This window comes from Macaca thibetana, chromosome 3 (genome assembly GCF_024542745.1).
Source record: "Macaca thibetana thibetana isolate TM-01 chromosome 3, ASM2454274v1, whole genome shotgun sequence".
In the NCBI taxonomy this organism is placed as follows: Eukaryota; Metazoa; Chordata; class Mammalia; order Primates; family Cercopithecidae; genus Macaca; species Macaca thibetana.
The window spans coordinates 129,252,768-129,541,125 of NC_065580.1; the positions used below are offsets into that span (position 1 = coordinate 129,252,768).

General features: G+C 45.3%; 3 protein-coding genes, 1 long non-coding RNA gene and 1 other non-coding gene across 16 annotated transcripts in view; 2 read left to right on the plus strand and 3 right to left on the minus strand.

Moving 5' to 3' along the window:
- Positions 1-20,650: 20,650 nt before the first annotated feature.
- Positions 20,651-20,757, minus strand: LOC126951749 (U6 spliceosomal RNA). Its single transcript, XR_007724618.1, has one exon. It is a non-coding gene; the product is annotated as a U6 spliceosomal RNA (small nuclear RNA).
- A 20,087-nt stretch (positions 20,758-40,844) lies between these two features.
- Positions 40,845-207,420, plus strand: VKORC1L1 (vitamin K epoxide reductase complex subunit 1 like 1). Of its 4 annotated transcripts, none has more exons than XM_050783601.1 (3): positions 40,845-41,152; positions 113,514-113,623; positions 118,960-119,699. In XM_050783601.1, exons 1-3 carry the CDS (start codon positions 40,959-40,961, stop codon positions 119,184-119,186), a joined length of 531 nt encoding a protein of 176 aa, XP_050639558.1. In that variant the 5' UTR covers positions 40,845-40,958; the 3' UTR covers positions 119,187-119,699. The 4 variants fall into 4 exon arrangements, 3 of the variants coding, with proteins under 3 accessions (XP_050639558.1, XP_050639560.1, XP_050639561.1); XM_050783603.1 differs by lacking the exon at positions 118,960-119,699 and adding an exon at positions 206,812-207,392 and having other exon boundaries at positions 40,848-41,152; XM_050783604.1 differs by lacking the exon at positions 118,960-119,699 and adding an exon at positions 176,280-176,565 and having other exon boundaries at positions 40,848-41,152.
- On the minus strand, positions 119,959-123,400 carry LOC126950319 (uncharacterized). The gene is made up of 2 exons (XR_007724164.1): positions 123,084-123,400; positions 119,959-121,331 (listed from the first exon to the last, which is right to left on the minus strand). It is a non-coding gene; the product is annotated as an uncharacterized LOC126950319 (long non-coding RNA).
- GUSB (glucuronidase beta) lies at positions 125,218-197,527 on the minus strand. 9 transcript variants are annotated; one of them, XM_050783564.1, is made up of 12 exons: positions 147,282-147,637; positions 145,569-145,754; positions 145,077-145,261; positions 144,749-144,891; positions 141,039-141,226; positions 139,955-140,107; positions 139,565-139,743; positions 139,334-139,480; positions 134,511-134,595; positions 132,728-132,904; positions 128,839-128,974; positions 125,218-125,583 (listed from the first exon to the last, which is right to left on the minus strand). In XM_050783564.1, exons 1-12 carry the CDS (start codon positions 147,489-147,491, stop codon positions 125,417-125,419), a joined length of 1,956 nt encoding a protein of 651 aa, XP_050639521.1. In that variant the 5' UTR covers positions 147,492-147,637; the 3' UTR covers positions 125,218-125,416. The 9 variants fall into 9 exon arrangements, with proteins under 9 accessions (XP_050639521.1, XP_050639523.1, XP_050639522.1 ...); XM_050783566.1 differs by lacking the exons at positions 141,039-141,226; positions 144,749-144,891; positions 145,077-145,261; positions 145,569-145,754; positions 147,282-147,637 and adding exons at positions 193,379-193,566; positions 196,441-196,583; positions 196,768-196,952; positions 197,211-197,527; XM_050783565.1 differs by lacking the exons at positions 144,749-144,891; positions 145,077-145,261; positions 145,569-145,754; positions 147,282-147,637 and adding exons at positions 196,441-196,583; positions 196,768-196,952; positions 197,211-197,522.
- Positions 207,421-281,604: 74,184 nt separating the features above from the next.
- The window catches only part of ASL (argininosuccinate lyase), an 18,075-nt gene continuing 11,321 nt past the window's right edge, over positions 281,605-288,358 (plus strand). The window contains exons 1-3 of the mRNA XM_050783580.1: positions 281,605-281,712; positions 281,895-281,949; positions 288,038-288,232. Of these exons, the coding sequence (XP_050639537.1) occupies positions 281,938-281,949; positions 288,038-288,232 (207 nt within the window). The 5' untranslated portion in view covers positions 281,605-281,712; positions 281,895-281,937. The remainder of the gene's footprint in view (positions 281,713-281,894; positions 281,950-288,037; positions 288,233-288,358) is intronic.

A 288,358-nucleotide genomic window follows, 5' to 3' on the forward strand; every position in this document is an offset into this window, starting at 1 on the left:
AATGATTTCTGTTTTATTTAGTGTCCCATGGTTTTTCTTGTCTACTGGGGATGAGGAGGCAATGGGCCTCTGCTTGGGCCCTTTGTCTTTGCCCTGGACATGGTAGCTTCTCACTTCATGTCTTCTTTTTTTATATTTTTTACAGTTTTTTTTTTTCCTTAGGGTCTTGCTCTGTCACCCAGGCTGGAGTGTAGTCATGTGATTATGGCTCACTGCAGACTTGGCCTCTTGGCCTCAAGTGATCCTCCCAGCTCAGCATTTTGAGTAGCTGAGACTACAGGTTCATTCCAATATGCCTGGTTAATTTCTTATTTTTTCTGAGAGGTTGGTTCTCACTGTGTTGCCCAGGCTGGTCCCAAACTTTTGAACACAAGCAGTCCTTTTGCCTGGGCCTCCCAAAGTGCTGAGATTACAAGCATGAGCCATCATGCCTGGCCTGCCATTTGCTTGTCATGAACTATTAAGAATTTACTTTTTGATTAATATACTATGACTATATACATTTGTAGAGAGAGATTTTACATTTTTCTTGGATACCAATTTTTTTTTTTTTTTTTTTTTTTTTTTTGAGGCAAGTTACTGCTTTCTCATTTAGGATGGAGTGCAGTGGTGTGATCTCAGCTCACTGCAAACTCTGCTTTCTTGGCTTAAGTGATCCTCTCACATCAGCCTCCTGAGTAGCTGGGACCCCAGGTATGAGCCACCATGCCCAGGTAATTTTTATATTTGTTATAGAGAGGGGGTTCTCACGATATTTCCCAGACTGGTTTCAAACTCCTGGGCTCAAGCAATCCTTCCACCTCAGCCTCCCACAGTGCTGGGATTACAGGTGGGAGCCATCACATCTGGCCTGCCATTTTCTTTTCAATGATCATTAAGAATTCACTTTATGCCAGGCACGGTGGCTCATGCCTGTAATCCCAGCACTTTGGGAGGATGACATGGGTCTATCATGAGGTCAGGAGTTCAAGACCAGCCTGGCCAAAATGGTGAAATCCCGTCACTACTAAAAATAGAAAAATTAACCAGGTGTGGTGTCAGGCGCCTGTAATCCCAGCTACTCAGGAGACTGAGGCAGGAGAATTGCTTGAACCCAGGGGGGCTGAGATGGAGGTGAGCTGAGATCGAGCCACTGCACTCCAGCCTGGGCGACACAGGGAGACTCCATCTCAAAAAAAAAAAAAAAAGAATTGACTGGGTGCGGTGGCTTATGCCTGTAATCCCAGCACTTTGGGAGGCCGAGGCAGGTGGATCACGAGGTCAGGAAATCGAGACCATCCTGGCTAACACAGTGAAACCCCGTCTCTACTAAAAATGCAAAAAATTAGCTGGGTGTGGTGGTGGGCGCCTATAGTCCCAGCTACTTGGGAGGCTGAGGCAGGAGAATGGTGTGAACCCAGGAGGCGGAGCTTGCAGTGAGCCGAGATCACGCCACTGCACTCCAGCCTGGGCGACTGAGCAAGACTTTGTCTCAAAAAAAAAAAAAAGAATTTACTTTTTGATTATATATTGTATATATTTACTGTATACTGTAAATATTTATATATGTGTTTGTGTATATATATTCATATGTGAATATATGTGTATACATATGTGAATATGCGTGTATGTATTCATATGTGAATATACGTGTATATTTTCATAGAATACACATACACACACACACACACACACATATATATTGTGAAAGATATTTGAATACCTAGAAATTGATAAGCTTCTTCCAGGTTTTGAAACCACCCTTAGCACAAACATGAAAGAAGTACAAAGTATCATTATTAATGATCATGAACCAAGATGACCATGAGTCAATAGTACTTTGCACCTCAACCACCTTCCAGCAGAGCATCTCAAAGGGCTGGATATATCTGAACATCACATCCTTTCACTTAGATTAGGATGCTTTGTAATTACTACCTCTCTTAAGACCTCAGTGTGACCCTAGTCAACATGAAATCAAACTATTTCTCAAATCGTAGAGATACTGAATAACAGCTTTGGTCAGGAAATAGGTATTGCAGTTGGTTTGTCATGACAAATTCCTGACCTAGTCAGATGGAATATTGCAGAAATGTGTGTGTGTGTGTGAACATTCTTACGCACAGATGTAGGGGTGGAAGTGGGGGGTTGAATTTGATAAAGCCAGCAGTGGGCAGGCTGCTGGGTGGGGCAGTGTAACTGCAGCAGTGTAACTCTAGAATTAACAAATGCTTGTAAGCCTCAGTTTTCTCTCCTGGAAAATAAAGGTTATAATTCCTGCCTTGATATGTGGGTCAGGTGATTCACTAAATGCAAGATATCTAGTATATAATAGGCACTGAATTAATACTACTTTCTGTAGCTCTTAATCACTGCTTAATTTTTAAAAGTTTAGAATGACTACTGCTTTTGTTAAAATTATTTGTAATTACTATATAAAATCTAAGTCCTATAGAAAAGTACAAAACAGGCCAGGTGCTATAGCTCACACCTGTAATCCCAGCACTTTGTGAAGGCAGGGCAGGAGGATTGCTCAAGGCCAGGAGTATGAGACCTGCATGAACAACATAGCAAGATCCCATCTCTATAAAAAATTAAAAACCAGTTATGGTAATGTGCACCTGTAGTCCCAGCAACTCGGGAGGCTGAGATAGCTAGATCGCTAGAACCCAGGAGTTTGAGACTGCAGGCTGGGCAACAGAGTGAGAACCTGTCAGAAAGAGGGAGGGAGAGAGAGAGACAGAGAGAGAGAAGAGAGAGAAAAGTACAAAGAAGCAAGTAACAAATCATGAAATTTTCAACCACCAAGAAATAACTCTTAACGTTAGGTGATATGGCCAGGTGCAAAATAGCTCATGCCTGTAATTTTAGCACTTTGGGAAGCCGAGGCAGGCAGAGCACTTGAATTCGGGAGTTCAAGATCAACCTGGCCAACATGGTGAAACCCATCTCTACTAAAAATACAAAAATTAGCCGGGTGTGTTGATGCCTGTAATCTTAACTACCTAAGAGATGAGGCATGAGAATCGCTTGAGCCTGGGAGGCAGAGGTTGCAGTGAGTGACCCAAGATCGCACCATTCCACTCTAGCCTGGGCAACAAAGAGAGACTCTGTCTCAAAACAAAAACAAAAGCAAAGGTGATAATTAACGCATACCTCTTTTTGTGCAAATAGGTAGCTAGATAAGTAGATAGATTAATGGACTGAAAATAACTCACACCTGTAATCCTCAGCATTTTGGGAGGCTGAGGCAGGCAGATCACAAGGTCCAGAGATCGAGACAATTTTGGCCAACATGGTGAAACGCTGTCTCTACTAAAAATACAAAAATACAAAAACTCCACCCTGGCGACAGAGTGAGACTCCTTCTCACAAAAAAAATAAATTTACGCATTTTATATTGTGTTTTAGTTAATATATATATATATATATATATATATATAAAACTTTTATTTTGCTTGCTACAACAGAAGCTGAAGAACCTAAAGTAAGGTGGGAGAATTTCTGAACTTCAGATAAATGCCTGTGTAAGAGTGATATATTTTTATTCAACATTCATTAAAATTATTTTAAAAATAATAAAAGTATTATGAGTCTTTTCAATCTGCAGTTTGTGTTTTTACCCACAACTGCTGTATTTTTGGATTTGGTGCATGTTTGATAGTTTCTGTTTAATATGTTTATACTTGGATGACTTTTTTTTTTTTTTTTTTTTTTTTGTGACAGAGTCTTGCCCTGTTGCCCAGGCTGGAGTGCAGTGGTGCGATCTCAGCTCACTGCAACCCCTCCCCCTCTCCATCCCTCCCTTCCTTCCTTCCTTCCTTCCTTCTTTCCTTCCTTCCTTCCTTTCTTCCTTCCTTCCCTCACTCCCCCCACCCTCCCTTCCTCCTTCCTCCATTCCTGTGTTTCTTCTTTCTTTCAAGACAGGGCCTTGCTCTATCACCCAGGCGCTAGAACACAGTGGTATTATCATACCTCACTGCAGCCTCAAACTCCTGGGCTCAAAGGATCTTCCTGCCTCAGCCTCCCGAGTAGCTGGGACTACAGGCGTGCACCACCACACCTGGCTAATTTTTGTTACATTTGTAAAGATGAGGTCTTACTATGTTGCCTAGGATTGTCTCAAACTCCTGGCCTCAAGCTGTCCTCCCACCTCAGCCTCTGAAAGCACTGGGATTATAGGCATGAGCCACTGTGCCCAGCCCTGTTTCGTTTTTTTAGGTTGTCTAACTCAGGGTCACCCGTCAACAACCCAGTGTTAGACTACTGTCTCTAATTTCCATAATTATTTTCTTCAGTTGCTTTATTGTAGTTCTTTTATCCTCTGATTCACTTTGATGATTATATCAAGCATTTTCTATGTGTTGAACTTTTTTTTTTTTTTTTTTTTTTTGAGACAGAGTCTCACTCTGTCACCCAGGCTGGAATGCAGTGGTGTAATCTCAGCTCACTGCAACCTCTGCCTCCCAAGTTCAAGTGATTCTCCTGCCTCAGCCTCCTGAAGTAACTGGGATTACAGGTGAATACCACCATGCCTGGCAAATTTTTGTATTTTTAGTAGAGACTGGGGTTTAACCACATTTGCCAGGCTGGTCTCAAACTCCTGACTTCAGGTGATTCGCCCACCACAGCCTACCAAGGTGCTGGGATTACAGATTATAGGCGTGAGCCGCTGTGCCCAGCCGCCACATTTTCTTTATTCTTTTTTCCAGTGATGGAAGGAAACATACATTGATTCCATCTCTTCACTGTTATGAATAGTTGTCTGCAAATTGTTTTTATACTTGTCAAGAGATAGAATCTGGTTTCGGGCCGGGTGCGGTGGCTCATGCCTGTAATCCCAGCACTTTGGGAGGCTGAGGTGGGTGGATCACGAGGTCAGGAGATTGAGACCATCCTGGCCAACATGGTGAAATCCCGTCTCTACTGAACATACAAAAATTAGCTGGCCGTGGTGGCTTGTGCCTGTAGTCCCAGCTACTCAGGAGGCTGAGGCAGCAGAATCACTTGAACCCGGGTGGTGGAGGTTGCAGTGAGCTGAGATTGGGCCACTGCACTCCAGCCTAGGTGACACAGCAAGACTCTGTCTCAAAAAAAAAAAAAAATCTAGTTTATCTTCCCTTGAATGTGAATTTAGTCCCCTGCTTCTCTAAGCAGAATACAGTGGAAGTGGTGCTCATGATCTGCCAAAGTTAGGTCATAAAAGATGACACTGTTTCCACTTGGCTCTCCTTCCTGGGATGGGTGCACTTAGAACCCTTCCACCATTTTGTGAGAAAGCCCAGGCCATGTACAGAGGTGATGTGTGGGTGTTCCACCGGATCGCCCCAGCTGAGGCCCTAGCTAAGAGCCCAAATTAACCAGGAGATATTTGAGCAAGGAAACCTTTGAGACTATTCCAACTGCATACTGTTTGAAGGCAACCACGTAAGACATACAGAGGCAGAACTGCCTAGGTGAGTCTAGTCAGCCTGCAGTATTGTGAGAAGACAAATAAGCATCGTTGCAACTTTATACCATTAAGCTTGAGGTGGTTTCTTACACAGCAATAGATAGCCGATACACAAAGTGATCTTCCAATATGAATATTATGTCACTTCTCCACTTGACGGCATTTAATGATTTAGAATTGAGTGTAAAAGTCAAAACCCAATCCTGAATCCATCTGACAGGGGATTAATAACTAGAGTACAAAAGGAGCTCAGGTGGAAAAAAAAATGGGAAAAAATATAATAATCTGATGTTAAAATGGGCAAAAGATCAGAATAGATATTCCTCAAAAGAAGACATACAAATGGCAAATGGCTATATAAAAAGGTGCTCAACATCATTGATCATCAGAGAAACGCAAATCAAAACTACAAAGAGCTATCATCCTACCCCAGTTAAAATGGCTTATATCCAAAAGACAGGCAATACCAAATGCTATTGAGGATGTAGGGAAAAGGGAGCCCTGGTACCCTCTTGATGGGAATGTAAATTAGTACAACCACTATGGAGAACAGTTTGGAGGGTCCTCAAAAAACTAAAAATAGAGCTACTTTATGATCCAGTAATCTTACTGCTGGATATATACCCAAAAGAAAGAAAATCAGTATATTGAAGAAATATCTGCATTTCTTTATTTATTGCAACACTATTCACAATAGCCAAGATTTGGAATCTATTTAAGTGTCCATCAACAGGTGAATGGATAGAAAAAATGTGGTATATATACACAGTGGAATATTATTCAGCCATGAGAAAGAATAGAATCCTGTTATTTGCAACAACATAGGTATAACTGGAGATCATTATGTTAACTAAAATAAACCAGACACAGAAAGACAAATTTTGCATATTCTCAGTCATTTGTGGGTGCTAAGAATTAAAACAATTGAACTCATGAAGATAGAGAGTAGAATGATGGTTACCAGAGGCTGGGAAGGGTAGTGGGCTGGAGGGGGTGCACAGCAATGATTAATGGGTACAAAACTACAGTTAGAATGAATAAGATGTAGTAGTTGGTAGTACAACAGCACGACTATAGTAAACAATAATTTATTGTATATTTAAAAATAGCTAAAAGAGGCCAGGCGTGGTGGCCTGTAATCCCAGCACTTTGGGAGGCTGAGGGGGGCTGATCACCTGAGGTCAGGAGTTCAAGACCAGCCTGACCAACATGGAGAAACCCCATCTCTACTAAAAATACAAAAACTAGCAGGCCGTGGTGGCGCATGCCTGTAGTCCCAGCTACTCGGGAGGCTGAGGCAAGGGAATTGCTTGAACCCAGCGGGCAGAGGTTGCAGTGAGCCAAGATTGCACTCCAGCCCGGGTGACAGAGCTGAACTTTGTCTCAAAAAAAAAAAAAAAAAGGAAAGAAAAGAAAAAAAAAAAAACCATAATTGGATTGTTTGTAAAACAAAGAAAGGACAAATGCTTGAGGTGATGGGCATCCCATTCACCCTGATGTGATGATTACACATTACATGCCTGTGTCAAAACATCTCGTGCACCGCATGCATATATACACGTACTATGCACTCACAAAAATTAAAAGTAAAGCATTTTTTAAACCCACAATCTTGGCCAGATGTGGTGGCCCACACCTGTAATTCCAGTGCTTTTTTAGGCCAGGATGGGAGGATCACTTGAGTCCAGGAGTTTGAGACCCACCTAGGCAACATAGCAAGACTGTCATATCTAATGACAATAAAAAAAATTAGCCAGGCATGGTGGGGCTCATGCCTATAGTCCCAGCTACTTGGGAGGCTGAGATGACAGGATCCATTGAACCTGGGAGGTTGAGCCTGCAGTGGGCTATGATTGTCCCACTGCACTCCAGCCTGGGTGACAGAGCAAGACCATGTCTCTTAAACAAACCAATCCTAGCATGATCTGACCCTGCCTGCCACCCTCTATTCTTTTCCTCTTATTGTGCAGCAGGCATCTGGGCTTCTTTTCTGCTCCTGTAAATGCCAAGTGGTTTCCTTCTTCAGGACCTTTGCACACGCTCTCCCCTGCTGGAAATGGACTTCCCATACCTCCTGCTGTAGCTGGATTTTTCTCACGTTTCGTACCTCAGCTCACACATCATCTCTGCAAAGAAATCCTCCCTCATCCTGTGAAGAGGGAATCATCCTCCATTTCATTGCCTCATGCTGCCTGGTTCTCTCAAAGCAGATATCACACTCAGAAATCAGCTTGTTATGTATTGAATTGCTTGTCTGTATGTCCTCCTCCCAAACTCACACCAAATCAGAACAGAGGCTGCCTATGGCAGGAGTCCCATCCCATCAGAACCTAATATAGTACTTGGCGCATGGTGGGTGTCAGGCCTCTGAGCCCAAGCCAAGCCATCGCATCCCCTGTGACTTGCACGTCCACATCCCCTGTAACAGATATACGCCCAGATGGCCTGAAGTAACTGAAGAATCACAAAAGAAGTGCAAATGCCCTACCTCACCTTAACTGATGACATTCCACCACAAAAGAAGTGAAAATGGCCGGTCCTTGCCTTAAGCGGTGACATTATCTTACGACATTCCTTTTCCTGGCTCAAAAAGCTCCCCCACTGAGCACCTTGTGACCCCCACTCCTGCCCACCAGAGAACAACCCCCTTTTGACTGTACTTTTCCTTTACCTACCCAAATCCTATAAAACGGTCCCACCCTTATCTCCATTTGCTGACTATTTTCGGACTCAGCCTTCCTGCCCCCAGGTGATTAAAAAGCTTTATTGCTCACACAAAGCCTGTTTGGTGGGCTCTTCACACAGACGCGCATGACATTTTGGTGCAGTGACTTGGATCAGGGCACTTCCCTTGGGAGATCAGTCCCTCGTCCTCCTGCTCTTTGCTCCATGAGAAAGATCCACCCACAACCTCTGGTCCTCAGACCAACCAGCCCAAGGAACATCTCACCAATTTTAAATCGGGTAAGCGGCCCCTTTTTTACTCTCTTCTCCAACCTCTCTCACTATCCTTCAACCTCTTTCTCCTTTCAATCTTGGCGTCACCCTTCAATCTCTCCCTTCTCTTAATTTCAATTCCTTTCATTTTCTGGTAGAGACAAAGGAAACACGTTTAATCTGTGGACCCAAAACGCCAGCGCCGGTCACGGGCTGGGGAAGGCAGCCTTCCCTTGGTGTTTAATCATTGCAGGGACGCCTGCCTTGGTCCTTCACCCTTAGTGGCAAGCCCCGCTTTTCTGGGGGAGGGGCAAGCACCCCAACCCCCTTCTCTCCCTGTCTCTACCCCTTCTCTGCTTTTCTGGGGGAGGGGCTAGAACCCTGACCTCTTATTTTTGCGCCCCAACCTTTTTGCACCCCGACCTCTTATTTTTGTGCCCCAATCCCTTATTTCTGCACCCCGACCCCTTTCCCGCTTTTCTGGAGGGCAAGAACCCCTGAACTCCTTCTCTCTGTGTCTCTACTCTCTCTTTTCTCTGGGCTTGCCTCCTTCACTATGGGCAACCTTCCATCCTCCATTCCTCCTTCTTCTCCCTTAGCCTGTGTTCTCAAGAACTTAAAACCTCTTCAACTCACACCTGACCTAAAACCTAAATGCCTTATTTTCTTCTACAATGCCGCTTGACCCCAATACAAACTCGACAGTAGTTCCAAATAGCCAGAAAATGGCACTTTCGATTTTTCCATCCTACAAGATCTAAATAATTCTTGTTGTAAAATGGGCAAATGATCTGAGGTGCCTGACGTCCAGGCATTCTTTTACACATCAGTCCTTCCCTAGTCTCTGTTCCCAATGCAACTCGTCCCAAATCTTCCTTTTTTCCCTCTCGTCTGTCCCTTCAGTCCCAACCCCAAGTGTCGCTGAGTCTTTCTAATCTTCCTTTTCTACAGATCCATCTGACCTCTCCCCTCCTTGCCAGACCAAGCTAGGTCCCAATTTTTCCTCAGTCTCCCACCCTGTAATCCTTTATTACCTCACCTCCTCACATCCTGTCTGGCTTACAGTTTCATTCCTCGACTAGCCCTCCCCAACCTGCCCAGAAATTTCCTCTTAAAAAAGTGGATAGAGCTAAAGGCATAGTCAAGGTTAATGCTCCTTTTTCTTTATCTGACCCCTCCTAAATCAGTTAGCATTTAGGCTCTTTGTCATCAAATATAAAAAACTTAACCCAGTTCATGGCCCATTTAGCAGCAACCCTGAGGCGCTTTTCAGCCCTAGACCCTGAAAGGTCAGAAGGCCGACTTATTCTCAATATGCATTTTGTTTTATTACCCAATCTGCTCCTGACATTAAATAAAGCTCCAAAAATTAAATTCCGGCCCTCAAACCACACAACAGGACTTAATGAACGTCACCTTCAAGGTGTACAATAATAGAGTAGAGGCAGCCAAGTAGCAACTTATTTCTGAGTTGCAATTCCTTGCCTCCGCTGTGAGACAAACCCCAGCCACATCTCCAGCACACAACTCCAAATGCCTGAACTGCAGCTGCCAGGGGTTCCTCCAGAACCTCCTTCCCCAGGAGCTTGCTACAAGTGCAGGAAATCTGGCCACTGGGCCAAGGAATGTCCACAGCCCAGGATTCCTCCTAAGCCATGTCCCATCTGTGCGGGACTCCACTGGAAATCGGACTGTCCAACTCACCCAGCAGCCACTCCCAGAGTCCCTGGAGCTCTGGCCCAGGGCTCTCTGACTGACTCCTTCCCAGATCTTCTCGGCTTAGCAGCTGAAGACTGACGCTGCCCCATCGCCTTGGAAGCCTCCTGGACCGTCACAGACACTTTGGGTAACTCTTAAGTGGAGGATAAGTCCATCCCCTTCTTAATCAATATGGAGGCTACCCACTCCACATTACCGTCTTTTCAAGGGCCTGTTTCCCTTGCCTCCATAACTGTTGTGGGTATTGACAGCCAGGCTTCTAAACCTCTTAAAACTCCCCACTCTGGTGCCAACTTGGACAACATTTTTTTATGCACTCCTTTTTAATTATCCCCACCTGTCCAGTTCCCTTATTAGGTCAAGACATTTTAACTAAATTATCTGCTTCCCTGACTATTCCTAGGCTACAGCGATACCTCATTGCTGCCTCTTCCCCCAGTTCAAAGCCTCCTTTACATCCTTCCCCTTGTCCCCCAACCTTAACCCACAAGCATAGGATACCTCTCCTTGGTGACCAGTCACCCCTTACCATCTCATTAAAACCTAATCACCCTTATCCCACTCAACGCCAATATCCCATCCCGCAGCACACTTTAAAAGGATTAAAGATGGCCTTTTAAAGCCTGTAAATGCCCCTTACAATTCCCCCATTTCACCTGTCCTAAAACCAGACAAGGCTTACAGGTGAGTTCAGGATCTGCACCTTATCAACCAAATTGTCTATCCACCCTGTGGTGCCCAACCCATGTACTCTCCTATCCTCAATACCTCCCTCCACAACCCAGTATTCTGTTCTGGATCTCAAACATACTTTCTTCACTATTCCTTTACGCCCTTCATCCCAGCCTCTCTCCACTTTCACTTGGACTGACCCTGACACCCATCAGGCTCAGCAAATTACCTAGGCTATACTGCCGCAAGGCTTCACAGACAGCCCCCATTACTTCAGTCAAGCCCAAATTTCTTCCTCATCTGTTACCTATCTCCGCATACTTCTCATAAATACACACTTACTCTCCCTGCTGATCATGTCTGGCTAATCTCCCAAACCCCAATCCCTTCTATAAAACAACTCCTTTCCTTCCTAGACATGGTTAGTGCAGACAGAATTCTTTTTCTTTCTTTTTTTTTTTTTTTTTTTTGAGATGGAGTCTCGCTCTGTCGCCCAGGCTGGAGTGCAGTGGCGCGATCTGGGCTCACTGCAAGCTCCACCTCCCGGGTTTACGCCATTCTCCTGCCTCAGCCTCCCGAGTAGCTGGGACTGGCTAGTTTTTTGTATTTTTTAGTGGAGACGGGGTTTCACCGTGTTAGCCAGGATGGTCTTGATCTCCTGACCTCGTGATCCACCCATCTCGGCCTCCCAAAGTGCTGGGATTACAGGCTTGAGCCACTGCACCCGGCCCAGAATTCTTACACAAGAGCCAGGACCATGTCCTGCAGCCTTTCTGTCCAAACAACTTGACCTTACTGTTTTAGCCTAGCCCTCATGTCTGCGTGCAGTGGCTGCCACTGCTTTAATACTGGTAGAGGCCCTAAAAATCACAAACTATGCTCAACTCTCTACAGTTCTCATAACTTGCAAAATCTATTTTCTTCCCCCAACCATGGCTCAGGACAACACTTATGCTGATAAAGTAACTAAAAAGCAACCATCAAAAGGCATCAGATCCCATCGCTCAGGACAATGCTTATGCTGATAAGTTAGCTAAAAAAGCAGCTAGCATTCCAACTTCTATCCCTCATGGCAGTTTTCCCCCTTCACGTAGGTCACTCCCACCTACTCCCCCACTGAAACTTCCACCTATCAATCTCTTCCCACTCAAGGCAAACGGTTCTTAGACCAAGGAAAATATCTCCTTCCAGCCTCACAGGCCCATTCTATTCTGTCATCATTTCATAACCTCTTCCATGTAGGTTACAAGCTGCTAACCCGTCTCTTACAACCTCTCATTTCCTTTCCATCATGGAAATCTATCCTAAAGGAGATCACTTCTCAGTGTTCCATCTGCTATTCTACTACCCCTCAGGGATTGTGCAGGCCCCCTCCCTTTCCTACACATCAAGCTCAGGGATTTGCCCCCGCCCAGGACTGGCAAATTGACTTTACTCACATGCCCCGAGTCAGAAAACTAAAATTTCTCTTAGTCTAGGTAGACGCTTTCACTGGATGGGTAGAGGCCTTTCCCACAGGCTCTGTCAGACATAATTCCTCAGTTTGTCCTTCCCACCTCTATACAGTCTGATAACAGACCAGCCTTTACTAGTCAAATCACCCAAGCAGTTTCTCAGTCTCTTGGTATTCAGTGAAACCTTCATATCCTTTACTGTCCTCAATCTTCAGGAAAGGCAGAATGGACTAATGGTCTTTTAAAAACACACCTCACCAAGCTCAGTCACCAACTTAAAAAGGACTAGACAATACCTTTACCACTTTCCCTTCTCAGAATTCAGGCCTGTCCTCAGAATGCTACAGGTTCCAGCCCATTTGAGCTCCTGTGTGGACACTTTTTATTATGTCCCAGTCTCATTCCAGACACCAGACCAACTTAGACTGCACCCCCAAAAATTTGTCATCCCTACTATCTTGTGTCTAGTCATACTCCTATTCACCGTTCTCAACTACTCATAAATGCCCTGCTCATGTTTACACTGCTGGTTTACACTGTTTCTCCAAGCCATCACAGCTAATATCTCCTGGTGCTATGCCAAACCGCCACTCTAAATTCCCTCTTAAAGTAAATAATCTTTGCTAGCAAGGCTATGCTGAGCCTCCTTAAGCACTCTCTAATAGATGTCCTAGGTCCTCCCAGTTCTTAGCCCTTTAATACCTGTTTTCTCTCCTTCTCTTATTCAGACCTTATCCAGGCCATCACCAATCATTCTATACGACACATGTTTCTTCTAACAACCCCACAATATCACCCCTTACCACAAGATCTCCCTTCAGCTTAATCTCTCCCACTCTAGGTTCCCACGCCGCCCCAATCCCGCTTGAAGCAGCCCTGAGAAATATCGCCCATTCTCTCTCCATACCACCCCCGGAAAATTTTCACCACCGCAACACTTCACACTATTTTGTTTTATTTTTCTTTTTTTCTTTTTTTTTTTTTTTTTTTGAGACGGAGTCTCGCTCTGTCGCCCAGGCTGGAGTGCAGTGGCCAGATCTCAGCTCACTGCAAGGTCCGCCTCCCGGGTTTACGCCATTCTCCTGCCTCAGCCTCCCGAGTAGCTGGGACTACGGGCGCCCGCCACCTCGCCCGGCTATTTTTTTGTATTTTTTAGTGGAGACCGGGTTTCACCATGTTAGCCCATGTTGGGATGGTCGCGATCTCCTGACCTCGTGATCCGCCCGTCTCGGCCTCCCAAAGTGCTGGGATTACAGGCTTGAGCCACCGCGCCCGGCCTATTTTTCTTATTAATATAAGAAGGCAGGAATGTCAGGCCTCTGAGCCCAAGTCAAGCCATCGCATCCCCTGTGATTTGCCACCTTTACATGGAAATCCTACTTAACATTGACATTTTCTATTTGATGGTTTTTTGTTTTGTTTTGTTTTGTTTTGTTTTGAGACAGAGTCTTGCTTAGTCGCCCAGGCTGGAGTGCAATGGCGCGATCTCGGCTCACTGCAAGCTCCGCCTCCCGGGTTCACGCCATTCTCCTGCCTCAGCCTCCCGAGTAGCTGGGACTACAGGCGCCCGCCGCCTCGCCCGGCTAATTTTTTGCATTTTTAGTAGAGATGGGGTTTCACCCTGTTAGCCAGGATGGTCTCGATCTCCTGACCTCGTGATCCGCCCGCCTCGGCCTCCCAAAGTGCTGGGATTACAGGCGTGAGCCACCGCGCCCGGCCTGATGGTATTTTTATAGTAGGAAATTGAAACTGAGCTAATTAAAAAAGAATAAGACTGGGCACGGTGATTCATGCCTGTAATCCCAGCACTTTGGGAGGCTGAAGGGGGAGGATCACTTGAGGGTAGCAGTTTCAGACCACCGTGGGCAACATACAGAGACCCCTGTCTCTGTAAAAATAACTTTTTTTTTTTTTTTTTTTTTTTGAGACAGAATTTCACTCTTGTTGCCCAGGCTGGAGTGCAGTGGCATGATCTCAGTTTACCAACCTCTGCCTTCCGGATTCAAGCTATTCTTCTCTCTCAGCCTCCCGAGTAGCTGGGATTACAGGCATCCACCACTACACCTGGCTAATTTTGTATTTTTAGTAAAGATGGGGTTTCTGCATGTTGGTCAGGCTGGTCTGGAACTCCCGACCTTGTGTGGTCCACCTGCCTTGGTCTCCCAAAGTGCTGGGATTACAGGTGTAAGCCACCTCGCCCGGCCAAAAATAACTTTTAAAAAATAAACCAGGTGTGCCAGGCGCAGTGGCCACCTCCAGAGGCTGAGGTGGGAGGATCACTTGAGCCCAGGAGATAGAGGCTGCAGTGAGCCATGATTGCCCCACCTCACTCCATCCTGAGCAACAGAGCTAGACCTTACCTCTAAAAACAAAAAACAAAACAAAACAAAAAAAGGCCGGGTGTGGTAGCTCACACCTGTAATCCCAACACTTTGGAAAGCTGAGGCAGGTAGATTACCTGAGGTCAGGAGTTCGAGACCAGCCTGGCCAACATGGTGAAACCCTGTCTCTACTAAAAAATACAAAAATTAGCCGGGCATGGTGGCAGGCACCTGTAATCCCAGCTACAGGAGGCTGAGGCACGAGAATTGCTTGAACCTGGGAGGCAGAGGTTGCAGTGAGCAGAGATCACACCACTGCACTCCAGCCTGGGCAACAGAGCGAGACTCCATCTCAAAGAAAAACAAAACAAAAACACTAAAAAGAACATTCCGGCTGCTTGTCAAGAGACTGGACATGGAGGGGCAATAGTGGGAGCAGAACACCTGGTGAGGAGCTGCCACATCAACATCTTTTGATCACACCAGGCCACGTTTTGAGTGAGGCCTCTGCAAGAATGTGGCCCAGCCTCAGATGCCTTAATTCTGACACTCAGTGCCGCTGGAGTCCCTGTGAGGTCACAGTATGGAGGTTTCTTGGGAAAGTGTTGGCTCTAAAATCAACATCTTGGTTCATTCCTTTGATGCTGGAGACAATGACCTGTCTCTCCTCATTTGGCTGCTCAAGACTGTTACAGAGTGGAGTATGTCTTAGTCTAGGAGCTTGGGCTGCTGTGGAGTTTGCACAAACACAAATAATCATCACGGGCTCTCAGGCCACGTGTCTTGGTTATGACCCAAAACAGCCCTTCAGCAGTGGACGTCTACATAGTGGAAGTTCCCAAACACCTCTTTTAAAAAAAAAAAAAAATAGAGAGACAAGGTCTTACTGTTGTCTAGGCTGGTCTCAAATTCCTGACCTCAAGAGATCCTCCTGCTTCAGCCTCCCAAAGTTCTGGGATTACAGGTGTGAGCCACTGAGTCTGGCCCTTTTTTGTTGTTATTGTTGTTTTTAGACAGGGTCTTGCTCTGTCACGCAGGCTGGAGTGCAGTGGCATGATTACAGCTTACTGCAGCGTCAAATTCCTGGGCTCAAGTGATCCTCCTGCCTCAGCCTCCTGAGAAGCTGGGACCACAGGCATGCAACCACACCCAGTTAAGTAAAAAAAAAAGAGAGAATTTTTTTTTTTTTTTTTTTTTTTTTTTTTTTTCTGGAGACAAGGTCTCACTATACTGACCAGGCTGATCTTGAACTCCTAGTCTAAAGCCATCCTGCCTCCACCTTCCACCTGGAACACCCCTTTTCCCCAGTTTGAAAATAAAATCCATACTTTGAGAAGGAGGAATAAATGGAGAAGACAGGAAGCCAAGAAGCCAACCAGGCTTGCCTGGATAAACTAAATCCCTTACATTGGTTTTACTTCAGTGATGCAGCTAATTAAGGGTTGTTGATTTTTTAAAGTTCCTACTTGGCAAGTGAACAGTTTCTTACTCAGTAAATATGAACATCAAGTGTCTATTCTGTGATTGAATGAAGCAAATATTTTACACATGGGAAACCACTGTTAAATGATTGCATTATAGAAAGCAGTGAATGGGATGGGGGCAAGGCAGGGGCAGATGTCACCGTGCCTGTGTCCCTGTGCTCCCCACCCACCTCCTCTGTCCCTGCTCCCCATGATGTTTGTCAAGGGGCACAGTGCACTGAAGGAGGGGTTACCAGGTGGCATATCCAGAAGACATCATTCTCAGCTTCTCGGCTTCATGGAATCCATTTACTTTGATCTAACTTCTTTACTCATAAAATTCATTAAACATTCACATCAGCAGCTTCTGAATATCTAAACCAATTGTTAAACATAGGGATGTTACTGGATTCTTAAAACAAGCTGGAGGCCGGCCGGGCACAGTGGCTCATACCTGTCATCCTAACACTTTGGGAGGCTGAGGGTGGATCACCTGAGGTCAACAGTCCAAGACCAGCCTGACCAACATGGCGAAACCCCGTCTTTCCAGAAAAAAAAAAATTAGCTGGGCATGGTGGCAGGCCCGTAATCCCAGATACTTGGGAGGCTGAGGCAGGAAGATCGCTGGAACCCTGGGGTCAGAGGTTGCAGTGAGCCGAGATTGCACCACTGTACTCCAGCCTAGGTGACAAAATGAGAAGCAAAACAAGTTAGAGAAGGTTTTTTTTAGCTTCATATTGAAATTGTGAAGACAGGCAGTGAGAGTGAGTGAGTTGTCCAAATTCAGGCAGCAAGCTGGAGAGCATGCGATTCCTGGCCTTTTACAGCCGGAGTGTGTGGGCCAGCTGTGTGGGGGTATGCACTCCCCCTCCGTCTGCCGGCACTACCATGTACCATGTCTGGCCTCGTCACCTGGAGACCTGGGAGTCTTCTTTGGTTTCCCTGACTTTTGTCACTGCTTACTTGCAAGTCCTGTTTGTTGTGTCCCTCCCAGCCTTTCCCGTCTTCCTCCTTTTTATCTTGGTCATTATCTCAACCCAGCTAGAATCATATCTGGCCCAGATTACTGCAATAGTTCCTAGTTGGAGTCCTTTAAACTCTCTTTTGTAAACAAAGATGACTAAACAGGTGGCTCATGCCTGTAATCCAAGCACTTTGGGAGGCTGAGGCAGGAGGATCACTTGAGGCCAAGAGTTCAAGACCAGCCTAGGCATCAGAGTGAGACCCCCATCACTACAAAAAATATTTTTAATTAGCTGGGTGAAGGAAATAATGTATACAGTGATCCATTTCCAAGACAAAGTGCCTTAAATCAGGTCAGCAAACTATAGAAGAAACAGGATATACATGGCTGGGTGCAGTGGCTCATGCCTGTAATCCCAGCACTTTGGGAGGCTGAGGTGGGTGGATCACGAGGTCAGGAGATCGAGACCATCCTGGCTAACACGGTGAAACCCCATCTCTACTAAAAATACAAAAAAATTAGCCGGGCATGGTGGCGAGTGCATGTAGTCCAAACTACTCAGGAGGCTGAGGCAGGAGAATGGCATGAACCCAGGAGGAGGAGCTTGCAGTGAGCCGAGATCGCACGACTGCATCCCAGCCTGGGTGACAGAGCAAGACTCCATCTCAAAAAAAAAAAAAAAAAAAAAACACCTAAAGCCCCTATTCAACAACCAATAGGCGACGTGCAAGAAGATTGTGACCCCATAGTACTCAGCCTATGTATGAGGAAACAGGGGAGGTACCTGCACACAAGAGGATAAATTGCTTGTTGAAGCTGCTAGGTGTGTCTGATGATAGGCATCAGACACCCGATCCTGCAAGACCATTGTTAGAAGTCTCACCTTCGCTGTTCTCTGGGTGTCTGAGTCCATTCTTTGTGTTTGGACAGGTGAGTTTGTTTCTCACACTGGGCATGGTGGTGCATGCCTGTAATCTCAGCTACTCAAGAGGCTGAGGCAGGAGGATTGCTGGAGCCCAGGAATCTGAGGCAGCAGTGAGCTATGATTGTGCCATGGCACTATCTCTGCTCACTGCAACCTCTGCCTCTCAGGCTTAAGCGATCCTCCTGCCTCAGCCTCCCGAGTAGCTGGGATTACAGTCACCCACTGCCATACCCAACTAATTTTTGTATTTTTAGTAGAAATGGGATTTCACCATGTTGGCCAGGCTGGTTTCAAACTCCTAACCTCAAACGATCTGCCTGCCTCAGCCTCCCCAAGTGCTAGGATTATAGGCATGAAGCACGGCACTCGGCCTCAGAAAACTTTTTTTTTTTTTTTTTTGAGACAGAGCCTGGCTCTGTCACCAGACTGGAGTGCAATGACGCAATCTCAGCTCACACGGCAACCTCCGCCTCCTGTGGTCAAGCAATTCTACTGCCTCAGCCTCCCAAGTAGCTAGGATTGCAGGCACCTGCCACCACGCCCTGCTAATTTTTGTATTTTTAGTAGAGATGGGGTTTTGCCATGTTGGTCAGGCTGGTCTCGAACTCCTGTCCTCAGGTGATCCGCCCATCTAGGCCTCCCAAAGTGATGAAATTGCAGGCATGAGCCACCGTGCCCAGCCCTTCTTCCATTCTTGCTCAAATTTTCCTTTTCTTCTTCTGTGTCTTTCTGCCTCCTTTTTTTTTCTTTTTTTTTTTTTTTCTTGATACCCTGGAAACCACAGGGAATACATATTAATCTTAATTCCAAGGGCAATCTTTAAAATTTTTTTTAGAGCCAGGGTTTTGCTCTATCACCCAGGCTGGAGTGCAGTGGTGAGATCTCGGCTCACTGCAAGTCTCTACTCAGTGAGTGAAAAATAAATGCTTTTTTTTTCCTGCCACCCCAGACTTTTGGGAAAGGAGCCTGGAGCGGTGCCCAAGCATCCCAGCCTTTGCCCTCAATTGCAAACAGAGTGAAGTGTCTCTTAGCTCAGGAGTTTGTGCTGCTCAAGAGTTTGCACAAATACAAAGTTGAGAAATACTCCTTGCTGAAAGGAGTGTAAAAGGCAAAGGACAAACCGGTTGTCCTCTGAAGTGGAGACATTTCTATCCTATGTTGGGTTATGATCTTAGAGAATGCAGGCAGCGGACGAGTTTTGCTGGGTTTTCAATGAGAGACCCCTTGTGGTAAGACAGGCTCTTCTCTCTCTACCTGGTGAGTCTCTTTGGTACCCAGTTCCCTCATGTTTAAACTTAGGGAGTGAAACCACATGTCCCATAAGATCCTTTTCTCTTAGCTGTTCTGTGAGTTAATTAATGAGATTTGTTTTCCCATTAGCATACATCCAAAAAGGTACTCAGGGTAGGTTTTCCGGGTTTCCTGGAATCTTGTAATTGCTCCAAACAAAGTGGAAGTATTTGGAGAGAAGCCCTTCCTTGCTTCCTTTGTTTCCTTTTTAGAGACAAAATCTCTCCCTGTCACCCAGGCTGGAGAGCAGTGGTGCAATCCTGGCTCACTGCAACCTCCAGCTCCTGGCCTCAAGTGATCCTCCCATCCCAGCCTCTGGAGTAGCTGGGACAACAGGCTCACACCACCATGCCCAGCTAATTTTTAAAATTATTTTGTAGAGACAGGGTCTCACTATGTTGCCCAGGCTGGTCTCAAACTCCTGGCCTCAAGTGATCCTTCTGCCACAGCCTCCCAAAGTGCTGGGATTACAGGCATGAGACATTGTGCCTGGCCCTTCATTGCTTTTTAATCATCTTAATTATCTTCTTTTGAATATCTTTAGAACTGCAATGATTTTGTGTTTTAAGGCTAGAGTTGATTTCCATAAATAATCATTTTGAGCCAGGTCTTTGGAATAAAGTGAGTGGCCAGAGATGATGCCACAACTTTGGCAAAAACAGTTTCCCAGGGATCACGCCATGAACTCTAAAATGCTGTGTGCCGGTCACTGGGCCACAGTTCACTCTTCTTGCCAAATTCAGAATTGCAAATGAAAACTTTTTAAATTTTTATTTATTTATTTAATTTTTTTAGACAGAGTCTTGCCTGTCACACAGGCTGGAGTGCAGTGGTGTGATCTCAGCTCACTGCAACCTCCGCCTCCCGGGTACAAGCGATTTTTCTGCCTCAGCCTCCCACGTAGCTGGGATTACAGGCATGAACCACCATGTCCAGCTAATTTTTGTACTTTATGTATTTATTTATTTCTTTTTTGAGATGGAGTATTGCCCTGTCACCCCAGCTGGAGTGCGGTGGTGCAATCTCAGCTCACTGCAACCTCCACCTCCCAAGTTCAAGCGATTCTCCCTGCCTCTGATTCCTGAGTAGCTGGGATTACAAATGCCCACCACCACACCTGGCTAATTTTTGTTTTTTAGTAAAGACAAGGTTTCACCATGTTGGCCAGGCTGGTCTCAAATTCCTGATCTCAAGTGATCCACCCACCTTGACCTCCCAAAGTGCTGGGATTACAGTCATGAGCCACTGCACCCAGCCTAATTTTTGGATTTTTAGTAGATACGGAGTTTCACCATGTTGGTCAGGCTGGTCTCCAACTCCTGACCTCAAATGATCTGCCAGCCTCAGCCTCCCAAATTGCTGGGATTATACGCATGAGCCACTGCACCCGGTCGATTTTTTCTGATATCAAAGGAACCACCAGGGTCTTCCCTTTCTTTTGATTCATTTATTTCATTGGTTCTGAAATATTTTTTTAAATATGGAATGCTTCATGAATTTGTGTGTCATCCTTTCACAGGGACCATGCTCATCTTCTCCATGTCATGTCAATTTTAGTATGTGTGCTGCCGAAGTGAGCACTGGTTCTGGATTGATTGATTTATTTATTTTTGAGACAGGGTTTCAGTGTGTTTTCCAGGCTGGAATACTGTGGCATAATCATGACTCACTGCAACCTCCACTCCCCAGGGCTCAAGCAATCCTCCCACTTGTGCCTCCCAAAGTTTCGAGATTACAGGAATGAGCCACTGTGCCGAGCCTGGAATGTTTAACAGCTGACTTTGATGCCTGGTTTTGGTTGTACTAGACACTCCCACTACTTCTTTCTTTAAAAACTACTGGTTTCTTTAGCTCTTTAAAAAAATATTTGCTGTTTTATATGTCAAAATATGTGAGGCCACGTGTGGTGGCTCATGCCTATAATCCCAGCATTTGGGGAAGCCAAGGTGGGAGGATCTCTCGAGCCCAAGAGTTCAAAACCAGTCTGGGCAACATAGTGAGACCCCTGTCTCTACAAGAACTAAAAAATCAGCTGGGCATGATGGTGCATGCATGTGGTCCCAGCTCTTGGAAGGCTGAGGCAGGAAGATCGCTTGAGCCGAAGAGGGCAAGGCTTTAGTGAGCCATGATCATGCCACTGCACTCCAGCTTGGGTGACAGAGTGAAACCCTGTCTCAGAAAAAAAGAAAAAAGAAAAAAAGGTAGATTAATAATTGCAGAACCATTTTCTATGTTCCCGATTACTTTAAAAATTAGACCTAATCTTGGCCAGGCATGGTGGCTCACGCCTGTAATCCCAGCACTTTAGGAGACCGAAGCAGGTGGTCACTTGAGGTCAGAAGTTGGAGACCACTCTGTCCAATATGATGAAAGGCTGTCTCTACTAGAAATACAAAAATTACTTTGGGAGGCCGAGACGGGCGGATCACGAGGTCAGGAGATCGAGACCATCCTGGCTAACACGGTGAAACCCCGTCTCTACTAAAAAAAATACAAAAAACTAGCCGGGCACGGTGGCGGGCGCCTGTAGTCCCAACTACTCGGGAGGCTGAGGCAGGAGAATGGCGTGAACCCGGGAGGCGGAACTTGCAGTGAGCTGAGATCCGGCCACTGCACTCCAGCCTGGGCGGCAGAGCGAGACTCCGTCTCAAAAAAAAAAAAAAAAAAAAAAAAGAAATACAAAAATTAGCTGGCCATGGTGGCAGGCACCTGTAATCCCAGCTACTCAGGAGGCTGAGGCATGAGCCTCACTTAAAGCTGGAAGGCAGAGGCTGCAGTGAGCCGAGATCATGGCACTGCACTCCAGCCTGGATGACAGAGTGAGACTCAGTCTCAAAAACAAAAAACAAAAAACGTTAGGCCTAGTCTGTATTTACAGTTTACTCTTTAGCTTTCATCAAAGCAGTTTTTGTTGTTTGTTTTTTCAGACGAAATCCTGCACTGTCACCCAGGCTGGGAGTGCAGTGGTGCAAACTTGGCTTACTGCAACCTCCACCTCCCAGGTTCAAGCAATTCTCCTGCCTCAGCCTCCCGAGTAGCTGGGATTACAGGCACCCCCCACCACACCCAGTTAATTTTTGTATTTTTAGTAGAGATGGGGTTTCACCATGTTAGCCAGGCTAATCTCGAACTCCTGACCTCAGGTGATCCACCCACTCAGCCTCCCAAAGTGCTGGGATTACAGGCATGAGCCACTGCACCCGGCCCATCAAAGCAGTTAACTAGCATTTAGAGAGTAGATGGCCAGGCATGGTGGCTCAGGCCTGTAATCCCATTTGTTTGAAAGGCTAAGGTGGGAGGATCACTCTAGGCCAAGAGTTTGAGACCTTAGCCTAAATGGCTAACATAACGAGAACCCCATCTCTACAAAAAAAAAAAAAAAAAAAAAAATGCCGGGCATCGTGACTCAAATCTTTAGTCCTAACTGCTTTGGAGACTGAGGCAGAACTGCTGGAGCCCAAGAGTTTGAGGCTGCAGTGAGCTATGATCGTGCCACTGCACTCCAACCTGGATGATGGAGTAAGACCCTGCCTCAAAAATACATAAATCAAATCAAATAGACAATAGAATCTTCTGAGCTTTTCACCCTTTCCACAGGTTATAGGTGCCTGCAAGAAATAGTCAATGTTACAGGTAGACATTTTTCATTGCAGGATAACCAGGATACCATTCCTATCCATGCTACTGTGCAGACAGAATGAAAAGCCAGTTGGCCAGGGCTATAGCAGGAATTCAGGCATCGTGCAGATGGCTGATTTGCAAGGCCTTTTCTTTTTTTTTTTTTTTTTTTGAGATGGAGTCTTGCTCTGTCACCTAGGCTAGAGTGCTGTGGTGCAATCTCAGCTCACTGCCACCTCCGCCTCCTGGGTTCAAGTGATCCTTGTGCCTTAGCCACCTGAGTAGCTGGGATTACAGGCACCCATTACCATGCCCAGCTAATTTTTGTATGTTTAGTAGAGATGGGGTTTTACCATGTTGGCCAGGCTGGTCTTGAACTCTTGATCTCACTTGATCCACCAACCTCAGCCTCCCAAAATGCTGGAATCACAGGTGTAAGCCACTGTTCCTGGACAATACCTTCCTCTTAAGTCTGGATTAGACCTGCTGGCTTGCTTCTTTTTTTGTTTTTTAATGAGGACAAGGTCTTGCTTTGTCTTCCAGGCTGGAGTTCAGTGCTGCCATAGTTCACTGCAGCCTCAGCCTCCTGAGTAACTGGGACCAGAGGCACATGCCACCACTCCCACCTAATTTTCTGTAGAGGCAGGATCTCACTATATTGCCTAGGCTGGTCTTGAACTTCTGACCTCAAATGATCTTTACACTTTGGTCTCCCAAAATGCTGGGATTACAGGTGTGAGTCACTGCGCCCAGCAAAAAATAAGGTTTAATTTATTGGTGCGAGCTGTCTGGTTGGCGGTGCAGAGAGCTGCTGATGTGAGTGGGTTCAGGGCCACAGTAAGAAGCTGTGATTCTTATGAGCCCCTCTGCACCTCCACCTTCTGGAAAAGGGCAGGGTCCCCACATTATGACACCCCATCAACTCCCAGTGGGCCCTGACTCAACACACTTCTGACTTGTTGTCACTGTGGTTCCTGGCATGTGGCACTAAGCACTGTTTTTATTTTAAATCAGGGTCTCACTTGGTTGCCCAGGCTGGAGTGCAGTTGTGCAATCTCAGCTCACTGCAAACTTGACCTCCCAGGCTCAACTGATCCTTCAGCTTCAGCCTCCCAAGTAGCTGGGATCACAAGTGCCCACCATCACACCTGGCTAATTTTTTTTTTTTTTTTTTTTTTTTTTTGAGACGGAGTCTCGCTCTGCCGCCCAGGCTGGAGTGCAGTGGCCGGATCTCAGCTCACTGCACGCTCCACCTCCCGGGTTCACGCCATTCTCCTGCCTCAGCCTCCCGAGTAGTTGGGACTACAGGCGCCCGCCACCGCGCCCGGCTAGTTTTTTGTATTTTTTAGTAGAGACGGGGTTTCACCGTGTTAGCCAGGATGGTCTCGATCTCCTGACCTCGTGATCCGCCCGTCTCGGCCTCCCAAAGTGCTGGGATTACAGGCTTGAGCCACCGCGCCTGGCCCACACCTGGCTAATTTTTGTATTATTATTTTTAGGAATACTAGGTATCCCTATGTTGCCCAGGCTGGTCTTGAACTCCTGGGCGATCCTCCCACCTCAGCTTCCCAAAGTGCTGAAGTTACAAATGTGAGTCACCACAACCTGGACAGAGTTTCTTCAAAAACCAAATTGAGCCGGGCGCGGTGGCTCACACCTGTAATCCCAGCACTTTGGGAGGCCGAGGCGGGCGGATCACGAGGTCAGGAGATCAAGACTATCCTGTCCAACACGGCGAAACCCCGTCTCTACTAAAAAGTACAAAAAATTAGCCGGGCGTGGTGACGGGCGCCTGTAGTCCCAGATACTCGGGAGGCTGAGGCAGGAGAATGACCTGAACCCGGGAGACGGAGGCTGCAGTGAGCCGAGATCGCGCCACTGCACTCCAGCCTGGGTGACAGAGCCAGACTCTGTGTCAAAAAAAATAATAAAAAAATAAAAATAAAAACCAAATTGAGATTTTATTTCAAAATTTAAGCAAGATTTTAAAATATTAAATTAGGCCGGGCGCAGTGGCTTACAGCTGTAATCCTAGCACTTTGGGAAGCCGAGGCAGGCAGATTACCTAAGGTCAGGAGTTTGAGACCAGCTTGGGCAACATGGTGAAACCCTGTCTCTGCTAAAAATACAAAAATTAGCCTGGTTTGGTGGCACACACCTGTAATCCCAGCTACTCAGGAGGCTGAGGCAGGAGAATCACTTGAACCCAGGAGATGGAGGTTGCAGTGAGCTGAGTTCATGCCACTGCACTCTAGCCTGGGTGACAGAGTAGGACTCCTTCTCAAATAAAAATAATAATAAAAATAAATATATAAATAAAATGTTTAAATTGTTTTCTTAGCTGGGTGTGGTGGTGTGCGCCTGTGGTCCTGGCTACTTGCAGGGGCTGAGGCAGGAGGATGGCTTGAGCCTGGGAGATCGAGGCTGTAGTGAGCTATGATCACACCACTGCACTCCAGCCTGGGTGACAGAGCAAGACCTTGTCTCAAAAAAAAAAAAAAAAAATATATATATATATATATATATTATTTTTCCTCTCAGTCCCAGGTATTCTAACAAGCCTTGACAGCCCCCATTTTGAAATTACTGCCTGTGGCAAGGGCCTGGCAAACAGGTTCCGTGTGTATCATTGAGGTCGTTGTGGAGTAACATTTCCTTGAGATGCATCAGCCTGTGGGTAAAAGTAAAGTTGGGTGCGGTGGCTCTCCCCTGGATTCCTTGATGCTTTTAATACCGTGAGTCCTCTACCCCACTCTAAGCCACATTGACACTTGTGCACCAAGGTGCGTGGTGGGTCCCCAGTGCCCACAGGATCACTTGTGAGAACTGCTCCTTCAGCCCCACCTGTGGCCTTTCCTCCAGGGTGAAGTCTGGTTCCTGATGTTCACGCCACGCTCCTTCTCACCAGGGTTCACAGGCATCACTGCCTCCAAAACATTTGATTGAAACCTGTTCCTGATGGGGCTACCTCACCTGCCCAGGATGGCTTTCCCTGAAGCCAGTTCTCCCACCACAGTGGAAGTAAAGAAAATTATGAAAATTGGCTAGGCACGGTGGCTCACGCCTGTAATCCCAGCACTTCGGGAGGCTGAGGGGGGGCAAATCACTCAAGGTCAGGAGTTCAAGACCAGCCTGGCCAACGTGGCAAAACCTGTTCTCTAATAAAAATAGAAAAAATTAGCCAGGCGTAGTGGTGTGCGCCTGTAATCCCAGCTTCTCAGGAGGCTGAGGCATGAGAATCGCTTGAGCCTGGGTGGTGGAGGTTGCAGTGAGCCGAGATCATGTCACTGCACGCCAGCCTGCATGACAGAGCAAGACTCTGTCTCAAAAAAAAAAAAAAAAAAAAAAAGAAAAAGAAAATTATGAACACTCTCTCTTGAATATATGGGCACCTCCTGAACAGGGAGGTGGTTGAGGGGAGGTCCTGGCAGGTGGGACAGGGAATCCTGGCAGAGCAGCAGCTGGGACTTCAGTGTATTCAGTGTCTGGACCACAACGGTGCCCTTTGTCACAAGTATCCATCTACATTCACCGACTTATATGGGGGAACCTGGGGAAAAACCAATGATATGGTTTGGCTGTGTCCCCACCCAAATCTCATCTTGAATTTTAGCTCCCATAATCCCCACATTTTGCGGCAGGGACCCAGTAGGAGGTAACTGAATCATGGGAGTGCGTTTTTCCCACGCTGTTCTAATGGTAGTGAATAAGTCTCATGAGATCTGTTGGTTTTATAAAAGGGCAGTTCCTCTGCACATGCTTTCTTGCCTACAATCATGGAAGATGTGCCTTTGGTCTTCCTTTGTCTTTGGTCACAATTGTGAGGCCTCCCCAGCCATACTGAACAGAGAGTCCATTAAACCTCTTTCCTTTATAAATTACCCAGTCTCAGGTATGTCTTTATTAGCAGCATGAGAATAGACAAATACAATAAGCTTCAATAACTTAAGTAGTCTAGCCACCACTCCAGAAGATACAGGATTATAAACCATGGTGGCATCTACACAGTGCTAACTCAGCATATGTGCACAGTATATGAGCTGTGGAGCTATGGTGGACTCCACCTAGATTTCTTTTTTTTCTTTTTTCTTTTTTTTTTTTTTGAGACAGAGTTTTGCTCTGTCACCCAGGCTGGAGTGCAGTGGTACGATCTCGGCTCATTGCAAGCTCCGCCTCCCGGGTTCACGCCATTCTCCTGCCTCAGCCTCCCGAGTAGCTGGGACTACAGGCGCCTGCCACCACGCCCGTCTAATTTTTTGTAGTTTTCACCGTGTTAGCCAGGATGGTCTCGATCGCCTGACCTCGTGATTCACCCACCTCGGCCTCCCAAAGTGCTGGGATTATAGGCGTGAGCCACCGCGCCTGGCCCTCCACCTGGATTTCAAAACATGAATTGAACAGCTGGGAGCCCCAGGCAGAAGTTTGTCACAGAGGTGAAGCTACTGCAGAGAGTCCCCACCAGAGCAATGGAGCTGTGAGAGTGCGGCCACCACTGAAATCCAAGAACTGTAGTTTTTTGTTTGTTTTTTGAGATAGAGTCTTGATCTGTCACCCAGGATGGAGTACAGTGGCACAGTGTCGGCTCACTGCAACCTCTGTCTCCTGGGTTCAAGTGATTCTCCTGCCTCAGCCTCCCGAGTAGCTGGGATTATAGGTGTGTGCCACCATGCCCAGCTAATTTTTGTATTTTTAGTAGAGATGGGATGGGATTTCACCATGTTGACCAGGCTGGTCTCGAACTCCTGACCACAGGTGATCCACCCACCTCGGCCTCCCAAAGTGCTGGGATTACAGGTGTGAGCCACCATGCCTGGCTGAACTGAAGAGTTGATAATGTGCAACTCCAGCTTGGGAGAGCTGAAGGCATGATACTTCAACCCATGAGAGCTGCTGAGTGGACTAAGCCCAGTGGCCACAGCAGTATAGCAGTCCTATACTGCTAGCTCTAGAGGGGCAGGGCTGCCCTAGGCTTTGGGGTCTCAATCCTCCCAATGTGTCCAGGTAGCAGCACAGGAAATAAAATATTATTCTGGAGTCTTAAGATTTAATTTGCCTGCTTTGTTGGGTTTTGGACTTACTTTGGGCTTGTTACTTCTTTCTTTTGGCCTATTTCTCCTTTCTGAAATGAAAACATCTGCCAGGCATGGTGGCTCATGCCTATAATCCAAGCACTTTGAGAGGCCGAAGTGAATGGATCACCTGAGGTCAGGAGTTCAAGACCAGCTTGGCCAACATGGTGAAACCCTGTCTCTACTAAAAATACAAAAACTGGCCAGATGCGGTGGCTCACGCCTGTAATCCCAGCACTTTGGGAGGCCGAGGTGGGTGGATCACAAGGTCAGGACATCGAGACCATCCTGGCTAACATGGTGAAACTCCATCTCTACTAAAAAACATACAAAAAATTAGTGGGGCGTAGTGGCCCGCGACTGTAGTCCCAGCTACTTGGAAGGCTGAGGCAAGAGAATGGCGTGAACCCGGGAGGCAGAGCTTGCAGTGAGCCAAGATACAGCCACTGCACTCCAGCCTGGGCAACAGAGTGAGACTCCATATCAAAAAAAAAAGAAACTTAGCTGGGTGTGATGGCGGGCACCTGTAATCCCAGCTACTCAGGAGGCCAAGGCAGGAGAATCGCTTGAAATCAGGAGGTGGAGGTTGCAGTGAGCCAAAATTGCACCATTGCACTCCAACCTGGGCAACAAGAGCAAATCTCCGTCTCAAAAAAAGAAAAAAAAAAAAAAAGTGGCTGGGCGTGGCGGCTCATGCCTGCAATCCCAGCACTTTGGGAGGCCGAGGCGGGCGGATCACCAGGTCAGGAGATCAAAACTGTCCTGGCTAACACGGGGAAACCCCGTCTCTACTAAAAATACAAAAAATTAGCGGGGCGTGGTGGCGGGCGCCTGTAGTCCCAGCTACTCGGGAGGCTGAGGCAGGAGAATGGCGTGAACCCGGGAGGCGGAGCTTGCAGTGTGAGCTGAGATCGCGCCACTGCACTCCAGCCTGGGTGACAAAGCAAGACTCTGTCTCAAAAAAAAATAATAATAAAATAAAATAAAAAGAAAGAAAATGTCTACCTTATATCTGTCCTACCATTGTATTTTAGAAGCACTTTTTTTTTTTAATTTCACAGGCTCACAGGTGTTGCCTCAAAGTGAATTGCGCCATGGGTCTCAGCCATATCTGATTTAGATGAGACTCTGAACTTTAAACTTTTGAGTTGGTCCTGAAACAAATTAAGATTTTTTGAGCCATTGGGATGGAATGAATGTATGTTGCAGGTGAGAAGGATGTGAATTTGGGTGGTTGGGGCAGAATGCTATGGTTTGAATGTATCCCCCAAAGTTCATGTGTTGGAAACTTAATCTCCAATGCAACAATGTTGAGTGGTGCAACCTTTAAGAGGTAATTAGGTCATGAAGACTCTGCCTTCAGGAATGGATTAATGTTGTTATTGTGGGAGTGGGGTTCATTATGATGCGAGCGAGTTCCTTATGAAGGATGAGTTCCGCCCCTTTCCTGCTCTCTCTCACCATGTGATACTTTCTGCCATTGTCCGATATAGCAAGAAGGCCCTCACCAGATGTAGCCCCTCTACTTGGACTTCCCAACCTCCAGAACCCTGAGCCAAATACATTTCTGTTCATTATAAATTACAGCCCAGAATGAAGACAAGTACCTCTGAATGATTCACCCTGGAGAGAAGAAGCTGGTTTAAACATGCAGATTTTTTAGTGTCTCCCAGAGCTCTGAATCTAAATCTCTGGATATCTAAACCTCTGGATACGTAATTTTTAACAATTTTCCTGGTGATTCTTAAGCACATTAAAATTTGAGAACCGCTGCTCTATGCCCGATATCATTTTAACTGGAAAATATGCACTCACCAACTGTTTGATGTTATTACCTGAGTTTGCCTGATCATAAAGGTCGCTAGAGGGCTTGATAAAAATATACATTCTTAGGTCTCTCTGCTGGTGGGACTCATGAATGAAACAAAGCCCAAGAATTTACATTTATTTATTTGCTCTTTTTGAAATAGAGTCTCTGTCACCCAGGCTGGAGTGCGGTGGTGCGATCTCGGCTCACTGCAACCTCCACCTCCTGGGTTCAAGTGATTTTCTGGCCTCAGCCTCCTGAGTAGCTGGGATTAGAGGTGCCTGCCAACATGCCCTGCTAATTTTTGTATTTTTAGTAGAGACAGGGTTTCACGATGTTGGCCAGGCTGGTCTCGAACTCCTGACCTCAGGTGATCCACCATCCTTGGCCTCCCAAGTTTCTGGGATTACAAGTGTGAGCCACCATGCCCAGCCAAGAATTTGCATTTAAATGCAGTTGTTAAATGTTTTTCTAAGTAACTACGTACACATTTATCTATTTTGTGGAATTACTGGAATATAGATCAGTTAAATTTTGAATAGCTTTAGCTCAATATGATAATTTTAGTTTTTGAATAGCAGTTTATTTTAAGCCATTGCTTCCGGAAGAATTTAATCTGATGTAATGTTGCATTTTTCTTTCACCCATAGAGACAAGAATGAAGATAATAGCTATAGCATTTATTGAGCATTAACTATGTGCCCATCACCATGTAACTGATTCTCCTCAAACCCTCTGAGGCATGGACCACTGTAGGACTGCCATCCCCATTTTATGGAGAAGATACTGAGGCAAAGGGGGGTTAAGTACCTTGCTAGGCACAGGCAGTTATTAACACAGTAGAGCTGGGATTCCAAACCATTCTTGTAAGCAACGCCAACACTGCATCTCTGGACTTAATCCAGACCAATTTCTCTGATGCTCAAAAGTTGCCTGCATTAAATGCGCTCTTGTGAAATAACTTTCCCTCCCTCCCTCCCTCCCTCCCTCCCTCCCTCCCTCCCTCCCTCCCTTCCTTCCTTCCTTCCTTCCTTCCTTCCTTCCTTCCTTCCTTCCTTTCTTCTTTTTTTTTTAGATGGAGTCTCTCTCTGTCACCCAGGCTGGAGTGCAATGGTGCAAACTCTGCTTACTGTAACCTCCGCCTCCCGGTTCAAGCAATTCTCCTGCCTCAGCCTCCCGAGTAGCTGCAATTATGGGTGCCCAACACTAAGCCCAGCTGATTTTTGTATTTTTAGTAGAGACAGGGTTTCACCATATTGGCCAAGCTGGTCTCAAACTCATGACCTCAGGTAATCTGCCTGTCTTGGCCGCCCAAAGTGCTGGGATTACCGGCGTGAGCTACTGCACCTGGCCAAAATATATTTCTTATATAAAAGAGAAAGTTTTCCTTGTGCTGTGTTCTACTCATGGCTAAAAGGTTCCTAAAATGGGCCTTGTTCTTTTCTCTTCTTCTTCTTCTTCTCTAGAGCAGCTAGAAAGAAAGACACTTGTTCTTAACCCAAAGAGGCCTCTTCTAAAAATGTTTTCTATATTGGTGAGACTAATTAAACTGGAAAAGATCACCAACTAAATGATAAAACAAGGTAAAGCCTTTTGCTAATTATTTTTGAATAATTTATTCCTGTCCGGGCACGGTGGCTCACGCCTATAATCCCAGAACTTGGGAGGCTGAGGTGGGAGGATCACGAGGTCAAGAGATCGAGACCATCCTGGCCAACATGGTGAAATCCTGTCTCTACTAAAAGTACAAAAATTAGCTGGGTGTGGTGGCACACGCCTGTAGTCCCAGCTACTTGGCGGGCTAAGAAGGGAGAATCACTTGAACCCAGGAGGCAGAGGTTGCAGTGAGCCAAGATGGTGCCACTGCACTCTAGCCTGGCGATAGAGTGAGACTCTATCTGAAAAAAAAGAAAAAAAATTATTCCTGGGCTCCCTATGACTTGTTGAGGAATTGCAAGATACTGGGAAGTCTCTAATTAGGGAGTTTTAGAATAAACAGAAGTATAAACATTCATAGGAGTTAGATTTGAAGACAACTGCTTTTAACACGCAGACCCACCAGGAAGTGAGCATCTTGGTGGGGGTTATTATGTGTTTTACTTTGAACAGAGAACGTGCACATTCATTAGCTCAAAAGTGTTCTTGTCCTCACATAGTGAAGGAAATGTGTGCAAGATAAGGATGAATGTGGTTTGCAGGGAGATCTAGGCACGGCTGGCGTTTGGCTTTGCTGTTGGCTGCAATGTGGACTGTGGACTGTGGGCAAATTACCTCACCACATTATGAATGCCCCTTAGAGAGGAAATTCTAAAAAGATTCCAGGACTTGCAGCAGCCACACAGGAGATTGAGTATTCAAGGGAATAGAATGCTGGAGAACACAGAGACAGGTTAACTAAAGAAGATGAAAAATTAGGCTGGGCGCAGTACTTCACACCTGTAATCCCAACACTGTGGGAGGCTGAGGCAGGAGCATCACTTGAGTCCAAAAGGTTGAGGCTGGCCTGAGTGACATAGTGAGATCCCATCTCTACAAAAAAATAAAAAGAAATCAATTGGGTACGGTGGCATGCACATGTGGTCACAGCTACTCAGGAGGCTAAGGTGGGAGAATTGCTTCAGCCTGGGGAGGTGGGTCCCTGTCAAGGAGGAGGAGGAAGAGGAAGAAGAAAGAGGAGGAGGAGGAAAAAGAAATAGAAGAAGAAGAAGAGCTGGGTGTGGTGGCTCATGCCTGTAATCCCAGCACTTCCAGAGGCCAAGGCGGGCAGATCATGAGGTCAACAGATCGAGACCATCCTGGCCAACATGATGAAACTCCATCTCTACTAAAAATACAAAAATTAGCTGGGTGTGGTGGTGGGAGCCTGTAGTCCCAGCTACTCGGGAGGCTGAGGCAGGAGAATCACTTGAACCCAGGAGTTGGAGGTTACAGTGAGCTGAGATCATGCCACCGGGCTCCAGCCTGGTGACAGAGTGAGACTCCGTCACAAAAAAAAAAAAAAAAAAAAAAAAAAAAGAAGGAGAAGGAGAAAGAGAAGGAGAAGGAGAAAGAGAAGGAGAGAGAAGAAGAAGAAGAAATGGTCTCTGAGCAGCCACAAAGAGTAGGAAGATAACCCAACCTACCCCTCGCTGGGTCTATGGGGAAAATATTGATTAAAGCAGAGCAGGTATTCAGAGAGAGACTAGGTTTGGTGAGTAAGAGATTCGAAAAGCTAGAAGGAAAGGAGGATATTTAAGTTAATCTTATTGCATAATATATAACCCCAAAACTTTAGGCACTTGAATAACAATCTTTTTTTTTTTCCCATGGTTCTGGGAGCTGATGGGTTCAGGTAGGTGATTTTCACTGGGGTCTCTCACGCTGTTGCAGTGGCTGGGGCTGGAGTCTTCGCAAAGCCTTCTTCAGTCCCATATCTGGCAACTGATGTTGGCTGTCATCTGAAACCTGTGCTGGGACCGTTGATTGGAACATCAAAATGTGGCCTCTCCCTGTGATCTGGGCTTCCTCACAGCATGGTGACTGGGTTCAAAGAGCAAGCATCCCAGGAAGACCACAGAGAAATGGTGTCACCTTTTATGACCTACCTTAAATCACTTCTGCCAGTCACAGACCTTCTTGAATTCAAGGGGGAGGAGCACAGACCCAACCTCACCATGGGAGCAATGTTAAAGTTATGTTGAAGAACATCGCATGCTATTATTATTATTATTATGTCTTGCTTTGTCACCCAGGCTGGAGTACAGTGGTGCAATCTCGACTCACTGCAACTTCCGCCTCCCAGGTTCAAGTGAGTCTCCTGCCTTAGCCTCCCGAGTAGCACACGCCACCATGCCCAGCTAATTTTTGTACTTTTAGTAGAGTTGGGGTTTCACCATGTTGGCCAGGCTGGTCTCAAACTCCTGACCTCAGTTGATTTGCCCGCCTAGGCCTCCCAAAGTGCTGGGATTACAGGTGTGAGCCACCACACCCAGCACATGCTATTTAGTAAAAAGTCAGAAAACAGTCAGGTGAGATGGTTCGCGCCTGTAACCTCAAACTTTGGGAGGCAAAGGTGGGCAGATCACTTGAGGTCAGGAGTTCGAGACCAGCCTGGGCAACATAATGAGATCCCCATCTCTATAAAAATAAAAAAATTGAAAGTCAGAAAAAAAAGATGTTGGCGAGGATTCAGAGAAAAGGGAACGCTTATACACTGTTGGTAGGAATGTAAATTAGTACAACCATTACAGAAAACAGTAGGGAGATTTCTCAAAGAACTAAAAATAGAACTGCCATCCAACCAGCAATCTCACTACTAGGTATCTACCCAAAGGGAAATAAATCAATATATCAAAAAGTACCTGTACTCATACGTTTATCACAGCACTATTCATAGTAGCGAAGATATGGAATCAACCTAAGTGTCCATCAACGGATGATTGGATAAAGAAAATACAGTACATGTACACCATGGAACATGACTCAGCCACATAAAGAATGAGATTATGTATTTTGCAGCACTGTGGATAGAAGTGGAGGCCATTATCCTCAGTGAAATAATTCAGAAACAAAGTCAAATACTGAATGTTCTCACGCGTGGGAGTTAAACAATAGGTACACATGGGGAACAATAGATATTGGAGACTCCAAAAGATGGGAGGATGGGAGGAGGATGAGGGTTGAAAATTTTCCTACTGAGTACAGTGTTCACTATTTGAATCATGGCTACACACGAAGCCCAGACCTCAGCACTCCACAGTATATGCATATAGCACTCCACAATATTTGCCCCGGTCCAGTTGTGAAGTCTCATACAATCAATTAGTCAATGTTCTCCCTTGGTTTTGAATGTATTTCTTTTACTTCAAGAGTAAGTTGTAAGGTGCGGTGGCTCACACCTGTAATCCCAGCACTTTGGGAGGCCAAGGCGGGCGGATCACTTGAGGTCAGGAGATCAAGACCAGCCTGGCCAACATGATGAAAACCTGTCTCTACTAAAAATACAAAAATTAACCAGGCATGGTGGCAGGCACCTGTAATTTCAGCTACTCAAAGTCTGAGGCAGGAGAATCTATTGAACCTGGCCAATGGAGGTTGCAGTGAGTTGAGATCACACCACTGCACTCCAGCCTGGGTGACAGAACTAAAAAAAAAAAAAATTTTATTGTATAAAAATAAAAATAAATAAATAAATAAATAAAAGAAGAGCACACAGGATAGCAGAACTTGTTGCAGCCACCTTGGAATAGAGAATCTGCCACAGAGGGGAAGTAGAAAGAATGTCAGAGTTTAAGATTTCAGAAATCTAGCCGTCCGAAAGGATCACAAGAGCCATTCTTGTGGCGGCTTTGGGGAGTGGAAGCAAAGGTCAGAGCTGAGAAAGACGTGGGATGATGAGTCAGGCGAATTGCATGCTCATCCACGTGGACGCTGACATCCTCAGGAAAGCAGAAGGACTTCAGATAACAGAGGGCAAAACACGATTTCATTCTTTTGTTTTTTTAGAGACAGGCTCTTTCTCTGTCACCCAGGCTGGAGTGCAGTGGCGTGATCATAGCTCACTGTAGCCTTGAACTCCCGGGCTCAAGCAATCCTTCCGCCTCAGCCTCCTGAATAGCTAGGGCTACAGTGTGTGCCACCACGCCTGGCTAATATTGTATTTTTATTTTTTGTAGAGATGGAGTCTGCTATGTTGCCCAGGCTGGTTGGTAACTCCTGGCCTCAAGCGATCCTCCCACATTGGCCTCCCAAAGCATTGGGATTACAAGTGTGAGCCACGGTGCTCTGCCTCAAAACACTCTTTTAAAAGCTTTTGTCTGTTTTTCTGGAGTGGTTAAATAATCTCTGTGGTGAGGACTTCCTTTTCATTTGGGAAAAGATATTTGCTGTGGGCTTATTGTTTCTGTAAAAATACTAGTAGCTAACATTTTTTGAGCGTCCATTCATTCATTCATTCAAAATATATATACGGGGGCCAGACACGGTGGCTCACACCTGTAATCCCAAGGCCAAGGCGGATGGATCACTTGAGGTCAGGAGTTCGAGACCAGCCTGGCCAACATGGTGAAACCCTACCTCTACTAGAAATACAAAAATTAGCCGGGCGTGGGTTGTGTGCCTGTAGTCCCAGCTACTCGGGAGACTGAGGCAGGAGAATCATTTGAAGCTGGGAGGAGGAGGTTGCAGTGATCCAAGATCATGCCACTGCACTCTAGCCTGGGCAACAAGAGTGAAACTCCGTCTCAAAAAAAATTAAAATAAATGAAGGGAAACCACACAGAGGGGTGGGGAGGAAATACTAGCATCGGACAGGCCTGGGTGCTAATTGAAGCTCTACCTTTTACAGTAATTGGGCAAGTTACTCAATCCTCTGAGATTGACTTCTCTATATAAAGTAGCTGTTCCTGTGGATGGCTTAAGGGGAGTGGGAGCAAAGATCATCAGAGTTGATGTGTGACTCAACTCAGAGTTGAGGATGAAAAGTGGGGATAACACCTACCTGTACCCTGGTAGATCATATGATGTTTATTTATTTATTTGTGGAGACAAGGTCTCACTCGGTCACCCAGGCTGGGGTGCAGTGACACAATCATGGCACACTGCAGCCTTGAATTCCTGGCCTCAAGCAATCCTCCTGCCTCGACCGACAGGGATTTACAGGCATGAGTTACTGTGCCTGGCCAGATCTCATGAAGTTTAAATATGACATAGCAACTGACAGGTAGACTTGCTCAGTGGAGGCCTCTTTTTTGCCTGATGGGTCAGCAGGGGTCCTGTGTGTACAAATGATGTTTACTGGTCCACACCTCCTCCAGGTTTTTAAAACTGAGCATTTTCTCTGTACTGACAATAATGAAATAACAGAATCCATTACCTTTTTTAAAAAAATAGAATTATATTCAAATTTCTTTTTTTATTTTTTATTTTGAGACAGGGTCTCACTCTGTCATCCAAGCTGGAGTGCAGTGGCGTGATCATAGCTTACTGCAGCCTCTAACTCCTGGGCTTAAGCAATCCTCCTGCCTAAGCCTCCCGAGTAGGGGGGACCACAGGTGTGCACCACCAGGCCTGGCTAATTTCTATTCTTAGTAGAGATGAGGTCACTATGTTGCTCAGGCTTAACCTATCTTTTAAAGTGAGCAAAAGACTTGAATGGCACTTCACAAAAGAGAACCATCTAAGTGGTCAAAAAACACATTGAAAAAATGCTCAAATTCATTAGTCATTAGAGAAAGGTGATTTAAAAACTACAAGGAGCAGCCAGGCATGGTGGCTCATGCCTCTAATCCCAGCACTTTGGGAGGCTGAGGCGGGAAGATTGCTTGAGTCCAGGAGTTTGAGACCAGCCTGGGCAACAAAAAGAGACCCCATCTCTAGCAGAAAAGAAGAAAGAAAGAAAAAAAATTAGCTGGGTTTAGTGGTCCATGCCTATAGTCCCAGGAGCTACTTAGGAGGCTAAGACAGGAGGATCACTTGAGCCTGGGAGTTTGAGGCTGCAGTGAGCTATGGTCGTGCCACTGCACTCCAGCCTGGGTGAGAGAGTAAGACCCTATCTCAAAAAAACAAAAACAAAACAAAAGAAAAAAACAGGCCAGGCATGGTGGCTCACATCTGTAATCCCAGTACTTTGGGAGGCTAAGGCAGGCAGATCACTTGAGTCAGGAGTTCCAGACCAGCCTGGCTAACATGGTGAAACCCTGTTACTACTAAAAATACAAAAATTAGCCAGGTGTGGTGGCATGTGCCTGTAGTCCAGCTACTCAGGAGGCTGAGGCAGGAGAGTCACTTGAACCCGGGAGGCAGAAGTTGCACTGAGCCGAGATCATGCCACTGCACTCCAGGACAACAGAGTGAGACTCTGTCTCAAAAAGAAAGAAAGAAAGAAAGAGAGAGAGAGAGAGAGAGAGAGAGAGAGAGAGAGAGAGAGAGGGAGGGAGGGAGGGAGGGAGGGAAGAAGGGAGGGAGGGAGGGAGGAAGGAAGGAAGGAAGGAAGGAAGGAAGGAAGGAAGGAAGGAAGGAAGGAAGGAAGGAAGGAAGGAAGGAAGGAAGGAAGGAATAAATGAGGGCTTATGGTGACTCACGCCTGTAGATCCAGGCCGAGGCAGTGGATCACCTGAGGTCAGGAGTTTGAGACCAGCCTGACCAATATGGTGAAACTCCATCTCTACTAAATACCAAAAAAAAAAAAAAAGAAAACAAAAGAAAATCAGCCAGGCTTGGTGACACATGCCTGTAATCCCAGCTACTGGGGAGACTGAGGCAGGAGAATCACTTGAACCTGTGAGATGGAGGTTGCAGTGAGTCGAGATTGCGTCATTGCACTCCAGCCTGGGCAACAAGAGCAAAAACTCTGTCTCAAATTTAAAAGTAAAAAAAAATGAGGGCTTATGAGGCATCAAAGGTCATTAAGTTCATAGCAACTTAATTCATGATAGCTAAAAATGGGCCAGATGTCCATCAGTAGTAGAATGGATAAGTAAAATTGTGGATATCTAATATAATGGACTATTACACAGTAATGAAAATTAACAATCACTATTTGCAATAGCATGGGTAAACCTCCCAGACCTATTGATGAAAGAATCCCGATGATCAAGAGATCCCATCAACTGAGTAAAGGAATCTATAAGAAGGGAGGTTGCAGGAGTCCACTTAAATTTATTAAAACCATTAGGGATGTAGAGTGAGGTTTCTGGGTTTTTGTTTTTGTTTTTTAATCAGTGTGTCACTCTGTCATCCAGGCTGGAGTGCAGTGGGACAATGTCAGCTCATTGCAGCCTCAATCCACACTCCTGCCCCAAGCCCTCTGGGCTCAATCAGTCCTCCCTCTTCGGCCTCCCAAGTAGCTGGAACAACAGGCATGCACCACACCTTGCTAGTTTTGCATATCTTTTGCAGAGACCAGGGCTCCATATGTTGCTCAGGATGGTCTTGAACTGCTGGCCTCAAGCAATCCTCCTGCCTCAGCCTCTCAAAATGTTGTGAGCCACCCCACCCAGGCAGAGTGAGGATGTTTTTGAGGACTGTGGTAGATAGCTTCCTCATATTCATGTCCTGTGTAATCCTCTCCCTTTGAGCATGGGTTGGATTAGGGACTATTTTCTTTTTCTTTCTTTTTTTCTTTTTTTGAGATGGAGTTTCTCCTTGTAAGCCAAGTGGAGTGCAATGATGTGAGCTCAGCTCACTGCAACCTCCACCTCCCAGGTTCAAGCGATTCTCACGCCTCAGCTTCCCAAGTAGTTGGGATTACAGGCATGTGCCACCATGTCCGGCTAATCTTTGTATTTTTAGTAGAGATGGGGTTTCACCATGTTGGTCAGCTGGTCTTGAACTCCTGACCTTAGGTGCTCTACCCACTTTGGCCTCCCAAAATTCTGGGATTACAGGTGTGAGCCACCGCGCCTGGCTGGACCTAGGGACTATTTTCTAAGTAGCAATAGACTACGTAAAAGTGATGGGATGTCACTTCTGGGATTAGTTTTCAAAAAAGGACTGTGATCTCACTCTCATTTTCTTTTTCTGTCTCTTCCTCTTTCCCCTCCCTCTCCCTGGGGTAAGCCTGCCGCTTCTCAACAAGAGGTGCAAGTGGACAGGAAATGATGTCTCCAGCCAACAGCCAGAGAGGACCTGAGGCCTGCCAGCAGCCGTGGAAGTGAGTTTGAAAGAGGAATCTGAAGCCTTGGGAGAGCTGCAGCCCTGGCTGACAGCTTGATTGTATCCTCGTGAGAGCCTGAGCCAGAGGACACAGCTAACCTCACCCAGATTCCTAGCCCATGGAAACTGTGAGGAAAAAAATAATTTATTGTTTCTTAAGCTGTTAAATTTGGGGAGATTTTTACCCAACAATAGATAACGAATACAAAGATATTGCTTATTACTCAAAATCACTATATAATGCCCCTGAAAAATTGAAAGCTGCAACCAGGGAAACTGAAAATCTCCAAGAACACTGTGTTTCTTCTTAAAGACAGTGAGAAAAGTACATACATCTGTTTTCCTTTTAGTTTTGGCCACTGGGAAGCTCAGAGCCAAATTTATGATGCAATTTTAATAACTGTGTAGGCCCCTATGGCCTGCTTATCTGTGTTCTTATTCCTGGCCTTTCATTTTATTCTGACTTTTCTTTTTCTTCGTCCTGATTGTATTAGCTCATCTTTATATTGTTCTATATTATATGACTTGTGGTAAGCCACCTCAAATTCAGCTTACAGAGAAGCAAGACAATCGTAAATTTTTTTTTTTTTTTTTTGAGACTCTCACTGTATCGCCCAGGCTGGAGTGCAGTGGAACGATTTTGGCTCACTGCAACCTCTGCCTCCCGGGTTCAAGCGATTCTCCTGCCTCAGCCTCGCCAGTAGCTGGGATTACAGGCGCCCACCACTACACACGGCTAATTTTTTTGTTGTTGTGTTTTGTATTTTTAGTAGACACGGGGTTTCACCATGTAGGCCAGGCTGGTCTCGAACTCCTGACCTCAGGTGATCCATCTGCCTCGGCCTCTCAAAGTGTTGGGATTACGGGTGTTAGCCAATGTACCCGGTCCACAAATCATTTTTTAAAAAATAGTTTTTAAATTTAAAACATAGTTTTGCACATTAAAAAAAAAGTTTTGTACAGGTCGAACACAGAGTCCCACAGAGGTGGTGGTGGGAAGATTAGCTCATAGGAGTGTGGCTCTGGAGCTCCAAGCATTGGCCAGGGTTGATTTAGATTGGGTCAGAAATATCAAGTGATAACGACGAAAAAGGAGAAAAGGATGGCAATTGATTGCCATCCTCAGGAGGGGCCCACGGCTCGCCCAGTCACCCACAGTGGCATCCTTGCAATGTGCTCCTTACACTGCTCCTCTAAGTCCCTCCCTCGCGGACCCGCTCAGCCCCGCCCCTCCCCTGCCCCTCCCCTGCCCCTCCCCTCCCCTGCCCCGCCCCTCTCCTCCCCTGCCCCGCCCCTCTCTGCCCCGGGCTCCACCCCTCGCGCCCGCCGCCCCGCGCCGCGCCGCCTCAGCCTCCGCCGGCCGATCCGGCCTCCCCGGCGGTTGCGCACTCCACCCCCTCCCTCCACGCCCGCGCGCGCCTTCCCCGCCCCGTCCGCCTCACTCCTTTCGGGGCGGTTGGGCCGCGCTCCTGTGGGGGCGGGGCCCGGAGCAGGCGACCGAGCCAATGGGGCGCGGCGGCGGCGGCGGTGGTGGCGGCGGCGGCGGAGGCGGTGGCGGCAGCGGCGGCGGCTGGGTCGGGCCCCGACGGGCGGCGGCGGCTGAGGTGGAGGCGGAGGGAGGAGGTGGCGGTGGCGGCGGCGGCGGCGGGGGGAAGATGGCGGCGCCCGTCCTGCTGAGAGTGTCAGTGCCGCGGTGGGAGCGGGTGGCCCGGTATGCAGTGTGCGCTGCCGGGATTCTGCTCTCCATCTACGCCTACCACGTGGAGCGGGAGAAGGAGCGGGACCCCGAGCACCGGGCCCTCTGCGACCTGGGGCCCTGGGTGAAGTGCTCCGCCGCCCTTGCCTCCAGGTAACCGGCTTGGGGGAGTGGGCCGGGAGCGGCTGAGCGGGGCGAGGGCGGAGTCTGGGGGTGGGGAGCGCGCGGCGGGAGCTCAGGCCTGGGGGCGGCGGGGACCGGGCCTTGAGGGGACGGACGGGGTCGGGGCCGGGCGAGGGGCGGCTGCAGGGCGCTCCTGCCCGGGGGGCGGCCTCAGCCAAGGCCGCGGGGAGGAGGTGGCGGGGCCGCGAGGCAGCCGGGAGGGATGAGGTGGCAGAGTGCAGCCGGGAGGCCGGGGCGGACGCGGAGCGGTCGGGCGGGCTGGGGCCGGGCTGGGCAGGAGCGCGAGGGGGCTGCGGAGGGTGGGTCCAGGCCGGCTTGACAGGTTTCCTGGTTCTCGGGAGGCGGGCCGGGGATGTGGGACCCTGTCCGCCGCACCCGCAAGACCAGCGGCCACCTCTTGTTCCCCCGATCGCTGCAGCCGAGGCTTTGGGGCCGGCGCGGAGACAGGGGGGTTGCGTTTCCCACTGTCTTCCTGGTGCTAGGACAGGTGTTTCCGTGGTCAGGCCTCTTTGTACTCCAGCGCTAGTGAGAATTTGCAGACTTATTGGGACGGTGACATTTGCTGGCAAACACGAATTTGGCCCTACTCTGGAAGAAGATACCAGCACTTAACATATCTGATTTCTTGGATTCTCCCTCGTATATTTCAGTGTGCCAGGAGGGGAAAATGGTCTGAGTTTGGGTCTAGTTCAAGCTTCATTGGAGTAAAGGGCAAGTATGTTATGTGTATGGTGGTGTTTTAGGCATTGGGATGACTTTTAAACGTTGTTGCCTATTAGTATAATAGGATACCCACAACAGATTAAAAACACACCCTTTGCTAAACTGGAGCGATTGGTTTGTGTTACTAATCATTTTAGTTTTTTTTTTTTTTAGTGTTGTAATTGGTTTGTCTGTTACGTTTTATTTTAATGCATTAAATTTTCCTAGGCAAGTTACTTTGAAAAAGGGGGGAATTTACATTTTAAAAGTGGCTGCTGTTTTTTTTTGTTGTTTTTTTAAATGGGGCGATTAAAAAAATAAGTCGAAGGAATGATTTCAAAATGTATAGGTTACGATTTTAATAGAGAATATGTCTGATATTTAGATGTTTGTTAACAGTAGTCACATTTGAGCGATTTCTTCCTCTCCTTTTGATTGGTAAATTGGTATGTATCAGAAATGTGTAGCTCACTAGTTTATTTCAACTCACATATTGTTAATTATATGAACAAGGTAGCACTGGAGTTTGTCTTGTTATTGATTACAAAATTCAGGGAGCTGATCTTTCCACTTAGCCTTTTTCATGGACCAGATACTCTGTCTCATTTGCTCTTAAACCAAAATCCTGTCGCTTTTTAGAGGAGAAATAATTATCATAGGGCCAAATGAAACATTTTAAAAATGCATTTCAAATGTAGGTATCAGTTTACAGGGGAAGATACGTAGATGTGACAAAAAGCTCACATTTGTTGTTGGTTATTCAGAACAAAGTTAATAGGCTGATTAGACTCCCAGATACCCTTTGAAAACCACTGAGTGTCTTTTATGCAAACATTGTTATGTTATTTCCACTTTCAGAAAGGACTTTTAAACTTACAAGTACCTTCCACCCAAAGTTAGTTGAATGAATAAATATTTAAGGAAAACATTATGCAGCAGCACATTTCAAGTATTTAAGAAACAAGAACTAAAAATAACTTTTGATCCTAGTTTAATATGGAATTTAAGCAGAATTATTACCAATTTTAGATTTGTTTTCGAAACAAGTAGTGTGTAATAAATGGACCTTTTAACATTGGAGCATGGAAAGAGTACTTACTGTATGCTTAAGTTCCTTTTTTTTTTTTTTTTTGAGACGGAGTCTTGTTCTTGTCGCCCGGACTGGAGTGCAATGGCATGATCTCGGCTCACTGCAACCTCCGCATCCCAGGTTCAAGTGATTCTCCTGCCTCAGCCTCCTGAGTAGCTGGGATTAGAGACACCTGCCTTCATGCCCGCTAATTTTTGTATTTTTAGTAGAGATGGGGTTTCACCATATTGGCCAGGCTGGTCTCGAACTCCTGACCTCAGGTAATCCAACCCGCCTCTGCCTCCCAAAGTGCTGGGAATCAAGCGTGAGCCACCGCGCCTGGCCTGCTTAAGTGCTTAAAATTGACTTTTCTTGGCTGGGTGCAGTGGCTCATGCCTGTAATCCCAGCACTTTGGGAAGCCAGCACTGTGGAAGGCTGAGGCATGGTGGGTCACACCTGTAATCCCAGCACTTTGGGAGGCCGAGGCGGGTGGATCATGAGGTCAGGAGTTCTAGACCAGCCTGGCCAACATGGTGAAACCTCGTCTGTACTTTCGTGTCCTTACTTTTTCCCATTTTCCCATAAATCGGTGAAAACTGCTGCAAACCTGCATCTGCCTGCCAGCTAACATTAAGTTAGCACTCTCTGCTCCCTTGGTTTGGTACACTGAGCTCAAATCTAAGGGATCTGGGTGGGCTTCCACCTCTCCCAGTTCTTAGACTTGTGACTTAGTCTTCATGGTGCTTCAGTTTCTTATGTTAAATAGGGATTTTAACACCTACTTAGGGCCGGGTGCAGTGGCTCACACCTGTAATCCCAGCACTTTGGGAGGCTGACACCTGGCAGATCTGTTGAGCTCAGGAGTTTCATACCAGTCTGGGCAACAGGGCGAAACCCAGTCTTTACGAAAAATACAAACATTAACCGGGCATGGTGGCACATGCCTGTATTTCCAGCTTCTTGGGAGGCTGAAGTGTGAGGATCACTTGAGCCTGAGAGAGAGAGGCTGAGGTCCGCAGTGAGCCATGATGGTGCCACTGCACTCCACCGTGGGTGGTAGAGAGAGACTCTGTCTCAAAAAAAGAAAAAATAAACAAAAAAACCTACTTTGCCAGGTTAGTGTTATGATGAAAAGTGATACGTGTATGTTCCTGAAATAAAGCCTGTCCTCAGTTATAGCTGTTACCATTGATTGGAGATGTTCTTTTTTTTTCAGTGTTTGATAATAAATGCCTTTAGTTTCTTGTACATACTCATATGTTTAAACATTGTTTTAATGTAGTTTATTGCTGACTTCATGGCATAGTATAAAGACGTGTTCATTTAAAAGAATTTTGAAGTTGTGCAAGAGAAACTAATATGCAGAATATTTTATTTTTTATTTTTTATTTTGAGATGGAGTCTCGCTCTGTCACCCAGGCTGGAGTGCAGTGGCGTGATCTCAGCTCACTGCAACCTCCACCTCCCGGGTTCAAGCAATTTTCCTGCCTCAGCCTCCCAAATAGCTGGGATTACAAGCGCCCACCACCATGCCCAGCTAATTTTTGTATTTTTGGTAGAGACGGGATCTCGCCATGTTGACCAGGCTGGTCTTGAATTCCTGACCTCAGGTGATCTGCCCGCCTCAGCCTCCCAAAGTGCTGAGATTATAGGCATCAGCCACTGCGCCCGGCCCTAATATGCAGAATATTCTATGTAGGTATTTTCTATATATTAGACCTCCTCTAAGAAGGGTTTCTTTGTAAGAATAGTACAAATAATCTGGAAAGGTTAATGGGCTTGACAAATCTATGTTTCTTAAAACTGTAAAAATAGTCCAGCTGTCCTCTGGTATATGTATAGGTCCTATACACGTACGTACATATGGTATGACGTATACCATAGGGGATTGGTTCCAGGACCCCTGTTCCTACTGAAATCTTGGCATACTCAAGTCCCCACTGTGGGCCCTGCAGAACCTGAATGTGAAATGTTGGGCCTCCATAAATGCAGGTTTCAGTCTGCATTTGGTTGAAAAAGATCCACATATAAGTGGGCCCACACAGCTTAAACCCATGTTCTTCAAGGATCCACTGCATTTGAAAATCAAGTCCACAAAAAAGTTGCCTTGTTTTATAAAATGTTGGATTACTACCTCTACCATATCTTAAAAAAAAAGTACCATCTATTTACTACCCCATTGAGATAATAAAACTTTTATAATTATAATATAACCCAGGGCTGGGCATGGTGGTTCACGCCTGTAATCCCATGACTTTGGGAGGCTGAGGTGGGTGGATCACCTGAGTTCAGGAGTTCGAGACCAACCTGGCCCACATGGCAAAACCCCCCCTCTCCTAAAAATATGAAAAATTAGCCGGGCATGGTGGTGGGCACCTGTAATTCCAGCTACTCGGGAGACTGAGGCAGGAGAATTGCTTGAACCTGGGAGGCGGAGGTAGCAGTAAGCCGAGATCGTGCCACTGCCCTCCAGCCTGGGCAACGAGAGGGAAACTCTGTCTTAAAAGAACCTAGAAGTATTTACTGCTTCTTGCTCTGTCTGAGACTCAGAGGTTAAGTGACTTGCCAAAGATAACACAGGTAGTAGCAAATTGAGACTTTGACACTTGGCTTCCAGAGTACTTATTTAAAGTCTCCTTTGCACCCCCATTTTAAAAATTAAATTCTTGGCTGGGCGCGGTGCCTCACGCCTGTAATCTCAGCACTTTGGGAGGCTGAGGCGGGTGGATCACAAGGTCGGGAGATGAAGACCATCCTGGCTAACACGGTGAAAACCCGTCTCTACTAAAAATACAAAAAAAATTAGACAGGCGTGGTGGCACAAACCTGTAGTCCCAGCTACTCGAGAGGCTGAGGCAGGAGAATGGCGTGAACCCGGGAGGTGAGGTTGCAGTGAGCCGAGGTCATGCCACTGTACTCCAGCCTGGGTGACAGAGTGAGACTGTCTCAAAAAAAAAAAAAAAAAAAAAAAAATTAAATTCTTGTCTAGGTAATGCATTCACTGCTTCAGATTTGAAATATAAAAAATAAAAAAGCATGTACAGTGAAAAGTCTCCTTCTTATCCCTTCCACCAAACAGACAGCTCTCCCTCTCAGTAGACTGCTGTGAAACTTTTCAGAGCCGTTTGACGCATGGACAAACATCCATATGACCATATGATTCCTCCCTTTTTTTAACATGGGAGTATCACGTATGTGTCCTGATTGATAGCCTGCTTTTTGCTTGGCATTTGTTCCATTGCTCCCATATTTTAAATGCTTATATTCATATTTAGTGAAATGTTAATAACTGTTAGTTATTAGTTAATAAGTGTTAGAGAATTTGTTCTAGTAGTTTTGACTAGGATGAATTTCAGAAATAAAATTCTTAACATTATCATTGTTTCTTGGTATGGAAATTTCAGAAGCAAGTTGAACTGAAAAGAGTCTAAGAGGAATAGAGAAATATCACAAGGAAGTGAATCTGGACTGTAGTAGAGATAAATGTTAATACTTACAGATAATGCTTACTATGTGCTAGGCAGTGTTCTAAATGTTTTGCCTATATTATTGAAGTCTCACAATAGTCCCATGAGGCGGGTAGCTTTTATCACCATTTTACAGATGAGAAAACTGAGCCAGGCAGAGACTAACTCTTGATCTAGGTAGTACAGTGGCAGAGGCCTGATTCTAACCCAGGCAGTCTGGCTCAAGAGTCCACGCTCTTTACCACTACTCTTTCTTTCTGTCTTCCTTTCTTCCCTTCTTTTTTTCTTCTTTCCCTCCCTCCCTCCTCCTTCCTTTCCCTCTTTCTTTTCTTTTCTTCCTTCCTTCTTTTCTTTTTCCTTCCTTCCCCCTTTCCCCTTTTCCTTCCTTCCTCCTTTCCTTCCTTCTTTCCTTCCTTCCTTCCTTCCTTTTCTTTTTCTTTTTCTTTTCTTTCCTTTCCTTTTTTTTTCTTTCTTTTCTTTTCTTTCTTCTTTCATTTTTTGAGACATTGTCTCACTCTGTCTCCCCAGGCTGAATGCAGTGGTGCAGTCATCGCTCACTGTAGCCTCAACCTCCCTGGGTCAAGTGATCCTCCCACCTCAGCTTCCTGAGTAGCTGAGTCTACAGGTGCACACCCCACCACCATGCCTGGCTAATTTTTTCTATTTTTCATAGTGACGAGGTCTCACTTTGTTGCCTGGGTTGCTCTCAAACTCCTGGCCTCAAGCAGTCCTCCCACTTGGCCTCCCAAAGTGCTGAAATTACAGGTCTGAGCTGCCACACCCAGCCTTTTACCACTACTTTAAATTCCACTTAGATCTAATACTGATAGAGTGATAACCATATCAACCAGGTTTTTAAAATATGCAAATAATAGTGCCAGCTTTTGTATCTGTATTGCAAAAATATATAGAGTTTGTATTATAGCTTTTACCTGTTTAGAGCACTTTTTGGAAAGGCAGGGAAATTACTGTTAAGGTGTTGGTATTCGAGAAGTAAGTTCCTGGAGTGTTTGCCTTTTAAGGTGTGCGGACGTGGTTTGTCCCACCCAGTTAGCTAACAGATAGACAGTGGAGTGAGCTATCCGGAAGACTTACCAGGTTAGCCTAGGGAGGAAGGAGAAAGGGGTTCTGGGCACGTGGAGGGAGGGGGAGGGAGAAGAGTTAGTTTGAATCTGTCCTAGGTTGGGGTAGCTTTTTCTGAGGGAGGCCTTGTTGTGTGGACCTGCTGCATATAAAGACAGGAGAATTGGACCTGAGGTGTGGTGCTAGCTAAAGCACCACATAGATCTGGGAATTTAAGAGGAGTTTGTTTGCTCTGTCATTAGGAAGAACTTGAAAGGGTAGCAAACTGTGGTCATTTGAGAAGAATAGCAAGTGGTCATATTTGAATGTAACATACTCAACTGGGTTGGGAAAGAACCAGAATCTAGATGTTGGTCATAACAAGTACAAAACTAGGCATTCTTGTAAACCATGTACTCTCGTAAACAGTGATAAGACGGAGCCCTGAGTCCTGGGCTTTTCTTTCTATAAAGTTCTTGTACAGGCTGAGGATCCCTAATCCGAAAATCCAAAATCTGAAGTGCCTCCGTGTGAGCATTTCTGTTGAGTGTCATATTGGCACTCAAAGTTTTGGATTTTGGACCATTTTGGATTTTGGACTTTCAGATTTGGGATGCTCAACCGGTTAAATGCACATATTCCCAAATCTGAAAAAATCACAGATTCGAAGTATTTCAGCTTCAAAGTGTATCAGATAAGGAATATTCAACCTGTACTACATTGTACTAGGCTTGTATTAGATTATCAGTTTTCAAAATTTGTATCTCAGAATCCCTGTTCTCTGTCAATGAAACAGGGATTTTATACACCTTTGATTCACATTTTAATGTCTTAAACTTTGAAATATTATGAATGTTTATACACACTCAAATGCATCTCCTGCTAAATTTTAATATATTAGAGACAACTGATTTGTACCACCAGGTTATCTCAAGAGAGTTCTACTGAGTGAAAACAAGTGAGAACCCTAAAAGGTTACATACTGTATGATTGCATTTATGTAACGTCATTGAAATAACAAACCTGCAGAGGTGGAAAACAGATTTAGTCGTTGCTAGGAGTTAGGAATGGGAGGTGAGGGGTGGTGTGGTTATAAAGTGGTGGCATGAGGGAGCTGTGTAGGGATGGAACAGTTCTGTATCTCAGGTGTGATTATACAAAGCTGCAAATGTGATAAAAATTTCATACAACCAATCACATACTGCATACAAATCCTAGCATACTCAAGTCCCATTTTGCATACAAAACTGGTGAAACCTGAAGAAACTAGGGATTGTACCAAGGTCAGTTTCCTGATGGTGACAGTTTAGTAGAGTTTAGTAGAGTTACATAAGTTATATAACATTGGAGGAATTTGGGTGAGGGTACTTGGGACCTCCCTGTGTACTTTTTTGTAAATTCCTGTGGTTTATTTATTTATTTTTTTTTTTTGAGAGGGAGTCTCGCTCTGTCGCCCAGGCTGGGATGCAGTGGCCGGATCTCAGCTCACTGCAAGCTCCGCCTCCCGGGTTTACGCCATTCTCCTGCCTCAGCCTCCCAAGTAGCTGGGACTACAGGCGCCCGCCACCTCGCCCGGCTAGTTATTTTTTGTATTTTTTAGTAGAGATGGGGTTTCACCTTGTTAGCCAGGATGGTCTCGATCTCCTGACCTCGTGATCCGCCCGTCTCGGCCTCCCAAAGTGCTGGGATTACAGGCTTGAGCCACCGCGCCCGGCCTCCTGTGGTTTATAATTATAGTAATTTTAAAATAAAAAGTTGGCCAAGCACAGTGGCGCCCGCCTGTAATCCCAGCACTTTGGGAGGGCGAGGCAGGTGTATCACCTGAGGTCAGGAGTTCAAGACCAGCCTGGCCAACATGGTGAAACCCTGTCTCTACTAAAAATACAAAAATTAGCTGGGCATGGTAATGGGTGCCTGTAGTCTCAGCTACCTGGGAGGCTGAGGCAGGAGAACCACTTCAACCTGGGAGGCAGAGGTTGCAGTGAGCTGAGATCATGCCACTTCACTCCACCTGAGCGACAGAGCAAACTCCATCTCAAACCAAAAAAAAAAAAAAAAAAAAGGCTGGGCACAGTGGCTCACGCTTGTAACCCCAGCACTTTGGGAGGCCGAGGTGGGAGGATCACCTGAGGTCAGGAGTTCGAGACTAGCCTGACCAACATGGTGAAACCCTATCTCTACTAAAATTACAAAATTAGCCGGGCGTGGTGGTGCATGCCTGTAATCCCAGCTATTAGGGAGGCTGAGGCAGGAGAGTTGCTTAAACCCAGGAGGCGGAGGTTGCAGTGAGCCAAGATCACGCCATTGCACTCCAGCCTGGGCAACAAGAGTGAAACTCCGTCTCAAAAAAATAATAATAAAATAAAAAAGCAGTGCATTTAGAATATATGAGAGAAAATAAGCAAAAGGAAGAAAATGTAAATTATCTGTAATGCTCACACCCAGGACAACAATCCTTGGAATAGAGTGTCTCACTTTGTGTGTAGAACTGAAACTTTTAAAATGCCATTTTATTTTTTGATTAAAATTTTTTCTTTCCTTTTTTTTCCTCCTTAGAGTTAGAAAGGATAAAAATGTTATTGACTAGTAAAACTGTAGCTTTATGTTGATACTTTGAAATTTTAGGCTAGTGCTTGTTTGTACATGTAACATTATATAAGCACATTCAGTAGTATTAGAACTATTGCATTATGCAATAACGTGACTGCTTAATGCATATATCAGGATTAGTACATATTGTAAAGTTTTTATTTTTTACCAAAAAGTTTATGACTACAAAGTATTCATTCCTTAACACTATTACAGAATTAAGTTAGAAATGTTTTACTTTTAAAACCTCTGGACAGATGTAATTAAATCCTTAGATGGCATTAATGTACTATTTAAAAAACACACACAAAACATTATTATTTGCAAAACATGCTTTATCATCTATTCATCTTTGTGAATCAGGTTTTTCTTGATACCATGCAATCAAAACAAAACAAATTTGACGTAAGACTGCCCAATCATCCATAATTTAAAGTTGGTGTTCATCAGAAGAATTTTATTGTTCTCATTATACATGTTATACATTTGAGCTTTTTTTTTTTGGAGATCGAGTCTCACTCTGTCACCCAGGCCGGAATGCAGTGGTGCCATCTTGGCTCACTGCAACCTCCACCTCCCAGCTTCAAGCGATTCTCCTGCCTCAGCCTCCTGAGTAGCTGGAACTACAGGCATGTGCCACCATGCCTGGCTAATTTTTTCAATGTGTGTATTTTTAGTAGAGACGAGGTTTCACCGTTTTGGTCAGGCTCATCTCGAACTCCTGACCTCAAATGATCCACCCACCTTGGCCTCCCAAACTGCTGGAATTACAGCCATGAGCCACCACACCTGGCCACATTTGAGCTTTAAAATGCATTGATAGAATAAAATACTACTTTAATCTTTTTTTTTTTGGAAACGGTCTTTCACCCAGGCTGGAGTGCAGTGGTGGGAGCTCGGCTCACTGCAACCTCTGCCTTCCAGTTTCAAGCGATTCTCCTGCCTCAGCTTCCCAAGTAGCTGGGATTACAGGCACCCGCCACCACACACAGAGACAGGGTTTCACCATGTTGGCCAGCCTGGTCTTGACCTCCTGACCTCGTGATCTGCCTGCCTCGGCCTCTGAAAGTACTGGGATTACAGGCGTGAGCCACCATGCCCAGCCTAATCTGTTTCTTATGTTATAGATGCACATAAAATTTAATTTAGAAAAATGTTCTTGTGCTACAATATTTAAAGCTATTGAATTATGATTTATAAGTTTTATTTTGTACTTAGCATCTCTAGGGGAATTTCAGGGACACTGTTGCTGTCTTGTGATTACTGATCCTTTTAAAAACTTATATTTGAGGCCGGGCGCGGTGGCTCAAGCCTGTAATCCCAGCACTTTGGGAGGCCGAGACGGGCGGATCACGAGGTCAGGAGATCGAGACCATCCTGGTTAACACGGTGAAACCCCGTCTCTACTAAAAAATACAAAAAACTAGCCGGCCGAGGTGGCGGACGCCTGTAGTCCCAGCTACTCGGGAGGCGGAGACGGAAGAATGGCGTGAACCCGGGAGGCGGAGCTTGCAGTGAGCTGAGATCCGGCCACTGCACTCCAGCCTGGGTGACAGCGCGAGACTCCGTCTCAAAAAAAAAAACAAAAACAAAAACAAAAAACTTATATTTGAGAAGTAAAGTAGAAAATCTGTGACAAAATCGGGAATTACAGTAGACAGTATACTCAACTCCACTGTGTTTGAAGAGTTTGATTAATTTCTGTACATTGTGCTAGTGGTTAAGATCTTGGACTCTAGAGTCAACCTGAGTTGAAATCTTGGCTCTATCACTTGATCTCTTGTTGTCTCAGTTTCTTTCTCCATAAAATGAGGGTAATAATAGTGTTAACTCATAGCATTATTGTCAATATGAAGTGTACCAGTACATGTAAACAGTCCTGGTGTCTGGCGTAAAGGTACTCATAAAACATAGTTACTATTATTTTAGAACATGGTTGAGATCTTACTGTACGTTTTTTTTTTTTGAGACGGAGTCTTACTCTGTAGCCCAGGCTGGAGTGCAGTGGCCGGAGCGCAGTGGCCGGAGCTCACTGCAAGCTCCGCCTCCTGGGTTTACGCCATTCTCCTGCCTCAGCCTCCCGAGTAGCTGGGACTACGGGCGCCTACCACCTCACCCGGCTAGTTTTTTGTATTTTTTAATAGAGACGGGGTTTCACCGAGTTAGTCAGGATGGTCTCGATCTCCTGACCTCGTGATCCGCCCGTCTCGGCCTCCCAAAGTGCTGGGATTACAGGCTTGAGCCACCGCGCCCGGCCCTTGCTCTATGTTTAATATGTCTTTTCCTCACTTAACATATCACAGCTGGGCACAGTGGCCGTAATCCCAGCACTTTGGGAGGCTGAGGCAGGTGGATCATCTGAGGTCAGGAGATTGAGACCAGCCTGGCCAACGTGGTGAACCCGGTCTCTACTGAAAATACAAAAATTAGCCAGGCGTGGTGATGCACACCCATGGTCCCAGCTACTTGGGAGGCTGAGGCAGGAAAGTTACTTGAACTGGGGAGGGAGAGGTTGCAGTGAGCCGAGATCATGCCATTGTACTTCAGCCTGGGCGACACAGTGAAACTCTGTCTCAAAAAAAAAGAAAATACTACCACTGTTTTCCCATGTTGTTAAAAATTCCACCAGTAATGGAAGAGAATGTTGGGTGCCCTGTGCCCTTGCCAAATTGGGCATTCTCATTTATTAGATATTTGCCAATATAATTTATGAAAACTGTCATGTTATTGTTTTGATTTGCATTTTCCCCAAGCATCAGCAAGATTTGATGGTTTCACATTAAAAAAAATTTATCGTTTAATTTATAATCACCTTGTTTAATAATGAGGTTTTCATGTTTTTATTAACTGTGTTTCTTCTCCTGCCTGGATAAGTTTTAGAATTTTTCACCTTGATTTAGACAAATGCTAGTACAAAGGTTTTTTCAAGTCTATGATAATTTCAATGATTTTTTTCTTGGTAATTTTTGTCTGTAAATTCAAGTTCAGACAGGCATTTCCCATTCTGATATCGTGTAAATGTATGTAGTTTGTTAGTCTTGAAAAACATGACTTCTTTAATCTCCTAGCATGTAGTTTACTGGGTGTTACATGAGTCTACAACATAATTTTGTACAGACAAAAATTTTGCATTTCCTCTGGATATTGCCTATTCATACCTTTGCCCATTTTTTTCCCTTTCTTGGTTGTTTATCTTTTCTTCTTATTGCCTTATAGGAGTTCTTTAGATATCACAATGGTTAATCTTTTGTTATATGTGTTACACATTTTCTTCTCATTTGTTATTAGTCTTTTAATTTTGTTTATGGTGTCTTTATATAGAAGTTTTAACTTAGGTGGTCAGATCTTTCACTTAAAAAAATTCTTCATTGTTCAACTTGAAAATCTTTCACTTCTTTATAGGTTTTTTTTTGTTTTTTTGTTTTTTTGTTTTCTGGTTTAGCAAAATCTCTACCATCCCAAGATTATCTTTTAAAATTTTTCATGTATTTTATGTGAAAAAAATTTTTTCACACTGAGCTCTTTTAGTTTGTATGGAATTTCCTTTTGTGTCTAGTGTAAGGGTGGGGATCTAAATTTTTCCTAAATGGATAGACTTTTGCCTCTCTCAGTTCGTTGACTTGTTCATATTTCAAATGCCACAAGGCTTTCCTGCATACATAAGGCCTCTTTGGATTCTCATTTCTGTTCCAGTGACAGGTCTGTCTGTGTTTATTCCATTACCACCCCTCCCCCATGGCTTTTTATAGAAGTTTGATATCTGATAGGGCAAATATGCTCGTTTTCAAATTTTTCTTAGCTATTCTCATGAATTTACTGTTTCTGGTGAATTTTAGAATTATTTTGTTGAGTTCTAAGACAAATCCCACTGAGATTTTGATTAGAATTGTGCTAAATTTATAGATGAATATGGGAAGGAGTCAGTTCTCACTAGCAGGTGTTTCCATCAAGGAGCATATTGTATCTGTTTATTCTAGAGTTGCCTGTCTGATAATGGTTTTAACCTAGATGCTCATTATAGCATTGTTTTGTTCTAAACACATGTATTACAAAGATAGTATTAGAGTAAATTAGTTGAGGGCAAAGCCTTATATCATCTATCCCTGTTTTCATTTCTTTTTTCACCTTTACTTTTGGGTCTAAAGAGACTTTATCGTGGTATATGGTGTATGTATACTCAGATTCTTGTAATAATCAGCAGTATATTATGATCTCTTTTTCTTATAGTCATTAATTTAATGATTAAGGACCACTTAATCAAGTTGATAACTGTGTTTAACTCTTATTGTTAGATATGAAGGATGTTTCCAGTTTCTGAGGGTACACATTAAGATAGTGTTTTTACTCTTGTTTTATTTGAAAAATGTTTCAGGAGGGGTTGTTTTATTTTTTCAAAAAACCTCTTTGAGGTAATATGTAATTGTTGTGAAAATTTCATACAGTATTGCAGCATATAAAGAAGAAAGTGCCTTTTGAGAAGGTGAGAGTTTTTTTTGTTTGTTTGTTTGTTTTGAGACAGAGTCTTGCTCTGTCGCCCAGGCTGGAGTGCAGTGGTGCAATCTTGGCTCACTGCAACCTCCGCCTCCCTGGTTCATACCACTCTCCTGCCTCAGCCTCCTGAGTAGCTGGGACTACTACAGGCGCCCGCCACCACACCCGGCTAATTGTTTATATTTTTAGTAGAGATGGGGTTTCACCGTGTTAGCCAGGATGGTCTCGATCTCCTGATCTTGTGATCTGCCCGCCTCTGCCTCCCAGAGTGCTGGGATTACAGGCGTGAGCCCCCGCACCCAGCCCAGGTTTTTTTTTTTTTTTTCCTGAGACAGAGTCTTACTCTGTCACCCAGGCTGGAGTGCAGTGGCATGATCTTGGCTCACTGAAACCTCTGCCTCCCGGGTTCAAGCTATTCTCCTGCCTCAGCCTCCCGAGTAGCTGGGATTACAGGTGCCCGCCACCACCCCTGGCTAATTTTACTTATTTTTAGTAGAGACGGGGTTTCACTGTGTTAGCCAGGATGGTCTCGATCTCCTGACCTCATGATTCGCCTGCCTCAGCCTTCCAAAGTGCTGGAATTACAGGCATGACCCACCATGCCCGGCCGAGAAGGTGAGAGTTTTGTTGTCCAAACTTTCAGTCATTGGAGTGCCTCCTTGTTACTTTTGCCATATGTTTGTATCATCTGTACTGTTAATTCATAACAGTTTCCTTAAAATTTACTAAAGAAACCCAAAAATCCTTAGTGATAACAGCTGTGAACTCATACATTGATGTATATTCAATACATAATGTTGATATTATGTACATTGCTGTATATTAAAGAAATGTAACATTGATGCATATTAAATAAATGAGTTTTTCAAAAGTATGTATACTTTATGACACACTGGCACAGTGAGTGGAAGTGTAGGTTCTGAAATCAAGGTTTTTTTATGGTTTTAAATCCTAATTCTGCTATGTCCTCCCTCAGTGATAATAGATAATAAACTTAAGCCTCCACTTCCATTTTATTTGTTAAATGAGGTTAGTATGCCACCTACCTTGTAAGGTTATTGTAAAATTAAAACAGCAGGTGTACAAGCAGTTAACACAGCCCTAGTACCTAGGTGTTGCACAAATACTAGCTATGATTCAATAGAATAATTTGTAAATGCCTTGCGCCTCCTTCAAAGTTAGTTCTCACACAAGCATCTCATTTTTAAAGTGTTTACATAGTATTCATTGTAAGAATGTATTGTGATTTATGAAACATAGCCTTTTAAAATTTTTTTTCTGTCATTAAAAAAAAAAGGCAACAAATAAGAGGTTTCCTAATATGTATCACCATATTTCCCTCCCAAAGGACTCTACTAATTTGCTGTGCTGTCAGTTTAGACTTTATCACTTAAATATTTGGTGAGGGGTGATAGTGGTTTTAAATATAAAAATTGTTTATGTTTTAGTTAACATTTTATTATTATTCACCAGCCAGCCATTAAGGAACATATTAATTACTATTTATTCTTTTCTTGTTGAATCTGTGCAATTTTCTGAGAAGTAGGTAAGCCCGCACCTGTGTGTGTGTCTGTGTGTGTGAGATGCAATTTGTGTGGTGCTAGAAATTGAGAAATTATGGTAATTTCTTGTTATCCTGGTCAGGGATCCCTGGAATATCAAAATTGTCTTCAATCTATAGCCACTGTTTTGATTCAAGTCTACAGGGTCCCTGGGAGAAATATTTATATTGAATATTTGCACTGACAAATGGACGACAAAAGGACTCTACATTTGATTCTTAACTAGGACTTGTGCACCAAACTCCAGGATAGAAGACTGGAATTAACCCAGCTGGTTCAGGTGGAAATACTGTTTTTTTGGAATCTAGTTAAGCTTAAATTATTTCAAACTAAAGTAGGCCATGAGAATGAACCCTTTTCATCTCCCCAGTTCTCAAACACACTGAGATCCTCCCCACATTTCACTCCTTTCTGTCAGTTGCCCCAGGTCATGTAACCAGAGCGAGCCCATTTGCCCTGGCTGACTGCTGATCTGGCCTTGGACACCTGCCCTGGCCTCTTCTGCCCAAGCTGTAGGTTTGGCCCTGGCTCTCCCTTACTGCGGGGGTGTGGGGGGTGCAGGGGGGAGTGACAACCTTCTCAACCACTTCAGTCACATGAAAGAAGCAGAAAAGTGATCTCACGTCTGTGTGCTGACCTTTTAACAGTGATGCTGCCCAGTAGCACAGATGTTCTCACATCTGCCTTCCTCCTTCCTGAGAATTAGGAGAAAGAAGAGCTCAGCCTTGATTTCTTACCTCAAAAGACAGCACATAAAAACTTGCAGCCATTCTCAGAAGCATTGGTTTTCTGTTGGGTTGTTGCTTGTGTCAAGTCAGCCAGAAAGAAGTGGAGTAAAAACTGGCCTGCAGAGTAGTACACATAATCCATGTCCCCCACCCCACCTCCCAACTACGCATCAACCTGCAGAGAGTGACTTCTTACTCTTGAGACGCTCTTTCCTCTTGCTTAATGGTTCATGACAGTTCTTCATTTTCCTCCTACCACTCTCAATTTTTTTTTTTTTGCTGACTTATTCTCCTGTATCTGGCCATTAAATGTTGATGTCCCACCAAGCAGCCTTAGGCCTTTCTGTCATTCTTCTTTCCCTTAACAGTCACAGCCATGTCCATGGTCTCACACATGGGTGAATCCAACATTTTTATCTCAACCCCAACCTCTGCTGTTGAGTACTCCATTTGCTAATATCTAATTGCCTACTAGCTGTCTCTACTTGGATGTCCCAAAAGTAATAAAATCAGTATGTCCAAGATTTATTTCATACTCTTCCTCTGAAAATGCTGTTTCCTATCTCAGTGAAAGGCATCACCACCTAAGCAATTGTGCAAGTCAGAAACCTGGGACTTCTTTGTGATTCTTTCTCTCTCCTCCCCTCCCCCACCAAATTTAATCAATCACCAGGTCCCATTGATTGTTTTCAACCTTCTTTTATTGTGAACTATAATATACAGAAAAAGCATTGAGCGGTGCGTCTTCTTGTTGTTGTAATCAACAAAGCATAACCCTGTAACCAACATTCCAGTCGTTAAATACACCAATGTCAGCACTGCAGAAAGCCCTCCCTTAACTTCCCCCTAATCAACTATATGTATCCTCCTTCTCAAAAGTTACTGTCCTGACTTTTATGAGAATCATTTTCTTACTTTTCTAAGATCACACCCAAACTTGGTAATTTAGTTTTGCTATTTGAACTTTATATAAATGGAACCATTTAGTTTGTTTTCTTTACTTGACTGCTTTCACTCAAGTGTTATTTTGTGAGATTCACCTGTGTTTTATGGAACTGTAGTTTGTTCATTAGTCATTGCTGAATAATACTCTATTATGAATATAACACAATTGATATTATATTCACTCTCTTTTTTTTCGGAGACTGAGTTTCACTCTTGTCGCCCAGGCTGGAGTGCAGTGGTACGATCTCAGCTCACTGCAACCTCTGCCTCCTGGGTTCAAGCAATTCTCCTGCCTCAGCCTCCCAAGTAGCTGGGACTGCAGTTGCACACCACCACACCTGGCTAATTGTCTTTTTAGTAGAGACGGCATTTCACCATGTTGGCCAGGCTGGTCTCGAACTCACCTCAGGTGATCCACCTGCCTTGGCCTCCCAGAGTGCTGGGATTACAGATGTGAGCCACCACACCCAACCTTCACTTTCTTTTTGATGGAAATTTGTCTCCAGTTTGCAGCAATTAGGAATACTGCAGCTATAAACATTTTTGTATATCTTCAGTTTTACTTGGTAATGCCAGACTATTTTCCAAAGTGGTTACACTAGTTTAGATTCCTACCAACAATGTGTTAGAATTCCTGTTTATCCACCTCTTTGCCAAGGCTTAGAATTGTCAATCTGTTAAATTTTATTAACCATTCTGGTAGGTACATAATGGGTTTTTGTGTGTAACTAAGGTAGATGTCATACACAATAAAAACAAAAATATACAGCCTGAAGAATATTTTACATATAAATATATCTAGGTAACCACTACCCAGATGAAGATATAGAATATTTTCATCACCCCAGAAAGTTCTCTCATGGTAATTTCCAGAAAGAAGCTGCTATTCTAACCACACTGTTTTGACTTCAGCCACTATACATGCATTTGGCCTGTTTTTGAACTTCATATAAATGGGCTCAGACAGTATAGACTCTGCTGTGTCTGACTTCTTTTGCCCAGTATAATGTTTTTTTTTTTTTCAATTTATCTAACTTGTTGGTTTTATCAGTTACTCTTTTTTTCTTGCTGAGTTCTGTTGTGTGGTTATATTACCCTTTGTTTATTCATTTTCTTATTGATTGTTTCTAGGTTTTGGCTAATTAAGCTGCTATGAACATTCTCATATATACTCAAGTCTCTTGTGTGTATATCTAGGAGTGGATTTCTGGGTTATGGGATAGGTGAGTGTTTAACTTTATTAAAAACGATAGAACAGTTTCCCAAAGTGGTTGTACTAATTAACACTCCACTTTGGTTTTAATTTGCATTTCCCTGATTACTAATGAGGTTGAGCATCCTTTTATATGTTTTTTGTCCATTTGGATAACTTCTCTGTGAAGAGCTCATTGAAGTCTTTTGGCTGATTTTCTGGTAGGTGTTCTTTGTTTTATTGGTTTGTATAAGGGATAAATGTATTGATCCCCTCCCCTCCCTGCCCCATATCTGTGTTGTAGATATTTATTACTAGCTAGTGGCTAGCCTTTCCTTTTTATTCTCTTTTTATATCTCTTCACTAACAATTTTTTTTGTTTTTGTTTTTAATTATTATGAATACATAATAGCCATACATATTTATGGGGTAGATGCGGTATTTTGATGCAAGCATATAGTGCATAATTATCAAATTAGGGTAGAGTACCCCATCACCTGAAGCATTTATCATTTCTTCATGTTAGGAATATTCCAATTCTCGTCTTTTAGTCATTTTGAAATATAAAATAAATTATCGTTAACTGTAGTTGCCCTATTGTGGTACTGAACACTAGACTTACTCATTCTTTTTAACTATATTTTTGTGCCCAGTCACCAATCCCTCTTTATTTTCCACTTCCCTTCCTGTCCTCTATCTACATGGGTTCAATTTTTTTTTCTTTAGCTCCCACATGTGGGTGAGAACATGCAATGTTCATCTTTCTGTGCCTGGCTTATTTCTCTTAACATAATGTCCTCCAGTTTTATCCATGTTGTTGAAAATGACAGGATTGCATTCATTTTGATGACTGAATAGTACTGCATTGTGTGTAAGTGCCACATTTTCTGTATCCATTCATCTATTGATGGACACTTAGGTTAATTCCATATTTTGGCTATTGTGAATAGTGCTGCAGTAAACATGGGAGTGCAGAAATCTCTTCGATACACCAATTTTCTTTCTTTTGGGTGTATACCCAGTAGCGGGATTGCTGGATCACATGGTGGTTCTATTTTTAGTTTTTTTGAGGAACCTCCACATAGTGATTGTACTAATTTACATTCCCAACAGCAGTGTACGAGCGTTTCCCTTTTTCCACATCCTCGCCGTCATCTCTCATTGCCTGTCTTTTTGATAAAAGCCATTTAAACTGGAGTGAGATGATATCTCATTGTAGTTTTGATTTGCATTTCTCTGATTAATGGAAATTCTTAATTTTAATGTAGTTGAATGTTTCTGCCTTTTCCTTTGTAATTAGAGGTTTTTGTATCCTGATGTGAAGGTAATCTACATTATTTTCTGTCACTGTTTTGCCTTTCACATTTAGATCAACGATCTTTGGAATTTTTGTGTGTGTGGTATGAGATTGGGTCAGTTTGTTTTACTAGATGTCATGATGATGATGATGATGTTTAGTTCCATTTATTGAAAAGGCCATCTCCTCCTGCTCTGTAGAGCTACCTTGGTCATAAGTCAGGTGGTTGTGTATACCAGGATTTGCCTGCCTCTTCTATTCCTGTCTGTTTGTCCTCTGCCAGTGACCCATTGTCTTAAGTACTGTATTTCAGCAATTCTCAAAGTGTGGTCCCAGGACTATGGGGGTTTCCTGAGACCCTTTCAGAGGCCAGGTCAAAACCGTTTTCATAGTAACACTTGGTGGTTTTTTGCCTCACACTCATCCTCCCACAAGTGTACAGTAGGGTTTTCCAGAGGCCGCATGAAGTGCAGTGTTGCGACAGATTGAATGCAGAAGCAGATAGGAGAACCCAGATGTCTCCCATCAAGCCAGACATTAAGGAGATTTCCAAAAAATATCAAACAGTACCACTTTTCTCACTCATTTTTAAAATTTGTTTTGGAAAACAGTTATTTTTCATTAAAGTGTTATTTATGTTAGCATATAATAGATTTCTTGTTATTTTTAAATGAATGAATTGATATTTAAAACTTTCCTGTTTGGGCATGGCACGGTGGCTCACGCCTGTAATCCAACACTTTGGGAGGCTGAGGCGGGCGGATTACCTGAGGTCAGGAGTTCAAGACCAGCCTGAGCAACATGGTGAAATCCTGTTTCTACTAAAAATAAAAAATTAGCTGGATGTGGTGGCACATGCATGTCATCCCAGCTACTTGGGAGGCTGAGGCAGCAGAATCATTTGAACCTGGGAAGTGGAGGTTACAGTGAGCCGAGATCATGCCACTGCACTCCAGCCTGGGGTGACAGAGGGAGATTCCATCTCAAAAAAAGTAAAAATAAATAAATAAATTTCCTGTTTTAATTTCTAACATGATAAATATAATAGGTATAACGCATGTTAACTAAAGCATTTTAGAGTCTCAATAGTTTGCGGGAATGTCAAACCAAAAGGTTTGAGAATCACTCATCTAGTTTTATGTCTTAATATCCAGTGGATAATAAATCTTAGTTTTGTGTGGCCCTGGGCCCTGTGCATTTCCATATACATTTTAGAATCAGCTGTGATGTTCCACAAGAATACCTGTTAGGATTTTGATTGGAATTGTGTTGAATCGGTCTGGGAATAATTGAATTTGTTTTTTTGTTTTTTTTTTTTGAGACGGAGTTTTGCTTCTGTTGCCTAGGCTGGAGTGCAATGATGCAATCTCAGTTCACTGCAACCTCCGCCTCCTGTGTTCAAGCAATTCTCCTGCCTCAGCCTCCCAAGTAGCTGGGATTACAGGCACGCGCCACCATGCCCAGCTAATTTTTATATTTTTATAGGATTTCACTATGTTGGCCAGGCTGGTCTCAAATTCCTGACCTCAGGCCGATCCACCTGCCTCAGCCTCCCAAAGTGTTGGAATTACAGGCATGAGCCACTGCACCTGCGCCCGGCCAGAATTTTCTTTCTTTCTTTTTTTTTTTAATCTACACCTGCCGTAATGGGAATTTGAAATCTTTATACTATTGAATCCTCTGATTCATAAACATTATTTCTCCATATGTTTTGAACTTTAATTTTTTTCTCAATATTGTTATATAATTTTCTGTATAAAGGTTTGCACATTTTCCAAACAGAATTTTTGAAGGAAAAAATTCTACTTAGAAATAAATTGGGGCTGGGCACAGTGGCTCATGCCTGTAATCCCAGCACTTTGGGAGGCTGAGGAAGGTGGATCACGAGGTCAGGAGATTGAGACCATCCTGGCTAACACAGTGAAACCCCGTCTCTACTAAAAATACAAAAAATTAGCCGAGCGTGGTGGCGGGCACCTGTAGTCCCAGCTACTCAGGAGGCTGAGGCAGGAGAATGGTGTGCATCTGGGAGGCGGAGCTTGCAGTGAGCGGAGATCGCGCCACTGCACTCCAGCCTGGGCAACACAGAGAGACTCCGTCTCAAAAATAAATAAATAAATAAATAAATAAATAAATAAATAAATAAATGAAAGAAATCAATTGGCCAGGCATAGTGGCTGATGCCTGCCATCCCAGCACTTTGGGAGGGCAAGGCAGGAGGATCACTTGAGTCCAAGAGTTTGAGACCAGCTTGGGTAACACAGTGAGACCTTATCTCTACAAAGAAAAAGTAAGAGAAACTTAACAATTAACAAGAAAATGAAAGATATTTCTGAAAAATATTGCAAAACTTTACTGAAGCTCATAAAAGAATTGAATAAATGCTAAAACATATTTTGTTCTTGAATAGGATAGCTCTCACATTTTTAAGATGTCAGTATCCGCTCTAAGTTGCTGTATTTTGTATTGTTAGAAAAATACTTTTTTTTTTTTTTTTAACCTTTTATGATTTCTAAAGTTAAGATACGCCTTAAAGCTAATGACATCTTCCAGGTGCTTCTGGCCATGTGGTAATTATGAAGTTAGGTTAGGAGCATCTTAACCAACTTATTTTACATAACTTTACTTTCATTATAAGCACAAGTTAGACGGGATATGAAAACAGAAACATTTAAGTCTAAGGAAGCTATTTCAATTGGCGTAAAATAACTGTGCATCTTACATTGAAAATGTCTTAAATTTAGTGAAATTGGCCAGGCACAGTGGCTCACGCCTATAATCCAGCACTTTGGGAGGCTGAGGTGGGAAGATCACTTGAGACCAGGAGTTGGAGACCAGCCTGGGCCATATAGTGAGATGCCATCTGTGGGGGGGAAAAAAAAAAAAAAAAAATATATATATATATATATATATATATATATATATATATATATATATATGTATACACACACACACATATAATTTGTGAATTTAAAGTAATCCCAATTAATATCTCAATAGGCTTTTCAAAACTTGACTCTAAAGTTTATATGAAAGAACAAAAATGAAACTTTTTACAAAAATTATGAAAATCTGTTCATGAAGGAGGTATTAGTGCTGTGAAATATTAAAGTGTGTGTCGAAGCCAAACCAATTTGAACATCAGATCACTGACACACAGTTGAGAGCACTGAAGTAGCTTCATCTATAAAAATATTTTATGTGGTAAACAGTGGTATATGTGATGAAAATCAGGAATTCCTTAGTAAATAGTATTGGATGAACTGAGTAGCCATTGGGAAAAAAAGAGAATTATCTTGTTATCTCACTTCTTTTTTTTTTTTTTTTTTTGAGACGGAGTCTCCCTCTGTCGTCCAGACTGGAGTGCAGTGGCGTGATCTCGGCTCTCTGCAACCTCTGCCTCCCGGGTTCAAGCGATTCTCCTGCCTTAGCTTCCCAAGTAGCTGGGATTACAGACGCCCGCTACCACGCTCAGCCAACTTTTTTTTTTCTTTGTAGTAGAGACGGGGCTTTCACCATGTTGGCCAGGCTCGTTTTGAACTCCTGACCTCAAGTGATTCACTCGCCTCAGCCTCCCAAAGTGCTAGGATTATTGGCACGAGCCACCATGCCCAGCCACAATCTCACTTCTTTTGTTTAACATGTCTGTGAGATTTATTTATGTTGTGTATTGCAGTTCTTCTTTATTGTATAGGATTATATTGTGTTAATATATCACATTTTATCTGTTTTACTATTGATGAAAATTTTGGTTATTTCTTTTTTTTTTTTTTTTGAGACGGAGTCTCGCTCTGCCGCCCAGGCTGGAGTGCAGTGGCCGGATCTCAGCTCACTGCAAGCTCCGCCTCCCGGGTTCACGCCATTCTCCTGCCTCAGCCTCCCGAGTAGTTGGGACTACAGGCGCCCACCACCGCGCCCAGCTAGTTTTTTGTATTTTTTAGTAGAGACGGGGTTTCACCGTGTTAGCCAGGATGGTCTCGATCTCCTGACCTCGTGATCCGCCCGTCTCGGCCTCCCAAAGTGCTGGGATTACAGGCTTGAGCCACCGCGCCCGGCCTTGGTTATTTCTTTATTTTGGCTAAAGTGAATAAAACGGCTAAGAACATTTTGTACATGTTTAGTGGACATAAATATTCATTTTCTGTTGGAATTGAGTGGGACTGCTGGGTCATAGGATGTATGTTTGTTTTGTTTTGGCATATATTGCCAGTTTTCCAGAATGATTGTAACAGCTTACACTCCTACCAGCAATGTAATAGGTTCCCCTCCATCCCTCCTTACCTCCTTCCTTCCCTTCCCCCTTCCCCCTTCTCCCTTTCCCCTCTTCCTTCCTTCCTTCCTTCCCTCCCTCCCTCCTTTCCTCTTCCTCTTCCTTTTCTTCTTCCTCTTTCTCTTCCTCTCTCTTACGATTCTTCATCATTCAACTTGAGCCCTTACATACAGAAAAAAAGTTGATGAATTTGCATAAAAACAGACAAGCTGCTGGGCCTGGTGGCTCATGCCTGTAATCCCAGCACTTTGAGAGGCTGAGGCGGGCAGATCACTTGAAGCCAAGAGTTCGAGACCAGCCTGGCCAATAAGGTGAAACTCCGTCTCTACTAAAAATACAAAAATTAGCCAGGTGTAGTGGCACATGCTTGTAATCCCAGCTACTTGGGATGCTGCGGCAGGAGAATTTGCTTGAACCCACGAGGCAGAGGTTGCAGTGAGCCGAGATCGCACCATTGCACTGTACTCCAGCCAGGGCAACAGAGCAAGACTCCTCATCTCAAAAATAAATAAATAAATAAACAAACAGACAACCTAGACATGGCAAAAACTAGTATAAACAAAACTGGGACTCCAGTGATAAGCTGGGAAAAAGTAGTTGCCATGCAGCATGTTCGAAGGGCTCATTTCCTTTAAAAAGCAGGATCACTTGCTGATAGAAAACACCAACAACTCAGTAGACAAGTGGGCACATTCAGTGACAGTTCAAAGGAAAGACAAATGACTCCTAAATGTATGAAATGATCCTCAGTTTCAGTCAGTATAAGAGTTAAGCAAATTGAAACTATACTGAAAGCATTTTAAAAATAACCGATTAACACGATTAAGAAGTTTGATTAGCTATTGACTAAGGTGTAGGAAAATAGCTACTTCCGTATATTAATGGTAAGATTCTAAACTCTATGGAAAGCAGTTGAATAATATCCACTAAAATTCAAGAATGCACATACCTTTTGTAGTATAGTAGTTTAGATCAGTTGTGGTGTATTTACACAATGGGATATTATAGAGCAATAAGAATGAATGAATTACAATTCACCCAACATGAATGACTCGCAATCATAATGTTGGGTGAAAGAGCCAAACACAAATATAAGTTCAAAAAAAGACAAAATTCTGGTGTTAGAAGTCAGGGTAGTATTATTCTTGGGGAGCTCACTGGATGGAGACATGAAGGGCTTTTGGAGGCTTATCATCTTTTTTTTTTTTTTTTTAATCTCTGTTAGGTGGAGTTATATTGAGAAAATTCATCAAGCTATGAACTTAAGAATTATGTACTGCTCTGAATGTATGCTATACTTCAATACACATTTTAATGTAAATAAAAATAGTATGCATACATCAAGTCACACATCACATGCATCACACAGTCACACATAAAGAATGCACATAACTTTTGTTTTAGCAGTTTCATCCTAGGCATAACATATATTTACACACACACTTGTATATGTGGGGGTTAAAAATAGCATGAAGGTATTCATTGCTGTGTTTATAAGCACAAAAGCTCGTACGAAACCTAATTACCCATAAATAGAGAACTGGTAAAATAATTGATATACAGTAAAGTAGTAGCAGGTTTTTTTTTTTTTTTTTTTTTTTTTTTTTTTGAGACAGAGTCTCGCTTTGTCACCCAGGCTGGAGTGTAGTGGTGCAATCTCGGCTCACTGCAACCTCCGACTCCTGGGTTCAAGCAGTTCTCTGCCTCAGCCTCCCAAGTATATGGGATTACAGGCACCTACCATCACGCCCAGCTAATTTTTGTATTTTTAGTAGAGACAGGGTTTCACCATCTTGGCCAGGCTGGTGTTGAACTCCTGACCTCGTGATCTATCCGCCTTGGCCTCCCAAAGTGTTGGGATTACAGGCGTGAGCCACTGCACCCAGCCAGGTACCTGCTCCTAAAAGGAGTAAGGCAGTTTTATATGAACTAATTTAGAAAAGTCTCTAAGATACATTAAATGAAAAGACCAAAGTGCATGAACAGTACGTGTAGTATGCCACTGTTTGTGTGTGGGTGTGTTTTATCTCAATAGGCGTATATTTGCAAGCTTATATAATTAGAATATATTTGGAAAGATGGGAAGATATACTAACACTGGCTGTCTCTGAGGAGTGGAACTGAGTGGCTAGAAGGCAGAATTGGGTGACACTTTCTATACTAATTTGTGGCTTAAAATTTTTAAAAATTTTTAATTGTGATAAAATACATATAACAAAACTTACAATCTTAAACATTTTTAAGGGTACAGTTCAGTAATGTATATTCATATTGTTGTACAACCAGTCTCCAGAACTTTTTCATAGCCATTAAACAAGTACTTAATACTTCCCCTACCCTTGGCAGTCACCATTGTACTTTCTGTTTCTATGAATTTGACTACTCTAGATAGCTCATGCAAGTGGAATCATGTAGTGTTTGTCCTTTTGTAATTGGTTTGTTTCACTTAGCACAGTGTTCTCAAGGTCCATACGGTTTTGTGACTTTTGAATATTTTGTTTATTACCCATTTTCAAAAGAGCATTAAAGTAAAAAGACATGACCTTATTCAGAGCTGGTTAATTACCTGGTAAAAAGTTGATGGCTGGTGTGTCTTACTCATTTCAACCAATACTAAATGCCAGTTTGCGCAGCAAAACAACTTTCTGCCAAAGCGCCATTTGAAGCCTGGTTTATGACATGTTTTGCCTTTTGTCATCTTTGGGTGCCACCCAAATTGCAGGCTCAAGGCCCCAGCCTCTTGACTGTGTTCCACAGTTTCCCCCCTTGGCTTATTGTCCAACTTTGGCCTGCTCTTCCAAATCCACCTCTTTATCCCAGGAACAAGCTGCTTCTATGCCAAGGGCATGGCTTCCTCTTTGCAGATTGTCTCATATCTCTGACCTGGAAAAAAGGGGTTTTTTTAATTCTGCTAACTTTTTAGTGCTGCTATGAGATCATTATTTTAGAGCCCTCTGCAGTAATATTGTTTCTCATGGATTGAAATTCATTGTTTCCAGTAGGATTTTTGACTAGATGTGGAAACAGAAGGACAAGTTGAAATGACTCTGAAGTTTATGGGAGGACTGGGTATCATTAACTGGCACAGAGGGAGAAAGGCAGGCTGTAGGTGGAAGATATGTGACTTGCTTTTGAAAACAGTGGTGTGAGATTCTGGCCTGTGAAAACAGCTGGAGTTATGAGCTAGAAATGGGGACTTAAAAAAGAGCTTCGTGCCAGACGTGGTATCTCATACCTGTAATCCCAGCACTTTGGGAGGCTGGAGACGGGCGGTTCATCTGAGATCAGGAGTTTGAGACCTGCCTGACCAACATGGAGAAACCTCATCTCTACTAAAAATACAAAAATTAGCTGGGCATGGTGGCGCATGCCTGTAATCCCAGCTACTTGGGAGGCTGAGGCAGGAGAATCGCTTGGGGTGTAGAGGTTGCAGTGAGCCAAGATCACGCCATTGCACTCCAGCCTGGGCAACAAGAGTGAAACTCCGTCACAAAAAAAAAAAAAAAAAAAAAAAAAAAAAAAAAAAAAAAGCAAAAAAAAAAGCTTCGTGTGTGTGTGTATTGAAAATACAGAAAAATAGCCGGGTGCAGTGGCTCACACCTATAATCTCAGCACTTTGGGAGGCCGGGGTGGGTGGATCACGAGGTCAGGAGATAGAGACCATCCTGGCTAACACAGTGAAACCCCGTCTCTACTAAAAATACAAAAAAATCAGCCAGGCGTGCCGGCAGGCACATGTAGTCCAAGCCACTTCGGAGGCTAAGGCAGGAGAATGGCATGAACCCAGGAGGGGAGGCGGAGCTTGCAGAGAGCCGAGATTGTGCCACTGCACTGCAGCCTGGGTGACAGAGCAAGACTCTGTCTCAAAAAAAAAAAAGAAAGAAAGTGTTACTCACAAAACAGGTCATCATTCTTAATACCTTAAGTGAATTAACTGCTGTTTTTTCCTCTGGTTGTATGTGTATAAAAGTACATATATAGCTGGGTGTGGTGGCTCACGCCTGTAATCCCAGCACTTTGGGAGGCTGAGGCTGGCAGATCACTTAAGGCCAGGAGTTCGAGACCAGCCTGGCCAACAAGGTGAAACCCCATCTCTACTAAAAATACAAAAATTAGAACCGGGTGTGGTGGCACATTCCTGTAGTCCCAGCTACTTGAGAGGCTGAGGCATGAGAATCGCTTGAACCCCAAAGGCAGAGGTTGCAGTGAGCCAAGATTGTGCCACTAAACTCCTGCCTGGGTGACAGAGCAAGACTCTGCTAAAAATAATAATAATAATAATAATAATAAAAATAATAAAAGTACATATATAAACTTTAAAATGTAGTAGAAATTATATTTTGTATTCACCCTTTTTCCCTCTGTGAATGAAGAAGTCCAAGGCCAGTCGCTTAGTACTTCTGCAAAAGAGGTCATGAATGAATCTATAGGACTTGTTGAAATTTCGCAGTTGAGATCCTACACAAATGGAGAAGAAAATGCGGCAAGAATAGGATTTTGGAAACTTGCCAAGAACTTTCAGGATTCAAGAATCAGAAATCATAATCAAAGAGGTAGGAGAATTAAGAGTTTAGTGTCAAACTAAGAAGAGCAAATTCCAAGAAAAATGGAGGAAAAATTTTGTTTGATGTTATAAAGAGGGAGAGCTGGATGAAGACTAAGCATTTAAATACTAAATTGAGGGTATAGTGGCTTGCACGTGCCTGTAATCCCAGTGCTTTGGGAGGCCTAGGCAGGAGGATGCCTTGAGACCAGGAGTTTGAGGCTGCAGTGAGTTATGAGCCACTGCACTCCAGCCTGGGTGAGAGTGAGACCCTGTCTCAAAACATCAACAACAACAAGATACAAATTGAGAAACTATTACTTGATTTGCAATATATATTCATCCAGCAGTGATAGAATAACAAGGACTGGATTTACATATGTGAAATAGCAATTTGTAGGCATTAGGTAACAGGCAAAGCAAGACTGTGGTCACTGAAAGGTGGGAAACAAACCTACTGAGCTCTATGATTGCCCCAGTTTATTATCTGGAGGTAGTTTTCAGGCTGCAGAGCAGCGATGGGGAAGCCAAATAGAGCCTGGTGTCTTAGAATTGGGAGGACAAGATGGGGGTTGGCAGGGAGGGAAGGTTGTCATCATTCATGGGACAGAGTACCAGAGAGGTGGGAGTTGTACACAGAACTCCAGAGATAGGCGGAGGAGTCTCCTGAAGTCTGGTTGAGTCCTGATCTACACGTGCATGAGAGGAGAGCACCTGAGACCTGAGAAAGAACCCCACTGGAAAGGAGCAGGCCAAACAATTCCTGGAACTCACACAGAGCTGGGAATAGTCTGTGTTCCCATTAGCTAGAGTATATGCAAGGACATCAAAAGAGCCTTTGTAATGAGGCTAAATGCGCCCTAAGTTAAAGGCTACTCTGGACCTACTCTCACAATGAAAAAGCAAGTCTGGGAAGATCCAGCCAATTTAAAGAATCTTACCTGTGTGTGAGAACAAAGTCCAGCCCTATTTAAAGGAAGACACAAAATCCAACACCCAAAACACAAAACTCATAATGTTTGGCATTCAGTAAAATGACCTGGCATGCAAAGAACCAGGAAAATATGACATAATCAGGAGAACAATCAACAGAACTAGATCCAGAAATGACAGAGATGATGGAATTAACAAAGACATGAAAACGGCAATTATAAATATGCTCCGATTCAAAAAAATAGAGGAAATGGTTAACATACTGGAAAGAGAAGTGGAAGGTATATTTTAAAAAGACCCAAACAGAACATCTAAAGTTGGAAATAAATTTTAAAATGCAGTGATGGCATTAACAGCAGTTGAGGCACTGCAGATCAGTGGACTTAAAGACAGCAATAGAAACTGTCCAAAATGAGAATGGAAAGAAAAATGGAAAAATTGATAGAGCATCAATGACTGTAACAAGGACAATTGTTAGAGATAGGAACAATCTAACATATGTAATTGGAGCCCCAGAAAAGAGGGAAAGGGGAGAACAGAAAAAAAGATTGTAAAAAATAATGACAAGAAAATTCTCAAATTTGATGAAAACTATAAGCCCACATATTTAAGAATCCCAAGGAGAATAACTGTAAAGGAAACCACACCAAGGCACATCATCGTCAAACTGTTGACAACTCATAATAAAGAGAAAATCTTGAAAGCAGGCAGAGAAAAAATACACATCATGTACGGAGTAACAGAGATAAGGATGATAGCAGACTTCTCATCAGAAATTTAGCAAATCAAAATACAATTGAGAGACATCTTTAATTTTTTTTTTTTTTTGAGATGGAGTTTTGTTCTTATTGCTCAGGCTAGAGTGCAATGGCACAATCTCAGCCCACCACAACCTCCACCTCCCAGGTTCAAGTGATTCTCCTGCCTCAGCCTACTGAGTACCTGGGATTATAGGCATGTACCACCATGCTTGGCTAATTTTGTATTTTTAGTAGAGATGGGGTTTCTCCATGTTGGTGAGGCTGATCTCGAACTCCCGACCTCAGGTGATCTGCCTGCCTCGGCCTCACAAAGTGCTGGGATTACAGGTATGAGCCACCGTGCTTGGCCTTCATTTTTGTGTTTTTCAAGACAGAGTCTCACTCTTGCCCAGGCTGGAGTGTAGTGGCGCGAACTCAGCTCACTGCAACCTCTGCCTCCCAGGATCAAGTGATTCTCCTGCCTCAGCCTCCCAAGTAGCTGTGATTACAGGCGCATGCCACCATGCCTGGCTAATTTTTTTTATTTTTAGTAGAGACAAGGTTTCACCATGTTGGCCAGGCTGATCTTGAACTCCCGACCTTGTGATCTGCCTGCCTCGGCCTCCAAAGTGCTGGCATTACAGGTGTTAGCCACCATGCCCAGCCTGGAGAGACATCTTTAAAGTGCTTTTTAAAAAAGACTGCTGGGGCTGGGTGCAGTGGCCAACACCTGTAATCCTAGCACTTTGGGAGGCAAGGAAGGAAGATTTTGAGACCAGCCTGGGTGACATGGCAAAACCCCATCTCTACAAAGAATGCAAAAATCAGCCAGGCATGGTGGCGCGCGCATGTGGTTCCAGCTCCTTGGGAGACTGAGGTTAGAGGATCACTTGAGCCCGGGAAGCAGAGGCTGGAGTGAGCCGTAATACAAAGCAAGACCCTGTCTCAAAAAAAAAGGCCTACTGGAATTTGTTGCCAGCAGACCTGCACAAGAAATGTTGAAGTTATTCAGGCAGAAGGCAAATGGTTTAAAATAGAAATTTAGATCTTCATAAAGGATTGAAAAGTGCTAGAAATGGTAACTGTGGGAGTAAAAATAAGACAATTTTTTTTTTCTTTTTTAATCTCTTTAAAAGACGGCTACATTGAAGGTGATTGCTAACAGGTACAGGATTTCCCTTTTTGTATGATGGAAATGTTCTGCAATTGGTGGTGATGGTTGCACAACATTGTGAATTAAAGAAATAGTAGCTTTAAAAAGATAGTTGCTTAAAGCACAAATAATAATGCATTATAGGTTTTATAACACATGGGAGTAAAAGTTATGACATTAGCTCAAAGAATGGAAGGGGACAGGAAAGGTATAAGAAACCTTAGTCAGGTTATTTATGTATGTATTTATTTATTTATTTGAGACAGAGTATCGCTTTGTTGCCCAGGGTGGAGTACAGTAGCGCAATCCTGGCTCACTGCAACCTCTGCCTCCTGGGTTCAACAAGGTTCAACAAGCCTCCCAAATATGTGGGATTTCAGTTGTGCACCTCCACACCCAGCTAATTTTTGTATTTTTAGTAGAGATGGGGTTTCACCATGTTGGCCAGGCTGGTCTCAAACTCCTGACCTCAAGTGATCTGCCTGCCTCAGCCTCCCAAAGTGCTGGGATTATAGGCGTGAGCTACCATGCCTGGCAGAAACCTTAGTAAGGTTCTTAAGCTGTACATGGCAGACTGATAGTTAACAATGTATAATTTAAAACCTAGAACAACTACCAGAAAAATTGAAGAAGTATAGCTAACAAACTGATAGTGGAGATAAATAGAATTCTAAAGAAATAATTAATCTAAAAGAATGCAAGACATATAGGGAAAGAAAGCACAGATGGGATAAATAGAAAAGGACAGCAAAATGGTACATTTCAACAGAGTCATGGATCAATTATTACATTAAATGTAAATGGTCTTGAAAAATTCATTCAGGTTAAAAATACAGGAGAAGATAAAAATCTCCATTTTCACCATCATTAAGTATACTTCCTTCCAGTTGATTTTTGTCTGTATGTGTATATGTGTATATACATTTGTACCTGTGTATATATGTATATATGTATGTTATACACATTGTATACATATATGTGTATACATACATGTGTATATACATACACGCCTGTATATATGTATATGTATACATATAGGTATGTATGTATATATGTATATAGGTATGTATAGGTATACATATACATACATATATGCGTACAAATGCAGGTGTATACACATAAATAATGTGCAGTTTTTTAGAAACAAAATTGGAATCAGGCTTTTTGTTTCCTTTAACTTTTAATAGTGAACATTTGGACCTGTAATAAAATATTTGAAAACAGCTTTTAATGTCTGTATAGTGTTCCACCAAGTGCCACCTTATAACTTGTTTCATTCTAGATAATTTGTCATATAATTTGTTTTAAGTTGGCCTTTTTGTTTTTTTGAGATGGCGTCTAGCTTTGTTGCCCAGGCTGGAGTGCAGTGGTGCGATTTCGGCTCACTACAACCTCTGCCTCCTGGGTTCATGCCATGCTCCTGCCTCAGCCTCCCGCGTAGCTGGGACTACAGGTGCCTGCCACCACACCTGGCTAATTTTTTTTATTTTTAGTAGAGATGGGGTTTCGTCGTGTTAGCCAGGATGTTTTGATCTCCTGACCTCGTGATCTGCCTGCCTTGGCCTCTAGAAGTGCTGCGATTACAAGTGTGAGCCACTGTGCCTGGCCAAATTTGCCATTTTAAATAAGGCTGAGTATTCTTGTATACTTCTGTGTAAATCTTTACATCATTGATTTTTTTTTTTTTTTTTTTTTTTGAGACGGAGTCTCGCTCTGTCACCCAGGCTGGAGTGCAGTGGTGCGATCTCAGCTCACTGCAAGCTCCACCTCCCGGGTTCACGCCATTCTCCTGCCTCAGCCTCCCGAGTAGCTGGGGCTACAGGCGCCCGCCACCACGCCCGACTAATTTTTTGTATTTTTAGTAGAGACGGGGTTTCACCATGTTAGCCAGGATGGTCTCGATCTCCTGACCTCGTGATCCGCCCGCCTCTGCCTCCCAAAGTGCTGGGATTACAGGTGTGAGCCACTGCGCCCGGCCTACATCATTGATTTTTTGGCTGTATTCCTACAAGTGGAATTGTCAAATTTACATCTAGAAAATTAAAACAACTTATGTTTCCATTACAGATGGATGGAAATGCCAATTTAACCTTATCCTTGGTCCACGTGTGGTATTAGTTTAAAAACGTTGCCACCCAGATTTTTTAAAATTACCCCAGACACCCAATCCTTACTGTGCTTGTAGGATACTTACTTTATCTCTGAAATCTTTGAAATTCTACCAAAATCTCTTTGCCTTAAATTTGGCTAAAACATAAAACGTATACATTTATTTTTTCTTTTCCTTCTCTTCCTGCCCCTTTTCTTCATCAGCATAGTTTTCTTCATTCACTTCTTTGGTTACTACTTCAGCTTCATTGGTTCTAGAATGTGAACATTTTGAAGACACATTCCATATCTCCCGTATTTTCTGTTGTATCGTGGCCATAGTATATTAGATGCTTAATAAATTTGTCAAAAAGGCCAGGCGTGGTGGCTCATGCCTGTAATCCCAGCACTTTGGGAGGCCAAGGGAGGAGGATCACCTGAGGTTAGGAATTCAAGACCAGCCTGGTGCCAGTGGTATCAACTACTTGGGAGGCTGAGGTGGGAGGATTGCTCAAGCTCAGGAGGATGAGGCTGCAGTGAGCTATAGTACCACTGCATTGCAGCCTGGGTGACAGAACAAGACACTGTCTCAAAAAAAAAAAAGTTATGGTGAAATTTTTAGTAGTATAAAGTTAGGTCTAAGAGTTTTATTTGCAAAGATTACCATGTGGGAGTAATCCCTAGACATTTTTTACTTCCTGGCTTATTTTGTAAGACCCCCAAAGTTGGAGAACTGGATCAGGGAAAGAAGCAGAGCTTGAATACACACTGCCTATTTTTGAGGGGAACACAAATTTAGAACTTGAAACAATTGGAGTTATTCCTTTCCTTAATTACACTTTGGAGTTTGGCCCTAGGGACCCAGAAATGAATGTGAGTTCCTCTTCTCTAGGAGTCCAGTTTAATGTTAGACGTACATGGTAATAAGCACAGTCCGTGCAACAGAAATCAGTGGCGTGAAGGTAAAGGGGAAGAGATCAATAATTCATGGTTGACGTTTTCCACTGAGGGACCAGCATCGGTTTTATGCAGAATGGAGGACATTTGAGATTTCATTTTGGGGCCATAGGAGGCTATAACCTGGGATGGGTAAAAAAATTATAAAGCAGTGCTTACGCTCAGGTTGGAAACCTTGAACTTGTACTGGTGCTAATTATGGGTTTTTTCCTAGTAGTATTTACAGCGCCTATACAGGGGTGGAAAATGAAACTAGTGTATTTACTCAAAATAGGTGACTTGAAGGAAAATGGGATGGAGCAAAGTAGTGCTTTATAATCAGCCCCAGTTTTCAGGATAAGACTGCTAGAGAATCGTTACTTTTCACATTATAATGTAAATATAATTTACATTATAATAAACCTCCAATTTATAATGTAAATTGGAGGTTTTTGGCCAGACACAGTGGCTCGTGCCTGTAATCCCAAGCACTTTGGGAGGCGGAGCCAGGCAGACCACCTAAGGTCAGGAGTTCAAGACCAGCCTGGCCACCATGGTGAAATCCTGTCTTTACTAAAAATACAAAAATGAGCCAGGCGTGGTGGCGTGTGCCTATAATCCCAACTACAACAGAGGCTGAAGCATGAGAATTGCTTAGAACTTGGGAGGCGGAGGTTGCAGTGAGCCGAGATCATGCCATTGCACTCCAGCCAGGGCGACACAGCAAGACTCTGTCTAAAAAAAAAAAAAAAAAATGGAGAATTTAAATATCTTTCCTCATACCAAAAACTATTCATGGTAGCAGTATTTCTGACAGCCCCTGGCATCCTTTTGTTACTGGCTAGGAAGAGAAATGTAGACTGCTTTCATAGTCCAGAATGACCCTCCCTGGGCCTCCCGCTGTTCAGTTGTGATTACTGTCAATAAATGCCACTGTGAATACTACTGTTTTGTTTCATTTTGTTTCAATCATAGAGAAAAGGTTTTAATACTTTCTCTGCGACTAGGTAGGCTAATGATCTACAGATCTTTGAGCAGGTGTTTAATAATTTTTCAAGTTCAAATTCACTTGAACTTCAGGGAGTCTGAGATTACAATCAGAACATTTGGTTATTTCCAATAACAGTTTTACTCAGCTGGTTAATCTAAGCGAGATAGGTTTTGTTTTCAAGATCTTCCTTCATCAGTTTTTTTTCCCTTATCAAAGACAGCAGTTTCAATGGAACGAACACTGGATTAAGTATGAAAATGTGCTCTGGTCCCAGCTTAAATTGCTTACCAGGAAAACAAGCAAGCAGTATGTCAGATCTTTTAACTCCTGTGATACGCAGAGGCTACAACTGCTGTGCCCATGAATATTGACAGTTAAGACATTTTCCTATACCCTTCAAATTTGTATTAGTAGAATCTCAGTTAATAGAGATTTATTTGGCTGGGCATGGTGGCTCATGCCTGTAATCCCAGCACTTTGGAAGGCCAAGGCGGGTGGATCACCTGAGGTCAGAAGTTCGAGACCAGCCTGGCCAAAACCCCTGTCTCTACTAAAAATAGAAAAATTAGCCAAGCATGGTGGCACACACCTGTAATCCCAGCTACTCAGGAGCTGAGGCTTGAACCCGGGTGGCAGAGGTTGCAGTGAGTTGAGATTGCACCACTGCACTCCAGCCTGGGCGACAGAGCAAGGCTCCGTCTCACACACACAAAAGGCGGTGGGGGGGGTGGTGCAGGACGGGGAGCAAAAACAAAAGTTAGAAGCTTCAAAGAACAGTTTCGACAGATTATCACCAAATACCTTATAAATGAAACAGAATATTCTAAAATTTAATTTTTCAACCAATGAGATCCACACACAGGAAATGTAATAGAACCAAATCTATTTCCTTCACCTAAAGATAATTAAACTCTTCATGGCATAAACTGTTAGAATTGGCTAATGCTGAAAGATAAAGGATTGAGGAGACTTGCTTTATTTTGGATAAAATTGGAAGTGCATATCCTGAACTTGGTGAAATTGTTTTTAAGATCTCTTCTTCCATTCCATCAAGACATCTCAGTAACAATGGTTTCTCTGCTTAAGAGTATTATTAAATCAAAACATAGCAAAGCTTAGTCTTATATTGTCAATTGAAACTGATGCTGTGCCCGGGCGCGGTGGCTCACCTGTAATCCCAGCAATTTGGGAGGCCGAGGGGGGTGGATAGCTTGAGGCAAGGAGTTTGAGACCAGCCTGGCTAACATGGCAAAACCCCATCTCTACTAAAAAAAAAAAAAAAATTAGGCTGGGTGCGGTGGCTCACGCCTGTAATCCCAGTACTTTGGGAGGCTGAGGTGGGTGGATCAGGAGGTCAGGAGTTCAAGACCAGCCTGGCCAACATAGTAAAACCCTGTCTCTACTAAAAACACAAAAATTAGCCGGGCGTGGTGGTGCATGCCTGTAGTCCCAGCTACTGGGAAGGCTGAGGCAGGAGAATCACTTGAACCTGGGAGGCAGAGGTTGTGTTGAGCCAAGATAGCGTCGCTGCACTCCAGCCTGGTCAACAGAGTGAGACTCCATCTCAAAAAAAAAAAATTTAGCCGAGTGTGGTGGTGGTGTGGGCCTGTAATTCCAGCTACTCGGGAGGCTGAGGGAGGAGAATCACTTGAACCTGGGAGGTGGGGATTGTAGTAAGCCAAGATCACACCACTGCATTCCAGCCAGGGCGACAGAGAGAGACTCTGCCTCAAAAAAAAAAAAAAAAGAAAGTGATGCTGTCTTCAATCCAGCCTAGATAAATTAATGAGGTAAGCTCATCTATCACATTATTTTGTCACTTTTAATTCAGTTACAATTGCAAAATAACTATGTATATGATTCTTTATGTCCAGTTTTTATAATTCTTTGTATTGTATTTATTTTTATTTTTTTGGAGATGGAGTTTTGCTCTTGTTGCCCAGGCTGGAGTGCAATGGCGCGATCTTGGCTCACTACAACCTCCGCCTCCCGGGTTCAAGATATTCTCCTGCCTCAGCCTCTTGAGTAGCTGGGATTACAGGCATGGCATGCACCACCACACCCGGCTTATTTTGTATTTTTAGTAGAGATGGGGTTTCTCCATGTTGGTAAAGCTGATCTTGAACTCCCAACCTCAAGTGATTTGACTGCCTCGGCCTCCCAAAGTGCTGGGATTACAGGCGTGAGCCACCACACCCAGCCTGTATTGTATTTATTGATATTATTAAAACATAATTCAGCTGAATAAATTACATGAGCTTGTATTTTACATGCCTGATGTTTTTATTTATTTTTTAATACTTCATTTTGCAAACATATCAGTCTACAATGGATTGGAATCTTTTTTTTTTTTTTTTTTTTTGAGATGGAGAATTGCTTTGTCGCCCAGGCTAGAGTGCAGTGGTGCAATCTTGGCTCACTGAAACCTCTGCTTCCTAGGTTCAAGCAATTCTGCCTCAGCTTTCTGAGTAACTGGGAAGACAGGTGTGTGCCACCACACCCGGCTAATTTTTTGTATTTTTAGTAGAAATGGGGTTTCACCGTATTAGCCAGGATGGTTTCCATCTCCTGACCTCGTGATCTGCCTGCCTCGACCTCCCAAAGTGCTGGGATTACAGGCATAAGCCATGATGGCTGGCCTGGATTGGAAATTTTAAAAACTCTGCCTTCACTGGTTTGAGAAATACCAGGCTAGCCGTAAGTAGCTACTTACATTTTGAGTTTGTGTGAACAGATTAAATCCAGACAATCTTGAATAAATCTCTGTTCTTTTATTTATTTATTTATTTTTTTGAGATGGAGTCTCGCTCTGTCTCCCAAGCTGAAGTGCCGTGGCAAGATCTCGGCTCACTGCAACCTCTGCCTCCCGGGTTCAAGCGATTCTCCTGCCTCAGCTCCTGAGTAGCTGGGATTATAGGTGTGTGCCACCATGCTTGGCTAATTTTTCTATTTTTAGTAGAGACAGGGGTTTTGGCCAGGCTGGTCTCAAACTTCTGACCTCAGGTGATCCACCCGCCTCGGCCTTCCAAAGTGCTGGGCTTTACAGGCCTTTCGTGTGTGTGAGACGGAGGCTTGCTCTGTCGCCCAGGCTGGAGTGCAGTGGTACAATCTCGACTCACTGCAACCTCTGCCACCTGGGTTCAAGCGATTCTCTTGCCTCAGCCTCCCAAGGAGCTGGGATTACAGGCATGTGCCACCATGCCAGGCTAATTTTTGTATTTTTAGTAGACACAGGGTTTCAGGATCTTGGCCAGGCTGGTCTTGAACTCTTGACCTCGTGACCCACCCACCTCGACCTCCCAAAGTGCTGAGATTAGAGGCGTGAACCATCATGCCCCGCCTTGTTTTTGCCTTTTAATCTTACCTGTTGTTAAAAAGCATGTTGCTTTCCTTCCTTGTAAGGAAGTGTTAAGATAATTAAAAGTAACAAATTGGCTAACCAGTTCACATCTTTTAAAAGTTAGAGACAAACTTGTTTCTTACCTTGCAGAATCTGAGTCTGTTCTGTAATTTAAATTTCTCCTCAGTACCTTTGTTTTAACATAAACGTTGTTTTAACATTAATTCACTAGCAGTATCCTTTTTTTATTAGCACATAATAAAGAGAATAATCATTAATGTGTATTTGCATTCTCATGATTTTTATTATGACACTACACACATACTGTTTAGTTCAACTGACATTTTTTGTACCAAGATCACACACACTAAGCGGTGATTTTCTTTCTGGTGCAAGCTGCTTAATCTGGGGAACTACTCCAGAATGTTTTCTTGTCATTGCAGCTGTGCTATCAGAACATTCTTGTATACAGAATTCCAGACCAGTTTTGTTGCCAACATAATTCTCGTTTTACCCAGTTCAGAACTAGTGTGTTTGTTGGATGTAAAACTGAGAAAAAGAATTCTTCCTTCACATTACCATCATTTTCGGGTAGCACATTAGGAGTATCTGTGCGCTTGTCAAGGTACAATGAAAAGCACTTTGCAAGTTTTTTTTTTTTGTAAATTGGTGTTCTGTATCATTAGTTTCCAAAGGTAGCAAGCTGCGCTTTCATTGGAAAGTACAGATTTGCCCTTTGACGTACGTAATATTCACTTGTTTCTTGACAATAGCATTTTTATTTTAGCAATCCAAAGTGTTGGGACAGAAAGCATCTAAAACATTTATGGATAAAATACTGATCATCTGCTTCTGTTAACCTTTAAAATGTAGTACTCTTTCAAAGAATTCTCTCTGTTTTGAGCTTATGTCTGTACATTTGGTTTATAAGTGCCCCTTAAATTTTGATGATTTTGTTGCTCCATTAACCTGTATATCTCTGCAGTTAACAAACTGTGACGTTACACTTCACCATTAATTATGGCTACAACCCTGAACTCAGTATGTGAGGCGTCTTTTGGTCTTCATCTCTTTGGATTCACTTCCTTCACCGTCCTGTGGTTTACTATATTCAGAGGCATGTCTTTTCCAGTGAAAAGATGCTGCACAATCAACTGAAGCTTGTTTATCCATATGTAAATTTGGTTAAAAAGAATGTAAACTTCATTTCTCTAGTTTAACTCATGTTAAATTACAGATTTAAATACAGGCTTAAGATGAAAATGTTTGCAAAATTAAGTAGTTATAAAAATGAATAAACCCGTATATTTTCTCAGATTTTTGTATACATTTAGGTAGTTGGTAAAACAGCCATAGCATATCCCATGTAACTTGATTCTGCCATACCTGCCTAGTACATGTCATGCCATATGCACCTCCCCACGCAAGCTTGACAGCACCTGGATCGGTTATTACTCTCTGTTCAGCAAGACAAATCACTGGTCGTGCCCTTGCATGTCATGGCATTGTTGAATGTGTATAAAACTTTTTTTTTTTTTTTTTTAATAGAGACAGCATCTTTCTATTTTGCCCAGGCTAGTCTCGAACTTCTGGGCTCAAGCAGTCCTCCCACCTCAGTGTCCCAAAGTATTGGGATCACAGGCATGAGCCACTGTGCCTGGCCTATACAACTTTCTAAATGCTTATTCTCAGTTTCTGAACTGACCCCATCGTGGATTCATAACAAATAATTCATAGACCAGCACTGGTTTGTGGTTTTGCTCTGGTAGGCATTTTGTTGTGATTGGATGATTGTATCATTCTTAAGAAAGTTATAGGCTTCACATGCATTAAGTCCATAGAAAATAGCTAGTTTCACTACATCTTTTTAAAGGATTTATTTGATAACTATTATATCACACAACAGGGCACATTACCCACTATTGACATATAATCCCATAATACAATATGAAGGTAAAAGGGGGAGGGTTGATTGAACCTGGGAGACAGAGGTTGCAGTGAGCCTCTATCGCACCATTGTACTCCAGCCTGAGTGACAGAGCGAGACCCCATCTCAGGGAAAAAACAAAAAAGAGAAATGCTCTAACTTTATATTTCATCATATTGCACTTTAATTTTCAAAAGCTTGACAGTGCATTCATTTATAGGCGTCTGCTATTTTAACTAGAATTTCAGAACATTTAAAGTAGGCATGAGCTGTGCGTAAATGTTTCTGAGGTGTGAATTTACAAAAGTAGCTTGTATTAGTGGAGCTGTAGAATATTGTTTCTTCTACAGGAAGCCACCAGGAACCATATATTGTGTGGTGGAGCTTGTGGCTCTTTCCGAGCTCACGGTGTTGACAGCTGATGCATTTCAGTGTATGTAACATCCCGTGTTTCTCAGCTGGCTCCATCATGTGTCAGTTTCTTCTGATTCATGTAATGGATTAGTGAGAATAACCTCATGAAGGATCTGCATGTTAAATCTTAATGCACAAAGGCCCCATGTAGCAGGCAGTATGTTCCTCAACAGCTGACTGAAGGCTCCAAAGAATCTTTACTGACACCATGCCATCGCTTGTACCCTTCAAAACTGGGCACTTAAGGCCTAGTGTATAAGAATCTAGTAAATCAGTGCTTCTCACATTGTGATGAGGAAATACTCCCCCCACCCATCAGGTGGGGAGCTATACTTTGTAAAATATATTGAAACAAAGTACTAGAAAAGTTCATTTTAAAAGATAAAAATATAAAATGTAAAAAGTATATACCACATTTTTATTAATAGATTCAATATATAAAATTACATTTTAGTAAATGTTACAACATAGGAAAGTTTTTCTTTTCCATTTCTGTATGTATTTCATCATGGACTAGTAAACAGTTACAGGAGCAGCACCAGTCCATGGAACCCTCTCTGAGTAGCACCGTGGTAGTTACTGAGCCTTGCATGCCAATCAGTCTGTGTTACTGCAAGATTGGGTAGGGAGCTGTGGGTATCTTAGAGAGCTGGTAATACTGTCAGCAGCAGAACTGCAAACGATAGAGCATCCTGTGGGGCTGCTTCTTTCAAAGATCTGAAATGTACATGTCAGAGCCCATCTTGGCTGCTATAACTATGAAAAGTTAAATTTTGATGAAATATAAATCATATTCTTTATTCTGATAGTGAATTTTCCTTAGAGGCAGATTGCTTCTCTGAGTCCTGGGAACGTTCCTGGTTCCCTTCTTTAGCACTGTTGCTAGACCCTTTGTTTTTTTTCATGTAACGTGTCCTTATGGAAGGAGATCTGGGCCTGCTGTTCATTGTACTACAGCAGTCAAATAGGAGCTGGGATGTTCCTCCACCCAGATCTTCACTCACATAACATTCTCTGCCATCAGAAGGGAAAAAAGAGCCAGGCATGGTGACTCACACCTGTAATCCCAGCACTTTGGGAAGTCGAGGCAGGCGGATCACTTGAGGTCAGGAGTTTGAGACCAGCCTGGCAAATGTGGCGAAACCCCATCTCTACTAAAAATACAAAAATTAGCTGGGTGTGGTGGTGGACGCCTGTAATCCCAGCCACTCGGGAGACTGAGGCAGGAGAATCACTTGAACCTGGGAGGCTGGAGGTTGTGGTGAGCCAAGATCGGGCCACTGCACTCCAGCCTGAGTGACAGAGTGAGACTCTGTCTCAAAAAAAAAAAAAAAAGGGGGGGAGGTGTTAGGGAGTGGAATGAGAATATTCAGTTACCAGGATGAACATTCAGAGGTCTGATTGAAGTTATATGGATGAAATCACTAAGGAAAATTTCTGGGTAGTTCTTTTGATGTGGCTTTTTGTACCAAAAGAAACTTTTAGGGTCTCCCTCCAATACTAGGTATATGGGAGAGTTTCCAAAGCTGCCAAAACACAGAACTGGAATGACTACAAGTGGGAACTGGAATGACCCGTTGACCCAACTTAAGACTTCAGCCCTTATTTCTTAAGTTTAGAAGCATTATAAAAAAATTAAAATGTGTCTTAAATTTGGTACAGTGTATTAATATAGAGACGCTAAGTCTTTGGTGCCTTTATTTTATTTTATTTTATTTTTTTTTTGAGACGGAGTCTGGCTCTGTCACCCAGGCTGGAGTGCAGTGGCGCGATCTCGGCTCACTGCAAGCTCCGCCTCCCGGGTTTACGCCATTCTCCTGCCTCAGCCTCCCGAGTAGCTGGGACTACAGGCGCCCGCCACCTCGCCCGGCTAGTTTTTTGTATTTTTTAGTAGAGACGGGGTTTCACCGTGTTAGCCAGGATGGTCTCGATCTCCTGACCTCGTGATCTGCCCGTCTCGGCCTCCCAAAGTGCTGGGATTACAGGCTTGAGCCACCGCGCCCGGCCTATTTTATTTTTAATTTAATTTTTTGAGACAGGGTCTCTGTCACCCAGGCTGGAGTGCAGTTGCACAATCTTGCCACCTCAGCCTCCTGAGTAGCAGAAACTACAAGTGTGCACCATCATACCACCATGCCCAACTAATTTTAAAGTTTTTTGTAGAGGTGAGGTCTCACTTTGTTGCCCAGGCTGGTCTCCAAATCCTGGACTCAAGTTGGTCCTCCCACCTTGGCCTCCCAAAGTGCTGGGATTACAGGCGTGAGTCACCGCACACAACCCAGGCACTTCTTTTTTGCCACATCACTCCTATCCCTTCCCTCTGTATCCTCTGTAAATAAATTGTCCTGCATCCTTAACCTCCCTGTCTTTCCCTTTGCAGTTTTACCTCAATGAAACTCACCTCTTCCAGCACTGCTTTTTAATGGCAAGTACACATTCAAATTCTCACAGCCCACATACCATGGAGTACAAAAGAGGGTGACAGCATTCTTTCTGCTTCCCCTTGCTGTTTTCAAGCTAATTCTTTTCCACCCTCATATTGTTTTATTATTTACATTCTTAGGATTCTCTTGTTAGGATCTGCTTACTCTCCCTCTGGCTGGGTGTTTTGGTTCAAGCCTGTAAGTCCAGGACTTTGAGAGGTTGAAGTGGGAGGATTGCTTGAGACCAGCCTGGGTAACATGGCAAGACTGTCTCTACAAAAAACAACAAAAATTAGCTGGGTGTGGTGGCACATGCCTTGTGGTCCCAGGGACATGGGAGGCTGAGGTGGGAAACTCACTTGAGCATAGGAGTTCGAGGCTGCAGTCAGCCATGATTGTGCTACTGTACTCCAGCCTGGGCAACAGAGCAAGACCGTGTCTCAAAAAACAAAAATCCCCACTCTTCGGTGTGTGATTTGTGATTGTGAGCTTATTTTCTTTTTCTTTTTTTTTTTTTGGAGATAAGAGTCTCGCTCTGTTGCCCAGGCTGGAGTGCAGTGGCACGATCTCCGCTCACTGCAAGCTCTGCCTCCCGGATGCACGCCATTCTCCTGCCTCAGCCTCCCAAGTAGCTGGGACTACAGGCGCCCACCACCATGCCTGGCTAATTTTTTGTGTTTTTAGTAAAGATGGAGTTTCACCATGTTAGCCAGGATGGTCTTGATCTCCTGACCTCATGATCTGCCCGCCTCGGTCTGGGATTACAGGCGTGAGCTACCACGCCTGGCCTTTGTGAGCTTATTTTCTTTCTCTCTCTCTCTTTTTTGAGACGGAGTATTGCTCTGCCACCGAGGCTGAAGTGCAGTGCTGTGATCTCGGCTCACTGCAGCCTCCACCTCCCAGGTTCAAGTGATTCTCCTGCCTCAGCCTCCCAAGTAGCTGGGACTACAGGCGTTCCCGGCCTGGTGATACCTTTAATCTGTATTTCCCTTTGTCTCTCCACCCCTTGCAGTTTATTAAAGAAACCAGTTTTTTTTTTTTGGTTTAGTAGAGTTTCCCACCATCTGGAAAATTGGTAGTTAGATCTGGAGGTTTGATAGTAGGGGCATGATGGGGGGCGAGGCTATTTATGTTCAATGCCTAAATCCACTAATTTATTAGGTGTTGCAAAATGGTGCTATTCCATCATTCATTCTTCATGTATTAGCTGCAATACTTGTATAAGAAGAAACCTCCTGGCCGGGCACAGTGGCTCACAGCTATAATCCCAGCACTTTGGGAGGCTGAGGCAGGCAGATCACTTGAGGTCAGGAGTTCAAGACCAGCCTGGACAACATGGTGAAGCCCTGTCTCTACTAAAAATACAAGAATGAGCTGGGCATGGTGGTGCATGTCTGTAATCCCAGCTACTTGGGAGGCTTAAGCAGGAGAATCGCTTGAACCCAGGAAGCAGAGGTTTCAGTGAGCTGAGATCGTGCTACTCTACTCCAACCTGGGCAACAGACTGTGACTGTCTAAAATTAAAAAAAAAAAAGGAAACATCCTTTTTGTCTACTACTTAATTACCCAGTGATACAGTTTGTATAGAAAAGGCAGGTTATGTGCCTGATTTTTTCCTCTTTATTTGCCAGTTTTGAAATAAATGAGTTGGTTCCCTAGCATTTCCCATGTTGACCAATTAGTTTGCATTATTAGAAAGTCATAGGATTTAAACATGTTTGATGTGCTTCAATCCATCATGGTTATTATCCTTATTGACACCCAGACTTCTCTGCCTTTTTCTAAGTCCTTTCCCCCTGACTTCCATCGCCTTCGATAGCTTCCTGTTGTCTGGTATGACCAGATGTTCTTGGTTCATCTTGTGCATTTCCTGCCCCCTACCTGAAACTAGCCATTTCTCTGAGGAGTCCTAGATTCTTGTAGGGGGAAATGGAATTAAAAGATCACAACTTAGGTCTTATTGTGATAGATTGGTCATTGTTAGAGATATAGGAACTATCTTTTTTTTTTTTTTTTTGAGACAGAGTTTCGCTCTTGTTGCCCAGGCTGGAGTGCAATGGCGCAATCTCAGCCTACTGCAATATCCGCCTCCCGGGTTCAAGCGATTCTCCTGCCTCAGCCTCCTGGGTAGCTGGGATTACAGGCATGTGCCACCATGCCTGCCTAATTTTGTATTTTTAGTAGAGATGGGGTTTCTCCGTGTTGGTCGGGCTGGTCTTGAACTCCTGACTTCAGGTGATCTGCCCACCTCGGCCTCCCAAAGTGCTGGGATTACAGGCATGAGCTACCACGCCTGACCTGAAATATCTTTTTTTAAGATAACAGTACATGGTTATCTTTAAAACACTCCCAATTCAAATTCAGGACTTCAGAGTGTTTATTTTATCTCCTGTGTCTTATCCCTTTTCTTCTACACCACGAGTTTCAGGTCTCAAGGATGTTAGATGATAGTATTAGCATATCACATAATTAATCATTTACTTAATTCCTCATTTTACAAAGTGAGACTTTCTCCCATGCACCAAGAACCCCAACGAGACAAAAAAGTGTCCTGGTTACTTTCTCACACCTCTTTTTTCTTTATCCTCACATTCCTAATCCAATTGGTGTTTAAGTCCTATTGATTTTACTTTAATGCTTCTCATCTCCAGCCCCTCCCTCCACATTTTCTCAGTGTGTTGATTTAAGCCTTCGTCGTTCTTCTAGGTTTCCTATCCTTCCGTTCTGCTGTGCATGTGGCTTTGAAGGTCATATAAATGGAATCAAACATTGTATACTTCATGGCAGTATTGCCTAAAAAGGGAAACATTGCCTGTAACTCTTCAGGGAATGCAAAGTTTTTCCATGGATTATAAAAGAAATCTCTTGGAGGGTTTCACATAAAGGATACAGAGATATATAGATAATATTTTCAGCAACCTTGCTAGAGCAAATGAAACAAAGGCATTCATGTGACCGTTTCCTTTTGAAATTACTAAGACATAATGCTGATGTGAAATTTCCTGTAAGCGCTTTTACATCAGAGAGACAATATTGTCCAAAGACATAGCTTTCTGGTGGTCTGGGCTGATTTAATAGTCAAACCTAGAGAAATGAATAGTTGGGATGATCTTCACTTGCCACAAAGGGCACCTTTCTCAGCCAGGTGTTGGTAAGACATGCACAGCCTCCATCTCAAGGTGCTTTCTTGCTTCAGTGCAGGTAACCTGTGGTGTCAGTTAAGGGGAAAGCCACCAAATTTGGAGATCAAATAAGAGGTAACTGAGAAAATACATGTTGCGTTCATGTTGGCTATGCAATTTTTTCTCAAAGGTGGTATATGAGATTATCTGAAGGCAAAGGAAGATTCTTTAAAAACTAACACAACAGGCCAGGCGTGGTGGCTCCCATCTGTAATCCCAGCACTTTGAGAGACTGAGGCAGGCAGATAACTTGAGGCCAAGAGTTCAAGACCAGCCTGGCCAACATGGTGAAATCCCATCTCTACTAAAAATACAAAAATTATCCAGTTGTGGTGGTACGTGCTTGTAATCCCAGCTACTCGGGAGACTGAGGCATGGGAATTGCTTGAATCCAGGAGAAGAAAGTTGCAGTGATCGCGCCACTGCACTCCAGCCTGTGTGACAGAGCGAGACCCTTTCTCAAAAGAATAAATAAATAAATAATAGGAATAATAATAAACTAAAACAACAGCATAGCTGTGTTCCACTCCAACAGAAGCTCAGGTCCCCATAGTCCTACACTACCTGTTCATCCTTGACAGCTCTGATGGCTAATAGGCATATGTTTATTAGTCATTGATTAATGGTTTGATGCATTTATCAAAGGTTACTTGTTGATGTCATTCAGTCTCTTGACTTTAAATACCAAGTATATGCTAACCACCCCAAAATTTTTATTTCTAACTTAACTTGCAAATTCATACATCCATTTGCCTCTCTGATATTTCCACTTAAAAGGTAGTTCAAACTTGTATCCAGAACTGAATTCCTGATCCTGAGTTTCTGGTCTCTGAAGCCTTTTCTTTCCTAACTCAGAAAAGAGCAACTTTTCTTCCCAGCTAGTGAAGTTAGAAACCTCTGTGTCATCTTAGACCATTTTCTTGTCTCACGCTGCACATCCAGTCTGTGAGCAAGTCTTGGTGGCTCTACCTTCAAAATATACACTGGGCCCAACCAGTTCTCAGTTCTCACCACCTCCACTGCGGCCATCTTGGTCTCAGCTACGATGCTCTCTGCTGGGATCATTGGAGTAGTGGACTGAGTTTTATTTCCATCCTTTTTCCTCATAGTCTATTTTCAGTACTACAGCCAGAGTGATCTTTTAAAAATACAAACAGTGGCTAGGCCAGGCGCGGTGGCTCACCCCTGTAATCCCAGCACTTTGGGAGGCCGAGGCGGGCGGATCACTAGGTCAGGATATCGAGACCGTCCTGGCTGACACGGTGAAACCCCGTCTCTACTAAAACTACAAAAAAACTAGCCAGGCATGGTGGTGGGCACCTATAGTCCCAGCTACTCAAGAGGCTGAGGCAGGAGAATGGTGTGAACCCAGGAGGCGGAGCTTGCAGTGAGCGGAGATCGTGCCACTGCACTCCAGCCTGGGTGACAGAGTGAAACTCTGTCTCAAAAAAAAAAAGAAATTTTTTTTTTAGAGACAGATCTCACTGTGTTGCCCAGACTGATTTCAAACTCCTGGCCTCAGGGATTCTCCAACCTCAGCCTCCCAACATGCTGTGATTACAGGCATGAGCCACCTCATTTCTTTTAAATCATCACCCCACAGGTTATACCGTGCCTCCTTGTTTATTGAAGTCTAATATAAATTAATAGTTGTATCACTTTTCTATCAGTGCGTGGACCTTTGGATATTTAGGCTTCATTTACTACTTGTATACCTTTTGTATCATTATTGTCATTTATTTTAATTCTGCATATTTTTGACCCCACAAGACGTTTTGCTTGACATAGTCAGTATTCATCTAGTCTCCCTTATATTTCTCCTTTCAATCATTATTCCCCCTCTATCTTTGCAGTGCTTCTGTCTAGGATCATGTTTCTTTTTTTTTTTCTTTCTTTTTCTTTTTTTTGAAACAGAGGACAGAGTCTTGCTCTGTTACACAGGCTGGAGTGCAGTGCAATGGCGCAATCTTAGCTCACTGCAACCTCCGCCTCCTGGTTCAAGTGATTCTCCTGCCTCAGCCTCCCAAGTAGCTGGGATTACAGATATGCTGCACCACCACTCCTGGCTAATTTTTGTATTTTTACTAGAGACGGGGCTCCGCCATGTAGGCCAGGCTGGACTCTAACTCCTGGCCTCAGGTGATCCGCCCGCCTCAGCCTCCCAAAGTGCTGGGATTACAGGCGTGAGCCACTGCTCCTGGCCAGATCATGTTTCTTTTGCCTGAAGAACTTCCTTTGGTGTGAACAAATTCAGTTTTTATTCTTCTGGAGAAGAAATTTTTTAACCTTCATTTTCAGCCAAAATGTGAACTTGCATCTGGAATTGTGGATTGGCAGTTCACTGTCTTTTGACTTCCTTTCTTTCTGTTGGTGTTAGCTGTCAGTCTTAGTTTTGCTGCTTTAAGAGTGCTGTGTTCTTCCTCGCTTCTCTGGCTGCTTTTAAAGATGGTTAATTTTCTTTTGTTTTCAGAAAATTTACTGTGATGTGCTTGCATAAGTATTTATGTGTCCTGCCTGGGGTTCAACATTTCTTGAATCTATGGCTTAGTGTGTCTTTCTTCAATTTTGGAAGTTTTAACCATTATCTCTCTCCCTCTCCAAATTTTGCTTTTGTCCTATTCTTCCCTCTGTTTTTGCTGATGATAAAGTAGAGCATTTGATCATAGGAAAAGTAACTGAGTTGGAGTTATTAAGGATGTACTTGATGTGCTTGTTCATCTGTGTGAGGCTGACATTTCTTTTTTTTTTTTTTTTTTGAGACGGAGTCTCGCTGTGTCTCCCAGGCTGGAGTGCAGTGGCGTGATCTCGGCTCACTGCAAGCTCTGCCTCCCGGGTTCACGCCATTCTCCCGCCTCAGCCTCCCAAGTAGCTGAGACTACAGGCGCCCGCCACCACGGCCGGCTAGTTTTTTGTATTTTTAGTAGAGACGGGGTTTCACCATGTTAGCCAGGATAGTCTCGATCTCCTGACCTCGTGATCCACCCGCCTCGGCCTCCCAAAGTGCTGGGATTACAGGCTTGAGCCACCGCACCCGGCCGAGGCTGACATTTCTTAAAAAGATGATAGGATCAGGGCATAGTGGCACTTTGGGAGGCCAAGGCAGGTGGATTGCTTGAGCCCTGGCGTTCAAGACCAGCCTGGGCAACATAGCAAGACCCTGTCTCTCCACAAATGACAAAAATTAGCCGGGTGTGGTGGTGCATGCCTGTAGTTCCAGCTACCTGGGAGGCTGAGGCAGGAGGATCACTTGAGCCTGGGGAGGTCGAGGCTGCAGTGAGTTGTGACTGCATCACTGCACTCCAGCCTGGGTGATAGAGTGAGACCCTGTCTCAAAAAGAAAAAAAAAAAGATGATAGTAATTGGGGAGGAGAGAAAGACTGATGAGCCAGGAGTGAAACAGCTTCCTTGAATGAGAGCGTGTAAGGCAGTAACTATAAGTGTGATTATTAAGTTGGTAGGTGGCAACAGAGAGTGGTGGCTGGAGCATATGTAGTTATATGGAAACACACCTCCAAGGAGCAGGAAGATTTGCAAGAGAGAAAGAGGTGCAAACTCCTGACAGCAAAATGTAAAGGAAGGAGGGTATTTTCCTTCCTGGCCTTGACAAATTAGGAGTGTGAGACCAAAAAGTGTTTCCAGCTGAATGGGCTGCAAGAGAAAAGGCAGAAATACTTTTCTAAAGTTAATAGCTTATCGATCAATGAGCAGGGATTTCAGAGGACAGAGCTGAGAGGTTCGGGATAGGAGAGGAATGAAAAATTGGATTTTAATGGAAAGTACAGAGCAGTGTGACTTAGGAAGCCTCACCTTCCGGCAGTGACAGGTAGAAGGGATGCTGTGAAGCTAACAGGATCAGTTCTGTTAGTTTCTGGGATATGGATGGGTAGTTGGATTTCTACCCTGATTACATAGGCTTCCTCTTCCAGTATAGGAGTGCATGAGGTGGTACCACCCTATGATTTTAATGTGTTGGGACTTAGAGCCTGTAGCAGAGGGTGACCTAGCCAGGGTAGGATTCCCAGTAAGGACTGTGAGATCAGTATGTTCTCATATCTTCATACATGGCTTTACTGAGGTTGGGCATAGCAGCTTCCCAAGGTTTTTCGAGGTTTTGAGATTATAAAACCCAAAGCTAGACCCTGGATCAGGTTGAATGCACCAAGTTAAACACCCGTTGTGAGGCCTTTAGTGGCCAGTTAGCCATTTAGCAGCAAACTCCTCTTTGCCTTCTGTTAACCTGGATGCTGCCTTTTCATCCTAGAGTGGCACACTCTATCGATAGTGACATTATACTGCAGTTGGCCAGGTTTTTCTGTTAAGAGCCAGAAAGCAAATATTTTAGGCTTCACGGGCCATAGGATCGTTGCCCAAACTAACTACCTGACTATTCTATAATATTATAGTTTGAAAGCAGCCAGAATAATACAAATGTGAATGACTTTGTTCTGATTAAACTTTATTTACAAAAACATGCAGTGGGCTAGATTTGGCCATGAGTTGTAGTTTGCCAACCTCTGGTCAAGTAAAACCTCCAGGGCCTCACTGGCACCACTGTTAGACTTTGACAGTACACTTCAAGGTAAACTTTTTATGTGACAGGTGGTCTTCAGATTGGGTGAAAATCTATCTAGTAATTTTTGCAGATATGGTAACAAATGATGAAGTGCTTACTTTTTATATGGATTATAAATATTTGTTACTCTGTATTCTATGAATCTTTTTCTCAGCATTTGATATAGAATATTATGTTCTTCCTTAGATTCTCCGGTACCTTCCTGTTACCATTCTCTCTCCTGGTTCTCCCCTGACTCCAGCGTTTTCCATCACCTTCATGGGTGCTTTCCCTCCTGGTTGGTCCCTCACTTAACTTTTGGTGTTCCTTAATACTCCATCCATAATCTTCCCTTTCCTTCATATTCTCCCTGAACATTCTTCTTCATGGCTATTGTGTTTAGAACCACACTTCTAAATCTGCATTTCAGACCCATCTAAAAACCTTCAGGTTTTTATTTTGGGCTGCTTATTGGACGGAGTTATCTGTGTGACTTGGAGGTATGTGAAAACACAACATGTCAAAACTCAACTCAATCATCTATTCTTCCTCCTATGTTCTTTGTCCCATGAATGGCCTCACGATCTACTCAGTCATCCTGGAAACCCGGGAGTCAGTCATTCTTCCTCGATTCAGCAGTTATCAGATCCTGTCAGTCTTAACTCTTCAATCTTCAGATCCATCTTCAGTGCTCTAAACTGTTACCGTCTCTGAGTTAGTCTCACTCTTGCTAGTTCTGACCCCTTCAATCTGCGCTGTATGCCAATGCCACAGTGACTGTTAACCCCCTCAGGCAAAATTCAGCCTCTTCATTTGAGTCCATAGGTGCTTTGCAGTATTTAGTACATTATACTGTGTTTCAGAGTATGATGTTTCTCCCTGTTCTTTAAGCTTCTTGAGGGTAGGGACTGTTATTCAGTCACAAGCAATAGGTGTTGGAAGCAGTAAGGGCTTTGAGGTTATATGTTAGGTTAGTGCAAAACTTCAAAGCTTTTACTGCTTCTAACACCTATTGCTTGTTATATAGGTATTTAATAAAATTTGAGTAAGTGTATTTTAGATTTCCAGATAAATATAATGGATTTAATGCACATGCTTATTTCTATACCCTTAGGAAACCCCAAGGAGATGAGAGTAAAGGAATACAATAAATTGTATAAAACCACAGGACAAGAAGAATGAGAAAATAGGCAGAGTACAAGAACACTGGCAGCCAAGCATCTTCATTCCCATCTGTACCCCAGAAGTAGGAGGCTGGTGGAAATGATTTTTCTGAAAGAAACATTTTTTCTAGAAAAAAATATGTACATATATTGACCTTTGGGGACCACTAATGATATAATTAACTCTCTGCTTAATTATTCACCTATGGTAACATATGTAATTATTCATCTATGGTAACATATATTGGGTGTTGACAAAGCCACACCCAACGATAATTCTATTCTGCCTTTAAATTTTAATTAATTTTTTTTTTTTTTTTTTTTTTTTTTGAGACAGAGTCTCACTCTGTCGCCCAAGCTGGAGTGAAGTGGCGTGATCTTGGCTCACTGCAACCTCCACCTCCTGTGTTCAAGCGATTATCCTGCCTCTGCCTCCAGGGTAGCTGCGACTACAGGCACCCGCCACCACGCCCAGCTGATTTTTGTATTTTTAGTAGAGATGGGGTTTCACTATATTGGCCAGGCTGGTCTTAAACTCCTGACCTTGTGATCTGCCTGCCTCAGCCTCCCAAAGTGCTAGAATTACAGGCATGAGCCACTGTGCCCAGCCTAATTAATTTTTAAAATTATTTTTTAAGCTTCAAGGAAACACACACTGCTGGTGAAAATGTAAATTAATACAACCTCTTTGGAAAACAGGATGGAGATTCCTTAAAAAACTAAAAGTAGAACTACCATTTGATCCAGTAGTCCCACTCCCAGGTGTCTACCCAGAGGAAAAGAAGTCATTCTATGAAAAAGACACCTGCACATGCATGTTTATAGCAGCACAATTCACAATTGCAAAGACATGGCACCAGCCTAAGTGTCCATTGGACCAATGAGTGAATAAAGAAAATGTGGTATATATACATCATGGAATACTACTCAGCCATAAAAAGAAACCAAGTAATGTCTTTTGAAGCAACTTGGATGGAGCTGGAGGCCATTATCCTTAGTGAGGTAACTCGGAAAACCAAAAACAATATGTTCTCACTTATAAGTGGGAGCTAAGCTATGAGTACTCAAAAGCAGAGTAATATACTATACTGTGGAGATTCAAAAGTGGGAGGTTGGAAGAAAAGTGAGGGATAATAAACATATTGTGTGGCTGGGCACAGTAGGTCATGCCTGTAATCTTTGCATCTTGGGAGGCTGAGAAGGGTGGATCACTTGAGGCCAGGAGTTTGAGACCAGCCTGGCCAATATGGTGAAACCCCGTCTCTACTAAAAATACAAAAATTTGCTGGGTGTGGTGGTGGGTTCCTGTAGTCCCAGCTACTCGGGAGGCTGAGGCAAGATAATCATTTGAACCCAGAAGACAAAGGTTGCAGTGCGCCAAGATTGTGTCACTGCATTCCAGCCTGGGCAACAAGAGTGAAACCATGTCTCAAAAAAGGCGGGGGGGGGGGGGGGGGGAAATCCATAATGGGTACAGTGTACACTGATTGGATGACAAGTGTACTAAAATCCCAGAATTCACTCTATGTAGGATGGATATGGATTCGCTATATATAGTGAATTCTGGGATTTTATATATTGTATAATTCATCCGTGTTAACCAAAAACCTCTTGTACCTGTGAGAAACAAACTCACCTGTCCAAACCCAAACAATGGACTCAGAGACCAGGAGAACAGCGAAAAGTGAGACTTTGAATGACAGCCTTGCAAGATAAAGTGTCTGGTGGGCAGGCACACCCAGCACAGTCACAAGCCATTTATCCCCCAGTGCGCAGGTCCCTCCTCCAGTTGCTGAGTACTACGGGGTTACAATCTTCCCAGATGTCACGTATTGGTAGTTGGATTAAGATTTCAAGTATGTTCTTTAGGATCTTTCTGCTGCATTTTATTGCAGCCCACCATGCATTGCAACTGTCTCAGAACTCTCCAAACTTTTGTCTTACGGCCCTAGTGGCTGCACTTAGCTGATAAGAAAGGGTACAATTTTTTATGTTGCAAAATAGCCTAAACTGAATTCTTTGGTGAGATGGGGAGAGGGTAGTTAAGGGGCCCCAACCGATAGGCACCTGGCCACTGAGTGAAAGGGAAGGCAGGAAGAAGGAGGGGGCAGTGATGACTCACTACCCTCTGCTTCTTTATCTCTATTTCTGTGTAGCCTGTTTAAACCTATACTAAGGCACTTAGAATTGAAAGTGGACTGCCACATACAGGTGATTTTCTACATGCCCCAAGAGCTATTGAATTTTTTTTTTTAATGGGAAAAAAATTTTAAGCTTCTATACAGTGATATTCACTATTTGGTTTATAATTTGTTGAGTTTAGAGAAATGTGTATAGTCATGTAGGCACTATTACCACCAACATCAGAACAATCCCTCCCACTACCTTTTTTTTTTTTTTTTTTTTTTTTTCCAAATGGGGTAATGAGGTCTCACCGTAATACCCGGGCTGGCCTTGAACTCCTGGGATCAAGCGATTTTCTCACCTCAGCTTCCCTGTTAGCTGGGATTACAGGCATGTGCTCCTGTAGAACAGTTCCCTTTTGTAGTCAACCTTTCCCCATCCCTAACTCCTGGCATGCATTTATTCTCTACCCTCAGAGTTTTATTTTTTCCAGAATATCACTTAAGTGGAATTTTATAGTGTCTAGCCTTTGAGTCTGGCTTTGTTCACTTATAATGTATTTGAGATTTATCCATGTTGTTTCATGTATCAGTACATGAAACAATTCCTTTTTATTGCTGAGTGATAGTCCATGGTGTGTACCAGTGTATTCATCCATTCACCCATTGAAGGACAGTTGTGTTGCTTACGTGTGGGACAATTATAAATAAAGCTACTGTAAACGTAGCTGGGATTACAGACACCCACCACCATGCCCGGTTAATTTTTATATTTTTAGTAGAGACAGGGTTTCACCATGTTGGTCAGGCTGGTCTCAAACTCCTGACCTCAGGTGATCCCCTGACCTCAGCCTCCTAAAGAGTTGGAATCACAGGCATGAGCCACCATGCCCAGCCCGTTTATTGATTTTCTTGATCATTTCAAAGAACCAGCTTTTGGTTTCATTTATTTTCTCTGTTGTTTTTCTGTTTTAAATTTCATTTATTTCTGCTCTAAGTTTTGTTTTGTTTTCCTTGCTTCTGCTTGCTTTAGATCTAAATTGTTCTTTGGGTTTTGTTGTTGTTTTGAGGCAGGGTATCACGCTGTTGCCCAGGCAGGAGTGCAGTGGTATGAACTCAGCTCATGGCAACCTCTGCCTCCTGGGTTCCAGCGATTCTCTTGCCTCAGCCTCCCAACCAGCTGACATTACAGGCACCCGCCACCACCTCCAGCTAATTTTTGTATTTTTGGTAGAGACGGGGTTTCACATGTTGGCCAGGCTGGTCTCAAACTCCTTGAGGTCAAGTGATCCATCCACCTTGGCCTCCCAGAGTGCTGAGATTACAGGGTGAGCCACTACACCTGGCCTGTTCTTTTTGTAGTTTTTTAAGGTGGTAGCTTAGAGTAATAATTTCAGACCTTCTTTTCTAATATAAGCATTTTAATGCTATAAATTTCTCTCTCAGCACTACTTTAGCTATGTAACACCAATTTTAGTTTGTCATATTTTTATTCAGTTCAAAATTTGTTGTTATTTCCTTGATACTTCCTCTTTGATCCATGAATTTTTTTTTAGAAGTCTCTTGTTCAATTTCCAAAGAGTTGAACATTTTACAGATATCTTTCTGTATGAGTTCTAGTTTAATTCCATTATGGTCAGAGGACACACTTTGTACGATTTCAGTTATTTTAAACTTGAAGTTTGTTTATGATATGTTTATGTTTTGTTTACAATGTGGTCTATCTTGATGAAACTTCCACGTGTATTTGTAAAGAATGTGTGTACAGCTGGGCACAGTGGCTCATGCCTGTAATCCCAGCACTTTGAGAGGCCACGAGGTCAGGAGTTCAAGACTAGCCTGACCAATATGATGAAACCCCATATCTACTAAAAATGCAAAAATTAGCCAGGCACAGTGGCAGACACCTGTAATCCCAGCTACTCAGGAGGCTGAGGCAGGAGAATCGCTTGAACCCGGGGGTGGAGGTTGCAGTGAGCTGAGATTGCACCATTGCACTCCAGCTTGGACAACAGAATGAGACTCCGTCTCAAAAAAAAAAAAAAAAAAAAGCATCTGCTGTTGTTGGTTGGGCAGAATATTCTGTAAATGTCAGGTGTCAGGCTGGTTGATGGCTCTCTTGGCAGGCCTTCTGTATCCTTTCTGATCTTCTGCCCACCTGTTCTGTCCATTACTGAGAGAGAGAGATTGAAGTCTTTAAGTATAATTGTGGATTTATTCTTTCTTTCAGTTTTGTTAGTTTTTGTTTCATTTATTTGGGAGTTCTCTTATTAGATGCCTATATATTTAGGATTGTTTTGTCCTTTTGGTTAATTGATCCTTTTACCGTTATATGTCTCTTTCTTCCCTGGTAAGTTCCCTTGTTCTGGAGACTACAGTTTCTGGTATTAATACAACCACAGTTCCTTTTTTTTTCTTGTGCAAAATTTATACAAAATAAAATTTACGGCCGGTCGTGGTGGCTCACGCCTGTAATCCCAGCACTTTGGGAGGCCGAGGCAGGTGGATCACGAGGTCAGGAGATTGAGACCATCCTGGTTAACACGGTGAAACCCTATCTCTACTAAAAATACAAAAAATTAGCCGGGCATGGTGGCGGGCGCCTATAGTCCCAGCTACTCTGGAGGCTGACGCAGGAGAATGGCGTGAACCTGGGAGGCGGAGCTTGCAGTGAGCCGAGATTGCACCACTGCACTCCAGCCTGGGCGACAAAGCGAGACTCCATGTCAAAAAAATAAATAAATAAAAAATAAATAAAATAAAATAAAATAAAATTTACATTTTAACCATTTTCTGGATTTCTTTTGATTAGTGTTTGTATGATGTAACTTGTTTCATCTTTTTACTCTTAACCTATGTTATAATATTTAAAGTGAGTTTTTTGTAAATAGCATATACTTGGGTCTTTTTTGCTTTTTAGTTCAGTTTGACAGTGTCTGTCTTTTATTGGTATATTCAGACCATTTACTTTTAATATAATTGTTAGTATGTTCAGATTTAGGTCAACCTCTTTGTTTTGGTTTGTCCTTTCCCCCATTTCATGCCTCTTAGATATTGGTAGTTTTTAGTATTTTATCTATTGACTTTTTACTTTTATCTCTGTGAATTCTTAGGTGGTAGCTCTAGAGATTACAGTATGCACACATAGCCTTTCATATTCTAGTCATATTTTATATTTAACAACTTTAAGGATAATATAGAAATCTTACAACTGTTAATATAAAGATTCCTTAATCCTCTCCCGCCTTATGTTATAATTGTCATTTGTGTTATATCTACATATATTGAAAACCCCACTCCACAATGTTACATTTGCTTCCAACAATCTTAAGTTTTTAAATTGAAAAAAATCTTTTGATACATCTTTAGTCAGTTTTCTAAAAATTTTAATGTAAATTAGCTGGGTGTGGTGGCTCATGCCTGTAATCCCAGCACTTTGAGAGGTTGAGGTGAGAGGATCACTTGAGGCCAGAAGTTCAAGACCAGCCTGGGCAACATAGCGAGACCCCCCATTTCTTTAAAAAAATCATTTTATTATAAATTGACAGTCAATAATTGTATATATTTATGGAGTACAACATGATATTATAATTTACCAGTATAATATGGAATAGTTAAATCAAACTAATTAACATATCCATCACTTCAAATACTTATTTTTTGTGGTTGAGAACATTCCAAATTTATTCTCTTGGCAGCTTTGAAATGCAGAACACACTATTATTTACTGTATTCACTATGCTGTGCAATAGATCTCAAAATAAACCTTATTCCTCCTGTCTGAGATTTTTGTATCCTTTGACCACCGTTCTTAATTCCTCCCACTCCCCCAGCCTCTGTAACCACCATTCTGCCCTCTGCTTCTATGAGTTCAATTGTCTTAGTTTCCACATGTAAGTGAAAACATGCAGTATTTGTCTTTCTGTGCTGGGCTTATTTCACTCAGCATAATGTTCTCCAATTCCATCCACGTCACCAGTGACAGAATTTCCCTCGTTTTAAAGGCCGAACAATCTTAAAGCACTTTAGATATTTAAAAAAAGTCTAGGTCAGGCTCAGCGGCTCATGCCTGTGGTCCCAGCACTTTAGGAGGCTGAGGCGGGCAGATCACGAGGTCAGGAGTTCAAGACCAGCCTTGCCAACATAGTGAAACCCCGTCTCTACTAAAAATACAAAAAATTAGCCGGGCATGGTGGCGGGCACCTGTAATCCCAGCCACTCAGGAGGCTGAGGCAAGAGAATCACTTGAACCCGGGAGGTGGAGGTTGCAGTGAGTGGAGATCGCGCCACTGCACTCCAGCCTGGGCGACAGTGTGAGATTCCGTCTCAAAAAAAGAAAAGAAAAAAGTCCATTGTATTTACCCAGCTATTTACCATTTCTGTTTTTCTTCATTTCTGAAATTTCATATTTCCCTCTGGTGTCATTCTCCTTCAATGTGAAGAACTTCCTTCAGCATTTCTCATAGTGCCAGTCTGCTGGTAGTAAGTTCTCTTTATTTTCTTGCTTCTGGAAGTGTCTGAGTGTTCTTGATCCCTCAAAGAGATCTTGAGGGATGTAGAATTCTCAGTTGACAGTTCTTTTCAGTACTTTAAAGATTTTGGCCTCCATGGTTTCTTTTTTTTTTTTTTTTGAAACGGAGTCTTGGTCTGTCACCAGGCTGGAGTGCAGTGGCGTGATCTTGGCTCACTGCAACCTCCACCTCCCGAGTTCAAGCGATTCTCCTGCTTCAGTCTCCCGAGTAGCTGGAATTACAGGCGCGTGCCACCACACTTATCTAATTTTTGTATTTTTAGTAAAGACGGGTTTTCACCATGTTGGCCAGGATGGTCTTCGATCTCCTGACCTCGTGATCCACCTGCCTTGGTCTCCCAAAGTGCTGGGATTACAGGCATGAGCCACTGCACCCGGCCCCCTCCATGGTTTCTGATACAAAATTGGTAGGCATTTGAATTCTTGTCTGCTTATATAATGTGTCATTTTTCTCTGGATGCTTTCAAGAGCTTTTCTGTCTTTGGTTTTTAGTAGTTTGGTTATGATGTGTCTGGATGTGGCATTCTTTGAGTTTAATCAACTCTAATGTTCACTGAGTTTTTGAATCTATAAATTTTTATATTTGGCTAAATTTGGGAAGTTGTTAGCCACTATTTTTTCATACATTTTTGTGCACCAATCTTTCTCCTTCCAGAAGTCCAATGAAATAAATATTAGACCTTTTGATACTATCCTGTATTTAAGATTGTTAAATATAGGACACTACCAAAATATTGTCCTGTATTTCAGATTGATATTTAAGATTGTTCTTTAAGTCTCCATTCTTTTTTTTTTTAAATATGTTTTTCCTCTCTGTTGTTCAAATTGGATAATTTCTGTTAATCTTTCAACTCACTGAATCTTCCCTTTGGTATCTCCATTCTGCTATTGACCTCATCTAGTGGATTTTTAATTTCAGATCTTATATTATTTAGTTCTATAGTTCCCTTTTTTTTTTTTTTTGAGATGGAGTCTTGCTCTGTTGCCCAGGCTGGAGTGCAGTGGCACAATCTCGGCTCACTGCAACCTCTGCCTGCCGGGTTCACGCCATTCTCCTGCCTCAGCCTCCCGAGTACCTGGGACTACAGGCGCTCACCACCACGCCCAGCTAATTTTTTGTATTTTTAATAGAGACGGGGTTTCACCGTGTTAGCCAGGATGGTATTGATCTCCTGACCTTGTGATCCGCCTGTCTCGGCCTCCCAAAGTGCTGGGATTACACGTGTGAGCCACGGTGCCTGGACTTTTTTTTTTTTTTTTAATGGTTACTTTTTCTCTGCTGAGAACTTCCTTCTTCCCAGTCATTTCTCTTTACTTTCATTTGTGGAACATAGATGTAACAACTGTTTTAAATCTTATTCTGATAATTCCAGAATCTATGTCATCTCAGGGTTGACATCTGTTCATCATAGTTTGTTTCTCTTGATAATTGGTAACATTCTTCTGGTTCTTTGTATGTCATATAAGCTTGGAGTGCATCATTAATGTATTTTGAAGATTATGTTGTAAGAGTCTGGGTGCTGTTAACATTTGGAGAATGATGATTTTGCTTTAACAGGCAATCCAGTTCCACAAGCTCTGTCTCTCCTTCTGTGGGTGATGGGTTCAATGCCAGTTTTATTTTAAAAGTGTTTGCTATCCTGTTTGAGTTTGCCCTCATGTGCGCCTCTCAGTGATTTGTCTACAATTTGAGTGATGGTTTATATCATAGTTTATTTCTGAGAGACTTTGCTATGCCTTTGGGGTCTATTCCATGCATGTGCCACTTGGGTGAGTCTGGGACTTGTGATGGTTCCTACACAGAATTAAGGGATTCCCTTCTCTGGTCCTTTCCTTGCTGGAATTTTCTTCCCTGTCTCTGGCTCCCAGGCACCCCTTTCCGTTTCTCTTGCTAGAAAGATAGGTTTCTCTCAGACAGTTTTAACCTCCTTCACTGTCACACAGTTCCATGTGACTGGCACCCGAAGAGTGAGGCAGTCAAAGAAAAGAGAATAAACAACAGGATTCCTTTTACATACTTAGGGCCACAGAGACCCCTTCTCTCATTTCTTCCAGGGAAGGAGACAGGCTTTTCTCAGGCTTTGAGGTGCCTGGACTGCTGGCCAACCTTTAGGCAAGGCCAAGAGGGAAAAAATAATGAATGTGAAAATACGCTATCATCGTGCTCTCCAGCCCACATGGATCTCTTGTCCTCCTCCTCTGGCCAGAAAGTTTTGTGGGTTTTTTTGTGTTTGTTTGTTTGTTTGTTTGTTTGCTGTCTGACCCCTCACATACCTTACCCCTTTGGGCAATTCTGCAAAGAAGAGGGGAAAAGAACCCAAGAAACTCCAATGTACTAGTTCATCTTCCAGTTTTTACTCCTCCCCTCTATCAACCAGCTATTTTTCCTTTTCAGAATCCTCAGTTGCTTTTTGTGTTGTCCAATTTTTAATTGTAATCTGTCAGGAAGAACAGCTTGTAGTGGGCATATTATATTTTATCCAGCACTGGAATTGGCATCCAGATTTGTTTTGTTTTGTTTTGTTTTTGAGATAGTATGATAGTATCTCATTCTGCCAGGCTAGAATGCAGTAGCACAAATACAATTCACTGCAGCCTTGACTTCTGGGCTTAACTGATCCTCCCACCCCAGCCTCCCTAGTAGCTAGGACTACAGGCGTGTGCCACCACATCCAGCTAATATTTTTTTGGCATTTTTTTTTTTGTTTTTTCGTTTGTTTTTGGTCGAGGCAGGGTTTCACTATGTTGCTCAGGCTGGTCTCAGACTCCTAGGTTCAAGCAATCCCTCTAACCTCAGCCTCCCAAAGTGCTGGCATTACAGGCGTGAGGCAGTGTGCCTGGCTGACACTCAGATTTTTAATGCCTTGATCTTACAAATGAATAGACAATTAGTGGTCCTCAAACATTTGAGAAGTCTCTGGTATAAGAGACAGACACATATGGATGTATGTCCAAGGAACTCAGAGCAACCAAAAATTGAAGTAGCCAGAAATAAACTTAAACATAAATCATTTGATCTCCTTAGATCTAAGAAAAAGTGATATCCTTGACTGGGTGCAGTGGCTCATGTCTATAATCCCAGCACATTGGGAGGCTGAAGTGAGTGGATCATTTGAGGTCAGGAGTTCGAGACCATCCTTGCCAACATGGTGAAACCCCATCTCTACTGAAAATATAAAAATTAGTCAGGCATGGTGGTGGGTGCCAGTAATCCCAGCTACTTGGGAGGATGAGGCAGGAGAATCGCTTGAACCCGGGAGCGGAGGTTTCAGTGAGCAGAGATCACACCACTGCGCGACAGAGTAAGACTCCATCTCCAAAAAAAAAAAAAAAAAAAAAAAAAAAAAGTGATATCCTTAAAGCAAGATGCTATTTATGTAAAAGAAATAATCAGAGACTAAGAGAGAACACATAAAATTAAACATGAGTTAGCAATAAGTTTAATAAATGAATTTAATGGGTTTGGGAGAATATATCATGCTAATCTCCTACAAATGGAGTAAAAGGAAAAAGAGGGAAAATAGAAGAAAAGATCAAAGAAAATTAGAGGGCCAACATTTGGCTAAGAAATGTATGAACATTTCCTAATATTGAAGAATGTGAATTTCTGCATTGAAAGAGCCCTTCAACACTCAACTCCCACAACAAGGCACATCCTTTGTGAAATTCGAGAATACCCAGATTAAAAAGAAGATTCTTAGAGCAGAAACAGGTCACATTCAAAGCTCAGAACAGCATCAGATTTTTCAAAAACCAACTCTGAAAGCAGGATGGTGGAACAGTATCTTTAAAAATGTTGAGGGATTTGTGGCCTTCAATGCTGCCGAGGAAGCATCGTTCAAGCCTCTCTTCCCACTGCGGGCATGTCTAAGCCAGTCTCCTAAAGAGCCCGAAGCTGCGGAAGCCTTGAAACAGCTGAGTCTGGGGAGCCCTTCTGAACCATGCTCATGACTGTGTGGTCCTGAGACCTAGACTTTAAGCACTCTGGGGGCTTTGGGTTGGTCATCTGCCACTGTGGAGGAGATGGATATAGCCATGAATCAAGGCCATACCAGGTGGATAGAAGAGCTGTGGAACCTCAGAGAGCTGTCTGAAGAGAAGATTCTCAAAGACCGGGTGCCTATGTGACTGTGGAAAAGATATTTCCTATCCTTAAACAGGATAGGAAAATTGAAGCGATTGAAATCACAACTGACTGAGGCAGTAGCAAGAAAAGGGTCTTTGCTTTTATAACCTTTGATGACCATGACTCCATGGCTAAGACTGTCATTCAGAAATATTATCCTGTAAATGGCCATGGCTGTGAAGTAAGGAAAGCCCAGGTTGCAGCAAGACATGGCTGGTGGCTCATCCAGCCAAAGAGGTCAAAGGGGTCCTAGAAACTGGTGGTGGTCGTGGAAGTGATTTGGTGGGAGTGACAAGTTTGGTCATGATGGCTTTGGTGCCAGCAATGATGGTGGTGGATATGGTGGCAGTGGGGATGACTGTCATGGATTTGGTAATAATGGAAGCAATTTTGGATGTGGTGGAAGTGACAGTGATTTTGGCAGTTACAACAGTCAGTGTTCAAATTTTGGACCCATAAAGAGAAAAACCTTTGGAGGCGGAAGCTCTGGCCCCTATGGTGGTAGAAGCCAATATTTTGCCAAACCCTGAAACCAAGGTGGCTGCGGTGGTTGCAGTAGCAGCAGTAGCTATGGCAGAGGCAGAGGGCATTAATTACTGCAGGAAACAAGGCTTAGCAAGAGAAATAAGGCTTAGCCAGAGCAGCGACAGGGAAGCCTCAGGTTACAACAGATTTGCGAACTCAACCAGGCATGGTGGTGGGGGCCTAACTGCTTCAGGGATATGCTTCAGACAATACTCATGTGTATGGGCAAAAGACTTGAGGGGTGTCTTTGGGCTGTAATTGTATAACAGGGCATTTTAGTTTCTGTTCTCTGGAAACTAAAACAATCCAACGAATTGTAATGTAGACTTTTTTTGCACCCATGCTGTTGATTGCCAACTGTAATAGTCTGATCATGACACTAAAGAAATGTGTCTTTAAAACATTCTGAGGGAAAATTGTCATTACTTTTTTTAGTTTTTATGTTTTTGTGACAGGGTCTCGCTCTGTCACCCAAGCCAGAATGGAGCGATATGATCCTTGTTCACTGTGGCCTCGAACTGCTGGACCCAGTCATCCCACCCCAGCTACCCAAGTAGCTGGGGCTACAGGTGTGTGCCACCACACCTATCTAATGTTTTAATTTTTTGTAGAGATGGGGTCTCACCATGTTGCCCAGGCTGGTCTTGAACTCCTGTCCTCAAGCAATCCTGAGCCTCCCAGAGTTCTGCAATAACAGGCATGAGCCATCACACCTAGCCAGAAACTTATTTTTAATGTATAATTATATACCCAAACAAACTATCAACCAATTATGATAGCAGAAGAAAGACATTTTTAGATGTCCAGCATCCAGAAATTTGACCTCCTGTGTGTATTTTCTCAAGGAAAGAAACTGTTAGAGGATTGTGCCACCAAGTAAAGTAAACCAGGGAGAAATGGGAGACAGCAAATATAAGAAATGGAAGATTCTTGTATTTCTTCCATTATATGGAAGAGATTGGAAGTCTTAGGACGACAGCTGCAGCAGGCGTAGTGAGTAGTCAGCCCAAACCATGTCATCCAGAGAGCACCAGGAAGGCGAGGGCTCCAACAGAGATGTCTTCAGAGAAAGATGAAAATCATAGATTTCTTCACATGACTGATCTTGTTTAAAGTATTGCTCACAAGGGGTTCAGAAAACCAGTAATAGTGACATAGAAAACTAAGCAAACAAAATATAAATTCGTAACTCCATGAAAAGCAATTTGTGCTCAAAAGGAAATATGATGACAGTTAATGATAGATATTTTTGTGATGGATAGTATAACATGTCCCTGGAAAAATTTATTTTCTACAGAATTGAGCCCTAAAAATACTAGGGCAAGGAACCTATAGCTTAAGAGAGTCCTAAACAACATATCAAGTAAAAGAGAATGAGAGTGGGGGTTAAACTATATAGTGTCTAGGAATGCTCAGTTGTCATAAATCCTTAGAGAAACTCAAGGGTGAAAGTTGAGATAGTGGTTTTAGAGGAAAGAAGAGGTGTTTGATTGCATTGGGGCACAGAGAGGGGCTAGCAAAGTTCTATTTACTTTCTTTTTTCTTTTTCTTTTTTTTTTTAAGACAGGCTCTCACTCTGTCACCCAGGCTGCAGTATGGTGGCACAATCATAGCTCACTGCTTGCCGCCTGAAACTCCTGGGCTCAAGTGATCAGCCTTCCGAGTAACTGGGACTGCAGGCATATGCCATCACGCCCAGCAATTTTTTTTTTCTTTCTTCTTTTTTTTTAGGTAGGGACAGAGTCTCATTATGTTGCCCAGGCTGATCTTGAACTCCTGGGCTCAAGCAGTTCTCCCACCTTGGCCTCCCGAAGTGCTGGATTAGAGGCATGAGCCACCATGCCCTGCCAAAGTTCTGTTTCTCGATGTGGGTGTGGCTATAAGGGTATGTGCCTTGTAAAAAATAATTTTTAAAAATACATTATTAAATGTATTTTATTTTTGTATGCTTATTTCATTTTACATTTACTATACTGTTTGGTATATTATGATGTTAAATATAATATTTTTTAGAAAGACCCCAGGAGAGTGGTTATTCTGGGGGAGGAGGGGTAACTGGAAGAAGGGCATGGGGGTTGGGTGCCTCTGAGGTGCTGCTGGTATTGTTATGTTTCTTTTTCTTAAGGTTTTTTTTTTTTTTTTTTGAGACAGAGTTGTGCTCTGTCACCCAGGCTGGAGTGCAATAGCGTGATCTCAGCTCACTATAACCTCTGCCTCGCGGGATCAAGCGATTCTCTGCCTCAGCCTCCCAAGTAGTTGGGACTACAGGCGTGTGCCACCACATATTTGAGAAGAGATGGGGTTTCACCATGGGACTATAGGCGTGTGCTACCATGTGTTTGAGAAGAGATGGGGTTTCACCATGCTGGCCAGGCTAGTCTTGAAATCCTGACCTCAAGTGCTCCACCTGCTTTGGCCTCCCACAGTGCTGGAATTACAGGCATGAGCTACCGCACCTGGCCTTATTGCTCTGTTTCTTGATCCGGCTACTGGTGCAGGCTTGTGTTCAGCTCATAGAAATTCGCTGAACTTTATGTACTTTATGTACTTCATGATGTATAATGATGCTCCAATAAAAAGTATTTCTAAAAAGTACCAGAGGTTATGGGACAGGAATGGGGCAGACCACTCAAAATCCATGTAACCTTGTTACCAGATGATGAAAGCAATGATATTTCTAGTAAAACTACTAGCAGAGTTTAAAGACTTGTTGCTCACGCCTGTAATCCCAGCACTCTGGGAGGCCGAGACAAGCGGATCATGAGGTCCAGGAGATCAAGACCATCCTGGCTAACATGGTGAAACCCCGTCTCTACTAAAAATACAGGAAAAAAAACCTAGCCAGGCGTGGTGGTGGGCACCTGTAGTCCCAGCTACTCGGGAGGCTGAGGCAGGAAAATGGCATGAACCCGGGAGGCGGAGCTTGCAGGGAACTGAGATTGTGCCACTGCACTCCAGCCTGGGCAACAGAGCAAGACCCCATCTCAAAAAAAAAGAAAAAAAAAAGACGTTGAATTTTTCTTTTTCTTTTTTCTTTTTTTTTCCGAGATGGAGTCTTGCTCTTTCACCCAGGCTGGAGTGCAGTGGCGCGATCTCGGCTTGCGTCCTGGGTTCAAGCAATTCTCTGGCTTCAGTCTCCTGAGTAGCTGGGATTACAAGTGCTTGCCACCACAACCACCTAATTTTTGTATTTTTAGTAGACATGGGGGTTTCGCCACGTTGGCCAGGCGGATCTCGAACTCCTGACCTCAAATGATCCGCCCGCCTCAGCCTCCCAAAGTGCTGGGATACCAGGTGTGAGCACTTTTAACATGCTGGGGAAAATGATGCCTGGACTGTGCAACTTGGTGTTGTGTTACTGTCATTTTCTATGTACTGATCGCTTGTGACTTGATTCACTCTACAGAATCTTGTTAGAACAGATCATTCTGGGCTCTGTGTCAGACAATATAGTGATAATCACGTAAACAATATATACTGATAGAACCAAAAATTTCGATATAAGTACAAATTATGGTATTGGGAGGGGGAAAGGGAAGTGAAAGTCTACCAAACAGTCTAGGTTAGCATACAGTGATAGATGATCCAAAAATTATAAGTGGCCAGGCCTGGTGGCTCATGCCTGTAATCCCAGTGCTTTGGGAGGCTGAGGTGGGAGGATCACTTTAGCCCAGGAGTTCGAGACCAGCCTGGCCAAAATGGCGAAACCCCGTCTCTACAAAAAAAATTTTTTTAATTAAAAAGCAAAAATAATAAGGCATTTTTGTAAAAAGAAATTTGTGGGTAAATATTGAGAGAAACCACTAAAATGAGTTGCTTCTAAGGAGGATACCTCAAGGGTCAGAGGAATGCTGGGTTTTGTTCCAAGTCTTGTAGCACTATCTGATTTTTTAAAATTATGTATAATTGTAATAACATTAAAAATAATGAAAACAAAACAGCAACTTACCAAATAAGTTTACAAATCTTCCACTAAGTTCCTCAGAACATCTTACACGTACCCTTCTAAGCCTCGTAAATGTTCCTTCCACCTTTTAAGACTTTCCAAGGTCCATCCTTCCTTTTTAATGGTCAGGAGTTCGAGACCAGCCTGGCCACCATGGTGAAACCCTACTTCTACTAAAAATGCAAAAAAATTAGCAGGAGTAGTGGCAGGCACCTGTAATCCCAGCTACTCGGGAGGCTGAGGCAGGAGAATCGCTTGAACCCGGGAGGTGGAGTTTGCAGTGAGTCGAGATTGCACCATTGCATTCCAGCCTGGGCAACAAGAACAAAACTCTTATCTCAAAAATAAATATATAAATAAAAATAAAGAGAATTTTAAGATTATTGTTTTAAAGAATAAATGTTGATAAAGTAGTAAAAGCAAGATAATGGCATATTTATTAGTAACAAAAATTTAAACAACAAAGAAAAAAGCAAATGATTTCCAAAATATCAATAACAAATCAGTAAATAAAGGTAATCAGAAGTTTAACTTACTTGTGGCTGGGTATGGTGGCTTGTGCCTGTAATCCCAGCACTTTGGGAGGCTGGAGTGGGTAGATCACTTGAGGTCTAAAAAATACAGAAAATTAGCCAGGTGTGGTGGAACATGCCTGTGGTCCAGCTACTCAGGAGGCTGAGACAGGAGAATCACTTGAATCTAGGAGGCGAGACCAGCCTGGGCAACATGATGAAACCCCGGCCCTACCAAAAATAAAAAAATTAGCCCGGTGTGGTGGTGGGAGCCTGTAATCCTAGGTACTCAGGAGGCTGAGACAGGAGACTCACTCGAGCCCGGGAGGCAGAGGTTTCAGTGAGCCGAGATAGCACCATTACACTCTGGCCTGGGCAACAGAACGAGACTCTGTCTCAAACAATAAAAATAAATAAAAGAACTAAAAGTAATTCTCAAGTGATGAGAATGTAAAGTGGAGATGAAACAAGAAAGGCATAATTATTGAAGCTGGTGATGGGTACCTGGGGGTTTTTGGATATTTTGTGTGTGTTTTGTTTTTATAATACCTTTTCTGTTTACCATAGCGAAATGATAGATACATGGGTGTTTATTACATCCTTGTGCTCACTTTGTGTATGTGCATTTGAAGTTTTCTATTATATAATAATTTTTTTTTAAAGCAATATTTGGCTGGCCACAGTAACTCACACCTGTAATCCCAGCATTTGCGGACGCCAAAATAGGTTGATCGCCGGAGCTTGGGAGTTCGAGACCAGCCTGGGCAACATGATGAAACCTCATCTCTACCAAAAATACAAAAATTAGCCAGGCATGGTGATGGATGCCTGTGGTCCAAGCTACTCAAGATTCTGAGGAGGAATATTGCTTGAGACTGGGAAGTGGAGGTTGCAGTGAGCCCAGATCTCACCACTGCACTCCAACATGATTGACAGAGTGAGACGCCATCTCAAGAAAAAAAAAAAAAAGCAACATTCTGGCTTACCGTATTAGAAAGTCAAAAGATAATATTTAGGGCTGGGTACAGTGGCTCATGCCTGTAATCCTAGCACTTTGGGAGGCCAAGGCGTACAGATGACCTGAGGTCAGGAGTTCAAGATCAGCCTAGCCAACATGGTGAAAACCCATTTCTACTGAAAATACAAAAATTAGCTGGGCGTGGTGGCGGGTGCCAATAATCCCAGCTACTTAAAAGGCTGAGGCAGGAGAAGCACTTGAATCCAGGAGGTGAAGGTTGCACTGAGCCAAGGTTGCGCTGCTACACGCCAGCGTGGGCAATAGAGCGAGACTGTCTCAAAATGAAAAAAAGAAAGAAAGAAAGAAAAGAAAGAAAGAAGGAAGGAAGGAAGGAAGGAGGGAGGGAGGGAGGGAGGGAGGGAGAGAGAGAGAGAGAGAGAGAGAAAGAAAGAAAGAAAGAGAGCAACGTAAACATATTATTTAGAAATGTGGAAGTAAATAAGAGTGAAATCATGCCTGTAATCCCAGCACTTTGGGAGGCCGAGGCGGGCAGATCATGAGGTCAGGAGATCGAGACCATCCTGGCTAACACGGTGAAACCCCCTGTCTCTACTAAAAATACAGAAAATTAGCTGGGCATGGTGGTGTGCGCCTGTAGTCCCAGCTACTCAGGAGGCTGAGGCAGGAGAATGGCCTGAACCTGGGAGGCGGAGCTTGCAGTGAGCGGAGATTGCGCCACTGCACTCCAGCCTAGGCAACAGGAGTGAGACTCCATCTCAAAAAAAGCAAAAAAAAAAAAAAAAAAAAAGTGAAAACAGTTAACAGACATCAAAGTGGATGCCTCTGGGGATGAGAACTGAGCTTGGGGAGGGCTAGAGGAGGGAACATCTCTGTATTAGAAGGCTTTGATGTTCTTTTATTTTGAAACCTTATGCATGTATAACTTTGATAATATATTCATTTGTGGATGCCACATTGTTTTCAAGGAAAATACCCATGTGATCTTACATAAATAATCAGGCATAGACCAATGCTTTGAATATATAAAAATTCTGTTTAGCCATGATCATTTTGGCAGTATGCCACTTATTTCTGTTGCCAAAGGCAGTGATTGAAATTTGAATTCCTGCCTGGGATGAGTAGGGCTCAGAGGTTTGATTGCATGTAGTTTCCCCCTGGCCGTACGCCGGTCCCCAGCAGTTTGTTCTTTATGCCACAGCAAAGAGTAATCATAAATAAGCTTATCTCACTCTCCGGTTTGAAAGCTACTGAACGTCTTTCATTGCAATTAGAATAAAATTCAAACTCTTTGGCACGGCCTACACACAAGGCCCTAAATAATGTAAATGATTGGACTCACACCTAGTTCTCCTGTCACTCTCCTCAATCACCATGCCCCAGCCTTGATGACCTTCCTTGGCACACCCACAGCTCATTCCTACCTCAAGGCCTTTGACTTGCCATTGCTCATGAGACTGACTGCTTACCATCACTCAGGATCTCATTTAAAACTTAATTCCTGAAAAAGGTCCTTCCTGACCATGGAGCTAGAGGAGCTTCCTGCACCCCTTCTCTTACCACAGCTGTGGATCTCCAAGTGTGGTCTTCAGACCAGAAGCGTCAGTATCACCTGCAGGCTTTTCATTTTGGGTTGTTTTCTCTGGAAACGCAGACTCTTAGGCCCCACCACAGATGCACTGAAGGAAAAGCTTACATTTTAACCAGACCCCAAAGTGATTGCGCTTTTAAAATTTCGGAAGCACTGATCTAGAGGTTCCCCTTCTAATTTTCCTGTATATCTGTTACCAGGTGTGTCCATTTCTGCAGGTAACCTGGCGTTTGTTTACCTGTTTATTTCTTCCCTAAAGAGAATTTAAGGTCCACAAGGGCAGCACCTTGTCTGGCTCGTTCACTTCTGCATCCCCAGCACCTAGCACCAGTGCACACAGTACATGCCCAATAAGTATTTAGATGAGTGAAAGAAGAAATGAATATAATGGAAATTATTTTATGTTCTTTGAAATGTATAACTGAAGGCTGGGTGTGGTAGCTCAGCCTGTAATCCCAGCACTTTGGGAGGAGGCAACGTGAGAGGATTGCTTGAGCCCAGTACTTTGAGACTGGCCTTGGTACATGGCAAAGCTGCAACTCCACAAAAAATACAAAAAAAAAAAAAAAAAAAAGTTGAGTGTTGTATAGTCTCAGCTACTTTGGGAGGCTGAGGCAGGAGAATCACTTGAACCTGGGAGGTCTAGGCTGCAGTGAGTCCTGATTGTAACTGCACTGTAGCCTGGGCAACAGAGAAACATCCTGTCTCAAAACAAACAAACAAAAAAAGGATTGTATAATTGTACAATAAAAATAAAAATATTCATGGCTTTCACTTGTTTGTAAAATCGGGGTGATTTTTCTCTCCCAACATCGCTGTTATGCAGGGGTTTCATTCTCTATCTTGGGCATTGAGTGCCATTAAATTATTGTAGCCCGTGAAGAACCACGTATTTATCCTTGCTTTGGGGCAGTTTGTCTTCAGAACCAAAGTTTAGATTTTATTTAGAGTGTTTCTCTACTGACTTAACACCATAACTGGTTATGTTTTTTAGTATTTAAGAAGCACTCTCATTCCATCGACAGTTAACATTATCTTTAAAGGTTTTGTTATTCAAAATGAATGTTAGCTTGATATTTGTATCAAGTTTTATCAAATAAGTATTAACAATTTAAAAAAGAAAGTCAAGTTTTAAAAATGTTTAGTCAAATGCAAGATTTAAAGTTAAATTGCAAATAAAAACTGATAGGGCATATAATGTATCCAGTTTTTTATCTCTGATATAGGAGTCCAGGAAAGACCTACAGTTTCTGATATTATCCCGTTTTTTGTTTTTTGGTTTTTTTTTTTTTTTTTTTTTTTTGAAATGTTGTTTTCTCTTGTTGCCCAGGCTGGAATGCAGTGGTGCAGTCTCGGCTCTGCTCCCCGGGTTCAAGAGATTCTTCTGCCTCAACCTCCCATTTAGCTGGGATTACAGGTGCACGCCACCATGCCCAGCTAATTTTTTGTGTTTTGAGTACAGACAGGGGTTTCACCATGTTGGCAAGCCTGGTCTCAAAATCTTGACCTCGTGATCTGCCTGCCTCGGCCTCCCAAAGTGCTGGGATTACAGGCGTGAGCCACCATGCCCAGCCCTACATTTAAAAAATACATTCCCAGTGTATTGCTTAATGCATATCCTGGTGAAATTTGTGAAGAAACAACTTTTCAATCTGTATTCTCTGAGTGAATTAATAGCACCCCTTACATCTATGGCTTTCAACCGGGGGCAGTTGTGTCCCGGCAGACATTTGGCAATGGCTGTGACTGTGTTTTTGGTAGTCACACCTGGGGTGGAGGAGTACTAGCAGCATCTAGTTGGGGGAGCCCCAGGGTACTGTTAGTTATGTAATACACAGAACACTCCCCAGCACAAAGAATTATGTAGCCCAAAATGTCAGTGGTCCACTGTTAAGAGACCCTGGCTTAAGCAGAGAGAAGTCTCCTTCTGCAAATACTAATGCCACTGGAAAATGAATACTTTGCCCTACCTTTTGGAAAAGAGAATACATAGAAATTGGCAACTGAGAGATTCAGATGGGTATACTGGCACTTTTAGGTAGGTTCATTTTAGATGATTATTTTTAATCAGAAATCTAGTGACTGGCCTCCCTCTTTGGGGTAAATCACTCTCAACACAGGACATTTAAGACATTTGACAGCTTAGTTGATTTTAGAATTGGATAACGTTCTCAAATAATTTTACATTTTTTAAAATAGGGAAATTCCAATATAGGGTTACCGGTTTTCCTTATTTTACAGATGGGGTCGAGGATTTGGTCTTTTGGGTTCCATTTTTGGAAAGGATGGTGTATTAAACCAGCCAAACAGTGTCTTTGGACTTATATTTTATATACTACAGTTATTACTTGGTAAGTATTTATCAATACAAAAATAAGTTTGTTATATTCCGTTTAGTACTTTGTGTCTTTGCGCTGAAGTGTCTTGATGTTAAATAAAAGCATGTGTTATTTATAGAGCCACTAGCATGTACAACATCTTTGTATTGTGAAAACTTGATTCGCTAAGATTTTATTATATTAATGTTGAATTTATGTCACTTGCTGTTTAATCATGGAGAGCTGTATCTCATGATGTCCAGAAAAACCAGTCCCATTCCAGAAATTATCACTCCCATCTTCCCTGTAAATGTGTTTCCTAGTTTTATAGACTCTGTAGCCTTTGTAAAGATATCATATATTAAGGGGACATTAATGAGAAACCATATTCATAATCCCATGACCTTTATATATCCACTATTCCTACAGTCTTCTGCTTTTAAGAATAATTTTGGGGCCGGGCGCAATGGCTCATGCCTGTAATCCCAGCACTTTGGGAGGCCAAGGTGGGCAGATCACCTGAGGTTGGGAGTTCGAGACCAGCCTGGCCAACATGGTGAAAGTCTGTATCTACTAAAATTACAAAATTAGCCGGGTGTGGTGGTGCATACCTGTAATCCCAGCTACTCGTGAGGCTGAGGCCGGAGATTCACTCGAACCCAGGAGACGGAGGTTGCAGTGAGCTGAGATCGCGCCATTGCACTCCAGCCTGGGCAACAAGAGCGAAACTCTGTCTCACAAAAAATAAATAAATAAATAATAATAATTTGGGGCCAAGTGCAGTGACTCACACCTGTAATCCTAGCTCTTTGGGAGGCCGAGAAGGGTAGATCACTTGAGCCCAGGAGCAACGTGGTGAGACTCTGTCTCTACAGAAAATAAAAAAATTAGCCAGGTTGTGGTGGCACACACCTGTAGTCCCCGCTACTTGAAAGTCTGAGGTGAGAGAATCACTTGAGCCCAAGAGATGGAGGTTGCAGGCAGCCGAGATCACACCACTGCACTCCAGCCTGGGGGACAGACCAAGACCTGTCTCAAAAACTAATAATAATTTGATGTGAACTGTGTTTCAACATAGTGTTGTTTATCCTGTTATTGTTAACATCTAGGTTTCACACCTTTGACTTCTAAATAATGCTGCACTGATCAACTTTGTTTAAAGACCTCCCACTCCTTCCTTAATCTCCACAAAATAAATTTCCAGGCATAGGATCAAAAAACACAGATATTTTCTATTTTAATCGGTGTTACCAAGTTGCTTTCCCTCAGTTCTTTGGTTTCCCTGAAGCTCTAGCAGTCTTTATTTTTAAGATGTGTTTTGTAAAATTTCTTTTTTTTTTTTTAGTCATAATGATAATCTTCACCAGGAAAAATTGCTAATAGTTACACATTAGTACCTATTTAAATTTTACTCTTTTTAATTTCCTTTTATTGTCCATTTAGATATTGGATTCCAATAATAGTACGTTTTTATTGTGTTACAAACATTTAACGCATTCTTTATCTTTTTTTGTTAGTGTTACGAATTTATATTTTATTAAGTTTTTATACTTTCAGAGTTAAATCCATCCATTGTTACCTTTGCATTTTATTTTTCTTCTTTTTTATAGATCTTGTTGCATACCAATGCTTTTGTATTTTAATTGTTAATATTCCATTCTCTGTCAGCTCTTTTGATTTGGTTCATTAAAAATACATGTAACTCTTCTATCTGAAATTGATTTGTTATGAGGCAAATTATAAATCTAAATCATTCTCAGTAGTTCTGTCGAGTTTGCCCAGTTCCATATCTGTGTATCTTGCAGAAGTTCAAAGATATGTGCACATGGATATTCATAGCGGTACAGTGTGAAATAGCAAAAAAAAAAAAAAAAAAAAAAAAAAGGAGTTAGCTTAGAAATACGTAATGGTTGAATAAATTAGAAAATAGTATGAAATACTATGTAGCCATTAAAGGAAAAAGGAGATCTATATTTATATCCTAGAAAGATAAATATACTATTTAGTGAAAAATGCAAATTTTGGTATAATATGTATAGGATGAACATGTTTGTATACATGCATGTAAATGCATAGAAAGGGGTCTGGTGGTTGGGCAGGAGGGAGAAATTTCACTGTATTCTGCATATTTCCATTTTGCTGGATTTCTAGAGAATAATATGAAATATAAGCCCAAATGCAAGGCGTTTTCCCTTAAAGGCAAAGAACCTAAGAAAAGCCTTTGACTAGATTAACTTTTGAAGATAGAGGTGCTACAGCCAAATTTCTTTTTATACCATTAATTTAATGCCATGCTGTATGCATATTTTAAATCATATGTATCATATGTGTTTTTTCATTCGCATTTTTTGACTTGCATTTGGATGCTTCACGTGCCTTCTAATGTTGGTGTCTTCATGTGAGGCACATTTGAACTAACCTAACAGTTTCCAGAGCAGGACATCTGTACTCACTTTTTTTTTTCTTTTTTATTATACTTTAAGTTCTAGGGTACATGTGCACAATGTGCAGGTTTGTTACATATGTATACATCTGTACTCCCTTCTAAGCTGTTTGAGATACAGCATTTTTAATTTAATTTTTTCATTGGTAATCCATTCACATGGTTCAAAACTTTTAAAAAAGGACCAGGCGCAGTGGCTCATGCCATTAATTCCAGCATTTTGGTAGGCCAACATGGGTGAATCACAAGGTCAGGAGTTCAAGACCAGCCTGGCCAACATGGTGAAACCCTGTCTCTGCTAAAAATACAAAAATTAGCCGGGTGTGGTGCCACGCACCTGTAATCCCAGCTACTTGGGAGGCTGAGGCAGGAGAATTGCTTGAACCCGGAAGGCGGAGGTTGCAGTGAGCTAACATCGTGCCACTACACTCCAACCTGGGCAACAGAGCAAGACTCCTTCAGGAAAAAAAAATATATATATATAAAATGTTACACAAAGAAAAATCTGTCCTACCGCTTCTCTTTTTCCCTGGTTTCCACTGCTCCTCAGCCCCAACTGGTAGCTTGTTATTGTTTTAGAGTTTCTTTTTGCATATGCGAGAAAGTACACATACACAATCTTAATTTTCCTCCTTTTTAAAATATAAAAGGCAGATGCTATACCCACTGTTCTACAGCTTGCATTTTCTTTTCTTTTTTTGTTTGATGGATATATAGTGGTGATTTTTCCATATCAGTTTATTAAATGTCTTCATTCTTTTTTACAGCTGCAGAATAATCCATTGCATAATTGTACCATCATTTGTTTAGAGTTACAGCACATTTTAAATTCCATTGGGAATTTTACCCTGAGCCACAAGTACCTAGTTGCATTACGGTAGTATTTAACGGAGAGCTGGTATTTATACACTATTCTAGTGCTTTAACCCTGCATTATCTCAGCTCATTTAATTGTCCAGCAGTCTTGGGAAGTAAGCATGATTGTTATCCCAATTTTACAGTTGAGAAAAGAGAGGCATGGAGGAAGAAATAACTTGCCCGTCTCATTTTGAAATTAACTTTCTTAGATAAAATTGTGACCGCATTAATTTTGAAATGTTAGTTGTTTAGCATAGGTGAAGTCAGCAAACTTTTTCAGTAAAGGGCCTGGCAGAAAATTGACTTTGCCAGTTGCTGCAGCCATTCAACTCTGCCTTCTAGTGTGAAAGCAGTCACAGACATTACATAAATGAATGAGCATGGCTGAGTGCCAATAAAACTTTATTTACTAAAGCAGGTAGCTGGCCAGATTTGCTAGTCCCTGCAGTAATTCAGCAGCACCTTAGTCTTGAAGTGCCCTATGAAAGCATCTAGTCCCGTGGCTGTGGCCCAGCCAGCCCATAGGCGTCTTCTTGTTGCTTTTCTTTTTGCCAACAGGCACCGGGATTTCAGCTCTTTAATTGACTTCTTTAAACCTGCTCCCACCGGTTATTTTGTTCCTGTTTCTGTTATCCTTATCCATGAGTCATTGGGTAGGAGGGCCGTTTAACATGCTCTGCCTTCTCTGTCCTTGAAAATAAATGCACATATTCTCCATACTGTTGGCCACAGGAAACTAAAAACAATACATGTGAAGATAGAGTCCAGAATTCAGGTACCCTTTTTTTTTTTTTTTTAAATGAGACAGAGTCTTACTCTGTTGCCCAGGCTGGAGTGCAGTGGCGCAATCTCATCTCACTGCAACCTCCGTCTCCTGGGTTCAAGTAATTCTTGTGCCTCAGCCTCCCTTGTAGCTGGGGTTGCAAGCGTGCAATACCATGCCAATTTTTTTTTTTTTTTTTTTTGGTATTTTTTAGTAGAGGGGGGTTTAACCATGTTGACCAGGCTGGTCTCAAACTCCTGACCTCAAATGATCTGCCTGCCTCGGCCTCCCAAAGTGCTAAGATTACAGGCATGAGCCACTGCGCCTGGCTTTAGGTGCCTTTTTGTACTGAGAGTCTGGGTTTAGCACACATGTCCACCATTTTTCTTGATCGGGTTTGGCCCACATACAGCCAATGAGCTAACTGTGGTTTCCCTTATCCACCAGGGTGAGCCCTTCCTGAAATGTTTAGCAAGAGTTTTTCTCTCCTCAGCAACTTGTTGGTGTAGTCACCTCTCATTGTGGATTTTTAATCAATCTGATCTAAACATGGAAAAGCAAATTTTACTTTCCACAGATGGGGAGGCTGTAGTGAAAACCAGAGAAGGTTCTCACCAAATGTGTGCAGCTCGGTTTAGGAAAAGGCTGCGGTCCTCATGTCCCTTTATTCATTTGGTGTCTTGGGGCTTTTGATGTTACAAGTCAGCTTCATTGCTTAATGTGATTGTGAGACTGCATGTTTGCTTTGTGTGCATATTTTCAACTAGGTTAGTTTATGAAATTAGTAACATTTCACCGAAAGATTGGGAAATCAAAAACATTGCAGCTATAAAACTGGCATTTGGCCGGGTATGGTGGCCCACACCTGTAATCCTAGCACTTTGGGAGGCTGAGGCGGGAGGATCACCTGAGGTCAGGAGTTGGAGACCAGCCTGGCCAACAAAAAATTAGCCGGGCATGGTGGCACATGCCTGTGATCCTGGCTACTTTGGAGGCTGAGGCAGGAGAATTGCTTAAACCCGGGAGGTAGACATTGCAGTGAGGTGAGATTGTATCACTGCACTCCAGCCTGGGCAATACAGTGAAACCCCATCTCAAAACCCTGAAAAGCTAGCATTTGATCTGCAGAGTCCACCTGTATAATTTTAATGAAACAGACCAGTATTTCTGTTTTCAATTTTCAGAGTTTGGCAGGAAGATCAGTATTCAAACACTGCAGCAAGTCACACAGTGTTAGTCCTTGTCACTCAGAAAGCCTCTCTGCAGCGCCAAGGCCTGATTGAGCCCGCGTCTCTTCTCTTACAGGCATGACAGCAAGCGCGGTGGCGGCTTTGATCCTCATGACGTCCTCCATCATGTCGGTCGTGGGGTCCCTGTACCTGGCCTACATTCTGTACTTTGTGCTGAAGGAGTTCTGCATCATCTGCGTCGTCACGTACGTGCTGAACTTCCTTCTTCTCATTATCAACTACAAACGACTAGTTTACTTGAACGAGGCCTGGAAGCGGCAGCTGCAGCCCAAGCAGGACTGACGCCCGACAGACTCTGCCCTGACAGTCTCAAGCCCCTTTTCCATTCAGTTTATTTTGCAGCAGGTTTTTATTATTATTATTATTCACAACAGACACTGTCCCTAAGAATCTCAAACTGATTTTTTAAAATCCTGTAAATTAGAAGGGGCCCTCGCTATTTTCTGTGTCAATCTTCATCTTAAATATGGATACAAAAAGGATACGCCGAGCCAATCAAAGACAAGCTTTAACTTTACTTTGAAGATGTTTCTGAAATGATAAAATGTAGCCCTAGCCCCCTGCCCTCAATTGTAAAGTCAGCAACCATTGCTAGTAATTCTTTAATGTGCATAAATTCAATTTCAGGTATAAAAAATGTGATCATGACATGAAAATATTTTAGAATAGATACTGTATTAAATATTGCCATGTTTACAATATGTAATATGTTTTTAGCTGATGGATTTAAACATGTAGATTCAACTAGAATCCATTATGTGATATTTGTAAATAAAGGTAGAAATATTAGATCCATTTCTGCAGAACTTACTGTACAGTTTAGTTGCAGTGTAGCACTGAAGAACTGTCAGCTGAGCGTTGACTGAGGAGACAGTGAAAATAGCCTATACACAGCATCTTGTGGAAAGTACTGGCCGCTGTTGTTGCAGCAAATAATAGGGTAAAAAAAATAATAATAGGGTGGTTGGTTCCCTTTCATCTCCCTCTTCTGAAAGGAAGAAATTGAATTGGAACGTTCAAGTCCTGTTTGTGTCCAGTCATAAAACTGGACCAATTGTTAACCTTACAGAATGAGTTATGTGGCCAGACCTTCAAGTCCAAGGCCTTCAGGACACCAAGGATGGGAAAATGGGTATTTTTTCTTTGGAGAAAAGCTGGAAATATAAGCCTGGCATTATTAGGTAAAGTTTCTTCCACCAGTTGAATTTTCATGCAGATATTTTTCCTTAACGTTGGTGCCAGTCAACCAAACAGTATTATGATGGAAAAGACCAGTCTAAGCCCCGTCGCTCCAGCGTGGGAGCCAGTGTTCTTGCTCACTGTTTCTGCACTAACCACTCGGATGTCTAATTTAGTTGTTTTGCAGTCAAATACTGGATTTGTAACCTTCAGGGCTGACATGCTGCGCAGTTTGCTTCATCGGGAGAATAGGAACAGGTAGACACATCTCAAGGCTAAATCTGGTCGTGTCGCCACTGCTCTCATAATGACACACATGCAGTAAGAAGAATTTTGGAAGGGGATTCAAGTAAACCCAAATGAAATTGTAACAGGACGTTTGTATGGTTAACATCTGATATCAGAATGTTAAAAGTGCCTTCTGTCTTAAATCTCAAACCAAATATTTTGTGTGTTGACCTTGGGCAGAAGTGTCCTGCCCTCCCGTCTTCACCGTCAGGTAGAAAACCCGCACTCTGCAGAAGGGTCCTGTGTGATCATTTCACTCCTCCGGTTGGGAAGCAGCAGTAATGTTTTTGCTTCCAATCTGATTAATCATTTTATGTTAAAAACAGTCAATGAGACCAGTACCTCTTGAGTGCTTTATTTGCCTTCTCTTTGAAGGGAGGGGACAGGCTCTGCTCTGTAAATTCAAATGTGTAGGGTCAGCAACAATTCTGTAGCTTCCACTGACTCAGAATTGACGCAACGTAGGTCTTCTGGCCCGAGGCAGGTATCAAGCCTGAATTGTAATGAACTTTTCACCAGTTTCAACCAGTTTCTTAAAAGATAGCTTAACTCAAGATTTCATCAAGACTTGTGTTTTCCCATGAATGTGAATCTTTCAATGGCTGTTGGAGTATGGATGTACTGTTCTTGTATTCTGAAGTAGTTAAAGAACTCTAGAAAGCACTGATTGGCCGTCTGGTGCCTATGGAGAAAGAAGTCCTCACGTTTGAGGGCTGTACAGCAAGGTCGTCTTATAGCAGCGCGTCCAGCTCTACCAAGGCAGTCCTCTGGTTCTTTTCTCTAAGCTACAGTGGAAATGGCCTAATGGTTAAAACTGTGGTACACATAACACCGGTTGTGCTAAACAAGTTCCTCATGTCCCAGGATCCAATGGTTTTTCATCCTATTTTGTATCAATCAGCAGAGTATAGTTAAAGCTTGTCTTGATGTTGCATTCTTGCAAATGTCTTCAACTCTTACCTGAGAAAACATGGGAAAATGGTCAGCCAGACCCTTTCAGTTTTTCCTTTGCTTTTCTAAGGCTCGGGGAAACCACTGTTTCAGTTGTATAACATTTTTTTTGCCACATTCTTATGGCCCAGTTGAATTAATACCTTTTTTCCTCATTGAGAGAGGAACACGTACTGCCTGTCATAACAGCATTGTAATGCCAGTGTCTCAGTAAGTAACAGAACCCTGGTGGTATTAATTGGGTGTTTTTTGCCCTGGAGAATTCAGATTCCCTTCTATACCTTCTATTCTGCCCAGAAGAGGGGGGAATCACCAGTGTTATAAAATTAGAAGATTGTTTTGCCCTATTTACTGAATATTTGAACACTGCAGCATTACTAGCCACCAGTGTTAAAGGACAGATGAGGGGAAACATTTGTTTTTAGCAGTAATTCCATGATTCATCTTTTTTAAGTAATTTGTTCCAAATGAAGCCATTTATTGACTTGATGCTCACAAATATTTGAAGAAAGACGAATTGGGGTTAGATGATAAATTCTAGGGAATCTGGGTGATTTGGAGGATTTCATTTGGTTTTGCATTACAGCTAGTTGCTCTCAGTAAAAGTAAATTTCTGGTGAAATAACTCAGGGTTAACTGGCTGTGTGCCCAGAATCACTGTTCCTTTACACATGTGTCCTCTCCTTAAATTCATTACTTTCAAATGATGTTCAAAGCATTGACTGTTTTCATTCAAAGAGGACCAAGACTACAGTGAAATTAAAACTATTTGCTGGCCAGGCATGGTGGCTCACACCTGTAATCCCAGCACTTTGGGAGGCCGAGGCAGGTGGATCACCTGAGGTCAGAAGTTCAAGACCAGTTGACCAACATAGTGGAACTCTATCGCTACTAAAAGTACAAAAGTTAGTTGGGCATGGTGGCAGGCACCTGTAATGCCAGCTACTCCGGAGGCTGAGGCAGGAGAATTGCTTGAACCTGGTAGGCGGAGTTTGCAGTGAGCCATGATTGTGCCATTGCACTCCAGCCTGGGCAATGAGTGAAACTCTGTCTCAAATAAAAAGTAAATAAAAACTATTTGTTGACTATTGTTTTTCATTTAGTTTTTGAAAAGACTATTGGCAAAAGGCAAAAGTAGAGTTATCTTCAGCAGTTTCTTCGTAACTTAGATTGGTACCAAGAGTGACAGGAGATCTTGTCTTGAAAATCAATATTAGATGCCAACAAGAAGACCCTCTGTGACTTCTGGTAACCTATTTGGGGAGACGACCTAATGACCTATGATACAGTTTCTGTCTTCATGTCTTTTCCTCCAACACACAAGCATTGGTGAAACATTTCAGACACCTCAGGCAGCACTTACGGTTTCTAATTGTGACAACTACCCTTCCATCAAACAAAAAAGGCAAGGGTGGGAGCCCCAGCTACTTGGCTAAACATTTTTTTACTACAAATTCACCTAGAAAAGGTGAAATGTTTTGTTATAAAACTGTATTAGGCATGACCTAAGTATTAGGTGTATGATCTGTCTAGAATGTTCCATGAGAAAGATTTCTTACTAGTGCTTTAAGCTCCAGAGTAAACATTCATTTAAAATGGAGTTCACTGGGCAGGTTTCCCCTTTAATCTAGATAGAAATACTCTTTATCAGAGATTTAAGGCGCCGTTTTGCTAACTGATAAATAAAACCAAATGTAAATATGTAAGAATGTTTATTTGTTGCACATAACTTTTTTGGTATAAAATAAATGTAGAAGTTACCTGTGGAAGTTGTGCTCCTATTATTCTTAAACTGCAGGGTTGCATTCCAAAAAAAGCTGAAACGAGGTCTTTTTAGACTCGGTAGGAGCCTTATATTCTTGAAGTCAATACTGTAACCTCATTTCTAAGGTATACAGGGTTGATTCTTTTTCTCTTAAATCATATGTAACTTGCAGAAGATTCAGAGTCCTCAGACCTCTAGATCTTGGAATTCCTGTGGGTTTATGATATATGTGATTGTCAAGAATTAATGACAAAATGTGTCACTGCCTACTGTTCTGTGAACACTCAGAATGTATTAATGAGCTGTTTTTCCATAGTTTTACTTTCGCTTACCTTGAATACTCCATGTATAATCCTCTAAAAAGGTAGCATCGGCAAGAAAGATGAATCCGTTGGAAATACAGCTGAGATATCCTTCAAGGACTAGAACAAGTGTGTTCTGTGCTGGAGCTTAAGACCTGTGGAAAGGGGCACTGCCCCCACCGGGCGCAATGGCTCATGCCTGTAATCCCAGCACTCTGGGAGGCAGAGGTGGGTGGATCACTTGAGGTCAGGAGTTCAAGACCAGCCTGGCCAATATGGTGAAAGCCTGTCTCTACTAAAAACCCAAAAAAACTAGACAGGATTGTGGCATGTGCCTGTAATCCCAGCTATTCAGGAGGCTGAGGCAGAAGAATTGCTTGAACCCGGGAGGAGGATGCAGTGAGACGAGATCATGCCACTGCACTGCAGCCTGGGCAACAGAAGAAGACTCCATCTCAAAAAAAAAAAGAACTACCCCTAATTTGTAAACCATTGAGATGTGTCTACTACATTTAACTTTTCTTAATGTTTGTCAACTTTTATTCATTATACCTTGACATACTGGAACACAAAACTTGATTCCTTTGAAAACTAAAGAGAGGTTGATAAAAAATATACAAGCCCTAGATTCTTAATTGGAACTGACTACACTCTCATTTTTTAAAAATGGACTGACGATGCCTAATAAAACCAGGCGAAATTAACTTTATTCTTTCTTTCATGGAGCTTGCACAGGAAAGCTAAAAAGGAGGGTCTGTGTGGAGACGGGGGCTCAACCACAAGAGAGGGGGAAATCAAGTTCTATAGCAAGAACCATACTGGAGGCCGGGCACGGTGGCTCATGCCTGTAATCCCAGCACTTGGGGAGGCTAAGGCGAGCGGATCACCTGAGGTCAGGAGTTCAAGACCAGCCTGGCCAACATGGCAAAACCCTGTCTCTACTAAAAATATTTTAAAAAATTTAGCTGGGAGTGGTGGCAGTTGCCTGTAGTTCCAGCTACTTCGGAGGCTGAGGCAGGAGAATTGCTTGAACCCCGGAGGTGAAGGTCGCAGTGAGCCGAGGTTGCACCACTGCACTCCAGCCTGGCCGACAGAGCAAGACTGTCTCAAAACAAACAAAACAAAACTGTATTGGTTCACTGTCTTTCAACTGACTGGACAGCAAAAGGAATATTTTTCCAAAGCATATACTTCAAATCAGAACTGATGCACCATCCTTGCCTTACCGGAGCCCGTGAAGAGAGGGAGGAGGGATTCCTTAAGGAAAGACTGTGCTCTGGGAGGGGGTAGGTGGCGTCATTTCGGGGTGTAAAGCCATGGAATGCTGATTTGTAGGCAGAGTTGTTTAAGGAGGTCTTGTCACACTCAGTGGCATCCGTTATGATAAAGCCAATGGGCGTTTACACTCATCTGCCCATTTCTGTCAAGACCCTATGGCTGAGGTCAGAACGATGTCCTGGGAGAACCAGTTACCTCTAACCTTCCAGTTCAGACACTGCCAGCTTAACTATGTGGAAACTGGCTCACAGACCCTGCTAAGTGCTGCAGCATGACAGTGTTTCTATGAATTTGTTGGTACATGTGGGACTTTAGCTCATCTGAGGAGTCGAACAGCAGCTGTGAAAGTCTTCTACTCACTCCCTGTTGAGGCTGGCCCGGTTTGCTACACAAACACGGCAGCCCTAGGACCATGGGGCTATTTCTGCAGATGCCCTCTGGAACCAGCAGCTCTGAACATGGTGGGGGTGTTGGAGCAGCAGTTTCTCCAAAGTCCACACATAGTTAAGGCTCTGAAAACAGCACGACGCACAGAAATGATTTCAGATGCTTTTCAGTAGCCACTTTCATGCCAACTCTTTATTTCCATACTAGAAAATCTTCTATTTCCACCTCTAGTGGTCCCTGCTAGCACAGATGAGCATAAAACCCAGGCCAGAAACGTTCTGGTCTGCCATGAACTTGTTCTGCTGCTGTGGAAGTCGCCCTGACTCGGGGAGGAAGGGACACACAGGTGGTGTCAGTCTTGCTCAAGTAAACGGGCTGTTTTCCAAACACTGTGACTTGGCTATTGAGTAGGGATACCTGGTTTCATTGGCAATCTTCCAGTATCTCTCTCGCAAAAGGAACGCTGCACTTTTTGGTTGTCTCTGCCGAGTGAAGACCCCCTTTTTATTCCCCAGCACTCTCGTCGGTGCTAAAAAAAACAAAAAAAAAGACACAAAGCGACTCAGATGACTTCTGATGGGTCAAGTTAGAACCACACTGGAGCCAAGGTAGGCACTACATAGAAATGTCTTGTTTTTTTTTCTTTTGAGATGATCTCACTGTCTCCCAGGCTGGAATGCGGAGACACAATCATAGCTCCCTGTGGCCTCAACCTCCTGGGCTCAGGCAATCCTCCGCCTCAGCCTCTCAAGCACCACCATGCCCGGCTAATTTTTTTTTTTTTTTTTTAAGTAAAGACAAGGTCTCATTATGTTGCCCAGGCTGGTCTCAAACTACTGGGCTCAAGCAATCTGCCCTCCTCAGCCTCCCCAAAGTGCTGGGATTATAAGCACGAGCCACCACGTTCAGCCAAATGTCCTCTTATAGTTTCAGGATGCTTGCTGTGAAGTGACAATTTATGGGTTGAAATATTTAAATACCACTGCTCTGCCCAACACTCAGGTTTCCTGATGTGTTAATTCCTAGTTTTCTACTCTGTGAGGGGAAAAACCCAAAACAGTGGCTGGGTGTGGTGGCTCATGCCTGTAATCCCAGCGCTTTGGGAGGCTGAGGCAGGTGGATCACCTGAGGTCAGGAGTTCGAGACCAGCCTGGCCAACGTGAGGAAACCCCGTCTCTATTAAAAATAAAAAAATTGATCGGGCACAGTGGCTCATGCCTGTGTAATCCCAGCACTTTGGGAGGCCAAGGCAGGCAGATCACAAGGTCAGGAGTTCAAAACCAGCCTGGACAATATGGTGAAACCTCATCTCTACTAAAAATACAAAAATTATCTGGGCATGGTGGTGGGTGCCTGTAGTCCCAGCTACTCAGGAGGCTGGAGCAGGAGAATTGCTTGAACCCAGGAGGCAGAAGTTGCAGTGAGCTGAGATCGTGCCACTGCACTCCAGCCTGGGAGACAGAGTGAGACTCCATCTCAAAAAAAAAAAAAAAAAAAAAGCACCAAAAGTTTATCTTTTACTTGCAAAAATAAGGTTTACATGCTGGCTTCCCAGCTGTCTGGTAACTAGGTAGGCAGAGAGCTGTGCGTATCTGGGACAGTTACCCTTGAAAAGGCTTGGGTCTTTCTGAAGAGATAGCACCTAGTGGGAGCCAGGGTCCTGACCAGCCACAGGTGCCTACGTGGGACCTACTCATGGAGTTCAAAGTTCTCTGGGGCAGGGCCGATGTTCAGCTTGTCAGCACCCACCACCAGTGGTCATCAGGCCTGAGCTGAGGCTGGTGGGAAACACAGCTGGCAAACACCCGTCAGGGCTGTGCTCTCAGGACATTCTCTGTCCCCAATGAGACCACCACTAAATGGAAATGTTAAATGCAAAGGAGGCCTTCCCCACCCAAAGGTTCAAGACTGTTTCTTCCACGAGTGAACACAGGCACCGCCAAGTACTTCGTCAGATGCAGCTCTTACAACACCCACAAGGTGGCGGCATTATCCCCACTGGACAGGCTTATGATAAGCTTAGGCGACTTGCCCATCGTGATGCAGCTCATTTCTTTTTTCTAAGATCGAGTCAGCTGGCCACAATGGCTCACGCCTGTAATCACAGCACTTTGGGAGACCCACATGCATGGATCCCCTGAGGTCGGTAGTTCAAGCCCAGCCTGACTAACATGGAGAAACCCTGTCTCTACTAAAAATACAAAATTAGCCGGGTGTGGTGGTGCATGCCTATAATGCCAGTTAATTGGGAGGCTGAGGCAGGAGAATTGCTTGAACCCGGGAGGTGGAGGTTGCAGTGAGCTGAGACAGCACCACTGCACTCCAGCCTGGGAAACAAGAGCAAAACCCCCTCTCAAAAAAAAAAGACTCACTTTATTGCCCAAGCTACAGTACAGCGGTCTGATCTTAGCTCATTGCAATCTCCATCTCCCAGGTTCAGCCGATTCTCATGCCTCAGTCTCCCAAGTGGCTGGAATTACAGGCATGCGCCACCATGCTCGGTTAATTTTGTATTTTTAGTAGAGACGGGGTTTCTCCACGTTGGCCAGGCTGGTCTTAAACTCCTGACTTCAGGTGATCTGCCCACCTCAACCTCTCAAAGTGCTGGGATTACAGGCGTGAGCCACTGCATCCAGCCTGCAGCTCATTTCTTATCACATAAAGCCTCACGCCTCTCCACAAAACTGCCATCACGGATGTCCCCAGAAACCATTTATTGCAGGTGCCACGCAGAGGAGAGCTTCCTGTTCTCCTTTTCCCTTTCCCTCTTCCTTCTCACCTCATCTTGTTCATTCATTCATCCCTTTTCCACTCTCACTTTTAAGCTTTAACCTTTCAAAGGCCTGTCTTCCCCTGTAAGTAATATAATTCCCACCATTACCATATCCTTCTCCAACCCACCAAACTGCCATCCTGAGTTTACAGTAAGTCCATAAACTAAGAAGAAATGGGACACATTCATTGCGAACATGGCAGCCCCTCATCTGTCCCCATGTGAGAACACAGATCTTATTCTCTTTGAAGACCAATTTTGTTTTTTAAAGGCAGGTCTCGCTCTGTTGCCCAGGCTCTCGCGCAGTGGTGCAATCACAGCTCACTGCAGCCTCCAACTCCTGTGCTCAGGTGATCCGCCTGCCTCAGCTTCCCAAGCAGCTGGGACTACAGGCACACACCACCATGCTAGCTAATTTGTTTTTGTAGAGATGGGGTCTTGCTATGCTGAACAGGCTGGTTTTGAACTCCTGGCCTCAAGCGATCCTCCCACCCTGGCCTCCCAAAGTGCTGGGATTACAGGCATGAGCCACCATGCCCAGCCTAAAGACTTTTAAATGCTGCCTCGTTCAAGACGCGTTGAAACTCACCTGTATTCACTTTTGCAAGTGAGTAATGTACAACAGCCTGAAATACCTTAAGCTTCTCAGGCTTTGTACCCTACTATGGAATAATGAGTGTTTCCCAAAAGTAAATCCATAATGAGGTCCCGTTTTTCCTTCCTCCTTGGCTATGAAATAGACAAGAACAAGGCAAGCTAGCCATTTCCGTCTCACCATAGCTGACTCTCCTGTCTGCTTTTTGACCACATTTGGGAGGCGGGGGCCTGACTGCTTTCCTGCTTCCTAAGCACAACTTACTTTTCCTACGAAATTCTCAACGCAACCTACATGGATTAAACCAGCTTCCCCACTGTTTCCAATATTCTTACAATCGAAATGGCCAGCATTGGCAAGGCAACCTGAAAAAATAAGGACGGGTACCTTATCCCATGAGCCAAACTGCCACTTACACTGTTCAGTCATGAAATCGGCAAAATTCCAGATGAGCTCTCCAACCACGTACTTTCTGCGTTTTTGATCCAGAACCACATGGTACTGCTCTAGCAGACTCTTCTGGTACTCTTCAGTGAACATCAGAGGCGGGTCCTGGCATTCAAGGCAAAGAGAATGTAAGGGTCAGAACTGGCAGAATTGTAAAGTTGGACAAAAATAAAGATCCACTTGATGGTGACCAAAATATCTGTCCTCGCAGGGGGCTATAGTGACTGCAGGACTCACTGATGCTGGAGTAAAGACAGCCAGGGAATGATGTAACCCAGAATAAAAAAGGAGGTTTAAAAACAAAACAACCTTAATGAGCAACTGCTTTATTTATAAACATAATTTGATATTCACTTTACATTACTTTTCCACCTCTATCTGCTAGTACAGTCTTAAGGCTACACTACACTACTGGTAAAAATATGTCTTTGGGTCAGGTGCAGTGGCTCTTGCCTGTCATCCCAGCAGTTTGTGAGGCTGAGGTGGGAAGACTGCTTGAGCCCCGGAGATCAAAGCAGCAGTGAGCTGTGTTCACAACACTGCATTCCAGCTTGGGTGACACAGCAAGACCCTGTTTCAAATAAATAAATAAATAAATAAAATTAAATTAAACTAAACCAGGCTGGGCATGGTAGCTCAGGTCTCTAATCTCAGCACTTTTGGAGGTCGAGGCAGGAGGATCACTTGAGCCCACAGTTCAAGACTAGTCTAGGCAACACAGTGAGACCCAGTCTCTACAAAAAGCCTAAATATTAGCCAGGCATGGTGGCGCACGCCTGTGGTTCTAGCTACTTTGGGGGCTAAGGAGGGAGGATCGCTTGAGCTCAGGAGGGTGAGCAGTGAGCTGTGATTACGCCACTGCACTCCAGCCTGGGCAACAGTGAGGCTGTCTCAAAAAAAATTCTTTTAAACTAAATCAATTCAGTTATCCTAGTCATATATCAAGACCTCAGTAGCCATGTGTAGCTAGTGTGTAGCATTTCAGACAGTGCAAAGGTAGAACATTTCCATCACTGCAAGAGTGTTTTTGTTTTTGTTTTTTTTTGAAACAAGGTCACCCAGGTGGGAGTACAGTGGTGCCATCAGAGCTGAATGCAGCCTCGACCTACTGGGCTCAAACAATCCTCCCACCTCAGCCTCCCAAGTATCCTGGACTATAAGCACTCACAACCATGCCTAACTAATTTTAAATTTTTTGTAGAGATGGGGTCTGTGTTACGCAGACTGGTCTCAAACTCCTGGGTTCAAGAGATCCTCTGACCTTGGCGTCCCAAAGTGCTAGCATTCCAGGTGTGAGCCACCAGGCCCAGCACTGCAGAGGTTCTATCAGCACTGACCTAGACCCTCTCGAGAGTTTCTTAAGAGTTTAGAGCTGGGGCTTGGCGCGGTGGCTCATGCCTGTAATCCCAGCACTTTGGGAGGCCAAGGCGGGTGGATCACTTGAGGTCAGGAGTTCAAGACCAGCCTGACCAACATGGTGAAACCTCATCTCTACTGAAAATACAGTATTAGGTGGGCGTGGTGGTGCGAGGCTGTAATCCCAGCTATTTGGGAGGCTGAGGCAGGAGAATCGCTTGAAACCAGGAGGTGGAGGTTGCAGTGAGCCGAGATTGCGCCACTGCACTCCAGCCTGGGCGACGAGCGAAACTCATCTCAAAAAAAAAAAAAAAAAAAAAAAAGAATTCAGAGCTGGTTACCTTTTCAAAAAGGATGAGCAAGCGAGCATATCCACGAGCCAACTCTCCCTACTTAACTAGTTTGCAGAAGTGGCATTCTGTAAGCACGATAAATTTAAGGAAGCAAACAGAACAGCGTAGTCCACTGTGGGTGGCTATTCCCTGTGTGTCAACGGGAGTCCCAGGAGCTGTGACAAACAAGTGTGAGCTGGCTGAGGTGGGAATGAGGGGCTGGATGGGGTTAAGGAATCCACATGAAAAAAAAAACCTCGGCCGGGCGCGGTGGCTCAAGCCTGTAATCCCAGCACTTTGGGAGGCCGAGACGGGCGGATCACAAGGTCAGAAGATCGAGACCATCCTGGCTAACACAGTGAAACTCCGCCTCTACTAAAAAATACAAAAAAAACTAGCCGGGCAAGGTGGCGGGCGCCTGTAGTCCCAGCTACTCGGGAGGCTGAGGCAGGAGAATGGCGTAAACCCGGGGGGCGGAGCTTGCAGTGAGCTGGGATCCGGCCACTGCACTCCAGCCTGGGCGACAGAGAGAGACTCCGTCTCAAAAAACAAAAAAAAAAAAAAAAAAAAAAAAAAAACCTCACAAGACAAACCAACATATCTTTAGTGAGGAGGACAAAAAAATCAGATGGATTAAAAAAATGGGGACAGGCCGGGCATGGTGGCTCATGCCTGGATTCCCAGTACTTTGGGAGTCCAAGGCAGGAGAATCACATGAGGCCAGGAGTTCCAGACCAGCCTGATAGTGAGACTCCATCTTTACAAAAAAATTTAAAAATAGGCTGCCCATGGTGGTGATGCCTGTAGTCCCAGCTACTCAGGAGGCTGAGGCAGAGGAATCGCTTCAGCCCAGGAGTTGAAGGCTGCAGTGAGCTATGATGGCACCACTGCACTCCAGCCTGGGCAACAGAACAAGACCCTGCAAAAAAAAAAAAAAAGAAAAGGCTAGCACAGTGGATCACGCCTGTAATCCCAGCACTTTTGGAGGCCAAGGCGGGAAGATCAGTTAAGTCCAGGAGTTTGAGACCAGCCCAGACAACATAGCAAGACCCTATCTCTAAAAAATAAACATTTTGGCCGGGCACGGTGGCTCAAGCCTGTAATCCCAGCACTTTGGGAGGCCGATCACGAGGTCAGGAGATCGAGACCATCTTGGTTAACACGGTGAAACCCCGTCTCTACTAAAAAATACAAAAAACTAGCCGGGCGTGGTGGTGGCGCCTGTAGTCCCAGCTACTCGGGAGGCTGAGGCAGGAGAATGGCGTGAACGCGGGAGGCGGAGCTTGCAGTGAGCTGAGATCCGGCCACTGCACTCCAGCCTGGGCGACAGAGCGAGACTCCGTCTCAAAAAATAAAAAAATAAATAATAAATAAACATTTTTAAAAAAGAATCTTTTAGTTGGTGATTATGTTGCCAACATGGGAATTCCAGGTAGAAGAAACAGCTCAAGCAAGAGAGGGAGAGCAAACGAGGGCAGTGGAAACAGATCAGTGGCCGGGAGTGAGGGGAGAAGAGGATGAAAACCCAGGAGAGAGCAGAGGACACTGAGTGTCCTGACCAGGGTTTAGGGCTTTGTCCTGTGGGCCTGGGGGAGCCGATGACAGGACTCCCAAAATTGTCATCTGTGGCTGGCGTAGAGGCTCACACCTGTAATCTCAGCCCTTTGGGAGGCTGAGGCAGGAGATCACTTGGGCCCAGGAGTTCAAGATCAGCCTGGTCAACACAGCAAGACCTCATCTCTACAAAAGTAAAAAAATTAGCCAGGCATATTGGCATGTGCCTATGGTCCCAGCTACTCAGGAGGTTGAGGTGGGAGGATCACTTGAGCCCAGGAGGTTAAGGCTGCAGTGAGCAGTGATCACACCACCACACTCTAGCCTTAGTGACAAAGAAAGATCCGGTCTCAAACGCAAACAAATACAAATTTGGATTTGTTAAGAAGACTACTTGGGCACAGGTGATACGAGGCTGTCTGGAAACAAAGCCAGTAAGGAGGCCACCTCTGAGGACCAAGCAAAGGGGGCCGAGGCGAACGTGGATGAGGCAGCGGGAGGAGAGCCCAAAGCTGAAGTGAGGGGAGCAGTGCAGTGGGCGCAGGGCAGGCCGGGGGAGGTGAGTGACATCTCTGCCTCGAGAGAACACACAAACAGAAAGCTCAACACCGCTTACCTGGTGAAACCCAACAATCGTTTCCGCTCCATACTCGCTCTGAATAATGGGCTTCTGATACGTCTTATACCAGCTCTCAAACTGGGTGGTAAGCTGCTGCTGAATCAACTCCAGGTGCCCATAGTCGTGATACCAAGAGTAGTAGCTGTTCAAACAGATCACATCCACATACGGAGCCTAGGACCAGAGTGGCAGAGCCCATTTAGCACCCACAAGACAGCATGACAGCACTCACACACTGTGGGGGCTTCTCTGACAGAGAAGGTAAGAAGGGGATGTAATCCCAGCACTCTGTGACGCTGAGGCAGAAGGATGGCTTGAGGCCAGGGGTTCGAGACCAGCCTGGGCAACACAGCAAGACCCCAGCTCTACAAAAAATAGTAGTGAAAAAATTAGCAGGGCACGGTGGCTCATGCCTGTAATCCCTGCACACTGGGAGGCCAAGGTGGGAGGATCACTTGATCCCAGGAGTTCAAGACCAGCCTGGGCAATATCGCAAGACCCCATTTCTACCAAAAAAAAAAAACCAACCTAGAACGGGAAGAGCTGTCTCCTGGGGCTGAGAACATGCAAGTACACCAATTTAGATCCTGAAATTACCCTGCTCCATAGGCAGGAAACATGGTCACAAAGTAGCCCAAAGGAGGCAGGCCAGTCACTCCACGTTGATGCTCACGACATGCGCAGCTGGGAAGGGCTGTGAGAGGCACAGCAGTTGCCAACGCACAGTCCTCAGCCAAAGCCCAGGGCCCCCGCCACTGGAACTGTGTCCTCTCCAGGCAGCACTCCCATCACCGGGCTTCCCCTCACCTTGCCCTGGAGAAGCGTTCCCACCCGAGGGGCCGATGAAGTCATTCTCACAGAGAATCTTTTGTTTTATTTTGGAGACATAGTCTCGCTCTGTCCCCCAGACTAGAATGTTAGTGGTGCGATCTCAGCTCACTGCAACCTCTGCCTCCCGTGATCAGGTGCTTCTCGTGCCTCAGCCTCCCGAGTAGCTAGGATTACAGGTATGCGCCACCATGCGTGGCTAATTTTTTTGTGTTTTTGGTAGAAACCAAGTTTCACCAGTTGGCTGGGCTGGTCTTGAACTCCTGACCTCAAGTGATCTGCCTGCCTCAGCCTCCCAAAGTGCTGCGATGATAGACGTAAGCCACCATGCTCGGCTGTCACAGAGAATCTTGAGACAGCTTTCACGAGGCAGCACTGTGGGCTGTAGAGGACTTGCAAGAGTCCATCCTAGGAGCAGAGCAGGGAAGACCGAGTAGGACCACCCCCAGCTTCAGCAAAGCAGTGCTCACGGCTGAGCAGCAAAAGCTTCTGTGTCCAACTGGCTAGTTTCTAATGTGTCCTAAACACACTTCTTTCTAGTAAAAATGCTGGCCGGGTGTGGTGGCTCACGCCTGTAATCCCAGCACTTTGGGAGGCAGAGGCGGGGCAGATCAAGAGGTCAGATAGAGACCATCCTGGCTAACATGGTGAAACCCCATCTCTACTAAGAAAGTTAGCTGGGTGTGGTGGCGGGCACCTGCAGTCCCAGCTACTCGGGAGGCTGAGGCAGCAGAATGGCGTGAGCCCTGGAGGCGGAGCTTGCAGTGAGCTGAGATCGCGCCACTGCACTCCAGCCTGGGGGAGAGAGCAAGACTCTGTCTCAAAAAAAAAAACGAAATGAAAAAAACCCAGACTGGCAGCGCATGGTGCTTTCCAGCTGTTCCAATGAGCAGGTTTCAGGACGAGCCTAGGCAAAGGCAGGGAGAAGTGGCATGGGGACCCCCAGGCTCACCCCCTTGTCTGCTGCATAGTTGGAGTTGGTTACAAAGGTCACAGGCCGGGAGGGGTCCAAGGCTTTGGTGTGAGTGATCACCATCCTGTCCACAAAAGGCAGAAGACACAGGTTCTGTCAGTCCAAGGGCTCAGACACCCTCCCATCCTCTCTGTCCCATCTTCCCCCGCCAGAACACAACACGGGGCCAGGCAAGATGGCTCACACCCGTAATCCCAGCAGTTTGGGAGGCCGAGGCAGGTGGATCACCTGAGGTCAGGAGTTCAAGATCAGCCTGGCCAACATGGTGAAACCCCTTCTCTACTACAAATACAAAAATTAGCCGGGCATGGTGGCGTGTGTCTGTAACCCCAGCTACTTGGGAGGCTGAAGCACAAGAATCACTGGAACCCGGGAGGTGGAGGTTGCAGTGAGCTGAGATCGCGCCACTGCACTCCAGCCTGGTCCACAGAGCAAGACCCTGTCTCAAAACAAACAAAAACAAAGGAAAAAAAAAAAAGCATGGAGCTGCTGCTTTCTTCCCTAACTGGAGATGTATTTTAAGTAAGGGCACATGTTCCTCTAGTCCTAGACCGAGCTCTCTAACATCACTCTTTCTCCCCCCGTCTCTGAATCCTATCCTCCCAGAAGAGTAGCCACCCTTCCAGGTACACAGAGCCGAGGCCACTGGGCTTAACACTGCTAAAAATGAGGTTGACTCCCTGAAACAGCTCTTGAACACAGGAGTGGATGGGTGCAGAATTGGGTGGGGTATTTATTAATGCATCAAGCAAACAGGGGCACTCCCTGGAAAGTAGGCATGGGGCTGGGTGCGAGGTGCTCAGCAGTGACTCAAATCTAAGTCCACAGGTCCTGGGCAGTGGGAGTGGAGACGTATGCACAGAGAAATGGTGCAGGAGCCGGGCACGGTGGCTCACACCTAGAATCCCAGCACTTTGGAGGCTTACTAGAGACCAGCATTTCAAGTCCAGCCTGGGCAACATAGCAAGACCTGGTTTCTACAACAAATTTAAAAATTAGGGGCGGGCATGGTGGCTCACGCCTGTAATCCCTACACTTTGGAAGGCCGACGCGGGTGGATCATGAGGTCAAGAGTTTGAGACCAGCCTGGCCAACATGGTGAAATTCTACCTCTACAAAAAAATACAAAAAAAACCTAGCTGGGCATGGTGGCACACACCTGTAATCCCAGGTACTCATGAGGCTGAGGCAGAAAAATTGCTTGAACCCAGGAGGTAGAGGTTGTAGTGAGCCAAAATCATACCACTGCTCTCCAGCCTGGGCAACAGAGCAAGACTCCATCTTGGGGAAAAAAAATTTTTTTTTAACTTAGCCTGGCATGGCGGTGCACGCCTGTGGTCCCAGGTATTTGGGAGGCTGAGTGGGGAGGATCGCTTAAGCCCAGGAGGCCGAGGTGGCAATGAGCCGTGACTGCACCACTGCACTCCAGTCTGGGGAACAGCGAGACCCTGACTCTGAAAAACAAACAATGAAAGAAATGTTTCAAATGGAAGTGACAAGTGGTGGCAGGAATTGGGCTCTGCTAGACAATAAACATAACTTGGACTGGAGAGTCAAGGACAGCCTCTTAGAAGAAACGACCCTTAGGAAGGGTGCGGTGGCTCATGCCTGTAATCCCAGCAGTTTGGGAGGCCGAGGCGGGTGGATCACCTGAGGTTGGGAGTTCAAGATCAGCCTGACCAACATGGAGAAACCCCGTCTCTACTGAAAATACAAATTAGCCGGGCATGGTGGTGCATGCCTGTAATCCCAGTTACTCAGGAGGCTGAGGCGGGAGAATTGCTTGAACCCAGGAGGCAGAGGTTGCGGTGAGCCGAGATCGCGCAATTGCACTCCAGCCTGGGTAACAAGAGCAAAATTCCATCTCAAAAAATAAATAAATAAATAAGAGGAAATGGCCCTTATACTGAGTAGAGTTAACCAGGAGGGATGAAGGGAAGAAAAACCCAACAGAGGGACCCGTCCGTGCTCAGAGCTCCCAGCACCCACCCAAGTCCTCCACAGTATAGACTTTTTTTTTTTTGAGACAGGGTCTTGTTCTGTCACCCAGGCTGGAGTGCAGAGGCCTGATCTCGGCTCACTGCAACCTCCGTCTCCCAGGTTCTAGCAATTCTCCTGCCTCAGCCTCCCAAGTAGCTGGGATCACAGCCGCGCACCACCATGCCTGGCTAATTTTTGTATTTTTAGTAGAGACGGGGTTTCATCATGTTGGTCAGGCTGCTCTTGAACTCCTGACCTCGTGATCTGCGCGCCTCGGCCCCCCAAAGTGTTGGGATTACAGGCGTGAGCCATCACGCCCGGCCCTTTTTTTTTTCTGAGAGACAAAATCTCACTCTGTAGCCCAGGCTGGAGTACAATGACATCATCTAGGCTCACTGCAACCTCTGCTTCCCGGGTTCAAGCAATTCTCCTGCCTCAGCCTCCCAAGTATCTGGGATTACAGGCATCCACCTCCCCGCCCAGCTAATTTTTTTACTTTTAGTAAAGATGGGGTTTCAATATCTATTGGCCAGGCTGGTCTCCAACTTCTGGCCTCCGGTGATCCACCAACCTCAGCCTCCCAAAGTGCTGGGATTACAGGCGTGAGCCACCACGCCCAGCCTAGACTGTTGTTGAAGCCTGTTTTCCTCCTTCCTCAGTTCATTTCTTCTTTTACGCCCTCCCCAATCGTTGCTCTGCCCATCCAAAGGCTGTGGCTGGCACAGATCAGAACAGAACCCCCTACCTCAAGTTCCAAACCCACACTCTCCAACAGCCAGGCTCTCAGATGGGATGCTTCAAAGTCTTGGGACAGCCTGGCTGAACCTCTCCAGCCTGGGTGGCTCCCTCCAAATCCTGCCCCAGAAAACAGGCATCTCCTCTGGCCACCTCCCAAAGAAGCGTGTCTGGAAGCCTCAAACACCTGCTCCTAGAAGCCTGTACTCTTCCCCTTCCCTTCGCAACAAACGTCCTGTCCACCCAGTCCTGCTGAGCACACCCCTGTGGCCTGAGCTCTGAATTGTCCATGGCCCAGGCTGCGACAACTTCTCAGAGCCTTCTGCCTGCTGCAGACTTGGCTCAGCCCAAAGCACTGCATGAAATTGGGGTGTGCTGTATGAGTCAAGAAGCATTTCTTTTTTTTTTTTTTTTTTTTTTTGAGACGGAGTCTCGCTGTGTCACCCAAGCTGGAGTGCAGTGGCCAGATCTCAGCTCACTGCAAGCTCCGCCTCCTGGGTTTTTACGCCATTCTCCTGCCTCAGCCTCCCGAGTAGCTGGGACTACAGGCACCCGCCACGTCGCCCGGCTAGTTTTTTTGTACTTTTTAGTAGAGACGGGGTTTCACCGTGTTAGCCAGGATGGTCTCGATCTTCTGACCTCATGATCCGCCCGTCTCGGCCTCCCAAAGTGCTGGGATTACAGGCTTGAGCCACCGCGCCCGGCCTCAAGAAGCATTTCTACCACCTCTGCTGCCTCTACCGCAAGTGAAAAACCTACTCTGAACGCTGAGTTAGAACTGCACGATTGTAAGGAAGAAAAGGGGGCCAGCAGTGGTTCACTCCTGTAATCCCTGCACTTTGGGAAGCTGAGGCAGGAGGATCACTAGAGGCCAGGAGTTCCAGGCCAGCCTGGCAAACATGGTGAAACCCAGTCTCTACTAAAAATACAAAAATTAGCCGGGCACGGTGGCTCCCACCTGTAATCCCAGCACTTGGGAGACCGAGGTAAGTGGATCTCCTGAGGTCAGGAGTCCAAGACCAGCCTGGCCCAACACAGTGAAACCCCGTCTCTACTGAAAAATGCAAAAGTTGGCCAGGTGCGGTGGCTCACACCTGTAATCCCAGCACTTCAGAAGGTTGAGGCGGGTGGATCACGAGTTCAAGAGGTCGAGACCATCCTGGCAAAAATGGTGAAACCCTGTCTCTACTAAAAATACAAATATTAGCAGGGTGTGTTGGTGTGTGCCTATAGTCCTAACTACTCAGGAGGCTGAGGCAGGAGAATCACTTGAACCTGGGAGGTGAAGGCTGCAGTGAGCCCAGATTGTGCCACTGCACTCCAGCCTGGCCACAGTGAGACTCCATCTCAAGAAAAAAAAAAAAAAAAAGGAAAAGTTAGCTGGGCATGGTGGCCCGTGCCTGTAATCCCACCTACTCAGGAGGCTGAGGCTGGAGAATCGCTTGACCCAGGGAGGCGGAGGTCGCAGTGAGCTGAGATCATGCCCCTGCACTTCAGCCTGGGCAACAGAGGGAGACTCTGTATCCAAAAAAAAAAAAAAAAAAAGAAAAAAGAAGAAAAAATTAGCTGGTCGCGATGACACACATCTATAATCCCAGCTACTTGGGAGGCTGAGGCAGGAGGATCACCTGAGCCTGGGAAGTCAAAGCTGCAGTGAGCCAACATTGAACCACTGCACTCCAACCTGGGCAACCAGACTGAGAACCTGTTTCAAAAAAAAAAAAAAATAACCAGGCCAGGCACAGTGGCTCATGGGTGCCTGTAATCCTAGCTACTCAGGAGGCTAAGGCAGGAGAATCACTTGAACCTGAGAGGCAGAGGTTATAGTGAGCGGAGATCACCCCACCGCACTCTAGCCTAGGCAACACAGTGAGACTCCATCTCAAATTTAAAAAGTGAAAAAAAAAAAAAAAAAAAAAAAAAAAAAAAAATTTGGGTGGGTATTTGGTCCCTGAATGTCCAGGTATAGACGGCCTTCCCATTGGGCTGGACGGGAGGCTGATCTCGAACAGCACACGTCCACCCCAGCCAGCCGCCTGCCAGGGTCTCCTCCCCAATCTAGCCAAGGGCAGGCAGGGGGCACTCACTTCAAGTAGTAGCCGGCAGATTCTAGGTGGGACGCAGGCTCGTTGGCCACAGACCACATCACGACGGCGGGGTGGTTCTTGTCCCTGCGCACCACTTCCTCCATCACCCGCATGTGGTTCTGCAGGGACACGTTGTTGAAGAACTGCCTGCAGGCCAGGAGGGAAGGGACAGAGGGTCATGGTGCAGCCCACGGGCTGGGCAGGCGGAGCAGGTGCACAGCGGGGACTCACGGCAGTGCCAGGCCCACGCCAGGACACTCATCGATGACCACAATCCCATAGCGGTCACACATCTGCAGCACTTCCTCGGCGTAGGGGTAGTGGCTGGTGCGGAAGGCGTTGGCACCAAGCCAGCGAAGCAGGTTGAAGTCCTTCACCAGCAGCGGCCAGTCGAAGCCCTTCCCTCGGATCTACGGGACAGCAGAGCCGAGTGACCCCTGTCCCTGTCGAAGCTGCACTTCCTCTGAGAGCCAGGACCCTGGAGAGCCACCCCACGAGTCCCCTCTCCTTTTGGAGCCATTTGCCTCATTGCCCTGAGCTGCCCTTAACTGCAGGACACAGGGAAGGTGAAAGTGGAGGGTGACCAGAAGCAGCCCCAAGGATCCAGGAGCCCCAACGCACGTCCGCATCCTCATGCTTGTTGACGCCGTGGAAATAGAAAGGTTTCCCATTGATGAGGAACTGGCTTTCGGTGACAGCCACAGTGCGGATCCCCACAGGGAGTGTGTAGAAGTCAGAAACAGGCCCCAGCGACATCTGTGCAGTCAGTCGCACCTACAACAACCAAAGCACCAGGTGTGAGCACCCCAACAGCCTGAGCCCTCTGCCAGGAAGGCCCCTCGTGCACCCCAGCAGCCGCCTCTGGGCCTGTAAGCAGAGATGCAGCAATCAGAGGCTCTGCTCTTCCCTGGCTGAACCTGGGACCTGCCCTTCAAAACGGGGTCTTCCCCTTGACCAGACAAGGAGGCTCATGCCTGGAGTTCTCACATTTTGGGAGGCTAAGGCAGAAGGATCACTGGAGTCCAGGAGTTCAAGACCAGCCTGGCAACAGCCTGAGACCTCATCTCTATAAAAAAAAAAACTTTTTTGAGACAGTCTCACTCTGTCCCCCAGGCTGGAGTGCAGTGGTGTGATCTCAGCTCACTGCAACCTCTGCCTCCTGAGTTCAAGCAATTCTCCCGCCTCAGCCTCCCGAGTAGCTGGAATTACAGGTGTGCACCACCATGCCCAGCAAATTGTCATATTTTTAGTAGAGATGGGGTTTCACCATATTGGCCAGGCTGGTCTCAAACTCCTGGCCTCAGGCCATCCACCCACCTCAGCCTCCCAAAATGCTGGGATTGCAGGCATGAGCCACTGTGCCCAGCTTACAATTTTTTTTTCTTTAATTAGCCAGGCATGGCGGCATGTGCCTGTAGTCCCAGCTACTCAGTAGGCCAAGGTAGGAGGATTGCTGCAGGCTGAGAGCTCAAGGCTGCAGTGAGCTATGATCAGGCTACTGCACTCCAGCTGGGGTGACAGAGTGAGACCATCTCAAAAACAAAACAAAACAAAACAAAAAACTGGGCCTCCCACCAAGGGTGAGAAACATCGGAAAGCTCAGAGGACCACGCTGCCCGTTCACCTGTCCTGGGCTCCTGCTGAAGCCAAGGTCACCAGATGCGGGCAAAAGACCTCCCTTGGGCAAGCCCCAAACCACCATTACCTCCAACGAGTACAGATACGCGGGGCGTTCGTGCATCAGGTATGGCCACCAGAGCCTGGCACCCGGCACCTTCAGTTGGCCCTGGGTTCCTGTCCCGTTCGCCACGAGTTTGTTTTCTGCATCCAGAAGACGCACTTCCAACTCGAACAGGTTACTGCCCTTGACAGAGATCTGGTAATTCACCAGCCCTGCGAGAAACGAGAAAGACCAGTGCTGTGGGAGGGACATGACCTGAGTCACACAAAAGGGAGTGCCCTGCAGCCACCGCTGCCAGGAAGCCATTTGTTTCTGTTGCTTTTTTTTTTTTTTTTAAATTGTTTTTGTTTTTTTTCTTGAAACGGAGTCTCACTCTGTTCCCCAGGCTGGAGTGCAGTGGCATGATCTCGGCTCACTGCAACCTCCACCTCCAGGGTTCAGGTGATTCTCCTGCCTCAGCCTCCCAAGTACCTAGGATTATAGACGTGCACCACCATGCTCGGTGAATTTTTATATTTTTTAGTAGAGATGGGGTTTTGCCATATTGGCCAGGCTGCTCTAGAACCCCTGACCTTAGGTGATCCACCCGCCTTGGCCTCCCAAAGTGCTGGGATTACAGGTGTGAGCCACCGCACCCAATGCTTTTTTTAATTTAAAAAAAGATTTTTTCGGCCAGGCACAGTGGTCAGACCTGTAATCCCAACACTTGGGGAGGCTGAGGTGCGAGGATTGCTTGAGCCCAGGAGTTCAAGACCAGCCTGGGTAACATAGGGAAACCACTTCTTCCCTAAAAACACAATCAGCCGGGCGTGCTGGTGCGTGCTTGCAGTCCCAGTAGCCCCAGCTACTTGGGAGGCTGAAGTGGGAGGACTGCTTGAGCCAGGAGTTCGGGGCTGCAGTGAGCTATGATCTTGAGGCAGGGTAGGTAGTCAAGAAGTGACTGTGCCCTTTGGACATGCCAGCCACGGCGTTGAGACACGTGACGTGTGAACACGCATGTACAGCTACTGCGCATGTGCAGCACCCAGAGGACAGCCCAGAACGTGCTTACAGTAACACCTCTTCCCAGCTCCTTAGGAATTCATCATGGAAGACTCCCAGAAAGGGAGTTTCCCCAGTAATAATCGGCGCTGTCTCATCCTTACGAGCAGCCTGTCCTGAATTCTGTGTCTCAGGGTGAACCGTGTATTTTGCACTTCATTATTTTTTTTGAGTTGGGGTGTCGCTCTGTCACCCAGGCTGGAGTGCAGTGTTGCAATCTCAGCTCACTGCAACCTCCACCTCCCAGGTTGAAGCAACTCTCCCATCTCAACCTCCTGAGTAGTTGGGATTGCAGGCTCACACCACAATGCCCAGCTAACGCTGGGTAGGCTGGTTTGAACTTCTGAACTCAAGTGATCCACCCGCCTCGGCCTCCAAAAGTGCTGGTATTATAGGCATGAACCACTGCACCCAGGCTATTCTAAACTTTACTTCCAAAATACTTTTCCTGGGCAATAAATTGCTCTATGTTGCATTGCGTTTGCTGTGTGATTCTTTTTTCAATTCTTTTTTATTCATTTATTTTATTTTCTCAGACAGGGTCTCACTATGTTGCCCAGGCTGGTCTGAAACTTTTCAGTTTAAGCGATCCACCCACCTTGGATTCCCAAAGTGCTGGGATGACAAGCATTAGCCACCACACCCAGCCTAAATTTTTTTTTCTTTTTTTTTTTTTTGAGACAGAGTCTTGCTCTGTCGCTCAGGCTGGAGTGCAGTGGCGCAATCTCGGCTCACTGCAAGCTCCCCCTCCCAGGTTCAAGCCATTCTCCTGCCTCAGCCTCCAGAGTAGCTACAGGCTACTCTGGACTACAGGGGACTACAGGCACCCGCCACCACACCCAGCTAATTTTTTTTGTATTTTTAGTAGAGACAGGGTTTCACTGTGTTAGCCAGGATGGTCTCGATCTCCTGACCTCATGATCCGCCCACCTCGGCCTCCCAAAGTGCTGGGATTACAGGCGTGAGCCACCGTGCACAGCACCTAAATTCTTTTAAACTTAGAACTGCAGGCTTATGACAGCTGTCAATAATCTTGCCACTGCACTCCAGCCTGGGCGACAGTGCAAGGCCTCATAGCAGGAAAAGAAAAAGATAAGTTTTTTTTTTTAATTTATTTTTTTGACATGGAGTCTCTGTCACCCAGGCTGGAGTGCAGTGATGTGATCTTGGCTCACTGCGAGCTCCGCCTCCTGGGTTCACGCCATTCTCCAGCCTCAGCCTCCCGAGTAGCTGGGACTACAGGCGCCCGCCAGCACGCCCGGCTAATTTTTTGTATTTTTAGTAGAGACGGAGTTTCACCATGTTAGCCAGGATGGTCTTGAGCTCCTGATCTCGTGATCCGACTGCCTTGGCCTCCCAAAGTGTTGGGATTACAGGCGTGAGCCATGGCACCCGACCTGAAAAATGTACATTTTAAAAAAGAAAAAAACTTAAAACAAAAATTTTTCATAAATACAGGATATCCCAGTGGCTCATGCCTGTAATCCCAGCATTTTGGGAGACTGAGGTGGGTGGATCCCGAAGTCAGGAGTTGAACCAGCCTGGCCAACATGCTGAAACCCCATCTCTACTAAAAATACAAAAATTAGCTGGGCATGGTGGCATACGCCTGTAATCCCAGCTGTTCAGGAGGCTGAGGCAGGAGAATTGCTTGAACCTGGGAGGCGGAGGTTACAGTGAGCCAAGACCATACCACTGCACTCCAGCCTGGACAACAGACAGAGACTCCATCTCAAAAAAAAAAAAACCAAAAAAAAAACCCAAAAAAAAAAAAAACGGTATCCCCCAGCTGGGCGCAGTGGCTCACGCCTGTAACCTTTGCATTTTGGCAGGCCGAGGAGGGTGGATCACCTTAGGTTAGGAGTTCAAGACCAGTCAAACCAACATAGTGAAACCCCATCTCTACTAAAAAAAATACAAAAATTAGCTGGGTGTAGTGGCAGGTGCCTGTAATCCCAGCTACTTGGGAGGCTGAGGCAGAATTGCTTGAACCCAGGAGGCAGAGATTGCAGTGAGCCAAGATCACACCACTGCCCTCCAGCCTGGTGACAGAGCAAGCCTCCATCTCAACAAAAAAAGAAAAAAGAAAAAAAGAAAGACAGGGTCTCCCTCTGTTGCCCAGATCAGAACGCAGTGGCACAGTCATAGCTCACTGCACCCTTGACCGCCCAGGCTGAAGTGATTCTCCTGCCTCAGCAGCTGGGACTACCGGTATGCATCACCATGCCTGGCTAATTTTTTAATTTTTTGTGGTGATGGCCTTGCTGCGTTGCCCAGGCTGATCTTGAACTACTGGCCTCAAGTGATCCTTCTACCAGGGCCTTCTTGCAAAGTGCTGGATGACAGGTGTGAGCCATCTTGCCCGGCCCCCTGAAGCTGCCTGTTCCTTGAGCATGACCTGTAGCAAGGGGAGCTGGAGTGAGAGCAGCACAGTGGCGAAGGGACACGACTGCCACCCTGAGCTGTGTGACGTTAGGCCAGACCCCTCTTCTCCAAGGGAGGTCAACCACACGGGTGATTTCGGGAGCCCGTGCCCACTCAGACAGCCTGGAATTTAGCTTTGTAGGTGGATGGGAACCTGTGAGGGTTTAGAGATGCTGGGAGCACCTTTTTCCTGGGAGAGCTTTCCAAACAGGGAACAAACAGAGCCACCCTGGGCCCCGCTGAGGGAGGATCCTACCAGAAGCCCTCACCACTGTCGTGCTCCACGCTGGTGGTGACGGTGATGTCATCGATGTAGGCGGTGGGTGTCGTGTACAGAAGCACAGACCGCTGCAGTCCCGCGTAGTTGAAGAAGTCAAAGTATGTATTCTGGACAAAGTAACCCTTGGGATACCTAGGGTGGGAGGACTGTGGTTCGCTGGGCCCTTGCCCTGGGTCCCTTGACCTCAGCTCACATGCCTTCCCAGCCTCCCCAGATCCAGGGCCTCCACTCTGCAAAGGCCACCCTGTCCCTAGCAGGAAGACCACGGGGTGGGGCGGGAAGGTGGGTGCGTGCAATGGAAGCAGGATGGTACCCACTTGGAGGTGTCGGTCAGGTATTGGATGGTCCCTGGTGGCAGGGTGGTGGGGGTGAGTGTGTTGTTGATGGCGATAGTGATGCGGAGCTGGGAGGACAGGGGCCCCACCTGGACCAGGTTGCTGATGTCGGCTTCAAAGGGCAGGTAGCCCCCCTCATGCTCTAGCGTGTCGACCCCATTCACCCACTGCAGACACAGGAGACATGGGCAGGGGGTGGCAGGTCAGGGCATGAGGAGGTGCCCAGCTGTCGGGCACTCCCTCACATATCCAACAGTATGGGGCTCTGGGGCCTGCCCGCTAGACGGGAAGAATGGCATCCCAATGGGGTAGATCAGGCTACCTATTCCCCTACACAGGGCACAGCACCCAAGGCAGGGCAGGGCCCCCCACCATCCCACCCCGGCAGACAGGCTGTGGGTGGCAGCTGGGGGTCCCATGCTGGTCAGCAGCCGTGCCCACCCACCCGCCCTGCCTGCTCCTGGCCGCACTGACCACGATGGCATAGGCGTGGGCACTGCCAATCCTCAGCACCACTCTTGTGCTCAGGTCCTGGGTCCATCGCTCCGGCAGGATCACCTCCCGTTCATACCACACCCAGCCAACAAAATGCCGCAGACGCCAGTCCTGGCTGATGTCGTTGAAGCTGGAGGGAACTGGCATGTCCAGGGTGGGGCCTGACTGTGGAGAGAAAGGCCGGGCTCAGCTCCTAGGCCCCCAAAGGGATCCGGGACCAGTGTGCTGCACAGCTGTGTCCCAGGCTTAGTGCAAAAGCCCTGACACATTGTGAGGACTCTTGGCGGAACAGACAGATAACTTGCTGATAACAGGTCAATTGCCAGGGCGGTTAGTGCACCTGGGCCAGGGGAGCCAGGAGTTCCTCCTCGGAATGGGTGGGGCCCAATATCTCCTGAGACAGGAGCGAGCCCAGGGCCACATCCCAGCCAGAGGCAAGAAGGTTCAGACCCATGACTAAGGCAGATGGCCCATTGCATGTCACAGGGAGGAAGGCTGGTTGGGGGGATAGGGGGAGCTTTGCTTAGGACACTGTGAGTGGGGCCCACACTGGCACCCAGCCCCCTCCTCTCTCCCTCCTGTACCGAATGATGCAAAGTCAGAAAAAGAGGATGTAGACCAGGCAAAAGCGGCCCAGACCTCACCCGGTTCCACTTCTCTGCTGACCACATCCGAGTCAGGAGGGGAACACGGGTGGCGTCCTTGGCCTGATGTCACGTCCTGTCCTCTATCTGAACCTTAAAAACCAGAAAGCTGACCTCAGGACGTCTAAACTGTCCCCTCCTCCCAATCCCCGGGCCCAGCTCTGTGCAGTGCATGCTGCTGTGCCAGGGGAGTGTGTGGGTGGTTCATGCCTGTAATCAGCACTTTGGGAGGTCAACGTGGGAAGATGGCTTCAGGCCAGGAGTTCGAGACCATCCTGGGTAACTAGTGAGACCCTTTATCTTTAAAAAAAAAAAAAAAAAATGTCTCACTGTGTCGCCCAGGTTGGAGTGCAGTGGCATGATCTCAGCTCACTGCAACCTCTACCTCTTGGGTTCAAGCAATTCTCCTGACTCAGCCTCCCAAGTACCAGGGATTACAGGCGTGAACCACCACACTTGGTTAATTTTTATATTTTTAGTAGAGACGAAGTTTCACCATGTTATGTTGGCCAGCCTGGTCTCAAACTCCTGGCCTCAGGTGATTCGCCCGCCTCCGCCTCCCAAAGTGCTGGGATTACAGGTGTGAGCCACTGAGCCCGGGTAAGATTTTTTGTTTTGTTTTGCTTTTTAGCCAGGCGTGGTGGCCCCAGCTAAACTGCGGGACGGGAGAATCGAGTGAGCTCAGAAGTTAGGATGGCGCCACTCTCCTCCAGCCTGGGAGACAGGTGCAAACCCAGTCTCAAAAAACTTTTTTTTTAAAATAAAAAATAAATATTAAAAGGAAGGACACTGCACAGGCTCAGCCTTCGCCTCAGGAAGGGGTTAGGCAGGAGTCTTTTCTCCTCCTCCTGCCTCCTCCACCCCGGCCCTCCAGAGTGCCCCAGTTCCCCCGTCCCCCAACCCCGCGCCCCCTAAGCCCGTTGACCTTTAACCTCCTGCGGGCTCCCAGCTCCGGGAAGCCCAGGGGAAGGAGCCTGCGGGAACCCGGGATCCCCCACTCCCACCGCCGGGCTTCCAGACGCCTCCCGGCCCTGCCCCGAGATCGCACCTCCCGCAGAGGCCGCCGGTACCACTGCTCCTCAAAGCCCCGGCGTCGGTTGTCGGAGAAGTCGGCGCGGAAGCTCCAAAGGCCGTCCAGCTCCTTGCGCTCCCGCGACGGGCTCTCCCGGGGGTACAGCATCCCGCCCTGCAGCGCCAGCGCGCAGCCCCACAACAGCGGCCCAAGCACCGCCCAGGCCACCGCCAAGCCCCGGGCCATGCTTTCCGCTCGCCTACTCCCCCGCTCCCCTCTCCGTCACTGTCTGCTGGGCTAAGAAAAGCGCGGGAGGTGCCCGTAGGGCGGCTCGCGTGACGCGCCGGTGGCGTGACGCGCCTGAAGCCGTCCGCGCCATCTTGGTTCAGGACGAGTGCCAGGCCTGGAGGGGCGGGGCGGGGCCAGGAGCTGCCCAGTGGGGCCTGTGGCTGGAACCCCAGGCTAGGCCTTTGGGGAAACGGGACCCTCACCCTCAGCCCCAGCCAAGAAGGGCGAGGTCTGCTCCCCACCCCGGCCCAGGCTGGACGATCCAGGGTCGCAGGCCAGAACAGAACCCCTGAGATCGGTGGGATCCCCCTGTTTCGTCAAGGAGCACCTCCACTTGCTTTCCCCAGCAGGAATTTGAGCTGGCCCCATGGGAGCTTCTTCCATGCCTGTGTGATGCAGCCTCTTGCAGGGATGCCCGTCCTTGGGATGCGGCCATAGCCTTGACCCTGGGATTCTGGAGCCCTGACCTTAACCCAGGGGCCAAGAGCTCCCTCTTGGTGTTGCAGGCACATAAAGATGCAGGGAGAGAGGCCAGGTGCAGTAATCCCTGCACTTTGGGAACCCGAGGTGGGGGGCGGGGGGGGGGGGGGGGGGGGGCGGATCACTTGGGGCCAGGAGTTCGAGACCAGCCTGGCCAACAGACAGTGAAACCCTGTCCCTATTTTGTAAAAATTAAAAAAAAAAAAAAAAATTAGCGGGGCGTGATGACGCGCACCTGTAATCCCAGCTACTCGGAAAATCGAGGTAGGAGAATCGCTTGAACCCGGGAAGCAAAGGCTGCAGTGAGCCAAGATCACACCACTGCACTCCAGCCTGGGCAACGGAGCAAGACTCTGTCTCCAAAAAAAAAAAAAAAAAAAAAAAAAAATTGCAGGGAAAGGGTGCCCTGCGGGACCCCACTTTACTCCAGTAGGGAAGGCACCGTGTGGGAGAGGTAGAGGAGGAGATCTGGAGACAGCAAAGGAGACATAGGTTTATGGAGGGTACTTTCATACAGGGACGGTTCAGTGGTCATTGCTGGACATGAGAACCACTACGATTTGTAAAAAGCATGCAGCTTACATAACATTTTCAACTAGCATCCTGTTACTGGTGGAGTTCCGGGTGGTGAGTCCCTACACATCAGCAGCAACCTCAATTCTCACCTCCTCAGAAGAAAGAATTGCACTGAAGGGTATAAGGCAGAAAGCCAGAGGAAGGCCAGTTGCAGAGCAGTAGTAAAAGTTTATTAAAAAGCAGGCCAGCGCTGGGCGCTGTGGCTCAAGCCTGTAATCCCAGCACTTTGGGAGGCAGAGGTGGGAGAATCACGAGGTCAGGGGTTTGAGACCAGCCTGGCCAATATGGTGAAACCCCGTCTCTACTGAAAATTAGCTGGGCATGGTGGCATGCGCCTGTAGTCCCAGCTACTCAGGAGGCTGAGGCAGGAGAATCTACTGAACCCAGGAGGCAGAGGTTGCAGTCAGCCGAGATCACACCACTGCACTCCAGCCTGGCGACAGAGCAACACTCAGTCTAAAAAAAAAAAAAGCAGGCCAGGTGCAGTGGCTCAAACCTGTAACCCCAGCACTTTGGGAGGTCAAGGCGGGAGGATTACTTGAGGTCAGGAGTTTGAGACCAACCTGGCCAACATGGAGAAACCCCATCTCTACTAAAAATACAAAAATTAGCCGGGTGGCGGGCACCTGTAGTCCAAACTATTCGGGAGACTGAGGCAGGAGAAATGCTTGAACCTGGGAGGCAGAGGTTGCAGTGAGCTGAGATCATGCCACTGCACTGCAGCCTGGGCTACAGAGTGAGATGCCATCTCAGAAAAAAAAAAAATTATTAAAAAACTTTAGAACAGGAAGGAAAGAAAGAAAGTATAACTTGGAAGAGGGCCAAGTGAGTGACCTAAGAAATCAAGTGCCTTGGCCGGACACAGTGGCTCACGCCTGTAGTCCCAGCACTTTGGGAGGCCGAAGCGGGCAGATCACCTGAGGTTGGGAGTTCGAGACCAGCCTGACCAACATGGAGAAACCCCATCTCTACTAAAAATACCAAATTAGCCAGGTCTGGTGGCGGGCACCTGTAATCCCAACTATTTGGAAAGGCTGAGGCAGGAAAATCGCCTGAACCTGGGAGGTGGAGGTTGAAGTGAGCCAAGATCACGCCATTGTACTCCAGCCTGGGCAACAGGAGTGAAACTCCGTCTCAAAAAAAAAGAAGGAAGCTAAGTGCCCAGCTTGACCTCTAGACTCGGGGTTTCATAGGCTGGCATCCTACCAGGATATTGCCACTCCTGATTCCTTAGGTGGGGCCCTGAACACACGTTCTTCTTAGACCATAAAGTCATTCGCAGGGTGCACAGCAGTTACGGATGTCGGGTGCCTCTGCCATACGGAGGGGTCCCTCAGGTCCTAGGAACCTGGCCTGGACACAATTGTTTGTACGATTACTCCCCCACCCCCTTTTTTCACACTCACCAAACCCACCTTCTGAAAATGGACCTTAATACTGGAAATGGAGTCCCCAGCACGGTGAAAATAAATACATTCTAGGAACTGACAAGGCCTGAAGGCTTTTTCCCAAATGTTTACACGGTTTTTTTTTTTTTGTCATATTTTCTTATTTTTTAATTTTACTTTTATATTCCATTAGTGAAATGTTGACATGCTTAATTAAATTAGGATACAGTTCATTGTTTATGAGGCAGCTTTAGGCCAAATTTAACAAAAGTAAGAAAAAGTAGGATGCAGACGTTTGTACAGTATGTAAAAATCAGTAATTCAGGCCAGGCTCAGTGGCTCACGCCTGTAATCCCAGCACTTTGGGAGGCTGAGGCGGGAGGATCACCTGAGGTCAGGAGTTCAAGACCAGTCTGGCCAACATAGTGAAACACCGTCTCTACTAAAAATACAAAAATTAGCCAGGTGTGGTGGCAGGTGTCTGTAATCCCAGCTACTAAGGAAGCTGAGGCAGGAGAATCACTTGAACCTGGGAGGAGGAGGAGGAGAAGGAAGAAGAGGAAGAAGAAGAGGAGGAAGAGGAGGAGGAGTGAGAATCACTAACTGCCACAAGAATGGCACCAAGCCATTCATGAGGGACCTGCCCCTATGACCTGAACACCTCCCACCAGGCCCCACTTTCAACACTGAGAATCAAATTTCAACACAACACTTGGTGGGGTCAAACAAACCATAACCAAACCACAGGATAGGGACTATTACTATTACCATTTCTCAAATGTGGAAACTGAGACACATGAAGATTCAGTAACTTTCCTGACACCACAGAGCTAGTAAGATGCAGAACTGGGGATCTGACCTAATCAATCTGTTTCCAAGTGCTTATTGCTGTCACTGTAAATCAGTCTGCCATACCGCCTCGCAAAGACTTTTTTTTCTTGAGAAAGTGTCTTGCACTGTCACCCAGGCTGGATCACAGTTCACTGTAGCCTCGACCACCTGGGCTCAGGTGATCCTCCCGCCTTAGCCTCCCAAGTATCTGGGACTACAGACACATGCCATCACGCCCAGCTAATTTTTTTTTTTTTTTTTTTTTTTTTTTTTTTTTTGAGACGGTCACCCAGGCTGGAGTGCATTGGAACAACCTCGGCTCACTGCAACCTCCGCCTCCCGGCTTTAAGCGATTCTCCTTCCTCAGCCTCCTGAATAGCTGGAATTAGAGGTGCGTCACCATGCCTGGCTAATTTTTGTATTTTTAGTAGAGACGGGGTTTCACCATGTTGGCAAGGCTGGTCTCAAAACTCCTGAGCTCAGGTGATCTGCCTGCCTTGGCCTCCCAAAGTGCTGGGATTACAGGTGTGAGCCTTCATGCCAGGCCCTATGCCCAGCTAATTTTTAAAACATTTTGTTGCCCAGGCACAGTGGCTCATGCCTGTAATCCTAGCACTTTGGGAGGCCAAGGTGGGTGGATCACTTAAGGTCAAGAGTTCAAGACCAGCCTGGCCAACGTGGCGAAAGCCCATCTCTACTAAAAATACAAAAATTAGCCGAGTGTGGTGGTGCACACCTGTAATCCCATTTAATCGGGAGGCTGAGGAAGAATTGCTTGAACCTGAGAGGTGGAAGTTGCAGTGAGCTGAGATCACACCACTACACTCCAGCCTGTGAGACAGGAGCAAGACTCCATCTCAAAACAAAAACAAAAACAAAACACAAAAAAACACATTTTGTAGTCTGGGCATGGTGGCTTATGCCTGTAATCCCAACACTTTAGGAGGCTGAGGCAGGTGGATCATCTGAGGTTGGGAGTTCGAGACCAGCCTGGCCAACATGGAGAAACCCTCATTTCTACTGAAAATGCAAAGTTAGCCAAATATGGTGGCACACGCCTGTAATCCCAGCTACTTGGGAGGCTGAGGCTGGAGAACCACTTGAACCCAGGAGGCGGAAGTTGGAGTGACCCAAGATCACACCATTAAACTCCAGCCTGGGCAACAAGAGTGAAATTCCATCTCAAAAAAAAAAAAAAAAGTTTGTAGTCAGGGTCTCACTATGTTGCCTAGGCTGGCCTTGAACTGCTGGCCTCAAGCAATCCTCCCAGCTCAGATTCCCAAAGTGTTGAGATTACAGGTATGAGCCACCGTGCCCAGCCTGAAAGACTTTCAAATTTATGTTTGAAGAAGGAATTGACAGAGTCATGGGTTTTTAAATACACTCATATATGGAGAGAAAAGGAAACTGTCAATTTTCACCATATATATATACACACACACGTATATATATGAAATGTATAGATTTTTTTAAAACTTTTAAAAAATTTTTTATTTATTTATTCATTTTTGAGATGAAGTCTTGCTCTGTCACCCAGGCTGGAGTGCAGTGGCACAATGTTGACTCACTGCAACCTCCACCTCCGAGGTTCAAGCGATTCTCCTGCCTCAGTCTCTCAAGTAGTTGGGACTACAGGCGTGTGTCACCATGCATGGCTAATTTTTTGTATTTTTAGTAGGGACGGGGTTTCACCGTGTTAGCCAGGATGGTCTCGATCTCCTGACCTCGTGATCCACCTGCCTCAGCCTCCCAAAGTGCTGGGTATACTGGTGTGAGCCACCGCACCCAGTCAGATTTTTTTTTAATAGAGATGGGGTGTTGCTATATTGACCAGGCTGGTCTCGAACTCCTGGCCTCAAGTGATCTTCCGTCTCTGCCTCTCAAAATGCCTGGATTACAGGTATGAGCCACCACGTTTGGCCCATATATATATAAATACAAGTGTTTATATTTTTATATCTACAGAGATGACACTTGATATTTTAATTGCTACTTTAATATTTTAATATCAATACGATGACAGCAATTATCAAGCACAACACCCAATTAGAATAACAGGCATTTCCAATCCTCCCGCCTCAGCCGCCCTCTTGCGTGGTTTTTGAGGTTAAAGTCTTCTTGGTTTGGGTTTTTTTTTCGGCAATATCTAAAACTAATCTCTGAATTATGAGTGTCTTCAAAGACCTCCTCCCCTTTGCATAAATACTTCCATGGACAATTGTTTTATTATTTAAAATAAACTTTATTGAAGTTTACATACAATAAAATGCACTCATTTTAAGTGTATAGGTTGTTTTGAGACAGGGTCTCACTTGAACTGTATAGTTTGATGAGGCTTAGCAAATGGATATATCTGAATACCCACTGCCACTATCAAGATATAGAACTTTCTGCTTAGATGCAGTGGCTCATGCCTGTAATCTCAACTTTGGGAGGCTGAATTGGGAGGACTGCGTGAGGCCAGGAGTTCCAGGACAACCTGGGCAACATGAATGCACCCGGTTACAAAATTTTTTAGAAACGGCCGGGCGCGGTGGCTCACGCCTGTAATCCCAACACTTTGGGAGGCCAAGGCGGGTGGATCACCTGAGGTTGGGAGTTCGAGACCAGCCTGACCAACATGGAGAAACCCCGTCTCAACTAAGAGTACAAAATTAGCCAGGCGTGGTGGCCCATGCCTGTAATCCCAGCTAATTGGGAGGCTGAGGCAGGATAATTGCTCGAACCCGGGAGGCAGAGGTTGCAGTGAACTGAGATTGAATCAACGCACTCCAGCCTAGGCGACGAGCAAAACTCCATCTCAAAAAAAAAAAAATTTAAATTAGCCAGGTATGGTGGCATGCACCTGTGGTCCTAGTTTCTCAGGGGGCTGAGGCAAGAGAATCAGTTGAGCCAGGAATTAGAGGCAGCAGTGAGCTGTGACTGCAATACTGCATACCAGTCAGAGCGACAGAGGAAGACGCTGTCAAAAAAAAAAAAAAAAAAAAAAAAAAAAAAATTAAGGCCAGGAGCGATGGCTCACACCTGTACTCCTGACACTTGGAGAAGGCAAAGTAGGAGCATCGCTTGTCCCCAGGAGTTCCAGACCAGCTTGGGCAATATAGTGATATATCATCTCTACAAAGAATATTTTAAAATTTAGCCAAGTGTGTGGGCAAAGGCCTGTAGTCCCAGCTACTTGGGAGGCTGATCACTTGGGTCCAGGTGGGGAAGTCTGTAGTGAGTAGCGCCATTGCACTCCAGCCTGAGCAACACAATGAGACCCTGTCTCAAAACAAAAACAAAAACAAATCAACAAAAAAGAAGTTTCCCTAGGGCTCTGCGGTGGCTCATGCCTGTAATCCCAGCACTTTGGGAGGCAGGCTGATCACCTGAGGTCAGGAGTTTGAGACCAGCCTGGACTACACAGTGAAACCCCGTCTCTACTAAAAATATAAAAATCAGCCAGGTGTGGTGGTGCACGCCTGTGGTCTCAGCTACTCAGGAGGCTGAGGCAGGAGAATTGCTTTAACCTGGAAGGCAGAGGTGGCAGTGAGCCAAGATCAAGCCACTACACTCCAGCATGGGCAATAAAGCAAGACTCCGACTCAAAAAAAAAAAAAAAGAAAGAAAGAAAACTTTCCTGTTACTCCAGGGAGTTGCCTCTGACCCCTCCCAGTCAATCTACCTCCCACCCCTGACCCAGGCAACCACTGATCTGCTCTGTGTCACTACGGATTAGATTTGGTGTTTCTAGTATGTCACATCAGTAGAATTACATGGGATGCTCTTTTGGGTCTGGTTTCTTCCACACAGCATGTTTTTGAGATTCATCCATTTCCTGTATGTTTCAGTATCTTGTTCCCAAGGACCATTTTTAGCAACAGAAAACAGAACAAATTTCATGAGTATTTCAGTTACACACCTTATTCAGATAAGATTCTTTGAATCAATTTTATGACATGAAATGTTGTCTACCACTTTGCAGCTGCTGAAAAGAAGAGACACATCCTCTTTCTTTTCTTTCTTTCTTTTTTCTTTTTCTCTTTTTTTTTGAGATGGAGTTTCGCTCTGATTTTCTGGGCTGGAGTGCAATGGTGCGATCTTGGCTCACCAAAACCTCTGCCTCCTGGGTTCAAGTGATTTTCCTGCCACAGCCTCCTGAGTAGCTAGGATTACAGGCATACGCCACCATGCCCAGATAATAATTTTTGTGTTTTTAGTAGAGACGGGGTTTCACCATGTTGACCAGGCTGGTCTCAAACTCCTGACCTTAAGTGATCCACCTGCCTTGGCCTCCCAAACTGCTGGAAACATATTTTATTGCATTTTTAAAATATCACAAAAGGGTCTCAGGAATCATTTGGCATCTTCTTTTTTTTTTGAAATGGAGCCTTGCTCTGTTGCCCAAGTTGGAGGGCAGTGGCATGCTGTCAGCTCACTGCAACCTCCGCCTCCCAGGTTCAAGCGATCCTCCTGCCTCAGCCTTCCCGAGTAGCTGGAACAATAGCCACACGCCACCACGCCCAGCTAATTTTATATTTTTAGTAGAGAAGGGGTTTCTCCATGTTGGCTAGGCTGGTCTCAAACCCCTGACCTCCAGTGATCCACCAGCCTCAGCCTCCCAAAGTGCTGGGATTACAGGCGTGAGCCACCATGCCCAGCCAGCATCTTCTTATTTCTATAAGTCTTATTCATAGACTCTTAGATCTTATTCATCAGCATCCTGATCTGTTTCCTTTTTTTTTTTTTTTTTTTTTTGGAGACGGAGTCTTGCTCTGTCGCCCAGGCTGAAGTGCAGTGGCACAATCTCGGCTCACTGCAAGCTCTGCCTCCTGGGCTCACGCCATTCTCCTCCATCAGTCTCCCAAATAGCTGGGACTACAGGCGCCTGACACAACACCCAGCTAATTTTTTTGTATTTTTAGTAGAGATGGGGTTTCACCATGTTAGTCAGGATGGTCTCGATCTCGTGACCTCGTGATCCGCCCACTTTGGCCTCCCAAAGTGCTGGGATTACAGGCGTGAGCCACCGCGCCCAGCCTGATCTGTTTTTTTCAGAGACACAGATACTATCCAACATTTTTTTCTTTCTTTTTCTTTTTTCTTTTCTTTTTTTTTTTTTTTTTAAGACAGAGTCTCGCTCTGTTACCCCGGCTGGAGTGCAGTGGCACAATCTCAGCTCACTGCAACCTCCACCTCCCAGGTTCAAGCAATTCTCCTGCCTCAGCCTAACAAGAAGCTGGTATTACAGGTGCTCACCACCACAACTGGATAATTTTTGTATTTTTAGTAGAGACAGGGTTTTACCATGTTGGCCAGGCTGGTCTCAAACTCCTGACCTGAACTGACCCTCCAGCCTCGGCCTCCCAAAGTGCTGAGGTTACAGGCATCAGCTGCCACACCTGGCCAGTCATTCAACATTTTTCTGATATCTTTGTTTTAGCTGTTGTGTTTTACTGAATTAAAGTATCTGAATTTGGTAAACATTTGTAAATCAAAGAAAATTACTGAAGCATGTCTCAGTCATTTTTAGAGGTCATTTTGCCAAAGTTGAGGATGCAGTGGGAGGAAAAAAGAAATAAAAACCACAGGAAATATTTGTGATGCATGCTTTTTTTTTTTTCCAAAGACAGTTTGGGGACTTCAATATTTAAAGGGAAAAAGAGGCCAGGCTGGGTGACGCATGCCTGTAATTCCAGCACTTTGGGACGCCTAGGCAGGCAGATCACCTGACGTCAGGAGTTTGATATCAGCCTGGCCAACATGGTGAAACCCTGTCTCAACTAAAAATACAAAAATTAGCTGAGCGTGGTGGTGCATGCCTGTAATCCCGGCTACTCGGGAGGCTGAGGCAGGAGAATTGCTTGAACCCAGGAGGCAGAGGTTGCAGTGAGCTCAGATTGCACCACTGCACTGCAGCCTGGGCAACAGAGCAAGACTCGGTCTTAAATAAATAAATAAATAAATAAATGGAAAAAGAGTGAGTAGTAGGGGAATGCAAAATTAAAAAACAAGCGAGGAGGGAGAACAAATGGAAGCACCAAACGATTGTGTTCCTTTCAGTCGTTGATCAGCGTTTACAGCATCCACATTTTACATATGGAAAGAAAAGGAAGGAGAAATAGTCGATTATGCATTTATCTTGCGCTCAGTGAATCTGCATTTTTTCATAAGATAAATAAACATAGAGTACAGGAAGCAGCCAGATACGCTTGTCTCCGGTGCACAGAGGGATGACTTTTAGTTCTGTCCTTTGTCCTTTACCTGTGAAGACAAGTTTTTTGTTTATGTTGTCAGAGTGAAATTCAACAGAACTGTTTTGGCCAGGCATGGTGGCTCGTGCCTATACTACCAGCACTTTAGGAGGCCAAGGTAGGTGGATTGCATGAGGCCAGGAGTTGGAGACCAGCCTGGCCACCATGGTGAAACCCCATCTCTACTACAAATACAAAAATTAGCCAGGTGTGGTGGTGCACACCTGTAATCCTAGTTACTCAGGAGGCTGAGGCAGGAGGAAGGCTTGAACCAGGAGGTAGAGGTTGCAATCAGCTGAGATGGTGCAATTGCATGCCAGCCTGGGCAACAGAGCAAGACTCTGTCTCAAAACAAAACAAAACAAAACCAGAACTGTTTTACATGAAATTCAAGAAATTAAACCAAACTGTTGGTTTTCCTTTCACATATTCAATGTCAGTAACTCATCTTTCTGGGTTTGAGATACTGAATGAGCAATGTCTGGCCTCATCCAAACCCTAGTAGATTTATCACCCTGCAGAGGTTTTATGTAACACACTTGTGCTGAAGTTTTCTGATGAACGATCATAGCTGCAAAACCTTTTATCATTTGAAGGAACAAGTGTAATACAACCCAAGAAATTTTGAATATCAAGACCCTACCCTCTTCCCTGAATAATGACTGTGAAAGGAAAATAAATCTCAGGACCACCAACTCACTAAGCCAAAGGCAAAAGTCAAGCTGGAAACTGGATCATTCAAACCTGCCTCTCCCATTTTGTCCCTAAATAGATAGCTACAAAGATTTTTTTTTTTTTTTTTTTTGAAACGGAGTCTTGCTCTGTCACCCAGGCTGGAGTGCAGTGGCGTGATATCGGCTCACTGCAAGCTCTGCCTCCTGGGTTCATGTCATTCTGCCTCAGCCTGCACAGTAGCTGTGACTACAGGCGCCCGCCACCACGCCTGGCTCATTTTTTGTATTTTCAGTAAAGACGGGGTTTCACCATGTTAGCCAGGATGGTCTCGATCTCCTGATCTCATGATCCGTCTGCCTCAGCCTCCCAAAGTTCTGGGATTACAGGCGTGAGCCACCTTCCCGACCTACAAAGATTTTTTTTAAAAAAGCTACGTACCTCCCTCACGATTCGCCCATGAGGAAATTCCTTGTGGACCTCAAGATTTTGACCTTAGAACAGTTCTGTTGAATTTCACCCTGAAAATGTAAATTGATAGCTTATCCTTGCAGGACAAAGGATAGACCCCAAGGTCATCCCTCTGCTCACGTGAGACAATTGCGTATCTGACTGCTTCCTCTGCCCCATGTTTACTTTCTCTTTTAAAAAACAAACAAACAAACAAACAAACAAAAAACCTTAAAAAAAATAGGCCAGGTGCGGTGGCTCACACCTGTAATCCCAGCACTTTGGGAGGCCAAGGCAGGCAGATCAAGAGGTCAGGAGATTGAGACTATCCTGGCTAACACGGCAAAACCCCGTCTCTACTAAAAATACAAAAAATTAGCCAGACATGGTGTCAGGAGCCTGTAATCCCAGCTACTCGGGAGGCTGAGGCAGCAGAAGGGCATGAACCCGGGAGGCAGAGCCTACAGTGAGCCGAGATCGCGCCACTGCACTCCAGCCTGAGCAACAGAGCGAGACTCTGTCTCAAAAACAAAACAAAACAGAACAAAATAAGACAAAAAATAGAGACAGAGTCTTGCTATGTTGCCCAGGCCAGTCCCAAACTCCTGACCTCAAGTGATCCGCCCGCCTTGGCCTCCCAATGTGCTGGGAGTACAGGCATGAGCCACCATGCCCAGTTGCTGTCCTGAGTTTCATGGAGACTTCATGACATAGGCATGATTTGGTTTTTAGTTTGTTTTTTGTTCTGTTTTGTTTTTAAGACAGGAGCCTAGCTCTGTCACCAAGTCTGGCAAGCAGTGGTGCAATCATAGCTTGCTGCAGCCTTGATTTCCTGGACTCAAGTGATCCTCCCATCTCCACCTCCTGAGTAGCATTACCATGCCTGGCTAATTGTTTTATTTGTAGAGATGGATTCTCACTACGTTGCCCAGGCTGATCTTAAACTCCTAGCCTCAGGCAATCTTCCTGCCTTGGCCTCCCACAGTGCTGGGATTTCAGACATGAGCCACCGCGATGGCCACATAGACATGATTGATTAAATCATTGGTCACCGATGATCAACTCAACCTTCAGCTCCTCCCTATCCCTGGAAATCTGGGGGCAGAGGGCTGAAATTTCCAACCCCCTAATCACAAGGTTGACTCCCCTGGCAACCAGTCCTCATTTTGAGGCTATTCACGAGGCCCCAGAAATCAGTCGTCTCATTAGCATCCACAAAGACACTTACCACTTTGCAGATTTCAAGGGTTTCAGGAGCTGCGCACCCAGGAAACAGGGGCAGAGACCATATATGTGCATTTGTGTATATATGTATATATGTTTGTGTGTGTGTGTGTGTGTGTGTGTGTGTGTGTATTCTTTGTGTGTGTTCTTTCTTTTACACTGTAGTTTTCAGATCTTACAAATATATATTATTATTTCATGTTTATATAATAAAAGGAAAATAAAATCTCGGGACCTCAGACTCGCTATGCTACAGGGAAAAGTCAAGCAGGGAACTGGGTCACGCAAACCTGTCACCCATTTTATTTGATAAAGAGATAACTACAGGCCAGGCACTGTGGCTCACGCCTGTAATCCCAGCACTTTGGGAGGCCGAGGCAGTCAGATCATGAGGTCAGGAGATCGAGACCATCCTGGCTAACACGGTAAAACCCTGTCTCTACGAAAAATACAACAACAACAACAAAAGTAACCAGGCATGGTGGTGGGCACCTATTGTCCCAGTTACTCAGGAGGCTGAGGCAGGAGAATGGCGTGAACCCGGGAGGTGGAGCTTGCAGTGAGCCGAGATAGCACCACTGCACTCCAGCCTGGGCGACAGAGAGAGACTCCCTCTCAGAAAGAAAAAAAAAAAAAAAAAGATATCTACAAAGATAAAAGTCTGCATACCTCCCTCAGAATTTGCTCCAAGAAAATTCCTTGTGTGCCTCAAGATATTGACCCTAAAAGAGTTCTGTTGAGGCTGGGTGCAGTGGCTCATGCCTATAATCCCAGCACTTTGGGAGACTGAGGCAGGTGGATCACCTGAGGTCAGGAATTCGAGACCAGCCTGACCAACATGGTGAAACCCTGTCTCTACTAAAAATACAAACACTAGCCAGGTATGGTGGTAGGTGCCTGTAATCCCAGGTACATGGGAGGCTGAGGCAGGAGAATTGCTTGAACTCGGGAGACAGATGTTGCAATGAACCAAGATCATGCCACTGCACTCCAGCCTGGGTGACAGAACAAGACTCCACCTCAGGAAAAAAAAAAAAGAGTTCTGTTGAATTTCACCCTGATAATGTCTATGGATAACTTATGTTCACAAGTGATGAACAAACGACAGAACTAATAGTCACGCTTCCACCCACCTGAGACAAATCCATGTCTGGCTGCCTCCTCTACTCTATGTTTATTTATCTTATGTAAAATGCAGATTCACTAAGTGCAAAATTAATGTGCAGGTGGTTCTTCTACCCTCTCCTTCCACATGTAAAATGTGGATTCAGTAAACACTGATCAAAAGATTCAAATGCAACTGCTTTCAAATGCAACTCTGTTAGATATATACCTTCTCTTTTCTCTTTCTTTGCTTTTTCCCCTACTGCCTGCTCTTTTCCCTTTATTTGTAGAAGTCCCCAAACCCTCTTTGGAAAAAGCACAGATAGCAGATGTGTCCTGTACTTTTGCGTGTGTGTGTGTGTGTGTGTGTGTTTCCTGGACACGCCCTCAACATTGGCAAAATCAACTAAAATGAATCAGACGCATCTCAGTCCTTTTCTTTGGCTTGCGATATAAATGGAATCATAGAGGCCAGGCACCGTGGCTCACGCTTATAATCCCAGCACTTTGGGAGGCCGAGGCAGGTAGATCACCTGAGATGAGGAGTTTGAGACCAGCCTGGACAACATGGCAAAACCTTTTATCTACTAAAAATACGAGAAATTAGCCAGGCTTGGTGATCCCGCCTGTAATACCAGCTACTTGGGAGGCTGAGGCAGAAGAATCACTTGAACCCAGGAGGTGGAGGTTGCAGTGTGCCAAGATCGTGCCAGCACACTCCAGCCTAGGTGACAGAGTGTGACTCCACCTCTAACTAACTAAATAAATAAATGAAATCATAGAATGTGTGGTTATTTGCCTCTTAATGTTTTAAAATCAAACATTTACTCTATAATTCTGCTTTGTACCAAAATTCATCAGAAATAATCTTTTTAGCTCTGTGATTTTATTTTCTTTTAAAAATTAGCTGAACATTATAGCAAAACTGAGTTACAATTTTCTCCTGCTTTCCCTGAAGAAAAGCCCTGAGGGATTTTGTTTTATTTTGGTTTTAGGTTTTTTTTTTTTTTTTTTGAGACACAGTTTTGCTTTTGTTGCCCAGGCTAGAGTGCAGTGATGCGATCTCACTGCAACCTCCACCTCCCAGGTTCTAGCAATTCTGGTGACTCAGCCTCCTGAGTAGTTGGGATTACAGGCACGTGCCACCACACCTGGCTAATTTTTCTATTTTCAGTAGAGACAGGGTTTCACCACCTTGGCCAGTCCGATCTTGAATTTCTGACTTCATGATCCACCCGCCTTGGCCTCCCAAAGTACCAGAATTACAAGCATGAGCCACTGCGCCCGGCCATCTCTTTTCCATCAGTGGAAACATGTCTGTTGTACTGGAACAGGAATTTAAAGAAATTAAAGAATGTGTAAGCAGACACTCAGTTGTATGTAAGAAAACCCAATTCCCCCTGAGAAAGAAAGAGCTGAAGTCCTTTAAAAATTAGCTGCCTGTTTTTCTGTGGCTAGCGAGCCTTATCTCTCCTCCTTTCCCAGGCATTGGGAAGACCCTGATTCCCTAGCTGTGCAGCTGCAAGGTCGCTAGACAGAGAAACTCAAGTCATAAAACATGTTTTTCCTTGAAAAGTAAGAAATGATGTAATGCATGTCTCAATTAATTAAATAACTGTCTTGTTTCTTGCTTCTGTAATATGCTTCCCCTGCACAGATCTCCCCCTACCCCATGAAATGCTTTTTTTTTTTTTTTTTTTTTTTTTTTTTTTGAGACGGAGTCTCGCTCTGTGGCCCAGGCTGGAGTGCAGTGGCGCAATCTCAGCTCACTGTAACCTCCACCTCCTGGGTTCAAGCAATTCTCTGCCTCAGCCTCCTGAGTAGCTGGGATTACAGGGCCCACCACCATGCCCGGCTAATTTTTGTATTTCTAGTGGAGACAGGGTTTCACCATCCTGGCCAGGCTTGTCTTGAACTCCTGACCTCAGGTGATCCACCTGCCTTGGCCTCCCAAAGTGCTAGAATTACAGGCGTGAGCCACCGTGCCTGGCCTACAAAATGCTTAAAAGGTAACTTAACTCTATATTCAGGGCTCAGTCCTTTGGTTGTTAAGCTGACTGGGCCGGCACACCTAAATAATAAATATTCTCCTCAGTCCCTTCGGTCTCTCTGATTCCTCATCAATACCACTACATTGCCTTATACATTTCCTTATACCTTTCCTTATTAAAAAAACATACTCGGGCGGACACGGTGGCTCACACCTGTAATCCCAGCATTTTGGGAGGCCAAGGTGGGCAGATCACGAGGTCAGGAGATCAAGACCATCCAGGCTAACATGGTGAAACCCTTTCTCTACTAAAAAAAAAAAAAAAAAAAAAAAAATTAGCCAGGCATGGTGGCAGGCACCTGCAGTCCCAGCTACTCAGGAGGCTAAGGCAGAGAGACCCTGTTAAGAGGGTCTCTCTGTTAAGAGGTCCACTGTTAAGAGACCCTGGCTTAAGCAGAGAGAAGTCTCCTTCTGCAAATACTAATGCCACTGGAAAATGAATACTTTGCCCTACCTTTTGGAAAAGAGAATATATAGAAATTGGCAACTGAGAGATTCAGATGGGTATACTGGCACTTTTAGATAGGTTCATTTTAGATGATTATTTTTAATCAGAAATCTAGTGACTGGCCTCCCTCTTTGGGGTAAATCACTCTCTCAACACAGAACGTTTAAGACATTTGGCAACTTAGTTGATTTTAGAATTGGATAATGTTCTCAAATAATTTTACATTTTTTAAATAGGGAAATTCAAATATAGGGTTACTGGTTTTCCTTATTTTACAGATGGGGTTGAGGATTTGGTCTTTTGGATTCCATTTTTGGAAAGGATGGTGTATTAAACCAGCCAAACAGTGTCTTAGGACTTATATTTTATATACTACAGCTATTACTTGGTAAGTATTTATCAATACAAAAATAAGTTTGTTATATTCCATTTACCACTTTGTGTCTTTGCGCTGAAGTGTCTTGATGTTAAATAAAAGCATGTGTTATTTATAGAGCCACTAGCATGTACAACATCTTTGTATTGTGAAAACTTGATTCGCTAAGATTTTATTATATTAATGTTGAATTTATGTCACTTGCTGTTTAATCATGGAGAGCTGTATCTCAGGATGTCCAGAAAAACCAGTCCCATTCCAGAAATTATCACTCCCATCTTCCCTGTAAATGTGTTTCCTAGTTTTATAGACTCTGTAGCCTTGTAAAGATATCATATATTAAGGGGACATTAATGAGAAACCATATTCATAATCCCATGACCTTTACATATCCACTATTCCTACAGTCTTCTGCTTTTAAAGATAATTTTGGGGCTGGACGTGGTGGCTCATGCGTGTCATCCCAGCACTTTGGGAGGCCGAGGTGGGCGGATCACCTGAGGTTGGGAGTTTGAGGCCAGCCTGGCCAACATAAAGAAAACCCCTCTGTACTAAAAATACTGAAAGGGTGGCCTGCCCCTCCACACCTGTGGGTATTTCTCATCAGGTGGGACGAGAGACTGAGAAAAGAAATAAGACACAGAGACAAAGTATAGAGAAAAAAAAGTGGGCCCAGGGGACTGGCATTCCGCGTATGGAGGACTCGCACCAGCACCAGTCTCTGAGTTTTCTTAATATTTATTGATTATTATTTTTAATATTTTAGTAAGAGGAATGTGGCAGGAGAGCAGGGTGATAGCAGGATGTCTGGATGTGTATGTAGGCAAGATTTATGTTTCTCTCCACCCAGACATCTCGGTGGAGTAAAGAATAACAAAGCAGCATTGCTGCCAACATGTCCCGCCTCCTGCCACACAGGGGTTTTTCTCCCGTCTCAGAATTGAACAGATGTACAATCGAGTTTTATACCAAGACATTCCATTCCCTGGGGCAGGCAAGAGACAGAGGCCTTCCTCTCATTTCAACTGGAAGAGGCTTTCCTCTTTTACTAATCCTCCTCAGCACAGACCCTTCACGAGTGTCAGGCTAGGGGACGGTCAGGCCTTCTCATCCCACGAGGCCATATTTCAGACTATCACATGGGAAATAACCTTGGACAATACCTGGCTGTCCAGGGCAGAGGTCCCTGCGGCTCTCCGCAGTGCATTGTGCCCCTGGTTTATCAAGACTGGAGAATGGCGATGACTTTTACCAAGCATACTGCCTGTAAACATTTTGTTAACAAGGCACATCCTGCACAGCCCTAGATCCCTTAAACCTTGATTCCATACAACACATGTTTCTGTGAGCTCAAGGTTGGGGCAAAGTTACAGATGAACAGCATCTCGGGCAAAGCAATTGTTCAGGGTACAGGTCAAAATGGAGTTTCTGATGTCTTCCTTTTCTACACAGACACAATAACAGTCCGATCTCTCTTTCTTTTCCCTATGTATCCCCCTTGTGTTTTTTTCAAAATCGCCATCGTCATTATGGCCCGTTTGTGCTGGTTGTTGTCTTTTTGGAGTTGTTGGGTACACCTGCAGACTAAAACAGAACAGGCATACAAGGATTAATACAAAATTTACAATAGTGGAACTTTTGATAGTTTTAACCCAAGTGATGGGATTAAGGTCTGTGAGGCCATGAGCAGCTTTTACAATTGTCTCAGTTTTTGGTACCAAATGTAAATGGGCTTTTGACGCCTTAAAAAATTTGTTTTTTAATTTTGAAATATTTAAAGTAAGATTATTTTTTCTTTTTTGTAGATGGCATTTAACCGTGTCCCAGTGATGTTCAGACTCATCATAGGCTCGGGGTGTAATACAAAAATTTGACGTATTTCAGTCACAGTGTAACTGCAAAAGATGTTTCAAGCTCATGAGCCTATCTCTCATTTAAATGACAGCTTGTCTTAGATGATTAATTTGGTTTGCCAATTTTTGATCTATTTGGGTCTGAGAATTCCACTATCTTGAGGAATTCTTTTGTCAGTTATTTACGTATTTAGCAGTTTGAACAGAGGAGTGTAAAGCAATTCCAGCAACCGCAGCAGTAGCTGTGACTGCAGTAAGACCCATAATCCCTGTCATTAAAGTAAAAATGAATCTTTTGGATCTTGTGAGAACTTTTTTAAATACTTTTGTTAAAATGTGGACGGATGGGGAAACCTCTCATGGTCAGTCTACGGACACAGGGATCCACACGCCCTTTCTTGCCCTCACTAGTAGAATACAATGCTGCCAATTAAAAGTTGAATCAATGCAAGTAAATAATCTAAAATTTTCACAGGTTATAGCTTGGGAATCTAGTTTAATAACTATGTTTTTTACAACTAGTATATAAGGGGGTTTTACACAACTTTGTAAAGGAATTGTTAGATTGGAATTTAGGTTGATAGTATAATATGGCTTGTAATTTTTTGTTTTTATAGCTTGATTTCCAGACCAAATTTTAATGTGGTGCGAAGCCACAGTAAGTTTTTATAATTTTGGATGTTTAGGACTAGTAACAGGACTAACTAACTTTGGTTGAGGTGATGAAATTCTCTTTTTACCACATTTTTATGGATAGGGTGGTTTTGACCTTTTATAAACCTGGTCTTCCCTTTTAGTTAAATCACTCTTATAGGTCGGATTAATGGGCCAGACAGATGGGGCCTGTGAACATGAGTCTGGCCCTTACAATTATAATATAATTGTCCTCAAGGGGCCCAGTTTATGATAGTTTTGAATTTGTTGTTTTGTAATACCACCGCAGTATCAGTCACACAGTTTTTCGAAACCAAGACTTTAGGCCTTTTGATTTTTGGGGAATTTCTTTGGGGCAAGGCTACCCTTTAGGCCTAAATTTTAATGATCTTTGATAAGAAGAGTCCTGTAAATTATTTATCTGTGGCTCAAGTGACATTTCACTTACCATGTGATAAGTAAATCTCCTGGTGCCACTGACAGTATGTATTTCTACCCACCAATTTTGGGTTGTAGGCATTAAGCATCCATTAAGCATTTCTAGGCAAGTAGCAGGATAATAATACCCAATGGAAATATTTATTTTTTTTTTTTTTTAGGTTGGGCAGGGCAACGATCATCTGTGGGGCCTGGTACCCATGCACTATTATTAACATATATCTTAATAGGATTATTTATCCATGTGACTGCCCGAATTAAGGGCAGGAAAGGCACATAGGCCCAGTAAGTATAATTAGCTGCAGCTGTTTCTGCAGACATGGGGAGACTTACCACCGTTGATACAATTATCAAACCTGTAAGCAGTATATTTTCTGGAGTTTGTGTTACCCTTGTTTTTTTTAGGCTTTTTTTTTTAGCTAACTGTGTCAGCTTCTTTAGTTGACCCCAGGTCGGCGGTTCCGCTTTTTTGGTGGATGGTAGCTTTATCTGTTTTTTTGATATTGCAATTTTGTTTACTTGGCAAGTTGATGATGCTTGATTGTGGGTTTTTCGTTTTTGCAGAGGGTTTTTTGTTTGTTTGTTTGTTTGTTTTTTGCAGCTTTGATGGGTTTATTGTAGATAAATGTCTAGTGGGTATTCATACAGGAAGCTGATTTTTTTCCAGCGAAACACAAGTAAAGCCTCTTCCCCATGTTATTAACTTTTTCATTTTTTATGTCTTATTTTTGTTGTTTTTTCACCAAATCAGTTTTGTTTTGTTTTGTTTTGTTTTCAGTAAAATGTTGTTTTGCAGAAGTAGTGGTCTGATTTTTGTCAATGTTTAAAAAATTTAAAGTATAGAGTGCTAGATTAAGTTTTATTTGGGGAGTGTTATATTCCTATTTTTTTTTTGTTTGTTTAATTAATTGGGCTTTGAGTGTTCTATTAGTTCTTTTAATTATAGCCTGTCCTTGGGAATTATAAGGGATTCCTGTTGTATGTGTAATTTTTCACTGATTTAGGAATTTTTGAAATGTTTTACTACAGTATGCTGGCCCATTATCTGTTTTAAATTTTTTTTGGAACTTCTATGATAGTAAAACAAGATAATAAATGTTTTTTAACATAGGAAGTACTTTGTTTTTTTGTCTAGCAGGTTGTTCATACAAAATGTGAATAAGTATCAACTGTCACATGGACAAATGACAGTTTTTCAAATGAAGGTACATGTGTGACATCCATTTGCCATAACGTATTAGGACATAGACCTCTGGGATTAACTCCTGCCTTTTGAGTGGGCAGGTGTAGGACTTGACACTGAGTGCAATATTGTACAATATTTTTTTGCCTGTTTCTATGTGGTATCAAATATATTTTTTAGTCCTGTTGTATTTACATGAGTTAAGCATGAAGTTCTTGTGCTTTTATGAAGGCAGATGATACTAGCATGTCAGCTTGGTTGTTTTAGTTAAAGGCCCTGGTAAATTAGTATGTCCTCGAATATCAATAATATAAAATGGGAAATTTCTTTTTTTACAGTTTGTTGTAACAAATTAGACAGCTGGTTTAACTGATCATCCATACTATATTTGATTAGGGCTGTCTCAATATCCTTTGTAGCCTGTACTACATATCAGAATCTGATACAGTGTTAATAGGCTGATTAAAATCTTGTAACACTGAAATGACAGCAACCAACTCTGCTCTTTCAGTTGAGTGACATTAAATTTCAATGACTCGTTCTTTTGGCTTGGTGTAAGCCACTTTTCCATTGCTAGAACCGTCAGTAAACACCATCAGAGCACTTTTTAAAGGTTTATGTCTGGTAATTTTATGTAAAACCCAAGTAGTCAATTTTAAAAACTGGAAGATTTTTGGTTTTGGGTAATGATTATCAATAATTTCCACAAAATTAGTAAGATCAATCTGTCAAGTACCAGAATTGATAAAGGCTTGTTTAACCTGTTCCTTGTTTAAAGGAACAATGATTTTATCTGGTCACTTCCATACAATTTTACTATCTATAATCTTGCCCGACCAATTAATGTAGCCATTTGATCTAAATACAATGTAAAAGTCTTAATTGTACTGTGAGGAAGGAATGACCACTCCACAAGATCTGTATTTTGAACAATAATGTCTGTTGGAGAATGTGTAGTAGCAAAAATCAAAAGTTGGAGTGGGGCTAAGTGATCTATTTTATTTACTTGTGCTGACATAATTTTTTTTTAACTAATTTAATTTTTTTAGTTGCCTCTGGAGTTAATGTTCTTTTACTATTTAATGTTGGATCCCCTTGCAAGATAGAGAACAAATTTGACATGGCATAAGTAGGGATGCCTGAGTTGGCCAAATCCAATTAATATCTCCTAGCAATTTTTGAAAGTCATTCAATGTTTTTAATGTGTTTTGTATTTTTATTTTTTATTTTTTTGTGGTTTAATTTTCCTTTCCTTTACCTGTATTTCCAAATAATGAAAGGGAGTAGGGGTCTGAATCTTATCAGATGCTATTGTCAGTCCTGTATTTGTAACCTCTGTCTGTAGAAATGTGTAACAGTCAATTAATTTGTCTTTTGTTTTTGTAGCACACAAAATATCATCAACATAATGAATGATATTACAGTCTGAAAACTTGCCTCTAACTGGTTGAAGAGCTTGAGCTAGAAAAGTCTGACAAATAGTCGGAATATTAAGCATTTCCTGAGGCAACACTTTTCACTGAATCCTGGTGGCTGGTTCTTTATTTTTTATGGCTGGTATAGTAAAAGCAAATTTTTCAAAATCCTATTTTGCCAGAGGAATGGTAAAAAAGCAAACCTTTAGATCAATTATAATTAAAGGCCAATCTTTGGGGATCATGGGCGAAGAGGGCAGTCCAGGTTGCAGAGCCCCCATGGGTTGAATGATGGCATTAACGGCTCTTAAGTCGGTCAGCATGCGCCTTCTGCCGGATATTTTTTGAATTACAAACACTGGAGAATTCTAAGGAGAGAAAAATAGGTGAAACATTTCCTTTTTAAAATAGTTTTTGACTATTTTATGTAGCGCCCCCAACTTTTTCTTAGGGAGCGACCACTGCATGACCCAGACAGGATGCTACAGGGTGAGTCTGAATTGTTCCCTCACCGTAGTGAACTGTAGGTTGGGCAATAATGGGCAACACTAGCCGAGTCGCAGTGAGCCTAGTTTCAGGTTCCCTCCCCCAGCACTCACTCAGCTGAGGAGGAGGTGGCCATTGTGGTTTTAGTCCCAGTGGCCCTGATGATTTTGGACCTTTTCCCCCCGATTTTAATGTTTTAGGATAGATTACCTCCTGTAATTGATTGTAGTCAACACTTTGTGTTGACTGAGCCATTACAGACTCTGCTACATATTTACAATGTGAACTTTCCATTCCTTTCTGGGATTCTGTTCCTGCCTCTTCTCTACAATCTATTTATTACAGAGCTTTCAGGGGCATCAGAAACTGAAACATTATCTTCTTCTATTTGAAACAGTTTTAAAGTTGCTTTAATAATGGCCCAATCATTCCATACTGTAAGTGGGATGATTTTACCTTTCCTACTTGTTTGTTTTAATTTTTTGCCAATTTTTTTCCCAGCCTTTTAGATCTAAAGTACCCTGTTCTAGAAACCATGGGCAGAATTGTTCTATTGTTTGAAATAGCATAATTAAATTTTTTGTAGAAGCTCTAACTCCCCCTCTTCTTAAGATAATTTTAATGAAGCTGAGATAAGAGGCATATTTACTTTCAGTTTGTCCCGTTGTTACCCTGGGCTCCTCCGAGTGCACAAGCTTACCGCAACGCTGACCGTGGACATATTTGGGAATCTCTGGTCGACTGTCCTCAATGCTTACATTCTTAGCATACCTTCACCCTAAAGGCCCCACGTTGGGCACCAGATGAAGGGGTGGCCTGCCCCTCCACACCTGTATTTCTTGTCAGGTGGGACGAAAGACTGAGAAAACAAATAAGACAGAGACAAAGTATAGAGAAAGAAGAGTGGGCCCAGGGGACCAGTGCTCAGCATACAGAGGACCCGCACCAGCATCAATCTCTGAGTTCCCTTAGTATTTATTGATTACTATTTTCACTATCTCAGCAAGACGAATGTGGCAGGAGAGCGGGGTGATAGTGGGGAGAAGGTCAGCTGTGAGCAAAGGAATCTCCGTCACAAATAAGTTCAAGGGAATGTACTATGCCTGGATGTGCACCTAGGCCAGATTTATGCTTCTCTCCACCCAAACATCTCAGTGGAGTAAAGAATAACAAAGCAGCTGCCAACATGTCTCACCTCCCACCACAGGGCAGTTTTTCTCCTATCTCACAATTGAACAAATGTACAACCGAGTTTTATACCGAGACATTCTGTTCCCAGGAGCAGGCAGGAGACAGAGGCCTTCCTCTTATTTCAACTGGAAGAGGCTTTCCTCTTTTACTAATCTTCCTCAGCACAGACCCTTCACGGTTGTCGGGCTGGGTGACAGTCAGGTCTTTCCCATCCCACAAGGCCATATTTCAGACTATCACATAGGGAGAAACCTTGGACAATACCTGGCTGTCCAGGGCAGAGGTCCCTGCGGCTTTCCACAGTGCATTGTGCCCCTGGTTTATCAAGACTGGAGAATGGCGATGACTTTTACCAAGCATACTGCCTGTAAACATTTTGTTAACAAGGCACATCCTGCACAGCCCTAGATCCCTTAAACTTTGATTCCATACAACACATGTTTCTGTGAGCTCAAGGCTGGGGCAAAGTTACAGATTAACAGCATCTCAGGACAAAACAATTGTTCAAGGTACAGTTCAAAATGAAGTTTCTTATGTCTTCCTTTTCTACATAGACACAATAACAGTCTGATCTCTCTTTCTTTTCCCTATAAATACGAAATTAGCTGGGCATGGTGGTGCATGCCTGTAATCCCAGCTACTCAGGAGGCTGAGGCCGGAGAATCACTTGAACCTGGGAGACGGAGGTTGTAGTGAGCTGAGATCGTGCCATTGCACTCCAGTCTGGGCAACAAGAGCAAAACTCCATCTCATAAAAATAAATAATAATAATGATTTGGGACCCGGTGTGGTGGCTCACACCTGTAATCCTAGCACTTTGGGAGGCCGAGAAAGGCAGATCACTTCAGTCCAGGAGTTCAAGACAAGCCTGGGCAACATGGCGAGACTCCGTCTCCACAGAATATACACAAATAGCTGGGTGTGACAACACACACCTGTAGTCCCAGTTACTTGAAAGGCTGAGGTGAAAGAATCCCTTGAGTCCAAGATATGGAGGTTGCAGGGAACCGAGATCACACCACTGCACTCTAGCCTGGGTGACAGAGCAAGACCTGTCTCAAAAACTAACAATAATTTAATGTGAACTCTGTTTCAACATAGTGTCGTTTATCCTAAGTGTTATTGTTAACATCTAGGTTTCACACCTTTTACTTCTAAATAATGCTGCAGTGATAAACTTTGTTTAAAGACCTCCTGCTCCTTCCTTCTTTGAATTATCTCCACAACATATATTTCCAGACATAGGATCAAAAAACACAGATATTTTCAATTTTTATTGGTGTTACCAAGTTGCTTCTCCCTCAGTTCTTTGGTTTCCCTGAAGCTCCAGCCATCTTTATTTTTAAAACGTGTTTTGTAAAATTTATTTTTTATTGTAATGATAATCTTCTTTATTGTAATGATTATCATTATATTAATCATGTAATGATAATCATTACATTAATCATGTAATGACAATAATTAGAAAAATTGCTAATAGTTACATATTAGTACCTATTACCTTAAATTTTACTTTTTAATTTCCTTTTATTGCTCATTTACTTATTAAGATCCCGATAATAGTACATTTTTATATATGTTACAAACATTTTATGCATTCTTTATCCTATTTTGTTAGTGTTACAAATTTGTATTGTATTTTTATACTTTTAGAGTTAAATCCATCCATTGTTACCTTTGCATTTTATTTTTCTTCTTTTTTAAAGATCTTGTTGCATACCAATGCTTTTGTATTTTAATTGTTAATATTCCATTACCTGTCAGCTCTTTTGATTTGGTTCATTAAAAATACATGCAACTCTTCTATCTGAAATTGATTTGTTATGAGGTAAATTATAAATCTAAATCATTCTCAGTAGTTCTGTCAAGTTTGCCCAGTTCCATATCTAAGTATTTATCTTGCAGAAGTACAAAGATGTGTGCACATGGATATTCATAGCAGAACAGTGTGAGATAGCCAAAAAAAAAAAAAAAAAAGGAGTTAGCTTAGAAGTAGATAACGGTTGAATAAATTAGAAAATACTATGAAATACTACGTAGCCATTAAAGGAAAAAGGAGATCTATATTTATATCCTAGAAAGATAAAGACACTATTTAGTGAAAAATGCAAATTTTGGTATAATAAATATAGGACAAACATGTTTGTATACATGCATGTAAATGCATAGAAAAGGGTCTGGTGGTTGGGAGGAGGGAGAAATTTCACTCTGTATTCTGCATATTTCCGTTTTGCTGGATTTCTAGAGAAGAATATGAAGTATAAGCCCAAATGCAAGGCATTTTCCCTTAAAGGCAAAGAACCTAAGAAAAGCCTTTAATTAGATTAACTTTTGAAGATAGAGGTGCTACAGCCAAATTTTTGTTTTACCATTAATTTAATGCCATGGTATATACATATTTTAAATCATATGTATCATATGTGTTTTTTCATTCGCATTTTTTGACTTGCATTTAGATGCTTCACATGCTTTTTAATGTTGGTGTCTTTGTGGGAGGCACATTTGAACTAACCCAACAGTTTCCAGAGCATGACATCTGTACTCACTTCTAAGCTGTTTGGGATATATTTTTAATTTAATTTTTTCATAGGTAATCCATTCACATGGTTCAAAACTTTTAAAAAAGGACAGGATGCAGTGACTCATGCCTATAATTCCAGCATATTGGGAGGTCAACATGGGTGGATCACGAGGTGAGGAGTTCAAGACCAGCCTGGCCAACACAGTGAAACCCCATCTGTACTAAAAATACAAAAACCAGCCAAGCGTGGTGATGCACACCTGTAATACCAGCTACTTGGGAGGCTGAGGCAGGAGAATTGCTTGAACCCGGGAGGTGGAGGTTGCAGTGAGCTGACATCACGCCATTGTACTCCAGCCTGGGTGACAGAGTGAGACTCCTTTAGAAAAAAATATATATGTATAAAATGTTACACAAAGAAAAATCTGTCCCACCCCTTCTCTTTTTCCCTGGTTTCCACTGCTCCTCAGCCCCAACTGGTAGCTTGTTATTGTTTTAGAGTTTCTTTTTGCATATACGAGAAAGTACACATACACAATCTTAATTTTCCTCCTTTTTAAAATATAAAAGGCAGATGCTATACCCACTGTTCTACAGCTTGCATGTTCTTTTCTTTTTTTGTTTGATGGATATATAGTGGTGATTTTTCCATATCAGTTTATTAAATGTCTTCATTCTTTTTTACAGCTGCAGAATAATCCATTGCATAATTGTACCATCATTTGTTTAGAGTTACAGCACATTTTAAATTCCATTGGGAATTTTACCCTGAGCCACAAGTACCCAGTTGCATTACGGTAGTATTTAACGGAGAGCTGGTATTTATACACTATTCTAAGTGCTTTAACCCTGCATTATCTCAGCTCATTTAATTGTCCAGCAGTCTTGGGAAGTAAGCATGATTATCATCCCAATTTTACAGTTGAGAAAAGAGAGGCATGCAGGAAGAAATAACTTGCCCGTCTCATTTTGAAATTAACTTTCTTAGATAAAATTGTGACCGCATTAATTTTGAAATGTTAGTTGTTTAGCATAGGTGAAGTCAGCAAACTTTTTCAGTAAAGGGCCTGGCAGAAAATTGACTTTGCCAGTTGCTGCAGCCATTCAACTCTGCCTTCTAGTGTGAAAGCAGTCACAGACATTACATAAATGAATGAGCATGGCTGAGTGCCAATAAAACTTTATTTACTAAAGCAGGTAGCTGGCCAGATTTGCTAGTCCCTGCAGTAATTCAGCAGCACCTTAGTCTTGAAGTGCCCTATGAAAGCATCTAGTCCCGTGGCTGTGGCCGAGCCAGCCCAGCCAGCCCATAGGCGTCTTCTTGTTGCTTTTCTTTTTGCCAACAGGCACCGGGATTTCGGCTCTTTAATTGACTTCTTTAAACCTGCTCCCATCTGTTATTTTGTTCCTGTTTCTGTTATCCTTATCCATGAGTCATTGGGTAGGAGGGCCGTTTAACATGCTCTGCCTTCTCTGTCCTTGAAAATAAATGCACATATTCTCCATACTGTTGGCCACAGGAAACTAAAAACAATACATGTGAAGATAGAGTCCAGAATTCAGGTGCTTTTTTTCCTTTTATTATTATTATTTTTTTTTGTTGTTGTTGAGACAGAGTCTCGCTCGGTGGCCCAGGCTGGAGTGCAGTGGTGTGATCTGGGCTCACTGCAAGGTCAGCCTCCTGGGTTCACACCATTCTCCTGGCTCAGCCTCCTGAGTAGCTGGGACTACAGGTGCCCGCCACCACACCTGGCTAATATTGTTGTATTTTTAGTAGAGACAGGGTTTCACCATGTTAGCCAGGATGGTCTCGATCTCCTGACCTTGTGATCTGCCCGCCTCAGCCTCCCAAAGTGCTGGGATTACAGGCTTGAGCCACTGCACCTGGCGCCCTCCACCTTTTTTTTTTTTTTTTTTTTTTTTTGAGACAGAGTCTCATTCTGTCCCTCAGGCTGGAGTGCAGTGGCACAATCTCGGCTCACTGCAACCTCCGCCTCCTGGGTTCAAGTAATTCTCATGCCTCAGCCTCCCTTGTAGCTGGGATTACAAGTGTACAATAACATGCCCACCTTTTTTTTTTTTTTTTTGGTATGTTTTAGTAGAGACGGGGTTTCACCATGTTGGCCAGGCTGGTCTCAAACTCCTGACCTCAAATGATCTCCCTGCCTCAGCCTCCCAAAGTGCTAGGATTACAGGCATGAGTGACCGTGCATGGTTTTAGGTGCCTTTTTGTATTGAGAACCTGGGGTTAGCACACATGTCCACCATTTTTCTTGATCAGTTTTGACCCACATGGAGCCAACGAGCTAAATATGGTTTCCCTTATCCACCTCATCTCTCACTGTGGATTTTTAATCAATCTGATCTAAACATGGAAAAGCAAATTTTACTTTCCACAGATGGGGAGGCTGTAGTGAAAACCAGAGAAGGTTCTCACCAAATGTGTGCAGCTCGGAAGAAAAAGGCTGCGGTCCTCATGTCCCTTTATTCATTTGGTGTCTCGGGGCTGTTGATGTTACAAGTCAGCTTCATTGCTTAATGTGATTGTGAGACTGCATATTTGCTTTGTGTGCATATTTTCAACTAGGTTAGTTTGTGAAATTAGTAATATTTCACCTGAAAGACTGAGAAATCAAAAACATTGCAGCTATAAAACTGGTATTTGGCCAGGCATGGTGGCCCACGCCTGTAATCCTAGAACTTTGGGAGGCTGAGGCAGGAGGAACCTGAAGTTAGGAGTTGGAGACCAACCTGACCAACATGGTGAAAGCCCGTCTCTACTGAAAATAAAAAATTAGCCAGGCATGGTGGCATGTGCCTGTAATCCTGGCTACTTTGGAGGCTGAGGCAGGAGAATTGCTTAAACTCAAAGAGGAGAGGGTTGCATGAGTTGAGATTGTGCCATTATACTCCAGCCTGGGCGATACAGTGAGACTCTGTCTCAAAAAAAAAAAAAAAAAAAAAAAAAAGTCAAAAAACTGGCATTTTGCTAGAGTCAACCTGTATAATTTTAACGAAACAAACCAGTATTTCTGTTTTTAATTTTCAGAGTTTGGCAGGAAGATCAGTATTCAAACACCGCAGCAAGTCACACAGTGTTAGTCCTTGTCACTCAGAAAGCCTCTCTGCAGCGCCAAGGCCTGATTGAGCCCGCGTCTCTTCTCTTACAGGCATGACAGCAAGCGCGGTGGCGGCTTTGATCCTCATGACGTCCTCCATCATGTCGGTCGTGGGGTCCCTGTACCTGGCCTACATTCTGTACTTTGTGCTGAAGGAGTTCTGCATCATCTGCGTCGTCACGTACATGCTGAACTTCCTTCTTCTCATTATCAACTACAAATGACTAGTTTACTTGAACGAGGCCTGGAAGCGGCAGCTGCAGCCCAAGCAGGACTGACGCCCGACAGACTCTGCCCTGACAGTCTCAAGCCCCTTTTCCATTCAGTTTATTTTGCAGCAGGTTTTTATATATTATATTATATATAGTATATATATAATATATATTGGAGCTATAAAACGGCATTTATCCGGGCATGGCGGCCCATGCCTGTAATCCCAGGACTTTGGGAGGCCGAGGTGGGTGGATCACCTGAGGTTAGGAGTGGGAGACCATCCTGGCCAACATGGCCGATATATTTTATATATAGTATATATTATATATAATATTTTATATATAGTACATATTACATATAGTAATATATTTTATATATTATGTAATATATGTTTATATAGTTTATATATTATATATTTATATATTATATATGTTTTATGTGTGTGTGTATATATATATTATATTTTTTCAAAGCATATTCTTCAAATCAGAACTGATGCACCATCCTTGCCTTACCGGAGCCCATGAAGAGAGGGAGGAGAGATTCCTTAAGGAAAGACTGTGCTCTGGGAGGGGATAGGTGGCGTCATTTCGGGGTGTAAAGCCATGGAATGCTGATTTGTAGGCAGAGTTGTTTAAGGAGGTCTTGTCACACTCAGTGGCATCCGTTATGATAAAGCCAATGGGCGTTTACACTCATCTGCCCATTTCTGTCAAGACCCTATGGCTGAGGTCAGAACGATGTCCTGGGAGAACCAGTTACCTCTAACCTTCCAGTTCAGACACTGCCAGCTTAACTATGTGGAAACTGGCTCACAGACCCTGCTAAGTGCTGCAGCATGACAGCGTTTCTATGAATTTGTTGGTACATGTGGGACTTTAGCTCATCTGAGGAGTCGAACAGCAGCTGTGAAAGTCTTCTACTCACTCCCTGTTGAGGCTGGCCCGGTTTGCTACACAAACACGGCGGCCCTAGGACCATGGGGCTATTTCTGCAGATGCCCTCTGGAACCAGCTGCTCTGAACATGGTGGGGGTGTTGGAGCAGCAGTTTCTCCAAAGTCCACACATAGTTAAGGCTCTGAAAACAGCGCGACGCACAGAAATGATTTCAGATGCTTTTCAGTAGCCACTTTCATGCCAACTCTTTATTTCCATACTAGAAAATCTTTTATTTCCACCTTGTGTTCCCTGCTAGCACAGATGACCATAAAACCCAGGCCAGAAATGTTCTGGTCTGCCATGAACAGTCCAAGAGGCACTTGTTCTGCTGCTGTAGGTCACCCTGACTCTGGGAGGAAGGGACACACAGGTGGTGTCAGTCTTGCTCGAGTAAACGGGCTGTTTTCCAAACACTGTGACTTGGCTATTGAGTAGGGATACCTGGTTTCATTGGCAATCTTCCAGTATCTCTCTCGCAAAAGGAACGCTGCACTTTTTGGTTGTCTCTGCCGAGTGAAGACCCCCTTTTTATTCCCCAGCACTCTCAGCGGTGCTAAACAAAACAAAACAAAACAAAAAAGACACAAAGCGATTCAGATGACTTCTGATGGGTCAAGTTAGAACCACACTGGAACCAAGGTAGGCACTACATAGAAATGTCTTGTTTTTTTTTCTTTTGAGATGATCTCACTGTCCCCCAGGCTGGAATGCGGAGACACAATCATAGCTCCCTGTGGCCTCAACCTCCTGGGCTCAGTCGATCCTCTTGCCTCAGCCTCTCAAGCACCACCATGCCCGGCTAATTTTTTTTTTTTAAGTAAAGACAAGATCTCATTATGTTTCCCAGGCTGGTCTCAAACTACTGGGCTCAAGCAATCTGCCCTCCTCAGCCTCCCCAAAGTGCTGGGATTATAAGCACGAGCTACCATGTTCAGCCAAATATCCTCTTATAGTTTCAGGATGCTTGCTGTGAAGTGACAATTTATGGGTTGAAATATTTAAATACCACTGCTCTGCTCAAACACCCGGGTTCCCTGGTGTGTTAATTCCTAATTTTCTACTCTGTTAGGGGAAATACCCAAAACAGTGGCTGGGTGTGGTGGCTCATGCCTGTAATCCCAGAGCTTTGGGAGGCTGAGGCAGGTGGATCACCTGAGGTCAGGAGGTCGAGACCAGCCTGTCCAACATGAGGAAACCCCATCTCTACTAAAAATACAAAAAACAGGCCAGGCGCATTGGCTCATGCCCATAATCCCAGCACTTTGGGAGGCCAAGGAAGTTGGATCACAAGATCAGGAGTTCAAGACAAGCCTGGACAATATGGTGAAACCTGGTTTCTACTAAAAATACAAAAATTATCCGGGCATGCTGGTGGGCGCCTGTAGTCCCAGCTACTCAGGAGGTTGAGGCAGGAGAATTGCTTGAACCCAGGAGGCAGAGGTTGCAGTGAGCTGAGATTGTGACTGCACTCCAGCCTGGGCGACAGAGTGAGACTCCTTCCCCCCCCCCAAAAAAAAAAACACCAAAAGTTTATCTTTTAATTGCAAAATAAGGTTTACATGCTGGGTACCCAGCTGTCTGGTAACTGGGTCGGCAGAGAGCTGGGGGTATCTGGGACAGTTACCCTTCAAAACACTTGGGCCTTTCTGAAGAGATAGCGCCGAGTGGGAGCCAGGGTCCTGACCAACCACAGGTGCCTATGTGGGACCTACTGGTGGAGCTCAAAGCCTTCTGGGGCCAACATCCAGCATGGCAGCACCCACCACCAGTGGTCATTAGGCCTGAGCTGAGCCTGGAGGGGAGCACAGCTGGCATCGAGCTATCAGGACTGTGCTCTCAGGACACTCTCCGTCCCCGGTGAGACCACCAGTAAATGGAAATGTTAAATGGAAAGGAGGCCTTCCCCACCAAAAGGTTCAAGACTGTTTCTTCCATGAGTGAACACAGGCACCGCCAAGTACTTTGTCAAATGCAGCCCTTACAACACCCACAAGGTGGCGGCATTATCCCCACTGGACAGGCTTATGATAGGCTTACGTGACTTGCCCATCGTGATGCAGCTCATTTTATTCTTTTTAAGACCGAGTCTCAGCCCACCATGGTGGCTCATGCCTGTAATCCTACCACTTTGGGAGGCCGAGGCGGGCGGATCACCTGAGGTTGGGAGTTCAAGCACAGCCTGTCCAACATGGAGAAACCCCGTCTCTACTAAAAATACAAAATTAGCCGGGTGTGGTGGCGCATGCCTGTAATGCCAGTTAATTGGGAGGCTGAGGCAGGAGAATTGCTTGAACCCGGGAGGTGGAGGTTGCAGTGAGCTGAGATAGCGCCACTGCACTCCAGCCTGGGAAACAAGAGCAAAACTACATCTCAAAAAAAAAAAAAAAAAAAAAAAAAAAAAGTCTCACTCTATCATCCAAGCTGGAGTACAGGGTGTGATCTTAGCTCATTGCAACTTCCGTCTCCCAGATTCAATCGATTCTCATGCCTCAGTCTCCCAAGTGACTGGTACTACAGGCATGCGCCACCACGCCTGGTTAATTTTGTATTTTTAGTAGAGACGGGGTTTCTCCATATTGGCCAGGCTGGTCTCAAACTCCTGACTTCAGGTGATCTGCCCACCTCGGCCTCTCAAAGTGCTGGGATTACAGGCGTGAGCCACCGCGCCCAGCCCGCAGACCATTTCTTATCGCATAAAGCCTCACGCCTCTCCACAAAACTGCCATCACGGATGTCCCCAGAAACCATTTATTGCAGGTGCCACGCAGAGGAGAGCTTCCTGTTCTCCTTTTCCCTTTCCCTCTTCCTTCTCACCTCATCTTGTTCATTCATTCATCCCTTTTCCACTCTCACTTTTAAGCTTTAACCTTTCAAAGGCCTGTCTTCCCCTGTAAGTAATATAATTCCCACCATTACCATATCCTTCTCCAACCCACCAAACTGCCATCCTGAGTTTACAGTAAGTCCATAAACTAAGAAGAAATGGGACACATTCATTGCGAACATGGCAGCCCCTCATCTGTCCCCATGTGAGAACACAGATCTTATTCTCTTTGAAGACCAATTTTGTTTTTTAAAGGCAGGTCTCACTCTGTTGCCCAGGCTCTCGCGCAGTGGTGCAATCACAGCTCACTGCAGCCTCCAACTCCTGTGCTCAGGTGATTCGCCTGCCTCAGCTTCCCAAGCAGCTGGGACTACAGGCACACACCACCACGCCTAGCTAATTTGCTTTTGTAGAGATGGGGTCTTGCTATGCTGAACAGGCTGGTTTTGAACTCCTGGTCTCAAGCGATCCTCCCAGCTTGGCCTCCCAAAGTTTTGGGATTATAGGCATAAGCCACCATGCCCAGCCTAAAGACTTTTAAATGCTGCCTCATTCAAGATGCGTTGAAACTCACCTGTATTCACCTTTGCAAGTGAGTAATGTACAACAGCCTGAAATACCTTAAGCTTCTCAGGCTTTGTACCCTACTATGGAATAATGAGTGTTTCCCAAAAGTAAATCCATAATGAGGTCCCTTTTTTCCTTCCTCCTTGGCTATGAAATAGACAAGAACAAGGCAAGCTAGCCATTTCCGTCTCACCATAGCTGACTCTCCTGTCTGCTTTTTGACCACATTTGGGAGGAGGCGGGGGCCTGACTGCTTTCCTGCTTCCTAAGCACAACTTACTTTTCCTACGAAATTCTCAACGCAACCTACATGGATTAAACCAGCTTCCCCACTGTTTCCAATATTCTTACAATTGAAATGGCCAGCATTGGCAAGGCAACCTGAAAAAATAAGGACGGGTACCTTATCCCATGAGCCAAACTGCCACTTACACTGTTCAGTCATGAAATCGGCAAAATTCCAGATGAGCTCTCCAACCACGTACTTTCTGCGTTTTTGATCCAGAACCACATGGTACTGCTCTAGCAGACTCTTCTGGTACTCTTCAGTGAACATCAGAGGCGGGTCCTGGCATTCAACGCAAAGAGAATAAGAGTCAGAACTGGCAGAATTGTAAAGTTAGATAAAAATAAAGATCCACTTGATGGTGACCAAAATATCTGTCCTCGCAGAGGGCTATAGTGACTGCAGGACTCACTGATGCTGCGGTAAAGACAGCCAGGGAATGATGTAACCCAGAATAAAAAAGGAGGTTTAAAGAAAAAGATAACCTTAATGAGCAACTGCTTTATTTATGAATGTAATTTGATACTCACTTTACATTACTTTTCTGCCTCTATCTGCTGGTACAATCTTAAAGCTAACCTACACTACCGGTAAAAATATGCCTTTGGGCCAGTTGCAGTGGTTCATACCTGTCATCCCAGCACTTTGGGAAGCTGAGGTAGGCGGACTGCTTGAGCCCAGGAGTTCAAGACCAGCCTGGGCAACACATCAAGACCCCATCTCTATGAAAAATACAAAAATTAGCCAAGCCTGGTGGCACACATCTGTGGTCCCAGCTACTTGGGAGGCTGAGGTGGGAGGACTGCTTGAGCCCTGGAGATCGAAGTGGCAGTGAGCTGTGTTCACACCACTGCACTCCAGCTTAGGTGACACAGTGAGACCTTGTCTCTAATATATATATGTATATTAATTAAATTAAATTAAACTAAACTAAACCAGGCTGGGCATGGTAGCTCAGGTCTCTAATCTCAGCACTTTTGGAGGTCGAGGCAGGAGGATCACTTGAGCCCGGAGTTCAAGACTAGTCTAGGCAACACAGTGAGACCCAGTCTCTACAAAAAGCCTAAATATTAGCCAGGCGTGGTGGCGCACGCTTGTGGTTCCAGCTACTTTGGGGGCTAAGGAGGGAGGATCGCTTGAGCTCAGGAGGGTGAGCAGTGAGCTGTGACTATGCCACTGCACTCCAGCCTGGGCAACAGAGTGAGGCTGTCTCAAAAACATTGTTTTTAATTAAACTAAATCAATTCAGTTATCCTAGTCATATATCAAGACTTCAATAGCCATGTGTAGCTAGTGTGTACCATTTCAGACAGTGCAAATGTAGAACATTTCCATCATTGCAAGAGTTTTTTTTTTGTTGTTGTTGTTTTGAAACAAGGTCTCACTCTGTCACCCAGGTGGGAGTACAGTGGTGCAATCATGGCTGCCTCACCTACTGGGCTCAATCTTCCCACCTCAGCCTCCCAAGTAGCTTGAACTACAAGCACTCACAACCATGCCCAACTAATTTTAAACTTTTTGTAGAGATGGGGTCTGTGTTACACAGACTGGTCTCAAACTCCTGGGTTCAAGAGATCCTCTGACCTTGGCCTCCCAAAGTGCTAGCATTCCAGGTGCGAGCCACCAGGCCCAGCACTGCAGAGGTTCTATCAGCACTGACCTAGACCCTCTCAAGAGTTTCTTAAGAGTTTAGAGCTGGGACTTGGCATGGTGGCTCATGCCTGTAATCCCAGCACTTTGGGAGGCCAAGGCGGGTGGATCACTTGAGGTCAGGAGTTCAAGACCAGCCTGACCAACATGGTGAAACATCATCTCTACTGAAAATACAAAATTAGGTAGGCATGGTGGTGCATGCCTGTAATCCCAGCTACTCGGGAGGCTGAGGCACGAGGATCACTTGAACCTAGGAGGTGGAGGTATGTGAGCCAAGATTGCACCACCGCACTCCAGCCTGGGCGACAACAGCTAAACTATGTCAAAAAAAAAAAAAAAAAATTCAGAGCTGTTTACCTTTTCTAAAAGGATGAGCATGGCATTCTATAAGCATGATAAATTTAAGGGAGCAAACAAAACAGCAGAGTCCACTGTGGGTGGCTAGTCCCTGTGTGTCAACGGGAGTCCCAGGAGCTGTGACAAACAAGTGTGAGCTGGCTGGGGAGGGTACGAGGGGCTGGACGGGGTTCAGGAATCCACATGAAAAAAATAACCTCACAAGACAAACCAACATATCTTTGGTGAGGAGGACAAAAAAATGAGATGGATTAAAAACATGGGGACAGGCTGGGCATGGTGGCTTATGCCTGGATTCCCAGTACTTTGGGAGTCCAAGGCAGGAGAATCACATGAGGCCAGGAGTTCCAGACCAGCCTGATAGCGAGAGTCCATCTTTACAAAAAAAATTAAAAATAGGCTGCCCATTGTGGTGATTCCTGTAGTCCCAGCTACTCAGGAGGCTGAGGCAGGGGAATCGCTTCAGCCCAGGAGTTCAAGGCTGTAGTGAGCTATGATGGCACCACTGCATCCCAGCCTGAGCAACACAACAAGACCCTGCAAAAAAAAAAAAAAAAAAAAAAAAAAGGAAAAGGTTAACGCAGTGGATCACGCCTATAATCCCAGCACTTTTGGAGGCCAAGGTGGGAAGATCAATTGAGTCCAGGAGTTCGAGACCAGCCCAGACAACACAGCAAGACCCTATCTCTAAAACAATAAAGATGAAAAAAAGGATCCTTTAGTTGGTGATTATGTTGCCAACATGGGAATTCCAGGTAGAAGAAACAGCTCAAGCAAGAGCGAGAGAGCAAACGAGGGCGGTGGAAACAGATCAGTGGCCGGGAGTGAGGGGAGAAGAGGATGAAAACCCAGGAGAGAGCAGAGGACACTGAGTGTCCTGACCAGGGTTTAGGGCTTTGTCCTGTGGGCCTGGGGGAGCCGATGACAGGACTCCCAAAATTGTCACCTGTGGCTGGCGCAGAGGCTCACACCTGTAATCTCAGCCCTTTGGGAGGCTGAGGCAGGAGATCACTTGAGCCCAGGAATCAAAACCAGCCTGGGCAACACAGCAAGACCCCGTCTCTACAAAAGTAAAAAAAATTAGCCAGGCATGTTGGCATGTGCCTATGGTCCCAGCTACTCAGGAGGCTGAGGTGGGAGGATCACTTGAGCCCAGGAGGTTAAGGCTGCAGTGAGCAGTGATTGCACCACCACACTCTAGCCTTAGTGACAGAGAGACCCAGTCTCAAAAACAAATACAAATCTGGATTTGCTAGAAAGACTACTTGGGCACAGGTGATAGGAGGCTGTCTGGAAACAAAGCCGGTAAGGAGGCCACCTCTGAGGACCAAGCAAAGGGGGCCAAGGCCTGGCTGCTGGCAGGAGAGAACGTGGGCAGGGCAGAGGGAGGAGAGCCCAAAGCTGAAGTGAGGGGAGCAGTGCAGTGGGCGCAGGGCAGGCCGGGGGAGGTGAGTGACATCTCTGCCTCGAGAGAACACACAAACAGAAAGCTCAACACCGCTTACCTGGTGAAACCCAACAATCGCTTCCGCTCCATACTCGCTCTGAATAATGGGCTTCTGATACGTCTTATACCAGCTCTCAAACTGGGTGGTAAGCTGCCGCTGAATCAACTCCAGGTGCCCGAAGTCATTATACCAAGAGTAGTAGCTGTTCACACAGATCACGTCCACATACGGAGCCTAGGACCAGAGCGGCAGAGCCCATTTAGCACCCACAAGACAGCATGACAGCACTCACACACTGTGGGGGCTTCTCTGACAGAGAAGGTAAGAAGGGGATGTAATCCCAGCACTCTGGGATGCTGAGGCAGGAGGATGGCTTGAGGCCAGGAGTTCGAGACCAGCCTGGGCAACACAGCAAGACCCCAGCTCTACAAAAAATAGTAGTAAGAAAATTAGCAGGGCACGGTGGCTCATGCCTGTAATTCCCGCACATTGGGAGGCCAAGGTGGGAGGATCACTTGATCCCAGGAGTTCGAGACCAGCCTGGGCAACATCACAAGTCCCCATTTCTACTAAAAACAAAAACAAAACAAACAAAAAAAACACCTAGAATGGGAAGAGCTGTCTCCTGGGGCTGAGAACATGCAAGTACACCAATTTAGATCCTGAAATTACCCTGCTCCATAGGCAGGAAACATGGTCACATAGTGGCCCAAAGGAGGCAGGCCTGTCACTCCACGTTGATGCTCACGACATGCGCAGCTGGGAAGGGCTGTGAGAGGCACAGCAGCTGCCAACGCACAGTCCTCAGCCAAAGCCCAGGGCCCCCGCCACTGGAACTGTGTCCTCTCCAGGCAGCACTCCCATCACCGGGCTTCCCCTCACCTTGCCCTGGAGAAGCGTTCCCACCCGAGGGGCCGATGAAGTCATTCTCACAGAGAATCTTTTGTTTTATTTTGGAGACATAGTCTCGCTCTGTCGCCCAAGCTAGAATGTTAGTGGTGCGATCTCAGCTCACTGCAACCTCTGCCTCCCGTGATCAGGTGCTTCTTGTGCCTCAGCCTCCCAAGTAGCTAGGATTACAGGTGCGCACCACCACGCCTGGCTAGTTTTTTGTATTTTTGGTAGAAACGAGGTTTCACCAGTTGGCTGGGCTGGTCTTGAACTCCTGACCTCAAGTGATCTGCCTGCCTCAGCCTCCCAAAGTGCTGCGATGATAGACGTAAGCCACCATGCCCGGCTGTCACAGAGAATCTTGAGGCAGCTTTCACGAGGCAGCACTGTGGGCTGTAGAGGACTTGCAAGAGTCCATCCTAGGAGCAGGGCAGGGAAGACTGAGTAGGACCACCCCCAGCTTCAGCAAAGCAGTGCTCACGGCTGAGCAGCAGAGGCTTCTGTGTCCAACTGGCTAGTTTCTAATGTGTCCTGAACACACTTCTTTCTAGCAAAAATGCTGGCTGGGTGCGGTGGTTCACACCTGTAATCCCAGCACTTTGGGAGGCCGAGGTGTTGGATCCTGAGGTCAGGAGTTTGAGATCAGCCTGGCTAACATGGCAAAACCCCATCTCTACTAAAAAATACAAAAATTAGCCAGGTGTGGTGTTGTCCACTGTAATCCCATCTACTCAGGAGGCTGAGGCAGAATTGCTTGAACCCGGGAGGAGGAGGTTGCAGTGAGCTGAGATTGCGCCATTTCACTCAAGCCTGGGCAACAGAGCAAGACTCCATCTCAAAAAAAAAAGAATGTTAATGTCAGCCAGGCCCTGTGGCTCGTCCCTGTAATCCCAGCACTTTGGGAGGCCAAGGCAGGAGATCACTTGAGCTCAAGAGTTTGAGACCAGCCTGGGCAACATAGAGAGATCCCACCTCTACAAAAAAAATGTAAAATTAGGCAGGCATGGTGGTGAAAACCTGGAGTCCCAGAGACTCTGGAGGCTGAGGCAGGAGGATCACTTGGGCTCAGGAATTCAAGACTGCAGTGAGCTGTGATCACACCACTGCACTCCAGCCAGGGCAACAGAGTAAGACCTTGCCTCTACACAAGAAAAAGGAAAACTTAGGTTCCAACCTTGGAGTTACTAAATCAGGATCTAAGAATGTAGAGATATGGCATTTCATAAAAACTTCCCCTAGAGATTCTCACCAGCCAGGCGTGGACCAGATGAACTCTAAGTTCCCTTAAACCTTTGATGTTTTATGAGTCTATTACATTGAAGTGCAAAAAACGCTGAGTCCAAACTGAGCAAACAAATCCCATCTCCCTATGCCCAGCCTCACTGGATTGAGAAAGCCGCACTGCCTGGCCAGTAAGCAGGGGGAGAATTCTCATTAACCCAAAGACCATCTGTGAAAACAGACTGGATGTGGCTGGGCACAGTGGCCCACACCTGTAACCCCAGCCCTTTGGGAGGCTGAGGCAGGAGGATCGCTTGAGCCCAGGAGTTCGAGACCAGCCTGGGCAACATGGCAAGACCCTGTCTCTATAATTTTAAGTAAAAAACAAAATGAAAAAAAACCCAGACTGGCAGCGCATGGTTCTTTCCAGAGGTTCCAATGAGCAGGTTTCAGGACGAGCCTAGGCAAAGTCAGGGAGAAGTGGGACGGGGGCCCCCAGGCTCACCCCCTTGTCTGCTGTATAGTTGGATCTGGTCACAAAGGTCACAGGCCGGGAGGGGTCCAAAGCTTTGGTATGAGCGATCACCATCCTGTCCACAAAAGGCAGAAGACACGGGTTCTGTCAGTCCAAGGGCTCAGACACCCTCCCATCCTCTCTGTCCCATCTTCCCCCGCCAGAACACAACACGGGGCCAGGCAAGATGGCTCACACCCGTAATCCCAGCAGTTTGGGAGGCCGAGGCAGGTGGACCACCTGAGGTCAGGAGTTCAAGATCAGCCTGGCCAACATGGTGAAACCCCTTCTCTACTACAAATACAAAAATTAGCCGGGCATGGTGGCGCGTGTCTGTAACCCCAGCTACTTGGGAGGCTGAAGCACAAGAATCACTGGAACCCAGGAGGTGGAGGTTGCAGTGAGCTGAGATCGTGCCACTGCACTCCAGCCTGGTCCACAGAGCAAGACCCTGTCTCAAAACAAACAAACAAAAACAAAGAAAACAAAAAACAAAAAAGCATGGAGCTGCTGCTTTCTTCCCTAACTGGAGATGTATTTTAAGTAAGGGCACATGTTCCTCTAGTCCTAGACCGAGCTCTCTAACATCACTTTTTCTCCCCCCGTCTCTGAATCCTATCCTCCCAGAAGAGTAGCCACCCTTCCAGGTACACAGAGCCGAGGCCACTGGGCTTAACACTGCTAAAAATGAGGTTGACTCCCTGAAACAGCTCTTGAACACAGGAGTGGATGGGTGCAGAATTGGGTGGGGTATTTATTAATGCATCAAGCAAACAGGGGCACTCCCTGGAAAGTAGGCATGGGGCTGGGTGCGAGGTGCTCAGCAGTGATCAAATCTAAGTCCACAGGTCCTGGGCAGTGGGAGTGGAGACGTATGCACAGAGAAATGGTGTAAGAGCTGGGCATGGTGGCTCACGCCTAGAATCCCAGCACTTTGGAGGCTTACTAGAGACCAGCATTTCAAGACCAGCCTGGGCAATATAGCAAGACCTTGTTTCTACAACAAATTTAAAAATTAGAGGGGCCGGGCGCGGTGGCTCACGCCTGTAATCCCAGCACTTTGGGAGGCCGAGACGGGCGGATCACAAGGTCAGGAGATTGAGACCACGGTGAAACCCCGTCTCTACTAAAAAAAAATACAAAAAATTAGCCGGGCGCGGTGGCGGGCGCCTGTAGTCCCAGCTACTCAGGAGGCTGAGGCAGGAGAATGGCGTAAACCCAGGAGGCGGAGCTTGCAGTGAGCCGAGATCGCGCCACTGCACTCCAGCCTGGGCGACAGAGCCAGACTCCGTCTCAAAAAAAAAAAAAAAAAAAAAATTAGGGGCGGGCATGGTGGCTCATGACTGTAATCCCCCCAGGACTTTGGGAGGTTGAGGCAGATGGATCATGAGATCAAGAGTTTCAGACCAGCCTGGCCAACATGATGGAATTTCATCTCTACAAAAAATACAAAAAAAAAAAACTAGCCAGACATGGTGGCACGCACCTGTAATGCCAGCTACACATGAAGCAGGAGAATTGCTTGAACCCAGGAGGTAGAGGTTGTAGTGAGCCGAAATCACACCACTGCTCTCCAGCCTGGGCAACAGAGCAAGACTCCATCTTGTGAAAAAAAAATTTAAACTTAGCCTGGCATGGCGGTGCACGCCTGTGGTCCCAGGTATTTGGGAGGCTGAGTGGGGAGGATCGCTTAAGCCCAGGAGGCCGAGGTGGCAATGAGCCGTGACTGCACCACTGCACTTCAGCCTGGGGAACAGCGAGACCCTGACTCTGAAAAACAAACAATGAAAGAAATGTTTCAAATGGAAGTGACAAGTGGTGGCAGAAATTGGGCTCTGCTAGACAATAAACATAACTTGGACTGGAGAGTCAGGGACAGCCTCTTAGAAAAAACGGCCCACAGGCCAGGCGCAGTGGCTCACACCTATAATCCCAGCACTTTGGGAGGCTGAGGGGGGGCGGATCACCTGAGGTCGGGAGTTTGAGACCAGCCTGACCAACATGGAGAAACCCTGTCTCTACTAAAAATACAAAATTAGCCGGGCATAGTGGCACATGCCTGTAATCCCAGCTACTCGGGAGGCTGAGGCAGGAGAATTGCTTGAACCTGGAAGGCAGAAGTTGCCGTGAGCCAAGATGGCACCATTGCACTCCAGCCTGGGCAACAAGAGCAAAACTCTGTCTCAAAATAAAAAGAAGAAGAAGAAGAAATGGCCCTGATGCTGAGTAGAGTTAACCAGTAGGGATGAAAAGAAGAAAAACCCAACAGAAGAACCCATCTGTGCTCAGAGCTCCCAGCACCCACCCAAGGCCTCCACAGTAGACTGGTTTTTTGTTTGTTTGTTTGTGTGTGTTTTTTTTTTTTTTTTTAGAGACAGAATCTCACTCTGTAGCCCAGGCTGGAGTGCAATGACATGATCTAGGCTCACTGCAACCTCCGCCTCCCAGGTTCAAGCGATTCTCCTGCCTCAGTCTCCCAAGTAGCTGGGATTACAGGCGCCCACCTACGCGCCTGGCTAATTTTTGTATTTTTAGTAGAGATGGGGTTTCAATATATCTGTTGGCCAGGCTGGTCTCAAACTCCTGACCTCAGGTGATCCACTCACCTTGGCCTCCCAAAGTGCTGGGATTACAGGCGTGAGCCACCACGCCCAGCCTAGACTGTTGTTGAAGCCTGTTTTCCTCCTTCCTCAGTTCATTTCTTCTTTTATGCCCTCCCCAATCATTGCTCTGCCCATCCAAAGGCTGTGGCTGGCACAGATCAGAACAGAACCCCCTACCTCAAGTTCCAAACCCACACTCTCCAACAGCCAGGCTCTCAGATGGGATGCTTCAAAGTCTTGGGACAGCCTGGCTGAACCTCTCCAGCCTGGGTGGCTCCCTCCAAATCCTGCCCCAGAAAACAGGCATCTCCTCTGGCCACCTCCCAAAGAAGCGTGTCTGGAAGCCTCAAACACCTGCTCCTGGAAGCCTGTACTCTTCCCCTTCCCTTCGCAACAAACGTCCTGTCCACCCAGTCCTGCTGAGCACACCCCTGTGGCCTGAGCTCTGAATTGTCCACGGCCCAGGCTGCGACAACTTCTCAGAGCCTTCTGCCTGCTGCAGACTTGGCTCAGCCCAAAGCACTGCATGAAATTGGGGTGTGCTGTATGAGTCAAGAAGCATTTCTACCACCTCTGCTGCCTCTACCACAAGTGAAAAACCTATTCTGAACGCTGAGTTAGAACTGCACGATTGTAAGGAAGAAAAGGGGGCCAGCAGTGGTTCACTCCTGTAATCCCTGCACTTTGGGAAGCTGAGGCAGGAGGATCACTAGAGGCCAGGAGTTCCAGGCCAGCCTGGCAAACATGGTGAAACCCAGTCTCTACTAAAAATACAAAAATTAGCCGGGCACGGTGGCTCCCACCTGTAATCCCAGCACTTGGGAGACCGAGGTAAGTGGATCTCCTGAGGTCAGGAGTCCAAGACCAGCCTGGCCCAACACAGTGAAACCCCGTCTCTACTGAAAAATGCAAAAGTTGGCCAGGCGCGGTGGCTCACGTCTGTAATCCCAGCACTTCGGGAGGCCGCGGTGGGCAGATCACGAGATCAGAGATAGAGACCACCCTGGTCAAAATGGTAAAACGCCATCTCTACTAAAAATACAAAAATTAGCAGGGTGTGTTGGCGTGTGCTTGTAGTCCCAACTACTCAAGAGGCTGAGGCAAGAGAATCACTTGAACCTGGGAGGTGAAGGTTGCAGTGAGCTGAGATTGCACCACTGCACTCCAGCCTGGCCACAGAGTGAGACTCCATCTCAACAACAACAACAAAAAAGGCAAAAGTCAGCGGGCGTGGTGGCCGATGCCTGTAATCTCAGCTACTCGGGAAGCTGAGGCTGGAGAATCGCTTGAACCCAGGAGGCAGAGGTTGCAGTTAGCTGAGATCATGCCCCTGCACTCCAGCCTGGGCAACAGAGGGAGACTCCATATCAAAAAACAAACAAAAAAAGCAAAAATTAGCTGAGTGTGATGACACACATCTATAATCCCAGCTACTTGGGAGGCTGAGGCAGGAGGATCATGTGAGCCTGGGAAGTCAAGGCTGCAGTGAGCCAACATTGCACCACTGCACTCTAACCTCAGCAACCAGAGTGAGAACCTGTTTCGAAAAAAAAAAAAAAAAAAAAAAAAAAAACCAGGCCAGGCACAGTGGCTCATGGGTGCCTGTAATCCTAGCTACTCGGGAGGCTAAGGCAGGAGAATCACTTGAACCCGGGAGGCAGAGGTTGTAGTGTGCCAAGATCACGCCACCGCACTCCAGCCTAGGCAACACAGTGAGACTCCATCTCAAAAATAAAAATAAATAAATAGAAAACCACAATGTGGGTGGGTATTTGGTCCCCTGAATGTCCAGGTATAGACGGCCTTCCCATTGGGCTGGACGGGAGGCTGATCTCGAACAGCACACGCCCACCCCAGCCAGCCGCCTGCCAGGGTCCCCTCCCCAACCTAGCCGAGGGCAGGCAGGGGGCACTCACTTCAAGTAGTAGCCGGCAGATTCTAGGTAGGACGCAGGCTCGTTGGCCACAGACCACATCACGACGGCGGGGTGGTTCTTGTCCCTGCGCACCACTTCCTCCATCACCCGCATGTGGTTCTGCAGGGACACGTTGTTGAAGAACTGCCTGCAGGCCAGGAGGGAAGGGACAGAGGGTCATGGTGCAGCCCACGGGCTGGGCAGGTGGAGCAGGTGCACAGCAGGAACTCACGGCAGCTCCAGGCCCACGCCAGGACACTCATCGATGACCACAATCCCATAGCGGTCACACATCTGCAGCACTTCCTCGGCGTAGGGGTAGTGGCTGGTGCGGAAGGCGTTGGCACCAAGCCAGCGAAGCAGGTTGAAGTCCTTCACCAGCAGCGGCCAGTCGAAGCCCTTCCCTCGGATCTACGGGACAACAGAACTGAATGACCCGTCCCTGTCAAAGGTGCACTTTCTCCAAGAGCCAGGACCCTGGAGAGCCACCCCACGAGTCCCCTCTCCATTTGGAGCCATTTGCCTCATTGCCCTGAGTTGCCCTTAACTGCAGGACACAGGGAAGGTGAAAGTGGAGGGTGACCAGAAGCAGCCCCAAGGACCCAGGAGCCCCAACGCACGTCCGCATCCTCATGCTTGTTGACGCCGTGGAAATAGAAAGGTTTCCCATTGATGAGGAACTGGCTTTTGGTGACATTCACAGTGCGGATCCCCACAGGGAGTGTGTAGAAGTCAGACACAGGCCCCAGTGATGTCTGTGCAGTCAGCCGCACCTACAACAACCAAAGCACAGGTGTGAGCACCCCAACAGCCTGAGCCCTCTGCCAGGAAGGCCCCTCGTGCACCCCAGCAGGTGCCCCTGGGCCTATAAGCAGAGATGCAGCAATCAGAGGCTCTGCCCTTCCCTGGCTGACCCTGGGGAAGTGCCCTTCAAAATGGGGCCTTCCCTGGGGCCTTCCCCTTGACCAGACAAGGAAGCTCATGCCGGGAGTTCTCACACTTTTGGAGGCTAAGGCAGGAGGATCACTTGAGTCCAGGAACTCAAGACCAGCCTGGCGACAGACTGCAACCCATCTCTATTAAAAAAAATTTTTTTTTTTGAGACCGTCTCACTCTGTCCCCCAGGCTGGACTGCAGTGGTGTGATCTCAGCTCACTGCACCCTCTGCCTCCTGAGTTCAAGCAATTCTCCTGCCTCAGCCTCCCGAGTAGCTGGAATTACAGGTGTGCACCACCATGCCCAGCAAATTGTCATATTTTTAGTAGAGATGGGGTTTCACTATGTTGGCCAGGCTGGTCTCAAACTCCTGGCCTCAAGTAATCCATCTGCCTCAGCCTCCCAAAATGCTGGGATTATAGGCATGAGCCACCATGGCCAGCCTACAAAATTTTTTTCTTTAATTAGCCAGGCATGGCGGCATGTGCCTGTAGTCCCAGCTACTCAGGAGGCCAAGGTAGGAGGATTGCTGCAGGCTGAGAGCTCAAGGCTGCAGTAAGCTGTGATCAGGCCACTGCACTCCAGCCGGGGTGACAGAGTGAGACCATCTCAAAAACAAAACAACAACAACAAAAAAAACTGGGCCTCCCACCAAGGGTGAGAAACATCAGAAAGCTCAGAGGACCACGCTGCCCGTTCACCTGTCCTGGGCTCCTGCTGAAGCCAAGGTCACCAGATGCGGGCAAAAGACCTCCCTTGGGCAAGCCCCAAACCACCATTACCTCCAACGAGTACAGATAGGCGGGGCGTTCGTGCATCAGGTATGGCCACCAGAGCCTGGCACCCGGCACCTTCAGTTGGCCCTGGGTTCCTGCCCCGTTCGCCACGAGTTTGTTTTCTGCATCCAGAAGACGCACTTCCAACTCGAACAGGTTACTGCCCTTGACAGAGATCTGGTAATTCACCAGCCCTGCGAGAAACGAGAGAGAGCAGGGCTGTGGGAGGGACACGACCTGAGTGGCACAAACGAGAGTGCCCTGCAGCCACCGCTGCCAGGCAGCCATTTGCTTCTGTTGCTTTTTTTAAAGTTAATTTTTTAATTATTTTTTTGAGATGGAGTCTCACTCTGTCCCCCAGGCTGGAAGCTTACTGCAACCTCCACCTTTGGGGTTCAGGTGATTCTCCTGCCTCAGCCTCCCAAGTACCTAGGATTATAGGCTTGTACCACCATGCTTGGTGAATTTTTGTATCTTTAGTAGAGATGGGGTTTTGCCATACTGGCCAGGCTGCTCTAGAACCCCTGACCTTAGGTGATCCACCCACCTTGGCCTCCCAAAGTGCTGGGATTACAGGTGTGAGCCACCGCACCCAGTACTTTTTTTAATTGAAAAAAAGATATTTTTTGGCCAGGCACAGTGGTCACACCTGTAATCCCAACACTTGGGGAGGCTGAGGTGGGAGGATCGCTTGAGCCCAGGAGTTCAAGACCAGCCTGGGTAACACAGGGAAACCACTTCTTCCCTAAAAACACAAACAATCAGCCAGGCGTGCTGGTGCGTGCTTGCAGCCCCAGCAGCCCCAGCTACTTGGGAGGCTGAAGTGGGAGGACTGCTTGAGCCAGGAGTTCGGGGCTGCAGTGAGCTATGATCTTGAGGCAGGGTAGGTAGTCAAGAAGTGACTGTGCCCTTTGGACATGCCAGCCACGGCGTTGAGACACGTGACGTGTGAACACGCATGTACAGCTACTGCGCATGTGCAGCACCCAGAGGACAGCCCAGAACGTGCTTACAGTAACACCTCTTCCCAGCTCCTTAGGAATTCATCATGGAAGACTCCCAGAAAGGGAGTTTCCCCAGTAATAATCAGCGCTGTCTCATCCTTACGAGCAGCCTGTCCTGAATTCTGTGTCTCAGGGTGAACCGTGTGTTTTGCACTTCACTGTTTTTTTTGAGTTGGGGTGTCGCTCTGTCACCCAGGCTGGAGTGCAGTGTTGCAATCTCAGCTCACTGCAACCTCCACCTCCCGGGTTCAAGCAATTCTCCCATCTCAACCTCCTGAGTAGCGGGATTGCAGGCTCACACCACAATGCCCAGCTAATGTTGGCTAGGCTGGTTTGAACTTCTGAGCTCAAGTGATCCACCCGCCTCGGCCTCCAAAAGTGCTGGGATGACAGGCATGAGCCACTGCACCCAGGCTATTCTAAACTTTACTTCCAAAATACTTTTCCTGGGCAATAAATTGCTCTATGCTCCATCGCCTTGGCTGTGTGATTCTTCTTTCAATTCTTTTTTATTTATTTATTTTTTCAGACAGGGTCTCACTATGTTGCCCAGGCTGGTCTCGAACTTTGCAGCTCAAGCAATCTGCCTACCTTGGACTCCCAAAGTGCTGGGATGACAGGCATTAGCCACCACACCCAGCCTAAATTCTTTTAAACTTAGAACTGTGGCCCCACAACAGCTGTCAGTAGTCTCACCACTGCACTCTAGCCTGGGCCAGAGTGCAAGGCCTCATCTCAGAAAGAGAAAAAGACCTATTTTTAAAAAAGAAAAAACTTAAAACAAAGATTTTTCTTAAATACAGGATATCCCAGGCCCGGTGTGGTGGCTCACACCTGTAATCCCAGCGTTTTGGGAGGCTGAGGCACGTGGATCCAGAAGTCAGGAGTTCGAACCAGCCTGGCCAACATGGTGAAACCCTGTTTCTATTAAAAATACAAAAATTAGCTGGGCATGGTGGCACACACCTGAGGTCCCAGCTGCTCGTGAGGCTGAGGCAGGAAAATTGCTTGAACCCGGGAGGCAGAGGTTGCTGAGCCACAATCATGCCACCACACTCCATCCTGGGCAACAGAGCAAGACTCCATCTCAAAAAACAAACAAACAAACAAAACAAAAACAAAAAAAGCACACAGTGTATCCCAGCTGGGTGAGGTGGCTCACACCTGTAATCCTTGCACTTTGGCAGGTTGAGGAGGGTGGATCACCTGAGGTTAGGAGTTCAAGACCAATCAGGCCAACATGATTTAGTAGAGGGTTTAGTAGAAACCCCGTCTCTACTAAAAAAAAATACAAAAATTATCCAGGCCTGGTGGCGGATGCCTGTAATCCCAGCTACTCGGGGGGTTGACGCAGGAGAATCACTTGAACCCAGGAGGCAGAGTTTGCAGTGGGCTGAGATCGCACCATTGCCCTCCAGCCTGGCGACAGAGAGAGACTCCGTCTCAAAAAACAAAAAGAGAGAGAGAGAGAGAAAGAAAGACAGGGTCTCCCTCTGTTGCCCAGACCAGAGTGCAGTGGCATGGTCATAGCTCACTGCACCCAGGCTCAAGTGATTGTCCTGCCTCAGCAGCTGGGACTACCGGTATGCATCACCATGCCTGGCTAATTTTTTAATTTTTGTGGTGATGGCCTCACTATGTTGCTCAGGCTGATCTTGAACTACTGGCCTCAAGTGATCCTTCTACCAGGGCCTTCTTGCAAAGTGCTGGATGACAGGTGTGAGCCACCGTGCCCGGCCCCCCGAAGCTGCCTGTTCCTTGAACATGATGTGTAGCAAGGGGAGCTGGAGTGAGAGCAGCACAGTGGTGAAGGGACACAACTGCCACCCTGAGCTGTGTGACGTTAGGCCAGACCCCTCTTCTCCAAGGGAGGTCAACCACACGGGTGATTTCGGGAGCCCGTGCCCACTCAGACAGCCTGGAATTTAGCTTTGTAGGTGGATGGGAACCTGTGAGGGTTTAGAGATGCTGGGAGCACCTTTTTCCTGGGAGAGCTTTCCAAACAGGGAACAAACAGAGCCACCCTGGGCCCCGCTGAGGGAGGATCCTACCAGAAGCCCTCACCACTGTCGTGCTCCACGCTGGTGGTGACGGTGATGTCATCGATGTAGGCGGTGGGTGTCGTGTACAGAAGCACAGACCGCTGCAGTCCCGCGTAGTTGAAGAAGTCAAAGTATATGTTCTGGACAAAGTAACCCTTGGGATACCTAGGGTGGGAGGACTGTGGTTCGCTGGGCCCTTACCCCGGGTCCCTTGACCTCAGCTCACATGCCTTCCCAGCCTCCCCAGATCCAGGGCCTCCACTCTGCAAAGGCCACCCTGTCCCTAGCAGGAAGACCATGGGGTGGGGCGGGAAGGTGGTGCGTGCAATGGAAGCAGGATGGTACCCACTTGGAGGTGTCGGTCAGGTATTGGATGGTCCCTGGTGGCAGGGTGGTGGGGGTGAGTGTGTTGTTGATGGCGATAGTGATGCGGAGCTGGGAGGACAGGGGCCCCACCTGGACCAGGTTACTGATGTCGGCCTCAAAGGGGAGGTAGCCCCCCTCATGCTCTAGCGTGTCGACCCCATTCACCCACTGCAGACACAGGAGACATGGGCAGGGGGTGGCAGGTCAGGGCATGAGGAGGTGCCCAGCTGTCGGGCACTCCCTCACATATCCAACAGTATGGGGCTCTGGGGCCTGCCCACCAGACAGGAAGAATGGCATTCCAATGGGGTAGATCAGGCCACCTCACCATCCCACCCTGGCAGACAGGCTGTGGGTGGCAGCTGGGGGTCCCATGCCGTGCAACAGCCGTGCCCACCCACCCTGCCTGCTCCTGACCGCACTGACCACGATGGCATAGGCGTGGGCACTGCCAATCCTCAGCACCACTCTTGTGCTCAGGTCCTGGGTCCATCGCTCCGGCAGGATCACCTCCCGTTCATACCACACCCAGCCGACAAAATCCCACAGACGCCAGTCCTGGCTGATGTCGTTGAAGCTGGAGGGAACCGGCATGTCCAGGGTGGGGCCTGACTGTGGAGAGAAAGGCCGGGCTCAGCTCCTAGGCCCCCAAAGGGATCCGGGACCAGTGTGCTGCACAGCTGTGTCCCAGGCTTAGTGCAAAAGCCCTGACACATTGTGAGGACTCTTGGCGGAACAGACAGATAACTTGCTGATAACAGGTCAATTGCCAGGGCGGTTCGTGCACCTGGGCCAGGGGAGCCAGGAGTTCCTCCTCGGAATGGGTGGGGCCCAATATCTCCTGAGACAGGAGCGAGCCCAGGGCCACATCCCAGCCAGAGGCAAGAAGGTTCAGACCCGTGACTAAGAGGCAGATGGCCCACTGCCTGTCACAGGGAGGAAGGCTGGTTGGGGGGATAGGGGGGAACTTTGCTTAGGACACTGTGAATGGGGCGCACACTGGCACCCAGCCCCCTCCTCTCTGCCTCCTGTACTGAATGCTGCAAAGTCGGAAAAAGAGGATATAGACCTCACCGGGTCCCACTTCTCTGCTGACCACATCCAAGTCAGGAGAGGAACAGGGGTCGCGTCCTTGGCCTGATGTCAGGTCCTGTCCTCTATCTGAACCATGAAAACCAAGGGACCTTCCCTCCTCAGCAGAGCTGACTTCAGGATGTCTAAACTGTCCCCTCCTCCCGATCCCCTGGCCCAGTTCTGTGCAGCGCCTGTCGCTCTGGCCTGACAAGTGTCTGGGTGGCTCATGACTGTAATCAGCGCTTTGGGAGGTCAACGTGGGAGGATGGCTTGAGGCCAGGAGTTTGAGACCAGCCTGGGTACCGGAGTGAGTATTTATTTATTTATTGAGACAGAGTCTGCTCTGTTGCCAGGCTGGAGTACAGTGGCGGGATCTCGGACTCATTGCAAGCTCCGCCTCCCCAGTTCATGCCATTCTCCTGCCTCAGCATCCCTAGTAGCTGGGACTACAGGCACCCGCCACCACACCCAGGTAATTTTTTTGTATTTTTAGTAGAGACGGGGTTTCACCATGTTAGCCAGGATGGTTTTGATCTCCTACCTTGTAATCCACCCGCCTCGACCTCCCAAAGTGCTGGGATTACAGGCGTGAGCCACCACACTCGGCTAATTTTTATATTTTTAGTAGAGACGAGGTTTCACCATGTTATGTTGGCCAGCCTGGTCTCAAACTCCTGGCCTCAGGTGATTCACCCGCCTCCGCCTCCCAAAGTGCTGGGATAACAGGCGTGAGCCACCGAGCCTGGATAAGGTTTTGTGTGTGTGTGTGTGTGTGTTTTCACTTAGCTAGGCGTGGTGGCCCCAGCTAAAGTGCAAAGCTGGGGCGGGAGAACTGCTGGAGCTCAGAAGTTAGGATGGCGCTACTCCCCTCCAGCCTGGGAGACGGGCAAATCCAATCTCAAAAAAAAATTTTTTAATTAAAAATAAATTTTAAAGGAAGGACACTGCCCAAGCTCAGCCTTCGCCTCGGGAAGGGGCTGGGCAGGAGCCTTTTCTCCTCCTCCTGCCTCCTCCACCCCGGCCCTCCAGGGTGCTCCCATTCCCACGTCCCCCAACCCCACGCCCCCTAAGCCCGTTGACCTTTAACCTCCTGCGGGCTCCCAGCTCCGGGAAGCCCAGGGGAAGGAGCCTGCGGGGGGGCCCGGGCTCCCCCACTCCCATCGCCGGGCTTCCGGGCGCCTCCCGGCCCTGCCCCCAGATCGCACCTCCCGCAGCGGCCGCCGGTACCACTGCTCCTCGAAGCCCCGGCGTCGGTTGTGGGAGAAGTCAGCGCGGAAGCTCCAGAGGCCGTCCAGCTCCTTGCGCTCCCTCGACGGGCTCTCCCGGGGGTACAGCATCCCGCCCTGCAGCGCCAGCGCGCAGCCCCACAACAGCGGCCCGAGCGCCGCCCAGGCCACCGCCGTCCTCCGGGCCATGCTTCCCGCTCTCCCGCTCGGCCACCATCTGCGGGGTTAAGAGCAGCGCAGGAGGTGCCCCTAGGGCGGGTCGGGAGACACGGGCAGGTGGTGTGACGCCCCCGAGGCCGTCGGCGCAATCTTGGTTCAGGACGAGTGCCAGGCCTGGAGGGGCGGGGCGGGGCGAGGCTGGGCGCTGCCCAGGGGGGCTTGCGGCTGGAACCCCAGGCTAGGCCTTTGGGGAAACGGGACCCTCACCCTCAGCCCCAGCCAAGAAGGGCGAGGTCTGCTCCCCATCCCGGCCCAGGCTGGACGATCCAGGGTCGCAGGCCAGAACAGAACCCCTGAGATCGGTGGGATCCCCCTGTTTCTTCAAGGAGCACCTCCACTTGCTTTCCCCAGCAGGAATTCAAGGAGGCCTCAGCAGAGCCTCTTCCATACCTGTCAGATGCAGCCTCTTGTCCTTAGGATGCAGCCATAGCCTTGACCCTGGGCCTCTGGGGCCCTGACCCTAATCCAGGGGTCAAGAGCTCCCTCTTGGTGTTGCAGGCACATAAAGATGCAGGGACAGAGGCCAGGAACAGTAACCCCAGCACTTTGGGAACCAGAGGGGGGCGGATCACTTGAGGCCAGTGTTTTCCCGTGTATCTGTTACCAGGTGTGTCCATTTCTGCAGGTAACCTGGCGTTTGTTTACCTGTTTATTTCTTCCCTAAATAGAATTTAAGGTCCACAAGGGCAGCACCTTGTCTGGCTTGTTCACTTCTGCATCCCCAGCACCTAGCACCAGTGCACACAGTACATGCCCAATAAGTCTTTAGATGAGTGAAAGAAGAAATGAATATAATGGAAATTATTTTATTTTCTTTGAAACGTATAACTGAAGGCTGGGTGTGATAGCTCAGCCTGTAATCCCAGATTTTTGGGAGGCCAGTGTGGGAGGATTGCTTGAGCCCAGTAATTCGAGACCAGCCTTGGCACATGGCAAAGCCCCAACTCTACAAAAAATACAAAAAAAAAAGGCTGGGTGTCGTTGTCTCAGCTACTTTGGGAGGTTGAGGCAGGAGAATTACTTGAAACTGGGAGGTTGAGGCAGGAGAATTACTTGAAACTGGGAGGTTGAGGCTGCAGTGAGTCATGACTGCAACTGCACTGTAGCCTGGGCAACAGAGAAAGATCCTGTCCCCTTCCCGCCCCGCCCCCCCCCCCCCCCCCCCCCCGCAAAAAAAGGATTGCATAATTGTACAATAAAAATCTTCATGGCTTTCACTTGTTTGTAAAATCGGGGTGATTTTTCTCGTCCAACATCATCATTATGCAGGGGTTTCATTCTATATCTTGGGCATCGAGTGCCATTAAACTATTGTGGCCAGTGAAGAATCACTTATTTATCCTTGCTTTGGGGCAGTTTGTCTTCAGAACCAAAGTTTAGATTTTATTTAGAGTGTTTCTGTACTGACTTAACACCATAACTGGTTATGTTTTTTAGTATTTAAGAAGCACTCTTGTTCCATCCAGAGTTAACATTACCTTTAAAGGTTTTTTTTATTCAAAATGAGTGCTAGTTTGATATTTGTATCAAGTTTTATCAAATCAGTATTAACAATTTATAAAAAGAAAATCAGATTTAAAAAATCTTAAGTCAAATGCAAGATTTAAAGTTAACTTGCAAATAAAACCTGAAAGGGCATATAATGTATCTGGTTTTTTACTTCTGAGATAGAACTCCAGGAAAGACCTACGGTTTCTGATATTATCCTACCTTTTTTTTTTTAAATGGAGTTTTGCTCTTGTTGCCCAGGCTGGAGTGCAGTGGTGCAATCTCGGTTCACTGCAACCTCCACCTCCTGGGTTCAAGCGATTCTCCTGCCTCAGCCTCTTGAGTAGCTGGGACCACAGGCGTGTGCCACCACACCCAGCTAATTTTTTGTATTTTCAGTAGAGACAGGGGTTTCAGCCTGGTCTCGAACTCTTGACCTCATGATTTGCTCACCTCGGCCTCCCAAAGTGCTGAGATTACAGGCGTGAGCTACCATGCCCAGCCCTACATTTAAAAAATACATTCCCAGTATATTTCTTAATGCATATCCTGGTGAAATTCGTGAAGAAAAAAACGTTTCAATCTATATTATTTGAGTGAATAAATAGCACAACTTACATCTATGGCTTTCAAATGGGGACAGTGGTGTCCCGGGGACGTTTGGCAATGGCTGTGACTGCGTTTTTGGTAGCCACACCTGGGGTGGAGGAGTACTAGCAGCATCTAGTGGGTGGAGCCCAGGGGTACTGTTATGTAATGCACAGAACACCTCACAACACAAAGAATTATGTAGCCCAAAATGTCAGTGGTCCACTGTTAAGAGACCCTGGCTTAAGCAGAGAGAAGTCTCCTTCTGCAAATACTAATGCCACTGGAAAATGAATACTTTGCCCTACCTTTTGGAAAAGAGAATATATAGAAATTGGCAACTGATTCAGATGGGTATATTGGCACTTTTAGATATGTTCATTTTAGATGATTATTTTTAATCAGAAATCTAGTGACTGGCCTCCCTCTTTGGGGTAAATCACTCCCTCAACACAGGACATTTAAGACATATGGCAACTTAGTTGATTTTAGAATTGGATAACGTTCTCAAATAATTTTACATTTTTTAAAATAGGGAAATTTAAATATAGGGTTACTGGTTTTCCTTATTTTACAGATGGGGTCGAAAATTTGGTCTTTTTGATTCTATTTTTGGAAAGGATGGTGTATTAAACCAGCCAAACAGTGTCTTAGGACTTATATTTTATATACTACAGTTATTACTTGGTATTTATCAATACAAAAATAAGGTTGTTATATTCCGTTTAGTAGTTTGTGTCTTTGCCTTGAAGTGTCTTGATGTTAAATAAAAGCATGTGTTATAGAGCCACTAGCATGTACAACATTTTTGTGTTGTGAAAACTTGATTCACTAAAATTTTTTTATATTAATGTTGAATTTATGTCACTTGCTGTTTAATCATGGAGAGCTGTATCTCATGATGTCCAGAAAAACCAGTCCCATTCCAGAAATTATCACTCCCATGTTCCCTGTAAATGTGTTTCCTTATTTTATAGACTGTGTAGCCTTGAAAAATATCACATATTGAGGGGACATTAACAAGAAACCATATTCATAATCCCATCACCTTTACATATCCACTATTTCTACAGTCTTCTGCTTTTAAAAATAATTTTGGGGCTGGGCACGGTGGCTCACGCCTGTAATCCCAGCACTTTCGGAGGCCAAGGTGGGCAGATTACTTGAGGTTGGGAGTTCGAGACCAGCCTGGCCAACATGGTGAAAGTCTGTATCTACTAAAAATACAAAATTAGCCAGGCGTGGTGGCAAGTGCCTGTTATCCCAGCTACTCGGGAGGCCGAGGCCGGAGAATCCCTTGAACCCAGGAGACAGAGGTTTTAGTGAGCTGAGATCGCACCATTGCACTCCAGCCTGGACAACAAGAGCAAAACTCCATCTCAAAAAAAAAAAAATAATAATAATAATAATAATAATAATAATAATAATTTGGGGCCAGGTGCGATGGCTCACGCCTGTAATCCTAGTACTTTGGGAGGCTGAGAAGGGCAGATCACTTGAGTCCGGGAGTTCAAGACAAGCCTGAGCAACATGGCAAGACTCCATCTCTACAGAAAATACAAAAAGTAGCTGGGTGTGGTGGCACACACCTGTAGTCCCAGCTACTTGAAAGGCTGAGGTGAGAGAATCACTTGAGCCCAAGAGATGGAGGCTGCAGGGAGCCAAGATCACACCACTGCACTCCAGCCTGGGAGACAGACCAAGACCTGTCTCAAAAACTAATAATAATTTAATGTGAACTGTGTTTCAACATAGTGTTGTTTATCCAGTTACTGTTAACATCTAGGTTTCACACCTTTGACTTTTTTTTGAGACAGAGTCTCGCTCTGTCGCCCAGGCTGGAGTGCAGTGGCACGATCTTAGCTCACACTGCAAGCTCTGCCTCCCGGGTTCACACCATTCTTCTGCCTCAGCCCCCCTAGTAGCTGGGACTACAGGCGCCCGCCAACATGCCCGGCTAATTTTTTGTATTTTTAGTAGAGACGGGGTCTCACTGTGTTAGCCAGGATGGTCTTGATCTCCTGACCTTGTGATCCACGCACCTCGGCCTCCCAAAGTGCTGGGGTTACAGGCGTGAGCCACCGTGCCCGGCCCACACCTTTTACTTCTAAATAATGCTGCAGTGATCAACTTTGTTTAAAGACCTTCTGCTCTTTCCTTCTTTGAATTATCTCCACAAAATAAATTTCCAGGCATAGGATCAAAAAACACAGATTTTTCTATTTTAGTTGGTGTTACCAAGTTGCTTTTCTCTCAGTTCTTTGGTTTCCCTGAAGTTCCAGCAGTCTTCATTTTTAAAAAGTGTTCTGTAAAATTTGTTTTTTTTTTTAATTGTAATGATAATCTTAACCTGGAAAAATTGCTAATAGCTACACATTAGTACCTATTACATTAAATTTTAGTCTTTTTAATGTCCTTTTATTGCCCATTTAGTTATTGGGATCCCGACAGTAGTATGTTTTTATATGTGTTACAAACATTTAGCGCATTCTTTATCCTTTTTGTTACTGTTATGAATTTGTATTGTATTAAATTTTTAGAGTTAAATCCATCCATTGTTGTCTTTGCATTTTATTTTTCTCCTTTTTTAAAGATCTTGTTCCATACCAATGTCTTTGTATTTTAATTATTAATATTCCATTATCTGTCAGCTCTTCTAATTTGGTTAATTAAAAATACATGTAACTCTTCTGTCTATCTGAAATTGATTTGTTATAAGGCAAATTGTAAATCTAAATCATTGTCAGTTGTTCTGTCGAGTTTCCCCAGTTCCATATCTGTTTATCTTGCAGAAGTACAAAGATGTGTGGACAAGGATATTCATAGCAGTACAGTGTGAAATAGCAAAAAAAAAAAAAAAAAAGTAGCTTAGAAATAGGTAATGGTTGAATAAATTAGAAAATACTATGAAATGGCCAGGTGCGGTGGCTCACGCCTGTAATCCCAGCACTTTGGGAGGCTCAGGTGGGCGGATCACGAGGTCAGGAGATCTAGACCATCCTGGCTAACACGGTGAAACCTCATCTCTACTAAAAAATAAAAGTTAGCCAGGTGTGGTAGCAGGCGCCTGTAATCCCAGCTACTCGAGAGGTTGAGGCAGAAGAATGGCGTGAACCCAGGAGGCAGAGCTTGCAGTGAGTCAAGATCATGCCACCGCACTCCAGCCTGGGCAACAGAGGGAAAGTCTGTCGCAAAAAAAAAAAAAAAAGAAAGAAAAGCCTTTGATTAGATTAACTTTTGAAGATAGAGGTGCTACAGTCAAATTTCTGTTTATGCCATTAATTTAATGCCATGCTGTATACATATTTTAAATCATATGTATCATATGTGTTTTTTTCATTTGCATTTTTTTGACTTGCATTTAGATGCTTCACATGCTTTTTAATGTTGGTGTCTTTACGGGAGGCACATTTGAACTAACCCAACAGTTTCCAGAGCATGGCATCTGTACTCACTTCTAAGCTGTTTGAGATACAGCATTTTTAATTTAATTTTTTCATAGGTAATCCATTCACATGGTTCAAAAGTTTTAAAAACAGACCAGGCTCAAGGGCTCACACCTATAATCCCAGCATTTTGGGAGGCAAAGACGGGCGGATCAAGAGGTCAGTAGTTCGACACCATCCTGGCCAACATGGTGAAACCCTGTCTTTACTAAAAATACAAAAACCAGTCGGGGGTGGTGGTGCACACCTCTAATCCCAGCTACTTGGGAGGCTGAGGCAGGAGAATTGCTTGAACCCGGGAAGCAGAGGTTGCAGTGAGCTGACATTGTGCCATTGCACTCTAGCCTGGGCAACAGAGGGAGACTCTATCTGGAAAAAAATATGTATATAAAACATTACACAAAGAAAATCTGTCTCTTTAATTGACTTCTTCAAACCTGCTCCCATCTGTTATTTTGTTCCTGTTTCTGTTATCCTTACCCATGAGTCATTGGGTAGGAGGGTAGTTTAACATGCTCTGCCTTCTCTGTCCTTGAAAATAAATGCACATATTCTCCATACTGTTGACCACAGGAAATTAAAAACAATACATGTGAAGATAGAGTCCAGAATTCAGGTGCCTTTTTTTTCTTTTCTTTTTCTTTTTCTTTTTTTTTTTTTTTGAGACAGAGTCGTACTCTGTCACCCAGGCTGGAGTGCAGTGGCGCAATCTTGGCTCACTGCAACCTCTGCCTCCTGGGTTCAAGTAATTCTCGTGCCTCAGCCTGCCTTGTAGCTGGGGTTACAAGTATACAATACCATGCCCAACTAATGGTTCCTTTTTCTTTTTTTTTTTTTTTGGTATTTTTTAGTAAAGACGCCATTTCACCATGTTGGCCAGGCTAGTCTCAAACTCCTGACATCTTATCTACCTGCCTCAGCCTCTGAAAGTGCTAGGATTACAGGCATGAGCCACCGCGCCTGGCTTTAGGTGCCTTTTTGTACTGAGAGCCTGGGTTTAGCACACATGTCCACCATTTTTCTTGATCGGGTTTGGCCCACATACAGCCAACGAGCTAACTGTGGTTTCCCTTATCCACCAGGGTGAGCCCTTCCTGGAATGTTTAGCAAGAGTTTTTCTCTCCTCAGCAACTTGTTGGTGTAGTCACCTCTCATTGTGGATTTTTAATCAATCTGATCTAAACATGGAAAAGCAAATTTTACTTTCCACAGATGGGGAGGCTGTAGTGAAAACCAGAGAAGGTTCTCACCAAATGTGTGCAGCTCGGAAGAAAAAGGCTGCGGTCCTCATGTCCCTTTATTCATTTGGTGTCTCGGGGCTGTTGATGTTACAAGTCAGCTTCATTGCGTAATGTGATTGTGAGACTGCATATTTGCTTTGTGTGCATATTTTCAACTAGGTTAGTTTATGAAATTAGTAATATTTCACCTGAAAGATTGAGAAATCAAAAACATTGCAGCTATAAAACTGGCATTTGGCCGGGCATGGTGGCCCACGCCTGTAATCCCAGCACTTTGGGAGGCTGAGGCGGCTGGATCACCTGAGGTTAGGAGTTGGAGACCTACCCGGCCAACATGGTGAAAGCCCGTCTCTACTAAAAATACAAAAATTAGCCAGGCATGGTGGCACGTGCCTGTAATCCTGGCTACTCTGGAGGCTGAGGCAGGAGAATTGCTTAAACTCAAGAGGTAAAGGTTGCATGAGTCGAGATTGTGCCACTCTACTCCACCCTGGGTGATACAGTGAGACTCTGTATCAAAAAAAAAAAAAAAAAAAAAAAAAAAGCCAAAAAACTGGCATTTTGCTAGAGTCAATCTGTATAATTTTAACGAAACAAACCAGTATTTCTGTTCTCAATTTTCAGAGTTTGGCAGGAAGATCAGTATTCAAACACCGCAGCAAGTCACACAGTGTTAGTCCTTGTCACTCAGAAAGCCTCTCTCCAGCGCCAAGGCCTGATTGAGCCCGCGTCTCTTCTCTTACAGGCATGACAGCAAGCGCGGTGGCGGCTTTGATCCTCATGACGTCCTCCATCATGTCGGTCGTGGGGTCCCTGTACCTGGCCTACATTCTGTACTTTGTGCTGAAGGAGTTCTGCATCATCTGCGTCGTCACGTACGTGCTGAACTTCCTTCTTCTCAGTATCAACTACAAATGACTAGTTTACTTGAACGAGGCCTGGAAGCGGCAGCTACAGCCCAAGCAGGACTGACGCCCGACAGACTCTGCCCTGACAGTCTCAAGCCCCTTTTCCATTCAGTTTATTTTGCAGCAGGTTTTTATTATTATTATTATTCACAACAGACACTTTCCCTAAGAATCTCAAACTGATTTTTAAAAATCCTGTAAATTAGAAGGGGCCCTCGCTAATTTCTGTGTCAATCTTCATTTTAAATATGGATACAAAAAGGATACGCCGAGCCAATCAAAGACAAGCTTTAACTTTACTTTGAAGATGTTTCTGAAATGATAAAATGTAGCCCTAGCCCCCTGCCCTCAATTGTAAAGTCAGCAACCATTGCTAGTAATTCTTTAATGTGTATAAATTCAATTTCAGGTATAACAAATGTGATCATAACATGAAAATATTCTAGAATAGATACTGTATTAAATATTACCATGTTTACAATATGTAGTATGTTTTTAGCCAATGGATTTAAACATGTAGATTCAACTAGAATCCGTTTATGTGATATTTGTAAATAAAGATAGAAATATTAGATCCATTTCTGCAGAACTTACTGTACAGTTTAGTTGGAGTGTAGCACTGAAGAACTGTCAGTTCAGCATTGACTGAGGAGATAGTGAAAATAGCCTATACACAGCATCTTGTGGAAAGTACTGGCCGCTGTTGTTGCAGCAAATAATAGGGTGAAAAAAATAATAATAGGGTGGTTGGTTCCCTTTCATCTCCCTCTTCTGAAAGGAAGAAATTGAATTGGAACGTTCAAGTCCAGATTGTGTCCAGTCATAAAACTGGACCAATTGTTAACCTTACAGAATGAGTCATGTGGCCAGACCTTCAAGTTCAAGGCCTTCAGGACACTAAGGATGCGAAAATCGTTTTTTTTTTTTTTTTTTTGAGACGGAGTCTCGCTGTCACCCAGGCTGGAGCCCAGTGGTGCCATCTTGGCTCACTGCAAGCTCCGCCTCCCGGGTTCACGCCACTCTCCTGCCTCAGCCTCCCAAGTAGTTGCAACTACACGTGCCCACCACCGCGCCCGGCTATTTTTTTTGTATTTTTAGTAGAGATGGGGTTTCACCAGGGTATCAATCTCCTGACCTTGTGATCTGCCTGCCTCGGCCTGCTGGGATTACAGGTGTGAGCCACCACACCCGACCAAAAATGGGTATTTTTTCTTTGGAGAAAAGCTGGAAATATAAGCCTGGCATTATTAGGTAAAGATTCTTCCACCAGTTGAATTTTCATGCAGATATTTTTCCTTAACGTTGGTGACAGTCAACCAAACAGTATTATGATGGAAAAGACCAGTCTAAGCCCCGTCGCTCCAGCGTGGGAGCCAGTGTTCTTGCTCACTGTTTCTTTCTGCACTAACCACTCGGATGTCTAATTTAGTTGTTTTGCAGTCAAATACTGGATTTGTAACCTTCAGGGCTGACATGCTGCGCAGTTTGCTTCATCGGGAGAATAGGAACAGGTAGACACATCTCAAGGCTAAATCTGGCTGTGTCGCCACTGCTCTCATAATGACACACATGCAGTAAGAAGAATTTTGGAAGGGGATTCAAGTAAACCCAAATGAAATTGTGACAGGACGTTTGTATGGTTAACATCTGATATCAGAATGTTAAAAGTGCCTTCTGTCTTAAATCTCAAACCAAATATTTTGTGTGTTGACCTTGGGCAGAAGTGTCCTGCCCTCCCGTCTTCACCGTCAGGTAGAAAACCCGCACTCTGCAGAAGGGTCCTGTGTGATCATTTCACTCCTCCGGTTGGGAAGCAGCAGTAATGTTTTTGCTTCCAATCTGATTAATCATTTTATGTTAAAAACAGTCAATGAGACCAGTACCTCTTGAGTGCTTTATTTGCCTTCTCTTTGAAGGGAGGGGACAGGCTCTGCTCTGTAAACTCAAATGTGTAGGGTCAGCAACAATTCTGTAGCTTCCACTGACTCAGAATTGATGCAACGTAGGTCTTCTGGCCCGAGGCAGGTATCAAGCCTGAATTGTAATGAACTTTTCACCAGTTTCAACCAGTTTCTTAAAAGATAGCTTAACTCAAGATTTCATCAAGACTTGTGTTTTCCCATGAATGTGAATCTTTCAATGGCTGTTGGAGTATGGATGTACTGTTCTTGTATTCTGAAGTAGTTAAAGAACTCTAGAAAGCACTGATTGGCCGTCTGGTGCCTATGGAGAAAGAAGTCCTCACGTTTGAGGGCTGTACAGCGAGGCCGTCTTATAGCAGTGTGTCCAGCTCTACCAAGGCAGTCCTCTGGTTCTTTTCTCTAAGCTACAGTGGAAATGGCCTAATGGTTAAAACTGTGGTACACATAACACCGGTTGTGCTAAACAAGTTCCTCATGTCCCAGGATCCAATGGTTTTTCATCCTATTTTGTATCAATCAGCAGAGTATAGTTAAAGCTTGTCTTGATGTTGCATTCTTGCAAATGTCTTCAACTCTTACCTGAGAAAACATGGGAAAATGGTCAGCCAGACCCTTTCAGTTTTTCCTTTGCTTTTCTAAACCTCGGTGAAACCACTGTTTCAGTTGTATAAAATTTTTTTTGCCACATTCTTTTGGCCCAGATTAATGCCCTTTTATCTCACTGAGAGAGGAACACGTACTGCCTGTCATAACAGCATTGTAATGCCAGTGTCTCAGTAAGTAACAGAACCCTGGTGGTGTTTATTGGGTGTTTTTTGCCCTGGAGAATTCAGATTCCCTTCTATACCTTCTATTCTGCCCAGAAGAGGGGGGAATCACCAGTGTTATAAAATTAGAAGATTGTTTTGCCTGTTTTAGACTGAATATTTGAACACTGCAGCATTACTAGCCACAAGTGTTAAAGGACAGATGAGGGGAAACTTTTGTTTTTAGCAGTAACTCCATGCTTCATCTTTTTAAAGTAATTTGTTCCAAATGAAGCCATTTATTGACTTGATGCTCACAAATATCATTTGAAGAAATAAGACGAATTGGGGTTAGATGATAAATTCTAGGGAATCTGGGTGATTTGGAGGATTTCATTTGGTTTTGCATTACAGCTAGTTGCTCTCAGTAAAAGTAAATTTCTGGTGAAATAACTCAGGGTTAACTGGCTGTGTGCCCAGAATCACTGTTCCTTTATACATGTGTCCTCTCCTTAAATTCATTATTTTCAAATGATGTTCAAAGCATTGACTATTTTCATTCAAAGAGACTACATTCAAAGAGGACCAAGACTACAGTGAAATTAAAACTATTCGCTGGCCGGGCATGGTGGCTCACACCTGTAATCCCAGCACTTTGGGAGGCCGAGGCAGGTGGATCACCTGAGGTCAGAAGTTCGAGACCAACCTGATCAACACAGTGGAACCCTGTCTCTACTAAAAACACAAAAATTAGCTGGGCATGGTGGCAGGCATCTGTAATGCCAGCTACTCCGGAGGCTGAGGCAGGAGAATTGCTTGAACCCAGTAGGTGGAGGTTGCAGTGAGTTCCCAATTGCACCATTGCACTCCAGCCTGGGCAACAAGTGAAACACTGTTTCAAAACAACAACAACAACAACAAACTATTTGTTGACTTTTGTTTTTCATTTAGTTTTTGAAAAGACTATTGGCAAAAGTACAGAGTTATCTTCAGCAATTTCTTCGTAACTTAGATTGGTACCAAGAGTGACAGGAGATCTTGTCTTGAAAATCAATATTAGATGCCAACAAGGAGACCCTCTGTGACTTCTGGTAACCTATTTGGGGAGACGACCTAATGACCTATGATACAGTTTCTGTCTTCATGTCTTTTCCTCCAACACACAAGCATTGGTGAAACATTTCAGACACCTCAGGCAGCACTTACGGTTTCTAATTGTGACAACTACCCTTCCATCAAACAAAAAAGGCAAGGGTGGGAGCCCCAGCTACTTGGCTAAACATTTTTTTACTACAAATTCACCTAGAAAAGGTGAAATGTTTTGTTATAAAACTGTATTAGGCATGACCTAAGTATTAGGTGTATGATCTGTCTAGAATGTTCCATGAGAAAGATTTCTTACTAGTGCTTTAAGCTCCAGAGTAAACATTCATTTAAAATGGAGTTCAGTGGGCAGGTTTCCCCTTTAATCTAGATAGAAATACTCTTTATCAGAGATTTAAGGCGCCGTTTCGCTAACTGGTAAATAAAACCAAATGTAAATATGTAAGAATGTTTATTTGTTGCACATAACTTTTTTGGTATAAAATAAACGTAGAAGGTGCTTATGGAAGTTGTGCTCCCATTATTCTTAAACTGTAGGGTTGCATTCCAAAAAAGAAGCTGAAACGAGGTCTTTTTAGACTCGGTAGGAGCCTTATATTCTTGAAGTCAATACTGTAACCTCATTTCTAAGGTATACAGGGTTGATTCTTTTTCTCTTAAATCATACGTAACTTGCAGAAGATTCAGAGTCCTCAGACCTCTAGATCTTGGAATTCCTGTGGGTTTATGATATATGTGATTGTCAAGAATTAATGATAAAATGTGTCACTGCCTACTGTTCTGTGAACACTCAGAATGTATTAATGAGCTGTTTTTCCATAGTTTTACTTTAGCTTACCTTGAATACTCCATGTATAATCCTCTAAAAAGGTAGCATCGGCAAGAAAGATGAATCCGTTGAAATACAGCTGAGATATCCTTCAAGGACTAGAACAAGTGTGCTCTGTACTGGAACTTAAGACCTGTGGAAAGGGACACTGCCCCCACCAGGCGCAATGGCTCATGCCTGTAATCCCAGCACTTGGGGAGGGTGAGGCAAGCGGATCACCTGAGGTCAGGAGTTCCAGACCAGCCTGACCAACATGGCAAAACCCCGTCTCTACTAAAAATGTAAAAAAAAAAAAAATTAGCTGGGCGTGATGGCAGGTGCCTGTAGTTCCAACTACTTGGGAGGCTGAGGAAGGAGAATTGCTTGAACCCCGGAGGTGGAGGTTGTAGTGAGCCGAGATTGCACCACTGCACTCCAGCCTGGGTGATGGAGCAAGACTGTCTCAAGAAAACAAAACAAAACAAAAAAGACTCTATCGGTTCATTGTATTCCAACTGACTGGACACCAAAAGGAATATTTTTTCAAAGCATATACTTCAAATCAGAACTGATGCACCATCCTTGCCTTACTGGAGCCCATGAAGAGAGGGAGGAGAGATTCCTTAAGGAAAGACTGTGCTCTGGGATGGGGTAGGTGGCGTCATTTCGGGGTGTAAAGCCATGGAATGCTGATTTGTAGGCAGAGTTGTTTAAGGAGGTCTTGTCACACTCAGTGGCATCCGTTATGATAAAGCCAATGGGCGTTTACACTCATCTGCCCATTTCTGTCAAGACCCTATGGCTGAGGTCAGAACGATGTCCTGGGAGAACCAGTTACCTCTAACCTTCCAGTTCAGACACTGCCAGCTTAACTATGTGGAAACTGGCTCACAGACCCTGCTAAGTGCTGCAGCATGACAGCGTTTCTATGAATTTGTTGGTACATGTGGGACTTTAGCTCGTCTGAGGAGTCGAACAGCAGCTGTGAAAGTCTTCTACTCACTCCCTGTTGAGGCTGGCCCGGTTTGCTACACAAACACGGCGGCCCTAGGACCATGGGGCTATTTCTGCAGATGCCCTCTGGAACCAGCTGCTCTGAACATGGTGGGGGTGTTGGAGCAGCAGTTTCTCCAAAGTCCACACATAGTTAAGGCTCTGAAAACAGCGCAACGCACAGAAATGATTTCAGATGCTTTTCAGTAGCCACTTTCATGCCAACTCTTTATTTCCATACTAGAAAATCTTTTATTTCCACCTTGTGTTCCCTGCTAGCACAGATGAGCATAAAACCCAGGCCAGAAACGTTCTGGTCTGCCATGAACAGTCCAAGAGGCACTTTTCTGCTGCTGTGGAAGTCGCCCTGACTCGGGGAGGAAGGGACACACAGGTGGTGTCAGTCTTGCTCAAGTAAATGGGCTGCTTTCCAAACACTGTGACTTGGCTTCTGAGTGGGGATACCTGGTTTCATTAGCAATCTTCCAGTATCTCTCTCGCAAAAGGAACGCTGCACCTTTTGGTTGTCTCTGCCTAGTGAAGACCCCCTTTTTATTCCCCAGCACTCTCAGCGGTGCTAAAAAAAAAAAAAAAAAAAAAAAAAAAAAAAAAAAGACACAAAGCGATTCAGATGACTTCTGATGGGTCAAGTTAGAACCACACTGGACCACAGTGAACACCAGAGGCGGATCCTGGGATTCAAGGCAAGAGAATGTAAGGGTCAGAACTGGCAGAATTGTAAAGTTAGATAAAAATAAAGATCCACTTGATGGTGACCAAAATATCTGTCCTCGCAGGGGGCTATAGTGACTGCAGGACTCACTGATGCTGGGGTAAAGACAGCCAGGGAATGATGTAACCCAGAATAAAAAAGGAGGTTTTAAAAAAAACCTTAATGAGCAACTGCTTTATTTGTAAACGTAATTTGATATTCGCTTTACATTACTTTTCCACCTCTATCCGCTGGTACAGTCTTAAGGCTGAACTACACTATAAGTAAAAATACGTCTTTGGGCCAGTTGCAGTGGTTCATACCTGTCATCCCAGCACTTTGGGAAGCTGAGGTGGGCGGACTGCTTGAGCCCAGGAGTTCAAGACCAGCCTGGGTAACACATCAAGACCCCGTCTCTACAAAAAATACAAAAATTAGCAAGCCTGGTGGCACACATCTGTGGTCCCAGCCACTTGGGAGGCTGAGGTGGGAGGACTGCTTGAGCCCCAGAGGTCGAAGCTGCAGTGAGCTGTGTTTACACCACTGCATTCCAGCCTGGGTGACAGAGCGAGACCCTGTCATGAATGAATGAATGAATGAATGAATGAATGAATGAATGAATAATGAAATTAAACTAAACCAGGCTGGTTTAGTTTCAAAAATAAATAAATAAAATAATAAATAAATAAATAAATAATTCAGAGCTGGGGTTGGGCACAGTGGCTTATACCTGTAATCTCAGCAGGAGTTCAAGACCAGCCTGACCAACATGGTGAAACCTCATCCCTACTAAAAATACAAAATTTGATAGGTGTGGTGGTGCACGCCTGTAATCCCAGCTATTTGAGAGGCTGAGGCAGGAGAACTGCTTGAACCTGGGAGGCGGAGGCAGCACTGAGCCAAGATCATACCACTGAACTCCAACCTGGGTGACAAGAGTGAAACTCTGTCTCAAAGATAAAAGAATTCAGAGTTGGTTACCTTTTCAAAGAGGATGAGCAAGCGAGCATATCCACGAGCCATTGCCTCCTACTTGACTATAGTTTGCAGAAGTGGCATTCTGTAAGCACGATAAATTTAAGGGAGAAAACAGAACAGCACAGTCCACTGTGGGTGGCTATTCCCTGTGTGTCAATGGGAGTTCCAGGAGCTGTGACAAACGAGTGTGAGCTGGCTGGAGAGGGTACGAGGGGCTGGGTGGGGTTCAGCAATCCACATGAAAAAAAAAAAAAAAAAAAAAACCACAAGACAAAGCAACATAACTTTGTTGAGGAGGGCAAAAAAATGAAATGGATAAAAAAATGAGAAAAGGCCAGGCATGGTGGCTCACGCCTGTAATCCCAGGATTTTGGGAGGCTGAAGCAGGCAGATCACTTGAGGTGAGGAGTTCGAAACCAGCCTGGCCAACATGGCGAAACCCCGCCTCTACAAAAATACAAAATTAGCTGGGCACAGTGGTGGGCGCCTGTAATCCCAGCTACTTGGGAGGCTGAGGCAAAAGAACTGCTTGAGCCCAGGAGGTGAAGGTTGCAGTGAGCTGAGATCATGCCATTGCACTCCAGCCTGGGTGACAGAGTGAGACTCCATCTCAAAAAAAGCAAAACAAAAGGACAAAGTGAGTGATTAAACATGGCTCTAAGATCTCACCCATGCCCTGAGTAGGTATTATTTAGCGCATGCTGTGTTAGATATTGCAGAGTACATGGGAAGCAACAATAAATAGGACTCCTTCTCTCTCCTGATCCCACAGTCTGATCAAAGATCAAGCCAAATAAATAATGACAGTGCCAGGTGAGAACGCTGGCAGAGCCAGGTTCGGGCTGCAACTGACTAAAACTAAAAAATTAAAACACACCAAATTATCTTGTTTGGTCGTCTCTTAGAAATGGGTGAATTCCTTTTTGAGATTAAGACTTATTGTTTCCCAGATTTGACCTATTATCTTAGTAAACAAAACAGGGACTAAAAGAGGCAGGAGTTAATACACAGAAATACAAGGTACAATCCCTCTGCCCTGAAAGCACTTAACCCAGCTGGAGAAAGAAGGCAAATACATGCAAATTTTCACAACAAAAGATCTGAGTGACAGTTAGATATAGTGATCATCTACCTCAAAGAAAGACACAGCTCATTGCTGAAAGGGGGGCTGAATCGTGTGGACGCTGAAAGACTACAGAACTTCGAGGAGATCAAACAACTGCAATGACCACCCCCGTGCAGGTGACAACTTCTATATTTCTCTCTCAATTTGACTCTGGGGCTGCAGATCCATCTTTCCAATCAGCTCAGTAAGTATTTATTGCATTAAAGACCTTCCGGAGTGAAAACATGAAGAAGCCATGACTCCTGCAGCCATGTGTTGGGGGAAGCAGAACAATTACCCACTCTCCCTGAGCCTCAGTTTCCTCGTCTGTGAAATAGGAACGATAACAGTACTTACTATCTTATGAGAGGATGAAGAGGGATGAAAATCTTCCCAGAGGCCACCGCTACCATTTATTGCTTGTTTTCCATGTGGAAGTACATTGAATCCTCAGATTTCACTGACACTGAGATAGTAATTAACTTGTCCACAGTTGCAAAGCTAGTAAATGGCAGAAAAGCTCCTGTTCTTGGCCATCTGCTTCTAGTGTACATGTGATAACGGATGGAAAGTGTCATAATGCAATCTGTCCCACAATAATTTCTCCATAAATGGCAGTCATTGTTAGGGCAGCTCTAGTCAAGTTCTACTTCTTGTAATCCCCCAAACATTTACTATAGACTCAAGAAGGGAGACTCCACAGAGATGACGCTTGCACTCGACCCTGATGACTTTTCAACTCAAAAGGGGATGTGAGGGGCCGGGCGCGGTGGCTCATGCCTGTAATCCCAGAACTTTGGGAGGCCGAGGCGGGTGGATCATGTGGTCAGGAGATCGAGACCATCCTGGCTAACACGGTGAAACTCTGTCTCAACTAAAAATACAAAAAATTAGCCGGGCATCGTGGCGGGCGCCTGTAGTCCCAGCTACTCGGGAGGCTGAGGCAGGAGAATGGCATGAACCTGGGAGGTGGAGCTTGCAGTGAGCCAAGATCTCGCCACTGCACTCCAGCCTGGAAGACAGCAAGACTCCATCTTAAAAAAAAAAAAAAAAAAAAAAAGGGGGGGATGGGAGGGACAGGGACAGATAGCCAGGGCAGGAACAACACAAGGACATGCCCATAGGAAAGAAACCTCCCAGAGTTTTAGGAAACAGCTAGAGAGGGGTGGGACACGGGGTGAAAGAACCATCTGGGAAAAGATCAAAAAGGCTCTGACTTATCAAGATGCTGGGTGTGATTTGGTCAATACAGGAGAGCAACCAAGGAAGAGGGGCATGCTCTGGCTGGTGCTGGCAGCGATTCTGGAAGACCCACAAAAAATGGAGGCAGACAGTGAGAAACACACTGTAACACCCCTGGGTGAGCGAGAATGCAAGAATGAGGTTATAAAGTTGGCCAGCAGCAATACGCATGCCAGTAAGCGTCTAAAGATGTGAAATTCTTCCTGTCACCCTCAGGTAAAGTTAACAGGACCTGCGTACATTGTGTGCGGGGAGGAGGAGTGAAGGAACAGATAGAGTCAAGGTTAGGGTGTTTACAAAAAAATATATTATTTCAAATGAAATCTGAGTTTGTAGTACCTTTATAACTCTGAAGAGATTTCTGTCAAAAAGTGTGTCTAGTTTGAGGTCTAATTTGGTCTAGAACTAAAAGAAAAAAACTAGCACTAGCTTTATTTGCAAGGAGTTACATGAAACCATGGAGTGGATATTATGCTCCAGAGACCAACTGTGGAGCGAGTGAACCAGGACAGAACACCATAAAGCGCCTCCATTTAAGGGGCCAGAAGCCAGACGCGGTGGCTCACATCTGTAATCCCAACACTTTGGGAGGCTAAAGTAGGAGGATCAGTTGAGGCTACGAGTTCAAAAAAAGCCTGGACAACAAACTGAGACTCTGTCTCTACAAAAAATAAAAATAAAATAATTAGCCAAGCACGGTGGCACATACCTGTAGTCCTCCCAGCCACTCGGGAGGCTGAGGCAGGATTGCTTGAGCCCAGGAGTCTGAGGCTGCAGTGAGCTATGATCACACCACTGCACTCCAGCCTGGGCGACAGAGAGAGAAAAATAGGTTGACAGTGTCAATGTAGAAGTCACTGGATTTGCTAACCAAGAAGTCATTGGTGGCCTGTGCAGTGCAGTAGAATGACAGTGGAAATTTCAGCAGAATGACAACTGGTCTCGGGGGACTGAGGAACGATTGTGGAGCAAACAGCCTCTTGATAACACAGAAGTAAAAAAGCAACTGCTGCCTGAGGAGGGAGGGTCCGGAGGGAGACTGGAGAATGGCCACCAGCTGGGAAGACAAACACGTGGAGAGGCTGAAACTCCAGGAGGGAAACGGAAAGACCCTCAGAAACTGCTGCCCAAACCTCCAGCAAGACCGAGACAGTTCCATCATGACCACGGTGAGGGGAAAACAGCAGTCAGTCAAAAATGACTGGAAGGGAGATGAGTTCATTCCAGGTAGTTTTCTCAGTTCCCATCTGAGAGGTCTCCACGTGAAGAGGGAGAAGAGGGATTGCAAGGACTAAAAGCTGCAGGGGATCTGTAACGAGACGACCAGAAGTAAGATCAGCAACGACATTCACAACCGCTCCCTGAAGAACCCCAACTCAAGGTCGAACCACCAAGCAAGTTCCCTGTCCTACATCCAAGGAGCTGAGCACTGCTGTGGTCACAGCAGGCCCCCATACACTGCACACTCCAGTCTGGGGTATTGGGGCAGTTAAGAGGGTCAGGCTACAAACATTCCCCACTGGCTTCAGAACCAAGCCTTTTTTTTCTTTTCTTTTTTGTTGAAACAGAGTCTTGCTCTGTCGCCCAGGCTGGAATGCAGTGGTGTGATCTTGGCTCACTACAACCTCCGCCTCCCAGGTTCAAGGGATTCTCCTGCCTCAGCCTCCTGAGTAGCTGTGATTAGAGAAGCGCACCACCACGCCCAGCTAATTTTTTTTTTTTTTTTTTTCCAGTAGAGACAGGGTTTCACCATGTTTGTCAGGATAGTCTCTATCTCCTGACCTTGTGATCTGCCACCATGGCCTCCCAAAGTGTTGGGATTATAGGCATAAGCCACTGCGCCTGGCCTAACCAAGCCTCTTTCATTGTGTCTACTTTCTCCCCTTGCTTCTCAACTCCCCACACCCTAGCTCTTGCCCAAGTGATCACCAAAACTGTTCTTGCTTCAAGGGCCTGGTGTCCTCCACACATAGTGGCTGCTCCTTGGTCCCACTCCATCCTGTTGGTGACATGTGACACTGTTGATCATTCCCTCCTTGAAACTGCCTGCCCTCAGGGCTTCCATGACACCTTCTTTCTCAATTCTTTTCTGATCCTTCCAATTCTCCCTTCTTCATCTCCTTCTGGATTTTCTCTTCTCCCACAAGGCTCTGGCATGCTCATGGTGCTGACTTTCATCCTCTGACCCTCCTACTGACATCTTCACCCAGGCCTCACAATCTCAGCTACCACTACAGGCTGTAACCAAGAAGTCCATGCTTTCTGGAGACAGAGAGAGGAGAAGGACCAGAGAGTAGCAGACCAGAGGCGGGGATGGGCAGTGGGGTGGGAGAGGTGGGGGGAAGTTTGCATGGTTAATGGGTATGAAAAAATAGAAAGAATGAATAAGATCTAGTATTTGATAGCCCAACAGGGTGACTATGGTCAACAATAATTTAATTATACATTTAAAAACCACTACAAGAGTATAAATGGATGTTTATCAGAAAAGGATAAGTGCTTGAGGTGATGGCTACCCCATTTACCCTACTGTGATTATTGCACGTTGTATGCCTATTGAAATATCCCATATACCGGCTGGGCGCAGCGGCTCACACCTGTAATCCCAGCACTTTGGGAGGCTGAGGCGGGAGACTCACGAGGTCAGGAGTTCAAGACCAGCCTGGCCAACATAGTGAAAACCCATCTCTACTAAAAATACAAAAAATTAGCTGGGCGCGGTGGCCAGCACCTGTAATCCTAGCTATTCGGGAGGCTGAGGCAGGAGAGTCGTTTGAACTTGGAAGGCAGAGGTTGCAGTGAGCCAAGATCATGCCATTGCATCCAGCCTGGGTGAGAGTTAGAATCCGTCTCAAAAAAAAAAAAAAAAGAAAAAAAAAGATACTCCTCTCCTCCTCACCATTTCTACAGCCCACTCCAACCTCTTGGTTAGAGGACAATGACCTTCATTTTCAGTGGGCTGCCACCCTTTCAATCTGTCTACACTCATACAAATAAAGTCTCTTTTACAAGATAGAAACATGGTCATCTCATTATCCTGCTTGTAATCCTCCCACTGTCCTCACAGGTTGTGGTCTGAACTTGAATTTCCTTAGTTCAGCCCCCAGAACCCTCTGAAATCTGGTCATTGTCAGTCTCTACAGTTTTGTATGGCCCTACTTTGCACTCACATCCCAACTGACCCCAACTGCAAACACCTTACAGAAAAGCACGAGGCTACTTCCTGATCTCAGGCCTTACTTGGCACATGGTGTTTGCTGACACTTCGGTGTCTCTCCACCGTGCCCCTACCATAGCACTTCCGCTGTGTTCATCTTTGTGTCCCCAACAACCGAGACAAAGCTACCATGAGGTAAACGTAATCTGAAGCATATGTAAGAGAAAGAGCTAGGGAAGCCCCGACTTGCAGAAGTTCATGGGAGAGAAGGGGAGAACTCTGGGGAGATACGGGGCAGGACTCCATGCTCTGAAAGCAGCCAGGGTACCAGGACTCCAGACACTAGGGAACCCGACAACTCATCCATCGACTCTGAGCTTTGCTGGTCCCAGAGGAACACATTCCAAATATGGTGTCCACTCCCAAGAATAATCTGTGCCCAGAAGAGTCCCTTTTAGGGATGCAAAGTTATTTACTACCCTACCTAAGCTGGGTCTTGAAGGCAAGTCCTCTTGCTCCATTCCTGGCAGACCTAATCCCAACCCTAAGACAGAGTGTATACCTTAGGGAGGAGATGTCAGCATGAGAGCTGGGGCTACAAGCCAGGCTGCAGTTCTTTGAGAAACAGATGCCTGAAGAAAAAACTAAAATGATTAAAGAGTCAAATGCTTCAGAGGAAGTAACATGCTGTAGAAAAAAATGACACAGAGGCGGGCACGGGGGCTCACGCCTGTAATCCCAGCACTTAGGGAGGCCAAGGCAGGTGGATTTCCTGAGGTCAGGAGTTCAGGACTAGCCTGGCCAACATGGTGAAACCTCGTCTCTACTAAAAAATACAAAAATTAGCCAGGCATGGTGGCAGGCGCCTGTAATCCCAGCTACTCAGGAGGCTGAGACAGGAAAATCGGTTGAACCTGGGAGGCAGAGGTTGCAGTGAGCTGATATCATGCCATTGCACTCCAGCCTAGGTGATAAGAGTGAAACTCCGTCTCAAAAAAAAAGAAAGAAAGAAAAAATGACACAGAACATCGTATCACAGTGACTTGCAGTTGAGTCCCAACACTATTGTTTTGCTGAATAAGGTTATAAAGTCAACCAAAACATGATTCTTACCCTACCCACAAGATCTCTGGTAGTGGAGGTATTTAAGCAAGTTAATAGAGCCCCAGCTTGCACTAATAGAATCAGACTCATTAAGGGCTGTTATCTTGAATCTCCTCTCCCTGAGAGAATAGCAGAGAAAAATTCTGTTGAGGATATTCAAACACCAGGATTAAAGATGCTTCAGCAGTTCCTGTTGTAAGTGTAATGTCTTAAACTGCAACAGCTAGCACACGATGGTCCAGGTCTTCATGGCTTTGGTCAAGCAGCCCCCTGGGTCATGGGACACTGAGGCTGTTTGAATTGCAAGGGCTGCCAAGTTCCTAGAGGAGGAGCCAGGCCCAGCCGCAGTGAAGAAGCCTGCCGCTCCCTCTACTGGCTGTTGGACAACACCACCTGTAGCGTTTGCTCTTGCCAGAGTCACAGAACTAAGCAATTAACGAAACGGTTGAGGTTAAAAGGTTTAGAAAGCCTTTTAAAAAGATTTTTTAAAATCCTCAATTTTAGGATCACTAGTGGAAAAAAGGGAGTTAAAATTAAGTGATTTTAGTTAATTAATCCTTTAATATTAAAATCTGTTTTAAATTTATATAGATTATGGACAATCATGAATCGGCTTGCAAGACAATGCCTATTTGTAGGTTTTTTTTGAACAGTATTTGTCCATATTTATAGTGGAAAAGATGTTTGGCTTAGGAAGCAATACATCAGCCCACACAAAGAGCTGAAAAGAGGCCTTAAAAATCAACTGTTAGCACTGCTGCTACAGGAGAAGATTGAGAAAGCCCACAAAAGCCTTTCTATCCCCACAGATTACAATGAAAAATTTCCAGACAGCTGGGTGCGGTGACTCAAGCCTGTAATCCCAGTACTTTGGGAGGCTGAGGCGGAGGATAATCTGAGGTCACGAGTTTGAGATCAGCCTGGTCAACATGGCAAAACCCCATCTCTATTAAAAATACAAAAATTAGCCGGGTGTGGTGGCATGTGCCTATAATCCCAGCTACTCAGGAGGCTCAGGTGGGAGAACTGCTTGAACTCGGGAGGCACAGGTTGCAGTGAGCCAGGACTGTGCCACTGCACTGCAGTCTAGGCAACAGAGCGAGACCCCATCTCAAAAAAAAAAAAAAAAATCTCCAGACAAAATATACAAAAATACACCTGAGGACTCTAAAAAGCAAACAAAAGCAGGTGGTCTGGGAGGGAAACAAAACCCAAGAACCATCTGGAGTGGAGGATGGATGTGAGTTTCTTGGGGCTTTTTCCCTCTTTTGTCTCAGGGCCTCAATCCTGGTGCAGCTGTGGTGGCCCCACAGACAGCTCCAGCTCCAGGAGAAATCCAATCTTTCCGGCCAGGAGACAGAAAGGCTGGAGACCCAGGAGGAGCTCACAACTCAAGGGCAGCCCCCCAGGCGGGTACCAGCAGCAGGAAGGGAGCCCTTGCTGTCCAGACTGCCTAAGAGTCCTTTTGCCTTTTCTACTTTCCCTGCTCTGCTCCAAGGATAGCTCTAGTAACAACTACACACAGGCAGGCAGGTAAACTTTTGAGAGAAGCTTGGAACCTGTGGATAGAGAACCAAAAAAGGGGTCTCATGTGGGCCAGAGAGTAGGATTGAGGGAGTCCCAGAGAGGAGAGCTAGAGAAGGGGACTCCAAATTTGAATTTCAATCAACACAAATCCTAGGTTCATCTGAGCTACGTGCAGAACAGCACCAAAACAGCAAGCATGGAACAGACCCAGCACAGCAAAGACCCCCAATGAGAAAGGAGCGAGTTACACCACCAGTCCAGCCCCATATGCAAAGACCCAGAGTGGGTTTCAAAACAAAATGACACTGAAATCCTTGCCCCAGAAGGCAAGACCGACTTGAAGTCTGAAGCTAATTGGGTTAACAGCCTCCTAAAACACAAACCAGAGGCTTTTAACAGGACCCAGAGTCCAAACAATATACAACTCAAATGCCCAGGATACAATCTACAATTACCCAGACGAGGAAAATACGACTCATTCTACAAGGAAAAGATAATCAACAGGTGCCAAGCCCATGATACCCCAGACATTAAAGTTATCAAGAATTTAGCTACTATAACAACTGGGGGTAAAAGTAGACATTCCTGAAATGAATGAAATAATACAAGTTCTCAGGAAAGAACAGAAGGTGTAAAAAATAACCAAACAGAAACTTTAGAACTGAAAAATACCTGAAATGAAAAATTCACTGGTAGGCTTGATAATGGAAGATGCCAGGATAATCTGTGCATATACAGACAGATCAACAGAAATCATCCCATTAGACTTTGAGGCTGCAGTGAGCCTGACAGCGCCACCGCACTTCAGCTTGGGCAACAGAGTGAAACCCTGTCTCTGTTAACAAGAGACAAGAGGCCGGGAGCGGTGGCTCACGCCTGTAATCCCAACACTTTGGGTGGCCGAGGCAGGCAGATCATGAGGTCAGCAGATCAAGACCATCCTGGTTAACACAGTGAAACCCCGTCTACACTGAAAAAAAAAAAAAAAATAGCTGGGCCTGGTGGTGGGCACCTAGAGTCCCAGGTACTTGGGAGGCTGAGGTAGGAGAATGGCGTGAACTCAGGAGGCAGAGCTTACAATGAGCCGAGATCATGCCATGGCACTCCAGCCTAGGTGACAGCGAGACTCTGTCTCAAAAAAAAAAAAAAAAGAGAGAGAGAGAGAGACAGGAAAAAAAAAAGAGAGAGAAATTAATTATTCCATTTGAACTACAAATTGTTTTAGAAAGAAACAGAGCCTCAGAGACCTGTACAGCAGCATCAGAGGTCTACCAGTTCTGTTTCTGTAGTTCAAGAAAAAGAGGATAAAGAGATTGAGATTGGGAGAGAAAAAATATTTCAAGAATAGTTGAAAACTTCATAAATTTAGTAAGACACATAAATTTGCATAATCAAGGAGCTCAGTAAAGATAAACTGTGGCAAAAAAACCGAAATATATCATTATCAAATTATTGAGGACCAAACACTTGAATAATCTTTTTTAAAATTTAATTTTATTAAAAAAATTTTTTTAGGCTAATGAAGTGAAGCAGTGGGAGTAGAGACGGGATTTAAAAAATCTTAAAAGCAGCCACAGGAAAAGGACACATTAGGGTTAGAGTGATAGCAGATTTTTTAAAAGTTTTTAAAAAATTAATTATTTTTTAAAAAAGAGATGGGGTCTCGCTATGCTGCTGCCCAGGCTGGTCTCAAACTCCTGGCCTCAAGTGATCCTCCTGTCTTGGCCTCCCAAAGTGCTGGGATGACAGGCATGATCCACTGCACCTAGCCTGATCATAGATTTCTAATCAGAAACTGCGACAGCCAGAAGTCACTGAAATGACATCTTTAAAGTTCTGAAAGAAAAGTCCAATCAACCCAGTGAAATTATCCTTCAGGAATGAAAGAAAATAGTAACATTCTCAGCTAAATGAAATAAGGGAATTTGTAGCCAGCAGACCTATTCTCAGAAAAGTGCCAAAGGAAATGCTTTCCGGGTGAAGTAAATGATAAAAAGGACACAGGGAACTTCAGGAATAGAGAGTAAAAAACAACGATGACATTGGGTAGACATAAAAGACTATTTCTGTTCTCTTAAGTTCTTTAAAATATGTAAGAATACAGAAAGTAAACGTTAAAACACTACTAATAGGCCAGGCGCGGTGGCTCACACCTGTAATCCCAGCACTTTGGGAGGCTGAGGCGGGCTGATCATGAGATCAGGAGATGGAGACCATCCTGGCTAACACAGTGAAACCCCATCTCTACTAAAAGATACAAAAAATTAGCCGGGCGTGGTGGCAGACGCCTGTAGTCCCAGCTACTCCGGGAGGCTGAGGCAGGAGAATGGCGTGAACCCAGGAGGTGGAGCTTGCAGTGAACCGAGATCGCACCACTGCACTCCAGTCTGGGTGATAGAGCAAGACTCCGTCTCAAAAAAAAAAAAAAAAAAAAAAAAAAATTTGTGCAGAACCGGCCGGGCGTGGTGGCTCACGCCTGTAATCCCAGCACTTCGGGAGGCCAAGGCAAGCAGATCACAAGGTCATTAAATCGAGACCACAGTGAAACACTGTCTCTACTAAAAATACAAAAAATTAGCCAGGCGCCGTGGCAGTTGCCTGTTGTCCCAGCTAATTGGGAGGCTGAGGCAGAATGGTGTGAACTCGGGAGGCGGAGGTTGCAGTGAGCAGAGATCGCGCCACTGCACTCCAGCCTGGGTGACAGAGCAAGACTCCGTCTCAAAAACAAAAACAAACAAAAATCTCAATGTCATTTTTCTCATAAATAGGAAAATCCGTTCTAAAATTCATATGAAATCCGAGGAGACCCCAAATAGCTAAAACAATTTTGAAAAAGAATAAAGTCTGAGTAGTCAAACTTCCCGATTTCAAAACTTCTTGTAAAGTTATAGCAATCAAAATAATGTAGTATTAGCAGAGAAACAGATATACAGACCAATAGAGTAGGGAACCCAGAAAGAAAACACTTGCATATATGGTCAAATGATTTTGACAAATATGCTAATTACCTTAACTTGAGCATTAAACGTTATATACATATCAAAACACGACTTTATACACCAGAAATATGCACAAATTATTATCTCAATTAATATTTTTTTTGAGACAAGTCTCGCTCTGTTGCCCAGACTGCAGTGCAGTGGCAAGATCTCAGCTCACTGCAACCTCCGCCTCCCAGGTTCAAGCGATTCTCCTGCCTCAGCCTCCCAAGTAGCTGGGATTACAGGCATGTGCCACCACGCCCGGCTAATTTTATATTTTTCGTAGAGATGGGGCTTCTCCATGTTGGCCAGGATGGTCTTGAACTCCCTACCTCAGGTAATCTGCCCACTTCCACCTCCCAAAGTGCTGGGATTACAGGCCACTGCGCCAACCTAAAATTTTTTAATTTAAAAAAATTTTTAAAAATTTTACACAAAGGATCAAAGACTTAAACATAAGACTAAAACTATAAAGCTCTTAGAAGAAAGCATAAGGAAAAAGCTTCATGACACTGAAATTTTTTTTTTTTTGGAGACAGTCTCATTCAGTTGCCTAGGCTGGAGTGCAGTGTCACAATCTTGGTTCACTGCAACCTCCGCCTCCCGGGTTCAAGCAATTCTCCTGCCTCAGTCTCCCGAGTAGCTGGAACTACAGGCATGTGCTACCACACCTGGCTAATTTTTTTTTTTTTTTTTTTTGAGATGGAGTCCCGCTCTGTCTCCCAGGCTGTAGTGCAGTGGTGCGATCTCAGCTCACTGCGAGCTCCGCCTCCCGGGTTCACGCCATTCTCCTGCCTCAGCCTCCCAAGCAGTTGGGACGCCAGGGGCCCGCCACCACACCTGGCTAATTTTTATTTTATTTTATTTTATTTTATTTTATTTTTTTGAGACGGAGTCTCGCTCTGTCGCCCAGGCTGGAGTGCAGTGGCCAGATCTCAGCTCACTGCAAGCTCCGCCTCCCGGGTTCACGCCATTCTCCTGCCTCAGCCTCCCGAGTAGCTGGGACTACAGGTGCCCGCCACCTCGCCCGGCTAGTTTTTTTGTATTTTTTAGTAGAGACGGGGTTTCACCGTGTTAGCCAGGATGGTCTCGATCTCCTGACCTCGTGATCCACCCGTCTCGGCCTCCCAAAGTGCTGGGATCACAGGTGTGAGCCACCGTGCCCGGCCTAATTTTTCTATTTTTAGTAGAAACGAGGTTCCTCCATGTTGGCCATACTGGTCTGGACCTCAGGTGATCCGCGCCTCAGCCTCCCAAAGTGCTGGGATTATGGGCGTGAGCCACTGTGCCAGGGCATGACATTGAATTTGATAATGATTTCTTGGATCTCTGATACCAAATGCACAGGTAACAAAAGAAAAGAGACAAACTGGACTTCATTTAAAAACTTTGTGCATCACAGGACTCACCAACAGAGTAAAAAGACAACCCACAGAATGGGAGAAAATATTTGCAAATCATATATCTACCAAAGGATTAATATCCAGAATATATATAAAATTCCTAAAACCGAACAAAAAAACCTCCTTCGAATACGGGAAAAGGATGAGGTGTAGTGGCTCACACCTGTAATCCCTTTGGAAAGCTGAGGCAGGCAACCCAGGAGTTTGAGGCCACCCGGGTAACACAAAGAAACCCTGACTCTACAAAAAATACAAAAATTAAGTGGGCATGGTGGTGGCATGCCTGTAATCCCAGCTACTTGGGAGGCTCACCTGCATCTGGGAAGGTCGAGGCTGCAGTGAGCCAAGATAGCACTACTGCACTTCAACCTAGGCATCAGACTGGGACCCTGTCTCACCAAAAAAAAAAAAAAAAAAAAAAGAGAGAGAGAGAAAATGGAAAATGACTGGGATAGATATTCTTCAAAGAAGACATACAAATAGCTAATAAGCACATAAAACCATGCTTGGCATCACTTATCATTACAGAAATGCAAAATAAAACCAGAATGAGAGACTGCTTCACATTTCATAGATGCTACAGGGAGGGAGGGAAGAAGGAAGGAAATAAATTGGCAGGGATGTGGAGAAGTTGCAACTCTGGTGCACTGCTGATAGGAATGTAAAATGCTGTAGCCAATAGAAAAAAATAGTATGGTGGTTCCTCAAAAAAGTTAAAAACAAAACTACCATATGATGTATCAATTTCACTTCTGGGTACCCAAAGAATTGAAAGCAGGGTCTCAGAGAGATATTTGAACCCCCCATGCTCATAACAGCATTATTCACAATAGTCAAAAGATGGAAGCAAGTGTATGTCAATGGACGTTAGAAAAACAAACTGTGGGCCAGGCGCGGTGGCTCACACCTGTAATCCCAGCACTTTGGGAGGCCAAGGTGGATGGATCAATTGAGGTCAGGAGTTCCAAAACCAGCCTGACTATCATGGTGAAACCCCATCTCTACTAAAAAACACAAAAAAATCAGCCGGGCTTGGTGGTGGTTACCTGTAATCCTAGCTACTCAGGAGGCTGAGGCAGGAAAATCACTTGAACCCGGGATGGGGAGACTGCAGTGAGCTGAGATGGCGCCATTGCACTCCAGCCTGGGCAGCAGAGTGAGACTACATCTCAAAAAAAAAAGAAAGAAAGAAAGAAAAATGTGATTTACATATAAAATGGAATATTATTCACTTTTACAAAGAAAAAAAATTTCTCATACATCTTTTTTTTCTTTTGTTTTTGTTTTTGTTTTTTTTTGAGACGAAGTCTTGCTCTTGTACCCCAGGCGGGAGTGCAATGGCACCATCTTGGCTCACTGCAACCTCCACTTCCCAGGTTCAAGCGATTCTCCTGCCTCAGCCTCCTGAGTAGCTGGGATTACAGGTGCCTGCCACCACAGCCAGCTAATTTTTTTTGTATTTTTAGTACAGACCGGGTTTCACTATGTTGGACAGGCTGGTCTCGAACTCCTGACCTCAGGTGATCCATCCACCTCAGCCTCCCAAAGTGCTGGGATTACAGGCGTGAGCCACCGTGCCTGGCCCTTTTTTTTTTTGAGACAGAGTTTTGCTCTTGTTGCCCAGGCTGGAGTGCAATGGCACGATCCCAGCTCACTGCAACCTCTGCCTCCTGGGTTCAAGCAATTCTCCTGCCCCAGCCTCCCGAGTAGCTGGGATTACAAGCATGCGCTACCACACCTGGCTAATTTTGCAGGCTGGTCTCGAACTCCTGACCTCAGGTGATCCACCCACCTCAGCCTCTCAAAGTGCTGAGATTACAGGTGTGACCCACTGCGCCCGGGCAAAGACATTATGCTAAGTGATAAATACTGTATGATTCCATTTACATGCAATACTTAGAGTAGTCAAATTCATGAAGACAGAAAATAAATTGGTGGTTGCCAGGGGCTAGGAGGAAGGGAAAACGGGGAATTTATTGATTACTGGGCACAGAGTTTCAGTTTTGCAAGATAAAATGTTCTGTGGATAGATGGCAGTGATTGTACAATGTGAATGTACTTAATGCCACTGAATTGCACACTTCAATTGTTAAAATGATTTTAAAAATTAAACATTCAGGTATGATTTTTAAAAAAACACTGTATGGTTCCACTTGTATGAGGGAGTCAAACTCATAGAAACAAAAAGCAGAATGGTGGCTGCCAGGACAGGAGGAGGAGCAAGTGCGGAATTGTTTAAGGGATACAGAATTTCAGTTTTGCAAACTGAAAAGGTCTGCATATTGGTTGCAACAATTGAACGCTACACTTAGAAATGGTTAAAATGGTAATTTTTTTGAGACAGAGTCTTGCTCTATCACCCAGGCTGGAGTGCAGTAGCCCGATCTTGGCTCACTGCAACCTCCCAGGTTTGAGCAATTCTCCTCCCTCAATCTCCCAAGTAGCTGGGATTAGAGGTACCCGCCACCACGCTTGGCTAATTTTTTATTTTCAGTAGAGAAGAGGTTTCATCATGTTGGTCAGCCTGGTCTTGAACTCCTGGCCTCAAGTGATCCGCCCGCCTCAGCCTCCCAAAGCACTGGGATTATAGCTATGAGCCACCGCACCTGTCCTACAATGGTAAATTTTGTTAAGTGTATTTATTTATATATTTTTTGAGATGGAGTTTCACTGTTGTTGCCCAGGCTGGAGTGCAATAGCGCGATCTCAGCTCACTGCAACCTCTGCCTTTCAGGTTTAAGTGATTCTCCTCCCAGTTTCCCAAGTAGCTGGGATTACAGGCATGTGCCACCACACCCAGCTAATTTTGTATTTCTAGTAGAGACGGGATTTCTCCATGTTAGTCAGGCTGGTCTTGAACTCCCAACCTCAGATGACCCAGTTGCTTCGGGCTTCCAAAGTGCTGGGATTACAGGCATGAACCACTGCACCCAGCCATGTTATGTGTATTTTACTACAGTTTTTAAAAAGTGTTATACATGAATACAGAAGATACACATGGAAGATTTGCACACACACACACGGAATTTGTTTTGTCTTCAGAGTTCTCTTGAGGAAGGAGTGGGAGAAGTGCATTTAGTTTGCTGATGGTACCACCTGTGTGCCTGCTGTAACACCAAATGGTTCCTCCAAAAGAAAATTACTGATTATCCTAAGTGAAATGACAAAAGCTTTTGAAATTTATCAGTTCTGGAACTGAATCTAAAAACTTGGGCTAGTTTTCTTCTCCTATAAACTACTGATACATGACGTTTTCCATTTTAATAGGTTGAACTCATTCCAAACCAAGAAAAGGAACTGGACACTACAAGAACTCACAGAATACGATCAAGCCACTTTTGCCTCAAGCAAACACAAACATCAAAGAACTTCATTGATCAACTTTATAAAAAATACTTTAACTTGTAAACCCTACTTTTCATCCAATTTGGTCTGAATTCTGGGAGTGGGGGTGATGCAATAGGTCATACAAACTGGGACTCCAAGAAAAGATTTTTAAAACCCCATTAAGTTTTGTTCCTTACTCTAGAAGGGTCCCTATGTCTAACTTTCAGTTGTTTCATCTACAATACTATCATTCTCCTTTAAATTCAAACCCAGCTGAATATCAATACATGGTTGCTATGAATGTAGCAACTATCATTTCACCATGTGTCACTCTCTTCCTACTTAAGAGATTTACTTACTTGGTCAACTTGTGGCTTTTCATTGCTGTCAGAAATTCTCTGACAGTCACAGGACTCTGGTGTCTGCATGGTGATTTTGATATGTATTTTAACGTCTGGGAAAAAAAAAAAGAAAAAAGCCAAGCATAAGACAAAGAACCCTGAATGAGAAAAAGGAAACGCAATGGCTATAATTAAAATTCTAAAATTTTGTTTTAAAAATCCTGTACAGGCCAGGCGTGGTGGCTCACACCTGTAATCCCAGCACTTTGAGAGGCCAAGGTGGCCGGATCACCTGAGGTCAGGGGTTCGAGACCAGCCTGGCCAACATGGTGAAACGCCATCTCTACTAAGAAAACAAAGAAAAAGCTGGGTATAGTGGGAAAAAAGCTGGGTGTGATGGTGCACGCCTGTAACACCGGACACTACAGAGGCCCAGGCAGGAGAATCACTCGAACCCAGGAGGCAGAGGTTGCAATGAGCCGAGATCACACCACAGCACTCCAGCCTGGGTGACAGAATGAGACTCTGTCTCAAAAAAAAAAAAAAAAAAAAAAAAAAAACTCCCGTATAAAACAAACAAAGAGACGTTCAGGAGAACCAAGCTTCACGCAATATGAATTCCTGAAAGAGAAAATCAGTAGCTAGAACAGGAAGAATAAGTAATGAAATTTTAGAAGAAAACTCTTCTGATCTTAAAAAAAAAAAACTCAATCTGACAATTATGTTATATTTCGGACAATTTTTTTAAAGAGGGGGATCCCAAAGAATAAAATAAATTGCCATAAGTCTACATGGATATATACTAATGAATAAATAAATGAGTAAGAAGAGACAACTTTTTCTCATGGAAGAATTCTAACTCATATGAGCTGGGTACAGTGGTGCACACCTGTAATCCCAGCACTATGGGAGGCCAAGGCAGGAAGATCACTTGAGCCCAGGAGTTTGAGACCAGACTGAAGTAACACAACAAAATCTTGTCTCTTAAAAACATATATATATAATTCAAACTAATAAGCATAGAGGAATGAGAACATTTTTAAAATCACTCTCAGGCAACCGTACCATAGTCATAATTACTGCAGAAAAGATCCACCAATGAATGCTAAAATTGATGATTAAAAGCTTAAGGAAGCGTAGGCTGTTTTCCTAGCCTCAAAGCATCTCCCACAAAATATTTTTTAATTACTGTGGTGGTTTTAACACACATACACAAATTCTTTGATATCCCTCCCTTTAAGAGGTGAAGCTTAATCTCCCCCTTCCCCTTGATTATGGGCTGAACTTGGTGAATCCTTTCTAACATAATATTGAAATGAAGAAACAGTGGTTTTACAGTGGACAATCCAGGCAGATACTATCTTAACCGAATGACCAAAGTTAACAATATCAGCCATAAGAAACATCGACATCAGCCGGGCGCGGTGGCTCATGCCTGTAATCCCAGCACTTTGGGAGGCAGAGGCAGGCAGATCACGAGGTCAGGAGACCAAGACCATCCTGGCTAACATGGTGAAACCCCGTTTCTACTAAAAAAAAAATACAAAAAATTAGATGGGCATGGTGGCGGGCACCTGTAGTCCCAGCTACTCGGGAAGCTGAGGCAGGAAAATGGTGTGAACCCAGGAGGCGAAGGTTGCGGTGAGCCGAAATTGCGCCACTGCACTCCAGCCTGGGCAACAGAGTGAGACTCCGTCCCTCCAAAAAAATAAATAAATAAATAAAAAGAAACATCGATACCATGTACCCTGAGATATCATGACATGAGAAGGGGAGATCACCTCTGTGGTACTCTTCCTCAAAAGCCATAGGTTCTGGGTAATCGTAAGAAAATATCAGACAATCACAAATCAAGGGATGTTCTATAAAATACTTGACCAGCCCTTCACAAGTGTCAAAGAAGACAAAGGAAGAGTAAGGACACAGAACAAATGACATGATGGGGACATGTTAACTAAATACAAAATGGTATCCTGAACTGAATCCTGGAATCCAGAAGATAGCAGTGGGAAAACAGGGTATTCAAATAAAATTTTAGCTTAGTTTATTTAATAGTATGTACCAATGTTAATTTCTTGGTTTTGATCACTCTAACATGGTTATGTAGGATATTAACATCAGAGAAAACTATGGGAAGGGTACATGAAAACTCCCAGCACTGTCTCTACAACTTTTATGTAAGAGAAGAATGGCTGGGCATGGTGGCTCACACCTATAATTCAAGAACTTTGGGAGCCTGAGATCGGTGGATCACCTGAGGTCAGGAGTTCGATACCAGTCTGACCAATACGGAGAAACCCCTTCTCTACTAAAAATACAAAATTAGCCAGGCGAGGTCGTGCATGCCTGTAATCCCAGCTACTCAGAAGTCTGAGGCAGGACAATCGCTTAAACCTGGGAGGCAGAGGCTGTGGTGAGCCGAGATCGCACCATTGCACTCCAGCCTGGGCAACAAGAGTGAGACTCTGTCTCCAAAAAAAAAGAAAAATGATTTCAAAATAAAGGTTTTTTTTGTTTTTTTTTTAATTGATTTGCAATGGTCTGATATTTTCTCATGATTACACAGAATTTGTGGCTTTTGAGGAAGAATACAGATACAATTTGGGAGGAATTATAATTACATATTTTGGGAGGAATCTGAAACTTTACAAAATAAACAATGGCCTTAAGTGTCTAAGTCCCTACCACTTTGGAAAGATGCGGTGATAAGATCGCTTGAGCCCAAGGGTTCGAGACCACCCTGGACAACAACAAAAAAAATTAGCCAGGCATGACAGTGCTTGCCCATAGTCCCAGCTACTTGGGAAGCTGAGCTGGGAGCACCACTTGAGCCTAGGAGGTTGAAGCTGCAGTGAGCTGTGATCCCCTTTCAAGGAGAAGTAAGGGCAATCTTTTACACTATTCCCTCTAACTTTGTAGCTGGCTAAACTCTACACTTGACCAAACTCCTCCCACTTTTATAAACAGAATAAAAATCAGGTTACAGTAAAACTATTCAGATCAGATAAAAGGCGATCTTGATTTCAGCAGCCAGTCATCGGCAGAATAAACTCACCTCCCTCAGTGGTACTTTAGGTAGGTCTGCCAGAAGCCCAGGCTTACTTCATAGGTGATGGTGTTCAAGTTCTGTTGTCCAGAGCTGTGTTTAATCTTTCCACTTTCTTTTTTTTTTTTGAGACGGAGTCTCGCTCTGTCGCCCAGGCTGGAGTGCAGTGGCCGGATCTCAGCTCACTGCAAGCTCCGCCTCCTGGGTTTAAGCCATTCTCCTACCTCAGCCTCCCCAGTAGCTGGGACTACAGGCGCCCGCCACCTCACCTGGCTAGTTTTTTTTGTATTTTTTAGTAGAGACGGGGTTTCACCAGGTTAGCTAGGATGGTCTCGATCTCCTGACCTCGTGATCCGCCCGTGTTGGCCTCCCAAAGTGCTGGGATTACAGGCTTGAGCCACCGCGCCCGGCCTCTTTCCACTTTCTTTACGCTGTTCTTTCAGATCAGTTAGTAACTGAAACACCTAGGAGGAGATACACAAAGGATGTTTATGAATAAATTTGACAAATATATCTATCCAAGGTCAGTGGTTTTGAAGGATAAACAGGAAAGTGTAGTACTTCCTTTCACCCGCCCATCACCCAGCTTCCAACTCTTGTTTTTGAGCAAATATAAGTCCCAGAGGCAGATGACATAAAAAAAAAAAAATGCTCTTTTATATAAGCCAAATAATCCAAATTCATTAATTTACTTAAAATTAAAATTAAATTACTTAAAATATTTCAAATATGTCCGGGCGCGGTGGCTCACGCCTGTAATCCCAGCACTTTGGGAGGCTGAGGCGGGCCTCGTCAGGGCCGAGGTCAGGAGATCAAGACCATCCTAGCTAACACGGTGAAACCCTGTGTCTACTAAAAATACAAATTAGCCAGGCCTGGTGGCGGGCACCTGTAGTCCCAGCTACTCAGGAGGCTAAGGCAGGAGAATGGCATGAACCCGGGTGGCAGAGGTTGCAGTGAGCTGAGATCGTGCCACTGCACTCCAGTCTGGGCGACAGAGGAAGACTCCGTCTCAAAAAAAAAAAAAAAAAAATTCAAATATTTCCGATCAATATACACATCACTAATCTCCTCTGATCTCAAATATAGACTATTTGAAAGCAAATTTTCTTAAAACAAATATTTTGTTAAAAAAGAATTCTGCTTCTCTAGTATAAAAATCTAACATAGGCCAGGCACAGTGGCTCACACCTTTAATCCCAGCACTTTGGGAGGCCAAGGCAGGCAGATCACGAGGTCAGGATATCGAGACCATCCTGGCTAATACAGGGAAACCCCGTCTCTACTAAAAATACAAAAAAAATTAGCCGGGCATGGTGGCAGGTGCCTGTAGTCCCAGCTACTTGGGAGGCTGAGGCAGGAGAATGGCGTGAACCTGGAAGGCAGAGCTTGCAGTGAGCCGAGATCATGCCACTGCACTCCAGCCTGGGCGACAGAATGAGATTCCATCTCAAAAAAAATCTAACATAATAATTTCTTTCTGGAAAAGAAAAATTTTGAGGTAAGTGATAAAACAGAGTTTACCAAAAAAAGGGGAAGAAAAAATGCTATGGATTTTTAGAAGTAAACTCTCCCCACAAGGATAACACATACAGGCATTAGTGCTGGGGGCAGGGGGGGTCTCAATCTCATTCCTGTTTTAGAGGTTCTATCAGAGAAGTGAAGAAAATGCAGGCTCACACACCATTACTAGATACAATGGAACCCCTTTCGTCTGCTGTTCCTTTCAGAAATAGCGACATGAGATCAATGAAAGCAATGTTTCCCCAATGGATAAAACACCCAAACACCTAGCAAAGTCCAAACTGGACAAGGAGGCTCCTAAAAGCCAAAGGCTTGGCCAACAACCACTCAACCATTTCCTTCCTGTTCTAAGCTGCAACCACTTAACACTGAGCCTTTAGGGAGGAAAGAATATGGCCAACTCTCTGTTTATTCTACTACCTTCTCTTCTTTAGGGGGAATGTCGGAGGGGGGACGGTTACTTTCTTTTTGCTGTCTTCAACTCTGGGAGCTGTTTTTGGCGGGGGCACAGGGTCTCAAAGGCTGTCTCCCAGGCTGGAGTACAGTGGTGATCACTGTAACCTCAAACTCCTAGGCTCAAGGGAACCTCCCCTCTGCCTTCCAAGTAGCTACGACCATAGTAGGTGTCTGTTACCACACCCAGCTAATTTATTTATTTATTTTTTTTTTTTGAGACGGAGTCTCGCTGTGTCGCCCAGGCTGGAGTGCAGTGGCCGGATCTCAGCTCACTGCAAGCTCTGCCTCCCGGGTTTTTACGCCATTCTCCTGCCTCAGCCTCCCGAGTAGCTGGGACTACAGGCGCCCGCCACCTCGCCCGGCTAGTTTTTTTTTGTATTTTTTAGTAGAGACGGGGTTTCACCGTGTTAGCCAGGATGGTCTCGAACTCCTGACCTCGTGATCCGCCCGTCTCGGCCTCCCAAAGTGCTGGGATTACAGGCTTGAGCCACCGCGCCCGGCCATCAGCTAATTTATTTTTTAAGAGCAGGGGGTCTTGCTATGTTTCCCAGGCTGATCTCTAACTCATAGCCTCAAGCAATACTCTCCTTGGCCTTCCGAAATGCTGAGATTACAGGCGTGAGCCACCGCACTTAACCTACTACCTTCTAGACCTCCTCTGAGTCTTCCTGAGTTTAGACTCTAGCACATGGAAAATTCACGGTCAAGGTAGAAATGGTTCTTTCTACACCTGGAGCGAGCCTATCAGATGGTTTTGCTAGTGCCAAATAGGAGGCAAAAATGCTGGAATATCTCCTCTCTTACCAACCTTTTTCCTTCTTTTCCTTTCCCAAGCAACCCTACCCTAAGCCCAAAAAATTATAAATTTGTTAATTTCTACTATTCAGAAAGGTAAGTCAACTAAACTCACTTTCAAAATAATGATGTTAATACCCAAAAGACCATTTGAAGATTAAAATAACAATGTATAAAAGCATTATGAATATATAAATATATCAAGGGTACCACTATGAAAAAGCATAAATATTTTAATGTAAAATTGTGCAGAAACAGCTCTAAAATAGATGCTTCTATCCTATGACTACATCCCAAATGATTATCTAGAATCTTTGAGATTTACTGAAATTTTCCTATTCTCAGTTAGAGTCTTCCCCAGCTTCCCTGAAGTACTACGTATAACATATTAAGTTTAGACTATTCCAAGGTCCACCAGATGGTGCCACATGTCTTGTTTTAAAGTGGAAAATTCAAATAATTTTTTTTTTTTTTTTTTTTTTTTTAATGGAGGCGGAGCCTGGTTGCGTTGCCCAGGCTGGAGTGCAGTGGTGCAATCTTGGCTCATTGCAACCTCCACTTCCTGGGTTCAAGTTATCCTCCTACTTCAGCAGGGATCCCAAGGAGCCGGGACTACAGGCACGTGCCACCCCACCTGGCTAATTTTTGTATTTTTAGTAAAGATTGGGTTTCACCATGTTGGTGTTCAGGCTGGTTTTGAACTCCTGACCTCAAATGATCCCAAAGTACTGTGATTATAAGCGTGAGCCATTGCAACTGGCCTGAATTCAGTAATTTCTAATCAAAATGAATTCAACAATCTTAGTTACAAAGGGCAAATTATCAGAGAGGAAAATGTAACAGTTCAATTTACCTCGTAGTTACTGAGAAGCGCAGAATTGGCATCCTTCCTGAAAAAGAAAAGTAAACTATCATCAGTCTGCGCTCACACCCCTTTCTGCATATCAAATATCTGTAAAAGAATTCCTGTCAAGATGGGGGCCGGGCGCGGTGGCTCATGCCTGTAATCCCAGCACCTTCAGAGGCCGAGGCAGGCGGATCACCAGGTCAGGAAATCAAGATCATCCTGGCTAATCAAGACCATGGTGAAACCCCGTCTCTACTATAAATAAAAATAAATAAATAAATAAATTAGCCAGGCATGGTGGCAGGGGCCCTTAGTCCAAGCTACTCGGGAGGCTGAGGCAGGAGAATGGCATGAACCCGGGAGACGGAGCTTGCAGTGAGCCAAGATCGCGCCACTGCACTCAAGCCTGGGTGATAGAGACAGACTCCGTCTCAAAAAAAAAAAAAAAAAAAAAAAAAAGAATTCCTGTCAAGATGTAGTAGTCCAATTTTGGAATTTGGGGGCTACAACCTAAAACTGAAACTGAGAAATGTCTTAAGTCCACAGACTTGGGATCAAAGTGCTGTCCCATCACACAGCCATGTCCTCTCCCCATTACTATCTGCCTCCCATCAGCTACTGACATCCTGGGCAGCCACGTCCTCCTGCTGAATCAACAGAAATGGGCCACTTAACACTAATGTCACCACTGGGAATTCCAGCCATGGTCAAGTATCCTGCCAAATATCCACTGTGCTCCAAGGGTGTTCACCACCTACATCAACTCAACAGGCAGAGTCAGGGTGGCAAGCAGCGGCCAAAAGCCTGGTTCCCTGTGTAACAGTTAATCCAGGCAATATGCCATCTTTCCCGAGTGAAGAAACAACGATGTTACATATATTAAATCACAATCAATCCACCCTACAATAGCACAACAGAAAGCACTGTTTTCAGCAGTCTGGAGGCAGTGGAGTATGACAAAGAACACAGTTTTGAAATCAGATTTGGGTTCATATTCTAGCTCTGTCATTTATATGCTGTGAGAGTTTTAGTTAATTACTTCCTAAGTTTTCATTCTAAAATAAAAATGGGATGAAACTAGTATCTAAAAGTGTGGCCTGGATTTCAGTCCGGCTCCTGAATTCTTTGGCTATGTGAATCTGGGCAGGTTACTTCATCTCATGATGCTTAAATTTCCTATCTATGAAATGCAATTATAGTATCGACCCTGTAAGACTGTTCATAGGGTTCACTGGAAACATGTAAAGTACCTGGAACATAATAAGTGCTCAATAAGCACCAACGTTATCATTACCACTACCTGTGCAACTACCACCACCACCAGCTCCTCCTACCTCATCAAACTGTTATGATGAAGTGAGACAACAAATTTTAAAAGTTTAGAATAGTTCTTGGTACTTGTATTAACATTTCCATAATGGAAGGTTATTATTTGTAAGATATTATCTCAGTTAATTCTCATTAAAAACCCTGTGATGTAGAAACTATTCGTATGATTCCTACTCTATAGAGAGGAAGCCAAGGTTCAGAAATTAAATAACTTGCTCAAGGTCACACAGTAAGAAGCCTAAACAAAGTGGAAGGTAACGATGGGAAATGTGGGAAACGAGACTGGACTGGATGAATGGAAATTCATAATGCAGAATCCTGAAAAATCAGGTAGAGGGGTCTGCACTTGACATAATGTGCAACAGAAACACCTGTATTTTCTTAAACCAGGAGTGTGGCGAGATGATGCAAATGATGACCCAAGATTTCAAAAGCACGGACCAAACAGAGAGGTGATTTCCCAGCCAATAAATAAAGCAAAACCAACAGTGGTTCACACAGGGCTCGACCTAGGCCTTAGGTCATCAGCACAGTGATGTCAGCACTGTAATCAAATCAGCTCTGTGCTACCAGTGATCCAAATGCTACCAGTGATGCAAGCTATGATTTCACAAAAGTGCTGCTTTGCCCAAATGACCACAAACACACTCAGGTCACAGAGTATCATATTTGAAAGGAACCTAACACAGGAAGGACAATGCATAATTAGTGCATGTGATGCAGTTCATTTAAAATTGAAAATGACAAATCAAACCACATGTCATCTTTGCCTACTTAATCAGGAAATTAGCCCACTGGCTTCTTCCTATCTTTGCTTGAAATTGAGTTATAACTTAACTCCCTGTGCTCTCCAAAATAAGAGGTGTTAAGACATCCCACGTGCACTGTTACAATTTCATTTCCAAATCATGGCCCCTTCTCTGTCATTCAGAATATTCCATGCTCTGGGAAATTTGTCCTTGGCCATTCCAAGTTACTACACCACTGAACAAATCAATATTGTAATGCAAGAATCCAAAGAACAGCCTCTGCCTCTTCTAGAACAAATATAAAGGAAGAAAACTCTCTTTCACATAAGTTTTAATGAATCTGTGTTTTCGGATCAAGAGAACAATCGATGTTTACCCAGGTACTGCATTTTGCAGACTCTGGCTGATTTATTCATTGATTTTCTTTTATCAGGAAGATAATTCTTTTAAACCCCGCTAAATATTCTCAGAATAAATGCCAATGTATGCCAGGCCTTTCTTTATTTAATAAAAGGTCAAGAGGTACCTTATCTACCTTTTATGAAGTCCTAAACGAGCTGTATGTATTGGGGAATTTTTTTTAAGGCAGTTTTTATCATTGAGAAGTTACTGTAACCACCACTAAATGACAGGTTGTTGGCAACAGGATACGGTGAAACCAGACAGACATCAACTTAATCAAGTTATCCAATTTCACAGCACCAATGATGTGACGCATGAGAAAGACACATCCCTCAGAGTAATCCAGCCCCAAGATGTTTCATTCAAATCTATCCATGAGGATATAATCAGAGAATTCCAAATTGAGGAACAATCTTCAAAACAACTGGGTTAGATTTAGACTTTTCAAATATCAATGTCATTTGTCACGGTGCCCATGTCACAAAAAGAAGCTAAGGAAACTTCCAGAGTAAAGGAAATTAAAGAAACATGACATCTAAATGCAATGTGCAGTTCTTCACTGGATCCTGAATTGGGAGGAAAAAGAACACTATTAGGACAACTGAAGGAATGTGAGCTTACATTGTATCTTTTTTTTTTTTCTTGAGACGAAGTCTCGCTCTGTTGCCCAGACTGGAGTGCAATGGCGTGATCTCGGCTCACTGAAACCTCTGCCTCCCAGGTTGAAGCAATTCTCCCACCTCAGCCTCCTGAGTAGCTGGGACTACAGGCCTGCACCACCACGGCCGGCTAATTTTTGTATTTTTAGTAGAGATGGGGTTTCACTACATTGGCCAGACTGCTCTAGAACTCCTGACCTCAAGTGATCTGCCCATCTCGGCTCCCAAAGTGCTGGGATTACAGGTATGAACCACCACGCCTGGCCTACATTGTATCTTAATAATAGTAGATATATCAGTGCTAAGTTTTCTGAGTGTGATAAGGCAATTAGAGCTACACAAAATGCCCTTTTACAAGAAGGGGTAAAATGACCTGATGTCTACAACTCTCTAATGGTTCAGTAAAGTAAGTGTGTGCACCTGTGTATGGAGAGAAAGCTCATGCCTGTGCAAAAGAAATAAGGGAATGTGGCCGGGCGCGGTGGCTCAAGCCTGTAATCCCAGCACTTTGAGAGGCCGAGAGGGGCGGATCACGAGGTCAGGAGATCGAGACCATCCTGGCTAACCCGGTGAAACCCCGTCTCTACTAAAAAATACAAAAGACTGGCCGGTCGAGGTGGCGTGCGCCTGTAGTCCCAGCTACTCGGGAGGCTGAGGCAGGAGAATGGCATAAACCCAGGAGGCGGAGCTTGCAGTGAGCTGAGATCTGGCCACTGCACTCCAGCCTGGGCAACAGAGCGAGACTCCGTCTCAAAAAAAAAAAAAAAAAAAAAAAGACATAAGGGAATGCCAGGCATGGGGGCTCACACCTGTCATCCCAGCTACTCCGGAGGCTGAGACAGGAGGAAGCTTCAGCCTGGAGTTTAGATCCAGACTGGGCTCAAGTGTCTCTAATCAAAAAAAAAAAAAAAAAAAAAAAGAAAGCCAGCCTGGCCAACATAGTGAAACCCTGTCTCTACTAAAAATACAAAAAAATTAGCTGGGTGTGGTGGCAGGTGCCTGTAATTCCAACTACACAGAAGGCTGAGGCAGGAGAATCACTTGAACCTGGGAGATGGAGGTTGCAGTGAACCGAGATAGCGCCACTGCACTCCAGCCCAGGTGACAGTGCGAGACTCCGTCTCAGAAAAAAAAAGAAGAAAGGAAAGAAAGAATGGAGGGAGGAAAGGAAGGAGGGAGGCAGGGAGAAAGGAGGAAGGAAGGAAGGAAGAGAGTAAGGAAGGGAAAAGAAAAGAGAAAAAAGGAAGGGGAGGGGAGGGGAGGAAATGAGTGGTGGGGGAGGGGAGGGAATGAGTGGTGGGGGAGGGGAGGGAATGAGTGGTGGGGGAGGGGAGGGAATGAGCGGTGGGGAGGGGAGGGAAGAAAAAGGCAGCAAATGTTAATAAGTGGTGACTCCAGGTAAAGAGTATAATACAGGTATTTGTGGTACTGTTTTTGCAGCTAATTCATAGGCTTTAAAATTTTTCATGCTAAGAAGTTAAGGAATATGAAAATGTAAAACTAAAATAAAGAATGCCATAAGGTTAAAAATAAAATTACTGTAACTTATAATTGAGTATGTAAAATACATTTGCCCCAAAAGTTTTTTTTGTTTGTTTCGTTTTTTTGAGATGGAGTTTTGCTCTTGCTGCCCAGGCTGGAATGCAAAGGCCTAATCTCATCTCACTGCAACCTCCACCTCCTGGGTCCAAGTGATTTTCCTGCCTCGGCCTCCCAAGTAGCTGAGATTAACAGGCATGTCCCAGCTAATTTTGTACTTTTCGTAGAGATGGGGTTTCTCCATGTTGGTCAGGCTGGTCTCGAACTCCCAACCTCAGGTGATGCCCCCGCCCCCCACCATGGCCTCCCAAAGTGCTGGGATTACAAGCATGACCCACTGTGCCAGGCCTTCAAAAGTGTTTTAGAGCTACCAGAACTTAATGGACATATCTAGCAATTATAAATGTACAAGCTGTAGATCTCTACAAAGCTGGAATTGTCTGCTCTACAGCTAACACTTTACTATTATGTAATACGTTCACATGCAATCAGACTTCCAGAAACTGCTTAACTACATAAAAACTTAATATTCTCCTGTAGGACTTAAAATAGTACTCATTTTATTTACATGTATTTAAAGCAAATACTCCAAGTACATTTTAAAGACTGTCTAAATCTATACTACAGGCAGGCAGTTACTTAATTTCCTTAAGTAATGAATTAGATGACTGAAGTTGACTTTCTAGTTCACACTTAATTTGTAAAATTTGCTTAACTTGGTGAATCAATTAAATGGATATAAACAACTACTCCGGGAAACTGAATTCCAAATAAACAGAACAAAATGATCTCATGGTGAACTTTCCTTAGAAGCACACACACACAAACAGCACATGCAAACAGTGCCTATTAACTGCCACACAGTTAACTCCTACGCAGGCAATGACGAAAAGAATTGCTCAAATTCTCCTATGCCCAACCTATGCTATCAAGTCATGCTCTGAAAAACTAAACTGTGGTACAAGCAAACTGGGCAGCTTCTGAAGTCAATGAACAAATTACCCTGTAGCATTCTCTTGGGAGCTAGTACACAAGCATCCTCCTTGCAGTCCTGTTACTGGGTTGTTATAGTACCTATTGTCCACCTTTTCTAAATATCAGTATTTCCAGCTGTAAAAGGAGAGAAATCCTGACACTACCTCAAAAAGATGGTACAGAGGATAGTGTCCATTTTCCTAATTATACATATATTACATTCAAGAATAAAAGAGTGGGCTGCCGGGCGCAGTGGCTCACACCTGTAATCCCAGCACTTTGGGAGGCTGAGGCGGACGGATCACGAGGTCAGGAGATTGAGCCATCCTGGCTAATACGGTGAAACCCCGTCTCTACTAAAAATACAAAAAATTAGCCGGGCGTGGTGGCGGGCGCCTGTTGTCTCAGCTACTCCGGAGGCTGAGGCAGCAGAATGGCATGAACCTGGTAGGTGGAGCTTGCAGTGAGCCAAGATCACGCCACTGCACTCCAGCCTGGGTGACAGAGCGATATTACATCTCAAAAAAAAAAAAAAAAAGAGTGGGCTGCGTGGTGGCTCACGCCTGTAATCCTAGTACTTTGGGAGGCCAAGGTGGGCGGATCACGAGGTCAAGAGGTTGAGACCATCCTGGCCAACATGATGAAACCCTGTCTTTACTAAAAATACAAAAAAGTTAGCCAGGCATGGTGGCGGGCACCTGTAGTCCCAGCTACTCGGAGGCTGACACAGGAGAATCGTTTGAACCCAGGAGGCAGAGGTTGCCATGAGCTGAGATCGCGCCACTGCACTCTAGCTTGGGTGACGGAGCGAGACTCCATCTCAAAATAAATAAACAAATAAATAAAAAGAATAAACAAGTTGACACAAACCTCTCCAGCCATATCAATGATTATGTATAGACAAAGTTAGCCAAATAATACATACCTTACATACAGAAATACCTAGCTTCGCTATATAAATATTTTGCATGGTGGCACATGCCTGTAGTCCCACCTAGTCAGGAGGCTGAGGCAGGAGAATCGCTTGAACCCAGGAGGTGGAGGCTGTAGTGAGCTGAGATCGCACCATGCACTCCAGCCTAGGTGACGGAGCGAGACTCCATTTCAAAAAAAAAAAAAAATTTCTATCCTTTTACTTGAGGAAAATGTATTTCCAAGTAATGGTCAAGAAGTCTTTATTTTTAAATTGTCAATCAAATAAAGCATAAATATTCTTCCCCTTTAATAAATTTCTGGGCTGGGTGCTGTGGCTCATGCCTATAATCCCAGCACTTTGGGAGGCAGAGGCGGGTGGATCACCTGAGGTCAAAAGTTCAAGACCAGCCTGGCCAACATGATGAAACCTCATCTCAACTAAAAATACAAAAATTAGCCAGGCAGCTACTTGGGAGGCTGAGGCAGGAGAATTGCTTGAACCCAGGAGGCGGAGGTTGCAGTCAGCCGCCATTGCACTGCAGCCTGGGTGATAAGATCAAAACTCTGTCTGAAAAAAAAGAAGACATTTCTGGTATTATTATTAATGTCATTATTACGTATTATTTACTTAGTAGTTATTTACTCAATAAGAATTTTTAAAGTAGCAAAAACTTAGGGGAGTTGTTCACTGTGCCTCCTCACTTCAGGTTCTGGGAGTGTCTGATGAGGTACAATATACAGTCATCCCCTGGTATTCATTGGAGATTGGTCCCAGGACCCCCACATACACCACAATCCAAACATGCTTGTCTACCAGAGAGCCTTGCAGAACCAGCAGCTAGGAAGTCAGCTCTCCACGTACGCGGTATATTCTCAACCCTGAAATACTGTATTTTCATTCTCTGCATTGGGTTGCAGATGTGGAACCTGCAGATACGGAGGGCCAACTGCATTTATTTTTTAACATCTGCGTATAAGGAGATCCATGAAGTTCAAGCTCGTGTTGTTCAAGGGTCAACTGTATCTGCAACTCAAGGTTCTACTAAAGATTCCAAGGAGCAGACTTCCAAACGCCACACCTCCTGTTGAAGACCAGGTAAGGACCAGAAGTTAGGCTTCCAGACCTTTCCACTCCAGGGCCCTTCCACTCCCAAATCACATGTCTGTATCAGGAAATCTCATTTTCCCATGAATTACTAGCCGCAAAATTCTAGATTGGTTACCAGAAATCACTGACTACTTGGCAGAAGTGGACAGGCTGTTACAAGAACAAAAACCCTTGATTCAAACCATTTCACTTGGGAAAGTCAGAAAATATACACGCCTAGCAACTAGGATGCTAGCTAATGAATTCCTATACAGTCGGTCCTCCTTAGCCTCAGGTTCCACATCCTTAGATTCAACCAACTTTAAATGAAAAACACGCAAAAAAAGTTTTTAAGAAAATGCTACATTGTTGCTGACATGTACTATGTAGTTAGGCCTAGGATGGCTGCCTCTGTACTAAACATGGACAGACTGCTTTTTGTCATTATTCCCTAGACAACACAGTACAACTATTTACACAGCCTTTACATTGCATCAGATATTATAAGTTGGTTGAGAATCAAACAGTTTTTCCTCTGCTCTCACCTGACAACAATCTATACAGACGACTTCTGTGACCAGACGCGTGGGGATTTCTCTCTACCAATAAGCAGGCAATCAACTCTGCAGCCAACACCAGCTGGGTATCTTCCCATCCAATTCAATCCGGACACTAACTACCTGGAAACAGTGTCAGATTCCACGGGCTGAGGGCTCAGTCCCAGAAGACTACCCCTACTTCAGACACGAGTCACACAAGTCAGGGCCTCCAGAACTTCTCAATGACGGGCTTCAAGCTGCAGTTCCCAGGACCTCCTCTTTGGGCTTCATTAATTTGAACAGTCACTTAGGTTTAACTGGTTTATTACAAAGGATATTACCAAGGATACAGATGAAGTGGTGCACAGGGTGAGGGATGGAGAGGGGATGCAGAGTTCTATGCCCTCCCCAGGCGTACCACTCTCCAGAAACTTCCATCTGTTAGGCTATCCAGAAGTTCTCTTGGGCGTTTTGTAGAGATTTCACTGGAGAGAGATGATTGAAGCATGGCCAACCTCACAGTACTTGACTGGATAAAGAGTGTGATCTAATACTAGCAGACTGAGTGCAGAAACCCAGCAAGGCCCGTCCAGATTCTCCTTGGCCTCTCTGTATTCCTTCCTCGCAGGTAAGGGGCAGGACCCCTTCTGAAACAGGGGTCTTATAACCTACAATTAGACAAGATATGTCAGAGATTTCTTTACGGCTAGCTCTAAGACAGAAAGGCAGGGGATGATTAGAGGGCAAGAGACAGAGCTTCTGTTTTCTGAGGCCTGCTTCTGAGGCTTAGAGCACCCCAACATTCTAACAAAAGACTGTCTTTCGGCCGGGCGTGGTGGCTCAAGCCTGTAATCCCAGCACTTTGGGAGGCTGAGAGGTGGCAGGCGCCTGTAATCCTAGCTATGCGGGAGGCTGAGGCAGGAGAATGGCGTGAACCCGGGAGGCGGAGCTTGCAGTGAGCTGAGATCCAGCCACTGCACTCCAGCCTGGGCAACAGAGTGAGACTCCGTCTCAAAAAAAAAAAAAAAAAAAAAAAAAAAAAAGACTGTCTTTCACCTTTACTGCTCTGAAGCTGTTCCAAAGCCACTTCAGGAACCAGGGACAAAGGACGAATACTTTAACAAAAGTTATGCTTACTGTTTTAGTCACTTAGGAAGTAATAAGGACTATGGCAGTTATGAGCCAGGAACCATGGCCAAAACTGGCATTACAGGTCACGGTATCATAATAAGTCATCTAGAGATGATTTAAAGTATATGGGAGAATGTGCACAGATTACATGCAAATACTACACCGTTTTATATAAGGAACTTGAGCATCTGTGAATTTTGGTATACGCAGGGCGTTCAGAAAACAATCCCCCAAAGACACTGAGCGATGACTATATTTATGAAGCTAATAAAGTATTGTTATATTACTTTATTGAACAAGTATTTGCTGAATGCCTACTGTGTGCCAGATGCAATGCTAAGCATTAGGTGAACACACAATGGTCCCCCCATCCAAACAAGTAAACATACATTTATCATTGCAACTTGTAATTATTTGAGGGAAAGTAAATCAAGGTGATATGAGAGACAAAAAGAACTTACGTTAGTTAGACTTACTGAAGAGGAAAGGCGACTTTGAAAAGGGACACAGCCTTCAAGAAGAGAACAGGTGGCCAGGTGTGGTGGCTCACGCCTGTAATCCCAGCAGCAGGCAGATCACCTGAGGTCAGGAATTCAAGACCAGTCTGGCCAACATGGAAACGCTGTCTCTACCAAAAATACATAAATTAGCTGGGCATGGTGGCACACACCTATAATCCCAGCTACTTGGTAGGCTGAAGCAGGAGAATCCCTTGAACCCAGAAGGCAGAGGTTGCAGTGAGCCAAGACTGCACCACTGGACTCCAGCCTGGGTGACAGAGCGAGACTCCATCTCAAAAACAAACTTAAAAATTACAATAAAAAGAAGAGAACAGGGTGAGGGCGAGAAGGAAAGTATACCAGACAGAGGGTATCGCAATGCAATTGTCCTCAGAAAGTGCTTAGAAGGTTAGAGGAGAAGGAAATACCTGTCAGTGGAAAGTGTGTGTCTGGGAGGTTGGGAGAGTGGCAAGTGGTCAGGCTGGGGAGTAGGTGAGGTTTTACAGGGTCTTGCAGGTCCTGGTAAGAGATGGAGATTTCCTCTAAGTGCAATGGAAAGTCAATGAAGGGTTTTACCCAGGAGTGACATGTTCCAGTCATTACTTAAGATCACTCCAGTTGCCATGTGGAGAACAGAATGGAGGCTGGGGAAGAGTGAACACTCAAAGGCTATTGCTTAATCCAGCCCAGAGGTGATGGACTACAAAGCTGACAGTGGAGACGGTGAAAAGTAGCTGCATTCAAAATACATTCTAGGGTGGAGACAACAGGACCACTGACGGACTGGATTTACGGAGTGAGGAGAGAGGGCTAGATTTTTGGTCTATGCAATTGGATAGATGATGAGAAGAGGCTAGAAACACACCTATGGGAACCATCAGCACACAGATGGGTTAAATGACAGAGCGTGGAGAGAAAGGGTCCCAGGACTGAGACCTAAGATACCTCAACACTTAGACATCAAGCAAGGGAGGAACAGGACCCAGGGAAGGACACTGTGAAGTAGTCCTTGATGTAGGAGGAAATATCACAAAGGAACATATAACGTGAAGAAAGGAAAGTTTCTAGAGTTTCTGTATTAACCACTGTTGAGAGATCAAAAAAGTTGAGGCCAGAAAATCAACCTCTGGATTTGACAAAATGGAGGGATAGGTTTTTTTTTTTTTTTTTTTTTTTGGACAGAGTCTTGCTCTGTTACCCAAGCTGGGGTGCAGTGGCACAATTTGGTTTTCTGCAACCTCTGCCTCCCGAGTTCAAGTGATTTTCCTGCCTCAGTCTCCTGAGTAGCTGAGATTACAGGTGCCCACCACCACACCCGGCTAATTTCTGTATCTTTAGTAGACACGGGGTTTTGCCATGTTGGCCAGGCTGGTCTCAAACTCCTGACCTCAGGCGATTCGCCCATCTTGGCCTCTTAAAGTGCTGGGATTACAGGTGTGAGCCACCGTGCCCCCTGGATCAGGTAATCTTAACATTCATTTCTGTAGACCAGTGAGGAAGAAAGCCCAACAGAATGGTTGAGAGAAAGAGGGGCTAATCAGCACTTTCAAGAAGTTTTGTTGGGATGGGAAGCAGAAATGGAGTAAGAGGTGGACATGCGGCCAGGCGCGGTGGCTCACGCCTGTAATCCTAGCACTTTGAGAGGCTGAGCTGCGTGGATTGCCTGAGCTCAAGAGTTCGAGACCAGCCTGGGCAACATGGTAAAACCCCATCTCTACTAAAATTCCAAAAAGAAAAATTTAGCCGGGTGTGGCGTCATGCACCTGTAGTCCCAGCTACTCGGGAGGCTGAGGCAGGAAAATTGCTTGAACCCAGGAGGCGGAGGTTGCAGTGAGGCAAGATGGTGCTACTGCACTCCAGCCTGGCAACAGAGCAAGACTCCATCTCAAAAAAGATGAATACACTAAAGCAGGATTGTATGCTCACAGGAAATGCTTTAGAAAATAGGGAAAAATTAGTAATGATGGCTTGTACTAGAATAAAATATATTAATAGTTTTTGAGGTTGCAGATGAAATCCCATCAGTAGGTTGCAAAATTAATTCAGTGGGTCAACTTATATTTCTTTTTTTTAGACAGTCTTGCTCTGTCACTCTGGCAGGAGTGCACTGGCTGGATCTCAGCTCATTGCAGCCTCCTGGGATCAAGCGATCCTCCCATCTCAGCCTCATAAGTAGCTGAGACTTCGGGCATGCACCACCACACCCAGCTAACTTTTTAATTTTTTGCAGAGACAGGGTCTCCCTATGTTGCCCAGGCTGGTCTCCACCTCCCAGGCTCAAGTGATCCTCCTGCCTAAGCTTCCCAAAGTGCTGGCACTACTGATATGAGCCACCACGCTTGGCCCCCTTCATTTTAATTAAAAAATAGACAATATGAGAGTATACTCCACACATTATTGTTTCATGAGCCTTTCATTTCAGTTACACAGACATATTGTGTTAAGTCAAAAAATATATATATATATCAAAAGGAGCCAGGTGAGGTGGCTCACGCCTGCAATCCCAGCACTTTGGGAGTACAAGGCAGGAGGATCACTTGAGCTTAGGATCACTTGAGATGAGCCTGGGCTGTAGTGAGACCCTCTGTCTAGAAAAACTTTTTTTAAAAAAATTAACAGCGAGTGATGGTGTGGGCCTGTAGTCCCAGCTACTGGAGAGGCTGAAGCAGGATTGCTTGAGTCCAGAAGGTCGAGGCTGCAGTGAACCATGATTACACCACTGCACTCCCACCTGGGGAACACAGCAAGACTCTGTTTCTTGAGAAACAACAAAAGTAATTAAATAAAAATATAAACATCTGAAATGCCATAGTACATATAACCATTAAACATGAGGCAAGAGGATGTGAAGGAAACTGTATCCATCAGTTCACAGGGAACACAAGAGAGATAATATCTACAAGTTGATATCAATCATATAAAGCCCACATTCAGAGTAGATGCAAAAACTTCCATTTGCACAAGGCGCAAGGAACAACCATGGAAAAGACCACGTGGAGTTAAATTGTCAGAAAATCTTTTACCCTCGCCTGCACACACCCACACACCCCGTGCTGTTTCTCTGGTCCCAGTCCTGGCTCACATCCTTCCCTTCTCCACCCAAAAACTCACCGTTTCCCTCACAGTGTTGACTGCTCCCATCAAACTCTGAGAGCAGCTCTTCTGAGTAAGGGCTCCCCAGGGCCCAGTGAGGAAAGCAGAGCTCTACCCGGCCCTGATTCGTCTCTTCTCCAGCTACTTTCAGGGCGGACAGACTCAGGCCTTTATAGCCTTCTAAGTCCCGTCTCGGATACCAGGCTGGGCTCCACCCCCGCACTGTGACCCAAAGATGCTGGTAAATGAATGAGAGAAGGAGGGGGCACATTGAAAGGCAGCTGGGCACGGAGGTGCTCGGCCCCGCACCCCAGACACAGGGTGTGGAGGGGAAGCGAAAGTTCGGAGGGGCAAAGCGAGAGTCCAGTTCACCCCGTCCCCACCCCGGGACCCTCCCGGACAGGGCCGGCCCTCACTCCCGAACGACGGTCGCCCAGTCCCCAAGGCTCTCGGCTCTCAGCGGTCCAACCGTTAGGCTCCTCGGCCCAAAAGGGACGCGCCCGAGGAGACTTACACTTCCATGACATCCAGACTCGTCGCCTCTGGCTGCCAGCAGACAAGGAACTTCACACTTCACAGCTGTCCCCGCCGCCGCCCACGGCCCCAAGGTGCCAGCTCCGCACGCCAAGGTGCACGCCAGGAGCGCCGCGCAGCCTGCCGGGAGCTTGGCGGACTCACAACCTGGCGCCGCCGGTTCCCCATTCTCGGCGGGGCGGGTAGGGGAGTGTTCCAGTATCCTTTGCCCAGGCCGACTTCAGACTGCTAAGCGTTTGCGGACAGGATTCTCTCGTGTTTTCTATTATTTGTTTGCTTGTTTCTTTGTTTTTGTTTTGAGACGGAGTCTTGCTCTGTCGGCTGGCGGGAGTGCAGTAGCGCGATCTCGCTTCACTGCAGCCTCTGCCTCCCGGGTTCAAGCAATTCCCTGCCTCAGGCTCCCAAGTAGCTGGGATTACAGGCACCTGCCACCAGCTAATTTTTGTATTTTTTAGTAGAGACGGTGTTTCACCATCTTGGCCAGACTGGCCTTGACCTCCTGACCTCATGATCCACCTGCCTCAGCCTCCCAAAGTCATGGGATTACAGGCGTGAGCCACCGTGCCCAGGCTGCAGTGCAGTGGCGTGATCTCGGCTCACTGCAAGCTCCGCCTCCCAGGTTCACGTCATTCTCCTGCCTCAGCCTCCCGAGTAGCTGGGACTACAGGGGCTCGCCACCACGCCCGGCCTTTTTTTTTTTTTTTTTTTTAAATAGAGACGGGGTTTTACCCTATTAGCCAGGATGGTCTCGATCTCCTGACCTCGTGATCCACTCGCCTCGGGCTCCCAAAGTGCTGGGATTACAGGTGTGAGCCACCACGTCCGGCCCCATCTGGCTAATTTTCTAGGGGGAAAAAAAAATTATTGTCCAAAGGGTCAGCTAGAATTTTTTTTTTTTATTTTTTTGTAATGATGGGAGAGTCTCTATGTTGCACAGGCTGGTCTTGAACTCCTAGCCTCAAGTGATCCTCGCACCTCCGCCTCCCAAAGTGCTGGGATTACAGGTGTGAGCCACCACAATAGCCTCTGTTCCCTACTTTGTAAATAATAAATGTGTCAGATAGTCCTTATAATGTGCCTGGCGCTTTATTAATTACTGTGGCAATACAACCATGACTCTCTATGAAGTAGATTCCATTATTATTGACATTTTACAATTGAAGAAACCGAGGCAGACTTGGAGAGATTATGATTTGCCAAAAGTCATTCACCTAGAAACTTGTCCAGTGGATACTGAACCCCAGTCAATCTGAAGAAATACAAGGGATGCATTAACTAGAGACTGATGAGTAGATGAATAAAATGTGCTACATTTATACAATGGAAAACTACTTAAAAATAAAAAGGAGGCCAGGCTTGGTCCCAATACTTTGGGAGGCAGAGGCAGGAGGATTTTTTGAGACCAGGAGTTCCAGACCAGCCTGGGCAACATAGCCAGACCCCCTCTCTATGAAAAGTTAGCCTGGTGTGTGATGGTGAGCACCGGTAGTCTCAGTTACTGGGGAGGCTGAGGCGGGAGAATCACTTAAGTCAGGAGGTCAAGGCTGCAGGAGCTATGATCACACCACTGCACTCCAGCCTACAGAGTGAGAGACCTTGTTGCAAAAAATGCATATAACATATAAATAGATCAATAGATAACATGCTACAACATGGATAACCTCCCAAAACATGATGCTATTAATGATTGAAAGACGCCAGACACAAAATAATACATATCACCTGGCCGGGTGGCTAATGCCTGTAATGCCAGCACTTCAGGAGGCCGAGGTGGGTGGATCATCTGAGGTCAGGAGTTCAAGACCAGCCTGGCCAACATGGTGAAACCCCGTCTCTACTGAAAATACAAAAATTGCCAGGCACAGTGGCTCACACCTGTAATCCCAGCACTTTGGGAGGCCAAGGCAGACAGATCACAAGGTCAGGAGTTCAAGACCTGCCTGGCCAACATAGGGAAACCTTGTCTCTGCTAAAAATAAAACAATTAGCCAGCCATGGTGGCAGGCGCCTGTAATCCTAGATACTCAGGAGGCTGAAGGAAAACTGCTTGAACCCGAGAGGTGGAGGTTGTGGTGAGCTGAGATCACGCCACTGCACTCCAGCCTGGGTGACAGAGCAAGACTCCTTCTCAAAAAAAAAAAAAAAAAAAAAGAAAAAGAAAAAAAGAAAACATACTGTATGATTCACTTTATATAGAATGTCCAGGAAGAGGCCAATCTACAGATACAGAAAGAAGGCTAGGAGAGCGGTTAGGGGCAGGGATGGGCAGTGACTCCTAATAGATACAGAGTTTCTCTTTGGGAAACAAAAATGTCCTAAAAGTATTATGGATGGTGATGGTGGTTTCACAACCCTGTGAATACACTGAAAACATTGAATCGTACACTTTAAATGGCAAATTGTATGTCATATGAATCCTACATTAATAAAGCTGTTAAACATTTTTTACTCTGCTGAGCGTGGTGGCCCACACCTGTTATCCCAGCACTTTGGAAGATGAAGACAGGTGGATAGCTTGAGCCCAGTTTGAGACCAGCCTGGGCAATGTGGCAAAACCGCATCTTTACCAAAAAAAAAAAAAAAAAAGAAATTAACCAGCGTGGTGGCTCGCGCCTGTAATCCCAGCTACTCAGGAGGAGAATCGCCCAAACCCGGAAGGAGGAGGTTGCAGATCGCACCACTGCACTCCAGCCTGGGCGAAAGAGCGAGACTCCATCGGAAAACACCAACAACAACAACAACAAAAAGTACATAAAATGCCACCCAGACCCAGCTGGCCTGGTTAGTGTGGAGAATTCCCCGTACCTTCATTGAGGAGACTGGATCCCACAAAGAAATGCTAAAGATGCTCCTTGTATTATTCACTCAACAAATATGTGGCCACGGCCCATCGGGGACTGATGATACAAATGTGACTAATACATACCCTCTGCACTGGCTAGCTGACAGCCTAGTTGGGGAACCAGCTCTGGACATAAATAACTACAATGTATTGTGTTTCCACGTGATGGGGCAGAAGAGGGAATGACTAATGAGGTAGAGACGCGTCCCAAAGTCATGGGCCTTTGAAGTGCGTGAGGGGAAAAGCACATAAGGCCTAGGGATTGGGTATGGGTTTCAGTGGAGAAGAGCAGTGCCTCTGACAGCCCCCATGATAAAATGGCTCAGGTGTGACTTAGAGTAGGGAGTTAGCTGGGTGTTCAAATGGTACCCACTAGGCCGGGTGTGGTGGCTCACGCCTGTCATCCCATCATTTCAGAAGGCCAAGGTGTTCGGAAGGGTGGATCACTTGAGTCCAGGAGTTCAAGACCAGCCTGGCCAACATGGTGAAACCCTGTCTCTACTAAAAATACAGAAATTAGCCAGGCATGGTGGCAGGCACCCGTAATCCCAGCTACTCAGGAGGCTGAGGTAGGAGAACCACTTGAGCCTGGGAGGCAAAGGTTGCAGCGAGCCAAGTAAAAGTTCTATTTACTGTCTACACCTCTGGCCCTGGATAGTAGTTGATCGCCATGACAATTAAGGGAATGGGCCTTGAGATGAAAAGCAAAGATAATCCTGGATTTTCTAGATGGTATCGACTTAATCACAGGGGTCATTAAAAGCATAGAATCATTCTCGGCTAATGTCAGAACCCAAGGGAGGTGTGGCTAGGGAAGAATGGTCTGAGAGATGCAATGTTCCTGCCTTTGATGGCAGAGGAAGGGACCATAAGCCAAGGAGTATAGGTAACCACTAGAAGTTGGAAAAAGAAAAAAACAGATTCTCCTCTGAAGCTTCCAGAAAGGACTGCAGCCCTACCAACACCTTGATTTTAGCCCAGTGAGACTCATGTAAGACTTCTGTATTAGTCCATTCTCACACTTCTATAAAGAAATACCTAAGGCCAGGCGCAGTGGCTCACATCTGTAATCCCAGCATGTTGGGAGGCTGAGGCGGGCAGATCACAAGGTCAAGAGTTTAAGACCAGCGTGGCCAACATGGTGAAACCCCGTCTCTACTAAAAAAAAAAAAAAAAAAAAAAAAAAAAAAAAATTAGCTGGGCCTGGTGGTGCACGCCTGAAATTCCAGCTACTGGGGAGGCTGAGGCAGGAGAACTGTTTGAGCCCAGGAGGCGGAGTTTGCAGTGACCTGAGATTGCGCCACTGCACTCCAGCCTGGGTGACACACACACTCACAAAAAAAAAAGTAAAAAGAAAAAAAGAAGTACCTGAGACTAGGTAATTTATAAAGAAAGGTGGTTTAATTAGCTTACAGTTCCACAGGCTCTAGAGGAAGCATGGCAGCATCTGCTTCTGGGGAGGCTTCAGGGATCTTCTACTCATGGTGGAAGGCAAGGAGGAGCAGGACCAAGAGAGGAGGGGAGGAGCTACATAATTTTATTATTATTATTTTATTTCTCTATTTTTTTTTGAGACAGAGTCTCCCTCTGTCGCCCAGGCTGGAGTACAGTGGTGCGACCTCGGCTCACTGCAACCTCCACTTCCCGGGTTCAAGTGATTCTCCTGCCTCAGCTTCCTGATTAACTGGGATTATAGGCATGCACCACCACGCCCAGCTAATTTTTAGTAGAGACAGGTTTTCACCGTGTTGGCCAGGCTGGTCTCAAACTCCTGACGTCGTGATCTGCCTGCCTCAGCCCCCCCAAAGTGCTGGGATTACAGACGTGAGCCACCATGCCTGGTCTTATTTAATTTTTTTGAGACGGATTCTCACTCAATCGCCCAAGCTGGAGTGCAGTGGCGCAATCTCGGCTCACTGCAACCTTCGCCCCCTGGGTTCAAGTGACTCTCCTGCCTCAGCCTCCCGAGTAGCTGGGATTACAGGCACGCACAACCACACCCGGCTACTTTTTGTATTTTTAGTAGAGACAGGGTTTTACCATGTTGGCCAGGCTGGTCTCCAACTCCTGACCTCAGGTGATCTGCCTACCTTGGCCTCCCAAAGTGCTGGGATTACGGGCGTCAGCCACCACGCCTGGCCAGAGCTGCACACTTTTAAAGAGCTAGGTGTCGTGAAAACTCTCATTATTGCAAGAACAGCACCAAAGGGATGGTCCTATACCATTCATGAGAACTTCGCCCCCATGATCCAATAACCTCCCACCAGGCCCCATCTCCAACAACGGAGATTACAATTCGACATGAGATTTGTGCGGGGACAGAAATCCAAACCATATCAACTCCTAATCCAGTGGTCCCCAACCTTTTTGGCACCAGGGACCCGTTTTGTGGAAGACAGTTTTTCCACAGACTGGGAGACAGGGAGGGTTCGGAATGGTTTAAGCACGTTACATTAAATGTGCACTTTATTTCTATTATGATTACATTGTAATAGATAATGAAATAACTATACAAGTACCATCATGTAGAATCAGTGGGAGTCCTGAGCTTGTTTTCCTGCAGCTAGACAGTCCCATCTGGGGGTGATGGGAGACACTGACAGATCATCTGGCATTAGATTCTCATAAGGAGTACACAACCTAGATCCCACGCATGCGCTGTTCACAATAGGGTTTATGCTCCCATGAGAATCTAATGCTGCCACTGATCTGACAGGAGGCAAAGCTCGGGTGGGAATGCGAGCAATGGGGAGCTGCTGTAAATACAGAAGAAGCTTCTCTCACTCACCTACCACTTACCTCTTGCTGTGCGACGTGGTTCCTAGCAGGCCACAGACTGGTACTGGTCTGTGGTTCAAGGTGTGGGGACCCTTGTTCTAACCTATAGAATTTTAAAACAATAAGTTTGTGGGGTTTTCTGCAGCAGTTTGTTATTGCCGTAATTGAAAATCAGTACATCCCCGCACACATCTGTTGTTCTGTGCAGACTGTCTCCTGCTCACTCAGGGTGGAAAGTTACAAAATGCTACTTCTCCGCCGGGCGCGGTGGCTCAAGCCTGTAATCCCAGCACTTTGGGAGGCCGAGATGGGCGGATCACGAGGTCAGGAGATCGAGACCATCCTGGCTAACACGGTGAAACCCCATCTCTACTAAAAAAATACAAAAAACTAGCCGGGCGAGGTGGCGGGCGCCTGTAGTCCCAGCTACTCGGGAGGCTGAGGCAGGAGAATGGCGTGAACCCGGGAGGCAGAGCTTGCAGTGAACTGAGATCCGGCCACTGCACTCCAGCCTGGGCGACAGAGCGAGACTTCGTCTCAAAAAAAAAAAAAAAAAAAAAAAAATGCTACTTCTCCTGGTCTGTCCCCACCTTTTCTGCAGGAGGCTGAGTACCTCTCAGATACCTCCTAGATAGATCCAGGTATCTCAAAATGTCATATGCAAACACACACACACACACACACACACGCACGCACAAGCACCCCCAGAATCTGTGCCCCCAATGGTGGTTACCAACGGCCTCTGCAGTAGGGGCTGCTACCTTGCTGCAGCAGGCCAGGCTGCTGTTATTCCTGTGCCCTGAGGCATGGCCTCCTGCCTGACACCGTGTCTGCAGATGCCTTGAGCTGCTTTAATTTATTAGTATTTTCATTCTCTGCCTGCTGGAGTCCGTGGGGCCTTGTAGGGAGACAATCAGAGTGACAGTCACAGTGTTCCACTCAGGATTGCCCCTTGGACCTTCCAACCAAGCAGGAGCCTTAGCTCTGCACCCTTGGGAGGAGGGACTCTTTCCTGGAGGCTCCCTGGTCCTGAGGGGGCCTGCTCTTCACTCCCAACCCAGCCCTCCAGGCAGGCCTGTCTCCTGGGGCCTCTGCCTTGGGCTTTTTCCCATAAACATATGCAGTCCCCAGAAAAGTGCTTGAGATAGCGCTTGGCACTTAGTAAACACTGCATAAGAATGCTTATTGGCCAGAGGCCATGCCTATGCCTGTCATCCCAGCACTTTGGAAGGCCAAGGTGGGAGGATTGCCTGAGCCCAGGAATTCAAGACCAGATGGAGCAACACAGTGAGACCATGTCTCTACAAAAAATTAGCCAGGCAGGGTAGCATGTGCCTGTAGTCCCAGCTACTCAGTAGGCTGAGATGGAAGAATCACTTGAGCCTCAAGGTTTGAGGTTACAGTGACCAACACTGCACTCCAGTCTGGGCGACAGAGATACTATCTCTTAAAAAAAAAAAAAAAAGACCAGGCGCCATGGCTCACACCTGTAATCCTACCACTTTGGGAGGCTGAGGCAGGCAGATTGCCTAAACTCAGGAGTTCGAGACCAGCCTGGGCAACACAGTGAAACCCCATCTCTACTAAAATAAAAAATAAAAGAGGACAGGTGCAGTGGCTCACACCTATAATCCCAGCACTTTGGAAGGCTGAGACAGGTGGATAACTTGAGGTCAGGAGTTCGAGACCAGCCTGACCAACATAGTGAAACCCTGTGTCTACTAAAAACATAAAAATTAGCCAGGCGTGGTGGCACATGCCTATAATCCCAGCTACTCAGGAGGCTGAGGCAGGAGAATCACTTGAACCTGGAGGTGGAGGTTGCAGTGAGCTGAGATGGCGCCACTGCACTCTAGCCTGGGTGACAGAGCAAGACTCTATCTCAAAAAAAAAAAAAAAAAAAAAAAAAACAGGCCAGGTGCAGTGGCTCACGCCTGTAATCTCAGCACTTTGGGAGGCCAAAGCGGGCAGATGACCTGAAGTCAGGAGTTCGAGACCAGCCTGGCTAACATGGGGAAATCCCGTCTTAGTAAATATACAGAAAATTAGCTGGGTGTGGTGGCATGTGCCTATATTCCCAGCTGCTTCAGCCTGGAGTTTAGATCCAGCCTGGGCTCAAGTGTCTCTAATCAAAAAAAAAAAAAAAAAAAAAAAAAGAAAGCCAGCCTGGCCAACATAGTGAAACCCTGTCTCTACTAAAAATACAAAAAAATTAGCTGGGTGTGGTGGCAGGCGCCTGTAATCCCAACTACTCAGAAGGATGAGGCAGGAGAATCACTTGAACCTGGGAGGCAGAGGTTGCAGTGAGCCGAAATCGTGCCACTGCACTCCAGCTTGGGCAACAAGAGTGAAAATCCGTCTCAAAAAAAAAAAAAAAAAAAAAAAAGGCAGGGCGCGGTGGCTCATGCCTGTAATCCCAGCACTTGAGGAGGCCAAGGCGGGTGGATCACAAGGTCAGGAGATCGAGACCATCCTGGCTAACATGGTGAAACCCCATCTCTACTAAAACATACAAAAAATTAGCCAGGCGTGGTGGCAGACACCTGTAGTCCCAGCTACTCGGGAGGCTGAGGCAGGAGAATGACGTGAACCCAGGAGGCGGAGGTTGCAGTGAGCCGAGATGGTGCCACTGTACTCCAGCTTGGGCGACAGAAAGAGACTCCGTCTCAAAAAAAAAAGTGCTTATTAACAAATCCCGGCCAGACACAGCAGCCCAAGCCTGTAATCACAGCACTTTAGGAGCCCGGGGCGAGCAGATCACCCGAGGTCAGGAGTTTGAGAACTGCCTGCTAACATGGTGAAACCCCGTCTCTACTAAAAATAAAAAAATTAGTCGAGTATGGTGGTGGTTTCCTGTACTCCCAACTACTTGCGAACCTGAGGCAGGAGAATCACTTGAACCTGGGTGGCAGAGGTTGCAGTGACCCGAGACTGTGCTTCTGCACTCCAGCCTGGGCGACAGAGCAACACTACCTCTCAAAACAAAACAAAACAAACAACAAACCAAATCGCCTTTATATTTCTGTCTAGTATAATTTATATAGCATAGGGATTAAGAAAACAAGTCCTAGTTGGGTGGGTGGCTCACACTTGTAATCCCAGCAATGTGGGAGGCCGGGGCAGGCAGATTACCTGAGGTCAGGAGTTCAAGACCAGCCTGGAAAACATGGTGAAATCCCGTCTCTACCAAAAATACAAACAATAGCTGGGCATGGTGGTAGGAGCCTGTAATCCCAGCTACACAGGAGGCCGAGCAGGAGAATCCCTTGAACCTGGGAAGCAGAGGCTGCAGTGAGCTGAAATCATGCCACTGCACTCCAGCCTGGGTGACAGAGCAAGACTCTGTCTCAAACAAACAAACAAAAAGAAATTGACACTTTTGATCATACAGCTTGAAACTTAATTTATCTTACCTGAGTTTTTTCCTCAGGAAAGGATCCCCAGGCCTCTCAAAGATTATCAAAGAACTGAAACTCATCAGGTCATAGCATCCTGATAATGAGACTCCAGACCCCTCATTCATCATGATTGCTTCCTTACCCCTCCTCCTGAGTTCCTGTTTTCCCACACATAGTTGCATTTCTTCCCTGCTGTTTCAACTCCTCATTTTAGTAGTCAGGGAGATGGATTTGAGACTGATCTCCCAATCTCCTCAGCTGCAGCACCCAATTAAAATCTTCCTTGGCAATAATCATTGTCTCAATGATTGGCTTTCTGTGCGGCCAGCAGCTGGGTCTAGGCTGAACCCCGCTGCTTTGGTAACACTAAAAGAATGAACTATGATCATACACATGCAGTGGTTCTAAAACATGTCTGCTAATTTCTTTTTCTTTTTTCTTTTTTTTTTTTTTTGAGACAGTCTCGCTTTGTCGCCCAGGCTGGAGTGCAGTGGCACGATCTCGGCTCGCCACAACCTCCGCCTCTTGGGTTCAAGCGATTCTCCTGCCTCGGCCTCCCGAGTAGCTGGGATTGCAAGCACCTGCCAGCATGCCCAGCTAACTTTTGTATTTTTAGTACAGATGGGAGTGTCACCATGTTGGTCAGGCTGTTCTCAAACTCCTGACCTTGTGATCTGCCTGCCTTGACCTCCCAAAGTGCTGGGACTACAGGCGTGAGCCACTGCTCCCAGCCCATGTTTGCAAATTCTTTGACACCCCTCATGGAGTGGAGTCTAATTCCTCCTCATCTTGAACATGGTATGGCTTTCGTGACTCACTTCCTTTTCTTTTGAGACAGGATCTCATTCTGTTTCCCAGGCTGGAGTGCAGTGATGCAATCACGGCTCACTGTAGCCTCTACCTCCTGGGCTCTGGCGATCCTCCCACCTTAACCTCCTGAGTAGCTGGGACCATAGGTGCTCACCACCACACCAGTTGATTTTTTTTTTCCCCCAAGACGGAGTAATGCTCTTGTTGCCCAGGCTGGAGTGCAATGGCGTGGTCTCAGCTCACTGCAACTTCTACCTCCCGGGTTCAAGCGATTCTCCCGTCTCAGGGTCCCAAGTAGCTGGAATTACAGGTGTCTACCACTACTCCCAGCTAATTTTTGTATTTTTTAGTAGAGATGATGTTTCATCATGTTGGCCAGACTGGTCTCCAACTCCTGACCTCAGGCGATCCACCCACCTCAGCCTCCCAAAGTGCTGGGATTACAGGCGTGAACCACCGTGTCTGGCCCTGACTCACTTCTAAGGAGTAGAATGGGGTGGAAGAGACCTACATGACTGCTGAGGCTGCGTCAGAAAAGGTGATGCAGCTCCTACCTGGATCTCTCTGGGAATATGGGGCATTGGAGCACAAAGTCAGCCTATAAGCCCAGCTGCCTCCAAGTCACCATGCTGGAGGGATTACATGGAGAGACCACAGTTATACTGTGAGATGTCCTGTCTGTTCCAGCCCTCAGCCATTCGAGTCTTCCCAGCCTAAATACAAGACACGGGACTGAGAAAGCTTTTGAAATGACCCCAGGTAGTGGTGCGTGCCTATAATCCCAGCTACTCGAGAGGCTGAGGCAGAATTGCTTAAACCCAGGAAGCAGAGGTTGCAGTGAGCCATGATCAAGCCACTGCACTCCAGCCTGGGTGACAGAGCAAGACTCCATCTCAAAAAATAAAAATGAAAATGAAATGACCCCAGCCTCAGACAGTACTGTAACCATAGGAGGAACCCTAGGCAAGACCTCCTGTCTAATTCAACACCCTGAATTATCAGAGGTAATAATTCTGACAATTGTTGTTTTACATTCTGGGATGTCTCCTTACACAGTAAAAGACAACAGATAGACATATAATAGTACTTTTCACATAAAAAATACTGAAAATGTAGCACTCCTGGCCAGGTGTGGTGGCTCACGTCTGTAATCCTGGCACTTTGGGAGGGCGAAGGGGACGGGTCACCTGAGGTCAGGAGTTTGAGACCAGCGTGGCCACCATGGTGAAGCCCTGTCTCTACTAAAAATACAAAAATTAGCCAGGTGTAGTGGTGGGCACCTATAATCCCAGCTACTCAGGAGGCCGAGGCAGGAGAATTGCTTGAACCTGGGAGATGGAGTTTGCAATGAGCCAAGATCGTGCCACTATACTCCAGCCTGGGGAACAGAGTGAGACTCCATCTCAAAAACAAAAACATAGCAATCCTAATTGTTATTATTTCAAACCAGCTTTATCTTGACCCACTAGGCCCTTATGTATTAATCATAGCAACTATTATTTATTGAACACTTAGTATAAATCAGACACAGCACATACGCGCACACCTTGTTATACTGCACTTTGATTTATCGTGCTTCACAGAAACTGCATTTTTTTACAAATTGAAGGTTTGTGGCAACCCTGTGTTGAGTAAGTCTGTCAGTGGCATTTTTCCAACAGCACATACTCACTTCATACCTCTGTGTCACGGTTCGCTAATTCTTACAATATTTCAAACTTTTTCATTATTACTCTATCTGCTGTGGTGATCTGTGATCAGTGGTCTTTGATGTTACTACTGCAGTTGTTTTGGGCATCATACACTGTACCCAAATAAGATGGTGATTTAATCAACAAATGTGTGTGTTCTGACTGCCTCTCTGACCAACTGTGCCTCCATCTCACGCCCTCTTGAGTCTCCCTATTTCCTGAGACAGAACAATATTGAAATTAGGTCAATTAATGGCCTCTAAGTGTTAAAGTGAAAGGAAGGATCCTACGTATCTCACTTAATGTCAAAAGCTGGAAATGATTAAGCATCATGAGGAAGACATGTAGAAAACTGGGATGAACAAAAGCAAAGTCGCTTGTACCCATTAGCCAAGTCTCTTGAGAACGAGGCTCACTCTGTGGCCCAGGCTAGAGTGCAGTGGCACGATCTCAGCTCACTGCAACTTCCACTCCTGGGTTCCAGTGATTCTCCTGCCTCAGCCTCTCAAGTTGCTGGAATTACAGGCATGCACTACCACGCCTGGCTAATTTTTGTATTTTTAGTAGAGACAGCGTTTCACCATGATGGCCAGGCTGGTCTCGAACTCCTGACCTCAGATGATCTGCCTGTCTTGGCCTCCCAAAGTGCTAGGATTAGAGGCGTGAGCCACTGTGTCTGGCAGGAAAAGTTCTTGAAGGAAATTAAAAGTGCTGCTGCAGTGAACACATGAATGAAAAGAAAGCAAAACAGCCATATTGCTGATATAGAGAAAGTTTGAGTGGTCTGGATAGAAGATCAAACCAGTCACACATTCCCTTAAGCCAAAGCCTAATCCAGAGGAAGGCCCTAACTCTCCTGAATTCTATGAAGGCCAAGAGGGGTGAGAAAGCTATGGAAGAAAAGTTGGGGCCGGGCGTGGTGGCTCATGCCTGTCATCCCAGCACTTTAGGAGGATGAGATGGGTGGATCACCCGAGGTCAGGAGTTCGAAACCAGCCTGGCCAACATGGTAAAACCCCATCTCTACTGAAAATACAAAAATTAGCCAGGCATGGTGGCCTGTGCCTGTAATCCCAGCTACTCGGGAGGCTGAGACAGGAGAATTGCTTGAACCTGGGAGGCAGAGGTTACAGAGAGCTGAGAATGTGCCACTGCACTCCAGCCTGGGCGACAGAGTGAGACTGTCTCACAGAAAAAAAAAAAAAAAAAAAATTACTGATCATTAACAATGCACCTGGTCACCTAAGAGGTCTGATGGAGATGTACAAGAAGATGAACGTTGTTTTCATGCCTGATAACACAACATTCATTCTGCAGCCCATGGATCAATAACTAATTTCTACTTCAAGTCTTATTATTTGAAGAAATGCATTTTAGGCCGGGTACGGTGGCTCACGCCTATAATCTCAGCACTTTGGGAGGCCGAGATGGGTGGATCACTTGAGGTCAGAAGTTCGATGCCAACATGGGGAAACCCTGTATCTACTAAAAATACAAAAAAATTAGCCGGTGTGGTGGCATGTGCCTGTAATCCCAGCTACTTGGGAGGCTGAGGCAGGAGAATTGCTTAAACCCAGGAGGCAGAGGTTGCAGTGAGCCGAGATCATGCCACTGTACTCTAGCCTGGGCAACAGAACGAGACTGTCTCAAAAATAATAATAATAAGAAGAAGAAGAATGTATTTTGGCCAGGTGCAATGGCTCATGCCTGCAATCCTAACACTTTAGGAGGCTAAAATGGGTGGATCACCTCAGGTCAGGAGTTTGAGACCAGACTGGCCAACATAGTGAAACCCCATCTCTAGTAAAAACACAAAAATTAGCCAGGTGTGGTGGCAGGCTCCTGTAATCCCAGCTACTGGGGAGGCTGAGGCAGGAGAATCACTGGAAACTGGGGGGTAAAACTTGCAGTGAGCCAAGATCGTGCCCCTTCACTCTAGCCTGGGTGAAAGAGCAAAACTCCGTCTCAAAAAAAAAAAAAGAAATACATTTTGCAGATCACGAGATCAGGAGCTCAAGACCATCCTGGCTAACACAGTGAAACCCCGTCTCTACTAAAAATACAAAAATTAGCTGGGCATGGTGGCAGGCGCCTGTAGTCCCAGCTACTCGGGAGGCTGAGGCAGGAGAATGGGGTGAACCCGGGAGGTGGAGCTTGCAGTGAGCCGAGATTGCACCACTGCACTCCAGCCTGGGCGACAGAGTGAGACTCCATCTCAAAAAAAAAAAAAAAAAAAAAAAGAAAGAAAGAAAGAAATACATTTTGTAAGGCTATGGCTACCATAGCTAGTGGTTCCTTTGATAGATCTGGGCGAAGCCATTGAAATCTTCTGGAAAGGATTCACCATTCTAGATGCCATTAAAAGCATTTGTTATTCATGGGAGAAGGTCAAAAGATGAACATGAACAGAGGTTTCACACTAGTGGATTGCAACCCTCATGGATGATTCTGAGATGTTCAAGACTTCAGTGGAGGAAGGAACTGTAGGTGTGGTTGAAATAGCAAGAGAACTAGAATTAGAAGTTCAGGCCAGGCACGGTGGCTCACACCTATAATTCCAGCACTTTGGGAGGCCGAGGAGGGTGGATCACCTGAGCTCAGGAGTTCAAGACCAGCCTGGCCAACATGGTGAAACCCCGTCTCTACTAAAAATACAAAAATTAGCCGGGCACGGTGGCGCGTGCCTGTAATCCCAGCTACTCCGGAGGCTGAGGCAGGAGAATTGCTGCGGGAGGCGGAGGTTACAGTGAGCCAAGATCGTGCCACTGCACTCCAGCCTGGGCAACAGAGCGAGACTCCGCCTCAAAAAAAAAAAGTTCAGCCCAAAGATGGGAGTGAATTGCTCAATCCCATGAGCAAACCTGAATGAATGAGCAGTTGCTTCTTATGATTGAGCAAAAAAAATGGCTTCTTCAAATGTGATGTATTCCTGGTGAAGATGCTGTGGATATTATTGAAATAACAGCAAAATATTTAGAATACTATATAAAATCCTAGTTCATAAAGTAGCAGCAGGATTTGCGAAGACTGACTCTAATTTTGAAAAAAGTTCTGCTGTGTGTAAAATGCTATCAAACAGCATCACGTGCCACAGTGAAGTTGGAAGTCAATTTGATGCCGTAAACTTCACTGTTGTCGTATCTTTTTTTCTTTTTTTTCTTTTTTTTTTTTTTTTTTTGAGACTGAGTCTCACTCTGTCTCCCAGGCTGGAGTGCAGTGGCATAGTACCGACTCACCGCAACCTCCACCTCCTAGGTTCAAATGATTCTCCTACCTCAGCCTCCCCAGTGGCTGGGACTATAGGCATGTGCCACCACGCCCAGCCAATTTTTTGTATTTTTAGTAGAGACGGGGTTTCACCATGTTAGTCAGGCTGGTCTCGAACTCCCAATCTCATGTGATCCAGCCTCCTCGGCCTCCAAAAGTGCTGGGACCACAGGCATGAGCCACAGCGCCCGGCCACACTGTTGTCTTATTTTAAGAAATTGCTGGCTGGGCACGGTGGCTCATGCCTATAATCCCAGCATTTTGGAAGGCCGAGGTGGGCGGATTACCTGAGGTCAGGAGTTCAAGACCAGCCTGGCAAACATGGTGAAACCCCATTTCTACTAAAAATACAAAAAATTAGCCTGGCATAGTGGCTAATTATGCACTCCAGTTTGGGCAACAAGAGCAAAATTCCATCTCAAAAAAAAAAAAGAAATTGCCACAGCCATCTTAACCTTCAAGAACCACCACCCTGATCAGTCAGCTGCCACCAACATTGAAGCAAGACCTTCCACTAACAAAAATGTAATGACTTACTGAAAACTCAGATGATCATTAACATTTTTAAGCAATATTTTTAAAGTTACGGTATGTACTTTTTGTTTGTTTGTTTGTTTGTTTTTGAGACTGAGTCTCACTCTGTTGCCCAGGCTGGAGTGCAGTAACGCAATCTCGGCTCACTGCAAGCTCCGCCTCCTGGGTTCATGCCATTCTCCTGCCTCAGCCTCCTGAGTAGCTGGGACCACAGGCGCCCGCCACCACGCCAGGTTAATTTGTTTTGTATTTTTAGTAGAGACGGGGTTTCACCGTGTTAGCCGGGATGGTCTCCATCTCTCGACCTTGTGATCCGCCTGCCTCAGCCTCCTAAAGTACTGGGATTACAGGCGTGAGCCACCATGCCTGGCCTATACATTGTTTTTATAGGCATAATGTTATTGCACAGTTAAGAGACAATACAGGCTGGGCATGATGGCTCACGCCTCTAATCTGAGCGCTTTGGGAGCCCCAGGCAGGCGGATCATTTGAGGTCAGGAGTTCAAGACCAGCCTGACCAACATGGTGAAACCCCATCTCTACGAAAATACAAAAATTAGCTGGGCATGGTGGCATGCACCTGTAATCCCAGCTACTTAGGAGGCTGAGGCAGGAGAATCACTTGAACCCAGAGGTGGATGTTGAGCCAAGATTATGCCATTGCACTCCAACCTGGGTGACTCCTTCTCAAAAAATAAATAAACAAACAAATAAATAAAGACTATAGAATAGTATAAACATAACTTTTTTTTTTTTAAAGGCAGGGTCTCACTAAAAGAGGCTAGAATGCAGTGGCATGATCCTAGCTCACTGTAACCTTGAACACCTGGGCTCAAGTGATCCGCCTGCCTCAGCATCATGAGTAAATGGGACTTCAGGTGTATGCTGCCACATCTGGCTAATTTTTTTATTTTTAATTTTTTAGAAAGAGTCTCACTATGTTTCCCAGGCTGGTCTCAAACTCCTGGCCTCAAGCTATCCTCCTGCATTTGCCTTCTAAGCGCTGGGATTACAGGCATGGGCCACTGTGCCCGGCCTAAACGTAACTTTTATTATGCAACCTCTGCCTCCTGGGTTCAAGTGATTCTCCTGCCTCAGCCTCCTGAGTAGCTGGTGTTACAGGTGCGCACCACCACGCCCGGCTAATTTTTGTATTTTTAGTAGAGATGGGGTTTCACCCCATCATGCTGGTCTCAAACTCCTGACCTCAGGTGCTGCCCGCCTCGGCCTTCCAAAGTGCTGGGATTACAGGCGTGAGCCACCGCAACCGTCCCTAAACATAAGTTTTATGTGCACTGGGAAACCAAAAAATGTGTGTAACTCACTTGATTGTGACATTTACTTTATTGAAGTTGTCTGAAACTGCATCTGCAATGTATTTGAAGTATGTCTGTATACAATAATATTTCTATTTATTTATTTATGTATTTATGTATTTATGTATTTATTTAGAGATGGCCTCTGTCGCCAAGGCTGGAATGCAGTGGTGGCGTGATCTCGGCTCACTGCAACCTCCGCCTCCCGGGTTCAAACGATTTTCCTGCCTCAGCCTCCCGAGTAGCTGGCACTAAAGGCGCGGGCCACGACGCCCAGCTTATTTTTTGTATTTTTAGTAGAGACTGAGTTTTACTGTGTTAGCCAACATGGTCTTGATCTCGATCTCATGATCCGCCCACCTCGGCCTCCTAAAGTGCTGGGATTACAGGCGTGAGCGGATTACCGCGCCTGGCCTAAAATAGCATTTCTAGTTTTTTTCTATTTTTTCTTTTATTTTCTTTTTTATTTTTTTAATAGAGACAGAGTCTCACTTACTGTCCAGGCTGGTCTCAAACTCCTGGCCTCAAGTGATTCTCCTGCCTCGGCTTCTCAAAGTCTTGGGATTACAGGCATAAGCCACTGCACCTGGCCAGCATTTCTATACAATAACAATCATTTATTAAAATATTGTGAAAATAAGGCTGGGCATGGTGGCTCATGCCTATAATAGCAGCACTTTGGGAGGCTGAGGCTTGTGGATAATTCAGTTCAGAAGTTCAAGACCAGCCTGGCCAACATGGTGAAACCCATTTCTACTAAAAATACAAAAATTGGCTAACTGTGGTGGTGCACACCTGTAATCCCAGCTACTCAGAAGGGTGAGGCAGGGGAATCACTTGAACCTGGGAGGTGGAGGTTGCAGTAAGCTGAGATTGCGCCAGTGCACTCCAGCCTGAGCGACAGAGTGAGACTCCGTCTCAAGAGAAAACACAGGTGAAATAAAGATATTTTCAGACATACAAAGGCTGAGAGGATTCATCACCAACAGAACTGCACTACACAAAATATTAAATACCTTTTTCACACAGGAAGAAAAGGATAACAAATGAAAATCTGGATTGACAGAAAGGAATAAAGAGCATAGGAAATGGAAAGTACATAGGACAATATATAAGACTTTTATTACTATTTAACTCTCTATAAGTATAATTCACTGTTTAAACAAACATAGCAATAAACTAGAAAGAGAAGGAAACTTCCTCAACCTGATTATGGGCAAGTGTGGAAACCCTAAAGTAGAGGATTAAACTGTGTCCCCAGAAATATACATTCAAGTCCTAACTTAGAGTACCTGTAAATCTGGTCTCATTTGGAAATAAGGTCTTTTCAGAAGTAATCAAGTTAAAACAAGATCTTTCTGGATTAACATGGACTCTAAATCTAAGGGTTGATATATTTATAAGAGAAAAGAGAGGGAGTGTTAGTCCATTCTCACACTACCGGCCGGGCGTGGTGGCTCACGCCTGTAATCCCAGCACTTTGGGAGTCCGAGGCAGGTGGATCATGAGGTCAGGAGTTCAAGACCAGCCTAGCCAACACGGTGAAAACCCGTCTCTACTAAAACTATAAAAATTAGCTAGGCGCGGTGGCAGGCACCTATAATCACAGCTGCTTGGGAGGCTGAGGCAGGAGAATCGCTTGAACCCTGGCAGCATAGGTTGCAGTGAGCCGAGATCATGCCACTGCTCTCCAATCTGGGCGACAGAGTGAGACGGAAAAAAAAAAGAACTACCTGAGACTAGGTAATTTACAAAGAAAAGACGTTTAATTGACTCACAGTTCCACAAGCTGTACGGGAGTCACGGCTGCGGAGGCCTCAGGAAACTTACAATCTTGGTGGAAGGGCGAAGGGGAAGCAAGCTGTATTCACATGGCGGCAAGAGTGAGACAGCCAGTAAAGGAGGAAGTGCTACACACTTAAAAAACCAGATCTCCGCCGGGTGCGGTGGCTCACGCCTGTAATCCCAGCACTTTGGGAGGCCGAGGCAGGCGAATCACGAGGTCAGGAGACCGAGACCATCCTGGCTAACATGGTGAAACCCCATCTCTACTAAATATACCAAAAATGAGCCGGGCGTAGTGGCGGGCGCCTGTAGTCCCAACTACTCGGGAGGCTTAGGCAGGAGAATGGCGTGAACCCGGGAGGTGGAGGTTGCAGTGAGCTTAGATTGTGCCACTGCACTCCAGCCTGGGTGACAGAGCGAGACTCCGTCTCAAAAAAAAAAAACAGATCTCATGAGAACTTACACACTATCATGAGAACAATAAGGGAAAAATCTGCCTCTATGATGCAATCACTTCCTTACTGACTTTTTTTTTTTTTTTTTTTTTTTGAGATGGAGTCTCGCTCTGTCACCCAGGCTGGAGTGCAGTGGTGCGATCTCGGCTCACTGCAAGCTCCGCATCCCAGGTTCACGCCATTCTCCTGCCTCAGCCTCCCCAGTAGCTGGGACTACAGGCGACCACTACCATGCCTGGCTAAATTTTTTTTTTTTTTTTTTAGTAGAGATGGGGTCTCACCGTGTTAGCCAGGATGGTCTTGATCTCCTGACCTCGTGATCTGCCCACCTCGGCTCCCAAAGTACTGGGATTACAGGCGTGAGCCACTGCGCCCAGCTGTAATCACTTCCCACCGTGTCTCTCCCCCAACACTGGGGATTACAATCCAACATTAGATTTGGGTGGGGACACAGAGCCAAACCATATCAGAGGGAGATTTGGATATAGAGACTCAGAGGAGAGCCAGGGAGAAGAACATGAGAAGATGGAGGTACAAATCACAGTGATGCATCTATAAGCCTAAGAATGCCAAAAATTGCTAGGCCTCACCAGAAGCTACAGAAAGGCAGAGGGAGCTAGAAGGAGGCTGAGGCAGGAGAATCACTTGAACCCGGTAGGCAGAGGTTGTAGAGAGCCAAAATCACACCATTGCACTCCAGTCTGGGCAAAAAGAGCAAAACTCTGTCTCCAAAAAAAAGAAAAAGAAAAAGAAAAGAATTTTATAGCATCAAAAAAGAATAACATACTGAGGCCAGGCGCAGTGGCTCACACCTGTAATCCCAGCACTTTGGGAGGCTGAGGCGGGTGGATCATGAGGTCAGGAGTTCAAGACCAGCCTGGCCAACATGGTGAAACCCCGTCTGTAGTAAAGATACAAAAATTAGCTGGGCGCAGTGGTGGGTGCCTGTAATCCCAGCTACTCAGGAGGCTAAGGCAGGAGGATTGCTTGAACCCAGGAGGCGGAGGTTGCAGTGAGCCAAGATTGTGCCATTGCCCTCCAGCCTGTGTGACAAGAGCAAAACTCCATCTCAAAAAAAAAAGAAGAAAGTATAACATGCTGAAAAGAAAATTTAGCCGAGGAGGTACAAGAGTTATTCACAGAAAACTACAAAACATTATTGAATGAAACTAAGGAGGCTGAGCGCGGTGGCTCATGCCTGTAATCCCAGTCCTTTGGGAGGCCGAGGTGGGCAGATCACCAGGTCAGGAGATCGAGACCATCCTGCCTAACACGGTGATACCCTGTCTCAACTAAAAATTCAAAAATTAGCTGGGCATGGTGGTAGGTGCCTGTAGTCCCAGCTACTCGGGAGGCTGAGGCAGGAGAATGGCGTGAAGCTGGGAGGCAGAGCTTGCAGTAAACTGAGATGAGGCCACTGCACTTCAGCCTGGGCGACAAAGCAAGACTTCGTCTCAAAAAAAAAAAAAAAAAAAAAGAAAAAAAAAAAGAAAAGAAACTAAGGAATGCAGAAACACATGGAAAGCCATTCCATATTCATGGATTGAAAGATGTAATATTGTAATATTGTTGACCGGGCCTGGTGGCTCACGCCTGTAATCACAGCACTTTGGGAGGCCGAGGCAGGCGGATCACGAGGTCAGGAGATCGAGACCATCCTGACTAACACAGTGAAACCCCATCTCTACTAAAAAAAATACAAAAAAATTAGCCGGGCATGGTGGGGCGCCTGTAGTCCCAGCTACTTGGGAGGCTGAGGCAGGAGAATGGCATGAACCCGGGAGGCGGAGCTTGCAGCAAGCCAACATCGCACCACTGTACTCCAGCCTGGGCAACAGAGTGAGACTCCATCTCAAAAAAAAAAAAAAAAAAAAAGATGTAATATTGTTAAAATATAAATACTCTCCAAATTAATCTACAGATTATCCAAATTAATCTACAGATTCAACACAATTCCTATCAAGATTTCAGCTGCTATTTTTGCAAAATTTGACAAGCTGAGTATAAAATTTATATGGGAATGCAAGGGACCCTGAATGGCCAAAACAATCTCAAAAGTAGTCAAGATCATACAGTACTGGCATTAGGATATAGATATAGATTAATGGAATAGAATTTAATATCGAGAAATAAAACCTGCCAGGCATAGTGGCTCATGCCTGTAATCCCAGCACTTTGGGAGGCCCAGGTGGGTGGATCACTTGAGGTCAGGAGTTCAAGACCAGCCTGACCAACATGGAGAAACCCCATCTCTACTAAAAATACTAAATTAGCCAGGTGTAGTGGCGCATGCCTGTAATCCCAGCTACTCGGGAAGGCTGAGGCAGGAGAATTGCTTGAACCTGGAAGGCAGAGAGGTCTCAGTGAGCCAAGAATATGCCATTGCACTCCAGCCTGGGCAACAAGAATGAAACTCCACCTCAAAAAAAAAAGAAAAGAAAGAAAGAGAAATAAAACCTTACATTTAGGTCAACTGATTTTTTACAAGAATTCCAAGACAATCTGATGGGGACATTTGAAAAGACAACCTAATATAAAAATGAAAAAAGAATTTGAACAGATATTTCTCCAAAGAAGATATACAAATAGCCAATAGACATATGAAGAGATGCTCAACATTATTATTCACTAAGGAGATAGAAATCAAATCCATGATGCTACTTGACCACAATTTGTCTCTTCAACAAATACTGCAAAGGTAACTACATATCCACACGCAAAAGAATCACTTGCACCCCTACCTCACCCCATATAGAAAAATTAACTCAAACTGGACCATAGATTTAAATTTAAGAGCTGAAATTATAAAACTCTTCGAAGAAAACAAGAGTAAATCTTTATGACCTTGGGCTAGGTAATGTTGTTTTAGAGATGACACCAAAAGTACAAAAAACAAAATAAAAAAATAAGTATGTTGGACTTCATCAAAATCAAAACATTTGTGTTGCAAATGATGCAACCAAGAAAGTGAAAAGACAATCCACAGCATGGAAGAAAATAAGTTTTAGACACTAATAGCTGTGGAGTTATTTTATAGAAAATTTTTTTTCTTTTTTTCTTTTGAGATGGAGTCTCACCCTGTCGCCCAGCCTGGAGTACAATGGTGTGATCTCAGCTAACTGCAACCTCTGCGTCCCAGAGTCAAGCGATTCTCCTGCCTCAGCCTCCCAAGTAGCTGGGAGTACAGGTGTGTGCCACCACGCCCCACTAATTTTTTGTATTTTTTTTTTTTTTTTTTTTTGAGGCGTCAGCCACCACACTTGGCCAATTTTTTTGTATCTTTAGTAGAGACAATGTTTCACCATGTTGGCCAGGCTGGTCTCAAACTCCTGACCTTGTGATCTGCCCACCTTGGCCTCCCAAAGTGCTGGGATTACAGGCGTGAGCCACCATGCCCGGCCTATGAAAACGTTTTTAAATTATGTTGTGGCAATGGTTGCATAACTTTTGAGTGTACTAATCACTGAATTGTGCATTGTAAATGTGCGAATTTTATGCTATATGAATTATATCTCAATAAGGCTATTTTTAAACAATCAACGCAACTCCTTTATTAAACTAAAAAAGAAAACCATTAGATTCAGAATATCTCTCAATAGATTCAGAAAAGTGTTTGACAGGATCAATTCAGCAAATTAGGAATAGAAGGGAACTTCCTCAAACTGATAAAGGGCACCATCAAACAATCTACAAGTAATAACATGTTTGATGGTGAAAGACTAAATGCTTTCCCCTAAAGATCAGGTCAAGACAGGAATGTCCACTGCCATCACTTCTACTCAGCACTGTACAAAATATTCCCTCTTTTTTCATACAAAATAGTCTAGCCAGTACAATGAGGTTTTTGTTTTTTATTATTTTTTTGAGACAGAATCTTGCTCTGTCACCCAGGCTGGAGTGCAGTGGTGCAATCTTCGCTCACTGCAGCCTCTACTACCCGGGTTCAAGAGATTCTCCTGCCTCAGCCTCCTGAGTAGCTAGGATTGCAGGCATCTGCGACCATACCCAGCTAATTTTTGTGTTTTTAGTGGAGACAGGGTTTCATCATGCTGGTTAGGCTGATCTCAAACTCCTGACCTTGTGATCCGCCCACCTTGGCCTCCCAAAATTCTGGGATTATAGACGTGAGCCACCATGCCTGGCCAGCCTTTTTATTTTTTTTAAGACAGAGTTTTGCTCAGTTGCCCAGGCTGGAGTGCAATGGTGCTATCTCGGCTCACCGCAAACTCCGCCTCCTGGGATCAAGCAATTCTCCTACCTCAGCCTCCTGAGTAGCTGGGATTACAAGCATGCACCACCACGCTCAGCTAATTTTGTATTTTTAGTAGAGACGGGGTTTCTCCATGTTGGTCAGGCTGGTCTCGAACTCTCGATCACCTCAAGTGATCCGTCCACCTCGGCCTCCCAAAGTGCTGAGATTACAGGCGTGAGCCACCACCCTGGCCCAAACTCCCTCAACTTTTGTTTATCTTGAATGTCTTAATATCTCCCTCACTTTTTTTTTTTTTTTTGAGACAGAGTCTCACTCTGTCACCCAGGCTGGAGTGCAGTGGCACAGTCTCGGCTCACTGCAACCTCTGCCTCCCAGGTTCAAGCAATTCTTCTGCCTCAGCCTCCCGAGTAGCTGGGATTACAGGCATGTGCCACCACACCTGTCTAATTTTTTTATTTTTAGTAGAGACAGGATTTCATCATGTTGGTCAGGCTGGTCTCAAACTCCTGACCTCGTGATTTGCCCACCTTGGCCTCCCAAAGTGCCGGGATTACAGGTGTGAGCCACCACACCTGGCCACTCCCTCACTTTTGAAGGATAGTTTTGCTGGATATAAGATACTTAGTTGACAGCTTTTTCTTTTACCACTTCACTGTGTTAACTTTTTGATCTCTATAGCTTCTGATGAGAAATCTGCTGATTTTCATCTTATTGAGGATTCCTTGCATGTGGAGTTGCTTCTCTCATGCTCTTTTCAAGGTTCTCTCCTTGGCTTTCAAAACTTTAATTATAATGTGTCTCACTATGGGTCTCTGAGTTCATCTTACTTGGAGTTCATTGAACTTCTTGGATTTTTTATATTTACGTCTTTTGTCAAGTTTGGGAAGTTTTCAGCTATTATTTCTTCAAATATTCTCTCAGCACCCACCCCTCTTCTCCTCTGGAACTTTGACCATGCATACTTTGGTGCAGGTCTCTTAGGCTCTGTTCACTTTTCCTCAAGTTTTTTTCTTTCTATTCCTCAGACTCGATAATTTCCATAGTCCTTTCTTCAAATTTGCTTTTTTTTTTTGGTATTAGGCCATTCTTTGTGTTCCTATAAAGGAATACCTAAGACTGCACAATTCACAAAGAAAAGAGGTTTCATTGGCTCATGGTTCTGCAGGCTTTGTGGGAAGGATGGTGCTGGCATCTGCTTCTGGTGAGGCCTCAGGAAGCCTACTTACAATCATGGTGGAAGGTGATGGAGAGCCAGCCCACCACACAGCACGAGCAGGAGGAAGAGAGAGAGGCAGGAGGTGCCACACACTTTTCAACAACCAGATCCCACGATAACTCACTCACTATTGCAAGGAGAGCATCAAGCCATTTGTAAGGGATCTGTCCCCATGACCAAAACATCTCCCACCAGGGCCCACCTCCAACATTGGGATTACATTTAAATATGAGGTCTGGGGGGACAAGCATTCAAACTATATCACTGATTCTGCCAATTTGTCATTTTATTTGTTATACTTTTTAGTTGCAAAATTTGTTCTTAGTTTCTTTTTCAGGTTTTCTATCTCTTTATTGATATTTCCTTTTTTTTTTAGACAGAGTCTGCTCTGTCACCCAGGTTGAAGCGCAGTGGCATGATCTTGGCTCACTGCAACCTCCACCTCCTAGGTTCATGCCATTCTCCTGCCTCAGCCTCCTGAGTAGCTGGAACTAGAGGCACCCGCCACTGCACCAGGCTAATTTTTTATATTTTTAGTAGAGACAGGATTTCACCATGGTAGCCAGGATGGTCTCCATCTTCTGACCACGTGATCCACCCACCTCGGCCTCCCAAAGTGCTGGGATTACAGGTGTGAGCCACAGCACCTGGGCCTTTTTTTTTTTTTTTTAATTGCCTGGGCTGGAATGCAGTGGTGTGATCTTGGCTCATGGCAACCTCCACCTCCTGGGTTCAAGTGATTATCCTGCCTTAGCCTCTCAAGTAGCTGGGATTACAGGCATGCACCACAACGCTTGGCTAATTTTTGTATTTTTATTTATTTTTTTTTTTAAGAAAAGTTTTATTAATGTGTTAATATTTCAGCAAAGGTATTGCAACGGGTTGAAAACACACTATTACAGGCTTTAAAGTAACAAACGAGTTTTACATAATGGAAATATTACACATACTTATGGGATTTATTGAATGACTAACAGACTCATAAAATAAATTTTTTGTTTGTTTGTTTGTTTGAGACGGAGTCTCGCTCTGTTGCCCAGGCTGGAGTGCAGTGGCACAATCTCGGCTCACTGCAAGCTCCGCCTCCAGGGTTCACACCATTCTCCTGCCTCAGTCTCCCAAGTAGCTGGGACTACAGGCACTTGCCACCACACCCAGCTAATTTTGTGTATTTTTAGTAGAGACGGGGTTTCACCATGTTAGCCAGGTTGGTCTCGATCTCCTGACCTCATGATCCACCCTCCTCAGCCTCCCAAAGTGCTGGGATTACAGGCGTGAGCCACCGTGCCCAGCCAGACCCATAAAAGAAATTAAATCTGAAAGATGAAATCCAGTATTAGCACCTGCAATATCTCTGACAGTGAAACTTTTAATGGTTTCCCTCTCCTAATGTATTTTTAAACTCGCTCCCAAATACAGTGCTCTCAAACCCCAAGGATGAACGCAAAGACATAAGCAGCCTTGATCCTAGAAATGTACAGCCAAAAGCAGAGCTACAAATAGGGACTCAGACTTGAGAGTTTTACTTAGAAGTAACTTACTGTACTTGAGCCAATCATAATGTGCACTGAATACTGTATATGAGAAAATTCTATGAGTCATAAGGTTTGCGTAGGGATAGTTAAAAATTAGTAATATACAGTATTATCCCTATCAAGTTTTTTTCTCATAAGCTATATTTATAGGAAAACTGTAATTAAAATATTTATTATTATGATTTTTTTTTTGAGACAGAGTCTCGCTCTGTCACCCAGGCTGCCACCACGCCCAGCCTAAAATATTTTTTACACCTGCTTATTACATATCCAGGGACACAGCAGGAACATCTGTGTGTTTGATGGTTTGGCATCCACTTTATTGTGCTTACTGATTTTTGTGATAAGCAACACACATCACATCTTCACAACATGCAAGGTAATGCAACAATGACATAAAATTCTCCAAAGAAATAACTGGAAATTGGCCGGGCGCGGTGGCTCAAGCCTGTAATCCCAGCACTTTGGGAGGCCGAGACGGGCGGATCATGAGGTCAGGAGATCAAAACCATCCTGGCTAACACGGTGAAACCCCGTCTCTACTAAAAAATACAAAAAACTAGCCGGGCGTGGTGGCGGGCGCCTGTAGTCCCAGCTACTTGGGAGGCTGAGGCAGGAGAATGGCGTAAACCCGGGAGGCGGAGCTTGCAGTGAGCTGAGATCCGGCCACTGCACTCCAGCCTGGGTGACAGAGCAAGACTCCGTCTCAAAAAAAAAAAAAAAAAAAAAAAAAAAGAAATAACTGGAAATTGCATTAAATACTGCTTTAATGAGGAATAATTGCTATAATAAAACAAATAACATTATACATTATTTTTTCAATGAGCTTCAGTTTGAAGAACTGAATAGTAGAAACAGATCTTAAGATTTGAGTCATGGTAAAACCGGTAAATCTTTGGGATTACAGGAATAAGCCACTGCGTCCTGCCCTCCTATGAGTCTTTAATGCCAAGTCAAGATAAAGTCTTTAATGCTTTGTCAAGATAAAGGCTCATGTCCATTTCAGTGTCAACCATCAGGGACTCAGCTGCAGACACTTTTGACTTATCTGTTTTTTGTTTATTTGTTTTTGATTTTTTGGGTTTTTTTGCAAGCCTTTATGCTGCCTTCCTGCCTTTCTTTTTTTTCTTTTTAGATCAAGTCTTGCTCTGTCCTCAGGCCAGAGTGCAGTGGCATGATCTCAGCTCACTGCAACCTCCGCCTCCAGGGTTCAAGCGATTCTCCTGCCTCAGCCTCCCGAGTAGCTGGGACCACAGGCATGAGCCACCATGCGCAGCTTGCCTTCCTGTCTTTCTCCACTTCCTGAGTTCCCTTCTCCATCCCTACAGCATGGACTCCACATATGCCAAGCTTGCAAGCTTGCTGTTTGCTGCAAACAAACCTGGACTGATAATCTCTCTTTTGTCATCTGGGCAGCCAGACTGACTGTCCTCTTCTACCTGGGTGCCTGTGTACATGTCCTCTAAGCCCTAACGCTTTGCAGCTTCTGTTTCTTTTTTTCTTTTTTTTTTGAGACGGAGTTTCACCCTTGTTGCCCGGGCTAGAGTGCAATGGTGCGTTTTCAGCTCACTGCAACCTCTGCCACCCAATTCAAGCGATTCTCCTGCCTCAGCCTCCCGAGTAGCTGGGATTACAGGCATGCACCACCATGTCCAGCTAATTTTGTATTTTTAGTAGAGACAGGCTTTCTCTATGTTGGTCAGGCTGGTCTCGAACTCCTGACTTCAGGTGATCTGCCCAACTTGGCCTCCCAAAGTCCTGAGATTACAGGTGTCAACCACCAAGCCCTGCCAGCTTCTGTTTCTTTATCTATAAACAGCACTGTCGTGAAGATGCAATGAGATGAATTTTAGCTCAGAGCCTGCCACCTGGTGACTTACCCATGTTAGGTATTGTGGTTATAGCTCTGCTGTCAAACCACTTCTCCGACTCTCTTTCTAGCCTCAGTTCATTTGTCAAAGGGTTTGGCCCCAGGATTTTGCTGGATATTCAGAAGTACGACCTCACGTCTGCAGAACGCCACTGACTTTCACACGAGGCCTCCCAGGAAGGGATGCCAGGCCTCAGACACTAGCGGGTGGATCTCTGGACTTGCCACTCCACTTTCGCATTTTTCAGGACCACAAGGCATACAGTTGGTCTAACAGTCTTTTCTGTCCTCCCAGTGGTCAGCTGCAGCCCAGTTCTAGGGCTTCTGTGGGGGAAGACAGGAGAGGGCTGGGAGTCAGGGCACAGAAATGTGTCAGATGAGGCTTTGCTTGCAAGGAGCTTACCACTTGGGTAGTGGAGAAGGCCCAGAAGGCACTATGACAGTGCTCCCAAATCAGGAAAAGATTGCTAAATGCCCATACACTCAGGATCACACGGGAGCCCAGAGTTGGACACCTGGATCAGCTGGGAGTCTGCCTGACATTGATGATGTTTGGCTAGAATACTGATGGACGAATGGGAGGTAGCAAGACCGACACTGAGGGAAGGGCATCCCAGGCACAGGGAAGAGCATTTAGGAAGGCTTGAAACAGTCGGATGCATTCTGAGAACTCCAAGTAATTCCACTCTTGAGTTGAGCGAGGGCTAAAAACCTTCAAACCACAACACATTCCAGCCATTAGTCTCTTTTTCTCCCTCCATTTCATCCTCAATACTATAGCTAGATTTATCTTTCTTCCTTCCTTTCTTTCTTTTTTAAGATGGGGTTTCAGCTGGGCACGGTGGCTCACACCTGTAATTCCAGCACTTTGGGAGGCCGAGGCGGGCGGATCACCTGAGGTCAGGAGCTCAAGACCAGCCTGACCAACATGGAGAAATCCCGTCTCTACTAAAAATACAAAATTAGCCAGGCATGGTGGTGCATGTCTGTAACCTTGCTACTTGGAAGGCTGAGGCAGGAGAATCCCTTGAATCTGAGAGGCGGAGGTTGCAGTGAGCCGGGACTGTGCCATTGCACTCTAGCCTGGGCAATAAGAGCGAAACTCTGTCTCAAATAAATAAATAAATAAATAAATAAATAATAAAATAAATGTGGCTCCTCTGATTTTAAAATTGATTTGGGCTCCCTATATGACCTACAGGACCAAGAACAAACTCCTTTTCTTGACATTGAAAACTCTTCACAGCCTTCCCCCAAACTCCTTCCACCTCTCCTCCCTACCTTTTGTTATAATTATAGCCACTTGGATGATTTCCTGTTCTTAAAGCAGGCCAGTCACCTTTTTTGTCCAGACTTCTCCCTCTGCCTGGAATGTTCTTCTCCCCTTCCTCCCTGGGCAAATTCCCCCCATCTTCCAAGACCCAATTCAGAGGACAGGTTCACTAGAAGCCCCTTCAGGGTACTCCCAGTGCCTAGAATCCAGCCTGTCATTTTGGTTAAATAATTAATTAATCAGATCAAGGACATCTTCCCTGAGTACCCAATATAGCCCCCCAACGCTCCACCCCCATGCTTCCTGCACACCTCCTCTATGCTATGTTGGAACTTCTTGAAGTCAGGCTTCATTTCTTTTGTTCTGTTTCTTTCTTTCTCCTTCCTTTCTTCCCTCCTCTTCCCTCCTTCCCTCCTTCACTCCTTACTTTTTTTTTTTTTTTTTTTTTTTTTTTTTGAGATGGAGTCTCGCTCTGTCGCCCAGGCTGGAGTGCAGTGGTGCGATCTCAACTCACTGCAAGCTCCGCCTCCTGGGTTCACGCCATTCTCCTGCCTCAGCTTCCGGAGTAGCTGGGACTACAGGCGCCCGCCAACATGCCCGGCTAATTTTTTTGTATTTTTAGTAGAGACGGGGGGTTTCACCTTGTTAGCCAGGATGGTGTCGATCTCCTGACCTCGTGATCCGCCCGCCTCGGCCTCCCAAAGTGCTGGAATTACAGGCGTGAGCCATCGCGCCCGGTCCCCCCACCTTTTTTTTTTTTTTTTTTTTTTTTTTTTTTTTTTTTGCAGTCTCACTCTGTTGCCCAGGCTGGAGTGCAGTGGCACAATCTCAGCTCACTGCAACCTCCACCTCCCTGGTTCAAGTGATTCTCCTGCCTGAGTAGCTGGGACTACAGGCGCCCACCACCACACGCCCACCACCACACCCGGCTAATAGAGACAAGGTTTCAGCATGTTAGCCAGGCTGGTCTCGAATTCCTGATCTCAGGTGATGCGCCCGCCTCAGCCTCTCAAAGTGCTGGAATTAAAGGCATGAGCCACGGTGCCCGGCCTTTTTTCTTTTTTTCCTTTCTCTCTTCTTTTTTGAGATGGAATCTTGCTCTGTCATCCAGGCTGGAGTGCAATGGCACGATCTCAGTTCACTGCAATCTCCACCTCCCAGGTTCAAGCGATTCTCCTGCCTCAGCCTCCCGACTCGCTGGGATTACAGGCACCCGCCACCGTGCCCGGCTAATTTTTGTATTTTTAGTAGAGATGGAGTTTCACCATCTTGGCCAGGCTGGTCTCAAACTCGTGACCTCATGATCCACCTGCCTCGGCCTTCCAAAGTGTTGGGATTACAGGCGTGAGCCACCGCGCCCGGCCTGCGGCGGCATTTCTTTTCTTTTTTAGAGGAATCAGGCTGGAGTGCAGTGACACAATATCTCACTGCAGCCTCGAACTCCTGGGTTCCACTGCTCCTCCCACCTCAGCCTCCTCAGTAGCTAGGACTGCAGGCGTGCACCACCACGCCCGGCTATTTTCTTTTTTAAATTAATTTTTTGTAGAGGCGAGATCTTGTTACATTGCCCAGGCTGATCTCCAACTCTTAGCCTCAAGCGATCCTCCCACCTCTGCCTCCCAAAGTGCTGGGATTACAGCTGTGAGCCACCGCGCCTGGCACGGGCTTTATTTCTGATGTTCCTTCCTTTTTCCTCGATGCCTTTCTAACTCTGTACCTGGCACATAGAAGTGCTTGGTACGTGTTTGTTGAATGAATGAATTAATGGGCGAACATGCCATTTCACCTTATATATCTTGTGAACCCGCCAGGCCCGGGCCTGATGTCATAGCCTTTACCCCTGGCCCGAGTCTCCAGTCTCCTGCGTGTCTGCTCACCGCAGCGCGAACGCCAGGGCACTACCCTCCCCAACCCCAGCCCAACCCCCTTCCACATCGGGGCCCCCCGACCCTTTACCCGCCCGCTTCCCCGCCGCGGTGCAGCTCAGCGCCTAGCTCAGCCGGAGGTGTCCCCGCCCACAGCCAGGATTGGAGGACGGAGGCAACGCCCAACCCACTGGGCTGCCTCCTATTGACGCGGCCGCCGCCAGGGGTGGGGACAGGGCCGGCGGCTGCTGACGCCATCCCATAGCCAGAAAAGCCCTGGCCAGTGGCGGGCGCGACAGTGTCCGTGCGACCAGACGGAGGTGAGTGCGCGGCGGCCGGATGGGCGGGACGGGCGTGGAGGACGCCGAGAACGGTGGCATGCGCTCACGTCCGTGTTCCCAAGGGCTGCGCTCGGCCAAGCGCAGTGCCCAGAGCTCGGAGCCAGCCTGGCCCGGGGGACCCTGCTGGCCAAGGAGGTCGTCAGTCCGGTCTTGTCTTCCAGACCCGGTGGACCGAAGCTTCCGGACGACGAGGAACTGCCCAACATGGCCTCGGAGGTGAGTGGGACCTCCGGGACGCCGGTCCTCCCAGCCTCCAAACGAGAGGGTGGGGGCGCCAGACCTGCCTCGGGCCACCCTGCTGGGAATCGCCCTCCAGGAAGTAATTTTGAAAATTACCCAGGAAGCCGGCACCCCCACCCCTCCCGGGCGCATCTTCTGGAGCTCAGCAGTCACCTTTACTGGGACTCACCTGTGTCCCCAGGCAGCCCTTTTGGCAAACCCACCAACCCACACTACTAGGGGTAGAGTGGCTCTGCCCTCACCTCACAGTGATGCCTGCCTGGCCAGGAAAAGTGCTCCCAAGCCTTCAGCCTTCCACCTCTTCATTCCTTCTTCCCCATGTCCTTTTGTCAGGTCCCACCCCACACCACATCCCTTCTCCTGCTAGAGCAATTGTCCCTGTTTATAGAATAAGGCTTAGCCCCTAAGTGTTCTTGTCCTTGACTGTGGCATGTGGAAAGAACCAAGAAAAAGGGGACCTCGCCTCCTGACTCCAGCAACCCCAGTGCCTGGTTCCCTTCCTGTCTCACTGGACCCTGCTCCTTAGGGTCAGTGGCTCCTGGCTTCTCTTCCTGACCACTGAGATGCTGGAGTCCCAAGCAGAGGTTTCCTTCCTTTGGGCCACAGTTGATTTATCTGGCAATGGGGGTAATAATAGCTGTTGGCCTCCCTCTGTAAGGCACTAGATTATGAGGCCATTGCTTTGGACCCTTCAGGGGAAAGGGGCTGTTCACCTGATGCTTGATGAAGGGAACCCCGGGAAGCAGGAGGTCTGGGTTCCAGGCCCTTCTGGCCTTCATTAGCTAGCAATTCACTTCCTTTTACTCAGTGCCCTGCAAGCTTCTGGGCCATGGGCGGGGGGCAGGGGAGCAGGGCCTGGACTTCGGAGCCAAACAGACTTGGTTTCTGTACCAGTCACTTGGGCCCTCCAAACCTCTTTCCTCATTTGTGAAATAGGGGTGATATTGCCCACCTCATAAAAGGCCATAATAACGTATGTCAAATCCCTAGCACAGGGCTGAGCAACAGTAGGTGCTCAATAAATGGTGGCTAACCACAACAGTACTGATATTTCTACTTTGGGAAGCCGAGGCAGGAGGATTGCTGAAGCCCAGGAATTCCAGACCAGCCTGGGCAACATAGTGAGATCCTGTCTCTACAAAAAAATTTTGAAAATTACCCAGGTGTGGTGGTGTACACCTGTAGTCTCACAGGAGGCGGAGGCAGGAGGATTGCTTGAACCCAGAAGTTTGAGACTGCAGTGAGCATGATCTCACCCTGCACTCCAACCCAGGCAACAGAATGTGATCCAGTTTCAAAAAATAAAAATAGAAAACCCTGCCAGTCATGGTGGTTCACACCTGAAATCCCAGCACTTTGGGAGGCCGAGGCGTGTGGATCATCTGAGGTCAAGAGTTTGAGACCAGCCTGGCCAACATGGTGAAACCCCATCTCTACTAAAAATGCAAAAATTAGCCGGGTGTGGTGGTGGGTGCCTGTAGTCCCAGCTATTTGGGAGACTGAGGCAGGAGAATCGCTTGAACTCAGGAGGCGGAGGTTGCAGTGAGCCGAGATCGCACCACTGCACTCCAGCCCTGGGGACAAAGCAAGACTCTTCCTCAAAAAAGGAAAAAAACCCACAAATCCCAAAACCAAAACTGATATTTCCCATGTACATTCGACCTTGACTGTTGCTCTTTCAACCCAGCCCAACTCAGTGCCCCATCCCCTGGCCCTGAAGAGACCATTCTGGCCCAGATGTGTCCTGGCTTGCAGTAGCACCTTCTGCTACCACACTGGGCTTCCCCTCTCCTCAGTGCCCAAGGGGAGGCACCTCACTCTGATCTCCCCGTAGGGTCCTATTATGCCTGCCAGTAAGGATAGGAGTTTGGTCTGGAGCACAGTGGTCTGGCTTCCCACAAGCCCAGTGCTCCAGGTGACCTCAGCTTGCCCCAGACCTTCCTGTAGGTTGGCACTAATTGGTTTGGCTGCCGCTCCGCTTATTAAGTAGTTGTTTTTATTACTAACAACCTCGGCAGGGTGGCCCAGGAGCCCGCTGGGGGAGGCGGTGCCCGGCTCCCGGCTGAAGGGAAGGCCGGCCCCAATTCTGACTGGCTGGCTCCAGTGAGCAGGACCAGGGCCCCACGTGGTGCTTTGCTGGAGAGCTGGGCTTGGTGGGGCAGCTGTGGGGTAAGGGGCAGGACCAGCTCAAAAGACGGGGTGGGGGTGGAGGCTGCCTCTGCAGGGCAGAGTCCTTTGGCAGCCGGGGCTGTTGGGCATGGAGGGGTCAGCTCACAGCTCAGGGCCAGAGCACTGTAGAGGTCTCTGGGGTGCACCCAGGAACCAGGAGCTGAAGCATGTCCTATCCCCTGCCAGCCCTCCCTTAGTAACAGCTGGCATTTCTCAAGTCCTTCCTGAGCACCAGGCACCATGTTATATATGCAATTTGCAAATACGATCTGATTAAATGCTCACAACAAGGCTATCAGATAGGTACTATTATTATCTTTATCTTATTATTATTATCTTTTTTTTTTTTTTTTTTTTTTTTTTTGAGATGGAGTCTCGCTCTGTCGCCCAGGCTGGAGTGCACTGGCGCGATCTCCGCTCACTGCAAGCTCTGCCTCCCGGGTTCCTGCCATTCTCCTGCCTCAACCTCTGGAGTAGCTGGGACTACAGGCGCCCGCCACCGCGCCCGGCTAATTTTTGTATTTTTAGTAAAAACGGGGTTTCACTGTGTTAGCCAGGATGGTCTCGATCTCCTGACCTCATGATCTGCCTGTCTTGGCCTCCCAAAGTGCTGGGATTACAGGCGTGAGCCACTGCGCCCGGCCCTTATTATTATTTCTAAGAAGGAGTCTTGCTCTGTTGCCCAAGCTGGAGTGCAATGGCGCCATCTCTGCTCACCACAACCTCTACCTCCAGGGTTCAAGCGATTCTCCTGCTTCAGACTCCCAAGTGGCTGGGACTACAGCTGCCCACCACCGAGCCTGGCTAATTTTTGTATTTTTAGTACAAACGGGGTTTCACCATGTTGGCCAGGCTGATCTTGAACTCCTGACCTCAAGTGATCCACCTGCCTGAGCCTCCCAACCCTGAGGTTTAATAATAGGTGCCAGGCCAGGTAGTTAATAGAAGTCTGGGGTATTGCAGGGGGATAGAGGAGGATATATGTCCCCATTGGCCATTGTAGACTCCCTTCTACAAAAAGGACGTCAGTGAAGTGACATGCCCACCTCCACCCCACCCTCCTCCCAGTCCTGGGCACTAGGGCTGTGCCCCAGGTATTCTGTACCCCCTCCCCGATCCGTCCCATGCCCTGGTCTCTGCCCTCTTTCAAAACAGATGTGGCCAGCGCCTTGGCTCATGTCTGTAATCCCAGCACTTTGGGAAGCTGAGGCTGGAGGATGGCTTGAGACCAGGAGTTCAAGACCAGCCTAGGCAACATAGTGAGACCCTGTCTCTACCAATTTTTTTAAATTTTTATTTATTTATTTATTTATTTTGAGACAGAGTCTTGCTCTGTCACCCAGGCTGGAGTGCAGTGGCACAATCTTGGCTCACTGCAAACTCCGCCTCTTGGGTTCAAGTGATTCTCCTGCCTCAGCCTCCTAAGTAGCTGGGACTACAGGCGAGCACCACCACGCCCAGCTCATTTTTGTATTTTTAGTAGAGACTCGATTTCACCATGTTGGCCAGGGTGGTCTCTATCTCCTGACCTCGTGATCCACCCACATCAGCCTCCCAAAGTGCTGGGATTACAGGCGTGAGCCACCACTCCTGGCCCTACAATTTTTTTTTTTTTTCTGTAACGGAGTCTCCCTCTGTCACCCAGGCAGGAATGCAGTGGCGCGATCTCTGCTCACTGCAAGCTCCGCCTCCCAGGTTCACAACATTCTCCTGCCTCAGCCTCCCGAGTAGCTGGGACTACAGGCGCCCACCACCACGCCCGGCTAATTTTTTGTATTTTTAGTAGAGACGGGTTTTCACCATGTTAGCCAGGATGGTCTCGGTCTCCTGACCTCATGATCCACCCGCCTCGGCCTCTCAAAGTGCTAGGATTACAGGCGTGAGCCACTGCCCCCGGCCCGACCCTACAAAATTTTTGAAAACTGTCTGGATGTGGTGGCGCATGCTTGTAGTCCCAACTACTGGGGAAGCTGAGGCGAGAGGACTGGTTGAGCCCAGGAGTTTGAGGTTGCAGTGAGCTATGATGGTGCCACTGCACTCCAAGCTGGGTAACAGAGTGAGACCCTGTGTCTAAAAAAGAATTTAAAGCTGGGTGCGGTGGCTCACACCTGTAATCCCAGCACTTTGGGAGGCCGAGGCAGGCAGATCACGAGGTCAGGAGATCAAGACCATCCTGGCTAACACAGTGAAACCTGGTCTCTGCTAAAAAAAAAAAAAAAAAAAAAAAAAAAAAAATTAGCCAGGCGTGGTGGTGGGCGCCTGTAGTCCCAGCTACTTAGGAGGCTGAGGCAGGAGAATGGTGTGAACCTGGGAGGTGGGGCTTGCAGTGAGCCGAGATCCCGCCACTGTACCCCAGCCTGGGTGACAGAGTGAGACTCCATCTCAAAAAAAAAAAAAAAAAAAAGAATTAAAAAAATATTTTTTAACAAACAAAACGGGCTGGGCACGGTGGCTCATGCCTATAATCCCAAGCACTTTGGGAGGCCAAGGTCAGGGGATCACCTGAGATCAGGAGTTCAAGACCAGTCTGACCAACATGGTGAAACCCTGTCTCTACTAAAAATACAAAACTCAGCCAGGTGTGGTGGCACATGCCTGTAATTCCAGCTAGTCGGGAGGCTGAGGCAGGAAAATTGGCTTGAACTCAGGAGGCAGCGGTTGCTGTGAGCCGAGATCATGCCACTGCACTCCAGCCTAGGTGACAGAGTGAGACTGTATCTCAAAAAAAAGAACAAAACATAGATGCCTACATACCATTCCTCTGCCCTTGGCTCCTAGGGAGTAAGGGGTCACCCAGTGACCTCCTAGAAGGCCAGTGACAATGGGGGGTGTCAGGGCGCTTTTCAGAGCCAAGGGAGTGGTAGGAATTGGGATCTTAGTCCAGCTCCAAGCTGTGAGGGAGAGAGTTGCAGAGCACTTAAGCTTGGTGGACACCCTCAAGGCCTCTTTGCCTGTCCCTGCAGCAAAGGTTCAGGACACCAGAGCCAAGTCCAGAAGCCCTGGTGGAACAGGGGTGAAGAGCGTGGGTTCTGACTGGTGGAACAGGGGTGAAGAGCATGGGTTCTGCCTGGTGGAACAGGGGTGAAGAGTGTGGGTTCTGCCTGGTGGAACAGGGGTGAAGAGCATGGGTTCTGACTTCAGACTGCTGGGCTGCAGCCCTGGCTCTCCCACCCCAGGTGAGGGCAGGCTGCATGCCCCTCTGTGCCTCAGTTTCCCCCTCTTCATAGTGGAATTGTGTTGGTGCCTACCCCAGAGGGTTTTGTCAACAATTAGGATGGCACCTGACACCTTGGTCAGTGGCAGGAAAGGTTCCAGAAGCTCTGCTGTGGTCCCAGGGATGCCTCAGGCCCTGCCACCATCTTGTCAGAGTGGGGCCATGTGGTGAGAAAGAACCCCAACTTTAAGGCCACACGCAGTGGCTCATGCCTGTAATCCTAGCACTTTCAGAGGCCAAGGCGGGAGGATCACCTGAGGTCAGGAGTTCAAGACCAGCCTAGCCAACATGGTGAAACCCCATCTCTATTAATGATACAAAAATTAGCGGGGTGTGGTGGCATGTGCCTGTAATCCCAGCTACTCGGGAGTCTGAGGCAGGAGAATCTTTTGAACCTGGGAGGCAGAGCTTGCAGTGAGCCGAGATGGCGCCACTGCACTCCAGCCTGGCCGACAGAGTGAGAATAAAAAAAAAAAAGAACCCAAACTTTTGGTGTTCAGCCACGTTCCCATGCTCACTCCTAGGGTGGTGACTCTGGGAAGGTCTCAGCCTCCTTCTCTGCCCAGTTAGAATGATCTGATGCCCCTGCTACCATCAGACTTGATAAGTTTCCTGAAGACTGCAAGAAGCGCTGTTCTGGAGGGTGGAGGAGAGACTAATTGTTCTTGCTCTCCTGGCCAGAGTGGGAAGCTTTGGGGTGGCCGGTTTGTGGGTGCAGTGGACCCCATCATGGAGAAGTTCAACGCGTCCATTGCCTACGACCGGCACCTTTGGGAGGTGGATGTTCAAGGCAGCAAAGCCTACAGCAGGGGCCTGGAGAAGGCAGGGCTCCTCACCAAGGCCGAGATGGACCAGATACTCCATGGCCTAGACAAGGTACTCGCTGTGGCCAAAGCCCCACCCAATGCCCCTTCCCTGTGGCCCCAGGCTCCCACCAAATCCCTAAGCAAATAGTGCAGTGTTGCTCATCTGTGGTTTCACATTAAACTAATTATATACTCA

What these genes read in the sequence shown, in the direction of transcription:
- VKORC1L1 (XM_050783601.1), top strand. Translation starts at nt 40,959, where the DNA reads ATGGCGGCGCCCGTCCTGCTGAGAGTGTCAGTGCCGCGGTGGGAGCGG. An exon ending in TCCGCCGCCCTTGCCTCCAG is followed by an intron (nt 41,153 to 113,513) that starts GTAACCGGCTTG and finishes CTTATTTTACAG; the next exon opens with ATGGGGTCGAGGATTTGGTC. An exon ending in TATACTACAGTTATTACTTG is followed by an intron (nt 113,624 to 118,959) that starts GTAAGTATTTAT and finishes CTTCTCTTACAG; the next exon opens with GCATGACAGCAAGCGCGGTG.
- GUSB (XM_050783564.1), bottom strand. Translation starts at nt 147,491, where the DNA reads ATGGCCCGGGGCTTGGCGGTGGCCTGGGCGGTGCTTGGGCCGCTGTTG. An exon ending in ACCGGCGGCCTCTGCGGGAG is followed by an intron (nt 145,755 to 147,281) that starts GTGCGATCTCGG and finishes TTCTCTCCACAG; the next exon opens with TCAGGCCCCACCCTGGACAT. An exon ending in CAGCGTGGAGCACGACAGTG is followed by an intron (nt 141,227 to 144,748) that starts GTGAGGGCTTCT and finishes CGTTTCTCGCAG; the next exon opens with GGCTGGTGAATTACCAGATC.